The following is a 288,358-nucleotide window of genomic DNA, read 5'->3' as shown; positions in this document are numbered from 1 at the left end:
ACTGATGATCTTTTTAAGCTCTCTTTATTTACTTAAGTGTGTGAAGGCAAAAAAGGCATTTTTTACACTGAGCAATGTTCCCAGATTTTATAAATGCAAATGACATAGATTCTTCCCTCCTTTCTTCTTTGTAGTCCATTTGTGACTTGTTTCCTGTTCTATTGAATTTAACTGTTGTCTCTTGGCTTTTGGAGTCCCCTAAAATTATGTTGTGTCCTTTATTGATGGTGACAGTCAGTAACCTAGTGAGCTGGCATCTGCTTCCCAATTCCCTTCTCTATTGGCACAAAAGGGTGTCCTCCACTGAGCACGTTGGAAGGATGATCAGGCACGGAGTGGGGTCGTGGCCAATGAACAGATCACAGAAGTACACTTTTTACCCCTTACCTAGTTTCAGTGGGTGGTTTTGACAGTTCCCTCAGTTGCTTTCTTGTAGTCATCTAGTGAAGAAATTTCCAGTAACCATTTTTCAATCTTTGAAGAAAGAAGAATGGATTAAATCATTAGAGAGGAGAAAAGGGTTTGAACTGAAAACACAGCCTAATCATTTTGGTGAACACCGTCTGTTCACTGGTGATCTGGGCAAATGAGGGAGTCCTGGAGACCTGACAGCTGGCTGGCAGATTTCTGAATGAGTGAGGAAATTTTCCAGTTCATCTGTGGAGAATTTAGACCGACATTACAGCATTAGGCTACCCATCTGCAGCCTGCAATTGGTACAGACAAGAGAAGCACTATTGCTTTGTGGAGACAAGCCACAGATCTGGAATAAGGCAGACTGGCAAGCCTACTTGGGGTTGGCAGGGCTGAGGTTTAGTCTATTGTTGCAAGACTGCATTGCCAAAGAAGAGTGAGAATCCAATTGCATTAGGCACTGATCACACACAGTCTCAGAATGGACAGAATGTGTGGAATGAACTGAGAAAGCCCGACTTTATGAAAGCCATTGTTCATACTCCATTACTTGTTTTTTGTGCCCTTCCTAATAGACTAGTATCTTTTCCCTCCAAAGGCCATGTATTAATCCAATTGGATGGCTCTGTTTTGATGCTGATATCAGTTTATGGGCTATTATATCTATTTGCAAATCATGACTCAGAAGAGAAAACTCTGGGATGCAAAACATTCCGTATGCCCATAAATCACAAACTGAATAAAAGTTGGCAACATGAAAGTGATTGTGTTGGGAGTTTGAAAGCCTCAGTTAGTCAACCTTTATTGAACCTCTGATATTGTATGCTATGTTACTTGGGGGACTGCAAAGGAAATAAAGAATCTGGAAGAAGAGTATGTGCAGAAAGGAACTTAGAGGTCACATAGTCCAATGGCCATCTCAAACAGGAGACTGGTTCCTTGCCATTGTATTTTCAAGGGGAGGATAATTATTTATTTTTTTAAGAGTCTATGTGTTGGCTCGCATTGAGCAAACAGAATATGACTCTTACATAGGTTTTGGGGTTGTTGTTGTTGTTGTTGTTTTAATTTCATTGGAGCTGATTGGTTCATGCTAAAATAGTTATACTATTACTAATATAAGTAAAATGCAACAAAAGTGATTGCCATTTATTGAGCTCTTACCAAGTGTCAATTACTTTACAAGCATTTCATCATTAATCCTCACAAAATTATGACGTAAATACTATCAGCTTCCATTAAAATACACGGGTTTTGAGGTTCACCTAAATTTTGTGACTTGCCCAAGGTTAGAGAGATGGCAGTTCACAGAGCCAGGATTTAAATCCAGGTGAAGAACCTCAGTTTATCTCTACATGGGAGGGTGAAGTAGATATAAAGTCATAAGACCAGAGATAAATGCCTTTTTCAGCACTTACAAGTTGTGTAAACTAGGACAAGTCTTTTCCACTCTCTGAATATCAATTTACTCATTTTTAAATGGCAGTAATAGTGGCCTGTCAACATACAAGGTGGTTGGGATGAACATACAAAACAATGTATGTGTTCTTGCTTTAAAAATTCATGATCTTTCATTTAGGCAGCAAGCATTAGTTGAGTGCATCCATTGTGTTCAGCACTTTCCAGCGCAGTGCTAGAATAATAAATCACGGTGGAGGCCACGGAATGCTCAGCCTAGTGTGGAAAGAGGCAAGTACATGATTACATTGCAATGAGATCATTGCTATGGCATCAAGAGAAGGACAAACAAGGAACACTGTTTAGAGAGGTTGAAGATGACTTTCCAGAAGAAGCGATGTCTTAGACTTTTGTCAAATAGAGAAGCAGGCTCATGTCTGGCCAAGAAAACATCTTACGATGTTTGTGATGTTTAGAAGGAGAGATGAGAAAAACATGATATGCTAGGATAAAGGTAACAATTTAAAAAATATTTTTAAATAAACTTTTTATTTTAGATTTACAGAAAAATTGTGAAAATAGTATACGCAGTCTGACAATTAAGTTTGCGAACTCATCCTATAGTAGAAATAGTGCTACATGCCCCATTGACCATCACTATGGTCACCTCCGAAGTACTCCCCTTGGGAAGCTATGCACCGATGCCAGTGCCTAGTCCACCCTTCAAAGGAATTTTGGAACTCTTTTTTTGGAATGGCCATCAGAGATGTCATCGTATTCATATACATTATACCCAGATTCCCTTATTATTAATGTCTTACATTACTATGTATGATAAAATTGTCACAATTAATGACATAATATTAACACATTATTAACTAAAGTCAATATTTTATTCCAATTTCTGTAATTTTTACCTAATGTCTTTATTCTGTTCTTGGATCCAACCTAGGGTAGTACACTGCATTTGGTCATGATGTCTCCTTAGGCTCCTTTTGGCTGACAGTGTGTTTCCTTGTTTTTGATAACCCTAAACGTTTTGAGGAATACTAGTCACGTAATATGTTAAATGTTCCTCATTTGGAATTTGTGTGATGTTTTCTTCAATAGACATATATTAAGATGTGTCTATCACTCTTGAGATGAACCTGATCACCTGGCTTAGGCAGTGTTTAGAGTGTTTGTTTGGTTTCTCCACTATTTTTCCCTCCTGTTATACTGTATTCTTTGGAAGAAAGTCATCACACACAACCCTAGTCAAAGACTAGGGAGTTACACTCCACTACCTGAGGGTGAAATAGCTACACAAATAATTTGAAATTCTTTTGCATGAATGATTTATCTATTATCCTTATGTATTTATGTATGTATGTATGTATGTATGCATTTATTTATTTATTTATTTATTTATTTATTTATTTATTTATTTGAATAGATATAGGTATAGGTATATAGATATATAGATATATGTCTGCATGGATATTTATTTTATAAAATTTACTTTAAATTATAATCCAATACTCCTGTTGATTAAATTGTTCCATCTTTGGCCATTGGGAACTCCTTCAGTTTGCTGTTGTCCCTTTGACTTACTCCTTTATGTTTTGGGGATTTTTTTCCCCTCATACTTCCTTACTTTCTGGCACTACTAAATTCACCAGGTTCATCTTGTATGTTTTTTGTGTGTGTCCTAGAATCAGCCATTTCACCAAAAATCCCCCGTTCATTTTGTTGGAGAATGGTATTAGAAATCAAGATCTGGGTGTTAGGCGTGCTTCTTGCTACTGGAATGCCATTGCTTCAAGGCTTTCTGAGCTGACAGAGAAAGGAAATATATCCGTATAAACTAATCAATGTAGATACACATACTCATAAGTATCTTAAAATGTAACTATATCACTATTGAGCTAAACGTGAGTTCATACTGATGTGCCAACTCTAATTCGTTACAACATGGATCATTCATTCTATAGCCTTGTCTTGTAGACTCTTTGGAATTTTCAACATAGATAATCATGTCAAATAATAGTGCAATTTTTTTCCTTTCCAACTAGTACAATTTTTATGTGTTCTCCTTGTTATATTATACTAGCTATAACTTCCACTAAGATATTGAATAGCAGTAGTGAGAGAGGACATCTGTGCCTTGTTCCTGATCTTAGGCAGGAAGCATCCAGCCTCTCACTATTCAGTATGGTGCAGAATGTAGGCTTTTGTAGTTGTTCAAAGAAACAGGTTGAGAAAGTTCTCTTCTATTTTTCCCAGTTTCCTGACAGTTTTTGTTTTTGTTGTTGTTGTTTTGTTTTTAATTAAAGTTTATCGAGGTGACAATTGTTAGTAAAGTTACATAGATTTCAGGTGTACAATTCTGTAATACATCATCTATAAATCCCATTGTGTGTTCACCACCCAGAGTCAGTTCTCCTTCCATCACCATATATTTGATCCCCTTCACCCTCATCTACCACCCCCCTCTCCCCTTACCCTCTGGTAGACACGGACAATAGTTGTTGTTTTTTAAATCATGAATGGATGTTAGATTCTGTCAAATGCTTTTATGGTTTTGATTGATATGATAGTATGATTTTTCTTTAGCTTGTTGATATGATGGAATACATTGCTTGATTTTTTAATGTTTGATCATCCCTGCATACACAGAATGAATTCCACTTGGTTGTAGTGTTTAATTCTTTTAAAAATTTATTGAATTCAATTTGTTAATATTTTGTTGAGTATTTTGCATTTATGTTTATGTGGGTTATTGTCTTTAGTTTTCTTTTTTGTAATGTTTTTATCTGGCTTTGTTATTAGGACACTGTTGGCATATAGACTGAGTTAGGAAGTCTTCCCTCTGCTTTTATTTTCTGAAAGAAATTATGGAGAATCAGTATTATGTCTTCCTTAAATATTTTGTAGAATTCACCAGTAAAACCATTTGGGCTTCATACTTCTCTTTTTGGAAGTTTATTAATTATTGATATAACACACCATTTAAGTATTCCTACAAGCATTTCTATACCACTTATGGCTCTAGTGGGTTCCTGCTCCAGATGAGAGGATCTTGGCTATATTTCTGGATGAGCCTATTGCTCCAGCTTTCAGCATTATAGTTTATCCTGCAATCTCAGTTCTCTGATGGTTCCAAGAAAAGTAATTTTCAGTTTTTCCAGGTTTTATTTATTATAAGGACAGAAATGATGGCTTTTAAGCTTTTTATGTGTTACAGTTGAAACTGGAAGTCCAAGGAGACAATTTCCGTGTGGCTGGAACATTGGCGGTATGAACGAAGTACGGGAAGCAAGGCTGGAAAAACAGGAGTGTTTCCACTACTCCAAGGTCTTTTGTGCCAGGCTAAAGTTTGGGCTATAAGCTATTGGCCAGAAATGTGCAACTGTAGCTGGATAGTAATACAACCAGAAGGATGACACTGGTGGCAGAGTAGAAGTGCTTCCTCTGGGAATTGGAGGCACAGACGCTATCTGGTCGGACTTACACAATTGCATCACACGTAATTCCTTCCATTGAGATATCTTAGGTGCATTTAATGCTATTGTTTAGCTGTTATTTCAACAGAGCACATGTCATTGTTTACTTTAATTGAACTAGAAAGAAAGCTTTTTGTGTTGTCTTGTTCCACTGCTTTCTCAATGAACTGGGCACAGCACATACTTAAATAGCAATTGAACTGAGTGAATGGAATCATTCAGGAGTTTCAGTGCAATTTCACCTCAGGCTTTCTGCAGCAGCCATGTTGTTAGAAATATAGGTGAGAGGTGAATTTATATATTATTTTCTAAAAGCATTACAAAGTCATGTCAGTTTCATACTTTTGGGTGAAAAGGCAAAAGGGATAGTTTCTCTCTTGTTGCCTCAGGGATTATTATGCACAAAACGATAAAAAAGACAATTTTAGCACCATATATATTTATATGGCAATTTAAAGTTAAAATATATGCATGATTTAAAGTGTACACATGGATCAATGGTTGTGATATAGTGGTATATCTTATCAGCAAAGCCCAGGAAATCACTGTATCAAATGTAAGTGGACTTGACTCAACAAGCAGACACCATCTATGAGTCAGGTACTGTGCCTAGGCGTCATGAGTAAAAATATGAATATCACAGATCTGCCTTTAATAACTCAAAATCTGGTGGGTTAGGCAGACATACAGTTACCTGTAATATCAGTCAGATTATAATAAATGAGAAAATAACGATGTGACAAAATCTGCATAAATACCTTCCTTTGAATTTTTACTATGTAGCCAAACCTATGCTAAGCATTTTGTATACATGATCACAATCTTTAAAACAGCCCAGATATGTTGTTATTATACCCATTTTGAAGATGAGAAATATGAAGCTCAAAGACCTTAAGTGTTTTGCCCAAGGTCACAGTGAGCAGAGGAAGCAGGATAGAAATGAGATCTTTCTGGCTGAAAGCTTTCGCTTCCATCTGTTCACTCTACACTAAGGTATGAGAACACAGAAAGTGTGATTCATTCTATCTGGATGAGTCAAGAAAAGCTTTACAGAGAAGGTGGCATTTAAACTACATTTTGACAGAGGAGTTGGATAGTGCCAGGATGAGAATGAAGAAAGGAGCCTGGAAGACAGAAGAAAGAGCAAGAGAAAAGGATGGCAGAGTTCAGGGTTGGTGAAACCTGCAGTGTGGCAGGAGCATGGCCCATGAATGAGATCTGTGGGTAAAGAGGCCTGACCTGGGTGGGGCTACAAATAAAAGATGAAAGACGTGTGCTGCCATGCTAAGGCATCAATGATGAACCAGACAGGGATTTTGGAACACAGGAATTAGTGACCTGATCAAATCTAAGTGTTAGTAACTTTACACTGGAGGTGTGTAGAGGAGGAAGGGCACGGAAGCAAACCTGGAGGCAAGGAGATCATTTTGAGAGCTGTTATGAAATACAGGAAAAAGCAGTGAAAGACCGAATTCTTCATACGAAGTCAAAACATTTTTATATGCAGAGTCAGAAGATTTTAAGTTCCTTTATAAGAAAAATACTTTTGAGTTCCCTGAGATTGCTAACAATTCAAGCACTCAACTGTAAGTGGAAATGATTTCCATGCCTGGGTTACAGTAAGAGTTAATCCCAGACTCAGTGCTCTGAATTCTAGAGAGAAATCCTCCTGGTTTCTTCTGAATTCAACACAGAAAGAAAGAAAGGAAAAAAACAAAACAATGTTCCAACTAGTCAGGCCGGGGTACTAGTCAACACTCACTTATTATTTGAAAAATAATTTTTTAATTCCTACAGTGTGCCAGGCATTTCTTTATTCAAGGAGCCATATTAAGCACCTACTAAAGATCAATCACAGTGATAGGCATTAGAGATACACTGGTGGACAACAGACATGGAGTCTGCTTCCAGAGTGTTTATTATCTAACAGGTTTGCGGTGTGGTAAGAAAGTGCCCTGAGAAAAAGCATACTGAGAAAAAGCATACCCTTTTAAAAGAAACACAGGGCCAAAATTTCCTTTTGGTGAGATTCTTTCCAAAGCAGATCTACTTCTGTATGCATACCTCACTTGTTCTCTACTCTTAGGTGTGCCAACCACCGCTGTCGTCTTCTGATTTACTATTTCCTTCAAGCTTTTCTCCAGATGTGCAAGTTTGGGGCCCATTACTTTACTATGTAGCCCATATCTTGCTCCACGTTACTCAGGCTATTAAGTACGGTGAGCTGACTAACCTTGTCAGAAGGTCCTCTTGCAAACTGAAACTCCCTCTTCCTCCCTCAGTGTAGACTCTTGATTGTTGGTACTAGATATTTGATCTTGACAGTCTTCTTTAGACTCATACAGTTTTCCTTAAATGACACTGGAGCTCAGGATCCTGAACCTTGAATGTTAAAATATGCCTGCTAGTCCTATCTTTTATGGCTATTTTTATGAACACTTAAATGGATTCTATTCATCTGAAATGTTGTGATCCTAAAATGTGTTCAGAAAGTGTGGTTAATAAAGCCAAGTTTTGTGGCAGGAGAAAGTCCACACAGTTCTCACATATTTAATCCATGTCTGAAGTTCTTTCACAAAGGAAGGAAACATTTCTTTGTTAGAGATTAAGGTAGAAAGTGTCAGAAAACAAAATGAAGCCTGGAATTGGGGTGAGAAGTTTGGGTGAAATCCATACATTCACTAGTGAGTATCGGTGCAACATTTCACAGAACTGGTCATAAGGGGCTTCTTCATTTCTGGAGAGGTCAGTGTTGGAACTGGAGAGTGGGCAGAGTCTGAGAAAATGGAGGAGCTGATTCTGTTCAATGGAAAGTGAAGTTCCCTCAGCCAAGACCTGTATTAATTGGCACTGGTCTGCCTGGGATTGGAGCAGCTTCTCATCAAGTGAAGGCAGACCATCATAGAGGGGCCATCTGCTCCATTTCCTCAGCAATGGCACTTGTTCAGTTCTTACCTTAGAACCTGCTCCTCTTGATAAGATAAACAATATGTTTGAAGCACCAGAGATGCTGTGCAGCTTAGCAGAGAAATGATGTTTTATGAAGTGTCATCCTGTGCAGCCATCTGGAGAGAATCACACTTGACCATCCTTGGGGACTATTCCATTTATCCCAGAGTTCTGATTCAACCCATTGAAAACTGTCCATTTTTTCTTAGTTTAAAGGGAGCATACTCCACTGCCCCTTTTCTTAGATGGAAAAAGGATTTTTACCTACAGGGATTCATGGATAAAAGTCAGAATTACCGCAGATGAATTATTTAATGGAAATATGACATATAAAATGATAACGACTCATACCCTAACAAGAGCTCCTTGGAAACCTGTTTCCTGCCTCCTATAAACCATTAGAACTATGAAATACCCCACTGCAAGATTAGCTAGAAATTGAGTCAGGATAGATAAGGAAGTCATAAAAATGTTTACTTATGGGGGCCAGTTGGCTCAGTTGGTTAAAGTGCAGTGCTCGTAACACCCAGGTCGCCAGTTCAATTCCCACATGGGCCAGTGAGTTGCACCCTCCACAACTAGATTGAAAATAATGACTCCATAACTAGATTGAAAACAACAACTTGACTTGGAGCTGATGAGTCCTGGAAAAACACACTGTTCCCCAATATTACCCAATAAAAATTAAAGAAAAAAAAGAGAAAAAGTTTACTTATATGAGTCAGTAGCACATAATTTACAACATTTTAAAATTTCAATTAAAATGGCGTACTGAGAGAAAGACAATACTTAACACTGACAATATATCATGTCATTTTAAAAAAAAGTATTTATTTTTTTTCAGTTACAGTTGACATTCAATATTATTTTATATTAGTTTCAGGTGGACAGTATAGTGGTTAGACATTTACATAATTTATGCAGTGATTCTCCCCCATTTATCTTGTACCCACCTGGCATTATACATAGTTGTTGCAACATTACTAATTATATTCTCTGTGCATTCTACTTTACATCCCTGTGACTGTTTTGCAACTACCAATTTATTCTTTTTTTTTTTTTTTTTTTTTTTTTTTACCTCTTGCTGATGGAACATCTCACTTTTTAATTTTTCTGCAATAACATAATAGAAGCAGCAACCAAAAGGGGGAAAAAAGGATTAAATGGTAACACAGCTTGTGATGCCAGTACTATTATGCACTCTGACACTACAGATAATACTGAGGATATATATATGTAAAATCTTCTTGTAGTTGATGCCACATCACCTTGTTTACACTATCCTTTGGAATATTTATAACATAAAGTTTGACTTTCACTATCCTGAGCTTGAGTTGTTTCTTTTTTTTTTTTTTTAAATTTTTATTTATTTATTTATTTATTTAATTAGTTTCAGGTGCACAAGACAAAGCAAAACTTAGACGTTTATCATTTATATCCTCACACTGTGTGAACCCCCCTTCCCCCATCCACTATCCCTCTGTACATTCCCAAAACCTCTCACCTTCCCCTTATCCCCACCCCCCCGTCCCTCTAGCAACCCTCTGTTTTTCCTCCATGTTTCCAAAACTGTTTCTGATTAGTTCATTCACTTATTCTTTTCTTTAGATTCCGCATATAAGTGAGATCATATGGTATTTGTCTTTCTCTTTCTGACTTATTTCACTTAACATAATGTTCTCTAGGTCCATCCATGTTGTTGCAAATGGTAAAAGACAAATGCCATATTTTGTTCTTTAGATTCCACATATAAGGGAGATCATATGGCATTTGTCTTTCTCAGTCTAACTTGTTTCACTTAGCATAGTACCCTCTGGGTCCATCCCATATCGTGTCATTTTAATTCACTTCTGTATATGTTAATTTTTGAACAGATATTTTTTCACATAACCAAAATACCATTAATACGCCTAACAAAATTAACAATAATTCTCTAATAACTTAGAATACCCAGTCCATGTTAGAATTTCTTCAATGGTGTCAAAAATATGTTTTAGAGTTGATTTTCTCATATAAGGTCCATTCATCGATTGCATGCCATTGCTGTCTTTTACACATCTTCTTAAATATTAGCCTAGAACAGTCTTTCCTTTTTTCCTCACATGCCATCAACTTGCTGAAGAAATTTGCCCAGTTGTCCTGTAGAATCTTCTATATTCTGGATTTGTTTCTTGTGACATAATTTTACTTGCTCCTGCATGTTCTACATTATTGCAGAAATAATGTACATTTAAAAGCATGATTGGATCACATTAAATTTTTTTCTAAACCTCATAGATGATACTTTGTACTTCATATTGACATCTGGAGGCAAATAACATCTGATTTCTAATGTTTGGTAATGCTGAATGGTTATTGATCACTTCAACTCATCGTTTAATGTATGTTCATGACAATTGTTTGAAAACATTTTTGGTTAGATCTTGCAAAATAGTGAGTTTCTGATTCTACATTCCTCTCACATTTGTTAGCTATAATTATTCTATGTAGAAAAAAAAAAAAAAAAAGTGCCACTCATCCACTAGGTCAAAAGGGTATGATCGATGGTGGACTTGGTTTCAGCCTTTTCCCAAAGAACTTTCTTCCTTTCAGTGGGGAATGGAAATTGGAGACACCATCTGGAGTCTAAGGGCACTCATTGCTCTGACTTGCCATTGCTTGCAGGTCTTTTTAGTAGAGAGAACTTGTCAATATGTGTTTTCAAAACAAGACAGATAAAGTCCTTTTACATTAATATTTCTAACTCAATTTTAAGATATAGAGATTTTCACTTCTTGAACTTTTTTCTCTCAAACCAAAAATCCTTGTTCTCACTGACATTAACACAAATACTCTATCCTGCAACATCCTATAATAGTTTTAAAATAAAAATACTAATACTAGTACTAAAATTAAGTCTACAGAATAGAGTTTAAAATCTTCATTTGCCTAATTATGAATGAGAACTGAGCATTACTTACACACACACACACACACACACACACACACCCTGATTTCTTTTTCTGTGCTTTCTCTTCATATCTTTTGCCATTGTTTTGTATTTGATACTTGATTGTTTCTTCTTAATTATGAGGAGTGCTTAAATATTAGGGGTATCAAAACTCTACAAGTTGTAAACATTTTTTTCAGTTTACCATTTTTTATTTTTTGAAATGAATATAACGTCAGGATTTTGTTGTCTTTATAATGAAGCAAAAGATGGAGCTTAGAACTGGACCACTTGGCCCTTTCTCCTCGTATCTCCTCCCAATTCAAAATGTTTGCATCTCTTAATAGCCAGCATTCTTGTAGAACTGCTGTTGGGCTAACCATATTTAAGTCTCAGCACAATCTGCTTTGTAGTTTTAGCTTTTTCCCAGGAAATTTCCTTAGTCTGCTCACCATAATCATTCTGCTTGTTGTCACCATGACTCTTTCTAGGCATACAAAGAATCGTTGCCTTTCTTGTACTGTGTCACTTTGTGGGGTTGGTGCTTGCCACACACTTTATAGAAAGCCCCCTAGGTTTTAGGAATATTCACCATGTTTGGGGGAGTGCTATCAGCATGCAGAGAAAGTTCTTTTTTTTTTTTTTTTAACTCTGTATATTGTGTTTTATAACACAAAAATTTTGTTTCTAATTTTTATTTAGTCAAATTTATCAAGTTGGTTCCTATATCACTTTTTGATTTTGAATCAGAGAGAAGTTTTACCCCTAGCTTATAAAGGAGTCCATCCATGTTTTTTTCTACTATGCGGTTTCTTACACTGATCCCCTTGGTATTCATACAGGTGTATAGTGTGAAGAGCAGATTTCATTTTACTTTTTCCATATGGCTCCTCAGTTGGCAAAACACAGTTTCTTTTTAAAAAATCTATTTTAGACCTCCCTTTCTGGATAGGTTGGACTAGCTTGTATCTTCATAATACAAAATAGAAACAGTAGAATATAACTGATGATAATAATAATAATGCAAAATGAGTTGTTTGTAGGTATTGCTGAGCTATCCTGTCCTTCAGGACGTGAAGGGCCCAGTTACTGGAGAGCAGGGAAGTGCATTGTGATGAATCAAATATTCGTTGCCATCCTTACCGTTGAAGAATTGTACTGACGTGTAAGAGCCCAGGGCTGAGAGGCTGAGAAGCCAAGCATAAAGCAGACTAAAAGGTTGAGGAGATCTTGAGTTCATGATTTAATGAGTTTTGACAAATGTATCCTGTCTTGTAACCAACACTCAAACAAGATATAAAATATTTCATCACCCTGGAAAACTCCATTATGCTTCTTTTCAGTCAGTACTCTGAAGAAGCAACTACTGTTATGACTTCTTTCACCATAGTTTAGTTTTACCTGTTTTGGAATGGAATCATATAACATGCACTCATTTGTGTCTTTCTTATTTTGTTAAACATAACAGTTTATATGTTCATCCATGTTGTTTGTATCAGGATCCGTTTGGGTTTCAAATGGGGTAGTTCACTTTTGGGCAGTGGAGCTGTTATCCTAAACTATAACCCCGTGGCTTGGGTCATTGGGTACTTTGTATCCCTGCCTCACCTGTTTACCCTCCTACTGGGGTTAGACCTCTCTGTCCTTTGTGCCTCCACCTGACCTTATGAATCTTTCCCCCGAGATACTACAGTCTTTGTAGGCAGAGGCCTATGGCTTAAGCATTTTTTATCTCCAGGTTTAACAGAGTCTCTATTCCATGGTAGGTGGCCAGTATATGAAAGACTTGACTAAAATCCTGCTTTTAATGGATTGATCACCTGAAAGTATGGCACGGCCGCCCAACAGTCGGTTGCCTTTGAACCACCTCTCCTCCCGTGCTTTGAACAAACCCTCAAATGTGTTATCTTGGTTTGTTCTATTGGATCATTGCCTAACATTGTGAGGGGCAATCCAAGCATGGAGTCAGTTAAATAAAACTGCAAACTGAGTAGCATACTACTTGGCATTCATTAGTTGTTCAGTAAGTGAAGAGAGAGAAAGAAATGGGGAACTCAAACTCAGTCCTCTTTGGACCAGTCGTTGAAACCACAGAGGTTCCACTATGTCCTGCAGCCAAGCATAGTCAAACTATAAAACTATTCTTATTGTTTCAAAATTAAAGGAGATTTTGGTCGGCCGGTTGCTCAGTGGTTGGAGGGCAGTGCTCATAACACCAACGTCGCCGGTGCAATTCCCACATAGGCCAGTGAGCTGCGCCCTCCACAACTAGATTGAAAACAATGAGTTGACTTGGAGTTGAGCTGCGCCCCACACAACTAAATTGAAAACAACTTTACATGGAGCTGATGTGTCCTGGAAAAACACACTGTTCCCCAATTTAAAACAAAAAATTGTTTAAAAAAAACACAATTGCCATTTTTAAAAAGTTCATGCTATTTTATGTATTCTATCTCCATCAGAAAGTAAGTACCTTGCAGGAAAGAACTATGTCTTCCAGTACTTTTATCACTTGCCACAGGACCAAACTATGGTTTTATACACCCTGGACACTCAAACATGAAGAACGGGGTGGTAATGAGTGCAGAACAGAATAATGAAATAGATCTAATCCCTGAGGGGCTCAAGAACATACAATACCACATAAAAGCTTATAATAACTGTCACTCATGATAGCAGAGCAAAAGGCACAAAAAGATAAAAATCAAAGAGAACATCTGGATAAAAAGTGAGAGGAAGCAACAGAAGAGGAACTTTGCCATAAGAATGTTCTATAACTGTGAATTTCCAAACTCAAGGGAAAGGTTTAGAAAAATATATGAGGCTCCACTTGCAGGGAACTCAGTTTTCTTAGCAAGTGGATTCAGTAATTGGAATTTTTGTTCCTTATTTTCCTCTGGGAGTGTGTGGATGAGAATTAATTAATGTGGTAAAAATTTTGCAGTACCTTTGAAAATTGTAACTTCTTAAAGACCCAAATTGCACTACAATTGTGTAATTTGGGTGATAATATGAGAATGGGTAAAGAAGACGCAGACCTACCAGACCTGTGCCCTTTGAGGTTTCAGGCCCCAGACTTAAGATTATATAACTGGAGAAGGAATACAACGGAGGAAGATAAATATTACAGATTTATAACAGATGATTGTCAGCCTAATTGCATTGCTTTGTGCATAAACCACACCTGTTAGGCTACTGGGGCACCTTTCAAATTTGCATTCTCAAGTTGAATTCACCATCTGTAAGTCTCCATCCATTTCATTATTTTTTCTTATCTCTCATCTTTTCAGAAGTTGTTTAAATAACTATTGCTGAGTAATAAACCACTGAATAGGGTAATACAACTACTCTGTCATGCTCACAAATTCCGTGGATCAGAGAAAATACTACAACTAATGGCTTGTGTCTGCTCTACAATAGCTCAGGCTTCATATCACTGGGGGTGAGTAATACAGTGGGAACAAATACCTGGAGGCTTGGGTCCTTGCACATCTGATACCTGGGCTGGGGGAACTCAAAACTGGGCTCGGCTGAGAATGTCTCTTCAGTTTCTCTCAGCATTATAGTTGGGTGCTAAGAGGGAGAGTCTTGAGACCAAGCATGCCAAGAAAGCCAGGCAGAAGTTCCATGGTCTTTCTGGCCCAGCGCCACAAGTTTCATATCTTCACTTCTGCAATACTCTATCTTCAGAGCAGCCATAAGGACCTTAAGATTCTAGGGGAGGAAGAGGACATGGAACCAACCTCAATGGGAGAAGGGTCAAAGAATTTGAAGCCACAAAAAAAACAAAAAAGTAACCACCACATCTGTACATTAAAAAATAAATAAATAAAGATGGTATTTTTAAAGCAACATTTTCCAGACTTGCTCAAAAGAAAGGTTAGCATTTGTTTCTGGCCTTTTGGCTTTTAATAGTAATAAGCCCTTGGCTAATAGGATTCTGGGTTAGATTCTGCCAATGAGGCAGTTGCATATTTGGAAGTTGGAAGAGAGGCCATTTTTATTACCTGGCAACTGTGGGCAGATTGTACATCTCTGCCTCAGAGCTGGTCAGTTGAGTTCATTAGTGGAGATTTCCTTAAATGTCTACAGTTCCCTAATTTCCTAAAACCCAGCGTTTCCTCCCCCAAACTCTTTCCCCCAGCCCTTCCATCAGTCTGTGAGCATTAATTCCCTATATTAAGTTCCTTCTTATTTGAAATACATGTAGAAAATTACCTGTTTTCACGATAGGCCCTTTAAACTATATAATTCATTTACATATTTATATTTACATTGGATGGGAATTCTTTTGTAAATAGTTTCTGATGCTGGGATATATTCCATTTGATAATTGGAAAAACATACCTTTATTATATGGTGATAGCTAATTTTATTTACTCAATTACCTTATACTTAAGGTCTCCTAATAATTTAAAATAGGTAGAAAAATATGTTTTGCAACAAGTTAGTATTAATTTGCATCTGAGACAGTTTTTAATAATGAAAAGAAGGAAGAGAAGAAAACATTCTGACAATACCCCATTTGGGAGTAAAATGCCATGAATACAAGGAAAGCTTAAATAATTTAATAACCCTCAAAGGGATATGAACTACTCATGAAATACTACTCGTGGAATTCTGATATTTTAAGACATTTGAAATAGCAAAGAAGAAAATGTGTTCTAATTTAGCTTCTTTTGTCCTTTTTTGGTATTCTCTTCCAGTTTTAAGTTTTGATCAGAGCGTCTGTCTACATTACTCTTAGGGAAATAAATATCTATGACACTGCTCATCTATATTTATGGAACAGAAAGTGGTAATGAGATATTTCATGTATTTTGTCAATAAATGTATATTTAATATAAGATGCAAGAGCACTACTAAATCTATGGGAGTCAAAGACAGAAACTGCACTGTATTTGCTCCTGAAAATCACTCAGTAATTTCAAAGAAAATAAGAACAGGTTTTTAAAAGGTTATAGTCAAGCTTGAATGTAGCTGAGATTGGGGCAATACAAAAGATAATTTGGGGTAAATTTTCATGGTTTCTGACCACTTGAAGGAAGTTCCCAAAAGTAACATATTATTCTTGATCCTTTGTATATCAAGACCCCCCCACCCCCTCCACACACCACACACACACACACACACACACACACACACACACACACAGAGTCAAGACTGTTGAAATTTTTGTTATTTGGAATTTTCCAGGCAAATATCCCTTTGCTAGTTGAGACTGTTTAAATTAAATTCAGGAACTCTGCTTTGATAGATATTATGCCTTGAATACTTGAGACTTTGATGTCAACTGATAGATAAATCTGATCCCAGAGCCTAGAAAGCAGGCATGTGTGTTTGTGTGTGTGTACATGAGTGATTCTCTTTTTTTTTTAAAGTAAAAATTTCCATTTTATTTTTTCACCCAGAGAATATTTCTTCAGTCCTTAAGGACTTAGCTCCTTACATGGGCTTTGGTGGAGGTCGTGAGGCAGCACCCACAGGTCTAAATCGAGGTGGGGGTGTTCGGTCCTTCTGGGCTTCATAGGAATGATTCCTGACTACCTTGCTGTGAATGGCACAACTCACACAGTAATGTAATTTCACATACAGCTTGGGAAGTACATAGGCGTTGAAGATACTCGCTTCGGAAATGTCCCTAACGGCTGCAGCCTCTACTATGTTTCCAACGACGAACTTGTTAATGGCCTTGTGCTTGGGGAGGCATCAGGCACAGCTGGTGCAACGAATGGGCTTCATGTGGCCGCGGCCCTTTATGGCATGACCATTGTTCCTTCGTTTCTTGGTCATCTTGGAAGCGAGGACCCGAGAGAGGAGTTATATCTCTTAGTATGTTGACTGTACTGTGTCACCTGCTCCACCGGTGAAAACACAGGGTTATTATTGGATGTGGGTCGCCTAGACCACTTGGGTGCACTTTGCTGCTTGACCATATTCATAATCTCTGCTAATTTCTGTGCTAATGAATGCTTTCGATCACTGAAGGCATTGAACAAAGGTTAGAAAAATTCTGCATTGCTCTGAAATAAATTCCAAATTCATGCTTGTGGATTGGTGGAATGATATTTGCCTCATTGGATAATATTAGCAAACATAAATTCATGGAGCAGAGTCTGTATCCAATGATCTATCATGCATTCTGGGTAAAATATGACTTACATACATCTATGGATCCCTCAAGGAGCATAGAGACTTATAAAGATTGGCAGCTATGGATAGATCAGCCAAACAGAAAATAAATAATGAAATAGCAGCCCTAAATGACACATTAGATGTATTGGACATAATTGACAAATATAGAGCACTTCATCCTAAAATATCAGACTATACATTCTTTTCTAGTGTACATGGAATATTCTCAAGGATAGACCATATATTGGGACATAAAATCAGCCTCAGCAAATTTAAGAAGATTGAAATCATACCAAATATATTCTCTGATCACAAGGCTTTAAAACTGGGTATCAACTGCAAAAAGAAAGCAGGAAAAAAACCAAATACATGGAGATTAAACAACATACTTTTAAGGAATGACTGGGTCAAAGAAAAAAATAGAGGAGAGATCAAAAGATACATAGAAACAAAGGACAATGAAAATACATCCTACCAAAATTTTTGGGATGCAGCGAAAGCAGTTTTAAGAGGGAAATTTATATCATTACAGGCCTATCTCAAGAAACAAGAAAAATCCCAAATAAATAACCTCATGTTACACCTTAAAGAACTAGAAAAAGAAGAACAAGTGAAACCCAAGGTCAGCAGAAGAAAGGAAATAACAAAAATCAGAGCAGAACTAAATGAAATAGAGAACAAAAAGACAATAGAAAAAATTAATGTGACAAAGAGCTGGTTCTTTGAAAAGATTAACAAAATTGACAAACCCTTGGCTAGACTCACTAAGATAAAAAGAAAGAAGACACTAATTAACAAAATCAGAAATGAAAAAGGGGAAGTTATCACGGACACCACAGAAATACAAAGGATCATCCAAGAATACTATGAAGGACTATATGCCACCAAATTCAATAACCTAGAAGAAATGGACAAGTTCTTAGAAACATATAGCCTTCCAAGGCTGAACCATGAAGAACTGGAAAATCTAAACAGACCGATCACCAGTAACGAAATTGAATCAGTCATCCAAAACCTTCCCAAAAGCAAAAGTCCGGGACCAGATGGCTTCACTAGTGAATTCTACCAAACCTTCAAAGAGGATCTAATACCAATCCTGCTCAAACTCTTCCAAAAATTGAAGAAGAGACAGTACTCCCTAACTCATTTTATGAGGCCAACATTACCCTGATACCAAAACCTGGTAAGGACAACACAAAAAAAGAAAGTACAGACCAATATCTCTGATGAATACAGATGCAAAAATCCTAAACAAAATTCTAGCAAATCGAATACAACAATGCATTAAAAAGATTATCCATCACGACCAAGTGGGGTTCATCCCCGGGGCACAAGGATGGTTCAACATCTGCAAATCCATCAATGTGACACATCACATAAACAAAATAAAGGACACAAATCATATGATTATATCAATTGATGCAGAAAAAGCATTTGACAAGATACAACATCCATTTATGATTAAAACACTTAATAAAATAGGTATAGAAGGAAAATACCTTAACATAATAAAGGCCATATATGACAAGCCCTCAGCTAATCTCATAATTAATGGTGAAAAACTGAAGCCCTTTGCTCTATGTTCAGGAACACGACAGGGCTGTCCCCTGTCACCTCTGCTTTTCAACATCGTGTTGGAAGTCTTTGCTGGAGCAATCAGGCAAGAGAAATAAATAAAAGGCATCCAAATTGGGAATGAAGAAGTTAAATTGTCACTCTTTGCAGATGACATGATGCTATATATAGAAAACCCTAAAGACTCCACCAAAAAGCTATTAGAAACAATCAACGAATACAGTAAAGTTGCTGGCTACAAAATCAACGTACAAAAGTCCATTGCATTCCTATATACTAACAATGAAATCTCAGAAAAAGAAATACAAGAAACAATTCCTTTTGTAATTGCAGCAAAAGGAATAAAATACCTAGGAATAAACTTAACCAAGGACGTGAAAGACCTATATGCTGAAAACTATAAGACATTTTTGAAAGAAATTGAAGAAGACACAAAGAAATGGAAAGACATTCCGTGCTCATGGATTGGAAGAATCAACATAGTTAAAATGGCCATATTACCCAAAGCAATATACAGATTCAAGGCAATCCCCATCAAAATCCCAATGGCATTTTTTAAAGAAATAGAACAAAAAAATCATCAGATTTGTTTGGAACCACAAAAGACCCCGAATAGCCAAAGCAATCTTAAGAAAAAGAACAATACTGGAGGTATCACACTCCCCGACTTTAGCTTGTACTACAGGGCTACAATAATCAAAACAGCATGGTATTGGCAGAAAAACAGACACACAGACCAATGGAATAGAATTGGGAACCCAGAAATAAAACCACATAAATATGGACAGATAATTTTTGACAAAGAAGCAAAAAACATACAATGGAGGAAAGACAGCCTCTTCAATAAATGGTGCTGAGAGAATTGGATAGCCACGTGCAAAAGAATGAAACTAGACTGCTATCTGTCACCATGTACCAAAATTAATTCAAAATGGAGCAAAGACTTAAGCATAAGACCTGACACAATAAACTGCATAGAAGAAAACATAGGTACTAAACTTATGAACCTTGGGTTCAAAGAGCATTTTATGAATTTGACTCCAAAGGCAAGGAAAGTAAAAGCTAAAATAAACGAATGGGACTATATGAAACTTAAAAGCTTCTGCACAGCAAAAGAAACCATTGACAAAATAAAGAGACCACCAACTGAATGGGAGAAGATTTTTGCAAATAGTGCCTCCGATAAGGGGCTAATGTCCAGAATATACAAGGAACTCATGCAACTCAACAACAAAAAAACAAACAACACAATTGAAAAATAGGCAAAGGACCTGAAGAGACATTTCTCCAAAGAGGACATACAAATGGCAAATAGACATATGCGAAAATGCTCAACATCACTAATCATCAGAGAAATGCAAATCAAAACCACAATGAGATATCACCTCACCCCAGTCAGAATGGCTATCATCAACAAGACAAATAGTAACAAATGTTGGAGAGGCTGTGGAGAAAAAGGAACCCTCATACACTGTTGGTGGGAATGCAGACTGGTGCAGCCGTTATGGAAGGCAGTGTGGAGGTTCCTCAAAAAATTACGAATAGAATTACCATATGACCCAGCAATCGCTCTCCTGGTTATCTACCAAAAAAAATCTGAAAACATTTATACATAGAGACTTATAAAGAGAGATAAAATGTAAGTAATGAACACAATAAAGAGTTATAGGGATCCTGATAAGTCTCTATAAAGCAGATCAGGGGAATAAATTAAGGACTGTGGTGGCTATAGATTCAGGAAAGCATTCTGCAGAGGAAGTACCACAAAATATGCTTTGAAAAAATGAATAATTTTCAGGGTGGAATGGGGGGAAGAGAATTGCACTCAGAGGGAACAGCATGTGCAAGGACACAGGACCATTTGGGAACTTGGTAGCTTGTTAGAGATTGGATATATTTAATAAACAGACTCAGAGAGAAGCTCCAGTCAAAAGAAGGGGCCCAGAGAAAGGAAAAGTCCAGACATGGAAGAACTTGTCTACTTGTCTCAGAATTTCACTTTGTGTAGAAAGGGGAGTCAGAAAGGATTTGAATTGTCATCGTATTGCAAGCACTAAGTTGCATTTTAGAAAAGATCACTCTGGCTGCAGACTGGAGAATGCATTAGAAGTCTACCGAGGGACAACTTGAGAGAACTTTAATGTAGTTGACACAAAAGCAGCAAAAACAGTCTTCTTAAAAGCCAAATGTGGATGGGGCTACCTTCACGGACTTCTCCAATACTCTTCAGCTTTCATTGTGTGTGTTGTGGGGAGGGATGGGGGAGAGAGATGTGTCCACAGAGAAAGTGAATCAGGCATGGTGCAATATCTGTAGCTATTTCTCTGGAAACATACGTTCATAATTCAGACCCCTATCTCTGCCTCTTCCCACTGAGACGATTGGTGTGATGAGAACAGGGAGGAGGGAGAAGGACGTATTTAAAAATAAAACCAAGACTGAAAAAGTCAAACATGAATTATACAAGCACAACAATCCCCTATTTGACAATTCTTAAAAGACACAGTTAGAATGTTGATAGCTCAAGGTTACCCAAAGACTCTGTGTAGAAATCAACAAATGAAGTAGGATTGAGGGTGGAGAGCAGGGGCGGGAGAAATCCACAGCTAAGAAAGAAAAGTCCAATGTAAGGACGCCTGCTGAGGTAGGTCACTCTCACTTAATTGGTGATGTCTTGAAGAAAAATTGTTTTTAAACAATAATCTGAAAGACAGGAAATTTTTAAAAAGAACAGATAATTAGAAATATATTATGCTTGCTAGTTGGAAACATTGCACTGAGTTTTCCTTAATAAACTGTTAATGTACTCCTCAGAAGAGTTTTTGCTTAAAATTTGGGGGACATGTTAGACTTTGTGAAGAAACCAAGACTTTTGCAAATTTATCAAACAACTGACAAAGTAAAACAACTCAGGACTTACCTTTAAATATGCCAATACTAGTCTTAAACAGAAAATTGAAAATTAATGACTCAAAGACATTTTCATTCATAAGATCAATGAATTAATAGAAAAATCATTTGTCTGGGTGTGTGTATAATTTTGTGGTGATTAAAGTAGAAAATAAGACATAAAAAACCCAGGTGCCCAGCTGTAAGTTAAGGAATTCCCAGGAATATAACTGAATTGAGCATTTAACCCTAGTTACCATACATCTTTATGAGTCTCTAAAAGTCTGAGATTGGGGCCAAAAAAATTTATGTCCAGTAACATGAATGTTTATAGTTTTTTAGAAGAGAGCTGTCCCAGAAGATAAGCTACACTAACCAGACTCATATGAAAGTAATGAACAAACTGGAGTAATGCATAAATTTATAATGAGAAATTCAGCTTCCACGCATATTGGTACACTTCTGTCAGCTAAGCTGCTTGGTGTGGGAAAGGCTATGTAGGAAGGCAGCCTATAATCAGATTGCTTGGTAAACTGGAATGGAAAGAACCAGAATAAGTGGTATAATCCAAATAGCAGGAACCTTAAAGACATGGTATCTTGGGGTTCTCAAGCAATACAATTGGACCCAAAACACCAAACCAGGCTTGCTAGCTCTTGAGGGTATACTCTGAATGAGGTAAGTACATGTTTATAAATGTCCCCCCTTGTGTTCTTTTTCTGGGCACTGTCCAGACTACTTTCCTTTCTAGTTCCAGCAAATGTTGAAGGAAGGATAGGAAAACTAAGATATTTTTAATGAGTTTAATGCTAGAGAAAGGAAAGACGTAGGAATTTCCCAGGGCTAGAGCTAAGCTTTAGGAATGTAAGGAAATTACAACTTTTGCAGTTTTGATTTGAAGCAAGAAGGATGAATCAAGTCTCCAGGGGCAAGCCTCAGGGATGCTGGAATTGCTGAGAACCGAGGCAACACTGGCTTGTGAGGGGAGGCAGCTGTGATGTCAGTGGTTTTGACCTAAAACCATAGAGATAGATGTTGGGGGGGAAAGTCTTGTTCTACTGGAGAGCAAACAATAACCTCAAGGGTTAAAGAAAGATGAGGAAATGGTATAACATCCTGGGTCAGACAGAAAGATATACTTAAAGAAATCTTGAGTAGGTAAGCATGTACGAAGTTTGGGTAAAAGCTGCTTTTAATTGTGAGTGATCTGGACTATTTCTAAAAGTCCTTAATTTCCATGCACTGATCTCCCTCAAGGAAGGAACAAATTCGGGCAGGAACTGGAAAATCAACAGCTAAACATAGTAGGAGTGAGCAATAATCTAATCCACCCAAGTCTGATGGTTACAAAAAATTCACAGGTGAGGTTACCTAGAGTGGATAGGCCTCTGTGCTGAGCCAAGGGAAGAGAAGGTGCATGACGTATTTGTACACCCGTTTGAAAACTGCGTTTTTGTTTAATGTGGATCTGTGAGATGTGTGAATGCTGAGCCCTATTGGCTGTCAGAGCTAGGATCTGAGGGCTTGTCCCTTGGATGGCAGCCACAAAAGTTGGGGTGCTGGCTGCATGGACAAGTTCCTTTCAGGGAGAAGCTGAAGAATTTATTTTATTGTTGGAGCTAGCCAGAAGGAGAATTAGAATGGATATTAATTGTGGCATAGAGATGAAATCACATTGCCCATATTTCCAGAAAGCGGATGAGTACATTTTTGGTTTGTTATTTCAGTGTGATTTTTCTCTCTGTTTCTTCTTTTTGTGTGTTATATATTTCAGTTCTGGATTTTCTTTTTTTGTGAGTGGTTACCATTACATTAATGTACATATTTACAGTAGTCCTTTTTCTTCAGCATGCTTCTAATCCTCCATTCCCCTTCGCAGGTTCAGACCTTTACTCTCTCCCCTTTTATGTTTTTGTTGTCTCAACTCATCCCTATTTATACTGTGAGTTGACTTCAGAGTTGCAGAAGCAAGTTCTTTTTCTTCTTTTTCCTTTTTTTTTTTTTTTTTGTTTCGTTTGTTTTTTTGTTTGTAATCCCATTCTGGAAGCTATTTTTTCCTCTGTTAACGGGATTACAATTGATGGTGGTTCCCATTACAACAACGTGAAGAACTCACACCCAACACCAACTGCTTGGGGCACTCAGATATGGGAGACGAATTACAGCATCAAGGAAACAATATGAGGACCAGTCAGTGGAATATATTCTTCAGAGAATGTTGACAGAAGCAAAGGCTCCCTAGAAATACAATTATTAAAGCTAGTACTTAAATTTAACTCTGAGCAGGTTTCATAGATTATGAATAAATATTGTGATAAAAGAAAGCATTTTTTTCAGCCTCAGCTGGTATGAATAAACACAGCATGGGACCCACAAAAGAGATTTAGCAGGGCCTGCGTGTTGCAAGGAGACAAAACTATGCTGGATTAGAACTAAAACTACTTTTTAACACCCTGGCAAAGGGTTTTCAGTAACCTTTTAGTGGAGAGAAACTGATGTATATTCCAGGCCTCCCGCTATAATAATTGCATGTGAGTTTGCTCAAGTTAGCTATCCAATGAATAGCATATAGTGTTCACTCCATGGTGTAGGTAAGGCATTTTTTAACAAATTCTTTTATCATTTTCATAAAGTCCTAGTTACAAACAACAATAAGGTAAACAATAGCAACAACCACACCTCTGTTACTGATATAGATGGGAATTGGGGCAGAGGATTGAAATCAAGATTCTGGATCTGAGTGGAGTAAACTAGGTAGGCCATAACAGCCACAGAATGCTACTGTTTTTTCCTCAGCTTGTTTCTCTTTCAGAGTGATGGACATTGAAAAGATGGGGATATTAGAAGTAGCAATTGTCCCAGCACCCAAGTTGGGGACATGTGAAGGTAGATGGAAGGACTGACGTAGATTAGGGCTGAGACAGAGAAAGTGAGTGGGTTGAAAGGTGAGTCTGCTGTATTGGGCATACATGATGAAGGCTATATTGCCTTTCAGATGTGTTTCCAGGGCTCACCCAGTACACTAATGGGAATTCATGCCTCCGGCCTGGAACATCAGCTTTGAAACTGTTCTTAGATCTCACTTGGTGTGAGTCATCTGTGGGTCTGGCTCCCATTGGCTTAGGGTCTATTGTTCATGAAACCACTAAGTGACCACAGTCAGGCAGCCCTTAAACAAAAACAAACAAACAAACAAACAAAAAATGTAATTCCAGACCTTACTGGTTTAGTAGACTTGAGATATGGACTCAGGTGCTAATTTTAAAATCCTCAGATATTACAGCTATGCAGGGCTGGAAGCCTTGGTCTGACAACTGATGTGAGCATTTTGTAAAGTCTGTCAGATGATTGCTGGTGATAGAATAGGATAAGTACTTGAGAACTGATTTACTTGTGCTCGCAAGGGCTTAAAGCCTTCTTATTTATTATTAACTGTACTCTAGAAAACCTTTTGTTTATAAATCATTTAAATTAGTTTTTCCTCCCAAGGGCTGCTGAATTAACTCACAAACTATGGAGGAGAGTGCAGCTGAAACAGGGTAAATGCTGCCCATGGTTACGTGGCAAGGCTGTGAGGCAGAGCTGTATGAAAACAGAAATCCCTGGAGTCCTCTCAGCCCACTGAGTCACCGAGCTGTTGAGAATCACCACACTGCTCCCTCCAGCTAGGTTTGTGATTCTTAAAGCGACTTTCGCCACAGGCGGTTTACAGATAATCTATTTGGTGTTCACAACTACAAATAATCTCTTGACAAAATGTATTTGAGCTGCAGAGTAAGTAATAGAGTTAAAATGTCTTCATTTGACTCTTGAGTCTGGTAAAAACTGCTTTTTTTAAGCCTCCCTATATTCAATGTACAACTTCTCTGGAGGCCTGTCAGACCTCTGGAATATTCAAGAAAAGATGGTTTGTTTTTGAGTGAAAATATATTCATTTCTGGCCTTGGCTGACTAGAATAATGGTCTGAGCAATGTAAGCATGAGACAGTGAATTAAGACACTGCCCCACATCTGACTCCCACATCTGACAACCCACCTCCATAAACTCATATGTCTTTTGACTTACAAAAAATAAGTAAATCAGTAAAGCTATTGAAAACATATCAGAAAATGTGTTTATTCCTTATAGGTGTTATCAAATTGTAGAATATAAAGACATATGGAGATTTTTTTAAATCACATACCGGTAATTAATGACTTTTGAGATGGTGTGTCTGTTTCTGTGGAGCGTGAGGACATTGAGGCTGCTTTTGACTTTTATTTTTTGGTGTAAACTGTCATACTGTTATCTTCTCATATCCAAATAGTCAAAAGGCAATATTACACTGAAAACTGGGAGCATGCCTAGTCCAGGACAGATTTTTGAAGTATTTACCCTTTGTGTATAGGGCCTTCATGCTTCTCTTTCTTTACTCCTCTCTTTACTTTCCTCATGCCTCTGGCTGCTCTAACTCCCCATTTTTAAGTCTAACCTAAGCATGTCTTTACGTAAAGCCCTTCTCCTCATATTCCAAAATTGCTCTTCTGTTTTCTAACTCTCTGCTATTAAAATACTCATTACTCTTGGGATATCTCAACTAAAGTTTAGGAGGGAAGTAATTTAAGGCAGCCAGTACACTCTCCATAAAGGACTTAATTGTTAAACTAATTCTCTTAGAGTTATTTACCTTTCAGAATGGGCTTGTTAACCCAAATGAATCTTGATTTGGTAGAATTTCACACCTGAGAAGAAGGAAAGAGACATTCAGGTAGTATAAAGGAGGTATTTTAGAGCAGTGAGCAGTGAAATACTATTAACTCCTTGTTGATCATATGAACTTATCCATGATGTTAGAGAACTGTAAATATTGATCAAATTGTTTAAAAGTTTATCATTACTACTCTGTAGCGTATTGATCAATTCAAATAGGTAATTTTGAGATAACATAGATGAAGATTTGTTAAGAGGCATCTGGCTTGTTTGTCTTATTCCCAATTCAGAGATGGTAGATTATTTGTTCGGACTCTTACTATGCTCATAAGTGTTCTGCCGTGGAGATGAGGTACCCTTCTCACCTTGCTTGAAGTTTACACTATGAATCACTAGTGGGCTATAAAACAAATAGGAATAACCTCTGTTGTTTAGTAGTGGTTTTTCTCTCCTTCTTCTACTGGTATTTTGCTGCATTGATGATCCCCACTACGTGGTGACTTAGATCTACACGAGTGAGACATAAAATAATCCTAGGCTATGGTTTTCTCACAGTTAGGATAGGATGACAGCATGCATTCATGGTTCTGAGCTGTCAAATATAGGGAAATGGAAAAAAGGAACACTGATGACAAACTTCACTCCTTTCATATTTCCCTCACAGGGACATGCAGATTTGGTCTTAAGTGAAATGGGAAACTTCCAGCATCTAGTACTAAGATTTAAATCATTGTTCACATTCCTTTGCATTACTGGGATAACTTAATAAAGAAAAAGACCAATTGGGTTTTTCTGGAACTTGAAAAAAATGATGATGATTTTGAAGCCAACTGTCCTCATGGAAGACGGGCAATAGAATAATTTAAGATTACTTTAAAGTCATATGTGTTAGATTGCAGACATAGATAGGTCACAGAAATCACTTCCTAAATTAGCCTTACTTAAATAGCCCCCAGCCAACATTGTTACTCAAGAGGTAGTGGTGTGGAGGACAATTCTGAGGAGAGAGACAAGAGGAATCAATGACTTTCACATTTATTGGCGCATGTTTATCCTAACAAGTCCCCATTCACATTCTCCTTCTGAGCTCGTGGCACTTTTCAGTGTTCAGTTCTTGCCTACAAAGACTGGGTGTTTCTTAACATCTCGGCAGCAATTATATAGTTTGTATTCTACCTTATAGGCAAAAATAGATCACTAAAATGGCTTAAACTTCAATTATTTACTCAGGAAGGTGAAAATCATCAGAGGTGATAAGGCAGTACAGGTTATCACTAGTTAGCTGTGTTTAGTAAATGAAGGAAATTAAAGACCCCAAATAGCTTGAGGCTAAATTGCAGAGAAGTTCATAATTGTCCAATTCTGAAGAAAATAGGGGAAATAATTTTAATTGGTACAAATCTGAATTCAAACCCCAGCAGCTTTCAAGTAGTTGTCTAGTGTAGTCTTCCTAAAATAGCTCTGCTGTCTCTCCTACACCTTGCAATGGTATAGACGGCTCCAGTAAAACTAGCTTCATCCTGCAAGAAATGCTCTTACATAGCTCGAGGTTTCTGGAAAACATGCTCATGACTGGTAGTCATTGGAAGTTTTGCAAGCTTGCTCCACCAAAGGAGAAAGCATAAGCTACTTCAACTGTCACATCTCCCTCCCCCTCTGAACTGAATAGCATTCTCTGTCGCAGGGGCAGAAACAGCTAATTTACCAGGAAGGGGATGGATGGTCAGAGTATAAAACAAACATTTTCTTTCTTGCATTGCCTGGCAGACTGCCTTCTTGGAACACATACATATAGACAGTTGTCACACATCTTAATTATATGGAGCAAAACTATAGATGACACAGAAAATATATTTGCTGCTCTTAGAAAAATGTTTGATAGAAAATATGTTAACATCAATCTGAAAAAGCCCCCAGTTCTTGGGATATGGTGGAAACAGCCTATGGAGTTAGCAGTATCCAGACAGCTTTGCTAGGAGCTTTGCACTGCCCTCCAACGCCTACATCGTTTTCCTTACAGAGCTCACACCCCGGTGCTGTCATCATTACAAGCGTTACCTTTCCTTCCAGTTAATGACCATAACTCACATTATTGTCTCTGCTCACATTGTTTTTGAAGTTTTAAACCAAATCATATTTGCTATCATCCAAATCAGGAAGAAACAGATTTTGTTTATAATGAAATGCTACAAGGCATTTTGATGTCCCTTGTTTATTCTTGGACCTAAGTCAGCTGGCCTAATATTACTCTGGAACATTTGCCTTTCTTCACAGCACTTGCACTCTTAGAAATTATCTTGTTTATTCACCTACTTGTTTATTATCTGTACACCCCAACAGAATATATGCTTCAAGGAGGCAGAAACCATGGCTGTCTTATCTGCCACCATATTCTGAGTCACCAGAACAGTTTTTGATCCACAGTAGGCACAGAATAAATACTGGTCAGATGAAAAAAGTGAAGTAATCAGATAGAATTGTTCCGCACAGAATGGATAAATGAATGAATAAACTCACTGCTATTGTTTCTCTCCTAATCTGATTTGACTTTCCAGGAGTATTTGATACAGTTGCTATCATTCCTTCCATAATAAAGCACTGTCTGCCCTTGGATCCAATGACAAGACATTGTTATTATTTTGTCCCTGGCCACGCCTCAGATTCTTCTGCCAGCTCTTCCTCTACTGACCTCTAGATACTGGAGCTGTCCAAGATTCTTTCCTGAGTCCTCTTCTCTTTCTTAAATTAATTCTCAAGGTGAGATATCTCTATTTCCTTGGTTTTAATTACCCCATATATCCTGACCACTTCCAAATATATACAACTGGCCAGGATGTCTCCTATGGACTCTAGTCTTGAATATTTAACTTCCTGCTTGATCTGCATCTGAATGTCTCACAGCTTTCCTAAAATTAACTTTGTTAAACTTTCATGCAGTGACTCTTGCTAACCAACCAGTCAGCCAACCAAAAAAAAAAAAAAAAGATGAACAAACAAAACAATAATCAAACAAAACCCATCCTTTTCCTACCTTAATCAGCTTTGTTAAATACCACCTCCCACACAATAGCTCGGATCAGTAACTTAGGAATCATTCTTGAGTCATGCCTTTCCTTAACTCTGACAGCCACTCTCTCTGAATGTCCTATTGTTTCTACCACCAAAATATATCTGGACATTTTCTTTTCTTTCTGTACTGCTAGTGGGTTTTCTTCCTTTTAATAATGCTGTGCCATTATAGCTCCCACTCTTGACCGGCATGTTACCTTCCATACGGCACTCATAAATCAGATGATGTCATTCCCTACTAACTTAAAGCCCTCCTTGGCTTCACACTCCTAACTGTGGCATATGAAGCCCTAAAGGATCTCATCCCAGCCCTTCTTTCTAGTCCCTTCCTCACCCACCGTGCTTCAATCACGCTGACTCCTTTTCTGTTCCTTGGAGTTGTCTAGCTCTTGCCAGCCTCAGAATGTTTATTCCAACAGGAGTTCTTTCTTCTGCTCACAATTGGGTTAAGTCGTCTCATCTGTTTATGTCTCAAGAGAATTTTCAGACATCGCATTGCAACTCCTGTAGTCTCTTTCTCCAGATCCTGTTCATTTGAAATTTTATACTGTGGTAATCATTATTACTTCTGAGTTTCTTCCTCTGAACTCATTGTGGGCCTGAACTCTTTCTGAATTTAAGTATGGCCATGTGACTTGCTTTGCACAAGAAACATAAGTAGGAGGGATATGAACAATTTAGGAGCAGAAACTGTAAGACCACTGTGGAATTTGCCACACTCATTTCCCATTGCCGTGGAGAGGGTAGGAAGCACATGTTAAGATAAAGCTTCTGTCAGCCTGAGCTCCTGAGTGACAAAGGTGTGCAGACTTGCATTGAGCAAATTGCCTGGGGCGGGGGGTGGGGAGGGGTAAGCTTTGCTGCTATGATGTGGTAAAGAATTTGGGATTGCTCATTATCATAGAATAAACTAACCCATTCTGGCCAATGCATACACTAACTCGCCTGCTTCATTTCTTATTATCTTTCTCCCACTAGACCATTAAATCTGTAAGGCAGGAATCATGCTTTGAGTCATCAATGAGTATTTAGTAAGTAACTAAATACATAACACAATGGGCACTTTACAAGTAATTTGGAGAAAAAGAACAAATGAGTGTTCCCTCACCCTTGATTGCTAACTGTGACTCCAAACCATGTTATAAACATTTGGATGAAGTTCTCAGAGATAGTAATGTTACTATGTAGTTAGACAGTACTCTACAAAATCCCATGAAATGTATTCACCCATTTACAAATCTATTGTGCTTCCACATTTGATATATGTGGTAAATGCCAAAAGTGCACAAGAATATAGATAAAGGGGTAGTTGTCATCTGGTTGAATGTTAAGAATGCAGTACAGTGTGTGGGAAATAATTAATTCAAAGTAAATCCTTTAATATACACGTTGTCGCTGATTCCCAGCTCCTCCATTTTGACCTTGTGGAGGTGGATTTCTGTCCTTAACTCTTTTGCTGAGATGTTTGATATGTTTTCCTGTGGCTTGAACTATCAACAACAAAGATGTTTTGTATGCCATATTGTGTAACATTTTGTAATAAATTTTTTGTCATCAATGCCATTAGATTCTAATTTATCTATACTTATATCTAATTGATGCGACTTAGTATGTTTTGAGTATTTTTTTGCTAAAACTCAGTATAATGGTAAACTTATTACCACATAACAAAGGTTTAAAATAAAAATGTCATTTATGTACAAAGCAGCTCAAAATGTTATTAAATGCATAAAATAGACAAAATATCAACTTTTTATGTTTTGTGGATTTTTGACACATTTTGAAAAAGAAACTTGAAATCGTTTAACTCAATGAAAGAGTTAATTTAAGGGAAATAGGATATCCTTCTCTAAAATGGTGGTAACAGGGATGGCACCTGTTGTGGTGTGAGGATGGTGGTGGAAAAAGGAGTAAGTAAGCCTAGTGTTTTGGTTGAGTGTGAGAAATCCCATCAGATACAGTTTAAATTCTTATAATTCTACAGTTTAAAATATTTTATTATTATACATAAAGTTCTTTGGCCAACATTATCTCAGTTGCTTCTCAAAAAAAAAATTGGATAACTCAGGCATGTAACATGGCTAGCTCCACTTTTCACATGAGAAATTTGAGATTCATAAAAATCATAATATGACAATAAGTGGCACAGCTGAACCTCAAACCCAGACCTTGGCCTTTTAATCATTCCAATCTTTTTTTTTTTTTTTTTCTGCGCGTACATGTACCAAATGTTTTAAATGAATTCAGTAGATAGCAATAGTGTTCCTATTTTACAGATTAGGAAATTGTGATTAATCTGATTTCACAGTTACTTAGAGTTGTTTATTTAGTTTCTCTACTACCTTCCTCATCTTCCTTGGACAATGGTTCTTGTGGATCTTGCACAACTAGAGGCTGTTTTGTTGCCAAAATATATCATGTTGTCAGATTTTTTTATTCTTTCTTGCTGTTTTTTAAGCTACAATAATTGTCTGTGGCCTAACCTACTAATATTCCAATATAAATATTTAATATAGCACTGTGTTATAGTACAACAGCAATGCTAGGGAGCTTACTGTGGAGCTGACTCATATTGACAGATATGCAAGTCACTAGTGACTGGTGCAACCCTAGCTGCATGTTCCAGGTGCATTCTGTACCATCTGTTCATATCTGCCACCAGGAGGCACAGTGTGCATGACAGCAGCCTTTTGACCTCTTACTGGTAAATATGAACATAGTGTTAGCTACCTAGAGGAACAGAGTTTTAGAAAGCTTGAAAGCTATAAACCTTGCTCTATGGCCCTCTAGTCAATGACTATTTGAGACAACATTGCTATTTTACTCATACTCTTCTTGTCCTACTCCAGAATGGTATGTTAAGGATTAAACACATAGGTTCAACTTTTGATGGGAAGACCCTGGATTAAAGGTCGCCATAGCAAAACAAATGTTGGCGCTTCACTGCATTGCAGTTGATAATAACCCTTGGTCTTGGTCCCTCGAGGTTCCCTTTCTGCTCCTACTGTCCCATTTCCTAATCCTAAACCAGGCACTCCAAGTATTTTCTCTATTAAGGTGATGCTTCATATCACGGGCCCTTCCTCAGAGGTCAAGATTAGCATTTGTTAATGATTACAAAGGTCTTGGGAAGTGATTAAACCTAAGTTTTCTCATTTGAAAAAAGATGATGATAACAGTATGTGTTTCACAAAAGGGCAAGTAGAATGATAAATGTAAATGTGTTTGTAAAATAGAAAGGAGTCTATGGTTTTTATTAATATAGCAATGTGTTAAATATTTAAATATAGAGATAAAAATGTCTACCTCTCCAGCTTGTGGAAAATTTGAGAAAACTAATGAGATTTTATTCATAACACTCCAATGCTTCTTCACAAATAATTGGTATATAATGTCATACATAATTAATGATTAGTTATTTACTTTGTATTTGTACTTGGTTCAGGGAGGCAGTGTCTTTTGCTGTTTGATTAAAAAAATAACAATGGATTTGAAAATGATCACACTGATAAACAATTATTAATTTGATAGACTACACGCCTAAGCATACTAATAGTAGAATTCTTAAGATGTCATATTATCTTCGAGATATTGGACTTAAAGAATATCTAGCTCTTGTCTAGTATTTCTCAAGGCTCTGTGCATTTAATGAAGGTAGTCTTATGGTACAATAGAATTTGAAGTTTATTGTTAACCTTGTTTGAATGCTCAAATTAAACTGCTATTTTACAAAAGGGATATACACATTAACTGGAATAAAACTTAAAAGTACTAGACCAACTGTGTGTAATGCTATTCCAAAGTGAGAGTTCTTACCGCTAAGAGCTGGTAAAGTAAGCTCTGAAAACTTCCTCGTTATAGATATGAAGGGAAAAAGATAGGTATGAGTTTAAGAGATTTTTACAATCTTTCATTAAGGAAGCTGTATTTTAGGTCTCTTGCAGTCTTCTGAGTCCCTAATCATCATAATTTAATAGCTACTCTGTGCAATGTACTATAGTAGACTCTGCTTCCTCAAAGACTTACAACATTCTGTTTAGTAATCTTTCCAAATTTACAGACCATTTGAGTAGTCCAGGTATGCATATATAAGGACAGGTAGCAACACATGATGGACAATAAGTGCTAAATGTATGATATGGAAAATAAATATACTATTAGTATTTGAAGAGGAAGAGAGCCTTAAGGGGTGTTACATTCAAGCTTATAAAAGTGGGAGGACCTCATCAGTAATGTCTATATATTTTTTTGATAAAATGTCTGTTTAACTCTTTTATTTTCCATTTTTTATTGTGTTGCTTCTCTTTTTATTATTGAGTTGTAAGGGTTTCTTGTATATTATGGATACAAGGTGTTTGTCAAGTATATTTATTTGCAACTTTTTTCTCCCAGTCTGTGGCTTATTTTTTAATTTCCTTAATAGCATTTGTTAAAGCATAAAAGCTTCAATTTGATGATATCCAGTTTATCTTTTTTTTTTTTCTTTCATGGATCTTGCTCTGGGTATTCTATATAAGAACTCTTTGCCTAAACAAAGGTCATGAGGATATCTTTCCTATGTATTCTTTTACAAGTTTAATAGTTTCAGCTCTTACATTTTGGTATATTATCCATTTTGGGTTAATTTTTGTGTATAGTATGAGGTAAGGATCTAAATTCATCTTTTTATATGTGGATATCCAATTCTCTCAACACTACTTGTTGAAAAGACTATTTTTTCACTCATTGAATTGCCCTGGCACCTTTGGTACAGATCAATTAACTATAAATGTAAGGATTTACTTCTGGGCTTCCAATTATTTTCCTATAATTTATATATAGCTTTTTTTTTTTGCTTTTTTTTGTGCCAGCGCCACACTATTTGGATTACTGTGTATTTATAGTAAGTTTTCAAATTGGAAGTATAATTCCTCCAACTTTATTTTTTATTCAAAAATTGTTTTAGCTATGTTCAGTCCTTTGCATTTCAATACAAATTTTAGGAACAGCTTGTCAATTACTGCAAAAAAGCCTGCTGATGTTTTGATAGAGATTACTTTGACTCTGTAGATTAATTTAAGAATTGCTATCTTAGCAATATTGAACATGAACATAGAACGCTTCTCCATTTATTTATATCTTCTTTCATTTCTCTCAGCAACATCTTGTAGTTTCAGAGTATTGGAATTACACTTCTTTTATTAAATTTAATCATAAGTATTCTTTACACTTTTTGAGTTGTATGAATGAAATTGTTTTCTTAATTTCATATGTGGTTGTTTCATTGATGATGTATAGAAATTTAATTGATGTTTCTATTTTTATCTTGGCTCTTTTGACTTTGCTGAACTAATATATTAGTTTTCATGTTTTTTTGTTTTTTGTTTTTGTTTTTTTGTTTTTTGTTTTACTGTGTATTCCTTTGTGTTTCCTAAATACAGGGTCATATTGCTTACTGATAAAGGTGGTTTTTCTTTCTAATCTGTATTCCTCTAATTCATTTATATTGCATTATTACACTGGTGAGGATCTCCAATATAAAGTTGAATAGAATGATGAGAGTGAATATCCTTTTTCCCAGTCTTAGGGGAAAATATTTAATCTTTCACATTAGATATATTAGCTGTAGATTCCTCATAGATGTTCTTTATCAGGTTGAGGAAAATCCCTTATATTCTATTTATAATAGTTTGTTTACAGTTTTTTTTTTCCTGAACTTGTATTGGATTTTTTGTGTGTGTGTCTGTTGAAAGGATTATTTTTGATATTTTTTCTATTAATGTAGTAAATTACAATTATCAATACAGATATAAATTATTAAAAAGAGTCAAATGGAAAATTTGGAGATAAAATAAATATATAACTGAAATGAAAAATTTACTAGGGGAGTCAGCATCCGATTTGAGATGGTAGGAGAAAAAAAATCAGCAAACTGGAAGAAAAACAAAAATTAAACAAAAGAAAAAATGAAAAAGCAGCAGAGCCTCAGACATCTATGGGAAACCATAAAGGACTCCCAGAAGAGGATAAAGAGAAAGTGAAAGAAAAACTAATAGCTAAAAACATCCTAAATTTGAAGAAAAACATTAATTTAGACTCCTAAGAAGCTCAGCAAACTTGAAATAGGAGAGACAGAAGAAAGTTCATACCTAGAAACACTGTAGTCAAATTATTCAAAGCCAAAGACAACAGAAACATCTTGAAAACAGCAAGAGAAAAACAACTCATCACATTACAGAAAGAAAAACAATATGACCAACAGTTGACTTCTCACCAGAAACTATTAAGTTCAAAAGGTAATGGGATAACATTCAAGAGCTGAAAGAAAAGGTAAACCAAGAATTCTACATTCAGCCAAACTATACATTAAAAATGAAAGTGAAATGCTCAGATAATATTAGTTGAATATGGAAAATCCCAAAGAATCTATCAACAACTTCTGAAACTCATAAAGTTTAGCAAGGTCAGAGGATACAAGATCAATGTACAGAAGTCAACTATGACCCATACACTGACAATTAACATATGGAATTTGAGACTTTTAAAAAATGGCATTTATAATAATTCCAAAAAATAAAGTACAGCATTCCCCTGTTCTCCAAAAGTAGAATGTTCCTATGAAAGCTTTGGTAAACTGAAATATGAGGACTATCCCCTTCTTTCCAAAAGTTTGAATTATACCACTTCATTTTTATGAAAGGCCTACTTGTCATTTTTATGAAAGGCCTACTTGTTATTTTCTAACTGAAAGAAATCTGAAGAGGATTTTCACTATTACAAAACACAACAACAACAAAAACCATTACCATATAGAATCTGTGTGGAAAAAATACAAAACACTGATAAAGACATTGAGGAGGGTCAAATAAATGTAGACTATACTGTGTATTTTGGGTCTTCCTAGTAATTTATACTGTTTCCCCGAAAATAAGAGCCTACTAGCAGGACCATCAGCTCTAATGCGTCTTTTGGAGCAAAAATTAATATAAGACCTGGTCTTACGGTAAAATAACACCAGGTATTATATTATATTTATTATATTACATTACATTATATTGCATTACGTTACATTATATTATACCCGGTCTTATTTTAGTTATATTAATTTTTGCTCCAAAAGACTCATTAGAGCTGATTGCCTGGCTAGGTCTTATTTTCGGGGAAACAACGTATCTCTGTTGATATTCTCTATTTATCAGATAACTGTTGTCAGACTTCCCCTTAATTCTTTGTATGTGGCTTTCTTTTTTTTTAGTTCCTTGAACATATTGATTGCTCCTCTGAAGTCGACTAACTCCAACATCTGTGTCCCCTCAGAGTCAGTTTCCATGGATTGCTCTTTTCCCAAGTATAGTCATATTTCCTACTTCTATGTATGTCTTACAATTTTTTGCTGAAAGCTGCACATTTTAGATAATATATTCCAGCAACTATGTATCTGAATCCTCCCAGGGTTGTTTTTACTGATATTTGTGTGTTTGTTTAGTGACTTGTGTGCACTAATTCTGTGGACATGCTCTCCTCCATGATGTGTGATGGTGTGTGGCCACTGATGTCTGTACTCAGATTAGAAAAACAAATCTTGTTTTTATTTTTAATCCCAGCTTCCTGGGGAAGTGGGGAGCAATCCCTTCATTAACATAACTTAGTGATCAGCCAGAGGTTGTACTCAAATACATTGAGTCAGTAAGGATTCTGTCCTTTGCCTATGGATCTGGGTTTGGATTGGGGCATGCATTCAAAATTCAGGCAGTTTATAAATGTGACCCATTTTTTACTTTCTTCTTTCTGATGTCTCTTCTGTGCAAGCGCATAGTTTCGTGCTCATCCAGGGGATTTGTAGCTGGCTCGGTCCCCCTCCACTCTCTCTTAATCCTGTACACAACATTGTAAATGCACACAGTTTTTCGGACCACCAAAGTATGTGTGAGCTCCTCAGAGCCTACTACAGTAGTACCTCGGTTTTCGAACATCTCTGTTGATGAACATTTTGGTTTATAAATGCCGTAAACTGGAAGTCAATGCTTCAGTTTTTGAACACGACTCAGAAGTCGAATATGTCACACGGCTTCCCCTGAGTGCAAGATCCTGAGGCCTAGCTGTTGGCTGTTTTCTAATGTTTCAGAGCTCGTGGATTATGTTCGAAACCAAGGTACCACTGTATGTCTTTCTCATTCCATGGATCTCCCTGTTGTATTTCTGTCTACTTAGCTGGTCTGTTGCTTGCCACAATCAAGATTATAATTTCAGATTAGGTGTGACATAACCTTCTCATTTGACTACCAACTCTGTCCAGGGGTATGTTGTTTTTCCACAGTCTACTTAGAAATCAAGTCAGCCCCCTCTGGCAGCAATGCCTCTATTTTTCAAGCTTACCTTCTTGTAGTAGAATTACCATTCTGATGAGGCCAGGGAAGGACTGTGTGATAGCGTCCCCAGGCTAAAACACGACAACATCCCTTTGTTCTTACCCAAAATTCAGTAGCTTTTCTTGAATAAACACTTCTAAATTTATTGTATGCCTGTGGCTGATTTCCAGAGCCCTGAAGTTATTGTTTTAGACAATTTTACTCAGTTTTATCATTGCTTATCGGGGAGAGAATATGATATTCTACCATTTTGGTAGTCCTACCTCCCAATTAATCTTTTCTTAAAAGATAAAATATGAAAGACATTGTTTATATTTAGCCATATATTTACCATTTTGGTGCTCTTCATTCCTTTGTGTAGAATTGAGTTTATATGCGTATAAGATTCTTTGAACTTGAATATATTTCATGTTACAACTTTGCTTGGTGAATTCTGTGACCTTTTGTAGTTCTGAAAAACTGGTTACCGATATTTGTGAAGGATTTTTTTTTTCTGGATATGGAATTCTAAGTTGACAGGTTTGTTTTCCCTCTCAGCATGTTCAAGTTGTTGCTAAGACCAATAAAAACAATGGTCTTAGGTTTTTATTTTGCTAACAAGAAATCAGGAGACATTCTTATCTATTTTTCCCAATTTACTGTGTTCTTTTTTCCTCTGGCTGATTTTAATACTTTTTATTATCACTAATATTCAGCAATTTGATCATAATATTCCTAAATGTGGTTTTCTCTGTGGTTCTCCTCTTTGGGGTTTGTTGATCTTCTTGGGTCTACGGATTTAGATTTTTAAATTAAGTTTGGACAATTTTAGTCATAAATTCTTCAATTTTTTTGTTTTTTTCCTGTAAGCCCATAACTTTTCTCCTGGGAATCCAATTATATGTTAGATTGCTTGATATTGTCACATATGTTATTGAATCTCTATTTTTCATTCTTTTTTTTTTCTCTGTGGCTATGTTTGGATATTTTCTATTGCTAAGTCTTCAAATTCATCAATCTTTAAATTCTATTCTTGCATTTAATTTGTTGTTAAGCATATCCAGGAATTTTTTTCAGGCATTGTATTTTTCAGCTCTGGATGTTCCATGTGGTTCTTTTAAAATACCTGGGATGCCAAAAAATGTATACAAGTGGACACTTTGGTCAGCGTTGCTCAAGTAGCAGTTTGCCATAATCAGAAGTGTCTGGACGCTGATGGTAACTACTGAGCCCCTCTTGTAATTGCAGAAGTCAAACGTGACTTGTATTCATCTTTTGTTATCAGTATATATTGAGTATTACAATTTTAATAGTTTTCCTTTCTTAAAATGTGTATACATTTTTTTGGAGCCCTCTGTATATCTTCCATTTCTCACCTCGCCATATTAATGGTACAGCCTTCGGCAGATTGAGCATATATACAACAGCCTTTTAGAACTCTTGCCTGCTAATTGTATCATCTCTCATTTTTTTAGTCTCTTTCTATTGACTGCTTTTTCTCCTGGTAACAGATAATTTTCCTGTTTCTTTCAAGTCTAAGAACATTTGATTGGATGCTTGAGATTATTAATTTTAAATTGCTGAGTAGTAAATTATGCAGTATTCAGTGTTGGTTTGGCCAGCATTTAAGTTACTTGTTTATGAGTTTGAGTCTTTTTAGGCTTGTAGTTTATCTTTCTGTGGTACATCTAAAGTAGAATTTACTACAGACACTTCATCCTTCTGGAGTCTTTACTAAAATCCCACATACTTACTGGGATCTTTCCACTCTGGCTGGTAGAAAATCTGGTCACGTGTGAGCTGTAGGAATTGTTTGGCTTGTAGTCCCTTGATTATTTTTCTGTTTTCAACAGTTGTTTTCCCTGCCTCATGAAATTCTGTCCAAAGCAGTCACTGTCAAGGACTTTAATGGATACTGGGTTTGTAGAGTTCTGTTTCCACATAGCTCTTGCCTTGAGATGCTCTGTCCTGTAAAGTTTGGCCATCTGGGCCTCCCTGTATTCCAGTTTTTGTCTGCAGGTTCTCTTTGGTTCAGATTTTCTGTGGTCTGTTTGGGTTCCCTTACCCTGAACCAGAGTCCAGAACTGCCACTCACATGAAAGCTGGGGCTGTCATTGGGCTGGTATCATTATTTTCCCTCTTCTCAATAGCCAGAGTCCTGTGAGTGTTTTCCAATGTGTATAGAATTGGCTAAATTTAGCAAATAAAAATACATGGCAAGTAGCTAAATTTGAATTTCAGATAAACAACAGATACTTTCTTAGTATCAATATATGTCTCAAATGTTGCCTGGGACATACCAATATTAAAATTGTTTGTCTGAAATTCAAATTTAACCTGCATCCTATATTTTATCTGGCAATCCTGAAAAACAGTTGTTTCATATATTTGTTTACAGTTTATAGTTATTCATTGTGGGAGGACATTCCTATAGCAGTTACTCATTCACAGGTATAAACAGAAGTCTTAATGTTATTTAGTTATTTAATGTTATTTGTTGTTTACAAATACATTATGAATCTCACATTGTTGATTTTCTCAAAATTGTTTTCTTCTTTTAAAGAGTGTTGCAATTTGTTTGTCTGGAAGCTAAATAATGGCTCAGCTTGATCATTTTGAAGCTTTTTGAAAGCTTTCTTCTGGTGTTTTTACAGTGGCGTGTCATCTAGGCCTCATCTTCTTCAATGTTAAGATGGGACCTTCTGGAGTTTCTATCAAATGTCTTAGTTTTCGACAAATTATCATTACTTTGGATAGTCAGAGCTATAATATCTCTCAGCCCTATGTGAGTTCTTAGAATTGTTCAGCTCATATCTCTCCAGTGATTTTTTCCTTTCCCGCCTCCTGGAACTTGACCTTATATAAGCACAGTGTAATATTCAGCCAAAGACTCAAGAAGATCTCTATGCAGGTATCTGGAGCTCTTTCCTCTCTGGTACTTTGCCCTGCAAATTCTTGCCACTCAGCTTCTCCAAACATTCATCTCCGTCTCCTTAATTCAGTAAGGCCACAGTGCTCTGTTTGGGATACCTGTCCCTGCACAGCAGTCTGGAAAGTGCCTCCAGGCGTAAAGCCTGACAGGGGCCTCATTTTGTCTCTTTTCCTGCTCTCAGGGGTCATAATCCTGGACTAACTACTGTCCAGAACCGCTTACTTTATGATGGCCCGAAGTGGAAGTCTTATCTGTGAGGCACTTTTTGTTCCTCTTCAGCCTCTTACCTTGAACCAGAGTCCAGAATTGCCACTCACATGAAAGCTGGGACTGTCATTGGGCTGGTATCATTATTTTCCCTCTTCTCAATAGCCAGAGTATAAATTCTTCATATGAGGGAGTATCTGTCTCATGCTTACATTGGTAACCTCCTACCTACTGGATTTCTCAGTTAAAAGTGAAGCCAGGAAGATCACTAGTCTAAAATATTGTTGCATGTTGGCCTCTGGGCTCTGTGCTCCAGGCAGGTCAAAACTATTTCTTACTCTCAAGGATCCAGCATAGTGTCAAGAATGGAGTAGATGTACAATAAACATATAATAAATTAATAAGTGGTAAGGCATGGGGATTGGAACTGGCAATTGCTTCCTGATTTGCAGACCAAGTGGTTTGGACATTGCCTGTGGGCAGTTGAAACCAGTGTAAATGGGACTGAGATATGTTCAAAGTGGTGCTGTTTAGAATTATCATCTGGAAGAGTATTTAGAAAGAGCTGCACTAGTGTGATATGTTCCATTTAAGAAAACAGGAGGCAAGAAAATAAGAGGCCCTAGTGAAAAATAATCGACAAATGACACATTTCAATTCAAAGAAGGCTTAGGATGGACTGATTCTGAAACCAGGTAAAAAGAATGACAGTCCTGAGTGTCCTGTCATGGGATAATAAGAGCCAAAGGAAGTCTGACAGACCATTTGTTGGCTACGCTATGGAAAGTGTACTAAAAGTCAGTGGAAGTTAGGGCTGTATGAGTTTTAAGATTTCTTCCATTTCAAACATTTATTAATTCATTCAAGTATTTATGATTGAACATGTCCTATGTTCCAGTATCTGATTGAGCAATCCAAAAAGATCGACACTTCCCCCTTGTCTTAAAGGAGAGCACATTGTTATAAGGAAAATAGATGTGTAAAATGACTAACTGCAATAGAATGAGAAAGAAGAGAGTTCTTGGTCGAAGTCTTCCTTTTCCCTTTGAAGGTTACTGCTGAGGGTGGCAGGGGAGAGAGGCAATGGTTTAAGGAGGGTTTATGTGATTCTGAAATAAAATTGCAATGTGGTATGTGGATTAGTCTTCCACTGCTGCAATATGTAAGGAACACTTTGAGGCACGCTTACCAAATCAATAGAAAAGGCAAAACTGAGCTGGAGAGTGGTGAATACGTAGTCTGAACTACTGATATTTATTCTGTATTTTTGCTAGAAAAAAGAACATGTCTAACCTATATAAATACCATACTATTTAGTTATTCATCTCTCTAAGGATAAATGACTTATTAAAAAAACCTAATTAGCTAATGCTGTTATGATAATAGCTAACGTCATGTGAACTATACCTTATTTTTTATTTTAAAAAGCCCAAAGTCACAGCTGCAGATGGAGTCTGAGCGTATATTCCATGGATACCAGTGGGAGGTGTTTTACTTGTAATGTAGGCAGGACAACAGTTCATGGAGGAATATGAAAGAGTGTTATCTTATTTTGTGTGAAGACTATTTCTCTGAGTTACTACTTCATCCATTAAACTTTGCTGTCATTAATGAGAACACTGGAATTTCTTTTTCTCTAGAAAGTTTCTTTTCTTTTTCCATGAAGTTTATTTATGTTTTTCATTAGGAAATTAAATATTAATTATACAAAGATTGGAAAACAGAGCAATGAAAAGGGTATTTATTTTGTACCATCCAAAATAATCACTGTTAATAACTGTGTGTATTCTTACATTTCTTTTCTATTCATATTTATTTTTTATTGTTTTGTTGGTTTTACATTGCTCAGATTGTAGTGCGCACAAAAAGAAATTTATCTTTTTCTTACCCTTATTGTTTTAACATATATGGTGGCAGATACATATTAGGTGTATCGTGCCTTTCGTATCTCCTATTATTAAATCACTTAGTAGAAGGAAAAGGGAAGGGGACAAACAACTAAATGGAATTCTGTACATTCATGATATGCGCCTCTTTAATTAATTCATTTAATTAACGTAACCACCATGCAAAGAAAATGTTCTCTCTACTTTAAAGAAATGAAATCTTAGAGAAGGACTTGCCTGAGTTTACATAGAAACCTTATAAGGTATACTTGAGATCTGAACCCAAGACTACTAAAAATGTTCTTATACACGTCAACAGAAGCAAGAGAAATAAAGAATGAAGGAACTAATATCAGAGCTGTTAAGTGGTTGGCAGAGGGTGAAAGGATTATGGGGTTAATAGGTTCCTTTCCAAAAAACGAAAGTTTCCTCAATTGAAACTTCCTGATCTGAAATTGAGAAAATGCAGTTGAACAAGGGGAGAAATGGGAGGAAGAAGAAATAGTTTAAATTTTAGTCCCATTAATTTTTTTTTTTTTTTAGCTAAGCAATCCTATGACCACTTGAGTTATATTTTTACACTATCTTTGGAACCTGATTATTTTAACAAGTGCTGTCCAATTGCTGTGTTATTTAGAAGAAATGCTTCTTACATTTCTAATTAGACTTTATTTTAAAAATATCTGCCATCTTAAGGGCCTGTGAAGATTTATGTCTCCTATCTGTGAAGATAAAAGGTTTTCTTTCTTTCTTTAGGCTGGTTTTACTTAGGTAGTCACCAGAGGCAGTTTAAATTTTGTGTTTTATTTTTGGATGGTTTGGATGTTACTTTGAGAATTTGAGTTGGTAATAAGCTATTTTTCTCAAAATATAATTGAGATCAACCAATCCACTTGTGTATGTGTATCTTAACAATTTCAGAGAGAAATGAGGTGAAGATCGTGTATCTTTTCTTCATAAGCCCTTACCTTGATTTCTGTTACAGAATAGCCTTAACTAGTGCATTCTTAAGTCAAACTTACCACATATAAATATCCAAAACCCAACTCATGATGGCTTTTCCCACAATCATCTGCCTAACAGTTTTTGTGTTGTTTTTTTCAATCCCAATAATCCCATATCTTCTAGTGATAAGACAACTGTGATAATCTATTAAGCAAACCAAAAAAAATAGTTATCTCTTATTTCATCTATCCAACCACTCACAAAATTCCATCATTTTTAAAAATTCGTTCTCAGTTTTACTCTTTCCTCTTCATTCCCAGGAGTCATAGCAAGATCATTACACTCTTAAAAACAATTTTTTATTTAATTATGGCAACTGACTCCTAACTGGTCTTCCTGGCTCCAAAATGTACCTTCGTTTTCAACATACACAGTGATGCCCCGTAATCTTCTTCAATGACCACTTTGATTATATTGCTTGTATGTGTCTAGTATCACCAACCTGTAAGCTCCCAGAGGGTAGGATTTGTCCTATTCATTGCCTGTGACAGTGTCTGCTACATAACCGAACATAGATATTTATTTAGTGAATGCCAACTAAATTAATGGAGGTCTTGGGTGAGGAACTAGTATAATGACATAGACTTTTTCTATTGTCTCAAAATTTCAGGTAAAACCTCAAAGCTAAGAACTGCTGCAAATAAAACCACCTTCAGATTCTAAAGAGAGCATCAAGCTGCCACTTGTTACCTCTCCTCTAGCGCAGTGGTTCTCAACTGGGGGTGATTTGCCTCCCATAGGTTATTTGGGAGTGTCTGGAGATATATTTGGTTGTTAGGCCTCCAGGGGAAGGGAAGCTTCTGGCATCTAGTGGGAGTAGGACAGGGATGCTGTTAAATATTCTACAATGTATAGTCCCTGTTTTCTCAAACAAAAAAAGATCCTATCCATAGTGTTAATAATGCTGGGTTGAGAAACCTCCTCTGGGATTTAAGAAGGTCCTTCTTCTCTCACTCACTATTTAACCTATAGAGTCAGAAGATAAGAAAAAATTTTTGTAAGATTAAGGGATTATAGGTTTAGGGGTAAAGTTGATTTTTTTGTAATAGTTTAATGAGGGATAAAGTATTTTTGTTTTTCTTCTCTCTTCTACCTTCAAGTCAAGTTAGGGATTCTGTAGAATCCCTCAGGGATTTAAAAGTAGTTGCAAAATGGGAACATGGCATCTCACACCCTCGCTGGATGTCTGCTGAGCTGCAGAGACTAGAACACTCACTTTATTCTGACACAGGACAAGGGCAATGAGGCGAGTTCTTGGAAGTGTTTGACACGCATTCTGAGAGTTTCGGAGTGTATATGAATGAAGAAACTGGTGCTTGGCTCCTGCCTGGAGAATTCTGAAGTTGGAAAACTGAGTAGAGTGGTCTGTGATAACAGGCCAAGGGAGGAGGGCGTCAGAAGCAGAAGGAACCTTCAACTTTTGGTTTTCTGAGCTCCTCAGAAGGTTACTGGGCTCAAGATATGTGGATGGAACCATACCTGTGAGGATAGCCTGCCCTGGCAAGGAGTCCCTAAAAGTCTGAAGCTACAGAAGTATCTGCTGGTAGCAGGAGATGGTAGCCGTGTGGTGTTGTAAGAAGTCAGCTGGATGTTGTTTTGCTTGCTTGAGGAAACTGTATGAGAGGCAACTCACTGCATGGCCTATGAAAGATTTGGGAATGGGCGGTACAGAAAAGCACTCAGCCATTGGCCACCCTCAGGAAACCAATGGTCAGAGTACAACAGCCCTTTGCCTTGTTCCCCACCCCCATGCCTCTGCCTGAGTACCAATACAATGGAGTAGGGAGAAGACCTAGCAGATTCGGAGAGAAAAAGAAGGAACAAATAAAAGGGGGAAGGAAGAAAAAGTGAAAGAACAAAGAAAAGTAAAAGCTCATCTTCCCCACAGAGGTTTCTAAGCCTGGGTCATATAAAAACTGATGTGAGGATAGACTGAACTGGGTATGAAACTGCAGCTTTGGTTCAGACTAGAAATGTCTACGTAACACCTGAAAGTGAATTCTCAGTTACCAAAGCGTGATTTTTTTTTTTTTCCTCATAAATGAAAGTCACCACAAAGCTGAAGGAATCATTCAAGGTGTTGTCTGGGACACAAAAAGAAATCCCGTAGGGCATGTCTGAAGGAACTGGTTGAAAGAAAAAGTGTTTCTGGCCTGTTTCCCATAGCTTAGCCTGTTTGAAATAATGTTATATGAGCCTTTATGGCACATTTCATATAGGTCAGTGTTAGTACCACATTTGTTAAATGTTCACACGCACTAAGTCATTTAATCTTTTCAATAGTCCCAAAAGATAAAAATTTTATTCCCATTTAAAGATGAGGAGAAAATGATTTGTAAAGGTTAAATGGCTTATCACAATGAAATAAGGAGTAAATCCTTTCTACGTTCTCATGTTTTGAATGTTTTCTCCAATACATAATAATTTAAAAACTAAATTTTCTATTAATTTCTGGGGGTTTTGAACAACAGAAAATGGAAGTTTAGCATTATTAATAAAAAATAACTTCCCACATAGAATTAACAGGATAGTTTCTGCGTAAGAACAATGGTGTTTGTTCTGCTTTTGACTCATAGCCAGATGTTCCAGAGTGAGCTCCTAAGATTTTATCCTTTTCTGACAGATTTCAAAGTTCTCACTTTCCATGTTGATATTGCTGTTAGCTAAAGCATCCTACCTTTTAGCACTAGAGCTGCCTCCATTCTGAATTATTAAATATGCTGACAATTGAGCTGAGAAGTGAGTTTTCCTAAATTGCACTGAAAGCACCACCTAAGGCTGGAAGAGCTCGTTCAGCTAATAACCTGATCACCTGACAGACACCAGCTGGTGCCCACTTCTCCGCTCCCAGTTATGTGTATGAGCAAATACGTGTGGTCAAAGAGAAGGTAAAGTGGAGCAAGTTAAGAATTAGTTCTCATTAGATCCTTCTGCTTATTTTCACTGTTTTGATCTGAAACCTTACGGAGAGCTCTGAGGCTAGGGGTAAAATGAAACCATTTTGCTACCTTATTTGTCTAGCAAATCATACTTACATGTTCATTAAATAAGCATGCATCCATCCAAGGCTGTAGTAAGATAGAAGTAGACACTCTTTATGACAGAGTCTGAAGCCTAAGTCGGGCTTCTTTTAAAGCATTAAAGAGGATGCCATTATTTATAACTGTTCATCTTCCTTGGAAAAATCAATACTTATAAAGTATGCAAACTTGTTTGCATCTTAAATGAAGCATCATCAGGCCTCAGTATGGTTTCTGTTGCAGAAATTATTTTTGCTCTGCAGTTAGCATCTTGAGTACTACATTCCTGAAACTGAAGACTGACTCCATTTTGAGTGTAACCTTTATCACCTTTGTTGATGAGGAAAAAAATATTCTCATGTGTTCCTTGTCTCCTTTCCATGATAGTTTTCTCATCCATTTACTCACTCCTTGAGTCACTCATGTATTTATTCATTTGTTTATTCCCTCACATCCATTCTTGGATTCAGTCAGTTATTCAATAAATCTTTATTGAATTTGTTTAATGAGTATGTGTCTGTATAAGGTGCAACTCAGAAGACACAGGACCATTCAGTTCACTGAACAAAACTGTTGCTAAGGTCTCATGCCTCTTGGTATCAAGAAGTTTGACATTCCTTGTGACTTGCAGTTCTTTTTGATCCCTTACTTCTAGACTAATGAAAACCTACACCATTTACCGAGCCATACAGACTGACTCTAGGCATCACTTTGATCTCTCCAAATCTAGTCTACAAATCCCATGGATTCTACAAGTGCATGTCTTGACAATCCAGATCCTTCTCTCACCTCACTGCTACGATGTTGATCCAGACCACCATCTTCTATTATATGGGCTACTGTAACAACTTCTTAACTGATCTTGTTGACACACCGGTCTTTCCCGCTTCTCAGCCACTTTGCAGTGATATTTAGAAAATTTGTAGTGTTAATCCTTGCTGAACAACTTTCCATAAGCTTTTTCATTGCCCTGATTATAAAGCCCCAAATCTACAGCAAATGTGTAGGTCGCTTCACACCGTGGCTCTGCTTTCCCCACCAACATCCTACCTCAATGCTTTCATCGCATATTGCACTCACAGGCATGGAGACTTAGTATAAAGCCAAAAGACCATTCTTTTGTAGTTTTTCCTTCTGTCTTGAACCTTCCCTTTCTGTTTCCTTGCAACACCCCTCGCTTGCTTTCAGTTTTTACTTGGTTAGTTTTCAATCATGTTTAAGGTTTCAACTCAGACATTATTTTCCACTTGGACTGAGCTGGGTCTTTGGTTACATGCTCCCTAGAGCTCCATTCTCCTCTGACATACCGTTTACCGCACACTTCGTATGCTGGACTTTCAGCTCTATGAGGCAGAGGCTGTGTCTATATTTTTTTTTTCTTCACTGAATTCTCAGTATCTGACACATAGTAGGTACTAGATAATGTTCAATAATTTAATGAATTTCTCTGAACCTAGTACTTTTGTGCATTTCAGGCCTACATCGAATGATTTTAGATATTGATAGATAAATGTATACACACGCATACACACACACCCTATATTTCCCCTGCTTATTGCATTTTATGTACCATGCTGAGGGAACTGGGGAAGACTGTTATACAAGCCTAAGCACAGTTTGAAGAATAATTCTTTACTTCATCAGGCTGTTAATCCTACACACCTGTGGTGATAAACCCCAGAAAATCTGGATAATCCTATATAGTAATCATAGAGAGCTGGAAACAACTGTAAATACATATCAAATTGTCAAATACCATCATCACTTAGACAACTCCGCAGTCCCTTCCAAATTATAGTAGGCTATTCTTGTTTCGCAATGTCTTTCCAAGCTTTTCCCCTATTTCCTATTATTCCCTTTACTTTCTCTGTCATTGATGTCTACCCAACCCTCTCCCATTTCTCCCTTTTCTAAAAATTTTGACACATTTCCCTCTAGGAATTTTGCCTCTAGGAATTGTTATCCTCTGACATTGCTCTTCCTTCTTTTCTCTCATGTCCTTCCCTCCCCTCATTTATTTTTTGCTTTTTTGGGTAATACTTCTGTGTCTTTTTCTCTTCCTTTACATTCTTCTGTCTTCTTTTCTTCTTCCACCCTCTGCTCCTAGTAAAGTCCTGTGAATACCAGTGTGTGTGTGTGTGTGTGTGTGTGTGTGTGTGTGTGTGTGTGTTAGAGTTGCCTGACGGCCTCTGTAAGTCCTAGTGTTCTCCCATGCAGCCCTGTTTATTCTAGATTAGCATCCATATGACTCACAGGCAGGGAAAGTAGTTGAAATTCCATAGATAAGCAAATAATTCTTGGCAGTTTCAAAATGAAAGCAACTGCACTGCCAAAAGGCTTCTGTTTACCACACAAAACAAATGTTGTTACTATTTCAATTCCAAAAAAGCATCTTAAAAGCATCCTTTCACAAGAACATTGTTCTAGTCTTTATGTCTAATTAGATGTAAAGAAAATCTTTTGTTATTTTTGTTACACAATTTAGGCTTGGCTAATAACCAGAGATAAATAATAGTTTACCCCTGCTGGGCTTGTAGCAACACTCTTCTGAATAAAATAAGTGCACATGTGCAGTACAAATCCTGTGAAAGGCCTTTCTTTTCTGCGCTTATTTTTCTTTCATCCTCATCCTGATTCTTTTCACCTCACAATAATCCTTTTTTATTTTTTTATTCGGTAGATTGGCAGCATGATTTCCATAAATATTGGGGGGGGGGATAGTCTAGGTTGTTTTTTCTTTATTCCCCCTTTTTGTATGGTTTCAATTAGAACATGCCCTGAGTCCTCTATTGGCTTCTTTATTTGTAACTCAGCTATTGAGACTGGATAGGATGGGTTGGTAATTACGGCATCAGAATAGAGAGGTGATTAGCCCATGCTGTATTGGCAAGGTAAGCTACACCCCTGTTTTTTGAGATTTTTTCCTCCATATCCAGAATTTCTTTTTTCCTTTTGAAACTGAAGTAAATTTCCCATTGCGTTTCCTTTACTCAGTATGCAGTTCATTCATTTTGCTTAGTTTTAATTTTGTATTTTACACAAGCAACACATGTGTTCTGCTCTGAACACAGTGAATATCCTTGGTTTTCTACACACTTGTGTTTTCCGCCACTCTGATATTCCAGTACAGGTAGGAGGGCTAACATATGGCAAGCTCCCAAAACCCTGGAATAGATGCCACCTGGAGCTGAGGCAAAAAGTGCACTTTAGCATGTAGCTAAAAGTCAGGAGACCTGGACTTTTGCTCTGACTTGATCACAGACTTCCATTTGGCCTTCAGCAAATCTCTTGACTAATCTGTCTTTTTTTTATTATTATTGAAGTTTATTGGAGTGAGATTGGTTAGTAAAATTACATCGGTTTCAAGTGTACAATTCTGTAATACATCATCTATATACCACATTGTGTGTTCACCACCCAGAGTCAGTTCTCCTTCCATCACCATATATTAGACCCCGTTTACCCTCATTTACCCTCTACCCCCTTACCCTCTGGTAACCACTAAACTATTGTCTATGCTTTGCCTAATTTGCATTCTCATTGTGGAATCAAAGGAGATGTTATGCCTGACATTTTTGAATAACAAATTTAAGTACTATTTTAACACGACTTAAGTTTTGTGCTTCTCTGTAAGGCTTAAATTGTATGTATTTGACCTAGTCCATTGCAAGAGAAGTTGGCTTCCACTTTCCTTTTGAGAAAGAAGTGACATAACAATGCATTGTGTGCTCTGCTCCATGCTAGACCCTGGTAGTAGTCGATGCATTGTCTTCTCAGGGTAGTAACTTGAAGTAGGTTCTGTTGGTGCCCATTCCCCAAGTAAAGAAGCTCGGCTCACATTTTGGAATTGGTTCATGAATTCTCACATGGCAGAAAGCTAGGATTCTACCTCAAGGTTGTTCAACTTCAAAGTCAATGCTTTTTCCATCACACCAATACATACATATATCTTCAGCTGTGAATAATTCCTTATCCACTTGCTAACTCTTTTTTCCTTCTATTTTTCTGCTGCCCTTAATAATTTTAAGCCATCAAAATGAATATATTCATAGTCCTTGTTTTTTTGATATCTTTTTAAACTTGGTTTCTTTTTCCTTTAGTGCACCAGCAAGTTGCCCTTCAATTAGTAGAAATAGAAAAGACAATACTAGATCAATCATATTAATTTCATATTTCCTAATTATAATGATACCTTATAATTATTTATTCATGTAAATATTTATTTACAATATTTAGCAATATTTATTCAGATAGATATTGCCTAAATGTGTTTAGCAATATATACCCAAAAAACTGCAATAACCATGGCAATTTACTTAAGCAAACAATGATTTAAATAAAGAGATTAATCAAAATTGGATAATTTAAATTTAATTGAATCTCATTTTGGAAACACATATTTGTAATACCGTGCCAGATAAGGGCAGAAATAATATGTAATGTTTAGAGCCTGCTAGGTAAAGTCAAAAATAACGTGCAAATTCAAGGCCATAACAAAGTCTCTGCAAGTAGTTTATCATGTTATGCATTATTAGTCATGTTTACTGAGGGATTCCTCAAAGTTATCCTCACTCTATATCTGTGGATAGGAATATGTCTTCCTTAAATTAATGAACTTAAATTCCTCTAAGTATCTTTTAATATGGTTTTTACTCTTAGCCTCTGGTATCACAAGGGGCAGTGACAATTTCCAACTTGGCATGATTTGTAGGGTGAGGATTTTTGTTGTGTTTACTCTCCACTTTCTCATTGTTTCTAGGTGAAGTGCTAGAGTGGCTTGCTAATAATAATAAAAGGAGATGCAGCAGTAGCAGCAATAGCCATAGTGGGAGAAGTGGTAAGAGTGGTAGTAGCTATTGTAATAGAAGACAGAATGAGGAGGCGTGTCTGCCCAGTGTCCCTTTCCTGAATTAGCTTCATACATTGGCATGGATCGCTTGTGGTGGCTATCTGTGGACTCCTGTTCTTGGCTTATTGATGCAGCAGTTCTAAATATCCTGAATCATGTTGGAGCAATATAGTGCTCTGTCCTCAAAGTTGAATGTGGGGTGGCGATAAAGAACATATTTGGGGTCCTGTGCCATTAAAGCTGATGGTGTCAAACCCCTGCAGCTCTGGCCGCCGAGTGACTCTAAGTGCTGTGGATCCAAAGCACTGATTCTGGAATTTTTCAACCACGTGTCATTCAAATACTTTGCCCTGCCCTCCCTTTTTGATCTGCCATTTCTTTGACTTGATACCAACAACCACTACAATAATAATTAAGTCACTGTTGAGCTTTTAGTACAAGCAAGCATTGGCTTACCTCATATTGTGTATCATATAATCTTTACAATAACCTGATGGAGTAACTATTATTATTTCTATTTATTAGATAAGAGGCTGAGGCTGACAGAAGTTAAGTCATTGAATTAAGATTATAGGCATTATAAGAGGTTGAACCCAGCTTTCTGATTCTACACTGATGATCTTAGCATATATGCTGTGCTCATTTACAGCAGCTTACACTAGCTAATGTTTTAGAAATAGAAGGGATAACATAAAGGAATTGTGTTTGTTCGAGAAGAACTGGCGGGGTTGGGGGTAGGTAGGGATGATTTAACAAGTCTTTTAGAATGGCAGGAAACACAGAGTGGAAAATTCATATTAGCTCTTGGGAAGAATTTCTTGACCATAAGGTTTGTAAGCAGGGCAATAAGTTACTGAGAGGATAGTAAAATTAAAAGCTCTAATAAAATATTTAATAACTATTTATATGGAGCAGTTTATGTAGGCTTTAATGTGAAGGCGGAGAGTTAGAATTGAATTCAGTCTTGAAAAATGCTGTGGACTCTTACAAGCACAAAATATTTAGTAGCTAATAAAAAGACTTTTTTAATCTCCATAAGGGTATGTACAGCTTTTAATATTACAAATATCAAAATTATTTATTTTACTTCTAAGCAGGAATGATCAGGAGTAGTAGCTGAATATGAAGACTGGAATTAGATGAAATTTTAAATTCTTTTACATGTATATAAATTGACATAGAATCATCCTGATTATTACTATTTGAGAAATCATGGAAATACCCACAAAACTGGAGAGGAATAAATTCCAATTTTACAAATAAGGTAATATAGATTCTTAAAATTATAGGCAAATAACCTTGATTTCAGTCCTTCTTAATATTCTAAGCTGTATCAAGAAAACCTAGAAAAGAGTAAGGTAATCCCCAAGGACCAGCATAGATTCACTAAGAAAATTCAAGTTTCTTTATTCTCATTTACTTTTTGGAGACTTGCTAGTTTTGTAGCAGAAGGCCAGTGATATGAAATATCATGATCATGGCAATGAAAGAATCAAATGGGAAAATATGGCCAATATTCTTATAAACATTTGAAACTAATTATCAATTAATACAAGAGTAGATTATTAGATTGTTTTACAATTTGGAGAGAAGTCTTCTGTGGATTTCTCCATTAAAGTCCAACTGTTGTCATCTCCAGTCCAAAAATATCAAGTGATTTGAAATGCTAGTTGTAACATATATTAGATATTCATATATACATGATTTTCTTTCTTAACGCTATTGTTTATTTTTAACATAACCTTTGTAAATTGCTGTATATATACATACCAATAAGCTCACACATAAATATATCTCAATGATATTCATAAAGTTCACCCACCCTTGTCACCAGCACCCAGATCAAAAAGGAGATTATTGCCAGAACATCAGAGGGTCTCTCATGTTGCACCTTTCTCATTATCACATGCCCCTAAGAGCACGACTTCTAAAACATTAGGTGAATGTTACCTATTTCTCGAGTTTATATTAAAAGACTCATATAGTTGGTATTCTTTTGTGCATGGCTCATGTTTGTGAGCTTCATCCATGTTGTTGCATATAACAACAGTTTGTTTACCTACATTGCTTTGTAGAGTGATTTTTCAATCCAGTCTACTGGTGATAGACACTTAGCTTGTTTCCAGTTGGGACATATTATGAATACTGCTGATACAAACATTCTTGCAACACACATTATGTGAATTGTGTGCACATGTTTACAGATTTCTGTAGCATACGTACCGAGAGAGGAAATTGCAGGATCATTTGGTTATGCATACTTTCAGCTTTAGTTGAATCAGCTAGAGTTTTCAATGCGATGGTTACGATGAACACTTCCACCAGAAGTGTATGAAAGGTTTGGTTGTTACACATTTTTAGCAACATTTGGTAGTTAGAACTTTTAATTATAGTTATGTTGATTGGTGTGTTCTGGCATTGATTGTGGTTATGTTTTATATATTTAAAACCGAAATATAATTCAAATACCGTTATATTCACCCTTTAAGTACAAGTCAGTGCTTTTTCTCAGTATATTCAAAATGTTGTGTAACCATCACCATTATCGAATTCCAGGACATTTTCATCACCCCAGAAGGAAACCCCATACCTCTTAGCAGTTATTCCCAATTTCCCTCTATCCCCAGGCCCTGGAAATGCTAATCTGCTTTCTGACTGACTTTCTTATTCTACACATTTTGTGTAAATATTAGGTTGGTGCGAATATAACTGCAGTTTTTGCACTTATTTTTTAACCTTTTAACACAATTACTTTTGCACCAACCTAATAGAATCATTAATTTATGGCCTTTGTGTCTGGCTTCTTGCATTTCGCATAATGTTTTCAAGGTTCTTCTATGTTGTAGTATGAATCAGAACTTCTTCCTTTTTATGAATGAATAATATTTCATTGTGTGGATGTACTACATTTGTTATCCATTTATTAGTTGATGGAAATTTGATTTGTTTCCACTTTGGGTTATTATGAATACACATTCATATACAAGTTTTTGCGCAGACATATATTTTCAGTTCTCTTGAGTATATACTTAGGAGAGAAATCACTGGGTCGTAATGTTATGTTTAACTTTTTCGAGGAACTGCCAAACTATTTTCCAAAATGGCTACACTATTTTACATTCTCCCCATCAATATATGATGGTTCTAATTTCTTAAATCCTCACTAATTCTTATTTTCCTTTTTAAATCATAGCCATCCTACTTGGTGTGAAGTGGTATTGCATTGAGGTCCTGATTTTCATATTTTCCTACTGGAATGCTGTTGAATATCTTCTCATGTGATTCCACTTTTGTTTATGTTCTTTGGAGAAATGTCTATAGAAATCCTTTGCTTGTTTATTAATTGAGCTATTTGTTTTTTTATTGAGTTGTAATAGTTATTTATACATTCTGTGTACTAAACCTATATTGGATATATGATTTGCAAATATTTTCTCCCATTTTGTTAGTTGTCTTTTAACTTACTTGATATAGTATCCTTTGGGCACAAACATTGATAATTTTGATGGAATCTAATTTATCAAACTTCAGTTTTGTTCCTTATACTGTTGGTGTCATATCTAAGAAACCATTGCCTAATCCAAGGTCACAAAGATTTACAACTGTGTTTTTGTCTAAAAATTTTATACTTTTAACTCTTCCATTTAGGTCTTTGATCCATTTTGAGCTAATTTTTGCATACAGTGTGAGGCAAGATTCCAACTTTATTCTTTTCCATCTGGATATCCAGTTGTTTCAGCACCATTTATTGAAAAGACCCTTCTTTCCCCAATGAATTGTTTTGGCACCCTTGTTAAAAATCAATTGGCCATGATTGTTTGGGTGTTTGTGGTTTGTTTTGATTTTCCCCTTACAAATAATCATATTTAGCACTGTTGCCATTTAGAGATACTCTTTTGTGAAATCTTTTGCATATTTCAGCCATTGTTTTAACTGATTTATAGGAACCCTATGTATTTTTGAATACTAGTCCTTTGTCACTATGTCTTACAAATATTCTCTCCTACTTTGCAGTGTGATTTTGATTCTCTTAACGGTGTATTAAAACAAAACTTCAAATTTTTAATTGTAGTCCAATTTATAATTTTCCCTTTTATAGTGTTTTGTGTCCTTATGAAGTAACCTTAGTCTACACGCATTCCTAAAAATATTTTATTTAAATTTTTTATTGTTTTTCTTCAGTTAGAGCTATAATTCATCTGGAATTGATATCTGTGTATAGTGTGAAGGTAGATATAGTTTTCAGTATATGGATAACCAACTGACCCAGAACCACTGATTAAAAAACCACCTTTTCACCACTGCGATGTAGCATCATCTGTGTTATAAATAAGAGTACCATATATATGTGGGTCTGTTTCAACACTGCCTCTTCTGTGTAATGTGTGTCTGTTCTGTTCTATTGGTCTATTTTTATCTCCATTTAGCAAGAGCATACTATCTAAATTGCTGTCACTTTATAATAAGACTTGATATTTGGATAAATCTTACAGCTTTGTTCTTTTTCAACATCATGGTGGCTATTTTGGGCCCTATATTTTCCATGTAAATTTCAGAATCAATTTGTCAATGTCTACAAAAAAAACTTTTCAGGGATTCTGATTGGGTTTGCATTGGACCTACCAATCAATATGGGGAGAGTTGGTATCTTTATAATAACGAGCCTTCTAACCCATGGCAGCATACATTCCTCTATTTATTTAGATTTTCTTTAATTCCTTTCAATAATATTTTAGATTTTTCACTGAAGAAGTCTTCTGAATATCTTGTTGGATCTATTCCTATGTATTTATTTGATGCTATTGAAAATACTTTGCTGGTCTGCCATTCCTCTTTATCATTGGGACATGTCTTCCTTTATATCATTGGCTCAAAGCTGTTTGTTTGATACTACAATAGCTACACAAGTTTATTATTGGTTAATCCTGTGTCCTTTGATATTCATCTTATTTGTATTATTTAAAGTGGTTTTCTCATAAGTAGCATGCAATAAGATTTTACTTTTTTTATCCATTCTAATAATAATATACTTTTGCTTTATTTAGTTTACTTATATTAATAGTATGTGTTTATTGTTCCTACCATCTTACTATTTATCTCTAGTTAGCCCACTTGTTTTATGTTCCCTTTTTTGTCCTTTCTTGCCTTTTCTCTTTTTTTAAATTTTATTGAACTGTTTTTAGCAATCTATTTTACTCCTTGACTAATTTCTAAGCAATACTTTTGGTTTTGCCATTTTCCTAATATTTTGCTGGTTAATCTGGAGATTATAAAAAGCGTCCTAGATTATTTCAGTCTAACGAAAATGATTGCTTTGACCACTTCCTTGATATTAGGATCCTGACACACTTTATTTTCATTTACCACTTACTACTCACAGTTTGTGTTAGATATTTTAATTATACATATTAAATATATTGTAATACTTTGATTTGATACATTTTGACTAATCCCATGTGGTTACCATTTTCAATGCTTTTTAATTCTTCCTGAATTTTCATGTTTTCCCCTGGGGTTCATTTTTTTTTCTGTCTAAAGAACTCCCTTTATCATGTCTTGTACTGCAGGTCTGGTGAGGACACATTTTCTCTTTTTTGTTTGTTTCGCCCTCATTGTGACTTCAGTGTAAGGATCAGATGATATTACCAATCCTCTCTCCCTTTCTACTTCCACTCTACCTGTAGAAACAGCCCCCATAACAGAAGTATTGATAGTAAAGAGAAGATAAATTTATCCAGTGTCACTTTCTCATAGTCCTAGACAGAGGAGGAATAAAAGAGACCAAATCATTGATGTGTTGGCCTTTTAGTAGATTAAATCTTAGAAAATGGGAAAGGTGGACCCATCGCTGTCTTTCACCAACCAGGTACCTTACTCCTCTGGTGTGAAAGGATAAGAAAGAAGTGGAAAGTGGTCAGGAGTGTTGTTTCAGTGAGGTGACTCCACATGGAAACTTGAGGAATGGGGAGATAAGTGGTCTTCCCTCAAGATATTTCTCACATTCTTATTAGGTTGGTGCTAAAGTAACTGTGGTTTAAAAGGTTAAAAATAATTGCAAAAACCACAATTACTTTTGCACTAACCTAATAGCTCTTGGTTCCCTTAACCCTTTTGCCTGAAATATTAAGCCTGTGTAAATCCTACTGCCATTTGCATGGGGTGTCTCCCCCAATATTAACAATTGTTCCCATGAGGCTCCTCCTTGAACTGCTGGTTATTGGTGTGAATTTTGCCTCCAGAAATCTCAGAAATGGGTTAGAAAGCATATTGATTAAGTCACAGCAAGACCTCACTACATTCAAGAATGAAAATTTATTCCCTCTTCACCAATCACTGCAAAATTCCCCAACAAGTAGTCAACATAGGCTTTACAATGAGTTTATGCCAACATTAAGATGTAATCCTAACTTAAGGCCAACCATAGAGAGGTGCCCAGATTTTAATATAAATTCATTCTTCCTATACATTTTCCAGAGAGAAATAAAAGTTCAAAAAGTAAGGTGCTCATTGAATTTGGATTCCCAGTCTATCAAGTTTTCTTGGAATTTTTGCCTTAAAAGACCAAAGAGATTAAACTATGACATTCATTCTTGCCCATGTATTATTTATTCTACTTTCTCTCAGTAGGAGGGACTTCGGGACAGTGGATATGGCATTCTGCATCTAGGTCTGCCACGAACAGTTTGAAGCTAGTCTTGTTAGTGCTTTATGGTACTCAGATCTCAACTGCCTTTGCAGTCCTGGTCTCCTTGTCTGAAAATCACACTGAGAAACAAAACCGTAAAAAGTTGTTTTTCTTCCATTGCTTAAAAAGCCTGTCTAGACAAAGCCTGTTTTCCATATAATTAAATCTGTCTCAGCTGTGCCTGCCTAGATAAAAGCTGTACCTGTATATTTCAAGGTCAGTTGCTGAGTGCCACACATTAATGCCTTATTAGCTTTAATTTTCTAAGCACTCCGCCCCACTGAAAATAACTTCAGCTTATAAATACTACTGTGTTTCCCCCAAAATAAGACCTAGCCAGACAATCAGCTCTAATGCATCTTTTGGAGCAAACATTAATATAAGACCCGGTCTCATTTTACTATAAGACCCAGTCTTATATAAGACTGAGTCTTACATTAATGCTTGCTCCAAAAGACTAGGTCTGATTGTCCGGCTAGGTCTTATTTTCAGGGGAATACGATAGTCAGTTAGCTACTGTGGTCTGTCAGTCTCAAAATCTCACATGGCCCAAGCTTACTGAAGCCTAAGTCCTTAAGCACTCTCCAAATGTAATTCATGATCTATTCTTCCAACGTACAGTACCAAATCAAAGGACCAAATATTGGGATTTTGGGGGCTGATAAATTATGTCCATTTGTTCTTTTCCACTGATTGATAAAATTTGATGAAAGTATCACAGTTAATTCTGTCTGGAGAATGTAACTTAGAAAATGACCGTGAAAATGTTCTTTCCAGTTTCTTTCTTCTCCCCACCTACTGTTGCCCCATTCCCTGCCCCATTGACAGTCTACTTGAGACAGGTTACCCGAGGGAAAATTTTGGTTTCTCCAAATCAGTCTCCTCTTGGTACTGGGCACGGAAGGAAGAGACTTCATCCCCATTGTTTATGACCTGTTAATCAATTATTATAAAAAGTGGAGTAATGGCTGTTACTGATGAACTTGGCAACCCACATCCTCTGGGGATGCATGAGTAAGGAAGGGATGGGCAAGAGGCCAAGAACATTACAGTAGGAAGTCCCACACAGAAACAGAAGAAAAGGTGGAGAGGCCATCAGCTCTCATAAATAAGTCAAATATGTGACTATTAACTCCAAAGATTCACCACTTTATCAATAAGCTCATATTTGGGAAGTATATTGAAAATATACCTTATTATGAAAATACTCATTATCTCTGATAGTTGCTATCAGTGTTCAAACTTCTTAGGGAGAGGTGGAATGCTTCTTAACCTGTAGATATTTGTCTGAGGAGGTAGTGAAAAGAATTAAGCAAGATCAGGGAAAACTGAAATTGTTTTGTGTGGAAAATAGCAAGCTGCAGAAAAAAAATGTATAATGATGGCTCTTTTCAAGAGCCCTAAGAGCTATCATAAGAAAGAGGCACTTAATTTACTGTAAGTAGAAAAGGCAGAATTAGGGCAACATGATAGAAGGTTCAAGGAAGTAGATTTAAATTCACTACAGAATTTTTTTTTTCAAAATTAGAACTGATAAAAATGGAAAGGGAACACTTGAAAAATACTCATCTTGTATCATTTGATGTATGTGGGCAGAGGCTGGATACATCAGAAAAGCTAGACTAGAAGATATGGCATGGGGTGGGCAGTGCACTGGATTACTCAAAAGTCCTCTGACTTCTGATCATGTTAGGAGGTTGTCATGGTAACAGGGACATTGCACAAGCATTGTTCATGGGATACAATCATAAAGCCATTTATTTGGTCTTCCATTGTTCCTTTACATCTGCTCACTAGGGGCAAGTTTTACCACTGACCCTGAAATAAAAATTTGGGCAGGCTTCTCTATTCACTTTTAGGAAACACAAAGGTGTACAGTAACTTTAAGTTGCAGAAAAAATTCCCAATCCCCTAATTACAATGTTCTCTCCCATGTTATAACATAAACCCCAAATGTGATGTAAGATTGAGGCTTTCTCTGTTTTCTCCTGTCTTGGGCCTCTTGCAAATGGGACACCTGCTATTGGGGAAAGATATCAGATACTTTCTTTTAGTTCACCATTCTACCTCTCCTTACCCATCTTATGATTCAAGATTTTGACTCCTTTGGGGTGAAAGCTGGGAGGGTAATGAGGTACGGTGTGCTGGAACGTAGTTTAAATTAGACTGGTACAGTGGTAGCAATCTAGTTTTGACACTGTTTGGATTCGACGTGTACCACAGGCACGACCTTTATCTTGTAAGAATTATCATCTGTATTGCCTTTTGGGGGGAGATAAAAATCATCTTCGCTTCTTGCTTACTCCTCCTTTATTCCCTTAGGATCTGGGGATACCTTTTATATCCCTCTGTTGACATCGGATTTTATCATACGTGCCCTGTGGCTATGACACAAACCCACCACCAGCTTTCTTTCTTCTGTGTCTATAGGCCATGTCTCCCCCTCAGGAAACACTCATGGATCCTTTGTTTCAACAAATTCTGGGAGTGTAGTTATTTGTAAGTCATAATCTTCTAGTCTTCTATCACTAGCTTATCAGGTCAGTCTCCTGATTAATAGTTCATTGATCTGCAAAACTGTAGGAGACATGTATTAAAGTGTCAACTCAAGTTGTAAATCAAAACCTCCCACTCACTGGGGGTCAGTAGAGACCAGAATACCACCCTCTCCAAAAAGAGCATCATATATAATTCTTTTGTAATTTCCACTCTCGGCCCTTTTATAGAACTATAAATAGAGGTAAGAAGTCTCTTAAACCAAGAATCTTATATATGTTTTTCACACACCTATTTTTGAAAGCCTTACAGGAAACTTTATATTACAAATGCCTTTGGTATTTTGTATCTGTATAGGGTGATAGCCAAAACCTCAGTTTTAATACTGTGTGGAAAATACTTATGCTAAGTGGAGCTAACCCAAAGAAGATGCTTAGGCAGTACCTACCAGTAAAGGAAATAACAGATCACCTAACATTACTATAGATAAGTGACTTTCAAATGAATGGCTGGAACAATATGGACAGTTAATACCGGCGGTGCCAAAAAATGTATACAAGTGGACACTTTGGTCAGCGTTGCTCAAGCAGTAGTTCGCCGTAATCAGAAGTGTCTGGACGCTGATGGTAACCACCTTGAGCACCTCTTGTCATTGCAGAAGTCAAATGTGACTTATATTCACCTTTTGTTGTTGATATATATCGAGTATTACAGTTTTAATAGGTTTCCTTTCTTAAAATGTGTATACATTTTTTTGCATCCTCTGTATATTCCCCCCACAACAGCAAACTTTCCAACTTCCTAATAATCTTCTGATTTGTGCCCCAAAGATGTCTCAAACCTAACCTGTTCAAAGAGTGATCTCATCTAATCTTATCTCCAACAAATATGGTCCATTTCCTGGAATCTCAATTTTGATTAATAGCGTCACCCACTACTCCATTTCCAAAGCAAGAACATTTAATGTGATGGCTTTAAATACTTAGAACAGAGATAAGAGGCCATGGGAGAAAACTCATTATCTTCTAGGATGTAGTCCCGTGGATGCATCGATGGCAACTCCCTTTGTGTCAATCCTAGACTGAGGACACAAAACTGTGTTGTTACGTTGTCTAGTTTCTAGTTGCCAGGTAACCACTTGTTACATGATAAGCAGCACTGCCTTTTTTACAGACCTAAGTCAGCTGCCAGTAGGGGGCAAAATGATCCCCTTAATAGGTGTTATTGAAATTGTTTATCGCAACATTTCTTCCAAACGTATGACATGCAAATATGTATGTGTGTACATTGTGCTGGAGCAGGCTACATCAAAAAAATTCTGCCCAGCTACATACGCATATTTCATTCTATGGAAGATGAAGCAGGAGAATAACATTATTTTCATTTTTATGAAGTCATGTGTAAGGTCAGTGGATTAATAAATGAAATCTGAATTATTCATCAGTCTGTATGTCATTCTGATCTTTAAAATCAATGCTGATATAGTAGAAATGCATCAACTCTCCCCAAACCAATATAGTTTTCTCCTTCCTTCTTTTTCTTTCATTTTTAGCCATTAACCTTTATTTGGGATTTTGGAATCTGGATAAATCTCCATACATTGCCCTTAACAACCATAATACACATTAATAATTTATGTGCCTGAGTGTAGAGGGCGTTTGTGAAGGAGCATTTCAGTGTGTAACCTCACAGAAGTATCCCGATTTCTGATTCACTTTAGTTAACTTAGGCAGAGACTAACTTAGGAATTTTCTATATTAACAAAGAGTATCTGTGAACTCTTTAGAATCTATTAGGCAGAGATGAGTAGGATTCTGTGTATACTTTTAGCAAACAAATTATTTTGTTTCCTTTTCTTTTTTTATTACAAATTTACGTGGAGAAAATGGAATTCATTTTACAGGGTGATTTGTTCATTTCTTTGCATTTGCATTGATTTTTGCCTCTTCCTTCACCCCTATAAACACGTTTTTCTTTGGACTTTTTGAAACTGCCCACAATAAATGCTTAGTACTTGCTAAGCAATTATCTCTCCTTGTGTCACATTAAGACATGCCAGATTAAAAGAACATTCACGGCATTAATTCCTGAGCTACTGAAGTGGTGTTTTCCATGTTAACTTTTTTTTTTTTTTGAAAGCTTACTTTCAGTAAAAGAAAGACTTCTAATTTAACGAGTTACTGAGAATATAAATAGGAGAGGGGGAAATTCCTTCATTCTCAAACACTCAAGACTGTTATGTTATGGATTCAGAGTAACAATAATTCCTGACATTAATAATGATAACATTTATGGAGTGTATACTATGTGCCAGGTAATGTTTCAAGTATTTTACATCTACTGTACTTAATTTTCACAACAGATGAGATAAGCCCTGATTATAATAGCTCTTCTACATAAGAGACGTCTGAGGCTCACCCAAGTTCACACAGCTGTTACGTGGAGGAACCAGACTTAACCCAACCTGTCTGGCTGCAGAGCTTTCACTAAAAGCTGCTGCCTCTTGATACGTGGGCCAGGCAGTGGCCTGTGAGTCATACAATGACAGGGAATCTTTTCCTTTCCAGTTAAATAATGTTAATGTCTGTTTGGGGTGTTTTTTAGAATGTAAATTGGAATGCTTTCCATTATGCTGCAGTCTCTGTATCCCAGGATGAGTAATATGCACATGAATGACACTTTTTTTGTGCAATCTTCAGAGATTCAAGATCTATATTCACTGGGGGGTGGTACCTAGGAAAGCACATTTTTCGTAAGTTCCCAGGATATTCTGATGCAGTCACTCTTCAAGTAAGCCTATGGATAACTACTTGAAATCAAACCTCTGAAAGAATATGCCCCTAGCTACACAATAACATAAAAGATTTTGGCAAGGAACCAGATGGCACAGATGGGTGTAGGTGGTAATTAGTTCAAGTAGAGCTACCCTATAAAACATTTCATCACACTGTTGGTTCCAAAGCCACGTGTCTTGTCCCTGGAGGGCCAGTGTTGACTGCTAATTTTCTAGTTAGCTCAGCCACGGGATGGTGTTCTGTTCGCAATGGAGACTCAGTAAATAATAGAACAATAATAAACACAAATTTAGCGCTCACCACATGCGTTCGAGGTGGTGGCCTAAGTGCTTTACATACAGTAACTCTTAATCCTCTCATCCTTCCTGGGAGTTAGATTCCTTTTTCATGTAGACTTTTCTCCTCAGGAGACTGAACACAGAGACGTTCAGAGCAAAGTAGTGATAAGTAGCAGAACTGGGGTAAGATTGACTATGACCTTCAAGAAAATGTCTCAAGTGATAGCATGAAGCAAATCACTGCTCATCTTTCCTCTGCCAATCCAAAGACAAAGGTGAAGATGGAGATTGTGTATTATTACAGTTTTAAGGCATGTCTACGTCGATTTAAGAGCATCTCTTGCCTAATATGCTTCATCTCCCCACCCCATGTCGTCCCTCTGTCTCCATCCCTTTTCTCCCTACCCCTCTTTTTCCTTCTTTCTTCCCTCTTCTTCCTTTGCTGTAATTAAAACTGCTTATGGAAGCCCACATTTAGTAAAATAGAAAGGGAAAATAATGCTTATCCAAATACTTTAATAAATATTTTTGTAAGTATTATTTAACATAAACATGACTACGTGAGAATTAGTGTATTGTTCTTGAGACAAATGTCCATTTATCTGAGCAAAGCCCTCAGTTTTGCTGGGTGAATGAGAAGGAAGTGGATTTTCTGTACGCAGCTACCCAAGTACCCGCCTAGGAATACTCAAGATTGGAGAAAGTGTTAGGGCTTGGTAAATATTTCAGCTTGCCTCAAGGCTGTGTTAGGCAAGCACCTCTTGTATTTTTAATATCATAAAGGAAATAGTGACTGGCAGGTAAACATTTTTCTCTGATTTAGAGAGAACGATGAAAATATTCTCTTGCGCTTCTAATCCTCTGGGATTTCTAAAGCAACCTAGGGATGAAATCCTGGTGCAAATACTGGCTGAGTTGCACACTGCGGTCACTGGAAGTGTGAAACCTCCATGTTCTTCCATGGCCAGGCCATGGCTTTTATCTCCGTATCCTTCATGCTGAAAACAGTGGCTGATAAACTATGGGTAGCCAAGGAGAGATGCTCTCATTGGAAATAAATGAATTTATCTACCCAATGTACCAAGCAACAATACAGGAGCATTCCCAGCTGTTCCCTAAATGTCTTCATTTCAACCCTCATTTCTCACATAGGACAGGGTTTCTTAAACATCAGTAGCATATGTCTCCTTTTAGGAAAAAAGAAAACACCAAGTGTTTATTTTAAATTATTTTTATCACATTACATAACACTAGGCATGCATTCCTTGTTCTTAGCATTTGTAATTCAACCTCAAAATAAATTTAGAAATACAAACAGCAAAACAGTATCATTTGAGGTAACATTTAGTGTCACAGACCTTTCTTTGCTTCTGCTGAAACCAAGGTGCCAAAGTTAAATTTACTACTAAAAATGTATTACTGAACTCCATGTTTCATTTATTGGCCACTTAATTCAGTTGACTCTAAATGGAACAGCAATCATCCCTATCATCATGATCATTTTAGGTACTTTTCTTTTTTAACAGTGGTGTTTCATCCAATCATCTATCGAAGGACACTTTGTTTCCATGTCTTGGCCACCATGAATACATTGCAATGAATTGTGGGGGCTGCATGTATCTTTACAGATAAATGTTTTCAAATTTTTCAGGCAGATACCCAGAAGAGGGATTGCTGGGTCATATGGTAATTCTATTCTTAATTTTTTGAGGAACCTCCACACTGCCTTCCATAGTGGCTGCACCAATTTACGTTGTATGAGGGTTCCTTTTTCTTCACAGCCTCTCCAACACTTGTTATTATTTGTCTTGTTGATAACAGCCATTCTAACAAGTGTGAGGTGGTATCTCGTGGTTTTGATTTGCATTTCCCTAATAGCTAGTGAAGTTGAGGATCTTTTCATGTATCTGTTGGTCATTTGTATGTCTTCTTGGGAGAAGTATCTGTTTAGGTATCTAGTGGGGAGGTAAAAAGGGTAAAGAATGTCAAATATATGGTGATGGAAGAAGACTGACTTTAGTAGTGAACACTCAAGATATAGATGATGAATTATAGAATTGTACACTTGAAACAATTTTACTAACCTATGTCACTCCAATAAATATAATAAAATTTTAAAAATGGTATTTTAACCACTAAAATACTATTTTGGTGGATCTATCAACTTAATGGTGTACCATAGACTTCACTACTATCAAAATATAATAAAAAGTTCTTTTACTGTGTATTTACTGATAACCTAATTGGTACGTATGATAGGAATTGTAACATTTTATGCTACAGCACTACTTCATTTGAGTTTATTATAGTTAACACTACTATGTGCTACACAATAAATTTTCTCATCACTTTTTCTCATTTGAAAATTCATCATTTAAAAAATCTCTTTATTCTTTTATTATTTGCCCTTGACAATAGTACGCAGTTTCTCCCTATGCATCATTCTCGTCATATCAAATCTAAGTCTCATTTTATTAAATAACTTAAGAAACTAAAGCCTTATTCTATGAAAAAAAATGTTTTCAATTGAGAATAACAGCGGCAAGAGAGAATTTTATCTTATTAACTGGTAAAAGAACAACATGAATATGTCTTTGTACCTAAGACCATTGTCATTTTGACATTAGAAATATAAATGTAACAACAGGGTTCCAATGCAATAATTGGTCATAAGATTGTTCTTTGTATGCTCAAAAAACTTTTTTAGAGAAGTTATATTTTCAGATCTCTCGGATGTTTAAGAACTTCACCACTTTTAATATATACTCTGGTTTGAGCAACTTTGGCTACTTTGTCTCCAGGTCTGCAGCTAGGATCCCATTACACCTAGGCCTAGACTAAGAATTAAATAATCTATATAAAATGTAATCATTCATTGCAATTTTTAAAAATTTGTATTTCAGTTACAGTTGACATACAATATTATATTAATTAAAGCTGTACAACATAGTGATTAGACATTTATATACCTTACAAAGTGATCACCCCAGTAATTCTAGTACCTTTATGACATACATAATTACAACATTATTGACTATTTCCCTTTGCTGTACTTTACATCCCCCTATTTTTATAACTGGCATTTGTACTTAATCCCATTCACCTATCCCCCTTACCCCTCTCTCATCTGGCAACCATCAGTTTGTGCTCTGTATCTATGAGTTTGCTTCTGTTTTGTTTATTTTGCTTTCTAGGTTCCACATATAAGAGAAATCATATGGTATTTGTCTTTCTCTATTTTACTTAGTATACTACTCTCTAGATCCATCCAAGTTGTTGCAAATGGTTTAAGATTTCATTCTTTTTTATGGCAGAGTAATACTCCATTGTATAAATGCACCACAATTTCTTTATCCAATCATCTACTGATGAGCTTTTTGGTTGTTTCCATGTCTTGGCGATTGTGAATAGTACTGCGGTAAATACAGGGGTGCATATATTGTTTTTAATTGTTTTGAATTTCTTGGGGATAAATACCCAGAAGTGGAATTCCTGGGTCATACGGTAGTTCTATTTTTAATTTTGGGGGGAACTTCTATACTGTTTTCCATAGTGACTGCATCAGTTTACCATCCCACCAATGGTGCATGAGGGCTCCCTTTTCTCCACATCCTCACCAACACTTGTCAGTTGATTTATTGATGATGATCATTCTGACAGGTGTGAGGTGATAGCTCATTGTGGTTTTAATCATTCATTCCATTATTGACCTATTTAAAATTCTTCAGTAACTCCACCTTACCTTAAACCTAAATTCCAAATTCTTTTCATGGCATATAAGACCATGATTTGGCTCCTCCTATCTTTTAAATCTCATCTTCGTTCATTCCTTTTTGAGGGACCTTCATACCACGCTTCTTCAGTGCATCTTGCTTTTTCATAACGTCATTCTCTGGCTCGTTCTGTTCTTTCTGTGTTAAATGTCCTCTCCCTTCTCAAATGTCCCCTTCCTACTCCACATCTCTGGAAAATTTTCCCTTCAAAATCTGTTTTGGATTGGCTTTCTCAGGGAAGTATTTCTGTAATCCCACCAGGCAGTTAGGCCACCTTGCGCTCCTATAGTAACCTGAACGTGTTTTCCCCGTTGCATGTATCAGACTGTATTTTATTCCCATTTGTGTCTTCCTACATACACAGGGGTTGGCCTGATCTATTCAAATTCAAATTGTTGACTCCTACTTTCCAGAGACAAGAACGTCCTTTTCTAATACCTGGTAAATTTTTTAAGGCCTGACTATTGTCAGCGCATGTTTTTCTTTCCAGTGAGTGAGAAGGGCTGCACTCGAGTACTAGATTCAGGAGAGCTGTGCAGGAAATGCATGCTCTCCCTTACGATTGCTAAGAGCTAACTAAATTCCATGCTGAAATAATTTTATTAAAATGGCATCTGGTTGGAGGCAATTTTATAGTTTATGTTCCCCCAGAAGTAGATCTAGAGGTGGACATTAGAATGTAAGTGGGAGGTGAGTCAGGGAAATAAAAAACATGAGATAGGGAAAGAGAAGAACGCTAATAAAGGGTTCATTATCAGTAGCTTACCAGGACAGGCAACTGTCGCTTAACCCCACAGAGGAATTCTGGGAAGCGGCACAAAACACAAGCATTCCGCCAGAGGAAGGAAGTACCGGTTTCTTCATACACTAACTCCATCACGGGCTGCTGGGGTGGAAGAAGGGTCAATTGCCCAGCATTTGCAGCCTGCTGTGTGCCTGCAATGGGGCTGAGGAGCCAGATAAAGTGCTGAGGGAGAGAGAAGTAGGTGCTGACACTAGAAGTCAGGCCGAGTGTGATGGAAATGGCAAGGCCTAGGGAATGTGGGAAGGGCAGCCATTGCAGCTGCTGTTACCAGAAGAAAAATAAAAAGGAGGCAAGTGCCAGCACCTCAAGATGGGCATGAAAGAACACGGGCTGGGCGTGCTCGACCTTTAGATACTGGCATTTGTGTTGGTTTCAACCACAACCAGAACAAAGTTACTTATATCGTCTCAGCAGCAGCAGCACCGAGTGCCCAAAATAAGTGGGACCACGGCGATTGCTCTGCTTAATAAGGGGGAGTGGAAGCCCCCAGGGAGAATCAGGGAGAGAGCCAGAAGCCTGGCTTCCTGGGTCCTGTGTGAAGGTTGAGGTTGAGGAGAAAAAAAATCCCTGCCACCCCCGTTTTCCTCTCCACCCTAAGCAGGGTAGCTGTGTAGAAAAGACAGGAGAAAAGAAATACGTAATGGGGGATATTTGTATAGGTTTTTTTTTTTTTTTTTAATGAGCCATGAGTATATGTACATACAATAAACTCCGTCTCCATCGATTCTTCACAATCTTTAGTAAAATCTACATGATTTAGCAATGCTTCGACATGAGTGGATTCTAGGGACGCTCCGAATGTTGCCGAGTTCTCTATCTCTCAGGGGCAGGCTGAGAAGACGATGGTGGGTATCCAGATTACGTCACCGTCCACAGCACTTTCTTATATAACGAAGTTCTCAAGCAAGTTACCTGCAGGCTAATTCAGTCTCGGATGCAGATTATACCCCACTCCCAGATTTATTTTTAAATTGGTACCAATGTTTTTCATGAGAGGTTTCACAGTCAATTTCCAACTTCTCCTAAAAAAACAAATCAGAAGTTATATACTGGGATAATCACCTAGTAACAAACAGTGCAGGTTGTTTAAACTGTCACAATCCCCACGACTTTTTATTGTTCTCCAAACACCATGCTTGCAGGGATTTTTTCCCTTTCCTAGCAAAAATGTGTCTATCAAAAATGGAAAAAGGGCAACTATCCCCAGAGTCCTGCATGATTCTAGAAAAAAAGGGAATGTATACTTCTCTGTGGAAATGAGGGACAATCCGATGTTTAAAACAAAAAGTGTTCGTTAAGCATGAGGTTTTAGAGTTCCTGGGGGTGACTGACCTTTGTGCTCAGAAAAGATTAGTCTGATGGTATTTTGGTTTTAAATATTACTGTTTGATTTATCCAAGTTACAAATTTAAAAGCCTCGTTTTCCTTAAGCTTCTCATTTCAGCTTACAAATTTAATTGTATTTATAATCTAGTAAATTTTACCAATTGCTTTTAAGGGAACGTAGAGGAATATTTAGTTCCATTTATAAACAGTTAATTAAAGCTCTTCAAACATTTTAAAATTCATTTATAAATTTAATGTATTTGATTTCCTTTAAGTACTTCAATTGTCTGACTTAAAACCTTCCTGAGTAATTAAATAAATCTCTTAAATCAAATAAATTAAATTTATAAATATACTGAATCAAGTTCTTTTTAAATATTCCAACACTGTAGATCAATTTAGTAATATTTCAACCTAAAACCACAAGTCTGAATCAATTACTCAATTTATGCATTTTAAATTGGAATTACGAGGCTGATCTGTTACTCTATCAGACAAAATTCTCTTTAAACAACCAGATTCTTTTTCAACACAAAAGCATCTTATGTTACTTTTGACTCTCTTAAATATTTCTATATTTGATTTAAAACTTTGGTTTAAAAAGATAATTACTACTTTTCCAGCTAATGAACACCACTGTTCATTCTGACAAGCCTACTCCCTGGACTGTTGTTAGAAATTCCTGAGCTCTATTTCTAATCGACGAGGAACTTCAAAGTAAAGTAGGTGGTCACATAACCAGCTTCCTAAGATTTCAAGTCACATTACTAATTTTCAAACCATCTTAGAGCCTTTCATGTCCCCTCAGATGGTTATACCACTTCAACCGGATATGTACTACTTCGGATCTTAAGATAAATATTTCCCCTTTTAAATTTAAAGACCTGTGTCCTACTGGCAGAATACCCATTCATTTCCGGTATTTCCTACCTCTGCCCCAATACTCTTAGGGGCATGAAAATGATACCCAAATGGTTCTGGACATTTCAGATACACTTCTGTCTATTTGGCCACGATGTCCAAGACAGTTCTCCTGACCGCGCTATGTGGAAACACTACATCAGGCCCCTTACGCATCTGTTACTGGTAGCAATTTGCTTTGGCTGACTGTGAGACACATTATACTACTGCGAGACTGGATAGCCAAAGGCTGTTAACCATAGCTCTCAGGTAAGCTGTAAAAGCATTCAAGGTAAAATGATGGAGGGAGGGATTGTTTATTCTTAACTTTTTAGGACACACCAACACTTTAAAGAATCTAACAAAAGTTATAGACCCTCTGCACAAACACACAAACCCTTTAGTTCATAATTTCCCGGATTTCATGTTTCCGTTGATATATTTCACCAGCACATGCCAAGGTAAAAACAAAAACCAACAGAAAACCCTGGGACTAGATGGCTCTTTACAGTCCTTTCCCAACATAATCTATCGAAGTGACTTATTAGAGAGGAGATATCAGAAATTTGGGTCAGAAGATTGGTTTTCAAAATGAAAAATCCAAAGAACTCATCAGAATCAAAGAATAAAATTCATTGGAGATTGGATAATTTTCTTTCTTATGAAAGAAAATTTTATAGTCCTAATTTTCATTAAATACGTATGTCAGAAGTAGAGTGTAGTGAAAAGATAAAACTACAAGGTTAAGAAAGTTTAAAAAATTTTTTCAATTATAATTGACATACAATATTATATTTGTTTCAGGTGTTCTAGGAAGTGATAATTCCAATAAATCTACTACTCATATGACAATCACACACAGTTATTACAACATTATTGACTATATTCCCTATGCTGGACTTTACATCCCCATTTTTATAACTGGCAGGTTGGACTTCTTAATCTCTCCACCTTTTTCACCCATTCCCCCAAACCCCTTCCTACCTGGCAACCATCAATTTGTTCTCTATTTATGAGTTTGTTTCTGTATTGTTTGTTCATTTATTTTGGTTTTTAAATCCCACATATAAGTGAAATCATATGGGATTTGTCTTTCTCAGTCTGAATTATTTCACAGCATACTACCCTCTAGGTTCATCCATGTTGTTGCTAATAGATGGTGACATTCCATTGCACGGGGGGCGGGGGGGGGGTGCCAAAAATGTATACACATGACTTGTTTTCACATCTTTTGTTATCAGTATATAGTGAGTATTACAGTTTTAATACAGGTGTTTTTTTTTAATTGTGTATACATTTTTTTGGCACCCTCTGTATATATGTACCACCTCTTCTTTATCCAGTTGTCCATCGATGGACACTTAGGTTGCTTCCATATCTTGGCTATTATAAATAATGCTGCAATAAACATAGGGGTACATATATCTTTTCAAATTAGTGTTTTGTATTTCTTCGTAAAAATACCCAGAGATGGAATTGTTGGGTCATAAGGTAGTTCTATTTTCAATTGTTTGAAGAAACTTCATACTGTTTTCCATAGTGGCTGCACCAATTTGCAATCCCACTAACAGTGCTCAAGGGTTCCCTTTTCTCCACATCCTCACCAACATTGTTTGTTAATTTATTGATGATTGATGATGGCCATTCTGAGAGGTGTGAGGTGATATCTCATTGTGGTTTTAATTTGCATTTCTCTTGTTTTTAGTGATGTTGAGTATCTTTTCATATATCTATTGGCCATGTGTATGCCCTCTTTTGAGAAATTCCATCTATTCAGGCCTTTGCCCATTTTTTAAAATGGGATTGTTTGTCTTTTTGGTTTTAAGTTGTATGAGTTCCTTATATATTTTGGATATCAACCCTTATTGGGTGTATCAATGGCAAATATCTTCTCCCATTCAGTAAGCTGTCTTTTTGTTTAGTTGATAGTTTCCTTCACTGTGCAAATATTTTTAGTTCAATGTAGTCCCATTTGTTTATTTTTTTCTTTTGTTTCCCTTGCCTGAAGAGACATACCAAATAGAAATAAATAAATAAATAAATAAATAAATAAATAAATAAATAAATAAATAAATAAAAGATGTCAAAGGAGTTTTATGGTTTGGAGTCTTACACTTAAGTCTTTATTCCATTTTTAGTTTATTCTTGTATATGGTGGAAAAAGGTGGTCCATTTTCATTTTTGTGCATGTTATCTGTCCAGTTTTCCTAGCACCACTTCCTAAATAGACTGTCTTTACCCCATTGTATAGTCTTGTCTCCTTTGTCATAGATTAAATGACCATATAGGTGTGGTTTTATTTCTGGGCTCTCTATTCTGTTCAATTGATCTGTGTGTCTGTTTTTATGCCAGTGTCATGCTGTTTTGATTTCTATAGTTTTATAGTATAATTTGATATCAGGTAGCATGATATCTCCAAATTTGTTCTTCTTTCTCAAGATTGCTGTGGCTATTCAGGGTCTTTTTTGTTTCCATATAAGTTTTGGCATTATTCTAGTTCTGTGAAAAATGCCATTGGTATTTTAATAGGATTACACTGAATCTGTACATTGTTTTGGGTAGTATGGACATTTAAACGAAGTTAATTCATCGTATCCATGAGAACGGTATATCCTTCCATTTATCTGTGTCCTCTTCTTTCTTCAGTGTCTTACAGTCTTCCAAGTACTGAAAGGGCTTTTATACAATGGACGGTAATAAGCTTGTTGTCTCTCTTTCCTATAATTTCAAAATATAGTGTTTTCCTGTGGTTGTATTTTTGTTCGGGTGGTTCTTTATGGGGAGGTGGGGGAGAGAGCAGAGGTAGTGAGTTACTAAAGAGAAAACAGAAACAACTTCTCTGGAAGTCACAATCTCCAGTGTTCCTCACTTGTCTGAGATAACGAAGGATTACTGATCAGCAAGAGGAAGAACCACATGCCGTATACATGAATGAATGAAAGACATTTTAATATTCCTTCCAAACACATACTTTGACATGTATCTTAGCAGATCATGTAGTTTTCCCATGAGCTTCAGCAGTTGTTTCATCCCATACACATTATACCATAATATTTACTAAACAGAAATAATTCTACAGCATATATTATATTTTTAGAGTCTACATTTTATCTAGTAATGTCAATCTATGGAGTGAAAATTCAGCACTGATAGCACAAGTTTAAAGGAAGATTTATAGCTACTTTGTGTCCTCTATGTGCTAAAAGCTAAAAGCAAACTTCTAACATGGCTTTACCTTCTGGAGTATTTTTACAGGTGTGGTGGGGTTTTGAAACTATTTTATCTGTATAACCCCCAGAGCCAGGGCTCTTTCATTAAGCATATTTAAGACTTGGGTTTAAGCTGCCGGGCTTTTAGAGTAACACAGAAAACAAAGCTCTGATGCATGAGGCCATCAACAAAAACAACATGCATTCTTTAATGTTTCAGTTCAATAAATATTTGCCTTAAGAAAAAGGTCTTTGCTTTTTGAGACTTTTTCACTCAAAAGCTCTCATTTTAAATCATGGTTTTTTTTCCAAATATCTTTATTGTTGATAGTAGAGATGAACAATTGCCAAGGTGCCTACAAGATGATGAGGTTGTAGTGAACTGAAAGGCAGGAGGCTTGGGCAAGTCCTTAAACCGCGTTGGCAGAGGTACCAAGAGTACAATGTAAACTAGAGAGACAACAAGAGTGGAGGGAGTAAACGTCATCAGAATTTAGACAGTTACCTTCTGGCTCCCGAAGGTTCATGCCTCCTCTAAAGGGCATTCGGAATTTGAATTTTTAAAACATGCAGTAAAAAAAGATGTCCATGAGGTGGATTAAACCCACGGATTCAGAGCCCGAGGTGTTTCTGTCCCTTCCTAGGAACATTCCTGATCAGTGAAGAAGCTGTCTCCAGGCATCTTCTTACCGGAAAGACAGCCTAGAAGTAAGAACAACTTCTATCAGGTTCCTCGGTGCTGGTGTAGACACACCTGACACTATGTTAGTAAGGTTCCGCTTTACCCACACTTCCATTCGGGCCAAGCCCCTTCATTCAACACTGCATGTTTTTCATAAAACACTCCAATTAGCAATTTGAAAGAAAAAATGCTTCGTATTTATTTTAAAGTAAAACATAGCATATATTAGAACCTAAAATTAGGATATGCCATCACATCAAATGAAAGTAAAGGGATAAGCGAAGATATACCAGAAGATATATTTTAATCCAATCATATATAAAATTCAGAAATGATGTTAACTCAGCAATAACTAAAAAATACATTTATTCATCTAGGCATTCATCTGATTACTCATTTATTCAGTCATTATATACTGAAGTCCTGTTATGTGCAAGGCACTGAGGGTAAACAGATAAAAGAAACAGATACTCTTATAAGGAGACACTGCCCGGAATCTGGTAGAAACAAGACATGGATCATGAGATAGTGTATTAGAGGATGATATTCTGGGAGCCAAGAGAAGGCAGATCTACCTCAGATATGGGAGGGGGTGGGAACTCTAAAAAGCGTCTTGAATTTTAAAGGATAAGCAGAAGTTAGTTGGGTAAAAAGGAGAACAGCATTTTAAACTTAACAAAAACACATACCCAGTACGTGAAAGTTTTCCAAGTCTATTATATCCATGTAAGACTCTGATCTGAGCACAGCCAATCAAATCATCTCTCTGAAGCTCATGGGAAGTTGCCATGGATTTTTCTAACATAGGCCCCAGTGATTTCTCTGATAGTACAGAGGACATACACATGCAGTGCAAACACTATGGCATCCCAAAGAAATGCAGCTAGGAGAAGACAGCAATTAAAATCCAATTTCTCAAGGTGGGTCGGTCCAAGATGGGAGCGTAGGCGGAGGCTGGGTTCACCCCCTCCCATGAACATACCCCATGTACACCTATATTTAGAGCAATTCCTCCTGAGACAGCTGTGAGCTGTGAGTTTCACAGTTTTGACACAACAAGCAAGAGAGTGAGACCACAAAGAGAAAGGTGGGGGAACTGTGAGAGCTCTCTGGGAGCTGAGGGAACAACCCAGGTTCAGAGGAAGCGGTGAGTGCCGCTGTTTATGATTCCCCTGCAAATGGATAGTAGGTGGGAGCTTCACCCAGGTTCTCTGGCCGACCTGTAGGGTGCTGTAGTGCATTCCAGCCACTCCACTCCACTAGCAGGAACAGGTGGGCGTTATAGTATGCATACAAGGAACCCCTCACCTGGAGATGGATCTAGCAGGTATGTTAGGGTGCTGCTTCACACACCCACTGAGCTACGTGAGTATGCAGGGCTTCCCTTTCCTGGACAGACTGCGAAGCTTGCAAAACACTGCGGTACCTGCTTGCAGGGCTACCCTGTCCAGAGAAAGTATGTACATAAAGGGGCTGCCCCACCTGACGAAAGTGCAGAACTAGCAAAACTGCGGTACCCACACGCAGGACTAACCCCTGCAGAGTGAGTAGGGTGTTGCTGTGTGCTCAGGCAAGGCTGCCCATTTCTGAGAAAGGGCATTGAGACTCAGACACCAAGGATGCCCCCCGCCCCCCAAAACCACACTCTGAAGGCAGACAATTAAAGCAGGGCTGCCTGTGTGGAGTGAGTGGGGCATGGCTGAGCTCGCGAGATGCTGCACTGCCCCAGAGTGGGGGTGCAGAATAGTGAAGTATATCTTTACTAGCAGACAAGACTGCCCACACCCAGAAAGCAGGTAGAGTTCATTGAAATGCTAGCACACAAAGCAGCCTTGCTCACACCCTACTCTAACAACAGACAGTTAAAGCAACTAGGCATGCCAGGAGCAGCTCCATCTATGTCTATGCCAGGTAGCCACATTTGGATTAGAAGGGCAAGGAAGCATGCATACACCAGGCTACCCGACTTGGAACCCACTCCTTTAGGCCAGGCAACATACCACATGTGCCAGCTACTACTACAACAAGCCCATCAAAGCTATTCTACAGTCTACACAGAGACCACTTTTTCAAGACTGGTAGAGATGGCTATTCAGTCCAATTCATAGGGACCAACACAGAAAGCCAAACAAAATGGGGAGACAGAAAAATATGTCCCAAATGAAGGAATAAAACTCCAGAGGAAAACCCTAATGAAATGGAGCTAATTTGCCTAATAAACAATTCAAAGAAACAGTCGTAAGGATGTTAAACAAACTTGAAAGCAGAACAGTTCAACAGAAAGAGAGAAAAATGTAATAAAGAGCCAATCAGAGGTGAAGAAAAGAGTAACTAAAGTGAAGATCAGAAGGAATCGACAGCCGATTAGTTAATACAGAAGAATGGATTATAGACCTGGAAGACAGACTAGTGGAAAACACCCAATCAGAACAGCAAAATGAAAAAAGAAGTTGTTTTAAATGAGGATAGTATAAGAGATTTCTGGGATAATATCAAGTGCTTTAACCTTTGCATTATAGGGATTCCAGAAGGTGAAGAAAGGATGAGAAAGACTATTTGAAGAAATAATGGCTGAAAATTTTCCTAATTTGGGGAAAGAAACAAACATCCAGGTCCAGAAAGCACAATGAGTTCCAAACAGGATGAATTCAAAGACACCCACACCAAGGCATATTATAATTAAAAATGGCAAAAGTTAAGGACAAAAAGACAATCTTAAAGGCAGAAAGAATGAAACAAGTCACAGAGATGGGAAATCCTATAAGGCTATCTGCTGATTTCTCAGAAGCAACTTTACATGCCAGAAGGGAGTGAAGAAAATATTTAAACTGCTGAAAAAAGGGAATCTATAACCTAGAATTCTATATCGGGTAAGGTTATCATTCAGAATTGAAGGCAAGGTAAAGAGCTTCCCAGACAAACAAAAAAACTAAAGGAGTTCACAACTACTAAACTGGTCTTACAAGAAATGTTAAAGGGTGTTCTTTTATGCAGAAAAGGCTATAACCAAATATAAGAAACTGCCAAGGAAGAAAAAAAAATGTCACTGGTAAAGGCAAATACACAATAATCACAGTGAATCAACCACTTATAAAACTAATGTGAAGGTGAAGAGACAACAGTAGCAAAATTATCTATCACTATAATAAATAATAGGAGAAAAATACAATAGATACAAAACATGATGTCAAAAACAAATAGTTGAAGGCAGAGTAAAAATGTACTGCTTTTCAATGCGATTGAACTTAAATGACTATGAGCTTAAAATAGAATGCTACAGATATAGATATATATATATGGATCTCATGGTAACCATAAACCAAAACCATACAAAAATATACAAAAAATGAATTCAATCAAAATCCTACAGAAAACCAACAAATCCAGAGGGAGGAGGTCAAGAGCAGAAGAAAGGAATAGAAAATAATGAAAACAACCAAAAATCAACTAACAAAATGGCAAAGGCACATACCTATCCATAATTACTATAAATGTAAATCAACTAAATGCTCTAATTAAAAGACATAGGGTGGCAGAATGGATTAAAGAAAGACAAGACCCATCTATATGCTGTTACAAGAGACTCACTTCAGATCGAAAGACTCTCTCAGATCGAAAGTGAATGGAAAAAGATATTCCATGCAAATAGAAATGAAAAGAAAGCTGGGGTAGCCATACTCATAACAGACAAAATAGACTTTAAAACAAATAAGTTAAAAAGAGACAAAGAAGGACATTACATAATTTTAATAGGGTCGATCCAAGAAGAGTATATAACAATTGTAAACTATGCACCCAACATAGGAGCATCCAATATATAAAGCAAATTTTAATGGACAAAAAGGCAGAAATAACAGTAATATGATAATAGTTGAGGACTTTAATACTCCACTTACCTCAATGGATAGACCATCCAGATGGAAAATTAAAAAGGAAATAATGGTCTTAAATGCTACATTAAACCAGTTTGACTTAATAGATATTTATAGACCATTTAATCCAAAAACTATAGATTACATGTTTTTCTAAACTACACATGGAACATTTTCCAGGATAGATAACATACTAGGCCACATAGCAAGCCTCAAGAAATTCAAGAAGATTGGAATTATATCTAGCATATTTTTCTGACCACAATGGCATAAAACTAGAAACCAACTACAAGAAGAAAACTGGAAAAAAAAAACAGAAATATGGAGAGTAAACAACAAGCTGCCAAATATCAATGGATCAAACAGGAAATCAAAAACTACCTTGATAAAAACTAAAATAAAACAAAACCATACAGAATTTATGGGATGCAGCAAAAGCAGTTAGAGATTATAGCTATAAAGGCCTACCTCAAGCAGCAGGGAAAATCCCAAATAAACAATCTAAATTTACACCTAAAGAAACCAGAAAAAGAGGAAGAAATAAAACCCAAAAATATTTAGAAGGAAGGAAATAATAAAGATCAGAGTGGAAATAAATGAAACAGAAAACAGAAAAACAATGGAAAAGATCAATGAACCTAAGAGCTGGTTCTTTGACAGGATAAATAAAATTGACAAGCCTCTAGCAAAACTAAGAAAAAAGAGAAAGAGCAGAAATGAAAGAGGAGAGAATACAAATAAAACCATAGAAATGCAAAGGATAATTAAAGAACACTATGAATAATTATATGCCAACAAATTGGACAATCTGGAAGAAATGGATAAATTTCTAGAAACATACAACCTTCCAAGATGATATGTATACACGCACACAGAATGGAATATTACACAGCAACAAAAAAAGAATGAAACCTTGCCATTTGCGACAACATGGATGGACCTGGAGGGTATTATGTTAAGTGAAATAATTCAGAGAAAGGCAAATACCATATTGTTTCACTTATATGCGGAATCTTAAAAAACAAAACAAAAGAACAAACAAACCAAAAACAGATTCATAGCAAGAGGCCAGAGGCGAGGGGGGTGGGGGATGGGTGTAAAGGTGAGGGGAGAATAGTCACTAATACTGTGATAAGTTTGCACAGTGACAGATGATGACTAGAATTAGTGGGGTCATCACATTGCAAGGCATAAAACTGTCGAACTATATTGTATACCTGAAACTAATACAACTAATAAAATATTGTATACCAAAAACAAACAAACAAACAAACATCCACCACACAAATACCTTGACAAAGAAACACTCATGTTGCTTTCAACCGGTGAGCTACATTAAAAAATAAGGGAACCTATCTTGCAGGAATAGTTACAAATCCACTTAACAAGGAAGCTTCATTCTCCGGACTCTGCATATTCCAAGTGTGCCAGAGCATTCGTATCTTTGTCTTTCCTTCTTGCTAAAGTCACTTTTGTTTCAGCTCATGGTACTTTTATCAGTACTAATTGGAACGTACTTCCTGGCAGAGTTTAGCGTTTCTAGATTTTTTTTGTAGGTACTGATTTAATGGTGCTGACGTTAAGGTTTCTATCCACTGGCGTACATAAAAGACAACTAAAATGGGCTGCAAAAGGAGAAGAGTGTGGAAAATCAAAAGGAGTGGGAGGGCAGAAAGAGGACTGTCAAGGCATTCAGCCCGCTGCAGACATGATAGCGGTGCTGGCTCTAGTTATTAGCACTGCACGATGAAAGTCTACCGAGAGCGTCCTCCTGACGGGAAGAGCTCAGGAAGGAGAAGGCTTCAGTCTACCTTCTTTGATCGCACAGACATTGAATCAAATCTTCCCGTCTCAGCAGAAATAGAGAAACGAGCCAGTCCCCAAATCAGCTCTTTGAGCCTTTCCCACGGGCTTTGATCAGTCTGTCCACCCTTGTGGAACCTGAGCATTTCTATAGAAAGTAGCACTGCATCTTGAGAAGAGAGCAAAGGCATGAGGTGATGACCAACCAAGAGTCTCGTCTTTCTAAGCTCACCTTGAACCAGTTACTGCCCAAATTACGTAAGAAGCGGGCAAGTAACTGAGGGGAGCAAGTGTGGGCCCCACTAGGCAGTGGGGAAGACTAGGAGAAACCAGAGATTTCAGGCCCGCATGAAGGGGCAGCCACCATTCAACTTTAGCCCAGTGTTCGGTCCTAACAGTATGTAGGTCAAGTAGGGCCAAAACTCCTGATATTTCTAGAAGTGGAAATATAAGTTTTAATGTGAAATGCCCCAGTTTTGAAATGCTGGTGACAAATGGAAAACACATCCAGGTCCCAGAAAACAGACCTGGTGCCAGATGCAGCTGAGACACCAATGGTTTGTATCATCCGATCAAAGTTGTAGGCAAGAGTTTGGAGATCATCTCAGCAGCAGAAAGGATGACAAAGTAGAGACCCTGCTGGAGATGAGGTCCCTGAACGATGCTACTCTAATCCCGAAGGGCCCCGGAGGAGTATACCAGCTTGCCTTTCATGTTTTCTATTCTGAAAACAAACTTAGTATTAGGTTCAAGCTTTCCAAGGAAGAGAAATAAAAAGAGACCGAGTTTCGATATCTTGGTTTTCTTTTACAGGTTTTATGGGGCATGTGGCACTATCAAATCATTTGCATTAGATTGCTACACTCACTCTTATTTATTGAAATAAATGTGCTGGTTCAGTTTTCTCTGATTCTCGAGATGACTTACTTTCACAGATATTAGGACTGAATGATCTGAGTCTCCCAGTTAGTTTTACAGACAAAATGAGGGGTTTTTAACCTGGCTTTCCTCAGCATTTCAGGGACTGTAAGAACAATTTCAATACACAAGGACATCCCAGCTGTACTTCATGGTGGTCAAAAGAGTTCAGGGCTAGAAATCCTATTAGAAACCTGATAAGGGCTTGACAGCCACTGGCCCTGTTTCTGTGAAGTGGGCAGTGAATTCTTGAGGGATCAAAAGCGCCCTGCCCGGCATAGGCAGGGGTGGTAGCCTTTGATTCTTAGAATATCCGGCAAAGCAAGCACAGGCCTGAGCAGCCTGAAGTAGTAGATTTAAGTGGATTCGTATGTTCATTCAGTAAATATTTAATGCTTACGGGAAGCCAGGTATTATTCTCAGTGCTGAGGATAAGCAGCAAATTAAAGCTTCTGCCACCATTAAAAAACATTCTACATAAATCCACAAACAAATGTATAGTATGATGTCAGTGCCGAGTGAGAGAAAGAAGAGAAAAAATGAGTCATGATAGAATAAAAGACTACTGCAGAAAGTTTTCTCTAAGGTAAGTAAGTAATAGAGAGCATTTCCAGGATACAGGAAGGAGCGAGAAACTCTGTCACAGTCCTGCATTTTGATTATTTCTCAAATAGATTTCCTAGGGGCAGTTTTTCAAGAGACTAACACATCTTCTCTTTTTAATGGTGAGTGGGAAAAATCTATTAATACATATTTGGCCAAATGTAGCGAAAAAGCACAGTTTAAAACCCAGCCAAACTCATTAAAACTCATACTCTTAAGCAGACTTATGAGTCCGTATGCCCTGGTTTCCTCACGTGTAAAATGGGGACAGTGTCAGCCACCCACCTCAAAGCATTCAATGTGGATGACACATGACAATGATGCCCTGTGTAGAGCTCAGAGCAGAGTCAGCACTGCATTAGCCATGATCTTATCATCACTGGCCCTAGCACAGGTCCTTACAACCAAACAGTTCCTCAGTTGACATCAGTTCCTTTATCCCTTTTCACTCCCTTGGAGTGATGGCACAGGACGGAGCGAACGTGCGCATCTGTTCCAAAGCAGTTCTTCTGCACGAGTGTGTTATACTGGCTATATGCTGGGGCAAAGGGGAGCTAGAGTTCTTTTTGGAACCAAAGTAAACAGAGTCCCGATTTAGCTTTTTTCTCTTCTTCCTTTCCTCACATATAGTTAAAATTGTACACTAATGAGGAATTAGGAAGCAACTTCAGAAGGCATTTGTTGGACTGTATTATTTCTTAGAGAATGTTTCATGGTCAAATGACAACTTCCTATTTCCATTAAAAAAAACACACAAACAAACAAGAAAAAATGAACAGTTGTATTAAGCAGAGTCCTTTGAAATGGTATTGCTAGAATAGGACTTGACTTGGATTTATATATGTTGACGTTTGCCGAAAAGTTGAATGATAAAATTTTCCAATGCATTCGTGAAATGAATAAAATGCTCGAAACATATTTGATGAATAAATTCTAACACTAGTTGAATACTGACTGCCAGATTTTTCAAAGGTTGTTGAAAATGGGTCCTTTTAGCAATGCAGGTGAGAGAAAAGTGGAGAAATTGATTTCAAATTAAATTTGCAAACCTAATCCTACAGTGGCTTACCGACATTTGGCCAAATATGAATTTAATAGATTTTTCCCACTCACCATTAAAAAGAGTCTGTTCATCTCTTGAAAAACTGACCCTAGGAAATCTATCTGAGAAATGATAAAAAATAAACAAGCAACCATTAATTTATGAACAATTCATTTGTAGATGTGTTACATAGCATTATAGCCAGCATATTAGTAAATTTATTCTAAATCTTTCAAATTAAATGTATCAAATCAGAAGCTGCATAAATCATAATATATTACAAACATTAATGATCATTCTAGACCTAACATGTCTGTGGAGAAACCATGCCACGGAATTTCCATGGATTGTCACCTACAGAAGGAAAACAAGAGTGTATATCTGACTGGAAACAATGTGTTGCCATCATCAGTTTTTCACTATCCCATACAGAAATTACAGGTCAAATAACTATGCCTAGCAATAAATACATTTTGAAAACCCTTTGCTGAGTTGTATTCAAACTTTTTGCAATATCCATTATAATTTTATGTAAATCTAATCCTTTTTGACCACATTTAACGATGCAGACTCCTGACCCTGACAGCTGATTCTTTTTTATTTACAGCACGTGTCTGATTTCCATATATACATGGATATATGCATACATTATGCATATTATTTATGGCGTATTTCCCCTCCAAAGACTGAAACACACAAGGGTAGGGATCTTTAATTTGTTCAGTGATCGGTCCAAGCACTTAGAACAGTGCCTGGCATATAGTAAGCTTTCAATAAACTGTGTTGTCTGGATGAATTTAAATGTATTATGACAGCTCAATATTTAAAGCAACACAATATTGGATTTTTTTGTATATAAATTCTTATTCCCTTTAAAAAAACATACATTCATTTCCTAATTATGAGCTCATACTTTTCCCTGCCAGGTGCTCTTAAAGCAAGGATTAACTGAAGTTTATTTATCAAGAGGAAAAAAAATAAAAGGTCCTTAAACTAACAGGTGAGTACAGGAAAAAAAGGGTCATAACAATGAAACTCAATCCTCAGAACCAGTGATTCTATATTTAGCAACTCTAGGCCAACAACTTAAAAATGCCAGTGTACCAAACTACTTGCAGCCATTCAAACATAGCCTGGCCCAGAAATCAAAAGTATGCCATTGGGACATTAATGTAACCAGCAGGCTTCCTGGAGACCACCCTGCATGTCAGAGTAGTCCTTTGGCCAGTCACAATTTCGTCTATATTTATAGTCACCTTATTTTTCTCTTTAAAGGCAAAATGCGAAACGTTTAAGTTGAATACTCTAAAGTACAAATATAATTCCAAGTATAAAGTTCTCCTTCAAATGGCTAGCCAAACTTCTTTCCTCTCTCATTTTCAATCATCAAAGCATCTATTTTTTTTTCAGTTTTTGTATAAAGAAACGTGTATTAAAGTCTCACATATTAAAAAACGACCCTCTAATCTGAGTTCTATCATTTACCAGTCATATGTCCTCAGGCATGTCATTTATATTCTTAGAGCCTTAGTCTCCTCATTTGTTAAACCGGGTCAGTGCCCATGCAGAACTGCCAAGGTTTAGAGCATGGTTTCGGCATGTAGTACTGTAGCACTGTTCTGAATAGACGTAAAAAAGCATACTCCAGGGTGACGACTCATGCAGCAGCACCGAAATGGAAAGCCCTTAATTGAGTTTGTCCGTGTACCAAACACTGCCTTAAGTTCTTCGTAAGCATCATCTCATTTGGTCCTGACCATTATCCACTGATACTAATATCTCTTTTTTTTTTTTCAGATGAAGAACGTCAGATTTAAAAGGATTAAATAAGCTACTGAAGAAACAACTAGTAAAGGGCAGAGCTGAGGTTCCAGGGCCCAACTTCTCCATCTCAATGGCACTAGTCCAGCATCCTAGTCAGAGCATCTCTGGGCTACTGCTTCTCAGTCGGGCCTATCAAGTCCTAGCCTCCGACCAGCCATCCTATCTTTTGCTCTTATACCACTCCTCCCACCGACTCTGTAATTACTAACCTTCCATTCTGTACCGTGAGGATCCTGGGAGGAAAACAGGAACCACACCAAATGTCTTACCAGAGAGAATCTGATATAAGGAATCAGTGAAATAGGGGTTGCAGAACTGAAACAGTAAACAGGGAACACTGAGATAATGCGGAAATACGAACCAAAGGCAGCAACCACCACCCCAAGAGAAGACCCGGGCAGAGATGGGGTAATTAGGGCCTCTTGTGGAGCTCGGCACAGACTTCTGAGAAGCGGGTGACGCTCAGCTGGTAATGGGTGTGCCAAAACAAATGGGGTTGGAACGAACGATCCCTGCCAGAGTGAAAGCGGAACGGCAAATACACAGGAAAGAGCAAGCCCTCTGCCTTCTTCCAGCCTTTCTCTAGTGCCCCTACGGCAGAACCTAACTGGGAGCCAGCCTCAAGGACTCCCAGGCCAAATGCCAAGTCGCGTACAGGCGGGTGGGTCTGTAGCCGGACACAGAACTTAAGTACAAGGAAGCACACATCCCATCGGGGTGCCGTGGTACAGGGAACAGACAGAGCAAGCTGCAGGAGCTCACTGCGGAGGATCCCGTACCCTCACCTGACTGACGTGTGACCCATAATAACGCCAACTGAAACGATTCTTCCATTTGATCTGGCCGCCACTGAAGAGCTTCATGAATGGGAGAAAATCAGTCTACGCTGAAGCCCAAAATGTGTCAATACTGTACCAAGAATTTTCTCACATGCATCCTAACACTTAATCTTTTCAGAACAGTCAGTTCTGATATAACTTGACCTAGGGATTCTTAAAAATAACTGTGTTAGGCAAACCATACTATAAAAACCACAGGGCTCATAGGAAAATTGGGGCAAAGGGAACAACACTCATAAGCTTTTGTCAGTGACATAGAGGAACCTAATAAAAACTGTAGCATATTTTTATACATATTAAACGATTAAGAAGTAAAAAACATACAACAAATGATATATCTATATGTATATAGATATATCTATATCTATACATATACATATAGATATATCTATATATATCTATAGATATATATAGATATATCTAGAATTGTACCTTTAAAAAGGCCCAATGTAGACTTGTGGAGGTGGGTGGGCATTGGACGGGTTGCAGCTTTTGAGTTATAAAGTGGTGGAAGAAGGGTTATTTGAACTTGGAGGAACAGTTGTGATACCAGATGTGGGCAGGTGTGGCTCACGACCCATACAGAGAACTGAGGCAGCTGGTAAATTTCTGCGTGTGGATCTGAGTTTCATATACGTGCATTCCTAGGCAGCTGGGTACAGTTTTCTGTGTTCACCCAATTTCCTGCAGACAAAAATCTCACATAAGTAAACACAAATCCCATGTTATGATCAAGTTGTGCCCTAATATATTGATCATATTAGAACAAATTAATGGTTTCAAAATAATTACACAACTCATCACATCCTGTAGGCAAGGCGGTATTATCTCCTCTTTTACAGATTAGAAAACTGACTCATATTAAGTATCTTGAGCAAACTTCTTGAAAAAGAAGAAAGAAAAGGAAGGCACACTACCTTCCTTGGGCCAGTACTGTATTTTCTCATCTAAGGTTCATCACTCAACAGTATGAGGTCAAAGCAGTAGAACCTGATGGCAGCCGGTGACCTTTTCCAGGCGGGTATATACGTGCCTCGGGACGGAATGGATGGCTGGTGATCTCAATCTTCTTTAGGTCAAGGTTTAAAGCAGAGCTGCTGAGAAAAGGAACTCATGTCTCTCCCACTTTCTCATAAATGTACTTCTAGACCTGACTCTCAGTGATCCTCAAAAGATGTGTGATCATAGTTGAAACCAATGGAAATAGACGTCCCAACTGCCCAAGTCCAGAAATAAAACGTGACATAAATTTCTAAGTTTGTTCTTCATACCCTGTCATAGTGATCTTTCTAAAATGCAGAAATCAATAGTCATTCTCAAGTTCCAGTCAGCAGAACTACGTATTTGCTTTTCCACACACACCAGGTCACTTCAGAGCTACCTGTCCACACTAAGCCCTCAGCTGAATGGCCGTCCTCTATGCCTGACTTCTGAACACTGACACCACTGCTCACAAGCTCCTCGGATAGGATCCCTGACCCATTATCTTCAGGCAGATGGAATCACTCCTTTTGCTGGGCCCCCACTGCGCCCTATGCTAACTCTTCTCATAGCTCTTTGCCTTGGATATTTGTTTGATGTTTGATTTTTTTTTTTTAACCACAAACTACCTGAGGGTATTGGTCCTGTCAGAAAAATCTCTGCATTCCTAGAACCTAGCTCACTGCCTGGCAACTAAATGTGCCATAAATGTTTAGGAATGAACGAATACAAGGCTATAATGTTATCATGACAGGAAAAGAGAAAAGCAGATCAACCTGCACCTTTTTCTTTCCTCCATCTGAAATTGGAAAAGGACTGTCAGATCCTCTAAATAAGTTTCTTTGTAGAGTAAAACCTACTGAACCAGAAAGGCAGGTATTACGGGCTGAATGTGTACCCCCCAAATTCCTATATTGAAGCCCTAACTCCTACTATGATGGTATTTGGAGGCAGGGCTTTGGGGAGATGATTTGGTTTGGATGAGCTCATGAGGGTGGGTCCACATGACAGATCAGTGCCCTTATAAGAGAAGACAGAGCGTTCTGTTTCTCCACGCATATGCACTGAGGAAAGACCATGTGACTCCATATGGAGAAGGGGGCTGTCTGCAAACCAGGGAGTGGGTTTTCTCTAGGAGCTGAGTCTGCTGGCACTTTCATCTTGGATTCTAGCCTTCAGAAGTATAAGAAACATTTCTGTAGTTTAAGCTGCCCAGTCTGTGGTATTATGTTACAGCAATCCAAGCAGATTGAGAAAGCAGGGTGATTACTATATGTACCAAATGATTTTGCCAAGATGAAGGTGGCTTGGGAACACCATCTTACATCATGGTGGAAGATCCTTAACAGCAGGAAACTCACAGATGCTTCATACTGAAGGCGTGGTGAATTAAATACAGATAGTCCCAAAGAAGTGAAAATTACGCCACAGGAAATGCTCACCCAAATTGGATTATTAAGTGAGGTATCTGCATAAGCAGCTATGGGGGAAGAATATAATTTTGATTGCTGTGTCATCAAAAGAAATCTCCTCAACATTTCTTTATAGAATCTGAGGACTGGAAGAAAACACCTTCCTGTAATTCGAGGTTGACAAACTCTGTATTTAAGTAAAAGCAGCCAGTCATCCAGTTCCCCGGCGAGGCCAACTTAAGTCAGAACACCATAAAAAGTTCGCAGACATCAGATCTAGGATGTTATAAGGAGGCTTACCTGGCTTTTTACTGGACCTGCATTCTCAAGTAATCTCTTGTATTCTCCCTGGGCTGCAATGGGGCAGATCATAACCACGGTATAGCCCGGCCTGAGCTTGAAAACACATATTCTAAAAAACGTACCCAAAAAAAATCCTAGTTTTCTCCCTCCATTTCAGTTGGGCATTTCTTATCCTTAAGAGAAGGTCAATCCTGAGAATCAGTTTCTGACAACTCAATATGTAACTAAGATGGACTCAGGAAAGATAAAAGGCAGGTAACATGTGTCCTCATTTAGGGAAGATGGCCATTGAAGCTCCAGGTCTGGTCTGTCCAAGAGTCTAAGGAAAATCTCCACGGTGTGTCGTTCAGTTGCCTCAAACTCTTTATGCCCAAAAGACCCGTCTTTTTCCCCACCAAGTGCAGACCCGCCCCCAAACCCCATTACCTGTCATGGTGTGATCATCAGCCTACTTAGATTCACTAACTGAAATCCCCAAATCAGTCTTTACTCGTCGTATTTATCTCCTCCGTCACCCAAATCTTATCACTTCTTCCTTTAAAATAGTAAGGACAAAAACATCTAAACCTTCTCTTGACCAGGCTATGGAACCATAGCACAGGTTACAGGGTTGGCTGTCTGTGCACCCTTTCTGTGATATAGTCATGCTGCGGGGGAAGTCGCTACCCAGGCAGGTTCTATCTCTCAGCCCCACTCCTTGCATTAAGTGTGACCACGTGACTTAGTTCTAGACCCTGGAGTGTGAGAAGCTATACACACCATGGCCGGGCCAGCCCTGGCCAGGCCCGTGGAAAACTCCCTGACCGTGCTCCTTCCGCTTCACCCTTCTCCGCTGGCTGCGATACAATGTGATGTCTTCAGGATGCTGGCGCCAAAACATGGCCGAACCGCGGGTGCTCAATCACCTTGTGGAGGAAAGGGACGCTCTGTCCAGCAACATCCCATTGAACTGATACATTAAGAAATACATTTTATCATATTAAGAGGCTGACATACTACAGTTTGCACTTTTTTTTACAGCACAAAAAGCAAGAAGACTAGAACTATGTAAGGTTATTGTTAATATCATCTCCATGTGCATGACAGACGGCTGTGGAATTGCCATTGATGATACGACTCAAACCCCTTAAAGTATACTATTGCCTTTTGAAAGTAATTATAATTATACTATACGTCATGTTTAAAAATAGCAACCATTTACTGACCTCTATGTGCTAGGCGGTGTATCAGGTAGGTATTGCTAGTCGGCCTCATTTTATGAATGAGAACACTTAGGCCCAGGGACGGTAAAAGGTACAAGCCTAGGTCACACAGCCAGAAAGCAGCACAGCTATCACTCAAACCCTACGCTGTCATTTTCTAAAGCTCATGTTTCAACTGTTTGCTACCCTGCCTTTAAGGAAAAGCAAACAAACAAGCAAGACAGAAATGCTGTAGAAAGGTTCTTGCTCCAGTTACCATGTGAGACTCTGCATTTTACAGTGTGAATATAAATGTATTTCCTGCCACACAGAATAAGCAATTAGTTAGCACCACTGGCACATTAGTTAGCACCACTGCACCGCTGTTTACATCTGGCTTCAGGGCTCCCCAGCCTCATCTGAGTGGCTGTGTAATGAAAGGATGTTTTTCGCTGCTCCTCTCGGCTTCCCCACACCCCAAAAACAGTGTTCCAATCTCAACCCCATGAGTACCTCACTCACCTCAGGTGGACACCTCCAAAGTTACACCTGTACCATCTCGAACCATCTTTTAATTCAATCACCAGTTTTAGAATCCAGATTTCAGACAGATTCCAAAACAGCAGACTCTCCCTAAAATGTGGGCTAAAGGGGGAAAGAACTAAAGTAATCATTTCATCATGACTTCACTGTCTTCCTCTCCTCCGGAAAACCCCAGACCACCAGTAGCTCGTCTCCTTCCTTCCAACAGTCCTGAGAAAACAGTCCTGAGTAATAAATTAGATCCCCAAATATATCTACCACAATGAGCTGGGTCTTTTTTTAAAAATTAATGAAACTGCCTTGTTTATGACCAGTTGCTTTCCAAATTACAGGCTGATGGGACACTTATCAGTCACTGAGTCTTCCTAGACAGAGCAACTTACATGAGCAACTGTGACTGACAAAGCCTTTCCCAGCAGACAACAGGGGAGCCAATTTGTGAAACAGGATAACCAGGGGTGGCTGAGGTCATCGTCAGGGCACTGACGTCTTAACTCACAAGAGATTCTGGACAGGTATTTTATGTGCCAACCTTGGCACAAAATGTAACTTTCTGAGTTAAAATGAAGACAAAGACAAATTAGACAGTTCCATGAAGAGTACTGATTTTTTTTTCTATTGCTATGGTAACACTACTCCATTTTAGGAGAGGGAAAAGGAAGAGTGGGCCTTAAAAACTAAGCTATAAAATTTGTCACTGATATATCAAAAAGGACCTTAAACAAGATATGTCTTTAATTAGTTCACTGCTAGGAATTTACCTAAGAGAAATAGTCTGAGAAATGTGCAAATATGTACCTATAAGAGACTTATAAATATAAGTCTTCACTAAATAGAAGCGCTTCATTAAATGGTGAAATTGGAAAAATCTACATGTGCAACAATAAATTATGGCGTATTCATACAGAGGAATATCCAAGAGCCATTATGAGTTAGGATGTGGATGTGGATTTATTGACATGGGTGTATATTCACTGCGTAGCTTTAAGTCAGTACGTAAGTGATAGGATAGCATATATCATGTGACTCCATTAAGAAGAAATGCCCAGAAAAAAACATCTAAAGATATTTATATCAAAATAATAACAGCAGCAGTCATTTCTAGTGAGAGGAATTTGGGGACGACTGGAAATGTTTATTGTGTGCTTTCAGTATGTTCTGGATGATTTTTCACTATTTGTGTAATTAAAAACAGGGGGAAATGTTACCGTGGCTGATTGCTTTATGTACTCACAAGTATTTGCTTCCCCTTCTTAGCGGCCTTTCCTGGTGTGTCTTCCTATGAGAAGAATATAATCCTTATCCCTTTTGATATCAGGCTTACCTATGTGATTTGCTTTGGCTGATAAAGATAAAATAAAACATTAAAGGGACATGTGAGACTTCAAGCAGAAATTCTGAAAGCTATCGTGGGCTCCCACCAAGTTCTATTTTCCCATGTTCTAGATAAGCTGCCTTCCGCCTGGATCACAAAATGGAGAAGATGTGGAACAGATTTGAGCTGACTTGCAACAGTCATAATATGAATGAGAAATAAATCTTGGGTTGTCATAACAACTTATGGATTCCGAGTCTGTATTTCTGGCACAGAAGCAGCACAGGGGTGCCTTCAGGTGACCAAAAGGCAGTGAATTCAAACAGGCGATAAGGGGAGACATTTTTCTTAGTCTATTGAGATCTTGCTTTTAGGCATATCCTCTGTTTCACTTAAATGAATTTTTATAAAAATTCAAAACCCAAACAAAAAACAATAGAATAGATAGACAGTGGCAGAAGGGGTGGGGATGCACATGAAGCAGGAGAGGAAAAGATGACAGGCAGCAGATGCTAACTAACGCATTGCTAACAGACTGACCTCTGGATACAACTAGATGAAAACCCAGAGGTGGTGGAAAGTCCCTGCTGAAGCTCTGGGCAAGAGCTAGTACCCTTAGTGATATTCCTTTTGTGGCTCTCTCTGTTCCCACAGGCTAGTAGGGACTTGGAAAGAGTGGGGTGCTCTCAGTAGTAACTATACCTAATCCTATTCTTGCCACGCGCCTTTCTCTGGTTACCAGGAGAGAACATAAATCCATCCTGGGCAGAAACACAAACCCACCAATATCAGAGCACTGAGGCCCCCGGTGGCAGAGACTGCAGCTGACGACCAAACTCATTTCTTCTTATTCCTGGGCACACAGACTATCTTCCCCAGTCCCCCTCGAAGTTAAGTATGGCCATGTGACTGAGTACCAGCCACCAAAATGGAGATGGAAACGATGGACGTCACATGGCATCCTGCCTATTAGAAACCTCCATGTTCTCCCCCTTACACGACAACCTGGAAGTCACACTTGACAACGGCAGAATGTCGGGAAGGGCAGACTCTGGGTCTCTGACCGACTGCTTGGAGGACAGCCACACGCAAACCAGTGCATCGATTCTGGTGACTGAGAAAGTGATGCACTACCAAGAGCTGGACATTTATTTTTCATGTCCTGATAATATATCATATGGCAGCATTCAACAACTGCATATGAAAATGTCCTCAGGGCCTAGATCTCCACCACGGAGTCTGCAGATGCTTTGGAAAACTGTAATATAGTAATGAAAGTCCCTGCCTATTTCCAATAGTGAAAATGCTTAATGGAAATTCTACATTTAGGTTTACAAGCTAATTAAAATATCAAATGTCTCTGCTTCTACCTGGGATATATCACCTCATGCAGCCGTACTGGTGGTCTCACGTCAATCAGGAGCTCTGCACGGCTATTAGCGCAAAATAATTATTACTTTAAAATACAGCTTCTTTAATCAACAAAATCTTTCATCACATGAAATAATAAAAGTGATACCTGGTGTTACCAAGACTTGGAATCACTGCTCTCATATACTAGATACATATAGCTGGTTCCCTGATTTTTTTTTCCTAAGAAAATCAGCATCCCAACAGTGCACTCTAAACGCAGATTACAAGACTGCTAAGCTAGCCATGAATACTATTTTATCCTTTTGAAAGCATCAAGAATAAATGTTGGCTACACCAAGATCGGATGACTTTGGGCACATTAACCTTTCTGAACCGCAACTTCAACTACAACAGGAGGCGTCTTCCATTTACCTGCATGGGGTCTCAAGCTTGGGGGTCATCAGCCATCAGCTGGATGGCTTGTAAAGGCAAACTGCTGAGTCCACTCCCATTGTTTCTGATGCAGGTCTAGGGTGGGACTGGAGAATGTGCATTTTAACAAGTGCCCAGGTGTATTAGGGTTCTCCAGAGAAACAGAACCAATAGGGTATGTGTAGTATGTATGTGTACATACACATACATATACCACCACCAATTTATTTTAAGGACTTGGTCGTGTGACTGGGGGGCCTAGAAAGTCTAAAGTCTGCAGGGAAGGTCAAGAGGCTGGAAATTCCAGTGGGAGTCCATGTGGCAGTCTGGAATCTGAATACTGTCTGGAACTGAACCCCTCCCTCATCTGGGGACCTCAATCTTTTCTCTCAAGGTCTTCCACTGATTGGATGAGGTCCACCAAGGTTAGGGAGGGTAATCTGCTTTACTCAAAGTCTACTGATTTAAGTATCGATCACATCTAAAACATATTCCCATAGCAACACCTAGACTCGTGTTTGACCAAACAAGCGGGCACCCCGGCCTAGCCAAGTTGATACGGAAATTAACCATCACACCAGGTGACACTGACATCTTGGCCCTCCTCTCAGTGCCACTGCCCTGTAAGGACTGTGGTGACAATACCTGAGAAGAAGCAACCTCACGGGATTGCACAGGGTTCTCGATTATAGTTACCTCTTCGTCTTCCTCCTTACAGGCCTTTGGATTGATTTATTTTTTTCAGGCCTTTTTATTTGTAATCAGCCAGGGAAATCAGGTTTTCACTCCCCAACTATTTGAGAGTGTGTTTGTGTAAAGAGAATATGTACATGAATGTGCATCTGTGGTGGCTTCCTAAATTCAAATAAGCAATTCCTGGATTAGCCACTTGTTTGTGTTACCTGAGCCCTTTCTTGGTCCCCACACATAAAAATCAAAAGTGTAAATATGGTCCTGAGATCATCGTTCTCATTTGACAGAAATGAACACTAAAACAGGTACGAGTGGTGTTCCATTCTCCCGAAAGATTTCTCAAGCCTTCATAGATCTAAATTTAGAAATGTGAATTTCAAAATGAATGCTGGTATTCTGACCAGGCACTTAATAATTACATGTTACATAAACACAGTGAGTACTTCTGAATGTTGCAAAGTTGTAAAATGATGATATAAATGAAATGCTAATTATTCTCTTTTAAGAGAGCTGTTTCCTACTAGGCTTAAATTCTTGCTTTTTTGACACATTTTAAAAATCTGCACTTCACAGCAGTTAGGAAATAGCAGAATTTGGTTCTGATTTAATCAGATGAGAACTAATTCAGCTTGAGGCCAAAATGACACTTGGTGGGAGAGGTTGGGAAGCTTTCACACTACATTTTTTTAAAACATACAAATTTATTTCACTCTTCTCTTGAACTTTTACTATGCTTGATACTATTCCTGGATTTTTAATTTCTAATTCCCCAAAGGGTAGAGAAAACCCATCTATGGTATTATAATATAAGACATCTTTAATAAAAAAAAGGTTTTGATAATACTTGAATCAAATGAGCCACTTTTTTGAAACTCTGATTTTTGGCAAGGATGATAATAATATTTATATATATAGATATGTGCACACACATACACACACACACACACACATATGACCAACCAAAGTCCCTCACACCTTATGCAAATTCATTATTACTATATATTTCATAAATTATGCTCCACATAGTTCTCTGAAATAGGCGTCAGGGAAAAAAAGTAAAATCAGCTGGGGAGGGGGGAACTCTAGCTTAAACAGGCTCCTTTATTTCTAAAGTATCTATTTTTAAATATATTAATGTTCATTTTGTTAAAACGCACATATGTGTGCACCCAAAGAATTCACTATTTCCCAAACCTACTTGTTTGTGAACTTGTATTCTTCCCTCAAAGCATCTCTCAGGATTGGGATTCTCTAAAACATGGAAGAAAATGGCTTAAAGATATATTCAGGAAGAACTTACACTAATAATCGATGGCCTTCCATTTAAGGAAACCCGTGCAAATACCAGGCTCTCTCAGTGTCAGTAAGGCCAGTTCTTCAACTGTCGGGAGAAAGAAAAAGAGCCTAACCTGAACAGCACTGCTTCTTCAGTTCTCCAACATTCCAGAAAATCTACTTCCCTATAATAATAATGACGGCATTACAAACCAGTGTGGGCAAATTAGGTATAACAACTGCTAAACGCTCCAAGGAGAGAGCTAACGTAATATGGGGGGGGAGGGGGGGGGAAATATATATATATATATATATCAATAGTTGTTAGTTGTCATTTCCAGGTGGTTAAATTTCAGGAGTGTTTTTCTTCTTCATGCTGTTCTGGATTTGATAAATTTCCTAAAACAAGCTGTACTTTTCTAATCAGAAAATAAATGTAAATATCATTGTTTAAAGGTAGTCTTAATGTTTTGCTTCTCAGGGGAACTTTTATAATGCAAATATTTACAACGGCATCATTTTCATCTTCATACCGATAGAATACAGAAAACCTAGAACAGAAATTAGAACTATAATAGAACTTGAAAAATGACCAAAAAGTGCCAAACTTGCCTTTATTTTCTGTCTAGGTATATGAGCTGCCCTTCATTAATAAAGAAGAATCTTTACTTTCATATGACATACGCAGCATACCATCAGAAAGTTCTATTTCTGCCTAACGAGCACTCAGAATAAAAGGAAAAATTCAGCATTATCGTCAGTAGATCACTTCCAGAACAGTCACTTCTCACGTGCCTTATATGCCTTCGGTAGGCTGACTAATGCCCTCCTCCCCACACCAAGAAAGACATCCATATGCCAATGTCTAGAGCCTGTAACTGTTACCTTATGTGGTAAAAAAGGGTTTTTCAGGTGTGAATAATTTAAGCACCTTGAGGTGGAAGATTATCCTGGGTTATCCGGTTGGGCCCTAAATGCAGTTTGCTACATCCTCATAAGAGGGTGGCAAAAGATGTGACACAGACAGCAGGGGAGGAGGCTGGAGCCACAGAGACACAGGGTAGTAATGCAGCCACAAGCCAAGGAATGCTGGGAGCCAGCAGATACCGGAACAGGCAAGGAAAGGATTCTCCCTCAGAGCTTCTAGGGAGAAGTGAAGGTCTGAGAATGCCCTGACTTTGACCCAATGGAACTGATTTCAGACTCTGGCCTCCACAACTGAGAATAAGTTTCAGTTGTTTTAAGCTATCAACTTGTTGGTAATTTGTCATGGCAGCCCTTAGGAAACCAATGCAATGCCTCGGCCTAAAACAGGCAGGTCCTCTCGATTTGTACCACACTGCAGCCAAGGCACCTCTGGCTGACCAATTCCTGAAGGCAATCCCACCTTGGGTGTCTGTCCCCTAGGCCCGGTCAGGGGTGACTGGGATGCTGGCTTGCAAGCTTGGGACACAGTGCCGTTGAGTCACATGCTTTTAAAGTGAGTTAACTCTGGGAGACATGAGCCCAGTCATGTGAAAACTCCCTGGGGTAATGTACATTTATTATTAAACACATTATTTCCTGACATTTTTAATGTATGTTTAAAATCACCCCCTGGCCGGGAAATTATTGAAACGTGCCCTTGCCATAATTACATAAACACCTATCACCCCAATGTCAAACAAAAAGCACCACAGATCTGGAAACCAGAGAATTTGCAAAATAGAAAACAGGTAAAAAAGAAACATTTCCTTACCTTCGTTATTGATTAAACTTTGAAAGAATAAAACATCAGCAACTGAAGAATTGCTGTACTTGTAAATCAAATTCATTCTACTTCAAAGCTCCATTATCTCCCAGTAGTACGGAAATTGAAAAGAGGTTATTGCTTTTAAAGGTTTAATTTAAATGTAAGTCCTTCAACAGCAAGTTCAATGATTTATCACACTGATTGAATTCTAATTCTCTTACTATGCTGAATTCCAGAAGGCCATTTCCTTCAAACATTGGTGCCACGGAGACACATACCACAGTTAACAGGAACTTCTTTGTCCTACAAAAAATAATGTAATTTATACAACATTTAATTGAATGAGACAGTGTTGCTGTCACATAGTAATGAAAGCAGTGGTACTATGTACAATAAGTATGATGAAGCATGGTACAATTTTTTCCACATTGTCTTCTAGAAAATCTGGCTTTGCAAAATGATAAAACATTGGTAGCTTAATAGATCCTAAATATAGACAGGATGATACAGAACTACAAGAACACAAAGATTACAATCCAAACAACTCACTTTTCTTCAGGAAGGACTTAATCACCCTTCCTACTACTTACTCCATACCACACTACGGACAAGTGGTTGACTATCTTAACAGAAAGTGATGGAAATTCAGATGTGAATGTAGATCAATTCTAAATAAACATTGTGGCAGAGACTTGCTGGCTGTTCACAAACCATGCCATCTTCCTTATTTATGGAAGGAAGTCTAGCTCAACTAGACTTCCCAGTCTCTCAGGCATTTAGGGCTGAGCAGCAGACTGAGATCTGGCCAACCAAACGCACGCGCAGTGAATGCACTGCTTCCAGGCTTCAAATCCCCCAAGGAGATGAGCCTTCTCACTCCTTCGTCTTCCGCACCAGCCTTTGGAGCCATGGGTAGAAGATTGACACGGCCACAAAATGGAAGGAGCCTGGAGAAATAAACCAAGGTCATTTATTTCTTGAAGCAGCTAGCATTAGCTTCACTAATACAGTGGTTTGGTTTGACACATTAACATACGCATATGTTTATTCAGTTAAAATAAAAATATTACATTGGCTACTCCACGCAGGCCAGAAAATGAGACAAACGACCCAACTCAGAAAACTCACCAATCAAGGAAACAACACAAGTTGACTAAAATCCAAGGATGCATGGTCCTGAGTCCCATGAATGAAACACGTGCAGGGTTCTGGAAGAGACTCTGGAAATTGGAGAGTGATGCTGGGGGGAATATGGGCCATGATTCCCAAGTTGATTCTTGAATCACACGTATGGCAGGAACTTTCCCAATCACAGGGAAAACCATGTGCAACAGCTGGAGGGGGCCAGAGATCATGGGTCCTGTGGGGAGTGGCATGAGGGCAAGTTGTAAAAGATGAGGCTTCACATACAGGCAGGGGAGTGATTACCACAGACGCTGCATTCTCTGTAACACCCCGAAACATCAGCACCACTGATGAAATAATGTTAGTATCTTTGCTGAGGGGAGTGGACTTTATCCTCAAGGCAATGGACAATCACTGAGGGTTTTGATGGTAGGTACAGAGAGTTAAAACTGTGGTTCCAGAAAAAACAATCCCATGTTAAGTAGAGGGTACGCTGTTTTTCGTTTTGTTTTGTTTTTCCCTTTAGAGGATGGCTGCAGCAGTTAAGAAAGGAAAGGAACCAGCAATAGGGAGATCAAGTTTATAAGCGACTGGAATCCTTACATTGCAAATCAAAGGTTCTGCATGTACAATTTCTAATCTACCTTGTAAAACTTACCCAGGGTAATATTTACCAAAAAGTATATATTCTGTTAGGCAAACCACTCCTTTCTAAATCTAAATTTTCTCACTTTTTACATGCTCCTATTGTACACTTATTACAGAGAATTTCTATCAGAAAAGGCCATAAATACAAAGTAACACCCCATCTATCCACACAGCTCAGCTGTCAAACAACCATACTCATGAGAAGCACTCAGAAAGTGAAAAGGTCTCTGAGAAATAGAAACATCACACTGGCTGCTGACTAAAGACATGACACTTTTTCCCATAGGAAAGTACCTCAGAAGCTTATTTTGTTAAAATAGTATGGAAAGAAAACTGTATGGAAAAGGCAAACATCTAATTTTTTTAAAGTAAGATTTTAAAGCAGTTTTAGGTTTACAGAAAAATTATACAGAAAGTGCAGAGTTCCCATATATCTTCCCCCACCACCCCGTTTCCCCTAATTATTAACATCATGCACTAATGTGGCACAATTGTTAAAACTGATAAACCACTATGCATATTATTATTAACCAGGTCCATAGTTTACATTAGACTTAGCTCTTTGTTTTACATGTCTAAGGGTTTTGACAAATGCATAGTATCATGTCTGTATTACAGTATCATACAGAACAGTTTCACTGCCTTAAAATCCTGTGACCGCCCCCCACCCACCCCGTCATCCCTCCTTTCCTTTCTCCCCCAGAACCTCTGGCAACCACTGACCTTTTCTACTGGCTCCATAATTTTGCCTTCACAGTGTCATATAGTTGGAATCACAAGGTATGTGTAGGCTTTTCGGACAGGCTTCTTTAATACACATTTAAAGGTTCTTTCATATCTTTTCAAGGCTAGAGAGCTCATTTCTTATCACTGAATAAGAATCCATTGTATAGATGTACCACAGTTTATCTTGTCACCTACTAAAGGACATCTTGGGTGCTTCTGAGTTTGGGCAATTATGAACAAAGCTGCTATAAATATTCACATGCAGGTTTTTGTGTGGATGTACGTCAACTCATTTGGGTAAATAACTAGGAGAGTGATCACTGGATTGTATGGTATGGCCCACGTTTGGCTTTGGAAGAAACTGCCAAATTGTCTCCCAAAGTAGCTGCACAATGAATGGCAGTTTCTGTTGCTCCACATTCTCGTCAGCATTTGGTGATCTCAGTATTTAGGATTTTAGCCATCCTAATAGTCTGTATGGTGTATATTATTGTTGTAATTTGTAATTCCCGAATAACATATGATACCTAACATCTTTCCAGATGCTGATTTTCCACCTGTATATTTTCTTTGGTGAGATATCTGTTCAGATATTTCACCAGCTTTTTTTTTTTAATCGGGTCGCTTCTTTATTATTGAGTTTAAAGAGGGTTTTTGTTTGCGGGTTTTTGTTTTGTTTTGTTTTTTTGGTGTATTTTGGATACAAGTCCTTTATCAGATATGTGGTTTTGCAAAGATCTTTTCCCAATCTTTGGTTTGTCGTTTCATTCTTACAGGGCCTTTTGCATAGCAAAAGTTTTTAATTTTAATGAAGTCCAACGTATCAAATTTTTTCTTTCTGTCTCATGCTTTTGGTTTGTTAGTTTGGTACAAAAGTAATTGCAGCATTTGCAATTAAACTTTTAAGCTGCAATTACTTTTGCACCAACCTAATACATAAAAAAATCATTACCAAACATAAGATCAACTTTCTAGGGTGTATATATATTATACTGCAAAAACATGTAAAAAAAAGATCACAGAGCTCAAAAGGCAAGAAAAAAGCATAGATACACCATCCTTTACAGAATTTCATTCATTCAGTGGGCATTTATCAAGTACTTCCCACAGAATGAACTCGATGCTAAGTACAAAAATAAATATGCACAGCACGTGCGTTTACAGAGCTTGGTAGAACTCACAAGTTTTATATATACACACACACACACACACATACATAAAATCACACACATAACTACACACTCATATGTATGTAAGTCATAGGATTCAATTACAAGTTCATAAGTATTTAACTAAACTGGCTTTAAAAAGCAAAAGGGAAATTCACTGGCTCAGAGAATCTGAGAATCACTGAAGACAAACTAAGCATAGAGAAGCATCTGGGCCAGTGATTCTAAATCAGAGATGCTTTTGCTCCCCACCTCTACTCCTGGGATATCTGGCAACATCTGAAGGCACTTCTGGTTGTCACAACTAAAGGAGTGCTAGTGGCTTCAGGTGAGTTGAGGCCAGGGACGGTGCTAGACATCCTACAATGCACACGACAGCCCCCCACCACTAAGAATAATTTGGCCCACAATGTCCATAGTGCCAAGATGGAGAAAGCCGAGCCTTTCTTACTACAAGTGGTCTGTTAAGCGCAAGCTCTCAGCAGCACCTAAAAGCAAGTCAGAAATTCAGAATCTTGGTCCCAGGCCAGATGATTTAAATCAGAACCTACATGAGATCAGGTATCTCTTAAGCACTTGAAGGTTTGAGAAGCACCATCACCAGGTAATATAACTGCAGGCTAGTCTCTTCCTGGGATGAGATTCTACATCACCCAGGAATCCTGGCAGCTGTGGATTCTGAGGCTCACATCTCACACCTCCTTCCACGGCAGAGGCACTGCCTCTCTTCAGGAGCGGGGCTTACCAAGTAACGAAGGAAAATCATGGGGTACCATAAGACATCTACCTGGACTTGGGATCCGGAAAGCCCACACCAACAACTTCAGTTGATTTCTGAAAAATCAGGGCAGTTGCTGAGCCCAAGATCTTTCTCAAATATTTACTAAGCACCTACTGATGTTCCAGACAGTTCTGGCCGTGGGAATGCATCAGTGGGAAGGTCAAAGTCCTGATCCTGCCCTTGAGGAAGACAGACATGGAAACACAGCGACAGGACAATATAATTACAGAGTGTGGTGAGAGCTACGATGTAGACGGAAGAAGGACCTGAAAAGCAAAGGACGATATGATCGCAGACCTAGTAATAGGTCACAAGGACAAGTATGTGAAGAAGGATTCTCCAAACAAATGAGGTAACATTTGAACTGAGACCTAAAGAATAAAGAGTCAGCCAAACATGCAGGTCTGGGCATCCTAGAAGGAGAGCAACGATGACAGGGCTCTCGGGAGGGAGAGAGCTTGGCAGGGTTAAGGGCAGGGCTGAGGGGGAGGGAGAGGGCAGAGGCCACGGGAAAAGAGACAAAGCTGAGGGTGTAGAAGGAGGAATGCATGGCCCTGGTGGTTCTATTAATTATAATAACCACCTTCAGGCAGGGGAGGGGTGTTGCAGACGGGGGTGGGACCCAGGCTCTGGCTGCCTCAGTGTGAATCCGGGCTCCACCGTTTATTAGAAGTGTGACTACCTCACAGGGTTGTGAAGATGACAAGTAATAGTGAAGGTGTGTTAGCACAGGCCCCCTGCCTGTTTTCATATGGCCTGTGACCTAAGAATGTTTTCTTTTCACATTCTCAAATAGTTGCATTTTCAGTGGTCATATAAGTCCCTGCATTATATCGTTTGATTTTGCCCTTGGTCCGCAAAGCCTGAACTGTTAACTATGTGGCCCTTTCCAATGAAAGGTTGCCATTGAACCAGGTCTGCATGCAGGAGGCACTCAGGAAGTCACCGCCCGCCTTCTGCCAATCACCATGAACTATGGACCCCCAGCAGGCACTACCTGAGGCAAAGTAACACCTCCCAAAATAACCATTTGCCTAATTTACTGTTAAAATGCAGCCAGGTAACTTTCCAAGAGCATATAATTTAACTCTAATTCTTGAATTAAAATCCAAAATCTAAGTATCTTTAAAACCCATAGTCTTTCAGTCTGTCATGCAAACTCCATACAATTAAGCCTTCTATTAATGTTTTCCAAGCCAGACATTTTGTTCCCTGTGTATCTGACACATACAGACAGTTAAGATGGAACTGAATGAAATTATATCACATTGCTCACTGCACGAATCCAACACCAGCCCCCCCAAAAAAAGGTGGGGGGAATAAGAAGAGTCAGTTGTTTTGGAGGGTTACACTTAACCCAATTTATTGTGCCTCTTTTTATTTCTTTTCCCAATTTTTCTAAAATAAACGTTACTTTTGTAATAAGGGAAAAAATACTTATTTTTTTAATGAAGAAAGTGAATAGAATCAGTCTTACCCAGAGTATCTACATTGTACTTTTTAAAGACAGCACTATTTTGACAGCCAAAAAAGATACTTAGGAATACAGCATTACAAATTCAAGATCACGTCTATGAACTTGGCTTGAAAAAAACCCTCCGCAAAAATACAACCTACCATCTGTACAATGTATTCAAAAATGATTAGCATAGTATGAAAAAATAATGCTGGAACAGCAGATTTTTTTTTTTTTCTTAAAGAATGCTTCCTGTTCAGTATTCTTTTCAGAGTTCTCCATGAGGTATAAGCAAAAGCGAAATGGAACTTCAGGTCAGGATGAAAGAAACAGGAAGTAAACAAAGATAAGAAAGGAACATTAAATACTCTTTACTGACAACATGGCATTTTTCTAGAAATTTCACCGGACCCAAGAGAGAATTTCTGTGTGCGTGCACGAACGTCAAGAGCTGTTCGGGGAAACCTCCCATCTCTAGCTTCAAGTGTTAAGCCTGAGTCCCGTTTATACTATCTCAGCCATCAGAAGCTATCCTGCCATTTTTCCGACCGCAGGACTCTCACTCTCATGTCACTAAAAGTGAATCAGCAGAGCCTGCAGACAGAGCCCCCAGAAAAGCGGCTATGAGATGAGAGCGCGAAGGGCAGGGTGGAGAAGCTGCTGGCCTCAGGGAGTTACCCTGGGATCTGCTACCTCACTGACCAGGGAGCAGCCCCGCTCACTCCCTCAACCTCTCCACGCCTTACTACAAAGGAATTAGGCCGAGACCCTCCACCAAAAAGCCATTCTGTGCTTCAAATCATGACGTCTTGTTTACATTTACATGAATAAATATACTCTATTAACAAGGTAAATTTTGGACAATCTCCATTTTAGGAAATTGTGTCCCAACGTTACATGTTCAGATATGTTTCCCAAAATGAAAAAACGTGCAATGTACCGAATTCATACCTATTAGAGGATGTTTACCGCCCAGGAGTAGGACCCCCGCCCCCCACCAAGGACTCAGGAATACAGCCCTCTGTATCTGACAGGTAGGCTCCTGTCTCGTCTGCAGGCTTTAGAGGACCACTGTCGGTGAGCTTCCGTTTGTGCAAAACCTTGGCCACCAAGAGGTGACTAAGAGGAAGACCCAGCTCCATATGGAGGCAGAAGCTCCACGCCGCATACAGAACTTCTTCTTTCTGGGGCCAGCACTGCTGAATCAAGCTAGAAGACAATCCCTGGAGAATTTAAATTGAAAAAAGCAAAGGGTTAGGTTTGAGCTCCTGTCAGCACACCTTTCTCCCTTACCTCTGCGAGTTTGTTCCCCTACCCTCAGGGCAGCCATCACCCTTAGATGGTATCCCTGTGACACCGCCCAGCTGGTCCCCTCCAGGACAGAGGGGACATGTCAAGGCCCAGCACGGCAGGAGGCTGCGTTCATCACTGTCACTTACCACCTGGACATTCTTTTCAACTTCAGACGCTGCCTTAATTGGCTATAGGAATAGGTCGAAGACCTAATGCTGGGGAACAAAAATGCTCTAACGCTGGCTTTCTTCAGGCTACAGACAGAAAAATCCACACTTCTGACAGCGGCCCTGCCAAGAGGTACCCAAGAGTCAGATGAAAGGGAAGAAAACACGGATATATGGCCAACAACATGGCAGAGATCACTGAGTAAACCAGCACAGGGGTTGGCAAACTTTCTGGAAAAGGCCAGACGAGAAATACTTTCGGTTCTGCAAGCCACAGAATCTCTGTTGCAACTACTTTACTCCGCTATTCTAGGGCAAAAGCATCTACAGACACCCCGTAAACAAAGGAGCAATGAGTGTGGCTATCTTCCCATAAAACTAGGGACACGGAAATCTGGAGTTCACATAATTTCATATAATTTTCAAATATTCCTTTTGATGTTTTTTTCCAACCATTTGAAAATGTAAAGACCATTCTAAACTTGCAGGCCATACAAAGACAGGTGGGCTGCGGTTTGCCTGTTCCCAAATGAGGGGAGGCGGCAACTGCCAGAGTCAGCATCCCACCTCAGAGGAGGCAAAGCAAAGCGCACAGCCTGCTTCACAGGTTCGGTCGCACTGGATTTGCCCCTTCCCTCCCCAAACCCAACCTTTCAAATTAGTCCTACGATGGGTCCGTTGTCTCCACCGCCCTCATCTTCTCTTCTATCATCCTGTACAAGTCTCTCCACCCAGCACCAAGAGCGATGGGCTTCCAGAGGAAGTGGGACTGAATCACTCAGTGTTGAAGCTCCTTCAACAGCCCTCCAATCATCAAAATAAGCTCCAAACGCCTTGCCAGGACCCATAAGGCCCTGCCTCTCTCTCCCATCTCTTTTGTGCTCCCCTCCTTATCTTTGATCTTGTGTGCTGGTTCATTTCATATCAACTCAACTGGGCGACAGGGTGCCCAGATGTTTGGCCAAACGTTATTCTGGGTCTGCCTGTGAGGATGTTTTAGGATGAGATGCACATTTGAGTCCGTAGACTGAGGAATGCAGATCGTCCTCTGCGTTAGTCCAGGGTTCTCCAGAGAAACAGACCCTGTATATTCCTAGCATGAGACTGATTACAAGCGACTGACCAGTGGGACTATAAAAGCTGTGAAGTTCCAAGAGCTAAGTCCCAGTCCACGGGTGGAAGACCAATGTACAGTCAGACAGAGAGAGATAATTCAACCTTCCTCTACCTTTTTGTTCTATTTGGGCCCTTAATGGGTTGCCACCCACATTGGGGAAGGCAATCACATTTACTCAATCCACCAACCCAAATGCGAATCTCTTCTGGAAAATACCATCATAGACACACCCAGAAATGTTTAGTAAGATATCTGAGCATCCTGGGGCTCGGTCACGTTGACACATAAAATTACCATCCTAATGAGGGTGGGCCTTATCTAATCAGTTGAAGGCCTGACTAGGAGAGAAATAATGACCTTCGGGTGAGAAGGAAGAAACTCCTCCTGCTTCAGTCAAACTGAAACATCGGCTCTTCCTGGGTTTCAAGTCGGCCAGTCCTCAGACTGGAACTACACTGTTGGTTCTCCCAGGTCTCCAGCTTGCCATCTCATCCTGCAGAGCCTAGGATCTGCCCATTTCCACAACTGCATGAACCAATTCCTTATAATAAATACACACATACACACACACGCACCCTATTGTTTGTTTCTCTGCAGAACCCCAATAGAACAAAAAAAATTGTCACCCTTTCTTGCTCACTTTCACTTCCTCAAACACAGGCCACTCTATGTGATTCCTTTTTCTGGAAGGTTCACTCTTTTTAGTATTACCTTCTCATTCAAGTCTCAGCTTAAATGTCTCCTTCTGCACTAACATTCTTTGAAAATTGCTTCCTCTCATTGTCTGCCAATGATTCTCTCACTCCCGTTTTTGTGACTTTCAAAACATTTATCACAATCAATCAATGGGTGATGACTTCGATGATTGACTTATTCCTCCCACATTCATCAGGGAGGCCTGAGCACCATGCCTGAGCTCTTCGCTGTACCCCGGGGCTCTAGGGCAGAGCCTGGCATAACATATACTTTTAATTAATATTGTAGAATACATAAAAAGCCCTGAGATTCCATCCCTTTGTCTTCTTCCTTGGGTTTTCTATCTGCTTTATTAGAAAATGATCCTTGATCCAAGAACAAAAAGATCTTGGTGATGATAAAGCCCCCACTCTCCCCACCCCCGCCCATGAGATAATGCCTGTTCCCTATACCCGTGACGTCCTCTGTATTCTTGATGCTGTTCTTGTTCTCTGAACCCATCACTGAAATGGGGACTCGCTCTCACAAGGGGCTCTGTCTTACTAGTTAGATGGGTATTTGCGTTACCAGTAAGTCACCGACCCACATAATCCACAGCCGGGACTGTCGCCCACTATCGGGCTATGTGCACAACTCAGGGTACCTCCAGTTCCCAGCACATGGCAGGTACTGAACGGCTTGCTGAATGAATCAACCTACTGAGTCATTTTCCTCATTCCCTCGGTGGCTTCTGAATCAGCAAGCTCCTGAGTAACAGTGGTGGATCACTGGCAGGGGAGAAAATTAATGGGTCCAAGTTTTCACAGGCGTCTATACTAGAAAAGTAGGATTTGAGAGCCCACTGGCTCAACGTCATCCTTTACTGGTAAAAACTGTTTCTGCCCTATTACCTCAGCGACCTTTGGCAGGTTCCATCCAGTCAGTGCTTACTCTCTGCCCCTCGCGCTGGGCTGAGGAGCTCGTGCTCACACAGCACAGAACAAAGTGGAAGCACGACGGGTCTTCACTGATTTGTTGGCTGGTCAGTGTGAAGCGGAAGAGCTTCTGACTGCTATGGTCCAACTCTGCTGAGCCTCTCTCCTGCTTCACATATCGCAACAGAAAGAACACCTTTCATTTAGGTAGAGCAATCTGATCTTGGTGCATGCTACAACTTAATTGAAGATAAAATAACCTGTCAGCACCAGTTAGTGAGTATATCGCCCTACACCTCCGAGTCCCCCAACGAGGCCAGACAGGTATCTGAAACCTGCCAGCAAGTCCGCGAACTGGACGCTGGGAAATCTTACTTTGCTAGAAATGCTCTGTCACAGGGAAAACCAGACCCTAAGAGATCTGCGGGTCTGTTTGTGCCTGGGGTGGCATTCTGCTCGCCTCATTCTTTAGTGCAGAACACGTGGTTCGAGTGAAATGTGTTCATTTCCTGCACAACAATGTCCTTTGCAAGTGAGAAGACCCCTCCTACCAGCTCTCCTGAGAGAGGCTTAATCCTTTTACTTTTCCAGTGTGAATTTCACGCTACAAAGGCTAAGTTTTCCAAAGACAAGGCCGTGATTTTTATGCCTGTCCAATATTTTGGTCACACAGGCAAAGGGATGCCTCCCCATGATCTCTTGATTCAACAGTGACTTCTTACATCTGGGCGCTTCCCCTCTGAATCCCATTCTCTTCACAAAGCAGCTCCTTGGGGTATATACTTCCAAACAGCAACCAGAGCAAAACGGCAGGCATTACTCTTCCCGAGCTCCACACATCACTATGGAGGCTGCTTGTATTTTCGCCCCCCTGATGTAACGTGGGGGTGACATGTCTGTCATATGACAGTAAGAAAACCAACATGTGGGTCACACTCTAAAGCGGGGTGTCCAAAGTGCGGCCCGTGGGCCAACTGCGGCCCGCATCAAATTCCAAAAATATATTTAGTTTACTTAAATAAACCAGGTGAGACAATACGTACTTCACCTTGAGTGAGTGGCCCGGCTGTTTGTGTATTTTACCGCATATGGCCCTTGGTGAAAAACGTTGAAAAAAGTTTGGACACCCCTGGTCTAAAGTCATTAAGTGCCAGCCGGCAAGGCTAGAGCTGTTTGATTCACGAGAAATACATTTTCCAGCCCTGCATTTGTACAAGGCAATGCAGTTCCGTTTGGATTGCAGTTCTTTGAGTGCAATACGTCTTTCCTTGACTCAAAGTACGTATTTGTGGGTACTGCTGAAAGTCACCAGGGGAAGGAGGGCATTAATTGATCGTGCATCTCCGAAAGCTTTATTCCCACAATACACAGTAAATGCAAGATATGAAGAAACGTCTCAATTTGCCTGAAAACCTCTGACGTGGCTTTCTAATACTTAAGACCACAGGGTAAAAGCATTTCTCAGCATCTGACCAGCGAAGCCTCCCACGGCTGCTAAGATGAGGTTTCTAGCAGGAGCTGGCCCTCTCTCCTCGACTGCATGAGGGAGAAATACAATGGTCTCGGCTTGCTTCCAACTGTACTTCATTCCCTGAACTTACACATTGGTTGTCTTTAGGAGAGAGCTGTTTAAAGTCGACTGCAACAGCAAAAATAATGACGATATCATGAATATTCTTACTGAAAAACGGCTGCACACCTTGCTCAGACACCTGAATACACTACTGTCTGTCCAAGGATGCAGGAACACAAAAGCTGACTGGTGTAACAAGAAATGTCTAGCCCAACAATCAGATCGTGTTGGCGTTCTTAAAGGTGTAATTCACTAAGTGGGGAACAAGTTTCCTCTGAGCAAATTAAGTACTGGGAAGTACAGAGTTAAACAAATGTTAAATGGGGTACTTTTCTGCAGAATTTCTCTGAGCTTTTAATATTCTGACATGTGTTCTGAATAGTCTTAAAACTCTTTACCCCTGATTCTTTTTCATAAAGTGCAATGTTTTGGAGGACTAGCGTTCGTTCCATGGAACAAACTTTTGGAATCTCTGGAATAGGCCACTTAAAAGTGACAAATACTTTAATATCTTTTCTGTCACGCACTCTTCACTATTTCCTGCTTTTCTATCATAAGGATATTTTGCATAGTGCAAATGTAAAGTACAATATTACATTATAGAAAAAATATAGGACGATGAGCACATTTCAAAATGCTCACTGGCATTATAATTCCTATTTCCTACTTCGCTGATATTTCGGGCAATTCTGCTAAGGGCCTTTTCTCCAAAGCACAGGGTGATCTGAAGAAAGCATGAATGAACAAAATGAGGGGCTGCACAGAAGTGTGACTGCCACATCTGTTAGCAGTGCATTTGGTAAGCCTTCCCCTGTCACTATATATATTCAGAAATAATGACAAAGAAATGTAGTTCCTCCAGGCAAATGAAATGGAGGTGCAAATTAGAATCACACCTCCAGTCTCATTTTGGTATCACTTCTTGTCTGGATAAACAACACGTACTCTCACTTTTCTACTCATGGCAAGTAGCCACTGTTAACACTTGCATTAGGGACCAGTCACAACAAATTACAATTAAGTTTCACATCACACTGCAGGAGGCAGCCCAGGCCCCAGGGAACACTGAGTTAAGCTAGGCCCATTACCAAGTTTGAGATAACTAGCACTGGGGCTCGCAAGACCCCTGTGCCTCGGCCACGTGAAGCGGTTAAAATCTAACGGTCTAAGTAGCATCTTAACATTTCTGCGTATGGTGGTTTATTATCCTCTGTGGAGAGAGCAGCAGTGGGCAGCTGCTTGCAAAAAGGGTGATTTTAATCACCAATCATTTTGAAGTACACGAGATCACTAGTCCTCTACGGTGAAAGCTTTACTGTAATGGGAAACTGCGTGTGCAGATTAAAAACATGAGCAGATTTCACTTCAGGATAATTGTTAGACGCTAAACTTTGGGGATGTGGAGAATATCTACAGACCATGAGACAGACAGACACACACACACACACACACACACACACACACACAACCACGAGGAAGGTAGGAACCACAGACTCACTGTATCCGTGAGTTTACCTCCATCTAATGGGTGGACAGAAAAAAAGGGGTGTTTTGTTTTTTTTCTTATAACCTGGATCCTACTAGTTAGTTATTCAAGTAGGGCAGAGTTCACCTGTTCTAGTGAAACACATAGGTGAAATCTGAAACAAATGTCTATAGAATCCATGCAACTAACCTAGAGAAGAAAAATAAAATGAAATCTTAAAAAACCTTTAAGAATCAGCATACCTACGTATAACTACGAGAAATAAGTAATATTAAGCATTCTTTAAATAAACAAATTTAAATGAACTCAATCACCATCAGATTTGCTACATTTTTAGGCATACTGCTTTTCTAGGGCACCTCTATGAAGTTTCCAGAACGTTCCTGACATTGTAAGACGGGAGGGAGGAATGCAGATGCTCTGTAGTATGAACAAGATGGTTCTCCCACATCTGGGCAATGCTTTAATCCCAAGTGAAACGTGGATGGCTTTCTGATGGTTGTAGATATCTTCTCTACAAGGCTCCGACGGTAAGTTTCAAGTTATCTGCTGGTTCTTCTAGAAGTACAGGAAAATTATTAAAATCCATCATTTGGACGTCCCATCATTCATACACCTTGAGACATCCATTAGTATAGGTGTTCTCTCTTATTTACAAGTAGTCATTTTGTGACGTAACCCACAGAACCCGATATTCACAAAGCTGTTAGTGGCCGCGCTCCATTACGGAGCGGCCATGTACCAAACACTGTGCTAAACTGGATACACTGGATCTCACCTATTGCTCACCAGGAACCTATGAGGTAGATTTCATTATGTTTATTTTACAAACAGGAAGTTGAATTTCTGAGGGTGAAATAAGTTGTTCCAGGTAACAAAGCCAGTACGTGAAATAGTACAGATTCCATCCCGACCTGTTTGACTCCCCTAAGCACATGCCCATCTTCACAGAGAACCGGGTAGTAGGTACAACGGAAGAGAAGCAGCCATGAGTAAATCAAAATACACACTGTGACTGAGCTTAAAGCTCAGTGGAGCCGTATGTGAGGACCAGTAACCATGAAGTATCTGCCATGGGACAATCACAACAGATTTCAGGTCAATGGGGGTGAGGGGGATTGGAGAGGGAGAAGGTGGCACTTCAAGTTTGGGAAGGAAAAAAGTTCCTTTTTTTTTATTGAAATGCTACTCTCCGTTTCAGGCTCATTGGGGTTTGTTAAGTGGAACAAGGGCACTTAAGATGGAGAAAATATAGAGGAAAACACACAAAAACCAGGAAGCTCTCATGTTAGTGAAATCGCAAACTGATCAGGGCTGGCTGAGATGTAAGCAGGAGGAAGAAAGTATACGGTGAGACTGAAAAGGTACAGTTGGGCCAATTGTATACGCTTTGGAATTGTCTTGAACTCTTCCGATCACTGCCAAATGCCATCAGCGCCTACCCTTGCATATTCCTGGCAAGCCTCTTCCATTTCCACAGGCACCTTCCCTTCCTCTCACGTGGCCTAATGCAAAGGCCACTTAAAGTCTTCTAGTCCTCGCCCATCTCACTCAACTCCTCCTTCAAATACCGCTCCGATTCGGTCACCAGTCCACATCTGCAAAGCCGGCCTCAGGAAGAGCATTCATAGACCTCGCTAACTCGGTCTCAAGCCTCGTCTGTTATTCCATCTCTCAATGTACTTTTTACACCTGTCAATTAAAGCCTCTTCCCAAACATCTCTAATGGCTCTGATAACATACCATTAGCTCATTTCCTCCTCCCCAAGCTGTTTTTCTGCCACTGCTCTCTATCTCGACAAATGAACAGAATGTCTGGCAAAACCAATTTAGAAATCTGACCATCACCCAAAACCCCTACTTTTCCTTTGCTCTGATTGTTAAGTATAATTTTAAAAAAGGTTCTACAGCCACTAATTCGTATTTGGGCAGATTTTAGAATTCAATACCATTATCTTTCATTTGCTTTATAGCACGGGTCTAGCTGATCGCCATGCTTTCAATGTTATCCCTCACCCAATCCGTCGTCCGCATTTTCTATAATGACCACATTTAATTGCATCCCTCCCCTGCCTAAAACCCTTCAAGGATCCCAACTGGCCCTGGAAAACAGGCCTACTCTTTTTAACATGGTTTATCAAGATCTGGCCCCTCTTGCCTCTCTCTATTCAATCGCCGGTCCCTATACTCGAGGTAAAATGAACTATTGGAAAGTTCTTCAGCTCACAAGCGTTCTTTCTCATCTCTGCACACGGCATGGCTTTCCCTGCTTTCCACTCTGCCCAGCTAATTCCCCCTCACCTTTCGGCGTCTCAGCTTACATGTTACTTCTGCCAGGAAGATAGCGCTGTCTCTTCAAGCTGAAGTTAGAAGTTCCCCCCGGTCCTCTGCAGCATCCTGACATACTCCCCGTCACCATTTTGTATTGCAACTGCTTGCTTGTTTGTCTTTCTCATCACCGTAAGAAGCTGTGGAGGATCTCATCATGATAGCCCTGCAATCTCACACATGAAAAAGATGAACTATTTTCCATAAGCTAATCCTACTGTATGTACTCATGTTCATATATTATGTACCCTTTTGTCATAATACTTCCTCTAATCCTGTAGAAAATACTAAAGAAAATAAACTACAGTCACCTAATTTTCTCCACTCTCTTCTTTATTTCTTCTGCTCTTGGCTAGCAACCTTAGCATGGTGCCTTTGAGAGCTTGACAAACACTTGTCACTGTGAGTACAATAAGTTAACAGAGTACGCAAATGACAGCATAATAAGTGATGGCGCCGTGTACCATTTTTTCATGACACTACTGTATAAATTCCATTAACGTCACTTAAGGTGCCTGGAAGCTCACGGTTCACTAGACCAGGAATAAGATGGGAGAAAGCATGCCAGTATCCATCCCTCTACCTCACTACAGTTTACTTTCTTCATTTCTCATTCATTCTTGTCTGTTATTTGACAGTGAACCTCCCAGTAAAAACAAACTCTTGAGTGCATGTAGCACAATACACATTTAAGGTTTCCATGTATCTCTATTGATGAGATGTTTATTTTAAGGGGGACACAAGTAGTTGCCCAAATGTTTGACTCATCCAATTGAAAAAAAACAAAGGTCTTAAAACGAATGCAGGGTGGCCAGATGGCTCAGTTGGTTAGAGCACGAGCTCTGAACAACAGGGTTGCCAGTTCAATTCCCACATGGGATGGTGGGCTGTGCCCCCTGCAACTAAAGATTAAAAATGGGGACTGGACTTGGAGCTGAGCTGCGCCCTCCACAACTAGACTGAAGGACAACTTGGAGCTGATGGGGCCTGGAGAAACACATGGTTCCCCAATAAAAAATAAAGAATGCATAAATATGAATACTTCTTTTTAATCATCTGGCAAGGAGGTTAGTACAAGTGCCGATCACAAATAAAAAGGCAAGCACTGCACTAATAAGGCACTGTCTGCTTTAAATTGGACTGTAAAGCAGAATTTTCAGATGGCCACAATTACAACCCCTCCCCATGGAGAATGAAGCGAGCAGACAATGTAAAATAATGCTGCAATATTCAACTGGTATTCACATTCCAGCTTGCAAACAAGTTCTAATTCACTTGCCTAGACAGTTAGCCATCAGTCTGCATAGAAAGAATTTAAGACCATCCAAGAAACAGGAAACATTAGTTCTGTCACCAGTGCGTTTATTTTGGTGGCTCACATCTGCATCCATTTCCCCTCAATAGATCCTTTCACAAAACAGGCAAAGGAACAAAGTTACTGGGCCTAAACCCATCACGGTGATTGTAAGAAGCTGAACCACCCACAGCCATCATTAGAAGGAAGTTCTTAGTTTCATGAGGAAGAACTCCAACCCCCATGGAGGCCAAGTCTAGAAGTAAATAATAATCTGTTCAACACGACTGCCTTCACGCAGTACACCCAACGACGTCCAGGACCCAGCTCGTCACACTCACTTTAGAAGCAACATATCGAAGTGGATGTGTTCAGACGGACGAGCAAAGGCATCTCCTGGGGGTCTAACCTCAGCATGGGATCCTCCGGTGTCAGCTTGTGTTGATGATGAAATTACTTCCAAATAAACCAAACAATGAATAAATAGTGATCATCATGGAGGTAGAGAGCAAAGCTCCCTTAAAAAAATCTACGAATTCAACGGTGTAGACTTCACCACAATAGCCGTGACTACACAGCACAAATCCAAATCCTCTGAAGGAAAAATCTCCTACATTGAATTCTTGTGGTCTAGAACAAGGTCAACAAACTATGGCCTGTGGCCCGTCTTGCTGGCCCCCTCTTTTGGTCAATAAAGTTCCATTGGGACAGTCATGACCACTCATTTACATATCATCTATGGCTGCTTTTGTGCTATAATAGAAGACCTGAATAGTTGTGACGGAGATCACATGGCCTGCCAGCCGTATTAGCTGGCTCTTTACAGAAAAAGTTTGATCTCTGGTCTAGAATGATGAATCATTCACCAATCCTTGCTCTACAAAACCAGGCTCTGGATCAAAATTATTTTGTCTTGATTCTATAATTCTTCACTGAAGACCCAGTATTTAAGGCTCCAGGTTGGCCCAAAGACAACACAACCCTCCACTTGGAAACACTATAGGAACGGGTCCAGGTGGCAACCCTGCAGATCTGAACAGATGCCTATTTTTCTTCTGCCCATGAGACAGATGGTCCTCAGAGAGGGGAGAAGAATTAGTCCATGAGAGAGAATTCTCTGTGCAGCACTAATTTTGGAAATGTATCCCTGATCCATCTGGCCATGAAGGATTCCTTAGGAGTACCTTTGCTATTTGAATTTGCTTAACATTTAGGAGGGGAATCCTAGGTACCAAGGCTAGAACCTCAGATATTTGCTCTGTCAAAATGTCAGCACAACATTCCGATTCTGCCCTTGAGACGCGGTATCTCAAGTAACTGTAAGGGCGGAGGATGATTATAAGGATGAAGGCAAAGACACCTACCCACTCATTCAGAGACCCCGTTTCAAAGAATGTGTTCACTCCTCTGACGATAAATAACCTCTCAGGTGAGGAGAGTAACAGCCAGTTATTTGAGCCGTATGCAGAAAGCCGGAGCAGTATTTACCTTCTGACCTGCTAACAGCAACTCTCCACTAGATACAGCAATGCTTCTCCTTCTCATTAACCACTCTCACTCGTCTTTGATATTCTGACCTTGTTGTGCTAAGGAGTTTTCTCCCTGAGTAACAAACCATATATTTCCAAAGTTAATTAACTCAGATCTGATGCTTTTCCCCGTTTCATTCCCAATCTGGCTCCACAGCGTGTGGGGTGTACAGTGGGGCTGTTTGGTCCATAAATCAAGAGGAGACAAAATGACGAACTGACAAAGAAGGAAAGTTGGGTGACTAGAAACAGGGGCATTAAGGAAAGCAACCGCAGATGGATTCTTTCATTTAGTCTCAATGCCAGGCTTTGAAGTCTGATGGACTTGGGTTTAAGTCCCAGTTCTACCATTTACCATCTGGGTCATCCCAGGGTTCTCATCTATTAAAATAATAGCTGAGTTACCCGCAGAGTTATCGTAAGAATTGAATGAAAATACACCTGTCATTTAACAGTGTCTGGGTCACAATAAGTCCTTAACATGTGCTTAACAACTATTATGAGCAAAGTTCCTGCTAAGAGCATAGTTTCTGTTAGAGTAACAAGGGTGGGCTGGGAAGAAGTCACCAAAAGAAAAGATAGCTTTCAAGACTTTCTTCTAAGTCATACACTTACAGACAAGGAAAATTCTTAGTAGAAAAAATGTTACTGCATTCTACATCCACTATTCCCACCGTTAGGAACGCTGTAACAACTCCCACTTTTCGAGTACTTTTGGTCCCAAAAACCACCTGTGGGGTTTCCTGTGAGCCCAGGAGGGCCATCTAACATGCCTCACCCAAGCTGCAACATCCAGGGGAAAAAAGATGCTGCCTTAAAAAACTGGAGGTCTCTGCAGGTGATGCTGAGAAACCAACCAAGAAAAAGTTATGGGCTCAGCATTACTTAGGTGCTAAGTGGGTTTTGAAAGAAGGAGTTCCTTCTCCCAAGAAAGTATAAGTCACTGTAGCATTAGGAACACAGTATCCCCGACCTGATGTGGTGAAGTACTTACCTTCAATTTAGTCTTACAAGATTTTCCTAAGAACATACTATTTATTTGTTTACAAACTCTAACTCAGTATTTTTTCTGAAATTCTAACACCTTCCACAGGAGATGTCCCAGACACGTGTGCAAAACCAGGAACACAGACAACGACCTAATAACAAACCAAGAAGTGAAAGTGAATTTTCAAGACAACTAGGCTGGGGACAAAAATGACAAAGGGCTTTCTAAATGAAAAATCAATACCTGAGTTGTTCCTGGAAGCAAACGGGTAGCCAGGATAGACAACAGAACACAGCTGCAGTGACTTCGGGCCACCGTTAATTACCCAGAGCTCACCTCTGGGGCAACCCCCTGAAAGCAAAGCAAGACCAGTCCGCTCTCTTCACCAGATGCTTCTCTTTTTCCAAGCTCCACGGGGTTAGGCTACATCTGAGCTGTTTCATCCATGTTGCGAGCTAATTACAAAGAATCCAGAAGTGTGGGAATGAACTGGGAATACTGCAGGCTACGGTAACAAACCTTAGCACCATCTGCTGAAATATTAAGATGCTGGTTTAAAAAGTGGGCTGTCAGAGAAGGAGGTCACAGCACCTACAGTGGGAAGTTCTCTTTAATAATTCTTTGACTTCTCTTTCCTGTACACAAGCAGTAGGGCACTGAGCCAAAGGGGAACAGTCCAGAGATAAGAGGCCATGTCTGCTTACCTTCTCCCAGTCCAGGCGCCAGCAGGCGTGAACCCAGAGCCTTACTCACCAAAGCAGAGGAAATATGGTCAAAAGATGGTGGTAGCGTGTTTTCTATTTCAGTGAACAACCACAGTTATTTGGGCAAATATATAGGGACGTCATTAAAGTCCTTTTTTTTTTTTTTTTATAATTGGTTGACACAGAGACAATTAAAATGCGCATGAAGGAAGACATCTCCCTCAGTCATCTGAGACTCATGGGATTTGGGGCTCCCTCTGTAGGCTGGATGTTTCTCTCTCAAAAAGGTGCAGTTGAAATCAGCCCCAGGTTTGTAACAAACATTAGGGCATCAGTCAGAGTTGCAATGGACTTAGGGAAAGCCAGAGCGCCCTGTGGGATTTAGCACCACTGTTCAAAGCCCCCATCACAATCACACCAGAGGTCAAGAACTGGATGATGACAGCCTTGGGACTTTGTACTCTCTCAGCAAAGGGCAGTATTGTCACTAGTCTCCTTTGAGTGATAACTATGACAACAACAGCAGCAGTTAACCTTTTGCAAGGATGTGCCATGTACCTGGCACCATGCCAAGGGCCTCATCCGCTACATATTCATTCTTCCAACACTGTGAGGCAGGTGCTGTTATCCCATTTTACAGGTAAGAAAACTGATGCCTACAGAGTGTAAGGACCTTAGCCCAGACCCCGTCAGCTAGGATTAAGCAGAGCTGGCCTTGAGCCGAGCTGTCTGACTGTCCTCTCAACTGCTGTCCTCCAGTCCCATGGACAGGATCTCACGTAAGCCAGCCTACATAAGGGCCTGTCACTGTAAGGATATAAACAAATGGTGAGGAGGAAGACAGGGGTCTTACCAAGAGTCCAGGCAACACAAGTTCAAGAGTCTTCATTCCTGGGCCATGATGGCTGGGACTCAGCGACTCGGCCCATCTGCTTCTCTGCCCTCCACTCTGTAACTGGCCCACGTCACTCCCTGGCGCCTACAGATTGACTTTCTTTTGAGTCAGGTGCCAAAGGTCCAACTAGTAGAGACCAGGCACAAAAGCCTGGTGCCACCACCCCCGGGCTGCCGAGTTATGGGAGGCAGGCAACCGTGGGAGCGGCAGTGAGCCCGGCAGGCCCTGTGCTGCTCCTAAAGGACAGAACGCAGCTCTGCATCGTATTTGGATCCTGCCTCACATTGTCGGCCTTTACAGAGATCCTTCATACCCAAAAGGGCACAGAGGATTATTGCTCAGTCCCAGGAGTCTATGCGTAGTGACTCTACAGGTAAGTACATACAGGAAGAGCTTTCCTACTAATAAGTACAAAAAGTACCCACAAAGACACATTGGTAAGTTATTAAAGGTGTCCCTCCCCCTGCTTCACGCTGTGCTTATTTCCATGTCCTGTTTATCCGAAGTAAAAGGTGCATGGGTTCTGATTTCCACTTACCAGAGGCTGGTCATTTGTCATCATTACGTAGAGAGGTGGCTCCGAGTTTCGCTCAACCATCTGTCGTCCCTCACAAGCCTGAGGGATTCACAGCAGGACCAAGAGTCTGCCAAGCCTCTCAAGCAGCCTCTCAGGGCAGGGTTGACAAGTCACTCCCCAAGCCGGGGTTGACCAGACGGAAGAACAGACCCACACACACAACTAGAGAGAGCCAGACATGAGGGCCTGATAGGTCAGAACGAAAACAAAGTAACCCTTTCAACATTCACTGTCACAGACATACGTGGACACGGGATAATACCTTGAAACTCCAAATGTCTCTCCAGCAAAGAGGCTAAAAATATTCACATGGTAAGAGCTCCTTTTTATGTACACAAAAAACTCATGAGGTAAACATGAAGCTCCACTGGAAGACAAAAGATCAACACCCTTGTACGGAAAGCACGACCAAGCCACTGGGAAGAATACTTGCAGAATAGCAAGACCTTAGAAAACAGGGTCCCCTTCAAAAAGGGCGGGGCATTTAAAACCTTTTTCCTAAGATAATTTAGCTCTGAAGACAATGGTATTAATTATTCGATTAGACTCTGAGTATGAACACATTTCATCCAGGTGGCCTGCAGCAGCACACAGCCTCCCGCTGGTGCTGGTTTCTACACGATGAGGGGAAAGGAGAGGAGGGAAGTAGAAGAGAAGGCAGATTTTACAAGCCTTTTTATGAAATGCTACAATCCTAGATATGCTGCTTAACGATGTCCCCAGCCTCTTTTAAATACACGTTTAACAAACTGGTAGGGCAGGCCTGAGAGAAAGCACAGGTGTGGAGTCAACACGAGTGTCTGATCTGCGGCTCTGCCATTTATTAGCCTTGTTAAGCTCAGCAAGTCATTCAACCTCACCAGGTTTCAGATTCTTACCTATCACCCCCATGCCATCTATAAATGAGTACACTGGCATCTGCCTTATCCATATCCCAAGATTATGAGGATCAAAAAGAAAATACATACTTAAAACTTTAAAATCCTGAGGTAGGCATTAGGCATTTTCATTTTTAATGGCCACAATAAACGCAAACCTATTTTACCTAGCTCTCAACAAAATAAGGCACATGTTGAGAATGGGTTCCAAAGTGCATGTTCTAACCCCAATTTAAATCTCAGATCTGAAAATACATCTTGGGAATTGATTGAAGCCCGTTTCCTCAGCTGTAAGAATGGAAAACACAGCTCACTTTATAGAACTGGAAGATGCCTCACACAGTGCAAAGCTAACAGTGAATACTCCATGAAACACGGGTTTTCTTTTTCTAATCCTATGGGCTCTTGCAAATAAAACTTCTGAAATTATCTGACGGCTTTGTGATACTATATGATACCCGGTCATATAGTTAAGGACGTATGCAGAGGGTGCCAAAAAAATGTATATATATTTTAAGAAGGAAAAACTGTACTAAAATTGTACTAATCAATATACACCAATAACAAAAGATGAATACAGATTATGTGTACACATGTTTGACTTGTAATTACAAGAGGTGCTCAAAGTAGTTACCATCAGCGTCCAGACACTTCTGATTACGGTGAACTACTGCTTGAGCAACGTTGACCAAAGTGTCCACTTGTATATATATTTTTTTGGCACCCCCGGTACATGCCATGTCCAAAATGAACACTAAATTCAAATCGTTCCTAAAACATATTTTCCAGAAAATATTCTTTCGACTTTTTCAATTCTTATATTGTTCCAGAAGCAAAGAGTTGAAAGAAATTTACATTGAGTGCAGCTTTTAAAATCCTGACATCAGTTACACAGTAACCCCCCGCCCCCAACAGTTACTTTCTGTGTCTATGAATGAGTAACTTTGCACTATTAAAGGAGTTAGTTGAAAACTGAGGGCAAATGAGTAAAACGTGACTATTTGCAAACTTAAAAAAGCAGAGTTTGCTGAGTATCACGCCCATCACAAATAGTGAAGCCACTCTTTAAAATTTTCATTTAAGACATATCAAGTACTTAAACGTTATTGAGGGGGGAATCCTCTAGAAAAAATTACTTTGGGGATGTGTGTGAATTTTCCAGTGCTACTGCTGTTTTTAAACATCATGACAAACAATACACTTAAAAAGTTTTCATTTTGTCAAAAACACACACTTATCTACTAAAACCCATCCAATACCCACCTCCCTACAGATTTAGCATTCTTACACGGTGGGGTTCAATTAATTCCTGACCACACTGATCAACTGAATTGTTGCAAGCTTCAAAGGTGCACATCCTCTCAATGGACAAACACAGAAAAACACCTTGCGGCAGAGTTGTAGATGGCCAACTCGTGCCTGCACAAAAACTGCCCTAAACAGATTTAAAAAGAGAACACTGGATGGCGAAGTCAGCTGCTGGGTTCTGGGCTCTGTTTTCGATACTTGGCAAGGGGAGGGAGGAGACGTTATCAACTTCTTAGAAAGAAGTAGAACCTTAGAAAAGCTGAGCTGTGCATTTTTTTTCTTTTTGATGGATAAAGAGGGCAATGCTTTTGATCAACCCATTAAATGGTTTACTGGAAATTGTTCAGCCATTCTTCTACCATTCTATTTACCTGGAGATAGATAAGATAGGTAGATATAAGTATAGATATAGGTATAGATAGATAGAGATCTTCCTTTCTCTTAGTGACCCCAGAATAGTTTTCCATCATCCTTAGTCCTCTGCCTTAGAAAATTTTCAATAAATAAATGTAGAACTGTTGTGGACCCCACCTTCAGCCTTTGGTAAAAGGACCCAGAACTGGTTGCACAGGATCTGAACCTCACGAGTTCAACGACTCTAATGATCCTCGGACTATCCCAGCACCAGGGGCCATCCACCCAACGCCACCAGGGGGTCCAGAGACAGGGCGTCCCCATGCATGCACCCCAGACTTACCGAGTCGATCTCTGGGCCCAGGAACCTGTGGTTTAACAAACTCTCCAGGTCCCTCTTCAGCAGGCTGAAGTTTGAGAAACATGCCTTAGAGGACTACTACTTCTCCAGCTTAGGCGTGCTCATGGATCAACCTGGGAATTCTGCTAAAACGCAGCTTATGGTTCAGTAGGTTGGGAACTGGAGACAGTCTGCATTTGTAACACGTTCCCAGGTGACATCGGTGCTGCTGAGCCATGCACTGTGCTTAGGCTCGCAAGACCTTTGAGAACAGAACTCAATACTCACTCTACGCACTGTGATAATTTATTAGCCACCTAATCTGGAAACCAAGATTACGGGATGTTGAAGGGGAGAGGTTGGGAAGATTCCCCGAGTTCCTCAACTGTCTAATAAAGGCATTTATACCAACTAATCCACAGGCTCAAGGACTCTTTACATGCATGACCAATAGGAAACAGTACAAATAGAAATAGTTACAACTACTGCTGTGATAAGCATTTTCTGCATAGAGAAAGCAGTTAAGCCAACGGAGCACCTTATGACCAAAATAACAAATGCTCTCGTCTCTAACGGCAGAAAAATAAAGATACTAATCTGAACTAGGTTCCGTTAAAGCTTGCAAGCTTTCTCAGCTCTTGAAGATGCATGCACCACGAGACACAAAGGGAATAATCTATGAGTTCCAGTCCCAAAATTTAGTTCCCAAATACAGTAATCCCCCCCTTTTGCATGGGGTATATATTTCAAGAACCCCCAGGGATGCCTGAAACCGCAGATACTACTGAACCCTATATATTTCATGTTCTGTTTTTTTCCTATACGTACATACTTATGATAAAGTTTAATTTATAAGGGAGGCACAGTAAGAGTATACTAAAACAATTGACAATATACTGTAATTAACGTTATGTGAATATGGTCTCTCTCTCTCCCCCCCCAAATATCTTACTGTACTCACCTTTTCATTTAAAGGAAGCATTTTATGGCTCCTCTTTGGCAGTGATGCTGAATTGCCAGCGTCACTACCCTTGTGCTCTGGGGCCATTATTAAGTAAAACAGGGGCACTTAAACACGAGCACTGCAATCCCAGGATAGCTGCTCTGATCACCGCGATTCTCCCGAGGGCCTGATGGGCAGGAGCACCTACAGGAGGATAAAAAGGAAGGATTCACACCCATGTGCGATGGTGCAGAACGGCGGCAATTTAAACCTCATGAATTGTTATTTCGGAAAATTTCCATGGAATATTTTTGAATTGCAGTTGACCATGGGGAACTAAAACCACAGAAAGCGAAACTGTGGATAAGGGTGGGGGGGACTGTTTATCATTTACCTACCTGGAGATGGAGAGCTCTCCTTTTTACAGTTTATTGAGCAGTGATGAAAGAAGCTCAAACATTTTTATTCCATCGGGGTTACACTGTCTCCCCAAGCCTTGGGTTTTTCTATCTGTAAAATAGGGAGAACATTCTGCATCTTTCACAGTTATCATGAAAACTTGCAATGACCCTTGTGAAATGCCCAGCCTTGTGACACAGCGCACAGTCAACAGAAGCAAGCCACTATGACAAGCCAGTTTTACATGACGACTCTGACAGTGACTTAGAGAAGAGATCTGCCCAAATACACCCTAGTCTCCCAAACTGTGTGCTGTGGACTGAAGGTTTATGCCCCCTCCCCGCCCCCAAATTCACCTGAGGAAACCTAATCCCCTATGTGATGCTATCTGGAGGTGGAGCATTTGGGAGTTAATTAGGCCATGAGGGTAGCCTCTTGCCAATGGGGTCAGTGTCCTTATATGAAGAGACCAGAGAGCTGGCTTGCTATCTTTTCATGACGTGAGATCATAATGAGACATCGGCAGTCTGCCACCTAGAGGGGGGCCCTCATCAGCACCTCCATGCTGGAACCCTGATCTCAGACGTCCAGCCCCCACAACTCAGGGAGAAATGCCTGTGTACAAGCTCACTAGTTACAGCAGCCTGACCTAACACACTGTATTGAACATCCTGATATTCTTGTATGAATGTCTTAGGACTTGGATTTGGTGAAGGAATCACATTAGTCAAGGTATAAACGCTAAGCAGGGAATATTCCATTATGTAGAGTAAAATCACAGGCCAGGTTAGTTTTCTGGCTATTAACACCAACATAGATCCATAAAAATGAGAAGAGCTGTGAAATCTTGTATTAATAAATGTACACCAAACAATGGGTCACCTAGGACCCCTGAGAAGTAGAACCAAAAACATTTCAACTTCCCTTTACATTGCTGCCTCATACACTATTCAGACAGAGGACCAGCTTATATGTTGTCCAGGAGAAAAAAACATCAACTGTTCATATACTTAACATTCACACTTAGAAGACCTTCTTATCCAAGGAGAATAAAAACAGAATGTAGCAAAAGTCCCTGGTGTGTCAATTTGCGCTTTCTCCTGGAGCACAGTAGTTCCTTTTCCTGGAGTCATCGTTTTACAGTTTAGGTATTATTTTCAACCCTGACAACCCTCAAAACAAGCAAGCAAACCTGAAACGTCTAGATAACACCGATATTATGAGCACTAATTACCTGATAGAGAAAATAAATTTAAGAAGAAACTAGGTCTCACACCAATCCTGATTCTGAGTAAGCCACAGCTCCTCAAACATCACGCATCGCTTGTATGTGTTCTACAACTATTCTGAGCACTTACGACATACACGGTACTACGGTGGACACAGCGGGAAAGAAACACCAGCTGAATCACAGAAAGATGCTGCCCTAGGAATTTCCCCATTTAGAATATGAGTTAAAACATGAACTAACTTATCTGTATTTTACAGACTTCACAAAAACAAACGAAGAATACCAGGTGGACTCTTGTCCAAGAGGAGATGTATCTGTAGCAGTAAAACAAAACTACCTAATTTCATGGTAAGATCAAATATTTCCAACATGGCCGCCCACGGTTAACCATCGCAGAACATACGAGGTCTGACAATTACATTCGTGAACTTGTTACAACGATATTGCTAACCTTTTGTGATATCAGAGGGATTATTCATTATGAATTTGTACCAACTGGACAGTTAACCAAGTTTACTATTTGGAAGTGCTCCAAAGGCTGTGTGAAAAAAGTAGACGACCTGAACTTTTGGCCAACAATTCATGGCTCTTGCATCACGACAATGCACACAGCTCACACAGCACTGTCTGTGAGGGAGCTTTTAGCCAGTGAACAAATCACTGTATTGGGACACCTTCCCTACTCACCTGATCTGGCCCCCAATGGCTTCTTTCTTTACCCGAAGGTAAAGGAAATATTGAAAAGAAGACATTTTGATGACATTCAGGACATCAAGGGTAATACGACGACAGCTCTGATGGCCATTCCAGAAAAAGAGTCCAAAATTGCTTTGAAGGGTGGACTAGGCGCTGGCATCGGTGCATAGCTTCCCAAGGGGAGTACTTCGAAGGTGACCGTAGTGATATTCAGCAATGAGGTCTGTGGCACTTTTCCTAAGATCAGTTCACGAACTTAAATGTCACACCTTGTATACTGTGTTAAGATTGCAGGCTCCAAAATCAGAGCCAGCGGCAGCCCCAATTTACTACCTATAGTCCTTGGATGCGTTCCTTAACCTCTTTAAGTCTCTTTTTATTCCTCTGAAACTAGGGATTAGAATACCTCTCTCGTGATGACTGACATACTGCATATGAAGGACTTAGCATGTTAGTTGATCCAAAATATGCACGCAAATATAAGCTTTCTAGGCGGAAGCTGAGGTAGCAATAGACAGCCACAGGCTTCCAGGAACCTGAAGAGAATGCAACAGAAAAGGCAGAGAAGGAACACCTCCTATTCCCTCTACAGCTCATTCCAATCACCAGAGCAGTATGTCTTTGATCTTGGCTGAAATAAACCTCTGTCTAGTATGCAGCCTGTCTGGGACTCATCCTAGAGCCAGTGAACCAGAATCCAGGGTTGAGTCTCAAGCATCTATACTAATAATGTTCAAAAGTGAGCGTCATGCACACCTAGGCTTGAGAACCACTGTGGAAGACAAAACATTTTATACGTGTTGCAGTATCTGCTTCAGGCATGATTCAGCTAAGATCTGATGCTCTACTTTGAGGCTAACATAGATGCCCAGTCTTCGAAGTCTCAGGTTCACTGTCCAAAATTCTATCCCGAAGTCGTCTTTAATGGGGTTCTCATTGGTTCATCAGCACCCCTCAGCGGGGCTTCTGTTCACTGCGAGGGAAAGGAAAGGACCACACACAGGTGCCTTCACTCCGCAGGTCGGATATTCTGGCCAACCCATCCCGTCTATCCATGTTTCTACATCCTCATCTCACTTATCTGGATCTCGGCTGAGTCCTTAACTCATTTATCTAAGATTATGCTGCCAAATTGCTCTCAAATGTATTTATAATCAAGTCTGAGTACTAAAAAAGTTTGTCTAACACACATACTTTAATTTCCCTGTTTGGGGTGTCCTACTATATATTGGTTAGGTTTTCAAAAGGTTTAAGAACATAAGAAATCATCTCACAGAATTTGAAAGAATATGAAAGCCATCTACAATTCATGTTGTTACAATTATTTAATCTTCAGAAGGGAAGAGGGAACAAAGCATTGCATTATGCTGAAATTCTGGTGTGCTCGATTCAAATCATGATACTTTAGGAGACTATAGTGTCATTTAAAAATAAAGTCATCCAGAGAGATAAAATATATACAGAAATTTTTCATTAAAATTACCAAACTAATTTTTAATCCACTAGTGTTCACACCTCTCCAATTATATGAAAAATTGTATTGGGGAGTGTAAAAGAAGAACTACTCCACCTAAGTCATAGATCTAAGCTGGCTGATGAAACAGACTGCCATCAGGTCAATCAATTGCCATTTGAAAGGCTGCGCTAAATAGATCTTCATATAAGTGTCTAAATCTCATCAAAATGTAATGACTTCTAATTAATTTATGCTAGCTGGCAGGAAACAAACTTTCACTGTACATTTTAGATTCCCACTTGTAAAACGATTACCAAAACCCTCCACGATTCCCAAATTACTTCTCCAAATACAGATGAAGTAACATATCCTGATTCCACTCTACAGAGAAACCGCTATAAACTAGTGTTCTGCATTATAGCAATCTCTAGCAGCCTTTAAAATAAAGCCAATCTATCAACCTGTTTCAGGTAAATAAACTAGCAGTAAAATGCTCAAAATGTTATTTTCTTATTTACCAAAGTAAATGGCTACCGCGTGATCAAGTAAGCCGGTGGCTGGCTACCCAACAACTCTGAGACCATCTATTCTTCCCCAAAATGGGGACAAGACAAAATTCCCTGCCTCACAGCTTATCTTGAGGTCCAAGCGAGAAAATGTACATAAAAGCACATTGTGAATTCTAAGGCTGTATGCTATCAAATATGTACACACATAGGTACTTTTCAATCAAAACTATATCCAAAGGTGAAAGTGCAGACTCTATAAAAGCAGTAAAACAATCCCTTCAGTTGGGCTGCTGTTGCTGAAGTGTCAGGCATGAAACTGGAGCAAAAATTCTCCAAGAACCCACCCTTTCCTAAAGACGTACGTCAACAGGTACCAGAATGGACCCGTGCCTCTTCCTCTCACACTGGCTCATCTGAAGCCTCACAAATAAAGAGCAACAAAGGAGTCTACACGAAAGCACACATTCCTGAGAAAGACGGGATGGTGTTCGGGATGAGCCACGTGCAGGTTTGCACGCTGAAGCCGAGGAGAGAGAGGAGTGGAACCGGTTCTTCCCGCCTGCGGCAGCCACAGCCGTCCTGGCTTGCACAGAGCGCGGTGTTTAAAGGACTCTGACGAACACAGCAGGCTGACGATCCCATCAGCCATCAGATGTGGCTCAGGAGCTCCCAACGGAATTTGCTAACACAGGAGACTCCAGAAGAATCACCCATTAAAAACAATCCAAATACAGACTCTAAATGTGCATAAGGCCTTTTGTGATCTCCGCTGGAGCTTATAGTATCTAACAGCTGCAACTGTGACTGTTCTAGCTAATTGCTCTCAGCAACAAAAATAAACAATCACTCCAGGAAGAAGACTGTACCCGCCAAATATTAATGAATTTTTTAACAGTCAGATATCTCCAATCTTGGTTTAAAAGCCTTGCGACTGGGAAAGAAGTCTCAAAGAACAAACACAGGGTTGAAGAGGCCAGAAAGAAGGGACTTCCTTTGTATTTAATCCTCCTCACCCCACTCCGCTAGCCTCCCCCCCCCAAAAAAAAAAAGTAAAGAGGAAAGTGCCTTGTGTCTGGAAGAATTTAAGCCATCTGAGATATTTTAACTCATGTATAACTTTTTAACATATGGGGGGAAAGAGTCGCACTGATTGGAGCTATTTTTAAAGTGCAGCTCTACCATAAAAATAGACATTTACTCATAAGGATGCTTGAATAGAGAACAAGCCCAATCTACGTCTCATTGTTAAGAAAGGGGTGAAAAAAGGCTGCCGTGCTTTCTGGAGAGCCATTTATGGTCTGCCTGTGACGTCATGGCAGGATCCAGGTGCACGCTAACGAGCGTCTTTCAGCCTCCTCAATCCTTTTAAAAGTGCTCTTCTACCATCAGCTACATCTCTGAGCACATGTAATAAGGAGCCTGTATTTACCCAGGCCCTCGCAAGGCAGGAGAGCACCGCAATCAGACCCGAGGAAAAGAGGAAAAATTACTCACCCACAATTGGCTTGGTCGTCGTCCTCTCCTAGTCCCTCTTCGGGAAGGGAGCCTTTCTTTTTGCTAAGGAAAGAAGAGAAGCAGTTGACTTATCAGTTCCCTAGGACACCGACGTGTCCTCTTTCCATAAAGAGGAAAGGTAGCTTCGGACTTCTCTCCCCACTCAGGCTCCTGCTCCTTAGTTGAAGCGTGCAACCAAATCGCCCGCTTTAGATGGTGGCAAGAAAGCATTTCCGCACCTCCCGAAAAAAGAGAGCTGGAGACATCAGCCCTCGCTAGGTTCTGGGCTTCCATTTCTCTTCATAAAAGCTTGGAGAAATGGAGTTGTAATGGAAAACCACGTAGAATTCCTGATTTTTATACCTCCCTAACCAAAGGGCAGCAGCAATCAATACAAAGATACAAACCCAAAGCCAAAACAAAACAACACGCAGACAACAGCTTTCATGTGCCGTGTCTTAAAACAAAATCAGGAATGCATTATTTTATGTTTATTAAAAAATTTTCTCCATATACTCATGGGAAAAAAAATCAAAAAGAGAGAAAACAATCCTTGTCAAGAAAAAACCCCCACATATTTCAATGTTTAATCTATTATGAAAACAACATATAATGATAATACAACTTGTAACAAAAAGTATCAGAGGAAAAAGGTATCTTTTTCAGGGGAGGACAGAGTAAATTCTGACTTGTACTTTTGGAACTTCATAAATTTTCTACAGTGACCATATAGACTGAAATTATCCACAAGGATGTGAATTATATTCAGTGCATCAACTAAAATACCACATGCACGTACCTCTGTTCAGTTTCTAGATGCCTTACATATCCTGCAGGATTCAAGAAATCTGACCCCGTAAAAGACACAGTTTATGAAAGTTAATTCGGTGTGTATTTTAGTACTTTAATGACAGAAAAGGGAAGAGCTCCCAAGAGTTAGGAGAATGGGCTCGGGTGCCAGGTCTCATGTTAGCAAAAGAACTTTGGAGAACCTTCACTTCTCTGGGCCTGACGCATGTCTGCAAACAAGGTGCAAAACAAGACCCCTGAGGTGTCTTCCAGCTCAAAACCAGAGTAAAAATAGAAATTAAATCTTCATCCCTGAAAGACAGCCCAGCAACTGGTATAGAGCAGGTGGCTCAATGTACATTTAGTGAAAGAATTACTGGAAGGGAAGTATTTAAAAAAACAAAAGTATTTACAATAGTGCTTCCCAACTTGTGTGCCATAATGTGTCACCACATCACAGAAGGGTTTATGGGGATGTCATGATACCGATCTCCTCAGGACTGTAGCCTGTGACATGACAAAGTTTAAAAAGCATAACGTTTTAAGGACACTACCACTACACCAAAAAAATAAATCACCCTTACGTAGGATAAGTTTCAAATCAACTTACAGAAAGTTCTCACCACCCTTCATTCAGGAAAGACTGAATGTCTGCCTTGCCATCTGGTTCTCGGGCCACATAGTCTTAAAACAGAAAACAGGGATAGCAATTTATTGGAAGAAGCAAAGAGGCTTTCCTTACGCAACACAAGGGTGTAAAGTGGGTACTTTTCTAAGAGTAACTACTGAAAAGCAGAATCCTTTCCAACATATAGTTGGGTCCATGTGCAGAATGCACAGCACCAACCATTCTCAAGAGATGAAACTGTGCTCAAGAATACGCATGATACAGTAACAACTCTATGTTCTGCAACACTGACAGCCACAGCTACTTATCCTTTTTTGACAGTAACTCAGGGATTTTTGGGTGTGAAAATCTGCATTATTTCTCATAATTATTACTACTTGCAACTTCACAAAACCTGTCTTTTGATAAGGGAATGACCTATAACATGCCTGTAAACATAAGGGGATTTATTTTCACCATGGTACTCAACAGTACTTCACAACTGGCTGCTTTTCCTTCAAGGTCCCAGAACTAAAAACTCTACATCTTTTGGGTGCTTGACCACCTGCCTTTATGGGACATAATCTTTGTCCCTCATAATCCTCGAAGTTGCTGCACCTTTGTCACAACTGCAGTGCGATGCAAAGAACAGAGCTACCTTGCCATCTGCCTGCTCCATTCCAAAAGGTGGGTGACCATGAAGTGGCTGCCGGTTTCTTCATGTCTGCAAAGAAGTCCAGGCTGGGGCTGGCTGGGTAGGAAACTGCACAGGAAGGATTCTCGGAAGGGGCGCACAATGAAAAGCAGAGTTAGAGCACGTGGCTACAACAACCTGTAGGTCAAAGGACCCTTCAGAAGAAACACAGCAACGAGCCCTTTCCCCAGAGACCTATTTAAACTGGGCTTTCTTTTCCGTGGTTCTTCATTGAAAGAGAAGGTGTGGTTATTAACCTTATTGTCGCTTCCAAAAACAACAAAAAGGTAAAACGCTATCAAATCAAAACCTCACCTTAGAAATACCTGAGAGACATTTGGACTTTATCATTTTCCCCTCACCTTTTATGAAGGTGACAGCTGAGTGACATGGGCAAGAAAAGCTATACATCAAAACATAAGAGTGAACTGAGTACTAGGGCACTAGAAAATAGTATAAATACTAAAAGAAGGATCATACTATCATCTTAAATCATTGAGTGTAAAAGGTATACACTCTGAGAAATAGCCTGGTCCAGTACCTGACTCCTGGGCAAGCTTTGTTGCTTGGTTTTTTGGCATACACCAAACAACATGCTCCAAATAAATGTCTCCTTTAAAAGAAGACAATGTCCTTCCTAGCAAGTTTTACACAACTCCGAAACTCCCATGCAATCTATCATAGCACACATTTTCAGTGTTACAGTAGCAATGGGCAAGGGAACAAGAACAAAGTTTCGATGTTCAGATACTTCGTATTTCACTGTGGACTCAAATTTCTGACCCGTCAATTTTCTGACTGGTCACAGACACAAAAATGTGTAATGAAATCAGGTCTACATTGAAAATGTTGACCCACGCTGACGTAGGGTTACCCTACGTACCATGTCTTTGATCAGTGTTCTCTTCTTGAATTTTCTTCCCCAATCTCTGGACTCCCATCTACTCCTGATGACCCACTTCAAATGCTACCCATTCCCACCCCACTAATTACCCTACACACACACACACACACACACACACACACACACACACGCCACTCCCTCCTTTTCTTTCTAATGGACTTTGTACTTGACTTCCTTTGTCCTGTAGTTACTTGTGGATGTGGATAAATCTGGATACAAGACTAGATGCGAGAGAACGGAGAGGTGTGTCTTCCACCTATTTACATTGGTCCTTCTGAGACACTGGACACAGCAGAGGACATGCTTGGTTGTTATAAGGTATTTGAAATCGTCACATCCATGGATATTTCCAGGGGTTAGCATCAACTACTACATCTTAATCTATATCTTTAGTTATTTAAAAGTAATGTTAATCGACTTTAAGACCCTATGATTGTGGCATGTCTTAATTCAAAGCAGAATAAAGCCAGTCAACATACCCTTCAAATCCAATGTAGTTTATCATATCAGTGCTTTGCAAATTTTCATTCCATGTAGTGTACGTTTAGAAAGAGCAAGAACATCCAAATTCCTCCATTGACCCAACTACATAGATAGAGAAGTGTCTTATTGTGTATAACTTTCATTTTGCTTCAGAAAGGATTTGGACAACGTAGAATGTAAGTGCATCTTAAGAGTCACTAAACTAAATGATACTGCTAGCAGGTTGAAACGTACACAAACGAGCTAATAATCATCCATGCAAACAAGGAAAAGCAGAATCTGTAAGAAGGGCAGAGCAGGTTTCTTTGCGCAAGCTGTACTGGGTTTCTAAGAACTACAGCAAGTTAGCTTGACGCCTGCTCTCAAAGCATTTATGACACTGCAGTCGTGGCCTGGTGGCTTGTCTGTCCTCCCTCCTAGGTAACAGTTGCCAAGAAGTTTAAGAGCAATGTCTTGTTCATTTTCACAGACCCAGGGCATAGCACAGCAATGAATAACCAATAAATCTGTGCTAAACAATAAAATAATACTGTTTATTTCTGTGAACCAGAATTCTGGACAGGTTTCAGTAACCCTCTGTCAACAGGCTGCCAGTATTCATGGTGCAGATGTTTTAACCCTTCCACCTGGAGGGGGATTGAGCCCACTTTGGGGAATTTTCAGAGAAAAAAACTAAAGAATAGTAGAGACAAATGAACCATTTGCTGCAATAACTGCAAGCTATAAATGTTCTTCAAACAACAAATTCTGTTATGATTTTCGTAATATTTCTGTTTTCTTCCCTGTTTGAGGTCCCAAAATGGTAACACAGGCATGAAGGATCAAACCCGCTGCGTTTTGTTTTTCTTTTGGTATCTTCTACCCAATAAAATGTGTATGCATATTGTTCTGGAAGTATATTAACAAAATGCATATATTTTAACAAAAAGTATGCTGAAATTTTATTTCTAGGTAACCCTTTGAACAGGAAGTTACACGTTTCCACTACATTTTTTGATCCTCTTATAAAGTAAGGGTGGGCCTCTTGCATTCTACTTAAAGAAAACAACAACAAAAACCCAGGAGGGTCAAATTGCTAGCACTATTCCTCATATAACATTAAAATAATGTAAAATGATTTTAAGATTAAAAATTTTATGTTGACTACTCTAACACTGAATTGTGATACCCTACATGATTTGTAAGTATACGGTAAGAAAGGATTCTAAGGAAAAAACATTTCTCCTCAAGTATACCAGTAGTTTCAACAACCTCCTTTCCTTAGAATTTTTCTACTATCTACTCGAATATAAGAGAATTGCTGACATGCACACGAGTCAAAACACTGATAAGCATGGAAGAGGAGAGGGAGGTGAGGGAAGGATATTCCAACACCACAAAATTAGAGTATTAAAATTCATATAATAAAAAAGGGAGTATGGAGATTCAAGATTAATTGCATGTTGAAAGAAAAAGAATCGTCTTGTCACTCAGCTATACTCTTGACTACTAAGGTGTGAATTCAGGACTATTGCTTTTTAGAATGGCTTTTTACCAAAAAAGCTGATACATACAATTAAATTAAAAGAAGCCTAGTATACTTGGTAAAAAGAAAGAAAAAAGGTACTTCAATATTATATATCAAAATTTCTGAAGTTCTACAGAAGTAGAATGTTTGCATGAGAGAGAGTGAAAAACCTCTCTCCCTCCACAGATGTGTTACACAGGGTTGGCACCGTCCACGCTTTGTACACATGTGCGACTCACATCAACCCTGCCCTAATGAAAACCGAGTTTCTGATTTCCGAGAAGAGTCTCTTGACAATCTGGCACTTAGACAACAAATACAACTTTCACACACCAACAGTGACTCCCATGGGTAAATTAAGTCCTGCCAGGGGAAGCAGAGTACGACGTTACCTTCCTCTGTTTGGGTTTTCTTTAGCTCAAGTATATGTGTGAGGACAACTTCCATTTGTTTAAAAAAAAAAAAAAAAAAGGTTGATGGTTATTAAATCAGAACTATAGAATGTGAGCATCCAATTACTCAAACTTTACAACTCACCAATGAAAGCGTGTATTCCTATAAAAACTACTCATCAAGTAATATTTGAAAGCTAACTAATCAGAAGGTGCCATTCAAAAAATTTTTTGCACATTCTACTTCAATTAGCATGCCTTTTGGAATTCTTACCTTAGATAACACTGCTTTCAACTAAAGCTCTAAGGGAACCTCTTTTAACGCCAGAGAACCAGTTTATTAGACTGAGCACCGGAGCCCCCAAAATGTGTATAAAGACCTACTCACCACACTGTTCATTCCCTTCAACTTTGTTTATTGATGTACTGAACATGAAAAAGTACAAAGAATCCAAACACAAAAGAAAACATGTACAGCCTCTTAAATACTCAACAGAATATATTTTCTATTCCAACAGATGTGAATTAAGTCATACTGTACAACTTCAAATAAATACCAGCCTTACATTTTATTAAGTGCTCTGATAAACACTGTAAAGTGAAGCACAATTTGCATGCCCTCTCATCAATGCCTCGGTTTGCTACAGTAGTATAGGAAAGAAGCATGTAGCTGCTGTTTTCCCATGAGGGAAACCTTATTTTTTTTTTTAAGTATATACATGTATTTTGTTTTTAGTTTTTTGTGTTTTTTTTTTTTTTTAAACGCAGAAGGTTAACTCTGACAGTCTAAATGCACCTAAGGATATGAGAAAGTGCTAAGCCAATTGATTTCTGAAATAGCATTGAGTGGGTCAGCATGAAAACTCGCTTATTCACTTTAGCACGCGCCTCACAGTATATGTACTGTACTATACTGAAAAATTTTATAACTACAATTTTAAATAATAAGAAATAAAACTCAACGCAACCGCAAAGATAATGTACAACTATGTTATGCATAGCACATTGCCTGTTCTAAGGGGAAGCACGTGAGCATCTCAGTTTATACAAAAAGCAGGACGTAAGTATATAGTTCTCAGTGCATCCTGATGAAGGCATCTTAGCCTTCAGCTTTTTTGAAAATTTATTATAAGCTAGATGCTAATCAGAAAATATTTTGTATTTTTAAAATTTCTTTCATACATGGTAAAGACTTATTTTATTATTTCCCCAAATAGTGGTTTAAGCATCATACAAAGTTAAATTTCAATAGCATACAGATATTTATGATTTTTGTATGAAAAATGTAAGGAAATTTGTTCAAAACCTATGGTTATACTCATTTTTTTTTTTACCACAAACATATTTATAAACGAAAATGTAGCATCACCATAAACAGCTGAAGCTAGACTATCTACAGACAAAATTAGCAACAAATCTGATGCACTGTAAATTCAAGTCCTCAGGACAACAAAAGTGATTAAGCAAGACCTCAAGTAACAATGTTAATGCCATTTACAAAGGAAAAAACTGATACAAAAACATTCAAAACCTGAACATCACTTGGCATGTAAGGGAAAAAAAATCAAATTAGCTGAAAGGTTCATAAACACAAGGTCTTATTTACATTACACAAAGCTCAGGTGTTAGCCTTGAACGTAACTTTCAAAATACCTTCAAATATATCCAACTCAGATCACTTTTGCCGATTTGCTGCAGTACAAATCATGTGCAACATCTTTTTTCCTTAAGACAAAACAATTCTTCAAACAATACTGCAAGTACATCACTAAACACCATGAGCTCTATCTGAAGGGATTTCTTTAGGAAGAACAGATTTTTTCCCCCATCTCTTGGTAATTTAAATTTCTTGCCTGCTCTTATATATTCTTTTGTAAATTTTTTTTTTTACTTGTTTCAAAATCACAAATCAATGTGAGCCACCTATCACATAATACCCAGGATGATCAGACACTCCACTGGTGATTACAAAAACGAAACCAGCAGTGCTTCCCGCATTGATTCTATTCCTTTCATACAAAGATCTCAAAAGTATTTTCTACATCATAAATCTTTCTAAATTTTCCAACCACTGCAAATTTCCTGGTAAATTTTAAAAGCTCACTAGGTGTCATATGAAGAGATTTCTCAAAGTATTCAAGTCAAAATATTTGTTCCAGGACCAGTAAAAAGTTTCTCCAAATTTTCTTTTTTATAAAAATAGATGCTTTTTTTAAACCCACATCAAAGAGGCTCTTATCTCTTTGGCAAGGTACTGCTTTACGAAAAGTTCTCCAGTATTCTTACAATAAGCGTTTATAATGTATCCCCCCCCTTCCCCAACCCAAATCATAATTATAAAATAAATACTGTTTTTAACTTCATAAATAAAAATGTAAACTTCAAAATACTTTTCTTAGACATAACAGCAATGCTTTAAATGTAAACAAAACACAAAGCTAATCAGAAAAAGGAAAAAAAGTGGGGGGGGAAGACACAACCAACTGAAGAATTACAACACAAAGCCTCAATATTTTTTACTCACAGGTTCAAGGCAGTTATGTAAAAAGAAAAGAAATGTCTTCCCTTAGCTGAAACACTTTAAAAGGTCCACCTTCTTCAAAGAAGGCAATAGAATGCAATGTGACAGGTAAAAACCCTGTACCTCTTGTCCATATTCAAACATAAAAGATATTTAAGAAGTTTTAATTCAAATACTAGCAATAAAAAATCTCACATATTTCTTAGGATGCTAAGTAGTCATTTTATCCCCATCTCAACACTGACTTACAAAGACATTTACTAATGTATAAAGTTTCTCTTAACTTGCCTTTGTTGTATAGTTTTCATATATAAATGGACTGAGGACAAGAGCTCATTAGGCTTTGTGCGTTTTGTTGGTCTTAAAGGAGACCTGCAGTACTCTGTCTCCCAGACGGTATCCATTGAGGCTAGCTATTGCCATTGCGGCCTCATCATAGTTTGTCATAGTCACAAATCCAAAACCTTTGCATTTATTGGTGTTAAAGTCACGGATGACCTTCACGTTGGTGACAGCTCCAAAAGGCCCAAACATTTGCCACAGGATACTCTCATCTGCGTCAGGAGCCAGGTTGTACACAAAAATACACCACCCTGTTCCTGGGTGCCCAGGGATATTAATTCCAGCCAAACTGGTCATGCCATCAATGGTCATTGGAGAAAACCTACTAAAACAAAATAGGAAACACACACAGACAGACAGACACACAGAGACAGACACACATGCACACAGACAGACACACACACACATACAATAGAAACAGAGGTTGGTTACAGCAATGGACTTATTTCTTTTCCCTTTCCCATCCCAAGAGTTTTAGTAACTCCCCTCCCCCAACAGATACATATGACTATCTGATGTTGCAACCCAAGTCTGTGTGTGGCTTGCAGTGACATGCTATACTATCAAGGTATTAATGTTATGAAATGGCCATTAGATGCTGTACTGAAAAAATATTATCCACAATCGCAAAAAAAATATATTTAGAACTGGTTTCACAAATTTAAGCAGGATTGCAGGGAGGCGGGGGGCAACACACATGTAAACATGCTACGACGTCGCAATGCAACATAAAACAATGTGCTGTTAAAGGACCAGGTGGCATCCGGTGATACAAAACTACTCCTTGAGTCAACCGTGCTTCCAAAAACAGCTTTTCATTAGGTTGTACATGCAAAAGAAAACCCAACACAAACTTATGAAGGGTGTCACTCCCCAAATCAAAGAAACTAATCACTCATGGGAAGGGGATATGAGTATCATGAACCTCTATCATTACCTCTTTACTCCATAAGCCATATTGAGCAGATTGTCCAACCTGCAAAACACACATTTAGCAAACTTCAGTTTTTAATTTTTCCCCTTGATGTTTAAGAAAACTGGGCTTGTCACTGCCATCTTCCAAGGGGATGTCTGTATAGTAACTGTTTGTGAAGTCTCAAAAATGGGGGCTTTTCACATTCCCGAGAGAAGGGTTCCCCACTGCCATAGACACTAGGTCTTCTGATGGATACAGTTCATCTCTACAACGGTCAGTGCAATGCAGGGGGAACACCGGTGCCACTGAGGAAGCCCTTCAGAGACGCAGTGTGGAGGCTCTGCAACAGTCAGCATTTTGCTGTCACCTTTCCAGGCGAGTTCTAAGTCCTCCACCTGCACTGTCGTGTACTTTATACCACTTTGAACTCTCCTATCTCTATTGATTCCTGAGTATCCTAAGACACACCGATTAAGTGATTCACCCAAGACCACAGGGCTAGTAAATTGGGGGCTCCGATATTCAAACTCTGCAGTGGATAGAATCCCATAAATTTCCCTTCAACCTCCCAACTTTGAAGGACTCTCATTTCTTAGGAACAAAGTAGTGTTGTTAGAGGTAGAAAGAACCCTACAACCTCGGCTAAACCTCCCATTTCTCAATGTACTCAGCTAAAGTCCAGAGAAAGGAAGATGACAGACTTTCTGCTCCAGGGAGCAATGAAGGATAAGCCCCGGACCCGATGCGTCTTATGACTGTGCTGTAAGCAGTGTAGCCCTACTCATGGTGCAAGCAGCCAGGCAGCAACAAACCAACTTGAGTTTCTCTTAAATTTTTTAAAAAGAAAGTAGCTGGGGTGGGTGGGGACTTGAAAAACACTCACCGCATCCTTTTCCTATTTCAAAAATTAAATTGATTTCGTAGTACTTGACTCTTCTTGCTTTATCAGTTTCAAAGAAACCAATTTGATGTTCCAAATTTGCACAACGCATACCAATGAATTGCATGCGTTTAGAGGAGGTCGGCCAAGTTAATACATTGCGCCTGTAACCACCCTCAATGGTCAACACTCTCTGCATAAGACCTGGGTGGGGGAATAATTTTTCTCTCTTTTAACACCAATGAAAGGAAAGCCTGAAAGATGTTTCAACCTTATTGTGTAACCTGTGGCCTCAAGTGAAGCTAAAGCACACATGAGAAAGCAACTCCTTCTGGTTTTATAAAAGCCAAAAAAAAAATCTCTTTCTGATCTTTCAGAATTGGAAAAAGATTCTGACACATGCCTGTTCCCAATCACCCCTGAGCATTTTGTGTGCTTTGCCAAAATGGAAAACAAAGAACTGAGCTGATGTAACGGGAAGTGTAAGGAAAGAGAGCAGACCACAATGACAAAGGGTCCTCCCCTGTGTGTGTCTCGTCCCACTACCCTCAGAGGCAGGGCCGCGTTCCTCCTCACTGTACCACTGAGCATGGAGCACAGGCGTGGGTCAGTCACTAAGGGTTACACAAACTATCTGTTGATGGAATCAGAGCAATGAGGTTACTAACATATCCTTAACTGCTGGATCCCAAAGCAAAACTGTCAGGAGGGCTGGCTGGGGAGCCTGTGTGCACGGGCAGGTGTGGAAAGAGGACACAGCTTGTGCTTTCCACAGACATGATGAGTGTACTCCAAGATGCCATGTGTTCATACATCAAAATAAAGGCCACAAATACCAGAAATAAAGGTGCACAAAAACTGCATCACAACCATAAAGTACTCTGACGCAGACAATTCCATAAAACCGCTGGAATGATCACTACAGAATGCATCTGGAGTATGATACCCGCAGAACAGACCAACATATTGGGGTCTCCTTCCAAAGTGCTGAAAGGTCCACATGCAGAGGCAACCTTATGAATTCACTCAAAATAGTTACATTGTCTCTGCTCAATAACTGGGCATCGGAAGGGACCATCACACTCTGCCACAAGCAGCTTAGACACCAACCAAAAGTACACAGACAAAATCTCCTAGTCAAATTCTCAGTATTTTCAAGACAGGGTGGAAACCCAAACTGCCCCCATGTGTTAACGGAGGGGTCATTCATTCCCCACTCTCCATCCCAGGAAGCTCTGGGCAGGAGGCCTGGGGCTTCTGTACTAGGATCTCTGAGGACATTCTCAGTGGGTCTGATTCATCCTGCCTGGGAAATCCTGTGTGATACCATCATCCTTCCCTCAATACCCATTTTAGGAAGAAGTCAGTCCTTTGCAACTCAAGCCGACTTATCTCCCTCTCCCGCTGCCCCACCAACAAGGAGTGCGGGGAGGAGCAGGGGACTCCAGAAACAGGACCGAGGTGATGCTGCAAACGCCTGCCTGCGTGCCGGTGGGGCTGGCAGTCCTCTGCTCCGTGCCACACATCCATGGTTCTCATGGGAGCTGAGGGAAGACGGGGGTGGGTGCTCCCTGCGGGCGCCGTGGACCCCAAGTCTTTTAGCAGCTGGGAAACTGGAAATAGGCAGTTACAAGAGAAGATGGTATACATTGCACCGTGTTCTCTTAGAACTGCCTTGTTTACAGTTAGCTCAGACCCAAGGACCACTCTGACTCTCCAGAATTATGTATTTTTGCCAGGTTTGTCCAGAGTTCAAGGACAGCCATCTTTTCTGTATTGTCATTTTAAAATGCAAGCCAATTTTTAAGGGACACCAAATTAACAGGCTCCAGAATGACCCATGATGAGGGGTTGCAGTGTGGCAAGTAAATATTAAAGTATATATTAAATATGAATTTTTCAACGTTAAAAACAAAGTGTGCTTTACTCATATATCATCAATGCATCGCACGAGTACCCTCACCGGCTCCCCAGGCATCACGTACTTTCCTGAGGGAAGGCTGAAAAGTCCTCAAAGGGACAGTGAGACACTCTCAACCTGTTCTTTAGCTGGGACATAATCCACTTTACAAATAAGACATTAATGGATCTGGAGGATTAATAGGTTAAAAAAAAAAAAAAAACCTGGCTTTAACTAAAGTAATCCTCAAAGGACAGGTAACTTCAAAAAGATTCCTGCAAAAATCATTATCGTCGTCGTCGTCAGAGTGAGGGTTACACAAGTAAGAGAAGCCCAAGTAAGGAACAAAAGAGCGAGCTAATTATTTCTTCTCCTCCCAGTACAAACTACATTATGAAGCCAGACACAAGATAATCCAACATGTCTCACATGCAGTCAGACAAGATCAAAATTATTAAGGTCATTTTATGACTCTTGCTTTAAAGGGATAGTATTTACTAAGCTATCGGAAAAATGAAACATAAAGCCTGTCAGCACATGATAATTAAGAAGGCATTGGATATATTGCTTGTTATCTTTATCCATCTTTATCTTCCATATTTGATCAGGGTTTATGAGCTAATGAATATAATAACACAAACCCACAAACCCCATATAATCTAGAAAAAAATATATACTGCAGACACACGTACAAACATTATTCTATAGTTAAGAATACAACTCAGATTATAACCAGGCCCTATTTTGAATGGAACCATGTTTGGGTAGAGCATTCCCATTTCAAGCTAGTTGCTTATAAGTAGAGGATAGAAGGAAGGTACCTGCCTACTTTCCAAGAAATTTAGCTGACAGACTAAGGGAGGGCACACAGGCAAGTAAAAGGGAAAATGTAAAGTCAATTCAAGTCACTAATAAAAATATATGTAAAGAGAGATTCCCAATGAGTAAGAAAACAAAATTCTGAACCCTAAAATTAATGGTTCTCAAAACCACTCCACAGCAGCGACTGAGATCTGCTCTGAAGTTAAACCACAAGACCATCAACTTACCCCCTTATCCAATTAGACAGTATCATCTGTCCTCTAAGAGAGAAAAACATTATTCAGGAGAATTGATACCAGTCTCTTCCAAAAGGAAACTGTGATGGTGCAACCAGCAAATGCCTTAAATGCCACTCAAGTGCTGATTTAAAAGGCTCCTTTAAAAATGCATCAAGACTTAGGAAGCCGACTCAAACAGGTCATTAGACTAGATCACACTCAATAAAATTAAAGCTGCTCCACAAGATGAGAGATGAAAAAATTTAGCTGAAAGTTTAACTCGGATACTATGTCCCAAGGATGTACTTAAGGGGCTTGAATTACACTACCCATCCAAATAAATAACAATGGTTTTATTTTGAAAACTATAGTCAAATAAGTGTATTAATCAGCAATGCTCATGTTGAAATAATTCTCCTTCTAATTATTCATATGGGTTGACTGTTACAAACCTCACAAGCCCACTTTTAAACTTATCCCGTCACATGGATTTTAATTTTTTTTACTTGAAAACATGCATTTCATTAATATTAATATCTTTGAATATTATAATACTTACAACTTGTATTTTCCAATATCTCTCAACTCCTAAGGTACTATGTCAACATAAAAACAGTGAGAAATTTTCTAACTATCCGCTGGGAGATGACAAACTCAAGGGTAAGAGCATTAGAACATAGGTATCAGGGACAAAATATTTGTGTAACGATTTAGAACTGAACTAGAGACAAGCAAAATGCCAATAAAACAAGTAAGTCCTTCATTCAAGAGTCTTTATCTGGTAAAAGAATATTCGACCTTAGTTCAACAGGAGAGGGAAAAATCAAGATAAAGACAGCCACATTTTTAAAGGTTAAAAGAAAAAAAAAACACGGCAACCAAACATACATCAGGTTAAACTTGAACTCTAGGAATAGAGGCTCTCAATATCTTCTAACACTCAATCTAAACCAAACACCTTCACTGAGCTCAAAGACTAGTTCATAATTTACTATCTGGACAGAGATTATGGGAGGAAATGAGAAGTGTAGTGATAGAATCAAGAGTTAGAAATATGAAAAGACAATGAAAATCTGCCCCATTTTCTGAAACGAAGTTTCCCTAACAGAAAAGTTTTATTCCCTTTTCCAAAACAAACAAACAACAAAAAAACTATACATAGTTGTTAAGGAAGAATTTCCAAATTAATAACATGGAACGAAAAGATAAAAGCACAGAATGGGCAGAAGATATTTAAAAAGCTATTAAATTTGACCACCAGAACATCCTGTAAAGCTTTTTACCCAACTGCAAATGAAAAGCACAGAGCATGCAGAGGGGGCCAGATGGGGCTGAGAGCAGATCCAGTAGTTATCAGCATCCTAGTATTTCAGACAGGCCTTGCCACTTCAATAATCTGGAACTCTCCTGAAGATCTTGTCATTTCAGTTCGTTTGCCCAATCTTCCTCAGAATTCAATCTTAATTCTAAGAACACAGTTTTACTTAACAACCACCATAAAACAAAAACCAGACCTTAATTCGGAAAACACCAAATATAACTCACAATTTAGACCAACACAGCTCTCTACTAACACCAAACAGTTTATGCTTTCACAGTGTTAACATCAACAAGTTCCAAAATGTTTTCTCTCTCTCAGCTCAAAATTCCTTTCTAGGCCCCAAGGAGTTCTGAAGTTAACTGGATGGGCTGCCTAGGAAACACCTCTAAAATTCTTTCAAGCTTATCTGCTGCTACATATGCAAAAAGTATGGTTCACTTAAGATACCACAAGGGCAACCTACAGGCAGAGTTTAAAAAAAAACACACACAAAAAAACAAAAGCTTTGTGAGATTTGTGTCTCTGTAAGGGCAACTATCACCCAGCCCCAAGCAGCTCTCCCTCCGCCCCATCACCACTACCACGCACCACAACGATGGCTGCGTTCCTTCTGGTCAATGCTTTTGCACTTTACAGTTAGAGCAGAGAGTGAACACAAGGCTCAATCAACTGGTACTTGGTGATCCAGTTCCAAATGGAGAAGCCACCCTAAGTAGGGCATGAACATGGTGTTTATGGCCAATTTCGTCCTCGTACCTCAGGTGACGCATTTATTGAGTAGTTTTTTAAAAGGAGGTATTTGACTGATTCTATCCCCACGTTATTTTGTTGTTTTAGTACTCTAAATACACCAATGAAAAAATGCATATGAAAAGATGTATGAGATTTAAGTTCGAAAAGACGTAACTCCTTACTAAGCTACATCTGTGATTATATCTTTGGTAATTAACTATTCTGCCCCAGCAAGGAAAGAAACAAAATTGATATGTACTTGTGATTTTAAAAAAAAATAGCATGGGGTTAGATGGCATTCTGGCTGTGGTACACCATATGGCCAAAAAGGATATTAAAACATGTCTGGAAAATAAAAACCGAGTGACTTGCTTTGTGCTCTGTTTAACATCTTAAAATCAGTGTTCTTCTCACATGCAAATTAGAGATGTTTTCTAAATGACTTCGTTTGGTTGTTACCTCAGGATTAGAAAAAACTTGAAAAATTGAAATATTTATAATCATCTAAGAGATAGAATGTCTTCTTTCAGCTAATGACGCATGGCCATTCTATGGACTATACAGGGGTCTGCAAACTACCACCCACAGGCCAAATCCAGACTGCCATCTGCTTCTGGATAGCCCAGCAGCTAAGAATGGTTTTTACATTTTTAAAGAGTACTTAAAAAAAAACATGCAACAGAGACCACGGCCCACCAAGTCTAAAATATTTACTATCTGACCCTTTACAGTGAAAGTTTGCAAACCCCTATAAAAATTTAAAAAGGGGAAAGGGATCCATCTGTAGAAACTTCATGTGTTCAAATAGTTTATAAATCCTTAGTGATGCACGTATTACAAACCAAAGTAACGGGAAGAGCTTGACCTAAAAACTGAAACAGGAGAATAAAATCTTAGCAAGAAAACAACGAAAAATGGGAACTCAAAAGCCCTGGAAATGTTAAGAACCGAGTATGCTGCAGGCCAGGGTTTCTCAGCCTCGGCACCGCTGATGTGTGCGGCTGGGGAACTGGTTGCTGGTGGGCTGCATGTGCACTGTAAGATGTTCAGCAGCATCCCTGGCCTCTACCCACTAGATGCCGTAGCACTTCCCACCCAGGTTATGCCAACATAAGTGTTTCCAGACACTACCAATTGTCTCGAGGGGCAAAGTTACACCACCACCCCAACCCCAAGTAGGTTTTCGCTGTGCCAACAAGAAAAGGAAAGAAAACAACAACGATAACAGTAATAGCAAACCAGAGATCCTGTTAATAAAAGTACTGAACAGTGACCCTCAGGGTTCTGAGTTTTATAACTGGGCGTAAGCACCAGACCGGACTTACCTAAAACGCTGTGCCTGCTGAGCTAATGGTCCTGGATACCTTCTGTTTGGAGACTGGTACAGCTGGGAAAGGATGGCCTGATTGGTTTTTTGGCTTGGATTATTAGCAAACTTTACAGTGATTGGCTCTGTGGCACCAGGAGGTTTCTGGCCATTTAGGCCTTTGATAGCTTCTTCTGCCTCAATCCGCTTGTCAAATCGAATAAACCCTACACCTCTTGATATGCCTAGGGTAGATTTGGGTAAGGATTTGGGAAAGAGAGAGCGAAAGAGGAAAAGAAAAAAAGATCAATTAATTTTCCTTCTCAAGAACATGTTTTCACCCACATGACATCTGCCACAAAATCAGAGGAAGAGGCAAGTTTTACCTTAACTTGGCAGTAATTCAGTCTAGAATCACAATTTTGTATTTTTAATAATACATGAAGTCACCTATACAATTTGAACACCCAATTATCATATGCTTACCAATAAGCTAAGAGAAAGCACCCAAGTATGCCCCATGTTTCCTCTCCCCCGCCTTCTCCTCTCCCTCCCACACATTCTCTTTAATGATGGCAAAAGCACGCCTGAGTTTCATTTTTCAAATTATGCGACTGGACAAACAGCTCAAAAATGACAGGCACCGCCACTCCGTTTCTTGTAACAAGGAGAACGGAACCTAGGCATTTCCAAAAAATGCTAAAAAGTCATACACAGCGGTAGAAAGATTTATTTCAGCTAAATTTTTAAATAATAATATTAGATTTACTACTATTACATAGGACAACGATCCTTTACGAAAAATGTCTGAAGAGGCTTTTATGGTGCCCTGAAGCTTCTCCACTGCTTTTAACTAGCTATACTTTATTAGAGAGAGAGTTTTATAGGGTGAAAAGAAGTAAAATGGACCTAGATTTTAAAAATAAATAAAAGGAAAACCTCGAAGCTTTCTGGCTTCAGCAACATTATTCCTAACTATGGAATGCCATTCCCTGTCTCATGCTCTCCATTTTGAGAGACGAGAATGAGAAAGCAGAGGGATGGCCAAATACATGTCCAGCTTTTGAGACAGGGTAGAGGGAAACCCAACTCACTCCATTTAATTAGCTTAAGCAGGCTGGGGGTGGGGGGCATAGCCGGCCACTGTGAGATATGCAATTGCAGGCACACACTTTCCTGATTGCAGTGCTTAGCAGAACCAGCTTGGGACTAATAGCTAGAAAAGTCTACATGCATCAGAGTATGTCACTGAGAAGAGGTTATTGAGGAAGAGAAACTGAGAAAATGCACTTGACCGTGATGACGTACTGGAACTTTCCAAAGGAATGAAGATGTACTTGCTCTCCAATTAATACTGTAAGTTCAACGGCTTAGAATTTTATTCTAATGTAGAAGACGGAATTCTTCCACGCATGCTTATCTCGGCCCGCCCATCCCTTCGCCCTTCCTATGGAAGCTACACCCATTGCACAGTATTACCACCTGATGGCTGAATAACAAAACTGCAGGATTTTTCATGTCAAATGAAGTACTCAATTTTGCCTTGAAAAGTGTTAAGTATAAAGATGAAATGGTGAGATGATGGCAGATAAGTGTTCAGCATGAAGCCCCCCTAGGACCAAACGGTTCCACGAGGAAAGCCTCTGGTAAGCAGCGCAGTGGCCTCCACAGGCTGGGCCCTCTAAACCCATGGTCCTCAGGCGAAGGGAAGAAGAACAGGAAGGGCTTGATAAAACGCCCACCTCCGAGTTTCGTGCTTCAGGTGTTGGGTGGGGCCTAGTCATTTGCTTTCCTAACAATATTCCCAGAGGACGCTGCCGCTGCCGCTGCAGGACCACACTTGAGAATCACTGACTAAACCAGGAGGGGATATGGCAGGTCTGCCCAAGAGCCCCCGCACTCAGGAGGCATGTGCAGTTCAAAGAAGGACGTTCTGTAACGCAGGTGAAACCTGCTGTCAATTCACCGAGTCCTCATTAAAAATGAATGAATTGAAAAGCATCAAGTGATATGAACAAAATAAAAAGGCATTTTTGTTGATTTAAACAAGTGTATCTGGCATTGCCAGGCCTGGATTTCAATTTAATCCCATAGCACTCTGGGTAATAAAACACGTCGTGATGGAAAATATAAAGAGGAGTGTGAAATGCAGCTAAGAGGACAGCACATTTATGTACCCTCACTGGACTACACTGCCTCCAACAGCAAAACCTACGGGCCATTGTCCCGTCCTGTGTATGACGGTAGATACCGCTCTACCCAAAACACTACGTACGGAGCTTAGCCTCCTCTGAGGCTAGTTCACAGCAAAGAGGGGCGTGACATGGGCTGCTTCTGATCACACTCTGATCAACTAAATTGATCTTCACTTGATGAATTAAACACTTGGCCTGATTTTATTTAAAAACTTGGCCTGATGAATGCATCTCTTTTAAAAACAAAATCCGACACTGTAGTACACGATGTATATCTAGTGATATCACCATTATAAAGGGGTGGGGGAGGAAAAGGAGAGAGAAAAAGAACAGGGAGAATGAAAGAGGGGCGAGAGAAGAAAAACACACACACAAAAAGGAAAACCTCCCTATCTTCTTTTTAAAAGCGAGCAGAAGTTGAATGTGATTGCTTGAGTGTATGGCGCTACAGGTGATTCCCCCCCCACCCACCCACCCTTGTCATATTTCTCTATTTTCATTACGTTTTTTAAAAAGTGTGGAGCTGGTAATAAAAAAATACACATGTACTTTATTTTTAAAATCCATCATCAAATCTATATTGCTAGCTTTTCTTTAACTGAAAGCAACAGCAGAAGAGTTCCCATACACACAAAAGTTTTAATAAACATAATGGTCTTCTCTTTTCTGTTTGGTTAAAAGTTACATTAAGCATAAAATCCATGCTTAACATTCAAAATTTCAGACACACACAAGCCTACAGTACAGCATGGACCCGGAAATCACCCTTACTGGCAATTACCAGAGCAGCTGTAGTGTAATCCTCCCCTGGAGAAGTAGCGGCATACTGCTGCATTCAACTATGCTTCTTACAAAAATAAAGTTGCTTATTAGGACTTCATAAGGAGGATGGGGGCTTTTTTCACGCAGCAGCTTGGAAATGAAGATTATAACATCTGCAAATTTATTACAAGCCATGAAACAGGCTTCGAACCTGCCCCTTCAGGGTGGAAATGACTCAAGCTCACTCACTATACCCCACAATCTATTTTTATCCATGCATATTTATGAACAATTCCAGCAGAAAACTGCATTTTCTAGCCCACATATACCTTTGATGTGTTCTAGAGGCAGGGCTGATCTATGGGAAGGCAGAATATTTTGCAATCTGCCAGTCAGAAAGTGTAAGCGATTGTTCAGCGCGGCTGCCTACTTACCAGTGACCTGGTCAACAAGAATACGAGAAGTAATAATGCGTCCATATTGTGAAAAAAGCTGTTCCAACTCCTTCTGGGTCATTGTTTTTGGAAGTCCACTGACGTACAAATTTGCGTCTCTGATAGAAGCTGAACTTGGGCGAGCATAGGAAACCTGGAAAAGGAAAATAAAATTACACGTACATGCCAACTCGGTTCCCTTCCTTCAGAAACTCAAAGACGGGCTCAGGTTAGTTAGTTAGTAGCTTTTCCATAAGGCACATACAACAAACAAGGAAGTTACAGCAAGCCCAGCGTTAACCGTTTTACTCAGTGCTGGAGAAATTCTCAACTAATGGGAAATGCCGTTCTCCTGGGTGGAGAGAACATTTACCCCAGACTTGTAAGTTACAAAACAGACCAGTGAGACACACAGCACCGGGCTACTCCTGGTTAAATAGGTGTCCTCGATGGGGCCAAACCCCTAAACTAGGAATTTAGGCTCAATCGAATGATTAACTTTAAAGACTCTAAATGCATCTGACATTTTTGTGACCTGTTTTCGAGCCTCTCCCATGTCTGGGGGTGATGGTGCCAACAGTTCTAAACAATTTCTCCTCTTATCAGTAAGTATATGTTCTTTTGATTTATTCCAAAATAGCTTTCTATCCCCACCCTCGAATTCCCACAAATTTAAATATGTCAATGAGTTGTTATCTCTCCCCTCCATCATCCTCTATTGCATTCTTGTCTTTTTAACCCTGATTTCAAAAGATCTTAAGTCCCTTGATTGACTTTACCTGCCAGTTTATGTAGGCTTTCCAAAAGCTTCCTATCTTTTAAGATATAGTACCCAAAATTCTACAAGGATGGAAGGCAAAGTATATTTGTCCAAGTCTATTTGTTCATAATCTACATTCTTCCATAAGCTTCATATGGGAGGGAGCTACAGCTGTCGCTCTTATCACGGTATCCCCAGTATCTTGGCACGTGATAGATGCTAGAATATTTGCTGAGTAAAGACAACCTAATACCCCACTGACCCTCTGGGTCCACAACAGCTTATTGGACCAGAGCATTTCAGGGACAATTCAACAAGTCATTGTGATACATCTTGCCCAGATTGTAATCGATGGCTCTTTGGCTATAATCTATAGCTCTGCTATGTGCCATTCCTGACCACATTCTCCTTGGTGTAACGGTAAGCTTTTTTGGACTACCTGTGAAGAAATACATTTCACAATACACCCCCATCTTCCAAATCATTCATAAAAAAGGCAAATGGGTCTCACTCTAGGATTGACTTATGGGGGTACCAGGATATGATATAATAACTTTGGCCTGCTCATTTTATCCATTAGTGTTCCCTTTTCATCTAGTTCATTGATTAAATAAAACAAAAAAGCTAACATTTAAAACAGCTTTTGATATGAAATATTTTCTCCATGATTTAAATTATGCCCACAGCTCACTTTGTTATGACTTTTTTGCTCCCCCCCCCCCCCCGAAAAGCAAGCCAGGTTTTATACTACTTTATAAAGGTCTTGCTGTCTTTCACCCTTTCCCTAATAGTATTAACATTTAATACTCTTATCCTTTATTCAGTAAGTTTGCTTATTATCCAGTGAAAATACACCTGTTGGACCAAGGCTACACTTGGAAGGCACATTAGCCCTGTCGTGTCTATAGACAGAAGGAATTTGGAATAGGGGCGGAGAGAAGGTAGGTAACTATTCATGTAGCACTCTTCTCTCTATGCCGATACCCTAAGAACTACAGTTGGAGAACTACAGTATAAATGAAAATAACAAGTTCCTTTATTGGGAAATGATGGAAATGAAGGAAAATTCCAAGTGATCACTAAAATAATTTGAATGGAATCTAGTCTTGGGACTTGCTATAAGCTGATAAAAACATGAAGCCGATGAATTATATATGCATTCAGTGATGGGAATACATGAACAGCCAGTTTCTAAAGTACAATGCTCAGTTATCTGGGTAAGCTAAAATTCTACCACTCGGACTCCCTTGGTATCTAATGGACTCCAAGGCTTTATTTCAGGGGCAGGGAGCTCTTGGCATGTCAGCTGTTAGTCTGCTCCAGATCGTGTGAGCAAAGTGTTCCCTTTGTGAAGAGCCACTTCCCATGGGCAACAGAGTAAGCGTCTGCACATTCTCACAGTCAGGAGGTAACTTCCTATGACTGACGAAGGAGGCAGTGGGGCAGGCAGCCTCTCCATGAGCTCAAGCAGGGCATGAAATAACTTAGCAGTAGTTAAAGGTGGCAGGCAGCTCTCTAACCAACGTGCCTGGCCACAAAATTAGGTTCAATTCATTCAGGGCTCTATGAACTTGGACAAATTCTTTAAGTCTACGACCACATAATTGTACCTTCTTTATATGATTAGTGGGAATAATTCAATGAAATAATCTCTAATGCACATAACATACAGAGCACAGAATCTAAAAACCTGGGTGACTATCGTATAAATATTATTTACCTCTATATGCAGCATCTGAAACATGTAGGGAAAGACCCCGACCATTAAACTTGAGAGTAACCTGAGTCCATTACTGTGTTCCGGAATAATATACTCACGCAGTGACATTTACTGCTTGGTGCATTTCAGAGGAGTGTGGGTGGAGTGTTTTAAAAGTTATCCTAAAATATATTTAGGAAAACGGGTTTATATTTAGTGCTTATATAAAAGCTTTGAAAACATACTTGGGTCAGTTATGTTATCTGCTTTTATATTTCCTTCAATATCCAGTCTTTCGGTTCACATTGCTTCTTTAATTCCCAGCCTGCATTGACTGTATTTTCTTATTTCCTATATTCTTGATGCTTTGGCCTGCAAGGCCTGGATCCTGGACAGACCGCCACTCCCAGGGAGAGCTAATTCCTAAAGATAGTAAATGTCTCTCTTGGGAGCACACTTTTGGGATACAAACCAGCTGGTCCAGCCCACACCCCATCTCCTTTATCAAACTCCCACACCCCAAGCCAATATTCCCCGGGCCCTACATCAGGCCAGGGATAGGTACCAGACAGCGAGGGGCCATCCCCAGAGCCCAGAGCCCTCCAAAATGATTCAAGCTATCCAATGCTCAACTTACTGGGCACACCCTGCCCTGCTTCACCCTTTCCTCCCCACAGAACCCCAGTAAAGGCTCTGGGCCATGCTGCCCTCTCCGCCTCCCCCGTCTCCGTCCCCATGAGGCCCAGCAAGGCAGGCGGTGCCTCCCTTTCCTAGAGATTCATGAGTCGAACCCTCCTCCTCCCTAGCAATCGCGTCCACCAGGTGCAGGTCTTAACATACCCGACTGAAGCAAATCCTGGGGACACTTTAGAACATGGCCACATTAAAAGGACTCTGAGAACCAGTAACAAACCTCCTTGAAATAGTATTTTTCAGGAATTCGGGCAATGATCCAGTTCCCACAGGCAGGACAGAGGTGACTGAGTCGTATGTAAACGGGACGGTGGGAACAAATAAGATTTCTACGTAACTTACACGCAGGAGTTTCTGCAGAGACTGCACTGGCAAAGCATTTTAAAGACAACACTGTGGGTGCCTCACAACAACGCTGTGAGGCGGGCAGGACACACGTTTGCATTTTTTACTGCCGAGGAAAGAGGTGCAGACAAGGAAAAGAATGGGCCTAAGGTTACACGGATACAGTGCTGAGTTCTGGATTCAGATGGTGGTCTTCCGACCCCACGTTCTTATCTACTTGTCCAGTTTTCTCGCCACAATACCACGCTATAGTAACTAGCTGATCAGTGCACTTGTCCTGAATTTGGAAAAATTAAATGAATCTTGGCTGTTTTCTACACACACACACACACACACACGCAGTGAAACTCAGCACAGCAGAAAACAGGGTGGCACTAGAGTTATTTTATTTCAGTTTCCCTTAATATTTTGTGAAAGTAACTTTTCCCAAGGAAGGATGAGTGACCACTAACTGGGAGAAACTGCACATCATCATTAGGATTTTGAAATTCATTTTATTACTTTCAAATTCTTCGAATGTAATTAAATGAGGAATGCACGCCCCCTCCACCCCTGCCCACGTTCCTACAAGACGTAAGGTAAGGTACCTGTCCTCCTCCCGGACCCACGTGCTGCGTCTCACCCCTGCACCACGGTCACTGCTGGCGTTAAAACAGCTCCGTTTCCCCTGCTCCCTCACACACATCACTATCACTCACATCCCCACCAAGAGAAACATCTTCTTCTTCTTCCAGCTCAAAGAATTATACACCGCAAAGGCATTCAGACCAAAGCAGGGAGACTTGCAGTGGGATAAGGATGGGTACTTTGGAGACTCAAATCAGCTTTCAGACCAAATGTTGCATCTGGCAGTTCTCAGCAACCTTCTCCATTCTGACTTTTCCTGTGCGTCTGGAGCGCACATGGGTGCCGTGCTTTAATACTCACGTGGAAAACCACTCTTAGGCTATCTTAAACCATAAAGTGTTAAGTCTATCTGCGTTCTTTGTGGTGCTTCAAGACTAAAATGCCTTGGAGAAGACCCAAGATATGGTTTTGTTTTCTGGCAAATTCTGTATTAGAAATACTTCAGTACAATGAACCTGCAGTACATGTCTCAGGGGTCAAAACAGACTCTTCCTCCACCAAGTGCAAGCTGTTCTCTAATCTACGTTCACTGGATTAATAGATGCGTTTGGATTTTAAGTTTTCACTGCCATTTAAACAGGTGAATATTTAATGCCTGAGAAGCAAGGTTATGAAATGTCAAAACTAAGTGAAGGATCTAATTTAAGAGGCAGCCAGAGAGTCTGCAATTTAAATATTTAAAGACGATACAGGGAATACAACACTGAACACCAATCTACTCCAATGATAGCAATTTAAAAGTCAGGTTTATGCTGGAATTTCTCACAACCTTACAAGTGATATAATAAACAAAGACAAGCAATACGGAGATTACTTGAGGGGAAAGGAAGGGAGGCAGTTAGAAATACCAGGCAAATAAATGCTCTAGGCGATGGCTTCTCAAATTGTTCTTCACAAATGAGATCAGACAGGACAAAATAGAGATAAAAATAGATTTATCAAAGTAATTAGATCTCAAAAGTGGAATAGTTTGAAACACAGTATATTTCTTATAATTAAAAACTCATTTCTTCATCAGCAACTAAAACTAATTATACATTAAAAATTCAAGGACAAGTACCAAGAATGAACTATCAAAACACAAGTCAGTCAAAACACACAGAATCAAAAGGAACAGAAATATCTGGCTAAGAACTGTTAGTTTAGTACATGTACGTAATAAAGTTTAAAATCTCTGTACATCACTTTTAATACAAGTCCATTTAAATGCTTCTGTCCAAAAACACAACTGCTCTCGTTTCTCTGATTCATCAACAGAAAGATCAGTGACAGTGGACATTAATACCAAGAGATTAAGAGAAACTGCACATGATAAGGTCTATAAATGAACAAAGCAAATCCTCTTTATTAAACTAAGGGCATCTGAAAAATCTCCCACTGGCAAGATCACCACTGAACAACTTCTGTCACTTGTCAATTACTGACCCAGAACTACAAACATCCTGAAAATTAACATACCTGCCACTTCAGACTTTTTTGAAAAGCTCCATTCAGTCTCTCCAGCTGAAAGGAGTGGACAAGGTCATACTTGTGTCTATTTAAACTGAGAGTTAATTGCTGTTCATATCAAAAAAATGGAGTCTTGACGGGACTGTCTGAAAAGAAGACACCACTACTAAATGAAAGTTAGCTGTGACTCTGGTGGACAAAGGTCTTGTGACAGCACCAAGGCTTTGCAGACAGGTGACCACAGTGCATCCTCTGCAAGAGCTCCGAAGTACAGAGAAGGATGTGATCACTAACCGCAATTCAGGCCACAGACCTCAAAATTCACCCGAAAGAAAGAAGTGTACTTTGATCCACTTGTAAATGCAAAACCCTACCAGGAACAGGACTCAAACACACATGAAGGTATATACATATCATAGTCCAAGGGTAGGTTTTACCTCAAGCCAGGCATAGGTCACAAAGGGTTGCAAATGAGTAAATCTGAGAGAACAGAGCACATGGAAATAAGTCCATCGGAAATTAAAGATTAGCGCTAGCAAAGGTTTTAGAGCTAAAAGGAATAATCACACCTAACAGGAAGGCTTAGAGAAAGTATTATAGATTAGGGCAGTTTCCTTTAATAGGTATTCCAACGCACAGCATTTAGAAAGCTACATCAATGGGGATTACATATGGAACCTCAAATTTTATTGAGACTGGATTTGTTGAATTCTGTAAGTTTACGTCAAGACTGTGTTAATTCAAGCGAGTAGTTCATTCAGATACCATGGAATACACTTGATCATGTTATGCTCTCCTTAAACTCCTTCAGGGGGTCCTCATGCTTTAAGATTAATTTCAAATGTCTTAGTCCTTTTACATTCAGGACACTGAGTACGTTTTCTATATAAACAGACACAACCTTCAATAGCTCCCCAAAGCTTCCTGCTCCCTCACTTCTCTGTCTGTGTCCAAAAACACCAATCAAAAAGAAGGGTGGAAGATTCAGGGACCTTGACTCTGTCAAGGGGTTTTTCCTCTATACCACTGGCTGCAACAGAGTCTGAAATCGTGTGAATTTCTAGCAAAACGGCAGTTATTGGGCGATGATCAGACATTTACAAGGAACTACCAGAAGAGATATACAAGAAGGTAAGAACCTTGGCTTTGCCGAACAGTTTCTTGTATACACGTAAGAAAATCTGAACTACATCAAAATGAGTTATTCCCTTAGGACAGTTTACTGTATTTCTTCTAGTAATGCCTGAGAGTTATTTAGGAGATGTGTGAGAAAAATCTAACAGGGGTGGGTGGAGGGAAGGGAGCTGAAGAGAGAAAAACCAAACTACGGATCGTGAGCCTAGTACTTTTCAGCAATTAAATTAAAATGTACCTAGAATAGTCAGAATCTCTTAGGTGCTAAAGATGCCCCCTTTTTTAATTGCATATCATTTAATAGAAACAAAAAGGAAAAGAGCAACTAGTGGTTTTACACTAGAGAGACTTCCCAGCTTCACATCATGTTCTGGTTTTAGGGCATCATGAAACACACTCCAAGGCAGCTGAATCTTATATCCAACTTAAACATGAAGCTAAGAAACAGTAGTAAAGTCCTAAGAGATCACAGACGACAGTGTTAGAAGCGATACTAAAACTCCTGAATAGCCACAGAAAAACAAAAGTATTCTGGTTGTAAGATCTGTAACTATGCCAACTAATCATAAACTGGAGACTCGACAAATTGGATTTCCTTTTTCACACATCCTCAATTCAGCCTCTGAAAAACTTACACTGAGCAGGAATTTATTAAATGCTACCCAAAACAGTTTCATCCATGTGTATCAATTAAATGAGGGTCCAAATAGGCTGTCCTGACAGACATCTTTATTTTTTATTAAAGTATTGTAGCTGGCAGATCGTATCTGCCCTTTTGCTATTGCTTCTACTTGTCTACAGCACACAGCTGGGTCACCAAGGGCTCTCAGGCTGATAAAGACAAAAGGATCCATGGGAGGGACATTCTTGAAACACAACTTAGAGAGGCCACGAATGCCTTCCGAATTCCTAAGGACCTCTGCATGGAAAGAACTTAACATAAAAGACAAGCAGAGCAATGGTGTGGATATGGCCCCTGAAGTGGGGGGGAAGGGAGTTAAATCAAATCTGCTGCAGTGGTGGTAGGTTAGTCATTCCAAGATCTAAGCAAGAATCTGTCAATCAAAATGTCCCACATTCCATTTCCAACCAATCCCATACCTTCACTTAGCCCATTAAAATTTTAGAAAGCCATTACGTTAAAATGGCGCGCACACACACACACACACACACACACACACACACACACAAAAACAGATGGGAGGTTCAGCTGTAAGCAGCAAGGAGTCCATTCCTACCTTCTCTGCCTTAGGAAGTACCAGCAGTGGTTATGGAAGCAGACATCCTTATGTTTAACATTAAAAATGAGAAACAATCCTGTATTTATTTAGAAATATTAAGTAACATGAATAGGAGGCAGAAGAGGATGCATTATTACTAGTGACACTCTGGCCACAACAGAGGTTACTCTGAAAGAGTGGCCAGAAATGAGTACTTGTACTTGAATCCCCCAATTAAGATGCGAGAACACAGCACAGGGAGTCCCGCAGAGCGAGGTCCAAGGCTTGGCTCTGTCGCTTACAGTTATACTCGTGTAACTTGGGACTCATTGCCTTAGATCCAGTGAAGCCTCTATTTCTTTATTTGTAATTTGATGTTTCATAGTCCTTACCTCACAGGGACCTTACAAGGATTAAATGGAGTAACTATGAGCACAGAGGTGGAGAACCCCAGTCATGTTTTAATCAGAGTATAATGATTTCATGTACTATATCAAACCACAACGATACCAATAATGGGAGTCCCTACCATTTCTTAAGTGCTTTCTATGTGCCAGGCACTATTCTGGATATTACAGTATGATTTGAGTATTATTACCAGTGCCCCCAATTTATGGAAGGAAAATGTCAAATAATACCATTATACTGAGATCAGGTAAGAAAACACAAACAGGGAGACTTGGCACAAGGAAGATGTATGTGTTATACTTGAACAGGAAAGGAATTTGAAGATTAAATAAATAAGGCTTCTTCCAAATTCATCGCAGTTATCAAAATTCTTATATTAATCACCACAATTTGTAATTACAATATTACAAAGTAGTACAAGTATTTTGTAAGACGACGGCCGATGAGTGTGTCGGGAAGCCTGAAGCATGAGGAAAAGGCTGCCTTCCTGTCACACGGAGTCAACACCCAAAATCTTTAAATGTGCTGATACAAAAGGCCAACTTAAATGTATTTATCCAAACTACCACATATTAAATCCTCTAACACCCTCCTTCTCTCTCATAGAGATCTGCCAGAGCCTCAAGTGAGATGCAGGGTGAGAAACAGAGAGTAGTTTTTGGGGAGACAGTGGTAGAAATAACAAACGGACTTCACGGAATACAGCACCTAACTTCAGATACGGTGACATGTCTGTTTCTGATATGGCAGGGGCTACAAGTTACCATGCGACCCGCGCCTGATGACAGTGTGATGTTACAGCATGAAAAAATACTAAGACGGCCACATTAGTAGGCAGTAGTGTACATTTTTCATTTTAGACACTTTTATTACATATGCTATGAGGACATTAGGGAGACTTTTTAAAGGAGGGAAATCTCAGTCCTTAGTACTCAATATTCAGACAGGGCTGGGGCCCCTTCAGCACTGCAGACTGCCTTAGGCCTCCTCCCAGGGTACCAGGCCTGCAGTTCACCCACAGAGCTTTTCCATTCCTAGGTTTGAAGCTCCTGGAGAGCTGAAATTAATGCCTGTATGTATGTGGCTTCCCCCCCCCGCCCAACACGCACGTAGGCACTCCTATGCCTGCTCAGTGAGTATTTTCCTTGGCCTTCTTCTGCTGGGGCTACTTCTGAAGTACCTCTTGGGCAAGATGATTAGAAAGTGTGACGCTTGTCCAAACAATCTGGCTTTTTATGCTTCACTGGAAACAATACAAGTTAAATTGGCTTACAGGAAAAGAGACGTACTCATCCAATTCTTCAAAAGCCATTCTCCAGTAATGGCTTTTTAAGGGTTCTTTCAAGATTCTGAGACTTGATCAGATGCAATCTCCAACAAAAGCCATACTATCAAGATACCTGTCATAACTTTACCTCCGAAAGTGAACTTACAATATAATTTATGCAGTATCTGAGCATCTAATATATCTAAGGCACTGTTAATAGATTAAAATGCTGAGTTAGAAAGTTAGCCTAAGGAAGGACCACACACTACCTGGTGTAAGTAAACTGGAGCTATTTAAGAATAAAAGCCAACTAGTACTGGCTGGTAATGTGTGGAAGATGAAAAAGGTCTCAACAAGCCAAATTCGGCGGGTTACACATCCTAGCATACTCCATCTAAGAGAGAAAGAATATACGAAAGAGAGAGACAGATGACAAAGATACAGGCTGATGGACATTAGGCAGAAAATCTCACAAAAAGGATAACAATAGTTGACTCTTCCTTTCTTGCAGAAAAGAAAAGGAAGGTCAAGTCCTTCACAATCATTCATCGGACCATCTTCAATGCATAGTAAGGCCTGCCAGGAAGTGACAGTTCCACTCTTAATTTCACTTAAATTGTGAGTTTTTCCTTCTTTGAGTTTGGGAGCAGGTTTCCACGATTTCTTGTAAGCGAGCTATAGAAAATTCCTCATTCAGAATTCATAAATAAAGCATTAAGAGTTCTGTGAGGTGCTCTGAAGGCAAAGATACCTTTTCCTCAGAGAGCAGACCACAAACAGGAAAGGTAATATGCAGTAAAACATGAAAGCTTGTGTTTATCTATCCATTGCCAACTCAAACTTGGTAAATAATGACAGTGGTATAGAGCAGTGAAAGCAGATGACAATGACCCACAGCATGAGATAAGAATTAGATTTGCATATTCAAGAATGAAGAGCCCAGCTGAGCCAAGAAAGAAACTTCAGTAGGACAATGACAACACTGGAATAGGGAGGAGGGCTGATTCTAGAGCCTTAAATGTCAGGGTGAACCTTTAGGAGCAGGAGAGTGACAGTGTACAGAAATGTCTGTCACATACATGTACAACATGGAGATGATTTCCCATCATATGGTGAGGTGAGGAAACAGTGAAAATCAGTGTGGCAACAAAAAGGCTAATTTAAATATCATCTACAATAAGTTTCCTTTTGTTCTATAACTAGATGAAAAACTGCTTCGGTACAATGTTCGCTCAGATAGCCAAGTCTTCTTTGACCTACTTAAACATACAGTAAGGACAATATAATGATCTTATGTGTGTGTGTGGACACTAAGTGCTCCATAGAAAAATTTCCTCTTGGTACCATTAGTAAATATCTTCAATGAGTCTCATACTAGATCACCATGGATCTCTGCAGAACAAGGCAGATAGTGTTCATGGACAAATGAAAAATTTGTCCCTACAGTTCTTATCAGTTAGGTCTTCACTAAAAATGGATAAACATAAAATAAGGGGCTAGGTTTAATCAAATTTTCCTACCAACCATTTTTGGAGAAGATTATTACTTGATAAAATAAATACACTTTATAGTTTTCATAGTTTTCAGAGGTAAGTTTCTTCCAAAAAGTACATGTCACAAAAAGGCCTCTGTCTTTGAAGGAGACATTTCTTCATGTGTTAATACCTTTCTTCTTTCTCCGCCTGGTACACCCTGTTTTACAAAGCCCTATCACCTCTGAAACCACTGCAGAGGCTTCTCGACAGCCCGTGACATATCCATGTCCACTGCACTCTGCATTCACTTATCATACATCCAAGTAATGGTCATATAAATAAATAAGTGCTGTCACCCTTAGTACAATGACATCAAGGACAAGCCCACATCTTGTCATATTTTAGCACTGCTCCAACATTTAGAAAAGCTGACTGGTACATACCAGGCACTCAAATGCTTGCAGAATTAAGTACTTATTTAATTACTCACAGATATTCCCTATCCAAGATTGTATAACCATGATTGTATAGTTTTAAAAAAACAATTTGCAATTAAATGTTGTTCACTATCACGCTTGTTATCTTTGCCCTTTTGAAAGGGGTGGGAAAAGGAGAAAAAAAGCACATGTGTGATGGACCTTATTAACTTTTAGAGCACATGACCTTCACTACAAACTTAGACTGACCACGGGTCTTGTGATGGTTCCGAACCCTGACGGGATGGGACTCTTGAAGATGAAATAACCAGTTTTACTAAACCTTTAATATACTTTAAAAAATTCATCACCAAACTTCCAAGGGAAAATTTCTAACAATTCTCTTCTTTAAACAAACGCTATTTTATTTCCACAATCCCCCTTTAAACACCGGTTGCAAATGTGAAACAGTCTGCAACCCATATTTATACAGGCATACTTCATTTTGCTTTATTATGCTTCACATGTTGCTTTTTTTTTTTAACAAATTTAAGGCAAGACCCTTACCAGCAAAAAGATTACTATTAATTTTATTATGGTGGTCTGGAACCAAACCCACAATATCTGTGAGGTATGCCTGTATTACAAGTAAACCACAACAAATAAGAGTTTAGTGCTTTTAGGCCTGAATGGACACAACTGTCAGGCATTGTGTGTGTGTGTGTGTGTGTGTGTGTGTGTTTGTGTACACACACACGCACAAAAAAGTTAGGAAACCAACTCTTGTTCAAGGGTAGGCTGTCTTTGGTAATCCTAAATCAGTACAAATTACGTATCATTTTGTTTAAAAAGGGCAGTAACAGGAAATATTCTGGATTGCCTATGGCATGTCTTATCTCTCAAACACATCTAGAGAGAAATCTGTGTGTGAGATACATGCATATATACCTATATACAGAGGATGCTAAAAAATGTATACACATTTTAACAAAGGGAAACTGTATTAAAATTGTAATACTCAATATATACTGATAACGAAAGATGAATACAAGTCATGTTTGACTTCTGCGAATACAAGAGGTGCTCAAAGTGGTTACCAGCATCGTCCAGACACTTCTCAGTACGGCAAAGTACTGATTGAGCAACGTTGACCAAAGTGTCCACATGTATACACTTTTTTGGCACCCCCAGTATGTAACATGTATATACATGTAACATGATAAAAATAAAAAAGGATAATAAAAATGTTATTATAAGCCCTCCCCAGAGCCAAAGAAACTATTACCTACACATATTTTGTGGACCTGACAGAAGTTATACAACTACAAACAGTTTATTCAATAGATAATTGAAAAGGGATAACCCCTGAAACATTACTAAATGTTTTATAACTTCAAACCTACCAAGATATTTTTCTCTCAACATGATTAGACCTTAGAGAATAATCACAGGGAAAGCTTTCTTAAATGAACTGATTTGCAGGACTAACAGTCTCAAAGACAATCCCTCATTCTCCAAATATCTATTAGACACCTGAGCTATATAGCCCCCAAACAGCTTTAACAAAAAGTAATTACTGTATTTCTAAAGCCTTTTGTATGACAGTTGTGAAGGTTGTACATGAGAGAGGGGTTTTGAAGGAAAACACCAACCATAACTGGACACAACGAAGAGACCCTGTCATTCACTGCCATTCACAGAGCTCCTCCAGAAATTTAAAGAGGGGCCCGAGGAGGGGATAACCACCTTTCCCTGTGTTGCAAGACACAATGTTCTCCTGCTCCAGATGCATAGAGGCACTTCACTTTACCTTTGGAATCCATTTCAGTGGTATTTAATTACACTGGAGGGAGCACCGCCTGGCCGGGCACGGGTCTCACTGATTGATAACATCAATAACATTCACTGGCTGTAATTAAACCGCCAAACAGTATCCCCTTTGCCACTGGGTAGATCAATGTTCTTTAATACTCAGAGAACAAAGTACAAAGGTGAGAGGGGTGTTTTTAGCCCTCACCTTCACAGTTCATTTGACTTTGTGCACCAGAGTCGTTTGCAGACGATGCATATTTCACAATTCCCCAAGACGCTGGTTAATGAAGAAGAACTAAGGGAAATCCTGCAAGCTGATGATGATCACTTATTAACCCATTTTTGCAAATCTGAGCTGCACAGAGTCGTCCTAGCCGTTCGGCAATACTACACACTGCTTTGACCTAGCTTTGGGACAAAATTCAGTTTATGTCAAAAGGTTTATAAATTAAGGTGGTACACAGTATTTTTCTTTTTCAAATACTTATGACATGCTATGTGGGGAGTTCTGGTGATAGAGCAAATTCCCATTTATTCCAACCTGATTAGAAAGTTCAAAAATATACAGATACTGGGGAGGGGTGGAAGAGGCGTGTGGTTGGGAAACTATAAATGTGAGTCAAATTTTAATTGCATTGTAAAAGCAACTTCCATAATCTAAGGATTCACAACCATCTTGGATAATATAATTCAATTCCCAATCTCTATACTACAAAATACCCATTTTAAACAAACGGGCCCCAGAAGAACTATACTGCAAATTCCCCATTCTCAGAATTGAATATTAAATGATGGTTATGTACTTGTAATGCTAAAAGTATTTAATGACATTCAAATGCTCTGCAAATGAGCAAACTGTGTGTGTGAGACAGAGAGAGAGAGAGAGAGAGAGAAAACGGCCGAGGGAGAGAGAGAACAGAGAGATGTATTATTTTTTAGGTAAATCCAGTATTATGTTTATTAAAAATACATGTAGTCATAAACATTCCAGATACTTTATTAGAGACCCTACACAAATCTTATTTACATATAGATTTGTTTTGAAACAAGCACCACAGACCTGTTTAAGAGCAAATCATTAAGGTCCACCAAACATCGGTTCTCAGGTCAGACCACCACCTGTTAAGAAGCACCTGTGGTGACTATTAAAATACAATTTCCTGGGCTTCACTCTGCAGATAATCAGATAGAGTAGTTTTGATTGGGGTCCAGAAATCTGCATTTTATCAACTACCCTACCCCAATGATTCTGACAAACATTAAAAGTTTTTGCAGTCCCTTATTTTAATAAGTAATCCTAAAACTGGGGTGCATTCAGGTTCCCTGGAGAGCTCATAAAAATTACAGACATCAAGCTCACCTCCTGCCTTCCATTACTGTTGGTTTCCTGGTTTCTGAATGAGGAAGACAATTTCCCAGGTATCTTCAAAGTGAAGTATATGTGAATATAAATCACCAACAAATACAACAATATAAAAGTAAAACGAAGCCCATAAACCCATCCAAAGGTATTTGCAAAAATCAGGCTGGCTGGATGTGACTCAGCTGGGTTTTGAGAACCCATCAGCTTGGACACCTCTGCAAAAGGCTGCTGTGCTGGGTTCCATGAGGTCAGAGTTTTCTAGGCATATGAATAGGGCTATTCGTAAAGCAAGCAGGAACCGGTAAATTTCTAGTCATTTAACAAAGTGTGTGGAAACTGAAGCTCTTTCTGAATTATCTGTTTCTATGACCAGGTGAGTGCCCTGCTTTTCCTTGCCCTTCCTGCTTCTCACCTGAAGGTCAGTCAGGACTCATTAGCAACCCCAGAACCTAGCAGGAAGGACTGAACCTCTTATTCCTGTGGGAGAAGGTAACCTCGTACTAATGACCACAAAACAGATCACATTAGCAGGATTTATTGATTTTCTTTTTTTTTCAAAATCCACTTCTCTACATCATAGGGTAACTAATTTTTAAAATATCCAACAAAATTAAACCAAAGAACTAAATATTGTGACTCCTTTCTTCAGAGTAAAAGTGGCTTTTTCATTCCTCCCCAGCTAGATTTCTAAAATACAACTTTAATATAGAAAAGGAAGGCTGAAAAACAACTGCATGTTTTTGGTCTTCTCTCTCTGAAAGGAACAGGTCAGCACAAGTATTTCTTACCTCCAGATGTCGAGCACTGTGTATCACGATGACTGTGGCGCCTGGTACCATCTCCATCATTTTATAAATGAGAAAACTAGCTCAACAGAACAAGAGAAGAACACAAATCCAGGACCTGTGACTCCACGTCCCGATGTACCATTCAGAGTTCTTCAAATACGCGACGGCGGGGAGGCTGACAAGGAGCAAATTTCCTGTATTGTGTTCAAAACATGTAGAGCCCTGTCTCTCTCTTGCTTACCCACAAATAATAGGTCAAACTTTCCAACATGGAAACTTCACAAGTAATTCTGATGCAGGACTTGTGGATGAGAACGGACGCGAAAGGTGTTGACAGGAAAGTTTGGCAGAGGTGGGAATAAGAGAAAATGTGCCACGCGTGCTTTTCTAAGGAGTCTAAACTAATTTATAGAGACCAACACACTTTTCTGTACTTTTTAAACTAGCATCTATGACTCACAAGAACCTACCACAAAAACATTCTTTAAGAATCGGTAATCTCCTATAAAACAGAGATTCAGAAAGTTATTACCGTGTTTCCCTGAAAATAAGACCTAGCCGTACAATCAGCTCTAATGTGTCTTTTGGAGCAAAAACTAATATAAGGCCCGGTCTTATATTACATTACGTTAAGACCAGGTCTTATACTAATTTTTGCTCCAAAAGACGCATTAGAGCTGATTGTCCAGCTAGGTCTTATTTTCAGGGAAACAGGGTATAATAATTCTTTTACTGTCAAATTACCGCTGAAATACTTAAATCGATGTTAACTCAACTATGTGCTAAATATGATCTCCAGATACCAGTTTTCTTCTCAAACAAGAGGCCTGGCTGTCTCAGGTGCTCAGCCTGAAAGACAGCAGAGTTTTCCCACCACGAGGCACAGCTCCACCCCCTCGCACCCAACAGATCTGATTCGGACAGTCTCAAGACATGAAAAGGACCAAATTAAGGTCCCCAAGAGAATGTCTGGTTTGTTTATAGTGTTATCTACAACCTGGCTCTAAACAAAACACTTGAATATAGATAATGTGAGATGGAAACAACAAATACTAAAAGCTACAGGCATCAGTCACTGTGATGCTGTATTTCTGGCCCCAGTAGCACTGTGAGCTGCATTGTTTTTGAACAAGTCCCTTAACCTGCGCTTCATTTCATTGATCAAAGAGAGGATGTGCCTATGAGACTTGTTTCTGCATGCATTTAGATAAGCACAAGGATAGAAGTCCTATGAAAATCTACAAAAAGCAGATACAGCAAGGAGCTTCGGGGCTCTTCTTCAGAAATCAGCACACCTATTTTACTTAACCTCTCAAGCCAGCTTGTTGGAATAGACGGAAACCACCAAACTGACCTAGTAGTACTACTTGTCCTGAGTCATAAACAAAAGTCAGTAAGCCCTACCCTACCCTACCCTTAAAGAGCAGCAGAAAAGTCAAGCAGACAAGTGCTAACAGTACCCTGCGGAAATGCCTCATAAAATGCCCTTTTATGAAACAGGCAGGGAAGATGGAGGCATCCTTAGGTAATAAAATGATCTATAAACTCCCTCCTAAAAAAAGATGGGTTCAGTCACCTGCTGAGACTCTGTCCCACCACCACTCTCCATGGCTCACAAGCAGCAAGGGCAAGAAACGAGCCCGGGCAGTGTCACCAGGAACCCTCTTCCTGACCCTTCCCTCTGTGCAGGCTCAACCTCTGCTCCAACCACTGTGGAAAAAAAAAATCTACAGAAAAGCTGTTCAGAGAATGCCCAGTTACCGCTCTCAGGGAATTTTCAAATGTCTAATTCCCATGTTGGTGGGAGCTTGGAAGGAGCAGGAGTAACACAACTGGCCTGAGCTGGCAACAGCCAAGTCCTGGACCCGGCGAGGCCAGCCACCCCTACTCTCTAGGCCACCCTAGGTGAGTAACAACCTCGCGGGCTTTTTGCGTTTAAAAAGAAAACCAAAGCTGGCAATGGAGCAGTGTACAAACACATGATGGGCATTACACAAATAACACATTACTCAAAAATACCGGGTTATTCCTCATTTCAAATAAGGACTGTGTAAACTGAACTCCAAATAGATATAAGAATTGTACTTAAATCCATTGAATAGTCTCTAACAATCAGATGTAGCAATATACTGTTAAAAGTTGGCACGTGGCTCTAGAAAGCTCTAGATCATGGGGTAAAAATGAAGATAGGAAAACGTTCACTCAGTCTGTATTTTTTAAAAGGCAAAGAAATCGCTTGCTTTCCATTGTTGCCTCTACTCCTGGAATGTACTTTTTAAACGTTTGTGTTCCTCCACAAACAGAGCTCTGACCAGCTAAATAGCTAAAAGACCAACTTAGGCTAACATCAGTTCATTTGAGGCCTGTCCTTCCAAATTCTCCAAATCTGGTCAAAGTAAAAGGTAAGTAATAACCGACATGCACATTTTGAAACAAGGGGTACTTTGTAGGAAATGCTTTCTAAATATGTGAAACTCATGCTTCCACAAGCATCTACACATTGTACCTTCACAGAAAATAACATTAACTAAACGAGCCAAAGGAAAACTAGGGTGGCTTGAGATACTCAGAGAGTCGTGGAGTTCAAGTACAAAATACACCTTCTCCTCCTAATACTCAAGTCCAGTTCCATCACTGCTCTGCTCAGAACGCTTTGGTGACTCTCCCTTACCTACAATGTAAAGCACGACTCCTTGCCATGGCACACCTACCATTTATGACCCCTAACTACTCTCAGGCTCATTGCCACATTACTCCCCAGCCCTTGCTTTCTGCTCCAACTGAGTCTACGTGGTTTCCCTAACATGGGCTTTCACACTTCCCTACAAAAGCATGAACTCTCAACATTCTTGCTACTATAAAACCTACTTGTCTTCAACACCCTGCAATGGTGCTGCCGATGTTTGAGCAGAGCTCCTACCAGGGGGTAAGCTCATGGCCTAGCTCCACTTCCTTCTCTACAGTGGGGAGCCCATGTGTATGCAGCATCCATAGAATAGATCCCCATAGTCAGGATTCAATTTTTGTGAGAAAACAAGTTACATCGATAAATAAAAACCAACCCCATGCCTGATACTCCTGTACCGAAAAGAAGGTTGAGCCAGAAAAGTGTTTCCCAGCACACATTTTACTGTGGCTGCTGAATTTCAACAGTGGTAGAGAGAAACCGTTAAAATCATTATCTCTTCAGGATAGGGTACTACATTTCATCACTAACTAAATCATTCTATATGATAAGCATGAGTTCATTAAAAAACAGTTGTATCTTTTCTTAACAGGCAATTTGGCAGACTGTGGAAAGTGTTAAAAGAAGAGGTTAAGAAATATTCTCAGTGATGAATAAATTCATTTTATAGCCATATATGGAAACTTAATAGCTGAAAGACTACTGGCATCCCGCATGCCGTTAAAAGACCAAGATCTTGTCCAAGATCACCGGACAGTTAAAGCACTTCAGCAATATCAGGGAAGGAAGATTTCAGAAATGTAGTTCTATATTACTCCTATAAAGTCCATGCTAAACAAAAAAAAAAGGTCTGTAAACATTTACTAATTGAGAAAAGGCTAGGCTAGGTAGAAAAAGGATACATTTAACAACAACAACAAAAATTAAAAGCAATATAGTAGCTTGGAATAAAGGTTTATTAGCTTTACTTAATTACTCTAATAAACCAAACACTTTAAAGAATAGATATTACTATTTATAATTAATATTCCAACCTTCTTTTAAGAGAATTTTCCTTATGTGCTTAAATAGTGGTTTAATGATTTTTAATATAAGAAATTTCACATCAATGTATATCAATTATTTTTTTGTTAAATGTATTGGGGTAACACTGATTAATAACATTATATAATTTTCAGGCACACATTATAATTCAACATCTATGCCCTCTACTGCATGTTCACCACCTGACGTCTAGTTTCCTTCTGTCACCATATATTTCACCATATATTTGACCCCCTTTACCCACTTCATCCTCTCACCACCCTCCTTCCCCTCTGGTAACCACCATTCTGCTGCCTGGATCCATGAGTTTGTTTTTGTTTGTTTTGTTTGTTACTTTTTGCTTTATATTCCACATATGAGTGAAATCATCCTTTTCCATCTGATTTATTTCATTTAGCATAATACTCGCAAGAGTATGAATTTTTAAGCAAAGGTAAAAATTGGCATGGTCTATGCCTGAATGATTAAGAAAAAGATCTATTTAATCAGAACTAAATTTAGGCACGTTTTCTATGCTGGTAATACTTTCAGACATGATTTTTTTCTTTTAGGGGGTATAGATGAGATAGATTCTTAGAGATAGCACCTATCAATAAAGTTCTATTTCTTGAAATAATAGCTCCTACTTTCAGGTTAAAATAAGCCCATTTTCAGGAATAATTAAACTTCGTATGCCTGTTGTGGAAGAGGGAAGAGTTGGGAGAGATGTCTGAAAATCAAAGCATCCATTTCACTGTGTGTGTGATAATCTATTCCGAGTACTTGATGGAAAAAAAAGGTCGGTAAGCATTTTTGGAAATGAATGATTTTACTCTGTTATCATGAATTTAAGTGATACTATTAACCCAGGCAAAAGGTCAAAAGAAGTGGCTTTAAGCCATAAATGTTTCAGGAGTATTTAGATGTTATCAATACTGCGCTTAACACCCTCTAAAACCAAAACTAGTAGAGAAATAACATGAAGACTGAACACAGGGCCGCAGGTAGTTGGAGAGCTGTGCTCCTAACGCCGCCAAGATCCCCAGTTGGATTCCCACATGGGCCAGTGAGCTGCGCCCTCTACAGCTAAGATTGTGAACAACAATTCTCCCTGGAGCTGGGCTGCCGTGAGCAGCCGGAGCTTGGTGTGGGGGCTGCTGAGCGCTGGCCCTGTGCTGCCATGAGTGGCCAGCCAGTGTGAGTGGCCAGCAGCCAGCGTGAGCTGCCGTGGGCTACCATGTGCTGCCAGGAGCGGCCAGTGGCCAGCATGAGTGGTGCTGCCGTGAGCTGCTGACTGATGACTGGTGACCGACTGCTGGGGGGGGGGGGGGGGGGGACTGAACACAGTAACATAATCACTGATGCCCCCCAATAGTCTGCGAAACACAGGGATCCTACGGGGACCAGAGGGCTCTGATGAGAAGCCTCACCCCCCAACCCCCATGCCGGCACACAATTTTTGATTCTGCCATGAGATTCTCCCCCACCCCCAATGTCTGAATTGTACATGTACTACCTTTCACTACCCTTCCTAATGTCGGAAGTTAAAAACATTGTGATACACACATTTCATTTACCACCTCAATATTAGGGACAAGGTGGGCAGGCTTTGCCCATCTTGACTGCCTCCCGTGCAGCTCAGAGATGGTGTGACATCACCAGCAAGGTAAGCTGCTGGGACATCTCCCCCACCAGAGAAAGAAATGATCCTTAGGAGAAGAGAATAACCACCCTGAGACTTTAACAAATGCTACTACTTAAAATAAATTATCTTTCTAAATTAGGTGAACATATTATTAAGTTTTTCTAATTTCTAAGCCATTCTTTTTAAAAAGTGAAGAAAAGTAAAGACCATATTAACTACTTTTTATTCCAAATGCTAAACTATCATTCCGCATGCTCAAGAAAAACATGGTTAATATTCTGGCTACACGAATTATCTACAAGAGAATTATAAAGGTAAAAGCTAAACTTTGTATGCAAAAATATTGAATATTTAGAAAATCTACCTATTCAAAAGTGCAGTTTTTGGTTGTTCCTAAGATCTAGGTTAGGTCTTAGACTTGCTGTCATAAATCGCCTGGGAAGCGTTTTTTGTGTTTTTTTTGTTTTGTTTTGTTTTTTGGTGTTTTTTTTTTTGTTGTTTTTTAAGAAAACTGATTCCTGCGTCTCACCTCTGAACACTTATCTCACAGGTCTGAAGTGAGTTCCAGAATGCATATTAGTAACTCACTCTCCTTGTGATTCTGATGTAACCAAGTTTGGGAACAACTGCTTTAGGATCTCGCAGTGCCTGAGGGACTTTGCTTCACTCATGGCAGAAAATGCTGAATATTTGTCATTTATTCAATACACCATCCATCTACTGCACAAAACCCTACTGGGCTAATGCTATGAGGAAGCCCCAAGAGAAAGCGCTAAATAACCTATCTTTCACAGCACTTGATTCACTGTTTCTGTATTCTGGCAACTAGGAATTTTACGAAACACACACTAAATGCTACAAGGCTTGGAAGACTTAACAGAAACCTGAACTCATGGAACACACACACTCTTGTAAAGCTGTATATAACGTATATATTACTTAATCTACTGTAGCTTTTTAAAGAAAAGTATGCTGTCACAGCAAGAGTTTTGGCGTAGGTATCAGGAGACAAGAATTTGCGTCAGAGCTCTATCTTTAACGGCCTGGTCTTACTTAGCTAAACTGTATGACCGGTTTTGATTCTTTCACTGGGGGCAGAGGGTAGTCTAAATTACGTCTAAATTATACCTAGATGTCTTCAATCCCAAAATTTCTGTGATTTCTCATGGGTAAAGAGAACATACTTCAAACAAGGGGGAACGCAGCCTGAGTTGGAAAACCCAGCAAGGCCGCCGTGGAAGGAAAGACTTCAGATGGGCTCCAAAAGATGGGATGGCCACCATTAAACTACAATGAGTGTGAAAGGGGATGCCAGGAAGTGGGACCCATATGAGCATTTGTGCAGAGGCTGGGGATAAGATCAGCTTGCAAGTCAAGAGCCATTTTTACTACCACGGAGAACATAAATGACACCAGGTCACTCCAAAGTTAAGCCAAATGATAGGGTAAAACAGTAGGGAAATCTGAGAGAATTTTGAGTGAGATGTAACATGAGTAAAGAGGTATTTTTGTAAGATTATCCTGACACCTTCTTCCAGGATGGACCAAAGGAAGGAAAATGAGACTAATTTCTAGAATAGTATCCCAGGGAACGAAAAGGCTTAAATGCAGCTTCCAAAAGGTTCTTAAAACAGTGAACACTAGGGAAAAAACTGGCTCAAGATGTTGTATAAGAACACAAAACATGTCTAATTGAAAAACAGGAAAAAAAAACACAGAAAGAACAAACAGACAAAAAATGGTACTATGTAGTTTTGGAAAATGGTCTGCTTTGCCTCTCAGAGAAATCTGGGCTAAAGTGAGGATACCAGCTGTTATCTGATATTTCTGCAGGAACCGAAGGGGGGCGGGGAAAGAAGTAGCCTGCTGCTTACCCACCCCCCTATGCCTCTTTTCAGAAAATCTGAAGAAAAGTAACAGATGTCACAGTGTAAAAGCCACAAGGCATTACTGTCCTTTCTTCCATGTATTCTGCCCAAGCAGCTGAGCCCTGAAGAGAAGCCTGGGTGATGGGCAGTGAGGAAGCAGCTGTCATCAAATGGTCTCCTTGGAAGCCACGGAAATTTATTCTATGGCGACCTGTTTCCCTTCCATTTCTACTTTATGGTGGACCTTATGGCAAAAGAACTGACTTACAGCAAAAGAATTGATTTACTGGAATAAAATAAGGGTGGTTATTTCTGGTATGGAGAAAAGGGTATGTCCTGGATTGAGCCATTCCAACCATCTATTCCAACTTCTTCCTAACCACAACCCGGGACTTAAAAATTAAGATAAATTAGCAGCAATCTTTGAAATCAACGTTAAGTTGGGGAGCCCCATAAAAATCTGTATTAGGACAGGGAACACACAAAACAATCTAAAGGTAGCTGGACACTGAATGCCTTCATTTCAATAAGAGCACTTGGTTACTAATTAATAATATTATTAAGAGGTTAATCTCTGTGACATAAACAAAAAGTATGCAGAGAAGTATGAACAATTTAAAAAAGCCACCCAGACTGAAAAACCAACGTCAAAACAAACTTCAGTCTTTGTGAGCTTAGACTGCATTATAATTTTTTTCCTTTAATTTTCATATCATAGTAACTAGTTCATTTTCTGACTGAGGTGCATCTTTTCATAGGACATTTTCTTCATCAAAAAAGATGCAGAATTCTTGGATATCTTACATCCAAGTGTATTTGGGGGCCGACGCATACAATTCCCTTTCAATGAGACAGAGCTGGGAGGCATTTTTCCTATGGGCCAATAACTATAAAAAATGAGATGTCAAAACTACCCAGGGCTAACGAATTACCTTAACTGACAATTCTTAGAGAAGCAACTTTTAAGCACAAAGATGACACTGCATTTCCAGATACTTGAAAAATGAGCAGAACTCCTCTAGATGAGTCTCTAAGCGAGATGGATGCCGCAGTCAGCCCTGACGAACTTCCCCTCACCACTTCAGGCTATCGTTTGAGCTGACTTCTTAAATCAAGGCTGGAAAATAGGTTCCAACTTGAGTCAATTGATTGAGGTTGTCTGGAACACTATTTTGAAAAATATTTGGGAGCCACATCTAAACTCAGTGAGCAAGTCCTCCATGATTGATTGGCAATGTCTGCACTGGGCAGGAGAGGGAAAATTGATGGCCCGCTGTGTGCTAAGAGTTTGCCAGAGGCAACATCCCTTTTATTTTCTAAAGGAAAAGAAATCTATACTGCAGATTGGATTAACTTCTTATCCAGAGAGAATCTACCTAAGAACTTCAAAAATCCACAAACGCAGAAAGATATCCCCCAAATTATTCACTGCTTGTCTGGAAAGAATATAACAGGAAACAGAACCTATGTGACATGGAGGCTCTTCTAGTCAGTCTCCTCAAAGTAAACTGAACCTGCTAGAACAGAGTCAAACTATAGCCAAGGCCCATATCCAGCCCGCCACCAGTTTGTTTGTTTGTTTGTTTTTGTTTTTTATGACCCATGAGCTAAGAATGGTTTTCACATTTTTAAATGACTGGGATAAAATAAAAAGACTATTTTGTGACACATGAACATTGCATGAAATGCGAGTTTCTGTGTCCATCAAGTTTTATAGGATCACAGCCACATCTTTAGCTCATACGGTGGCTGGCGCTGGCTGCTTTCAAGCTACAAGGGCACAGAGGAGAAGCTGCAAGAGAGACTGTATGGCTGGCAGAACCTAACATGTTTACTACCTGACCCTTTACCAGAGCAAGTCTGCCAATGCGCGTGCTACCAGAACTGGTCTAAGATTTCCTCAAGTTATACGGTGAGTAATTCACCAAAACCGAAGGAGATTTAATTCAGTAGGCTTCATAAAGTGTTTATCTAAGAAAAGCTGCTGCTGTCCCTTTGCTAATACAGCAGTGATTACGTAAAGAACTCCTGAATAAAGCTTCCCCCATCATGCAACAAAACAAAAAATTACGCTATGCCTCCCAGAGAAGTGTCTATGTGAGCACAAAATAAATGAAGGAAAGAACTACATGGAGACCTTTTTTTTTAAATCTCTGTTCTGCAAATAGATATATAAAAAAAAAATTAAACATACTTTTATTGTTTTGGTTTGAAGTCTCAATCCATTCAGGGTGTTGATAGCTTTCTCTGCATCCTTAGGGTCAATGTAGTTCACAAAGCCATATCCCAAGCTCTGCCCTAATGAAAGGGAAGGGGAAAAAGGCATACATTAGTTCTACACCGCTGATGACAGAGATCCACGTGCATTCTGGCATATGGTCTTGCCATTACCACCCGCATATTCTCTCAACAGTAAAAAACTCTACATTAATTCCTCTGGAAATATACATGTGGTCTTTTTCATCTCCTGTCTAGACTGGCAAGTTGAAACATCAGTTAGAACTCAGCAAGCGGTGCCATTTAAAAACACACACACCCCAAAAGAGCTCCAACACACTGGTCCTGCCTGAGCCAGTGCCCCCAGCAGCAAGGCAACATTTCAGCTTTGGAAACCATGGGCCCAAATCTCCGCCAAGCTGCTGAGTGGGCTCCACGGACACGACTCTTGCAACTGCAGTTTCCTCACCCATAAAATGGGAAGATGGTACGCATCGACCAAGAATCTGTCTGTGTTCCACACACTGCACCCTGACCAACTTACAGCCTGGACCGAGGACAATTATTTCAGAGTCTAAAATGGTGAAGGATCGTGTGTGTGCAAATGTGTTGTGTGTGTGTGTACACACATTTTAGAGAATTTCTTCAAAATAAATTGAATCCAATTTTCTAAAAGGGGTTTGATGACCTAGATGAGAAATACAGGGAAATATGAACACAAAGATTTACACAAGGAGAGCATGTGAGAAAGGAGGAGAAAGAGCATAAACAAAAGTAATGAAACAGGAAAATTATGAAGTAAGAGTTGCTTCAAAATTAAGTCTTTGGTTGTTGCTTTTCCTATCATATGAGCCCTCTCACCCCTGGCTCAATGATGTCCCAACTCTCAGAAAGTAGGAAGTACCAAGGGGTTGGAATCAGTGAAATGCACACATAAGTAAAGCCAACCCTAAAGGTCTGAATTTTCAACTAAGGGAAAGTTTCTCAGTTTGAAAGGGTGAGAAACACTATCGTGCAGATGACAAAAATGGGCATAAAAAAGTCTACTGGAAGTCTCCTGAAAGTAAACCAAACTAATTGAGGGTTTCCTAGAAGATGACTAATAAAGGTCCAAATGCTTTTTATTAAATACCATTTTTGTATCAAGTTGATAGTGAAGTGAGGGTTTTTAGTTTTTTTCTTTGAAGGGGCACCTTTGGTCCAAGTGGTTATGAAAACAGGCAATTAGGACAGTGACTCTGATTACTCTAATGTGGTTCCTTGCAACTATATAAATTTTAAAAAATAGAGAGAGAGAGAGAGAGAAAGAGAACTAAATACAGTACTTAATAATCATGAAAACTTGTGATTGTATTTGGGAGACCAATATCATTATTTTGGATAATCATTACTAACTAATGACTTCTTATCAAATTGTATTTTTTCGTTTTTTAGAAAAAGGGAAATAAAGGAGAGCTAAAACTCAAGTTCATTATTTTTTCCCTTACACTAGTCACAGAGTTTGTTTTAATCATGGTTCTTTTTTTTTTTTTAAGTTGCAAGTAAACCATTGTATTTTTAGTCATTCAGCTTTTTACTAATTCGACAAACACTTATCACATATATATTAAATGCATAGTACCCTCTTATGAAATGTGTTGCAGTTCTATTGTTACTGAGCAGGGTTCAAATTGGCTGAATATAAAAATACCTGCTCAAGGAAAGTTTCTGATGAAAAGAATATGGGCTTTGGAGAAAGACACACGGAAGTTCCAAACCTGGCCGTGCCATTTACCAGCTGTGTGACTTTGAAGAAGCTACTTAACCTCTCTGAGTCATTAACTTCCATATTTCTGAAACGAGAATAATAATTCCTACCCAGTAAGGTTGCTGCAACAGTGATGAGAACATTGATTATTGATGGAAGTAGATCATTCTGGTCAAAAGATAAAATGAGGAAAAATAATGCATATCTACTATCTGTTGAGTATAAGTATATTCATTTAAAATTAAATCAGGAAGAAGCTACAAATATAATGGGGAAAAGGAAAGGGAAGCCGAACATTGTGTAGTTCTGTCACACTGCTGTTCTATGACAAAATAAATCAAATTATCAATTGTACCAGCATTAGGCGTCCCTTTCTCCTATCTACGTACTGGCACTACCCTCACACCTGCATTTCAGCAGCTTCTAATCACAGTACTTTCGCAACCTTGACTGCACACTGAAATCACCTACGAAGCTTGAAAATAAAAAAAAACAAAACAAAACAAAAAGAAAAACAAAACAGATGCCTAAAACCCATTCCCAAAGATTTTTTATTTTATTGGTCCGTTACAAAGGGTTTTTTGTTTTGTTTTGTTCTGTTTTAATCCAGGTGACTCTACTATACAGCCAACATTGAGCATCACGGTCGTAATTGTGAGCGATCCTCCAGGGCACACATGAGGCTTCTGGGAACCCGGAGAAGGGTCGAATGCTGATGGTCTGCGCATGTGAAGTGACTGTGAGGGAAGACTGCCTTTTACAGATGCACGTTTAAGATGCAAGTGGATGTATGCCTTCAAAAATCTTCAAGCTATCCATCACTTCAAGAGAAACAGTGTACTGGCTAGTTGCGGTCACTCAGTGCCTGCTGCAGGTGGGTCCCTGGGGAGTGAGAAGCCTGTCCTGCCCGTCCCTGCTTAGCAGTACCATGCAGGCCTCTGAGCTCTTACTCCCCACACACGGTGGGCCCCCCAAAGATTGCCAAATGAATAAATGAGAAGCACCAGGCACTATGTACTTAATCGAAGGTACTACCAACGTCACTATCAGATACGGCCCATCCATTTAATGGATCTTTGACCTGACCCCCTCAAGCAATCACAGCCAGCTCTACTAATGAGTCAGCCGCATTTCTGCTACTATTATCCTAAGCGAAATCATACGAAAGGGTGTACCTTCTGCTCAAAGGCTGCGTTCTTAGTGCCACAAATGCCTCGAAATGTTGGCACTGGAACACGAAGGAGCGAGGAATCTCACAGATTTTCATTTCAAAGTGAGTTAGTCAGGTCAGCAAATATTTATTGGATGCTTAAAATAAATAAAAATATCACAGATGATCCCAAGACAGGCAAGACTCTCCCCATTCGCACCTCTCGCGGTATGTCTGAGTTGAAATTTAGCCTCCCATTAACCATGTGAGATACTCGTCTTCTTCTCACGCACGGTAGGCACGATACATACCTAAAGGCGGGCAAGGGCAATCAGCTTCTTCAAACAAAAAAAGCAGGTAGGAAGTAGTAAGCGGTCAGGACTTACAATCCACGACTCTGAAATGCCATGCTCTTCTGCACTCAGTTCAAACTAGTTTCTATCTGAACCCAGACCAGTTTCAACCTGCCCAAAGTATAATGCAAGCAGGCATTTTCCAACAGGGTTGTCTTAAGACAGTTCCCCGTCTCCAATTCCTGTACTTCTGGTGCAAATATCAGTTTCACTATATACATGAGTTTCTGTGCTGTTATTCATTCCATGACAAAGTAAACTGCATCTTACCTAGTGCCTATTTCAGGTTATTATAAGTGAGTGCAGATTAAAAAAAAATAAAACAGTGGCAAGTCAAACATCAATGAAAAATGTGTAGCCTGGATCTACTTTTTCCCACTCTTGTATCCATCAGCTAGTAACAGTCATAAATCATCAGGGAAGGCTTGGAAACCAAGCCTCATTTATCCGTATCATCCAAATCTAGTTTTCAAATCATTCTGAATTTGGAATGTGCATACTGACAATTCCAAAACCAAGAATCACTTCTTTAAAAAATTATAAAGCTGTACATTTAAATTTCAAGTACAAATATGGAAATCAACATGATTAAAAGAAAATTCTGAACAAAATGACTAAGTTAAGGATCTCACAAAACAAACAAACAAACAGCCTTCAAGACAAAGGTATCTTGTCTTTAAAAGCCAAAAAATTCCTTCTGGTAACTGAACGTCAAGAATAAGGCCAACACTACTTGTCCCCATAAACTACCTATAGTCACATGCTATTAGAGATTCTGGAATCATTCATCCAAGCCTTGGTCCTAACAGCTATGGTGGGGATTCCTAACCTCGTCATGGAGCTTGCTGAGCTCTCTGAACAGTCATACAGCCTGAGACCTTCCCGCAGGGACGGAAAATTCCAGGTCGGTAACTGCTTGCTCTTCAGCACGTGTATTTTGTATACCACGTGTGAATGCCTTTTCTCTTGCATCCTCTTTTTTTACACTAACACATTTGCCACAGAAAAGGATCCCATCTTCATAAGAGATTAAAAAAAAAAAAAAGTCACTTATAACTGCTCTTGGCATAAAGAAAACAGCTATAAACAGGCTGCTTAGAACCACGGTTAAGTGATCTAAAGCACAGAGCTGAAATACTCCACGGGCTTCTGAATGGGATGGAGGCCCAGGGAGAGCCGCGTGGGGGTCAGAGCAGGAAGAGCAAACAGGAAGAGAATGGGGTAGTGACCAAGTGCTTGTGGGAAACACAGTAAACTCCAATTTATCCCAAACTGCGTAATTCAAAGCAGCAGCCATTCCCTTGCCACCTACATTGCTATTAATAGCACATTTTAATTACAATTTTAATTGCATATTTTAATTAAAAATACACAATCTTCTGGACCCATTTAATTGAAAGGTCACTTTATTTAGCCTTTTCTATTTCAAATTACTACCAGAATATCAAATTATCCCCTCAGGTTTAAAGGTAAAGGCAATATACCGCCATAATTCTTGATTATAAACCTGGTACACTAATTTAATTTTATCCAACCAATATTAAGTGAAACCCCTCTCAACATGGATTGTGGAAAATAAAATTCCATATTTAAAAAAAAAATCATACTATACATTTGTCACCAACATTTAGCATTCATTTATTCAACAAATATAGAAAGTCTACTTTTTGCTAGTTCCTGAGGATACAGCAAAGAGACAAAACGTTCCTCGTCATAAAACGTGTATCCTGGCAGAAGGGACAAAAGAACAAGCTCTATATATAAGACCTAAGGGGGGGGGGAAGCAGAGATAAGAGTGGGGCAGGGGTCATGGCTGCTGTTTCAGTACAGTGGTCAGAGCGAGCCTTGTCCTGAAGGCAACGTGTGACCCATGATTCAAAGCAAGTAGCTCCCAGTTTAACAGGGAATCTGTGCAGGTAGACTCATTTCAGTGCAAGTTCTACCATACAGGTGTCACCTCCTGCCAGGTGTACCAGCTAAATCTGCCCCTGCCCCCAGCCCTCTGCAGTAACACAGGTCCTCATGTAGTATTCCTGGATTATTCCTACAACATCCTAACCCATCACCTCTTCCCGAGGCTCCTGTTAACTCCAAAACCAGTCACCCGCGACCACCATGCTGTCCGGCTTATCTTTCTAAAAGACAAACCCGACTGAGCTCTGGTTTCCAAGGTCGTCATCGTCTTGCTGCTTCTGCCCACTCCGCCAACACACATACCCTAAAACGGACCTTCATTGCTCTGTGCCTGGAACACATACCTCAAGCGGGCCAAACAGACCATGTCCTGCCCCCCTCTGTCCCACTCCTAACGCACACGGACCCTGTTCCTTCTAGCCCTTCCACAGCCCGTACGGTACACCTTTATCAAATGCGTACGTATATATGGGTGTTGTGTCAGTGTGGATGCCCCCCCACCTCAGACTGCTGGCAAAGGGCAAGCTGAGCAGTTCCCGACAGAAGACCCCACCACAGATTATTAACTACATGTTCACTGAATGAACGAGTGAGAGAACGAGAGCGCTAATGAACAGCCATCTGCCTTCCAGAGCTTATGGTTTAGAAGAGACGCCCTTATAAACACGCTCTCTGTGGCCCTAGCTGTACCAGATGGATTCCAGAACAAAGGAAGACAAGATGCTTAAATGTTACAGTATTCTGTCTTCAAAAGGGAGTGATGTATTTTTTTAAATAGTTCATGTAAATTTTTTCATAGGAAAATTTTCTACAAATACCATTTAAATGAAATCTCAATTTTAAAAAATAATGTCATCTAGAGTAATTTGATAGATTTACATAAATCTGTTTCACAAATCCGTAAGTATGAATTATGGGATGTCAGCATATAATTTTGTTGAAAGTGCTTTCTCTCTAATATAATTAAGTCTGCCGAGACTATTCAGGTACAAGTCAAATAAAATGCAGAGTGAATTCTGTAAAAACCTGGTAGCTGAATCGACAATAAAAGGTGACTCTGCTGGTTGATGTGTATCTATTATTTCATTTAGAGCAGTATTACTGTTTTATGAAATGAAAACAGGACAAAAGCAGCATGGATCTTTTTAAAATGCCACAGTTAGCAGAACAGGTCACTACACTCCTCGCTGACAAGCAAGAGTATTTACAAGCCGAGGTTTAATAAGGTAACATTTGTGGGGAAAGCAAACTGAAAAGATTCACTATCTCCAAACACAGCCCCTATAAAAAAACTGCATCCCTTATCAAAAAAAAAAAAAAAGGAAATAATTTGATTTACAAAAGGACGTCTTCATTCCAAGTGGGGTGGGGGGGAAGGACAATACTTTTTGTAAAGACAGGCCCCCCCCTTTCCCTCACTTGAACACCCTTCCTCTCTCCTCCCCCAAACATACAATAGAGCTGCAAATGTGCTGTATTTCTTCAGATGGACTTCCTGTTCCTGGGCACTCATTACGTGGGTCTGTTCAGGCAGGCTGTGCACTGCAACCCTGGCACCAAAGCAACATGCACCAGACTTTCCAAAGGAGCTTTCTTAATATCTCACACGTGATATGCGACAAAACCATGTGGGTCCCACACGTCAGGGGCAAGGTTTGACAGAATCTTCGGAAAGGAATGCCATCTCCTTTAGTCGCGTTTCTCTCCATCAGCCTCCGCACATGCAGCACGCCAGATGCAGCCAGTCCTTCCCTGTAAACATCCCGCTAACTCAGGTCAAACGAAACAGCTCCTCTTCACCACCCTCTAACGATGGAGATCAAATTGTGAGGCGCAGGACTGGTGAGATCCCATTACGATGGACCAAGCCAGCTTCCCTGAAAGCTCGGAGCATTTTTACCAGTGTCCCAACGGACAGTACCAGGGCTTACCACCAGGGTGGAGAATTCAGCCCCGAGGCTCACATAACACAGAAAACAGATGGCTCGTTCAGAGACTCATCTTCCACCCAAATACTAATAAAACTGGCCCGAGACTAAAACGCCCGGATATTTACAAGTGGTTTTCAGAACTTCACAGATACATTGAGATATAACACAGAAGAGTTTAAGTTGTAATTTCTCTGCTGAAGTTGTAAATAGTGACTGTTTGGGGAATATTACCTAAGCAGCCTAATTCTGGAGACAGCACTTAATGTCCTCAGCACCAGGGTATTTTCCTTTCAAGTGACCGTTAATGGCCATGTCTGTCCTCAGATGATGTAACTGGGAGAGGTCTGTTTTCCTATAGTTCCAGGCCCAGTGATTATGAATCTGCTGGCAACGCAGCATGACCTTGCTTAAGTTGGTGAAACTGGGTTCTTAATACATCACAATTTCAGACAACATTAAGAACTCCCACACAATTCAGTCTTAGGCTATCGAGAACAGCCACAGCACATTAAATCCTCTAAATTCCCAAGTACTGTCCAAGGGTACTAAGACGTCTGGCATCCAAGACGAAGAAGGTTAGGAATAATGCTCTTTACCTACAGTGGGAAAATAAACCAATTCATCTAATCTGCACATCTTAGGATGAGACTTGAACTTAGCCAGTTCTCTAGCTTGAGAGAAAGGGAGTCATTGTAACATCTTAACACCACTGTTAAGACAAAAGCCAGTTCTCCTCAGTGATGTAGGTAGGTGCTATAGAAGAAAAATCAGCGATTCTACCTTCAAACACTGGAGCTGCCCCCACGATGAGAGCAAAAGCCAAAAACTGTCAGCTGACCAGAAAGTCAGACTCTACAGTTCAATAAAAATTTAGGACATTAACAAGTGCGAGCTCAGGCAAAATCTACTTTCAGTTAAAGATCTGGGTCTGCTGCAATATTCTCATTTCTTTGTTAATTATAATTAACTCTATACAGAGTCCCCTCCAACACACACACAAAGGGGCTTGCGTTACTCGCTTTATCTTGTGCTTACTTAACAGACAGTGGAGGTGTTCAAGTCAATATCATTTGAGATGAGGGCAAAGGAACTATATCCCACAAAAATATTATTGTGGTCAAGAGGGAAAACAGTTAACAACTGCAGTAGTAAAAAGGGGGTCTGCTGTTGCTTGCACTACCAGCTGGTGTCAATCAAAACACACACACACACACACACACACACACACACACAGAAACCAGTAAGCGATCCATCAAAATGCAGTATGTCTTCTTAGTGTGTTTCTCTCCCATTGTTAACAGATCCTTTTTTACAGCTATTGCAAGAAAAAAGTTTTAAGGCCCTAAGCACTATAATTAGCTGAGTATCCTTTCTGAGACGGTGTCAAAGAGTCTTGCAAAGCACTCTGGAGAGCTCCCTGTTTTGTCCAGAGAATGGGAAACATTACGTACTACACAAATCCCACCAGATCCACATGATTAAAAAATTATTGTTAGAGATGATAAATTTTCTTCTTAAAGACATGATTTTTCTTAAAAAAAAAAAAAAGATAATTCACTCACCCAAAAGTTAAATGTTCACCAGCCCAAACCTTCCGATATGAAAAGCTTTCATAAGTCTATGAGAAAAGTCTGTTTTCACTGCCCTCCAAATGCTTAGAGCTTTCTGGAAGCACACAGTACCACAGCCTATTATAAACTGCTATCAAGCAACTTACGAGCTTTATATTACATATAGTCATCCTACTTAATTCTCAAAACAAAGCTGTGTGTAGATACCTCTGTACCCATTTTACAGATATGAATATGGAGGTCAAGAGGTGCGGATTAGGGGCTGGCCCAGTGGCTCAGGCAGTTGGAGTTCCATGCTCCTAACTCCGAAGGCTGCTGGTTCGATTCCCACATGGGCCAGTGGGCTCTCAACCACAAGGTTGCCAGTTTGACTCCCTCCAAGGGATGGTGGGCTGCACCCCCTGCAACTAGCAACGGCAACTGGACCTGGAGCTGAGCTGCGCCCTCCACAACTAAGACCGAAAGGACAACAATTTGACTTGGAAAAAAGGCCTAGAAGTAAACACTGTTCCCCAATAAAGTCCTGTTCCTCTTCCCCAATACAAATCTTCAAAAAACAATAAAAAAGAGGTGCTGATTAACCTTCTCAAAGGCACAGAGCTAGCTGGTAAGTGGTAGGTAGGTTTTGAAACCACGATTGACCTTTCCAAACTCAGCCTTTGGCCAACTTTGGGAGTTATTTTGAGGGAAGATTCCTGTGCATCTCAAATCCACAACTTTCCAACCAGGATATTCATCATATCCAAATACACCTGCATTTTTTTTCCTGGTTATTTGTCACGTAATCTATTGACTGGAACTTCACATTCTTTCTCGATCCATCAAGGCGCCGTATAACAGAAGAGGACAGGCATCCTGCAGGTGCACCTACCTCTTAAACCCGCAAAACAAATCTAACAATACAAAGCAGACAGATTAGAGATACCCACATTATAAAAAGATTCATTTAAAACAGGACTTGATTTACATACTCCTTTTTCCAGAAACTCAGAAAGCAATTCTTATAGCTAAAGTCAACCGTGTGTGCTACTGCCAAAATCTTCTCCCACACAAGACACTTCTCTCATCAACAGAGTGCATTAACATGCTTTCAGACACATAGTACAGTTTCCTAGCTGTAGAAAAGCAGGTGGGTTCAATACCACACCTCTCTGCCCTCTACGATCGTAGCTCAGCAATGTAAAGCATGACAGTAAATTAAGGGAGATGCTGGCACCTAATGAACATGGACGATGAATCACTGGGGTTTCACGCTTAACTAGGGCAAACTTGAAAAAGAGAAGTTGTTCACTGATTGAAACAGAAGAGATGAAATTTAGGAGTTTCCTGACAGATACATTAAGGAAATAGGCATATGGAGAAGAGCTCATCTGTGGAGAAGAACAGAGACAGGGAGACGAATGCCATATGGAAGTGGTCTATACAGAGGTAAGGACGCAGGCTTTCTGCTCCGAGAACAGGGGCGCCCCATGGCAGGGCTAGTAGTGGCCAGACTGCAGGGTGCCCCAAGCAGGAAGGGGCTCTGAGGAGAGACACAGGAGAAGCCTAGGAAGGTAACTTGCGTAGCCTAGAACAATCAGAGGATAGGCAATCTAGAATCAAAGAGACCACCGAGGAAGCAATGGTGCCAGCCGGGAAGGGCACCTGACTCCAATCCCTTTCAGACCCCAGAGAGCTCTATAAAACAAAAATAAGAGGACAAAAACCCACAATCTCTCACAAGTCTCTACAAACTGCCTCAATCCCAAATGGCTATCCCCTCATCTGGGCAAACCCCAGCCCAAATCTTCTATTGCAAGGCACACGAAACCTTCTGCTCATGCTTTTCTCAGCCTCTGCCACGTACTCTTAGTTTAGAATAAGCATGATTGGCGCATTCCAAGTCCCTTTCCCCCCAAAACTGAACTTTTGGACCAAGTACTTCTTTCCTTCCAGAGTAAGGGCCGGGGATGGCATCTAAGGCAATACTCCATGCACTGCCTTGGCATGGTAACTTCTTGCCTTTGTAAGAGAAATAAGAGAGCAAGGAACCTTTTGAATCTTAAATTAATATCCAGAGATTAATAAAGCACCAACCTAACAGCCCATCAATATTCATTCACTGTGTAGCTAACAGGCATGGATAACCCCAGCCACCAAAACATCAAAACCCAAGAGAAATGCCCTAAGCAAGGTCTATGATTTTCTAAGACCCCTTTTACATAGCTACAAAAGCATGTGTACCTGAGTCTTTCCTCACCTGGGTAAGAGGCTACAAACAGTGGACAGAAAGTGTCAGTAACCACCGTAAGTGGGCACGAAGAGTTAACAAACCTTCTTCTGACACTGTGCAGCAATCACAAAGTTATGCATGACTTCCGAATGTACCCACACACCTAAGTCCTTCACATGGAACGTGATGACAGCAAGTCAAAAAAGAAAGAGAGAGGGAGGAAGACTGACTTATTCAAGAGGAGGGCAGCAGAAAGCATCACATCAGAAAAAATAGCTTCAAATCAAGTAAAAACACACAGATGCTTTTACCTTCTTATCTGTATTAGTGATAAAGCATCCTCCCTGTACGTTACAAGGCTTCCACCTGGGACAACTCTCCACTTTAGTTCTTTTTATTTCAAAAAGGAATCTTTATTAAATGAGTGGTATTTTTAGCAAAGACACAGGAAGTAAAATTCCACAGGACATCCACTGTCCCCAGTCGACAGAAAGAATGAGGCATAAATAACCCGATTTTCCTTCTCTCTACAGGACATTGTGCTTGTATCATATTTAATAAAGAAAGGCAGCTACATTTCCAAGAGGCTGTAAGGAACATGTTTTATCTTCCTACCACCTCCATTTAAAATAAGCACACAAGACCACTGATTTCTATACTTAGGAGAAACCCCCGAACATACCAATTGTGTTTGGGCAGGTTAGGGCATAAATGCTGACTATAAAGGAAACCTATTTAAATATTGCAAACACAGCTTCCACGGCCTCAACAAAGCCCTCTCTGAAGCAGCAAAGGGGAAAGAACCCTAATGGAACACAATCTGTAGAGGAAGCCAAGCTGTATATGGTAAAAGTTTAAAGGCTAAGGGTCAGATGGAAACCATGGCTACAAATTAAGTCACAGAGGTACCTCGACAGAAATAAATGTCCATTTCATTTTTGCTAAGGGACAAGCTATGTTCCAGCAAACCACCCCGAGACTACAGGGCAACGTGCCCACCAATGAACAGATGGCTTCTAAAGAGCAAAACAAAAGTGGTCTAGCTCCTACGACTGCCACGTTCGTATTACACAGGAGCACTTCTTCCAAAATCACCTAGTTTAGAAGTTGGAAAGATCAGCTACTATAATCCTCCAATTTAAAATTCACATAAACACCCTGATTAAAAAGCAAGTGCTTGTCAGATTTTGCCTAGACAATGACTCATTAGCATACAAAAGTGGCGTGGCACTGGCCACCTCAGCATCACGCCCAACTAGAGAAGCACAGAAGTGTCTCTTTTACTGACTGAAGCACATGAAACATGAACTATTCAAACAATGCACTCCACATCTTACTACACCTCACCATCGACTAACTCTAGCTACATTTTCCCATAAACAGGACAAACCAAAACACAAACGTAATCTTTACTACCATTTTACCATCTCAAGTACCCAGGAATCTAGAACAAGGTGCAGGCAAAAACAATTTCATTCAAGAAGAGCACCTCAACTTTAATTCATCTTAAGCACTCTTAAAACGACACTTTCTCTCATCACTGAAGTTACTGGATTACTTGCTTATTCCCCCTATCTGAGGCTCATTCTTTGAGAAGGTGCTGTGTTTTCACAGCACCAGATTTACACAGGACTAAGGACCATCTCATGTGGAAGGAACTTGTACAGAAAGAGCCTCTCAGCTATTGGGGCCATATTACACAGCATCTCTGCAAACACATTTCAAGATTCGGGCAAAGACCGGTGGCAAAATGTATGTGATTCAGAAGAATCCATCTTTTTGCCCTAAAGTGTCTCCTAAAGAAAAGTGTGTGTGTGTGTGTGTGGGGGGGGGGGGCGGTCCGGTGGCTCAGGCGGTTGGAGCTCCATGCTCCTAAATCCGAAGGCTGCCAGTTCGATTCCCACATGGGTCAATGGGCTCTCAATCACAAGGTTGCCAGTTCAATTCCTCGAGTCCCACAAGGGATGGTGGGCAGCGCCCCCTGCAACTAGCAACAGCCACTGGACCTGGAGCTGCGCTGTGCCCTCCACAACTAAGACAACAACTTGATTTGGAAAAAGTTCTGGAAGTACACACTGTACCCCAATAAAGTCCTGTTCCTCTTCCTCAATTAAAATAACATTAAAAAAGAAAAGAAAAAGGGGCTAGGTGTTGAAGGCCTCCTGCTACACAGCCTTCTGTCTAACCCTGAGAGCAGATCTATTAAATGACATACATGCCTCTCACTCCACCGTCGCCCTTGACCTTGCCAAGTTAAGTTTCACAAATAAATTCAGACCTGGGCATTAGAATTCATCCTCTTAAAGAGCTTGCAATGCTGTAAACTGCTATACAAAATGCTACGTATTCAATTACAAGTACCCCACTCATACGAGATGCCACGAAACACTAGCCTTTCCGTTCATTCCAGTACTCAACAGCCTTTATTTAGTGTCAAGGAGTTTTCCTATTTGGTTGCTGATAATTTCTTCCTTGCTATTTATAAAGGAGTAGGAGATTCAATAGTTACATATTACAAACTCATCTGCTTTATTTGGGGAAAAGCTTGAAAAATCTTAACCTGCCAGTCACTCACTAGTCAAGCGCTATTCCCAAATATAATACTACCTACCAATGCAGTTCTTCTTCTAGTTCTCCTAATAAACACCAACAGTATTAAGGTGTTCCATTTATACCTAGATTACCAATCTCATTTTCCTCAAGCAAGGTATTTCCTAGCAAGAAAACACATATACACTGAAACGCATCTCCTGAACCCAAAGCCTTCTACACATATCTGGATTCTTGATCCTCTGCTCTCCTCCCTAAAAAAAACAAAAACCACATGTAAGTTAAAGGAAGTAGAATTTGTACTATGTTGAAAAAGCTTTCTCTTCTACAGTTACTTGTGTATGTAAGAAAAGTCAGATACCCGTGAAATTTAACATTCAGATCAAGATTTATTGGCTGTAAACAGCATTCTTTTGAAGAAAGGGAGGGGGTGAATTATTTTTCTTAAGCCTCCAGAATATGAAAGATTATGTGAAACACGTAATTTAAAAATTCAATTAACTATTCTACGTTACTTGGCCATCTTAACTTTTAGTCCTTCCACTCTTAAGACACGAAAATTAACCCAGAATTTCTTCTCTCCTAGCAATTCTCAGGACGTCTGATTGAAAATCCAGAAACAAAAAAACCTAAAGGTTAATCACAGCGATAACTATGTTAGTTACCAAATTGTATCCAATGGTCATCCTTGGTCCAATTTCAATCTTACCATACGACTATTACCTCCCAATCTCAACTGTGGCCCCAAGAGCCTGGATTCCATTATTCCTTACAAAGCTAACTTGCTCCTTCATTGTCCTTCTGTCATTGTCATCTAAGATCAGAAAAGTGAAGCAGAATTTCTAGGAAAACTCAAATCAAGTGATCAGTAGCTAAGTGAAGAGTTTTACAATCCCCAAAGGAATGCTGTTCTCTGAATGCAGTATCTACAACCTAATTAAGGTGTTGTTCAAAGATCTGCTTTACCAGTTCTGAAATCCTGGTGGTGTCCCGGCCAGCCCAGCCTTTTCCCCAACCCCACGCTTTTACTTAACGCTACCTGAACAGATGTCCCATTCCAACCCTTTAATCTTACATAAATATCTTAACAGGTTGCAAGGTAAGAACATAAAATTGACTGGATATTTTTACCATTACAGGTATGATGCTGCATCAGTGACTAGTGAGAAATAAACATACTGTAAATAAAGATAAAATCAGAATTTGATCTTTTCAAAGAGAACTGAAGACCCCCAAAACAATACTGGTGGTGCACACCACTGCCGCCCGGAGACAGGGAGCTTCAACACCTGTAAGCACACCTGTGCCCCCACAAGGCTAGACACCAAAGGGTTTTAACCAAGTGATGATGAAGCAGGCAGAGAGAATAAATGTAGGTCATTCACAGGCGAGCCTGCTTTTCTACACGGTACATATGGCTCTCATCAGCTGCTATCATACCAGGAGTCACCCAGCACCTCTGACCTCTGAAGATTAAAAGCTAGAGATAAAACATCCAGAAAAACCTGCTACGTGATCACAGAAAATGCCACTACTGCTAGTTCTCAGCCATTCTTCAGCTTGTTCTGTCACAACTCAAGGAACGTAGCGACCATGAAACATAATGAAATGGAGGAGAAGCCCTAAGAGGTAACTTGGGAGGGAAGATCCTCATTGCACCTAGGATTTTTACATAATTATATCAAAACACTGGATTCCCCCAACGCTAACAATATGAATCAACTATGAGTCAATGATTTGAAAGAGACAAGTGACTTTATTCATAAAATACATACACATATACACCTCTCAAAACAGAGACAAACTTGTTCACCGATAGTGTTTGTTTTCCTGAAAGCTGCAAGTCTCAGGGCAAGTGAGCAGTGTGCTGGGGCAGTTCATCCATGACAAACAGGGCAAATTCAAAGGAGAGAAAACTCTGACCCTACAGACATTTGCAAAATGAAAGTGGTCAGGATGCCAACCTTGCAGGGCTACTGGCAATGAAGCAGACTCTGCAAAGGGGGTAACTGTTTTGTTAGAGGCGAAAGATAGTCCTTAAACAAACAACAGCCCTCAAACTCCATCAGGAGAGGCAAAAGGTGCTCCAAACAAACAAACAATTGTAACACTTGACCCTATTGAACACTTGACATCTGAGCACCTGATGACTTGAGAACGTAGCTTAACTTCTTCCACATCACAGATGCTTTAGAGAATCTAGGTGATCACACTAGGTATTTACAAGGACTAAAAGTTCAAGTTAGGATGATATAGGTGTGAAAGGTAATCAAATAACTGGAAGTGTCTTATGATCCGAAACCAGAAAAGGGCTCAATCTCCCATTTTGATTCAAACAACTTCCTAATGGCAAATGCTCTGTTCTAAACAAGATGCTGGTGCCTCCAGCGTCCCTTCCAAAAGTATCCAGACGGTGCTGGGAACCTGGACCTCCTTTGACAGACCTGTGTGGAAAGATGGCAAGTTCAAGGCTGGGACTTCAAAGCAATTACAAAAGTTACTGTCCTGTGGGTCAAAGTAGTACCAACAAAAAATCAACAAGCTTACTTTTGGATGCGTTGAAAAGTTAACTCTGACATAAAGAGATCGAAATGGGAACTACACAAGAATTGTTTCACTGGAATTCTAAAGCATAAGGAATAATACAAATTGACTCTAGCTAACTAGCTGAAAGGAATTTATTGGAAGAGGCACAGCGGTTTCCAGAATCAACAGGGAATGGGAGCCAGGCTCCAGTGAGCAAAGAAGTAGGAAGAAGCACTACCATCTCAGCGCCAGGACAGACAGTCGGATGACACGGGTCACCATCGCCATCTCATCTCTCCATCATTTCCTTAAGAGTCCAGGTCCTGGGAGAAAATGCCTAACTGATTTTACGTGGGCCTCATATTAGCCCCTTGCCTATATGAAGGCAGAACAGAGAGGACCTACCCCACTGGCTTTTGGAATTACACCCCCCCCCGCCCCTGCCCTAGCAATATATTAGGAAAGATAACTGCCCAAAACGGAATGGAACTAATAAAAGAGTGAGACAATTTTCCTCTTAGATCCCTGAAGGGCCTTACAAATTTCTCAATACAAACTAAAAAGAAATGCCTCTCCCATATCTGCTTAAATAAAAGACTGCATCAAAGATCAACCACCAAACGGAATAATCAACCAGACCATCCCTGCACATCGGAAGCACTGCTTATAAATCTCAGCTCAAAAACCACGTCGCCCGTTTAGGACACTTGCATCCTTCTCCAGAGTCTGACCAGTTCCCTCCACATCTATTCCACCTTAACAAGAAGGCGCCACCGCAAGACACATTAGCAGTATTTTGTGACTTGGGATCTCTTCAACATATTGTCACCACCTTGACATCAAGTACCCACCACTGGCTGGCATTCTGTGGCATGCCCAGGATTCTTAGGCGAGACTGCCACACAGCTGGGTGGGCTTGAGTCACCTTCACGACTATTCCCAGACGAGACCTTACAGCTCCAGAGGTAAAGCATCCCTATCCCAATAAGGCCTCTGGAAGCTCCCCGCAAATGGTAGGTGCCGAAGTAGGTAGTGGAGAGAAGAAAAACATCTACTGGATGCTTGAATTAAGACCTTAGACCACAAGAAGCATTACCTTTATTATTTTAAACTTGCACAACCTGGGGGAGGCTTTCTGCTAAGTTTCAACTCATGGAATTGCTCTTCAGTTGTCAATAGCCAACATCTGAAATAAATACAGTCACTAAGTGTGAAATGATGTTGCTACAGCCAGCAGGCATGTAGCTGAGCCAACAGAGAAGGCAGGAGGCCAAAATGAGACCTAAAATTTAACATGATGATTGCTCCACTCGTTAACAAGGAATCTGAAATAATGTAAAGGCAGAGACAGGCCACAGACCACCTGCCTCTAACTTCACCTCACATCAGCATCTGCATCCCAGAATTGCTTCAGGAAGATGCTCAAGGCTTCCTTTACTGCAAAATCACTCCTGTGATCTAAAACATGAATGCCTCTGCCCTATGGGTTTTTGTTTGGTCGGAGGTTAGTTGCTTTTGTGGTGTTGTTTGGTTTGTTTTCTTTTGTTTTGGGGGGTGGAGGGGAGGGGAGTGCTGGGGAAGAAGGGGGAAAGGGAAGGAAATCCTAGGCGCTCCTGAAACAACCACTCTCATTTATTTGTTACATACTTTGACATGACAAATGTATGCTTTCATTTTTTCCTTACACGAGGTACCTGGAAGAGGCACCTTCAGAGGCACAAAGAGCACAATGGTGGCCGCCAGAGGCTGTGGAGAGACAGGGTGGGTGGGGAGTTACTGCTTCAAGTCTCAGTTTCTGATGATGAAACAGTTCTAGGGATGGACAGTGTTGATGGTTGTACAACACTGTGAATGTACTTAATGCCCCTTAGACGTACACTTAAAATGGGTAAAATGGTAAATTTTGTTACACATATTTAGCCACAATTTTTTTTTTTTAGTTTGGTATCAATCAGTATGAAGTTCCCCGTACACCAGCACCGTAAACCTTAATTCCAGGGATGGTCATCTAACACACCATCATGAATGCATATAGTCCACGGGTAGTTAACTAGTTAATACAAGTAAGGGCCAAACTGCAGAAGTGACTACTGCAAGCCTATCTACTATCTATAGCTAAATCAACAACCCATTCTTTGCTAATTAGCATAATGAATGTCAAAATGGGTTTTTGTTCCTTAAGCTAGTTATTTGTTAATCAGTGTAATGAGTGTTAGAAATGGGGTGTCACTTGTAAAATTAACAAGAGTAAAGGTATTCAAGGTATGTAGATGAGCTAAATTAGTTTAGAGACACTACCCACCTTTGTATAAACAGGACACAAAAATCCAAGGAGGTTTGTAACTGGTCTCCTTGTGGCTAGAACCCCTAAATGTGAAATGACCCTGGGTCTAACCTCTGTTTAGAAGGATTTCTTTTTGCGTGATGCAAACAGAGGGTACAGATACCTGCCTCTGGCATGCTGTCAGCCTCAACTGAACATTTCATAGGAGGTATGATCAAAGGACCTAAAAATGAGCAGAGAACTGAGACTTTGTGGAGCTTGCAAAGTAGCTGTCCGGATCGCTTTGGGCCTGCTCGCTACGTGTGTACACGGGGCAGAACTTAGTCCTGAGAAGAAGCTAAGCCTCACTCCTCCCTTTGCTGCCTAGTTTACCAACCAAAAACTACCCAAGAGTTTTATACACTAAACTAACGTAGGTCCATTTGCAATCGCACTCCTCATAAAATAAATAAATAAATAAATAAATAAATAAATAAATAAATAAATAAATAAATAAAAAGGAGAGACTCTTAAGTACGTTGTCCTGCTCTAGAAGCCAGTAAATAATATTAGATGCCCTCTTTACATTGACAGCTATGTCCACCAACGTTGTTTTCCATAAACACTCGAACTAAAATTGCAAGTAGCAGTAAGGAAGTGAAGCCCCCAAAGATTCTACATTGTGCTTTTAAATAGTACATCTAGTCCCATTTTTAACATTCTAGAATATGGATTTGGGGATATAATACACCATACATTATCATGCCTTTCTGCAAAGGCTTCTGATTTCCAGCACTTACAAAAAGAAACGTATTGCTATAAAATAATCACAAATCAGGATTGCCAATTCTGTATTTTAATCTTATTATACACGAATGAAGACATCCACCACTGAAACAAAGGCCCAGAAATACTAAGAATAGAAGGGTCTAAAAACAAACCTGGTTTAACATCTTGAGGTTAAAATGCTAGATCCCAAATAATTCTGCTTGAGAAGGTGATAGGCTGTTTGCTACATGGAACCCGACAGGATGTTTCAGAGCTACGTGGGCAGTTACGTTCACAAAAGAGAAAGTCACCGAAGTCCAGAGCTAGACAGTATTTCAGAAATCATATAGGAGAGCTCCTTTCTTCTACATGAGGAGAGGAGTCAATTAGTTTGACACACCTTAACCAGCCTAATGAGACACATTTTACAGCAGACGAACAGAAAACTGGAATTCATTGCAGTAGCATGAGAAGAGCTCTCAGGGACCAGTCCCAGACTGGGAAGCAGTCAGAAGACACTGCCTTGTGTTACTGACCAGGGACTCCTGAGGACTGTATTTAAAGCATCAAAACGTGAGGGAATCAAGTTGTTCTCTCAGGCTCAATGAGCTGGAATCCAATGAAATGATTCTTGTTTACCTGCTTACAGGAAGCTATGCCTCCTTTAAACATTGCTTTAAAGGGAGACTTTGACTTTCTCAGAATAAAGCCTGAAGGTCAACTAGGTTATGAAGAGTCAGGGCATCTACTTATCTACTCTACAAGGTAGATAAGCAACCAGATCTACCACTGAGACACAAAAACGAACATTTAAGCTGAACTGGAGGGCAGGTTGGGGGTGGATTACAGAGACTGTGAGCCATAAACACTCTCCCTTCAAAATCAGTGCATTATGTAGAAAACACAGTTCCAACAAAAAGTACAATGATGAGAAAAGAACTCATTAAGAGCTAAAAATAAACTCTAATTCACAATATGCATAAGGACTTAACCAAAAAAAAAGGAAAACAAGATGTAAAATTGCATCTGCTAAGTTAACCAGGCCCTCGTGGAAATCACCACCCTCCTTATACAAACTGAAATCTGTAAAGTCTGTGATGACTGAATAAAGCAAGGCTTTACATCTTTTCAATGAATATTTCAACAGAAAGAAAAAAAGGGACGGCAATTTCTTTCCTAAGTCCTCTGATCTGCTAACACAACAGGAATATTGGGCTTCTTAACAACCAAACACATAGCTCTCTGCATTTCCCTAGTTGAAAACCTTACTTTATGAAGTCAGAATATTTAGTAAGAGTATTTACAATTTATATTAAAGGGGCATTAATCTGAAGGAAAAAGATGTCAATAAAAAAGCCTCCAGTTCGTTTTTATCTAACCAATACCTCCTGGCTCAATTTAACAACTTGCTGACTGATCTTTCAGGCCAATAATAGTCCAATAGGGAAGCTTGGCTGAGAGTACCTTCATGTTTTAAGAGAAGCTCATTCATTCTGAATAACTTTCACACAATACCACACAGAGCAAGAACTCCACACTCCAGTGCGCGAGTTCACAGAGGCTGCGATCATAGCATTAATCATCTTCCTGGGCTCCTAAGTCCTGCCTTGTTCTGCTGAGTCCCACTTTGCTCCACCCCTAGAAAATCAATTGTGTTGGTCAAGTCACCTAGGAAGCAAAGGAATAGAAAATTACCTTTGCATTATTCCCGCATCATGAGAAACCATAAAAATTCTAAGACAACAAATCTATTTGGAGATTTTTTTCAAAAACCGGTTTACCCAAGGAGAAGAGTGCAACTGTCAAGTAACTGAATAAGTATTAACTGGTAAGAAGGGGATAGGAGGACCCCCTGTGTGCCAGGCACTTTATGGAAGAAACTCAAGTTCAGAGTCAAATGACTCATGTAAGGATACATTACAACAAGTAAATGGCTAACCTGGGACTTGAACAAGTGTAACTTGTTCTTTCTAGGCTAAAACCTCTAAACCTAGTGCTCATTAGGCCACCTCCCTAATGGGGAGTAAAAGGTAGCAGGCATTCTGTTTCAATGCTAATCCCGGGAACTTGATCCCAAACAGCAAAAACAACCCTACTGTACACAGGAGTTCCGTAAATCCTACTCCCACTGCAGTCACGTCCATTTCACAGGGAAAGATGTGATGGAATGCTTGTAAACACAGAGTAAGTTAAATACTGCCATCTTGCATTTGTTTTTCCTTGAAGGAAGCATACAGAGTAAGAACCTTTCTTCTAATTTAGAACAATGTAGAATGATCAGCCCTCAATCAGCTAAAGCTGATGCCCGATGTGTGAGCTCACTGAGCAGTTAGATCACAAAAAGATAGTTTTAACTGAGGATCTGTTTCCTCACAATACTTGGAAGAGCTGCCAATGCTGCTTTTACAGCTTAGAGCTCCTCAAAAAACATTTGATGAGATTTCTTAGCAATAAAAGGGACATACCATGGTGTCAAAATATTCTAAAACTTTTAGAAGCTAAACCAAATACGTGAAGCAGTAAAACATGCTAGACGTGCCACTGTATAGGATTGACAAACCAAGTGACGCAAGTAAAATGCCAGGAAAAAACAATTTTTTAAGTTGACCTTTTTAGTTGGAAAGGCATACTCTGAGGGTTTCCACAGCTCTCCAAATTCAGTAGCAGCAGCAGCAGACTCCACTCAAAGTCAGCTAACTCAGAACAAGCTCAAAAGAAGTTGGCAAATTCTGAAACACAGCTTTAGCTTCAATGATCAACTAGTATTCTGTTCAGGAAATATTTAAAAGGAAATGTTCCAACAGGTACAAAATAAAAATGTTTTGCTCTAGTCATAATTTAGAATGCTGAAAAACAAAGGCAGGTGCTAAGGTACTAAAACAGAATAAAAACCATCAAAAGAAAAGCAGGATTATTTTTGTACTACATCATGAAATTGGGGGGTGGGGGGGTGCTGGAGTGGATAAGTCAATTTCATACCTGAGGAGAAACAGGATTTTAACATTCTGTAGATTATAAAAAAAGAAGTCCTGTACCGATTTAACTGTTCTTTATCCTCTCCCATTTAGTTCACCATCTTCTTTCTCATCTACATTTTTCCATCATTACTACGACAGCCACTAAATAATAAATTGAAAATGGTTTCTATTCTATACCACCAATCTCCTGATGCAAAAGTAAACAAAAACTAGAAAGAAAACAAAAAAAATCAGTGTAAAAAGGTCTGGAATACCAAATAGCAAGCACACAAGCACTCACACCTTGCTAAATTTTAAGGGGGGAATCCCTACAAAAGAACTTCAAATGTATTTTACTGAATTTGAATACATTACCAAAATCCGTTTTGTATCAAACTAACACAGGAATAGTCACAGGCCTGCAATCCTAATCAATGGGCAAGACAAATATGGTCATTCTCCAAGTCCCAGTGACACGGGCCAAGCCCCACAGACTCAACACTCCTAAACTTTATTTACCCAGTGGGTTCAACCTCATTTCCCCAGTAAATATTCTTAAAAGGCTGTTGGAAAAGTATGTAACCAGCTCTTGGCAGTTGCAACACTTGTCTTCATTTCCTCCTTCCTTTTTTTAAATTAAAATTTATTGGGGCAACAATAGTCAAATTACATAGGTTTCAGGTGTATAAATCTGTAATACATCATCTCTATGTCACATTGTGTGTTCACCACCCAGAGTCAGTTCTCCTTCCATCACCATGTGTTTGACCCCGTTTACTCTCATCTACCACCCCCTTCCCCCTTACCCCCTGGTAACCACTGAATATTGTATTATCTGTGTCTATGAGTTTTTGTTTCTTTGTCTTGTTCCTTTGTTGCTTTCAGTTTTGTATCCCACATATCAGTGAAATCATATGGCTCTCAACTTCTTCTGTCTGACTTATTTAACATAGTATTATAATCTCAAGAGCCATCCATGGTTTTGCAAATGGCACGGCATTTCATCTTTTCTTATGGCAGAGCAGTCAGTACTCCATTATATATACCACAACTTCTTTATCCAATTATCTAATCGAAGGACATTTTGGTTGTTTCAATGTCTTGGCCACTGTAAACAAAGCTGCAATGAACATTGGAGCACATATATCTTTACAGATAAATGTTTTCAGATTTTTTTGGGTATATACCCAGGAGAGGAATTGCTGGGTCATATGGTAATTCTCAATTTTTTGAGGAACTGCCACACTGCCTTCCATAATGGCTTCTAATGGAATAAAATATAAGGTAACACAAGTATCAATATCATGAAATCAGAGAAACAAAAATCCAGGTGATTTACAAATTAACCAGGAATGATTCTGTTTCATACTTTCAATACCCTCACAATAGATGCTTTTTCTTCCCAGCACCTAGCCATTTAGGGTTGTTACTATAGGATATACAAAGAAGAAGCTTTTCTGTTTAGGTTTGCTACTGGACAGTTAACTTATTTCATGGTGAAGGAGCACAGAATATACCACCCCAAATATGCCCCATAGTATAAGGATAATTTTGAACTGAAGGCAATTAAGAATTAACAGACACAGGAAAGATTCTCTGCTCTCTTGTGTTCTGCCTAAAAGCAGGTCATAAACTGCCTTATGAATGAAGATGTCCTCCTCTCCTTTACCAGGAAGAGTGCAATTCTCACTACCGAAGATAGAAAGTCGACACCAAGATGCATAAACAAACCTTGCTAAGACAGCTTGGAATCTTCCATTAGTTTCCCCCAAAAACTTCCTGGTAACTTCCCCACAATGTACCATGCCTCGGAGCCCAAACCCACTTTCTTTTGTTAAAATGGAACATAAGCCCCTATGACTAACCCCCGTAACTTCTTTGAATTTCAATTATTCCCTATAAACTCCAGTGCACTTACAGTATTAATAAAAACTGTGTGCCTTTCCTCCTTTTAATCTTCTCCCCCCGCCCCACCACGTTTATTGAGATAAAACTGACATACAACTTTGTATAATCTGTCTTTTGTTAGGTTCAGTGACTTGGAGCCTGCGAATTAAACTAAGAGGGTTGAAGAAAAGTTTATCCTCCCTGACAATGGAAAAGAACTTTATTTGATTTCTTAAATTTTATAAATGTCCAATTTCATCATCTTGAAATTTTTCATTTAAATTATTCAACAGTGACACTGAAAACTGACATATAACTTTGTATAATCTGTCTTTTGTTAGGTTCAGTGACTTGGAGCCTGAGAATTAAATTAAGAGGGTAGAAGTTTATCCTCCCTGACAATGGTAAAAAACTTTAATTTCTTAAATTTTATAAATGTCTAATTTCATCGTCTTGAAATTCTGCATCTAAATTATTCCACAGTGACAGTGAAAACTGCTCTATAGAACACCCCAGTTCAAGGTTTGAGTGGGGAAAAAAAAAAAAAATGAACCTAGAAGAAACAATTTTCAAGTTTCCCCCCAAAACTTTATAAAAAGATTCTATAGTGATCACATCATTTTTTTAAATGACTGATTAGCCATGATCTTTGGAAAAGATAAATGTACGATGGAAAAATATTTAGATTTAAAGATACAGAAATTTCACTGTATAAAAATTTAGCCACTATAACGTAAGACAGCCATGCTCAACTGTATTATACCCGTATGCTACGGACCAACGCAGTTATCCTGTGCAGCCAAGTTACCTTGTTTCACGAAAACCTGGCCACAGGTTTCCTGTCTTTCTGCCAAATGTCTAATTACATAGCACCCCGAGCCTGCAAAGTGAAGTGTTTAAGCTACCACCCCTCACCCACCCACTTTGCTCTTTTTCACTACTTGTCCACCAGAATCAGAATTCTTGATCTCTTGATACTGTGGGTACCTAACAGCTGACCTTAAGATTATAACTGACATGTACAATCACCTTTGCAAGTTCATGTTCATCAAAACAGCTCACCATGATGACTGACTTCATCCCAGTAAATAAAACTATTAAATTTTTGAAGATATTTTATTAGACCAATAAAATACCACTTATCTGTTTCAATCCCGAGGAGCTAGACTGCAGCTGTTTTCAAAAAGTGGAAGGGAGAATACCATGCCATTAAAACGAAATTTGAAAAATCACATTATTCTGATAAAATAAACCAGGATCAAAACTAACATCAACGTTCTCAAGAAACAATACAGACATAACTTAAACCCCGCTAAGAACCTTCATATAAAAAAAGATGCTAACACTGAAGACCTGAAAAAAAGAAAGGAGGCCTGCGTGTTACCATCCATTCAAAGGAAATCCACGTTGGCAAAGTCCCTCCTTGGGCCCCCATAGTTAGTATTTGGTTGTTTGCTTTGCTCTTTGTTTTTCCTTTGGTCTGAAAGCATCTAGTTGGCAGCTGATGGGGTCAGCATAGGGCCCACCTCAAACAATACCAAGTGTAAGAATGAAGCCATCACACCAAGATTTAAAAGAAACAGCAACACTCATTACCTTGGGTCTTCAACTAACTGTAATGCTCTATCTTCTTTTAGAAGAAAGTGAAAGTAACAACAGAACAAGCTATCCTGGAGTTTTGAAAACTAACTGCAAAGCACACTTACTCATACACACATGTGAGCGCGCGCACACACACACTCACACACATACACACACACACACACACACACATACACTTTCAGGGACAGGTAAGGGGGTCAATAAAGACACAGCCCAATGACTGGTAAACTCAACATCTCTACTCCTAAACCCCAGAAATTAACTCAGAGACAAAGCTGGGGAAGGGGCAGCAACTGAAGCTTAGTTTGCCACAGAATTAGGCACTGAAGTGATAACACCTCTCCCACCCACCTCCAGAATTCAGTCAAAACTGGAAATCCCTGGTTCTAGCTCCCTGCAGAATGTTCAGGAAAAGAACTGGATAACGCCCAGGTGGCTGGAACATTCCAGCCCTGCCTACAGAGATTCTGATTCAGTAGGTCGGGAACCTGCATTTTCGGCAGTCATCCCAGCGATTCCAATGCTGGTACAATCTACTGACCATCCCCCTCAAAATACTGTGACCCCCCAAACTACTTGCTTACCCATCAAAATCACCCCTGGAGAGCTTTCTGACAAGACTTCCAAGGCCTCTTGAATCTGCATTTGTAAAAACTCCCTCACGTGAAGATGTGCATCCAGATTTGGAACCACTGGGCTAGAACATCCAAATTTACAACCACAGATTATTAAGTTTCTAGAGAAGCTATCAAGTTTCTTCAGAGGCATGAATGTTCTTGTTCATTCTGTGTATCCGTCAAAAACCTATCTTTTCCCTTCCGAAGAAGACAAACTCACCAGAAGATGCCCCTCAGTGACCCTGTACAAGCTGTATGTCTCACTATAAATTTATTAGATGGTACTGTGCTTAATTTTTTAAGAGTTCTGGCCTCCAAAGAAGCAAGGAGAAAATATCCCAGGAAGGGCTCAGAAAACCAGAATTCTAGTCCCCGTTCTCCCACTTAACAGCCACGTGGTCTGGGACCAGTAGTGTCAGCCAACCTAGGCCTCTCATCTCCTGTTAAGTGAGAGAGTTGGCTACAGTCACCTCAAGGGCTTTTCTAACTCTTAACGCTCTATTATGCATTCCTTGCATCATAAAATCCATTTCCCTTCTCTAGAATGCAGCATCAGCAGGTGTCAAGGACTCTGAAGTGCATTTAAGAACTCAAAGGGATGCACCGATGTCAGCTAAGCCGTACAGGCAGCAGGAGCGGCTCATGATGAATGCCGACAGACAGGAAACAGCACGAAGCATAAAACTGGGGACAAGCCCAAAGAGAGGGCCTACAAAACAACACGGTGAACAGAATTTAGGCCAGAGATAAGATTATTGTATTTGCTACTGAACACGTGTCTTAATGTATTTCCCTAATCCTCATTCTATCAAAATAGTGACATTAATTTGTTAACACCAACACATTCTAAAAATTACATACTCTTTTAGGACTTAGGAAAGAGGCATACATTTTTCTAACTAGATATTTTTGTACCTGAGATACAGTTTCCCAGTTCAGCATTACCTAAGAAAAGATTTAAGAAAAGTAAAAAGAAGGACTTAAATTTTCTTTCCGAAGAGTGATCCCAGCGTTTTCTTACAACCCAATTAATGCTCACCTCCTACAAAATCGGAATATAAAGTTCTGGCCCAAAAGCTCCACAAGAGGTAGGATAAATTGGATAATTAGAGCAGGACCAAGGAACTCTGATTTGACCCTAAAAATGTATACTGAGAAACTGTATAAGCTGACTAATGCTAAATACCACAGGGTAGGGTCAAAATCCTCACAAATTCTTTCAAACCTTTCTAGACAAATTTTAATAATAGCTTCTTAGGAAGATATGCCCACATTGCAAAGTGCAACAATTCAAAACCCAGTTTTAGAAATCTGTCATTTACTAGTCTATTTTGTTCAATACAAACATTTAGTAAGAAACTCAGAATTTAAAAACAACGAAACAAAAAAAAAAAAACCTAAGGTAATTTACGCTTGAGGCTAACTAAGTCTGATCATCTGAGCACCATTTTAACGCATACTAAGAACAAGATGTCAGTGGGCCAAATCAAAATAGGGTAACTAGAAGAAGAGGTCCTTTGTATTCAGATTTGCCTACTTAGCTTTTTAATTTATAGTTCATTATCATGGATTTTCATTTTCTGAAACATGCTCATATTTTATTGATATGAAAAGGTTACGGAAGAGTTTCAGATTGTCTGATAACCCGTTAACAAACTGACTTCAAAAGCTTTTATAGTGACTTGCTCAACAGAAACCGAGTGGGTGGATATCCCCTCAAATGAGGTCTATGGTCAAAGAAGGCTGGGGAACAGCAGGGTTTTTAACATAGTTTTTAATGTGTTAATAATCTGCATTATGGATCTTCAATAGGAAACCATGGAAGGCAGCATTTCTCAAACTTGTCCATCAAAGGTAACACTCATTTTGAGGAGTGTTTATGACTATATCTCTTGGAAGGAAGTGTAGAAAACATCTTTCCACCCTCATGCCCACCATGGATTTTCTTGGGTACTCCGCTTGCTTACCAGAGATTTCAAACATTAATTTTACCAATGTTTAGAAAACTGTCAGCCCCGCTCACTGAAAAGACAATGGGGAAGGGGTGGACGTGAAAGAAATGGACAACAAATATTAATGCAATTTGCCAGTATCTAACTGTGTATTTCGGAGAACCCCTGGGCTATGGTTCTATCACCAATGTCCACCATATTAATGCCAAGAAGGAAGGGATGTGGAGATACACAACTCAAATTTATCCATTTGCAACACGTAACAGCCCTAGTAAAAAGTTTATGAAAGAATAAAGTCATTCAAGACTGACCAAAGATGAGAGATGAAAATCTCTGAAATGTTTCCTGTGGAAAATATCTAATATGATTTAGTATTTCCTTCTGCTCCCAGCATCACAACATGAAAATGTGACTTTTATATGACTTGTTCAAGCATCATTTTTTTTAATAGTAGGTAGAAATACCAAACAAAATCACATAATTTATGTCACAGCCTTCGTACCATTTATCACATAGTCATTTATATCAAAGAGGTTGTAAAATTCACATATAAAGGATGCTGTTTTGCTAAAAATAACAATATAACAAAATGTAGTATCAGGACAGACACAGGTAATAACAGCCATTTGCTTTCTACCTTTTCCAATTTTCCAAAAATTTTCTTTATAAATTTCACATATACTACAGAGATTTTGGAAATGCACATGGAAAAAAAAATCTCCTCCAAACAAAAAACAAACCTTCTTAATGACATCATGGTGAACTTCTAAGTACCATAATTTGCTAGAATATAATTATTAAGTATACATTGATGACAATGAGGTTTCACTTAGTTTTTACTTGATTTACTTGATTTCAATAAATTCTCTCTGTGAACCTCAATCTGTAGCTCAAGAAAATGACTGTATGGCCAACCCCCGGTGACAGTGCTAAGAACTCACTCAGCTCGGAGAGAATAAGCCCTGCTGTTGTGAGAAAAGAACACCTAAAGGTACTACCTCAGGACAAGTCAAAATTGACCTCAAAGTTACCTAGAGGGACCCCTTCCTCTGCCCCCTACCTGATTTTACCAAGGGAAACCTGAAACCAAAAGTTGATTTGCCCAAGGTCATATGACTAACGTTCAGACTCCTGGTCTAACTCATCACACTGTCCTTAAGTATCCTTTACTCACTTCAACTACTTAGTTTTATATTTTTGTAAAGCAAGATGATATTTTTGTAAAGCCATGTAAAGCAATTTGATATGCACCATTCCTCAACCTTAACAACACCTATGAAAAAGCTAGAGTATGTCTACACCTTAACTTCCTATTTTCAGTGTCTGAAAATTCCTGCAGGAAGCATTAACCCTTCTATCTCAAGAACATGCTCCAAATTAAGTTCTGGCTTATTCTAAAAGTTTAGTCAAATCTTACAAAATACTATGGAGATTTTCCACTGACATTCAAAAGGTACTATTATTAAAGGCCCAATAACCTATCCTTTTATCCTTATCTTTATGATAAGAGGAGCACTGAGACAGTACTTTTTCCTTTCCTCATCAAAGAACAGAAAGTAAGATTGTGCTATACAAATTTTATCAGTGCCAATAGCTATACATTGACATGGTAAGTATTACCGTTTACTCTGTTCACGTATAAGCAGAAGGACTATACAGACTTACGGGAAAAGACATTTAAAGAGGTTTTTGCCCTCTCCCAACACAATAGTATTCTTACATCTCATTGCTAAAATGCTACATCACGTAAGCTCAGGGAACTAAAAACTAAAGGTTAACATGACACTTGCTGCCCCAGACACACTGACTTTTAAAACATTTTTCAAAGATGTTATTGTATGGTTCAGAGTATATAAAAGTCTCATTATAATATATACCTACTGTCCGTAGAACAATTTTATGCTTTAAAAGAAAAACAAAATTCTCAGAACTAAGTTTCATACTGTTGATGCAGTCAGTAACAGAGAATCCCTCCATGTGTAAAACTGCAGCACTGACTGACTTACAAGCAGTAAACGTATTCTTTTCTCACACCTTGAAACGCAGTCCTTTAAATGTGAGTAACCTGTATAAAATTACATACCTGTTATTTTGTCTCTTACAAGCTTACAGGACTCTATCTCACCGATGCTCCCAAAAAGGCTCTTAAGCTCCTCCTGTGTCATGTTCTGAGGAAGGTAGTTAACTATTAAGTTGGTCTTGCTGTCCTCTGTGTTCCCAGAGTCAACTGGTGACGAGCAGTTGTTGTTTATGGTGGTTGGACCATTGGCTGTGTTATTGCAAGTTGGCCCATTAGACAGTTGTGTTTCCATGGCAGCAATTACCTGCTAAAAACAGAGAAAATAAGAAATGTCAGAATTCATATTTCACAAACTATTGAGAGATGCCATCCAAAAATGTAAACACAAGTCGTTCTACTGAAATTACAACAAAGATTCAACAAAAAGTGCAATATGTACGCTAATTTTTACTTCATTATTAAGCTATTCAATTAAGATCACAATTATACTGTCACATACGCTTTCCATACATGCACATAAGCACAATGTAAATCTTAAACATTCTCTAGAATCCCATTTCTGGATCTACTCACATACCCTTACTCACCTGCAGTGTCCAGAGACTTGAAAAAATTTAGTACCATAAGGCACAGAATTGAACCCTGACTAAAAATCACATTGGAAAATAAAAAAAGTGCTTAACATGCTACCAAAAACAAACCAAGAAATGGTCTACCTAACTTTGAAGAGATTTTAAGCTAGCCTAAGAGTTTCAATATACTAAAACTGTCAGACATCCATTAACTTAAAATCAAGGAGCAAGAGAGTACTTTAAAAAATACAAATTTGTCAACATGTACTGTTTTGGTTACATATTGAAAATGTTTTTGATTGACAATATCTTATACCCCTACTGTTGGTAAGAAATAAGAAAACATCAGATGTTGTATGTTAGGACGTGAAAAGGATTTGTAGGATAACTTGGGAAAGAAACTATGAATACTTAGTGGACCTTGTAGAATCTAACAAGCCATTCTCATCAATCTTGGCAGCTAAGGCTCACCAACATGGTAACTCATCAAAATAAAACCCCAAACAATTCAATATGATATTCTGCCTTGACTCTGACATAGGGGGAAAAAAAAGCCTATCCAGTCCACTAAAACAACAATGTAAATATATCAATTTTTCCAAACAGACCTGCCCAAGGAATTTTCCTTTGAGCACATAAGCCTGTTTAAAGTACATCTATAAACTCCAAATACAGGATAACTAGCAGAGTTGGGGAAAATGGTCTCAAACTGTTCAGCCTTCTCTAAAAATCACTGATTAAGAAAATTCAGATCTAGTTTCCTAAAAATCAATCCTATGCTTTTTGAGCAAAAGAGTCACAAACCACAGCCCCCAATTTTCTAAAACCATCTTCCAATCGTGATCTACTTTAGAGAGCCAAGATTGTGGGAGAATCCAAAAATCAAATCTTCCCTGAAAGGATTATCTTGCATCTTTCATCCAGTACATCGCTCATCTCCACAAAAAAAAAAGAAAAACAACTTCTCAAAATTGACAATTCTGAATTGATGGGATACTAGTTTCAGGGACATTTTTTAACATATAAAAGGCAAAGAATCTGAGACAAAATTTAAAAAGCAAAGCAGAGGGAAAGAGTGTTACAAGAAAAGAGGGAAAAGGTCTTTTAAAAAGCATACTGCCTAAGAAAAATAAAAGGGCACAACAGTAGATAAGCATATGGAAAGAAATCTCTACTGCCAAGAGATGTTTATAAAAGAAGGCAGCATAGGACAGATTGAGAGTGGTCAGACTGAACAACAATCATCACTATCATGATAAAAAACAGGAGACAAAATCCAGACTACCTATGAAATACCAAACAACCCATAACCCCTCCTCCATAACTTCATTTCCTTTTCAAAGAAATGGGTATTTATTCTACAAGCTGCAAACTACATCTCTCGGACAAGTACTCTTAGGGAATGCTTAAAGGAATAAAAAAAGAAATGTTTGGAAATCAGTATAAAAAAATCTGACACAATTCAAGATATGCATTTTATTATAATTAACAAATGTATCTGAAACTGAGAAAGGATGTTTCAGATTTCCTAATAAAGCATAACTGCTCCAGTTTGTAGAGTATTAGCTGTGGGTGACTCTCCCAGCAGAATTCTTGTGATTAACATTTGCCCAGCAGTCATGGAAACAATGAGCTGAAAGATGAGAATAGTCAAGGGCAAGGAAAACAAATCGCTATTCAAAAGTTAGGGTATGTGTAGAAACTATATGAGCCCCAAATAGGAGATTGGAACTGAAGCTCATTGGGATGGCGTTTGAAACAAAGTGTTCATTGACTGAAATTAGCAGGATTTTAGCAAGGACAACAAACACTCCTCACTCAATTGCACATTTATTTCCATGTTCAGGTGGCAAGAATGAGCTCCTAAGCCAACATTCAAGTGAACAGCTGCAGTAGGCTGTGTGCACTGAAAATTACAGCATCTCTCAGCTATAGGACCATCTGCTCAGAATAAAATGATACTAATGTGCTATATTTTACAAATAATGCATATTCCATTGATAGGCTCAACACAACTGTTCACAGAATGCAAACGCTTTCAACAGTTACTGGGCAAATAATTTCCAGCTAGATTTACAATTTCAACAATTTTGTTTGAGCATCAGGAATTGTGAATAACTTCAAAATTTAGTAACCAAAAAAATACATAGTAAACAGAATGTAAAGAATTACGGTAACTTAGTATTCAGACCATACCAAAACTTTTGTTGTTTTTTTTAAAAAAAGCTTGTCACTCTTTTCTTTGAGTCTGCACTAAATCCTAATTTAGATTATAAAAAGTTAAGAGACAAAAGCATGGTTCTGATGCTACATATACCACTATGGTTAAAATTGCAATGTGCTTTAGCTCCTAATGATGGCCATACCGCAATAGGTTGAAGGTAAGAATCATTAATATGCCAAATGAAAAGTTCAAGTGTTTGGTATGGCCTCAGCACTGCTGCAACATGCTAAAAAAAAAGTAGCCTACAGAATTTAAGAAAAATCCCACAGACCCCAGTCCAAGGCTCTGCTGCCCACGAACCACTTCTAAGCAGAGAAGCCACATCACACAGTCTGACTGCCATGTTAGTTTGGAGTTGCCGTCTGCAATATGGACACAAAAAGTACCGTATGTTAGATGAGCAAGGTAATGCAACAAATCAGTTTGTACAAAATTTACAGTGATTGTATTGATATTCCCAGCACGTCCATGCAGTGTGGCTTAATTAAATTTGAGGCAATTCCAATCTAATCTTTCCAAATTCATTTTAACATGTAGTTTTCCTGCACAAATTAAGCATTTTTAATTAGGAGCCTGATTTTATAACAGTATTAACTAGTTACCTTGGCATCTATCCTAAAGAACTACCTTAAACCACATCTTTAAAAATTTTTTTAATAATAATAAAATGAAAAATACTGCATGCTGTCCTGTCTCATAAGGATATGGGAGAAGGGAGGAAATGTGAATGAAATTTTATAGTGAGAAAAGGCAGTCATTTAATTCATAAGTGAATGCTTTGCATAAAAGCACTCTTTCCCCAAAATATCAGAAAGGGCATTAAGAGAAGCTGTATGTGCCCGTACGGTTACAGTATTACTATAAACGATCCCTGATCCTGGGACTGAAAATTAAAAGTGAATCGAAACCCTGTGAGGTTATTCTGCCACTAGAGTCAAACTGATGTCTAACAGTTTCACTGAGAATTGTTCACATAATACTAAGAGGCAGTAAACCAGCATCTTTCAATTGAAATAATTGGACCAATAAATAGGATTGTTTGGAGTAATGCTTATATAGGATGTCAGCTTTGTCCCTGAACGAAATCAAGTGAACATTTTTTAATATGTAAATTGTAAACCCAGCACGATGTGAAATTAGTGCTGCTATGAGGCCTCCAGAATAGTTAATGGGCCATTCACCACTCACTACAACTTGCCCAAACACTAAACAATATTGGCACAAAAGCCAACATTTACCTTTTAGCCATATAAGCAGAGGTTTTAAACAGCCAGCATAATATTAAAAAAAACTCAGTCTCTGAAATAGACAATAAATAATAAAGGAGGGCTGAAACCTCTTTTCCTTGCGTATTTATGATAAAAACTTCACCCTGAGTTACATCTGGCTGTGATTTGCTCTTGATGCCAGTGCTGACGTTAATGACACACAACAATGGATTCCATTTTCTGGCATCTACCAAGAGGGTTGAAGATACCCTACAGGATGCCAAGGAAATGTTTTACTCTTCTTCCCTTCTCCCACTGTTACCAGAGAATCAATCTGATTCTATGTTCTTTATTAAAAAAAACAAAACAAAACAAAACAAAAACTTAAGAGTTGAACTGAACCTGTGAAAAAATAATGTGCTTTTACACCCATGAAATACAAGAACCTGACTGTGGTTAGACTAGCAGGTAGGACAGGTGGAGGGCCACACCCAACAGGTTAAACTAAGCTTAAATTTATGCCCCGAATACCCTCCGGATTTAATATCTAAGCATTCTTCACAACATAAAACCATAGACTCAAATGTAATGGCCTCAGTCCCTTCTGTTCCATAGGAGGCGACGCTAATGAGCTAATCTATCGACACCCCTCTTTCTGAAAGCCCCAGGGATGTGAACAATCGCTTTATTGCTCCAGCTAGCTAGGAAGGCTGTGTATGGAAAATGATTCTACTGCACTTTTACATTTCAAGCACCCCAGACAGTTTCTCTGCTTGAGGCAGACACATACCTTTATGGGAAGTTATAAATAAGTTGCTCACATGGCCCTTACCTTTATGCTGGCCAACAATTCAGTTACTAAAAATGTAAAGCTACTTCCCCTTCACTTAAGGACAGGCAATTCGGCTCTACTCAATCTACCACAGACAACGGGGCTTTGTACTATTTATAGATTCTGTTGGCTCTGAAATTCTTTGGAAGGGGGAAAAGAGGCCATATGAAAATGACACAGAACCATTAATTTAAAGGCTTAAAAAATAATGTTTCAATGTATGCCCAGGTCTCACGTTAGACATCAATTATGCCAACTGAGACAGCTTTTCTCCTGTTGTTCTCCATGCAATAATTTATGAAAAGGCACTTCAGCATAGCTCAATCTAGAATATTCTAAATGTTTCCTCTGCTCAGACAGACAATGACGACTGTTAGTTTGGTGGGGGGGGTGATTTTGGGGGGGGGGAGCAGGAGTGGCCTCTACATTTTTCCCACTCACACAGTTTCTTTCCAAATATCCATCAAGATTTTTTAAATTGAATTGTTTTCCTTTTTACTTAAACAGCCTCATTGTATTTTAATTTCTAAAGGTTCTTCCAATAGTGGATTTTAGGAAACTATGCGATTGCTTGATTTCTCATATCTGGGACCAACAGTTTTCTGCTCACATGAAAGGAAAAGTCCCTATTTTTCAAGGTTTCCTAAAAAAAAAAATTCTGAAAACTAAGGTTATCAGCTTCTTTGCTATTTTCAAACCTCTGGCAGACAATCACCAAACAAGGGAGAAAGCTAATCAAAAACATCCTAAATATATTCTGAGAATTCTCATTACATACAATGTGTGCAAGGGACAAAAAGTTTTCCAAGACCTAGAACCCACCTGATTTGGAGACCAGACTTCTGGGTAAAAGTCACAGAACTGCTGACAGGGCCATTGCACATTCCGTACATTTGCACCAGCCTCTTCATTGCTACGGTTACCATTCCGATCTGGGCCCTCATCTCTCCTCAGGACCACTGAATTCCAGCCTCCCAAAAGGTCCCTCATCATCCTATCCATACTAACACTATTCCCAGATGGATTTTCCTAAACCCTCAATAGCCTCCACTGATGTCTATCAAATTAAGTACAAACTACTCAGTATAAACAGTATCAACATCTGAGGTCCTCTCCCAGCCCACTTATCCAAGCACCTAAAAATGTGAACCACTCCTTTGTCCCTCAACCAGTCACAGTGTATTCAAAGACATACATTCTCTGGCTTTGCTCAGGCGTTTCCATCTGCCTGGAAGGCCCCCACCATACCCACCCCACATCCACTTCCGGGCGCTGTACAGACTAAGCGTTCAAAAACATATTAAGGACAAGAACGGGTTCCTTAAAAAAAAAAATTGGAGCATGAAAGGGCAATCACCTCCCTAAATACATGCAAACTTGGTAGCTTGTTCTCTATCCCACCTCAAGTGTTTCAAACCAGAAATAATTATAAAAGCCCATTTTCCATTTTTGGCATACTCCATCAGCCACCCTGACCCACTGAAGTCCAGGTTCTTGTTAAATGGCATAACAAAGGAAACTACCTTGAGTGAACACTTGTGTTCATTTTATTTCAAAAGCCTCACATGCCAACTACAAAAAAGCTGGAAGCCAACAAACTCAAAAACATGGTACAAATTGCTCCAAGCCGCTGGCCAGCCGAGTTAGGGAGATGTGGCTTCTGGAATCTGGACTGAACTTGAGGGAGATGGCAGCAGCAAAGATATATGTGGAAAAAAATTAAACAGATTTTAACACAAAGGTGTTTAAAAACATAATATAATTAAGTTATGGATCTCAAATGGTTTTAATTTGACATAGACTAGAAAGTTTAAGCAAATATAAAAGGATCTAACAAGAATCACAGCGAAGGTCAAGGGCAAGCATCTCGCTCACCCTAAAAAGGTACACTATAGATAGAATCCTTGGTCTGCACACTTCTTTGCAGCAAAAGGGTTCTCAATCCTTTAGTAGCACAGTACCAGGGCAGAATCAGTGTACATTGTGCAAAGCCTTTCCTCTGACCACACAGAAGCCGTTTGTCTCTAACGTATAAGAGCAGAACCTACCAAAATATAGACAGCAACCCTGGCCAAAAAGCATCTTCCTTTGGGGAACTCGAGGCAGGGATCCAAAAGCGCCTGAAATAATCAGGGGCATAATAAGAGGTTACAGAGCTGAGTAAGTAGCCAAGGGGGTCTTTTACCTAGCAGACACCATTCCTACAGAACAATGTTTTATCTTTCCCATTAAAACGGCATTTTCCAGATAACACTCCAACTTCACTGAATTAAGCAAGAGAGGAGGAGTCAGTCAAGCACTAAAATCACAAGGCCAATGTGTCAGCTACAGAAACGAGCCATTAGTTTGTTTTCTTTAAAGCTCTTCACTTTGCTTTGTGGTTCCTAAAATAATAAACGTTTGTGGCTTTAAACTTCAGGGGACTTCCTCCATCCTAGATTCCCTGCCAACGCCCTACCCCATCCCCAACACCATTTTAGCTGCCTCACAAGCTCTGTGGATTCCTCAGCCTCATCTAACTCAGCTTGTTGGCCCCGGGGCTAACAAAAGTCCAGGAGCTGCCAGAGACAATGCACAGAACAGCTGCAGGACACAGAGGCAGAATGTTCTTTGGCAGTGAATGCCACCATTTCTCTGTCTCTTGGCCCATTACAGCTCCTACACACACACTAGTCTTTCTGACGCCAGTCTTTCTGAGGTTTTGTGGTTCTAGAGCTGGCAGAATTTAAAAAAAACTTTGAGATTAGAGAGTAGAACAAATGAGTGTAGGGGTCCCAAGTCCTCCCCTTCCTTCTAGGTCCATTGGTGAGAAGATCTGCTCAAGCTTCATGCATTGTTCCTTCACCCACCCATTCAACAAACATCTGTACCCAACTCCCATGAGCTGAAGGCTGTCGGAGGTACTTGAGATACAGCAATGAAGACGTGTCCCGGAATGTATATTTGCAATGGGAGGTGTGCGCAGCAGATCACAAACGAACATATGTAATAAAGTAGTGTATTAGCTAGACATGTGTGCTTTGGGATAAAAGAAAACGGAGAGCAGAGTAAGGGTGTTGAGAATGGGGAGGCTGAGACGGGTAGTTTCTCACAGCGGCCCTCAACGTGAAGGTGAGCTCTGAGCCAACTGCTGCAGTAGGTGGAATAACGACTCAGGGTAGGTGTCTACAACCTAATCCCTGAAATCTATAAATATGTTAATGACATGAGGGACTTAAATTGCAAACAGAATTAAGGCTGCTACCGTGTTTCCCCGAAAATAAGACCTAGCCGGACAATCAGCTCTAATGCGTCTTTTGGAGCAAAAATTAATATAGGACCCGGTCTTACATAAGACCCGATCTTATAGTAAAATAAGACCTGGTCTGACATTAATTTTTGCTCCAAAAGACGCATTAGAGCTGATTGCCCAGCTAGGTCTTATTTTCGGGGAAACACGGTAATCAGATGACCTTGAGAAAGTAGAGAGATTATCCTGGATTATCCAAGTGGGCCCAATTAATTAGAAGAGTCCTTCTGAATGGAAGTGGGAGGCTGGAGAGTCAGTTGTCACAGTGACACAAGGTGAAAAAGTCTGGACGCAGCATCGCTGGCTTCGAAGATGGAAGGGAGCCACCAACAAAGGAATGTGGGCAGCCTCCAGAGCTAGAAAGGGCAAGAAAACAGGCTGTCCCTCCCTACAGCCTCCAAGGAGGAATGCAGCCCTGCCACGTCCTGATGCAGCCCATCTCAATCACAGTGCACCGCAGGGGGCTGTGACCTTCAGCACTGTAAGATAACAACTTTGTGTTGTTTTAAGCACCAAGTCTATAGTTATTTGCTACAGATGTAGCAGTAAACAAATACATCCCGCAGGGATACCTGGAAGCGGAGCATTCCTGGCAGAGATCGGCCAGGCCCAAGCCAGAAGGAGATAGAGGGAGATGAATCTAAGAGGTAAGAGGTCAGATCACACAGGGCCTTGGAGGCAGAGGGGAGGAACGAGTTTTCTATGAAACTCTTCAGACCCAGCCAGGGACCCTAAAACTAAACTGACAGACTAACGAGAGAAAAGCATACAAATTGTATTGCATTTTTACATGTACCTGGGAGCCTTCACAAGAGAATGAAGACCCGAAGAAGTGATCTGAGCAGGGAGCTTTTACACTGTTTAGACGAACAGTTAAGTTTCTGAAGAAATGACAAAACAGAGGTGTTTGTGAGACAGGGTCCGGCTCGGACCCCCACAGTAGAGGCCTTGCAACATCCCCAGCCTCACTTTGACTTGACCTACCTGTAGCTTAGTAATAGGTCATCCCCCTGTGACTTGAGCTCAGAAGTTCCCAGTCCCACCTAGTTCCTTCTTTTAAAAAATTACCCTGAAACTTATGCCCTTTGGCTTATTGATCACAATCTCAATGGTCCACCGGGCAACTCCCATCATTGTTCCTGGGTTGCTGACGCCACTATGGAATCACGTGGCCACAGGGCAGGCTCCACGCAGACCCCTGGAACCCTCAGGTAGCCTCTGGAGGAATGCCCAGATTTTCCTTTAAAAACCCCAAGCTGGCCTGAGAATGTTAAGGCAGGTTTTGGAGGTGTAACTCGCTGGCTTCTCAGACCACCAGTGCTCTGATAATAAACACGGATTCTATGACCCAACTGCTGTGTCGTCTACTGGCTGGGCAGCGCCGGCAGCACGAGCCCCAGACTCAGTTTGGCCTCCGGTTTCTTTGGGGCTAGTAAACAATGTGCTCGTAAATGATGAAGTAACAGGGAAGATAAGGGTTAGTTTAATAAGGTGGTTTGTACAGATTTCTTGGGCCCAAATCTCTGCTGATAAGAATGTCTTCCTCCTGGTAAAAGGAAGGTACCTTTCACAGGGGAGTTGTACAATTTGTTTCAGGGAAGAACAGGAGGTGAGGGAAGAGTCAGAGTGACCTTTCCGCTTCTGCTGTTTTCTAAAACTCCTTCAGCTAAAGATATTCAATATGTCAAGGCGTGTATTTTGGGGTGGTGTGTCCTAAAACCCATCAGAGGACACCTTAAGAAGAAAGGAAACCACAGAAAAGCTCTGGGCAAAAAGAGTACGTAACACATGCCTACTGTGAAAATAAATGACTTATGGTTGTGTGGGAGGACTCGGCAACTTTGGAAGCAGGAAGACCAGCGAAGAAACAACTGCAGGAATGAAGGTGCAGGATGAGGGTGAGTCCATCCAGGGGGATCAGAGAAGAGGATACACCCAGGAGGAAGCCTGTCACTAACACGCTACTTTAACTTTGTCAGCAAACTGTTAAATCCATTATCCAGAAATAGGTTTAGATTCCAATTGCTCACATTCAAACACACCACCAATGCATTTATTAATTTCCGGGCACTAAGAGTACAAGATAATTACGCAAAGAAATAGCTTCTCTGGAAAGTTGTGTCAAAGAAAAACAGATCTCCTCAAGGAAACCCAACATATAAAAACCCAAATTCATAAATATTACATCAAAAAGAATTCAGCAAGTAATTCATTTAACAGCAAATGTAAAATTTTTAAAAATCAGAGTAAAAGATGCAACTACAAGACAGAACAGTACTCAGAAATTGATTTGTAACCTATGAGGGCCCCATTAAAGCTGTCAAGAGTTCCAAATAAGAAAATATCTCCAAAGTTCTCCCCAAAAGTTTATAAACAAAGAAAATTAAGGTAATGAGAGTGCCATTTCCGCGAAATGGAGGTAAACTTTAAAATCTGTATTCTTCAACAGGACCATGTACCGTGTTTCCCCGAAAAAAAAGACCTAGCTGGACCATCAGCTCTAAAGCGTCTTTTGGAGCAAAAATTAATATAAGACCCGATATTATATAAGACCGGGCCTTATATCATAGTAAAATAAGACCGGGTGTTACATTAATTTTTGCTCCAAAAGATGCATTAGAGCTGATGGTCCGGCTAGGTCTTGTTTTCAAGGAAATATGGTAAACACCTTCACGGTAGTCAGTGGTAAGCCAGGGGTTAACTCCATCTTGGTTACAAGCCAAAACACACTACCTTCTAGTGATGAATCATTCCAGCCTCATTCTTTCATTCCAACCTCAGTGGGCCTAATTAATTGCCGTGTCATTATTTGGCAATAGAACCTAAAGAGGGATATGAGTATAATAAGAATAAAATCAACTACTCCCACAGTTTTTGTAGCCGAGTTCTTGTTTGGTATAGGCAGATAAATTTGAATAGCTAAATTAGGCCAGTTAAAGTAGTAATCAACACAGAAATTGGATTAACTTCACATTCTTCTACAAAAGTCACAGCTACAGGGAACCCCCTCAGGGTAGTACAAATCGGGAAAGGCTGATTGGAAATCCTCGAATTAATCCCAGTAGTTGAGTGTTTTCATTAGGTAGGTTAAAAACATAGCTCCTCTGTACAACAGACATTGAAACACTGTCATATTCAAACTCCAAAACAGAAAGTATGCCTAGTCTTACAGGACACATAAAAGTTTTATGATCACAAATACCAGTTTTAATCACAAGTGTTATAAAGGACCACAATACTCCCATTTGGCCACGAAGGTTAGTTTACTCTTCACTGTCACTTAGCAGGACTTACAGATAGAAAACCAAAAACTATATAGTTAGTGTTTAACTTCAAGTAACTTTTACCAAAATAAAATCAATAAAATAAAATGCCATCAAAACAAGGTACACTTCCTTCATAATGTTGGGAGGCGACAAATGATTTCTGTTGAACTTCAGAGAAACTGAAAATAAAGAGAGGCGGCCCTGGACATATAAAATCTTGTAATTCATTAACGCATTGCAGCGAGCGGAACAATGGCCTCCGCTCAGCCCTCCCTCCACTATAGGAGGGTAAACCTCATTAACAGACACCTGCTTCCTTCCTCTCTGCAATGTGATCGTCTCAAATACATCACTCCACTATGAAACGGATTTTTCTTTCAGTTGATATAATATCTAAAGTCCTGAGATTCTCCAGAGACACAGCACTTTTGATTTAAAAACATGACTATGAATTATTTAGAATGGAAAGCTGGAACATCTTAAAAAACAAGAATCATACTAAGAAAGATACTTCATTTCCTTTGGTTCACCTCTTCCCCTTCTTTGGAAAAAGACAACTTTCCTTAAACTACCTTCCAGCTAAGAAAGAAACACCAAGGCACATCTCGACTTGTTATGGTAATTAAGCTCCTGGTTATTTACTAAGCTCCTGGTTATGTACTACTTTTCAAGAGAGAAAAGGGAGGGGGCAAGAACTCAAGTCAAGTATTATATTTAGTTCTAGTGATTCCAGTTAAGGGAAGGGGCATGAGAGAGAGGATCACACGGAGATTTCTGGTTACTCTGCTGCCTAAGAATGTGTGAGAGAGTTAATGCAAGAAGATAGGAAGGAAGGGAGGGAGTTCACTCTTTACACTACGGCCAGGAAAAGCCTTTCTAAACCTCAGACCTTGTCTGCTTATTACATCCAGAGTCGGCACAGCCCTAACCCCAGGTCTTGGACACCTACTATGGAAAGGAGCCACGATGCTTAGGTTCCCTACCAATGACCGTCACTTCAACTTGTCAGACGTCCTACTCTGCACGTTATCTAAATATCACTAAGGCAAAGCACATTTTAAATAAATGCCTAAGGAATCTCTAAAAGTACAGGGGGGCAAGGCCACCCTTGTATAAATGAACAATGAAGCAAGTGTAAGTATATTTGAGTGTGTGTGTGAGTATATACAAGTGTGTGACTATATCCAAGTGTGTGAGTATATACAAGTAGTATCCAGAACTTACTGAGGCATGTACACACATATTTCTAAGAGCTGATGATAAGTGGTATCTTATCTCCCACAGGCTGAAGTGGGGAAAGAGCACACAATCCCAGGCTGTATCTTACACAGGAAAGTTTCTCTTAAGATTCAAACCACAAGGGCATCTAGCCTTTGAATTATGTCTACTCTGGGAAGAGGGAGAGGAGCTGCAATTCTGTACATATGATTTAGTCAGACAATATGTCAAAGCACTTTACAAACTCTTAAGTGGTAAGTGAATATAGAGGCTACAATCATTGTTGGAAGAGGAAGAGGCCTCTTTTAAAATGTTAACTACAGAGAAGAATTTGCTTATCTGCTTTTAAGTTGAGGCTTAGCCTTTTTTTTTTTTTTCTTGTCTAAATAGACAACAAGAGTGCAGGGTTGTCTTGGGGGCCTCTTGACTTGAAAGGAGAACACTATGGACAGAAAGTGCAATGTACAGACTTTGCCCAATCATGGCTGCCAGCTCCTGCGCAGGGCCTCTGAAGCAGATGCTGTGTTAAACCACATTTAGCACAGTCACAAATGGTGACTAAGGAAGATTAAGAATTTTTACTTCAAGAGCTGCAATTTTTAACCCCAGCCCTCCAAAGACTATTTAAATATATACAGTGGCAGCAGCCTAAGTGTTTCATATCAGCATTACAAGCTTTGTCTATTTTCATCTACCTTACTTTTAAAAGTACACAGCCCTCCACCACACACCACACACACACACACACACACACACACACACACACACGAACATGTCTTCCATCCTCTCCAATATTCTCATGTTCAGCTGCTCAGACTGTGGGAGTTTTAATATTTAAGATTATAAATTGCTGGGCTACCGGTTGCGTCAGATGGTTAGAGCGCAGTGCTCATAACACCAACGTCACCGGTTCGATTCCCGCATGGGCCAGTGAGCTGCGCCCCCAGAGCTAGAGTGAAAACGAGTTGACTTGGAGCTGATGGGTCCTGGAAAAACACACTGTTCCCTAATATTCCCCAATAAAAAAACTTTAAAAAAGAAAAGATTAGACATTGCTACCTCATCATTCCTTTTGCTAAGAACTCCAAGGATGATATAAGCATCTTCTTTCTACTTATATTTAGATTTATTATTTACAACATAGGGAATAAAAGAGCATGCAGAAGTCTCATCCATGATTGACACTGAGATGTGTCACATGGTGTCACAGCATCTGCAATTCACAGGTCAGGGAAATGATCCACACACATCCATATACAGTCTGTAGTCTCCTCCCATCTTTCTATCGTAATTTTCATAGTGACCTGAATTTAAACATTCCTTTTCTAAGCCTGCACACTTCTGTTTTAAGATCATTTTTAATTAAAAAAAAAATAAATAAGGCATTCTCCTGAACTCTCTGAACCAAATCATAGGATTTGGGTTTTATCTTTTGCTACAGAAAAGAGGTTCAGATTATTTGACTCTCATGGTAGAATTTAATGAATCCTACCACTGAAAGAGGGTAAGGAAAAGTGAGGAAGGGAAAGAAATTAGCATTTATTGATTCCTTATCCTGGGCAAGTACTCAAGCTAGGTATTTTACAAACAAAATCCCACTTAATCCTCTCATGTACTATGAGCTATATACATTATCTTCAATTCACAAATGAGGATTTCAAAACGTCAAGAGTCCGTACAGCTATTGAGTCGAGAAGCTAGGATTTGAAACCAGTGCTAAGACTGGGTCTAAAGCCTCCTAACCCATCTCTCTGCTTCCAGTCTTGCCCCTTCTCAAATACACTCTTCATTCCACAGCTACAGCCATCTACCTAAAAAGGGGGTCAGCATCCCACAAGCATCTCTCTTTTTCTGCCCCTCGATGCCTCCACACTGCCTGCAAAGCAACACCTCACGCCGCAGCGAGACACCCGCCACGACCGCTCTCCCACCCCCTCTCCCTGGGGCATGCCCACCACTGCACATGGCACACAGGAGGCTCTACCCCACTCCCAGGGGTCCCTCCCACACCCAGGCTGCTTCCCACTGTTACTCACGCTCTTTTCTCTGCCTGCAAAAGCCTCGCTACCCTTCTTCTCCTGGCAGTGGAAGCATCCTCAGCACTCGAAAGGAAGGAAGCACAGTGCCTCCAGGAAGCCGTGTGTGAAACGCTTAGCTGGTCCAGACACTCTGCTTCTGTGCTCGTGAGCCCACGCGCTCACCTTTGTCTCTTCAGCAGTAAATGTGCACAGAGACTTATAAAGAGAAAGTGCATCAATGCCATGAAGTGTAATTCAAGGTGGCGAGTAAAAAAAAAATCCCACTTCTTTGTGGGGTTTTTCTTGTGGTTTTACATTCCCTGCCAAGTGGGAAACTTTCCACTGCAACTCTCTATACCTGGGGGAACCATCACTGCAGGTGACTCACAAAGGGGCCAGTGGCCTTCTGGTAAGTAGGCTGCCATTCCCTTCCACTAACACACACACACATCCCTTTCCAGATACACCTAATTCTTATATTATCTGCTCATTCAATCAATATTGTTTTAAAAATTCCTAGCTAGATGCCTTTGTTAAAACAACATATGTCTCAGGAAAAAAGGGAGCGAGGGCAAGACAGGAGGAGTGGTCCACTGACATCACCAGGTCAAAATTAGCAAATCTCACCACTAATGTGAAAACCCAAGACCAACCACACTGGAAGTGAACCCCCTCTCTCTTCCAGCTCAGCCAAGGTCTCAGGAAGCTGGAGGCCAGGAAAGCAGCATCTCGGATTCAGTGGATGTGACTGGAGCCCGGTGCTGGATGTGGGGAAACAAGAATGCCCAAAACATGCTCCCGTTCTACCTCTCGTGGAGCATTCTGGGAACACACCTGCACCCAGAGAAGTCAGAACACACAGACAGGAATAATAATCTCTCTGGATGACCCTTGCTAAATATTGTGCTATCGAAGAAAAAGATAAAAGGGCAAAGTCACTGTTGCTATGGAAACTACCACCTCTAACTTAAACATCTGAGCCTGGACATGTATTTGAGCAGAAATGAAACATTTTGCTTCCCAATGTTTAAAATGCTAGAAAATAATAACACATTTAGACATTAAACTGGATTTCTGCCTCATGGAAACTTGAAATTTAAAAGGAAGCACAAGTTGAAATTCCTCTGATTTAAGACTGTGAAGAGTTTCTTGGTATCCATATCCTGCTATGCCTTTGTCCCATATAAAAAGCACGTTCTTTAAAACAACCCTCTCAAATACAGTAGATTTAACACACAAATTGGCAGGAAAGACAGTATTTTATCATGGACAAGACTTTCCAAAAGTACCTACTATGTAACAAGCAATATAGTACTCTATAGCACTTAAAACTGCCATCTCTTTTAGATCTGCCTAAAAGGAAGACGTTTTGCCATCATTTACTACTTTAATCTCAAATGGATGTGTGTGGGGAGGAGGGGGGAACCTCAAGCTATTCTTGAGGTTATGGCCCCGAACCCAAATTTTTCACTCTTTTTCTATAAAGACAGCAGAGATCTACCCAAGTACACTTTCTTTCACATTTTAAGGAGTTCCTTGACTTGATTTTGAATGCCAATCTCTGGTTGAGGATCATCATATAAAAATAGAATGGTTTAGAAATGATTTTTTTTTTTTATAACTTTAGCCCCACCCAAGCATGCTTTTATGAAAGCCACTGAGTGTCAGACTAACTCCCAGGATTCACAGCCAAGATCCGGGACTACAGGACTTAGAACTGAGCTGAGGAAAGAGGATACTATCTTTCATTCTCTATTTGGATTAGAGCAAAAATAAGGAGGGAGGAAGGAAATCATCAAGGTTGAAGCAGGAGGACTAAATTAAGACTGGAGAAAATTTCCCCTGCATGGGAACACTCATTAGAGCGAATTTCACTGCCACCAGATCAGGAACAAACAATTACTATGCATCACTGGCCCAGACGCAACAGTATTTCACCAAAGTTACTTCTGTTCTAACTGAAAATGACCCATATGCTTGACTTGCTGAGATTAACGGCAAACTGTCCGGCCTCCTATATTAAGAACTGACCAAAATGCAAACAAATGAATCCTCTTATTTACCTGTCAGGATTGGCTACACACTAATTCCTATTCAACATGGCCAACAGAAACGACGACAGCCAGGTGGTCACTTTAAACATTCTTTATGGTATAAAGCTCATCGTGCACCCACTGGCATGGTGAACAAGACAACAGCAGCTGTGCCCCGAGGGTAGAAAAGTTGTGGGGGGAGGGGGGCACAAGGAGGGAGGAAGTCAAGTCTTCCTAAGTATATATGCATTCAAACAAATGGCCGAGTCTAATGACCATAGTTAATAAAGCCAAAAATAAAATTAACAGACAACAATAGACCCTGCTTAAATAAACCATACACAAATTCCAAAAGGAGAAATAATGAAGGTCACACAAACAGTCATCAGTAACCACGCATAACCACGCACACGCCTCCTGGCGGACAACCAGGAGATAGTGGGAAGCAGCAGCCACGCAATGAACACCCCTGCACATCTCCAGGCCAAGGTCACAACTGGAAGCCAGGAGGCAGACTCAGTCTGCAAATGGATCACCTGGTCCATCCAATGCCTTTTTCTTTTTTAATTAGCATTCAACATTTAGAACTTGACCAATTTAGCAACTTCACATTTATTAAAAAAACAAACAAAAAAAACCTCTGGCTTCTCTTTAAAAAACAAACAAAAAGAGACTGGCACCAGAAGCCACATTCCCAGAGCCACCAGCCAGCAGGCTGCCCTTTAAATGGAGCATGTTCTCTGCAGTTCCCCTCATACCAGCTTCACTCCTTTTGCCTGAAGGTGCTGGTTCCTGCAGGGGCTGAATCTCAAGTGAACCAACATCACAGCCTAAAGGTCACCTGCAGGGGGGGGGGGGGGGCGGCTACGACTTTTCTACCATGACAGTAGAGCCGGTCAGAAGACCAGTGCTGACATGGGGGGGGGGGGGGGGAGAGGAGACAAGGATTCCTGGTGCAACTTGCCTGAAAATGGCACCTCAGAGACCACTCAGAGGTATGAGGTTGGTGTGAAAGTAACTGTGGCTTTGGCAATTATTTTTAACCTTTTAAATGGCAATTATTTTTGCACTAATCTAATACAACTAATAATGGGCTGAAGTGGGGGGACTTCATCTGAACCATTGGACACATACCATCTAAACTCAGGATCTTTAATTTTAGACCTCAGCATCTATGAAATATTTCAAGGAATAACCTTAAGAAAGAATGAAGCAGAAAAGCATCAATTCTGTGCCACTAAACATCCTAATATGACTGCCACATGTACTCGACATACTCTAAAATGAGACACATTCTGGCATGCTACACTCCTCTGCATTGGGACTAGAAAGCCATCTTGTCCACAAAGAATTAAATATACGCTGCCCCTTCTGGAGACTGAGGAGAAAGTTAATTCCAACTAAAGTACCCTGTTTCCCTGAAAATAAGGCCTAGCCGGACAATCAGCTCTAATGCGTCTTTTGGAGCAAAAATTAATGTAAGACCCGGTCTTACCTTACTGTAGTATAAGACCAGGTTTTATTAATTTTTGCTCCAAAAGACGTATTAGAGCTGATTGTCCGGCTAGGTGTTATTTTCAGGGAAACATGGTAAATATTCTGATCCCAGAAAGGGGCGGAGCTTATTAAGTGTGGGGGGCGGGTGGGGCACCAGCACACAAAAAGTAAAGATCACCTTGCATTTTACCAGAAGCCCTTGGATTAATATAAACAAATTTCAGTATCAAACTCTCTAAAAGATGTCTCTCGTGACCTACCACTGTTACATTTCGGAGGTAGAACAGAGTGAAAGGAGAAACAGAAGTGGAAAGACCAATAGCTCCCCATGAAAACCTGGTTGGAACTGGCAGAGGGGGCAGGTGGTGGGACAGACCTTCAGCGGCTGGGCCTGCCAGCTGCACTGTTACCAGTGTGTTTACCAGCAGGGAGGTGGCTGAGGAAATGACCTACCAGGGGAGAGGGGAGGCAGGGCCAATGCATTCTTCCACAGCACCGAAGTTGCTATTTTGTTTCAGGTGCAAGTTTTCCAAGTACTGCAGAACTGTCCCTGCATCCATTTCACAGTGAATATCAGAGCAATTACAATGTGGTTCAATTCCTGAGGTAATTAACTCACCATTCTTTCCAATTCTCTAGAAAGAGAGAATTCTCTACAAACAGAGGTCGGAACCAAGAGCAAGCACCCCCCCCCCCCCCAATGCCTAGTTAGTTTCCCAAGACTCTCCTGAACTGAAAAGTCAGCGTGGAAAGTTTCAGGAATTTCAGGAAGCAACTAGAAGAAAACTATACTTGCACCTCTTTGCATTAACTAAAAAGCCACAGCTAAAAATAAGCCGAGGACTCCAAAATTGAGGGTTTTATAGGGCACATTGCATTATTCTCTATCAACTGCAAATCTTGAAGGTTGCTGAGTACTACTTTAATGCTATTGATCCCCCCCCCCCCCAGAATCCATGGTAATTTTCCTTAAAAGAAAAGAAACAAAAAGTCCTCATGAACTTCCAGTCCCTTCTCTAGTGAGAGGAGGCAGCATGGGGTCCTAAGCAAACAGCGCATCCTGCCCGTTCTGCAATGTCTCAGATGTGATTTAGGTCAATTCTCTCCTCCCAGGGTTGTGTAAGATGTGAACTGGGAACAGACCAACATTTGACATTAAATAACACACTATGATAATTTTATGTGTTTACTAATCTAGTGTATGAGATTCCAAGACAAAGCAGTCACAATAGAGAACTTACTAAATAAAAAGAACTGAAATTCTGACATTTTATTTAAATACAAACACTGACAAGGTATTTGTGTTCTCCCCTTCACAACTGATTACTATTACCCCTTAAGGTAAGTTTTCAGCCTAACGTGGATAAAAGGCTTTCTACACACTAAGTACCAATACCTCCAATTTGACAAAAGTTTGTATGTACTGAGTCCTTACACATCTTTGTCTAATCACTTTCTCATGATATTTTTGGTCAATTCACTATGGCTTTATAAGAGTTAAACTCTAGAATAAGTGAGTGTCAGATTAGAGGTGCACCTTAGCTCACATTATATTGGCCTACACTAAAATTCTTATTTATTCTTCATTAAGGGCCAAGGTTACAGAAATAAGTGCATTGGATCGGTCTAAACTCAAATCAAAATTATCATGTGTAACACACAGCAGCTCCCAAGGACAGCTACTATTTCCCATGTCTAAAATATCAGAACAAAATGCATCCATCTGTATTAAAATGAAGGCTGCAGTCAGCTCTTCAGAAGAGTAAAAGATATAGCCAGGTAAATCAAGGTCAAGATACCAGGTTTCAATAAGGACAGGTCTCAGTAACGGTGTAGCATGCGGAGGAAGTCTGGAGTTTAAGCTTTCACATCAACCAAAGTCACGGCTGGGAAGTGACCTCTGGGGGCAAATATCTCCTTCCTAGGTCCTAGTCCAACAGACAACTAAGGAAGATATGGAGAGAATGAAAGTAAAAGCCCATATGAAGTAAAGAAGCCGGATGCCAGTCCTAATTGTATTTCTCAGCAGCTTTGTGATCTTTGACAGATTTTTAACCTCAATAACTTCCCTCATCTATAAAGCATAGGTTTTTCCCACTCTGACTAGCAAACAGGGTTTTTATAAGAGATATGTTAAATAATAGATAAAAGAACGGCTTATAAAAATTGTAAAATCCTATCCAAAGTATTGTTTCTCAGACACTAACCTTGAGAACTACTTTCTGCTCTGATGTTCTCCCTGCTAACAGCACATTTCTAACTCATCTCTAACTTATACTGGGATCAAGCTCTTCCAATCCACTTCACTTGGGAAACTCCCATTAACAAAGATACACATAGCACTCCAGGCGGCACTCTCCTCACTCGGTCAAAAAGCAGCCGTTTTCTACCGTAAATTTGCCTGTCAGCTGACCAAATACTCTCATATATAGTAAGTGCCAAGTATCAAATATTTAAACCACCACAGCAGACAGCATAGACTATGTGAGTCGTTTGTTTCACGTAAAAATGCTGACGCAGACACGGATTCAAAATCACTTTCTTGCTAAGTAGCGGATGGGTGACACGCTGATGCCACCGAAAGAACCACAGACAACAGCTACCCTGCGGTACTTCACAACTAACATACTCAGTCAGCTTCTACTCCGAGCCGAGCACCGTGCTCAACACGGGGCCTCATCACAGGCAAGCAGGGGACACCGACCTGCGATTAGCAGCGAATGCCTGGCATTCCTGAAAGCGTAGTGCAGAGCAGGCCATTTTCAAGAGCCAGAACCATGAACTAAAAGTAACACCAAACCACACCAAGAAAGCCACTTCGCACAGCCAAGTACTCCCTGGTATAGTCTGCTGCTGAGGCAATCCTACCTGAATTGATGAAAAAGAAGCAGTTTACGAGCCTACAAAACAGACTTGGGCACAGGAGAAAGTGTAACTGAAGATGGGAACTCCAGAGCACTGAAGGTGGAGGTGGCACTGGGCAGTGGGGGGAGGACTGGGGAAAAAAGCAGGAGGCGGCCAAATTTCTTCCAATCTTGTATGTATCTTATCAGCCCTTTCCTTCCCTCCGAGCTTCTCATCTCAGCTGCTCAATGGGCCCTCACCCCCTCTCCTATTTGAGAGCTCAGTTGGGTCCCCAAGTATGCCAATATACTAATTGATAAATATTTGGCTAGAGAGACAGCCTCTCTCATTTTCTATGCATCCAACAAGCTCAAACTTTGAAACAGCAGGAAACGTCTGGAAATGTATTCCAATACTTGTGAAAGGAAGCCGACCTCTACTTTCTGAAAGATGGAGTCATTCCACGCCCTGATGAGCCACTGGGCAGAACGATCCATCCCTCACCTGTTAACCTTGACTGCTCAAATAAACATAGGCTGAGTGAACATAAAATGCTCAAAGTGCCAAGGATGGAAGACAGCAAGAGCTCAGCGTATAATCCAGGAGCCTCTTAAATGGAATGACTACAAGCAAAACCAAAGAAGTTACACTGAAGAAACACACAGAACTTGGGACAGCATGACAAACAGAGACAATGACCAGGTGGCCACACACCAACCTGAAAAGAATGAGGTTCGTTACTGAATAAAAGGCATCAGGGAATCCTTTGAGATGAAGCTTTCAAATGAGGCGTACGCCCCAAGGACAAGGAAATGGCAAGAATAGATGCACCACAAATACCTACACATTTGAAGGACAAAGACATTCACATTCCTTCAAATATGCAAAGCTTGGAGTACGCACTGTGCTGGATACTCAAGAGGACTCAGAGAAGGAGCTACCACGGAGTGTCCAGCACAGAACGGGACGCATGCAGATCTACAACACAGAACATGATCTGGGAAGCATGAGAAGGATTATATGTGGGTGACGGGGGAAAAACAACAAAGGTTCAGAGAAAGGGCATATGTACTAGTTAACCCGTTGTCATATGTTCAAACAGGGGATGAGCCACTCATGGACTCAACCATTTAATAAATGCCTATTACGGCAGGCCACAAGGCAGGCACTCAGGGAACTTAGCAAGAGACAGATACTAAGCAAGCAAACTACGGCATATGACAAAACGAAATATATGGCATAAAAAATAAGAATCTATGGGCATTAAATAGGTAAGGTGATCACAACTGGCCTCTCTAGAGCAGTGACATTTAAACTGAGACCCAAAGATAAGAAACACGTTTATATACATGTGATACTTAGTCTTTGGAGGGAGGGGACCATGCCATGCAACATGCTAGGCGTGGTGGGAGTAGAGGTGAGTGGTAGGTAATAAGATACAACCTGCACTTTTCCCTGAGATGGGAAGCAGTCACGTACCCTGTTTCCCCGAAAATAAGACCTAGCCCGACAATCAGCTCTAATGCGTCTTTTGGAGCAAAAATTAATATAAGACCTGGTATTATATTATATTATATTATATTATATTATATTACATTACATTATATTATATTATATTATATTAAAAAGACCCGGTCTTATACTACAGTAAAATAAGACCGGGTCTTATATTAATTTTTGCTCCTAAAGACCCATTAGTGCTGATTGTCCAGCTAGGTCTTATTTTGGGGGAAACAGGGTACACGATTTGGAAGCCCAGTAATCAGAATTTTACTATTGTAGAACCTTAACCTAGAGAGATCTTGAAATCCATCCAGCTCCACCATTCCTTTTTTCAAATGAAGGCAATGAAGGCCAGAGATTGGCTCAGGGTTCCTAAACTAGGTAGGGGCAAAGGTGCGGCCCCAGCCTAGTAACTCCCATTACTCCACACTGCCCATTAGCTTTTAAATCAGGAAATTAATTTGGAAAATCAGAGCTCAGTAAATTAGTAATGTACAAGGGACATTTAATATCTGTAGGGAAAATAAGCAGACTCGGACTTAACTGTGAAGCACTTAACTGGACATTTTGGAATAATATTCCCTATTCAGGACAAAATGAAAAAATGTGGCGAGTTTTTTGTAAAGTGAAACCTATTCAAGTTCACTTCTGAAATTATGAACATTCTGCTTAGGGGTGTCTAAACATCCAGCAAATGGCAGTGATAATAGAGATTCCAGAGCCTTTCCTGGGCAAAACAGAGCTGGCAAGTCTCTCAGTCCTCTCCCCACTACACACACTTTTACTTTTTATTGTACTTGCCAGAGAAATACAAACACTGAGGAATAACTATTACAGAGAGAGTAGGGAGAATGTGGGGAGCCACCAAGAGGGAGTTCATTAAAGCAAAAACATGGAAACTCCAGCGCTTACCAGGGAAGATAAACAGAAAGGAAGATATGAAGATAAATATAGTCATACATTCACATAACAATATTATTCAACAGCAAAATAAGAGGGCCAATGCACAGACCAAAGGATATTTATACTGAGAATTTTGATGAATTCAAGTCTGTGTCCTCCAGGACCAAAAAAGACTTACAATCTTTTAAGTTATTACAACTGCCTTGAGAAGCCAATTACAGTAAAAAAAAAAAAAGGACATTAATTTTTAGTCACATATTTTCCAATTCTTATAGTATACCTTTTTAAGGCTAGTGTGGAAACAAAAATAACAAGGGAGCCACTGTAACTCATTTCTCACTGCTCCATGTCTGGTTAACCCAGAACTCCCACTACAGGCACTAATGAGCTATAACCCAGAAACCTGTACCTACTTTGCCAATTAGCAGCTGTTCAAGGTCCAGGTCAACCTGTAAACAGACATTTCTGCAGCATCTGACCAGGTTCAGGCTGAGCAGAACAACAGGTTAAAACTGGAGAGGGGAGACAGTAAGAAAAACAGTTGATCAGTTTATGGAATTCTGCATAGAATTGGCATGACCCTGGGCCCCACTCCCAAGGAAGCTTATTTCAACCTTTTCACTTAGTTTACAGGCCCAAAGAAGAAACAGTAACCTAAGTAAGAATTACTCTTTTGTGCCCTGAAGGTCGCCAGATGGGGTCACTGAAGAGAAATTCTCCCAGAATGCTGACTGATATCCTGGAAGAACAGCCTGGCTGGTCTTCACTGACGCTAAGCTCTATTTTGGACACTAACTGTCTCAAGCGAGCTGAACCTGAGAGATTTCAAAATCTTTCCAAGGACATCAGAAACATTTGTGTCTGTACCAGAGCATTTATCTCTGTTACTAAAGAAAAGTCACCTTCCAGAAGAATCGCCGTGAAAACCTGTATCATGGGCACTAAAAGTAACACGGAAAAAGAAAAGTAGTTTAAAAACACATATACATGGGGGGAGTCAAAGTAACTGCAAGAAGATTAAACCCTTAATACCTAATTCTATCAAAATGATGTAAGCCATAAGGATCGAATTTATATTGAGATGAACTATGCAGCTCAGACCATTTCAGGCAAGGAACTCAGATACTTATTTCAGACCAAGATTTATAAGACATGATTTAGAAATCTACATGAACTCTGAACTGCTAAAATGACGACAATCCAAAGGAGATTCCTGACATTTCAGGAGAATAACAATGAGAGTTTTGAGGAAGAAAAAGTCTTTTTTACCCTCCCCCCCACAAAAAAAATGCAGTTCAATAAAAACCCATCTTTTAAAAACAGAAAGACAGCTATCCCCTTCAACCGGTGTTGATCTGCCCTTTATCACTAGAGATAAGACTGTATCACTCAGAAAGTCACCCTGAAGCTGTAAGTAGCTTGGGGAGGAGGGGAATTAAACTTCAGGTAACAATATTAAGGAGCATATTAAGACAAAAACTAAGACAAAAGTGTTCCAGAAGTGTCTCAGCAGGAAAGCTGCAGTGGTTTTAGTAACATAGTCTTTAGCGGCAAGGAAAAAAACAAAGCCTTTTAAAAATCTAAGCCACTGAAATTTTAAAACAACACCCCTATGACCCAGTTTACTTTCCCACTCAAAGAATTTTGATGCTATGTATCTATTTTTCTTTGGAAGCTTTTCATGTCTAATATATTTTACGAGTTACGCTTTAACTTAAGCACACCATGGAATAAAAACACATCATTGAGGACCTTGGACCTATAAAGAAATTCTAATGGGAAAGACATGAGTTTAAACATGGGGGAAAGGCACGATACAGATGGCAACAGTGAGAAAGAATGTGGGCGTTTGGAAAAGGAAGAAGCCATTGTTGGATATGGTGAGAAAGACAACAGCTACCGTAAGTGTCATGTAGGGGATACCAGGCAATGTGCTGAACGCTCGAAGGGGCACTATCCCCTGTGATCTTAGCAACCTAAGGAAATGGGTAAGGAAATGGGTAATTTTATCCCTATTTGTCCAGCAAAGAAATGGGCTTAGAAAATTATTGACTTGCCCAGAACTACACAACTTGTAAATCCAGGTCTATCAGACTGTAAAGCCCATGCCCTTTGTACCACATCTGTAAAGCAATTAAAACTCAGACCAATTAAATAAGAATCTCTCCTAAGGGCCCAGACACTGGTATTTGAACACCCCACTTGGTTCTCATGTACAGCCAAGGTTGAGAGCCACTGCAAAGACCTTCATAAAACAAGTGGGATCTCAGCTGGGTGGTACAGAACAGACGAGAATCCAATAATAAGAGACAGAGAAAGGCTCTGGGGGCAAACAGGACGGTGACCACAGGGGACATTGTGGAGGCAGAGCCAGCCAGGCAAGAGAACATCCAGGTCAAGTATCGCCAGAGCCGAGACTGAAAAGGCCAAGCAAGTTGATTGCAATTCTGCTGAAAGCACCAAGTATAGGCCAGGAAATTTGTACTTTTAAGACTGCAGGGAAGAAGGGGGACAAAATGATTTTTATAACAAAGGTGACAAAAGGGATATGAATCTGAGGAGGAAGCGAAGGAAGGAGTAACAGTGACGAATGTAAAGTCCATGGACAGAGATACAAAAGATAGGAAGGGACGATGACGAGCAAGACTCGCTGACCCATCAGACAGAGTGTAATGGTTACAACCAGGAGCTCTGTGGCGACCCTCTGGCATGCCACCATTCTAAGTCTCATTTAGAAAGTAGAGAAAATGATCACATACCTTGCTCACTTACTAGAAGGAATGAGATAATCTCAATAAAATAAAACGCAGAGCTTCCGTATTCTAATAGAGTACAGTATAAAAAAATAGTACCCCAACAGTTTCCCTTCACCATTACAACTTTACACCCCCCTGACAGTTTTAAAGACTCAGTAAATGTAGAACAGAAGCTTGACCTGACTATTCAGTTGCTATTTTCAACTACAGTACTGTCTACAACAGCCTAGGCCAGTACCCAAGGAAGCTAGATGCAGCCACGGAAAACATTAAAATTTTTCCTAAATAGTAAGGTGGAATATACACCATGGGTAGTGATTGGACAAACGGTTACTGAACTTACGTAACTGATATATTAAATGTATATAATCTGTATACAAATTTATGTATAAAATTATATATTAAATGATACTCTATCTCCTCAACTGAATTCTTGGGGCCAAATAATATTTAGGAAACAAATCCAGTAATAGGATTGGTTCAACTTTGAATTATTAGTCAAAATAGCCCACACAACTTAAAATCTGACTCCTGCCAAATGATAAAGCTTGGTAGTCTGCAAGATTTCCAACTTAACTTTCATTTCCACGTACCTTATTTTGTCGTAAGATGATTCCCCACACACTTAGTAGGTAATCCTTTAGCTACACGATCTTTAAACTCACACTCCGAAAGGCAAGAAATTGCTTCCTGAATAAGTTGTTGTGTTATACAAGCTATCATGTCCACTCATTAAAGTGGAAACCTGGTTGGTGACGAGGGTCTCTCTCCTTCCCCCAAGAAAATAAGCATTCTTCAACGGGGTGGGGGGGTGGGGGGGCAAGATGGGAAGAAAATAAAGAGCACAACTGTAAAAAGCATTAACTTCTTATATCTTTCAATCCTTTACTAAGTATAGTTTACAAAGGAGAAAAAGATAATTTGAAGTTGTTTTTACAAGAGCTGTGTTTTTAACCCTCTCTTGACTACAGAAGTAGGGCACTCAGAGGTAAGGGGTGAATTTCCAATTCCTAAAAACAGTTTTCAGAGAGAAACAGCTATAATGCTTGTATGACCCACTGAGACACATAAAATGGCAGTAGCTGCTAAGAAGGGGAAAAAAATAAAAACCAAGCCTTTCAGCAAATGAGACATTTTCTCCTAAATCATTGTCTTGAGAACCACTCTAAAAGCAAAGGACAGTCCTGTTGCTGTTCTTTTGTGCTGGAAACAAAGCAGACCTAGGCGTTATGATGAAGGAAGAGATCAGAGAGAGAATCCTAAAATTGAGCAACTTTTGTAGGGACAAGATTAGGAGAAAGGGCACAAAAACACTGAAATGCCTGCTTTACGGAAAGACTGGGGATATTTTCACCAAACCATTCGAACCCACATGGAGACCCACACACTTCCGACTCTGTGCCTGCACTCGGCAAACAGCGAGTTTGGCTTTGGAATGGATTTTCTAGTTAGGATTAATTACAGGCCTATCAGCTGCCCTGGGAATTCACTTTCAAACAAAATGAGGCTACACTAAAACCCTGACTGAAAGAAATGGGATAATAACCATCTCAGGCTCCACGCCATTCCCACAACGCAATTCACAAACACCTATAAACCCAGCCTAGAGAAAGCTAAAACTCGTGCTGCCTTCCCCCAAGACAAACAAGTTAAAGGTGGAATCTCTGATGGTTACCCTGAAGAGACAGGAAAACAACAGGTGAGTTACATCAGGGCCAGGAACTAGAAAGTGACGCGCTACGTAACACACCAAAGTGTTAGCTGTTTACCCCAGAGCGTTGATTTTCTGTTTTCTATATTAGGGTTGCACTGCTAATTTCTCTTAAGTGTGAAAACCAGGGCCTCATTCAGAAGGGGACTTGCAGATGTGTGCTCTGGGTGAGCTCAAAGCAAAAGAAACAAAAAATGCCCCAAACCTCACACCCTCAGCACTTGCCGCACAGCTACCACAGGTTCCGTAGTGCACACTTGATCCCCATGTTCTCCAAGGAAAGGAGGCCCAGAGGGTCTCAGGGCTGCAGACACTTCAGCAGAAAACACTGCCAAGACCCTCTTGACACCTGTGGCAAAAGCGTCGTGTCTTCCAAATACATGTTCTGTTTAAGTGGCTTTAAAAGCATAAGCACAATCCTTTTAAAAGCAGTTTGTAACAAGAGGTCAGACTACAAAATTGAGATGAAAGAAGAAATCAATTGTCAAAACCCAACTTTAAAAGGCAGGGTGGGTCAGAAGCTGTTGTATAGAGAGAAAGGGCAAAAAAAAAAAAAAAAAAAATCACCACATTGGAACCACCCAGTCCCCCGGGTAGGGGCAAGGAGCCTTCCACCAGCCGTGAAGATCAGAAAGCACTTCTCGTCTGCACTGAAGAAGGAAAACTATGGATGAGAAACGCAAGGACAAGAGGTGAATCTCTTCATCTCTGGGTGATTTAAAAACCTTTACCCCTGGTACGGGCTGAAGGTGTCCCAAAATTCGTATGTTGAAATGTTAAACCCCAGTACGACTGCATTTAGAGATTGGGCCTTTAAGGACATAATCAAGGTTAGGAAGGTCATAAGGATGGATACCTAATCCAACAGGGCACCGTATAAGGACAGGAAGAGGCAGCAGGAACACACACATAGAGGAAAGGCCACGTGAGGACACGGTGAGAAGGCAGCCGTCTACCAGCCAGGAACAGAGAGGCCTTACACAAACCATCCCCACAGCACCTTGATCTGGGACTGGTCCAGCCTCCAGAACGGTTTTTGTTTAAACAAACCCAGTCTGTGATATTCTGTTATGACAGCCTGAGTGGACCAATACAACCCCAAACCAATTCTTTCTCTCAGTTATCTTTTTCTGCCTAATGCTGCCATCCAACCTGTGTAGACTCCTGGGAACTGAACCTTGGGTATACCATTGGGACTGACAATTAAGTTCACGAACTTGCTGCAACGCTATTACTAACCTTTTCTGAAATCAGAGGGATTATTCCTTATGAATTTGTACCAACTGGACACACAGTTAACCAAGTTTACTATTTGGAAGTGCTCAAAAGACTGCAGAAACAGTTACACGACCTGAACTTTTTGCCAACAATTCATGGCTCTTGCATCACGACAATGCACCAGCTCACATGGCACTGTCTGTGAGGGAGTTTTTAGCCAGTAAACAAATAACTGTATTGGAACACCCTCCCTACTCACCTGATCTGGCCCCAAATGACTTCTTTCTTTATCCAAAGATAAAGGAAATATTAAAAGGAAGACATTTTGATGACATTCAGGACATCAAGGGTAATAGGACAACAGCTCTGATGGCCGTTCCAGAAAAAGAGTTCCAAAATTGCTTTGAAGGGTCGACTAGGCACTGGCATTAGTGCATAGCTTCCCAAGGGGAGTACTTGGAAGGTGACCATAGTGATATTCAGCAATAAGGTGTGTAGCACTTTTTCTGGGATGAGTTCGCGAACTTAATTGTCAGACCTCGTATATACCCTTCGAACCATATTCTTCTCCTCACTTTTGAGTCCACACTGTTCATTTTTCCTTCACTACAATCAACATCTACCCTTCTGTCTCCCAATTCCCATGACACCTGGGCAAGTCCTTATGACCATATACCCTACTTCTTATCTGTCTCCCCACCACCTACCCTTAATTCCCACCGGGCTAGCTTCAACTTCCCGATAACACCTCATGCTACCACCTGCTCAAATACCATCAATTGCATATGAGTACATACAGACCTGCACCCAAGGGCCTTTTCAATTTTCTAGCAACTTACCAGCCGTCTCATGCAAAAACCGTGCTGCGCAAGTCAAAATGACCCACAGCCACACTGTGAATATCTCTTGCATTTTCCTATTTCCTTGCTTTTATTCTCACTGTTGCAACAACTTACAATGCCTTCATCTGCTCTATTTCCTCTTTCTAATTGGTAGCAGGAAGAGAGAAGTTACTGAAGAACACTATCTAATCACAAGGGACTGTGGCAAAACCTACTTTAAATGTTTCGTCAGATAGGCTTTTAGCCCCACCAAAGCATCATGCACCAGATCTGAAAGATAGTACCATCTAGCAAAAGACAAATAGGAGACAGAAAATCACAAATTCCGTAACATGACCATGCAGCATTCCATAACATGTCCAGACTATTTCTGGTTTGAGACTAGGGAGGAGAAAAATCCAAGAGGCTTCAACTCGCCCCTGAAAACCGACTACATGTTCTACTTAAAAGTCAGTGCTGTTTAACTTTCACAACACAGAAAAATTTCAGCTCCATATAAATAAGAAACGGAGGCTATCGTACATAAGTGAAATTCAGAAAGTTGCCAGACTCTCATCTACCCTTAAATGTATCATCCTAAGCATCACACAGGTGTAGAGCCCATGAGGTACCCATAGGATGACCTCCGTGTTCAATCGCTGTTCCTCTCCGCTTTATTTCCAAAGGCACCACCTATACCGCAGCAAAAAAACTTCTAATGGATCGCCAAGATTTTCCCAATTTCCAATGGTCCCCTCCCTCTCAACCCTCCACAGAACTTTACAAGTGCCCTCAACCCTCTTTTTGTGAGGACTGAGCTTTATAACTGAGCTTCAGAACCTACATCAATCCTTATTGATTTTCATCATGAAGGTGCCAAAAAAAAAAGTAATATACCAAGGTTTCCACAAACTGAATGCCTGGCTCTTAATTTTATATGCCCCCAAAACAGACTGTGCGCCACTCACGGAACTTTCCACTTCCATACTTTAATAACTGCTATTTTCACCACCTGACATCTTCCCTCCCCTATTCCAATTCACAGGTGTGCTCATCACTATAAAAACTTCCCTTACCTTCAAATCCCTCCTTCCCTTTACAAACAGGCCTCCAACACCATTTTCCTGGTAACTTAGCATGCACTGTAGCGTGTATCTATTTTAAGACCCCACCAACATGACTTCACCTATAAGTGGTAGTGTTTATGCAGAGACCGAGCCAGCATGGGGAGTTCAATTAGAAGACCCTTAGCTCTACGGCTCCACCCTAAATCCCAGTAACCAGTCGTCCGCAGCACCCAGAGATACCCCAGGTCACCGACGAGCACACCAACAGTACTCAGCCTGCCAGGTGAGCTTCTGGTTCCCACTCTAACTCAAGGGCACAAGCACAGAGAAATGACACGAAGCAGATCTACAATCAGGGCCCAGAATCAGACGCAAACTGCCAGTATGACATTCAGAGACTTCAGTGCCGGTTTCACGCTTTCACGTTTCCTGGAACACCAAGTGCCCAAGAGGGCTGGGCCATCAGCTTCCCATTAAAAAGGGGAAAGAACCACCCACTTTCTAAGACAGATTGACTGTTCAACACATGTACACAGGCCTCTTGCAGGAGAAAAAGCAAGCTGTCCTGCCAGAGTTCTTAAAAGCTTCTGGGACAACGATTTTTTTAAGCGGTGGAAAGATATATTCTAATACATACTGGACACATAGTTCCTTTTCTCAAATTCAACACTTAATAAGACACCTTTCGGTTTTAAAAATTCCTAGAATTTAAGAATTCCAAAATGCCAACCATTTTCAGATAAAACAATTACATCAGTCAAACCAGACTAATTATTAAAATTACACAAAGCTTGTACAATCAATCCTTGGTGTTTATGGAAATCATTTTAAAATTCATGTGGTTTAAATGCAACCTATTTTCAGAGCTGGTGCACCAAACCACTTGGCACTGTGCTCTAAAATCGGGGGAAATGTCCTGACCAGTGGAATACAGATAAAATATGGCAAAGTCAGCATTATTAATATTTCCACCCTCTATCATCACAATGATAACAAGCAAAGAGCCAGGACCACATATGGTACTTAAATGCAGATCACAGAAACACAAAATTTAACAAAACCTAAAAAAAATTAACAATTCTCTTTAATCAAATTGTCCCTCCTACTTTGTCTCACACACATACACTCAGAAAACACCTGTATACACACCCTACGAATCAACAACTATCAAAATAAACCACAAGAGTAAAATACATTATTGCTCTTTAGACATTAAAACACATAGGCTCATGATTAAGTGGGTGATTTATTTGGTTTATATTTTACATAAAGTTTCTCTAAGAGTCAAAGATCCTACCTGTGACTATTTAAGACACTAAGAAGACAGCATGTTAAGTAACGGACAATAATGTGTCCGTATCACTAATAGGGTATACAATAAAATGACCCCGGAATAGAACTCTTTTATAAGATCATCTTACACAGGAGAAAATTGAAACTGCCACTATTAAGATGGAATTTAAAATCTCAAGGTTCCACATATTTAAGAAAGAACATTTCCTTTGTTCATTACGAAGCTGACACAAAAACAAGACATTTAATGTGCCTCCTCCCTGAAAGATGATTTATTGCTATTTAGCATTTCCAGGAAAGTATTATAGTTCCAAGAGCTAAGGGATACTTTTTAATACTCACTCCTCTTCACAACCTGCTCTGTGGCACCACCACCTCCTTGCAGATTGGGAAACATGCTTAAATGAACGCTTAAATGACTGACTGACTTGATCTCACTGTTTTTCCCCACCAGGTTGTAAAACAGCATACAAAGGAAGGGTACTCACTTTGTCCTTGGATTTTTTATTGATTCTTAATTTTATAAGAAACAATTATGAAGAGGAAAATACTTCGACAATCAAAAGACGAATGATGAACTTTCTAGGTTCCACTACAGAAAAAGTGCCTATTACAAAACACTAGTGTTAGCAGAAGGGTAAAAGTGAAAACATAATTCTGGTTCAAGCCTTGGTCTCAGGGCTTTCACTGGGTTATTAGGTTCCAGTTATTTACAAATGTGGAAGCTTATTATATATAAAAGCTCTTAGTTCCAACACACTCTGGGTAACTTGCTATCTCCATTTTAAAAGCCTCTTTCTTCTTCACAATTACCATCCATTTGAAGAGCGATTTGACCCATACTCTGTCCTTTGAGACATTGCATAAAACGACTCACCTACTCAAAAATCAATCTTTTCAATTAGATGAAAACTTAATGACAGCTGAGATCATCTTGATGAAAGCAAAATACCGCCAAAGGGCAAAAACAGCTTCACACTCTAATGGTGAACCCACAAAGTTGCCAGATTATAACTCTGCTATACAATCATTGCGGTCCAAAGATCCGTGAGTTACCTCAGTAGGTACGATTTTCTCTAAGGAAGGTACTCAGGGTTTGCCATCTTCACAGGGCACCTTGACACTATCATTGTCAAGATCGATACACAGGTTTGGTGCCCCAAATAAGGTGTTAAATCATTGTTCTGTAACTAATTCTCTTCCAAACAAAGAGTAATATCCCAAACACGTGAAAGGTATTCAGAGAACCATGGCACTTGCCTGTATCCTTTGTATAGGCCGCCCCACTGATTTAATATCACGATCACAGAATACAACGGATGGAATGAATTTAGGTTGCTGACCCACTCACTTTAATCCCATTCTCCTTGCGGCCAACAGGAAGATGCACATGGTAGAACAGCACACCACAGGGGGCAAGGACTGGGATGATGGAAGGCAACAGGGGTGGGTGGGGGGTGTAGACTCCAATCCGCAAACATGACATGGTAGCCAATTTAGCTAAGTGGACACGGGTTGAAATCAACCTGACCTGTATGCTTCAACGTCCTGATTTATACTGGATACAATCTGCCCAGCTAAGTTCCAAGCTGCTAATAGGATGTAAACATCTTAAGATTTGAGACAAACATTGAACCAAAATCCAGGATGAATCTTACTTGTTTAAACTCAAAAGTAAACTTCCATCCCATTAAAGAAAACCATAAGCATATTCAAAAAGCACAAGCAATGAAAGTACTTCAAAAGAGAATTCTTCTCTAAAAATCATTACGTTAAATCTTAAAACATAAGTAGCCCAAAGTAAATGCATGATTCCCTAAGTAAGTCCATGAGACATCACAGGAGCGGTATAAATATACTAAATGAAGAAACTGCATGCCATCTTCATGTTATAAGTGTGATCTCATGTAATACACACTTAAATGAGTACTGAATGCCAGGCATTGGGAATTGAAAACTGAAAGTTGGGGAGCTGGGGAGCTGGTGGAGAGGAGGAGATAATGATAGAACTAATAAAAGATAGGGGATGAGATGAAAAAGGATATCATGTGTGGGATTTAAAGTTGCCATAATGAGGTATGTGGGTGAATAAAAAGTATGGGCTAAGAATCCACTGACCATGTTCAAGGGAAAAATATCATTTGGCTGGCTCATAAAGTGAACACTGCATTTGGGAAAGTGGAGAATGATCCTCGAATGCCTAAAAAAGTTTTTGAAATCTGTTCTGTAGGCCAGAGGGAGCCACTGGGTTTCAGGCAGGAGTAAGGTTTCCGGGTGGGAATTCCCGCCCGTTCTCAGGAATTTTTTTTTGCTTTCCTGTTCCTGAATCCCAAGAAAAGTTGGTCGGGAAGTCGGGAAAATCAGCTCCTAGAACCCACGTGGTTGGTAGTATCGTCCGTCACTTTGTGGAAACAATTCATCATAGGGAACAGAAAACAGTCTGTATCACGGGATTTGGGAATGGGAAAGCGAAAAAAAAGGTCCTGAGAACAGGGGGGACTTCCCGCCTGGAAACCCGAGGCCGGAGTGACAGAGCCAGCGCTCCCCGTCCTTCATCTGCCTCTGACACACAAGGTTCTAACTCAAAGGTGCCTACATCCTAAAGGTTGTTTTTATCCAAGGAGATAGTCCATAAAAATCAACGCTAAAAGTGTTACAAAAGCCAAACAGTACTCCAAACTGACCCACAATTTAGGTCTAATACCTGGTCACAGGTAATTCCAGGACAGTTAAAATCGTGCACTCTGCAGTCGGACTTCAGGACTTCTAATTTCAGCTCTGCTCTTAACTGTGTGTAGGCCAGTGTCTTATGTGTAAAATGGGGGAAATCTTACTACCTACCCCTCAGAGTTCCCAGAATGAGTTCAGTGCCTGGCACACAGAAAAAGCTTCTAAGGGATGCTAACACAGCCACTTCTACACCATATCCTTTTGACATCTGGCCAATGTTATTGTAACATTTCATGCAAAATGAAGGAATGTTGCTTCAGGAACTGTGTGTGGGAAGGAGACAGGAGAGAAACCTGCGATTTTTCTCTTTGTATATTTCTAGCCACAAGATAAAGGCTATATACGTAGGTGAACCCCTTTCTTTTTCAATATGCCTTGTCCATTCTCCCCCTCAATGGCTTGAAATGGTTCCCAGGCACATGTATATAATTAAAATTAATTATCCTAAAAGACAGCTTTAGGAAACTCAGAAATCAAATCTGCTTCATCCTTTTTTTATGAATAGATATAATTACAACCTAATATGTATCATTTAATCAAGACTCAACAATTACATTCTTAAATCCCAAAGTTGATCATTTTCTTCCTTGATAGGTACACAAAATCTTCTCCCAGGTGGCAGTCATAGAAAGTAAAGGGCGGAAGAAGTACTAAAACCTTTATCATAATGGCCTTCTAACGTGCTAATTATTACCCAATTATGACAATCTGAGAGTACAGAGGCTAACACAACCTAACACAATCTCATAGCATGTTTTTATTTTTTCACCTCCATCTCCAAACAGCCCACGAAAAGCCCAAATTACTAGGAAGTATTTAACTCTCACATACTACCTCTAAATAAGAAAACAAAGTCAGTGTAACAGCATCCAACCCTTCCGCTGGTTCTAACATCAGCAAATCAGATCTTTAAAGGAGAAAAGCAACCCTATGCATATTTCCCATCCCACATTTTAGATATGAGAAACAGAGACCCTGAAAAAAATGTGCTCCCCTAAAATACTCAGGGTCAAAGCAGGGCTAGAACCCAAGTCTCCTCCAGTATGAAACAATATTTTGTACTCTACCCTCCACCCCGCCCTGTGGTTGGGAAAAACGGAAATAATCTTGAGGGCCTACGTTTTCAAGTCTGATCTCTGTGTCCCTCACATTTAATTACATTACCTACCCCAATTTCCAGCTAAATAATATTCTTGGTCAGTGATGCTTAAGTTACTCCTGCTACTCCCAGCAGCCAACACCCTAGTTTGAAAGGCTGCACATCACTAATTAGCGCATCATCTATTGAAAGCCTCTAATTGCCTTACCACACCCAAGTCCCCTCTGGCTAGATTAAGTTTCAGAGATCTAATACACCAAAAAAGACAGACACAGTTGGGCAAGAAATCTATTAAGAATTAGAAAATCCTGAAAGGGCGCTATGTTTCACGGAAAAGAGAAATCTAAGCCCTTTAGTTGTCCATTCTCTTTGCTTTCCCCAAAGCTGTGAGCGGTCGGTCTCCCAAGAAATGTAAGGCAGGCTTTTGTCTTTCAACTTAGTTGTCCACGGTCTTGATGGTGCAGAGGACAGATCTGATCTCCACACAAGATTTGGAGGATTCTAAATATAGTAAAACAAAGCCTTAAAGTCTAATAATTCCTCATAAAATAATCTCATTAACATGAGCAACTACCTTCCAAAGAATTCTGATTCAGCAATGAGAAAAGACAACAGCTACCGTTTTGAGAGCTTTCCCGTTGCAACCCAATCAAGCCTGCATCACAGCTCTCACCACCATTCATTCCCATTTTGTAGAGCAGAAACTTCAGAGCTTGGAGAGGCTGGGGGACTTGAATAAGGACCCTGAATTCTTAACCTCAGGTGTACCATTGAAGTTCTAAAACAGACGAGTTCCTAGTCCTTCCTCTCAGCTTAGCCAACACTGGCAGGTGTCAACAGGTTGTGGGCTCCCGCAGGGGCCACGTCACAACCCCAGGCGGTGCAGACCAGGAGCACAGCTCACCTGGAATGAGCCAATGTCCCTATGCTTCGGTGTGAATCTGCAACCATGAGTACAGTCTCCCTGCAGCTCTTTCCTCTCGTTCAAGGACAACATGAAATGGACTGCAGCCCTATTTGCTTTCTTAAAAATCTAAAATGAAATTTGCAAAAGCTTTCAAAGACTATAGGTCATCATCCCTCTCTTTACTGATGTAAACTCGTTAATGTCAGTAGTGTGAGAATGGATACCTGAAAAATAGAAAAACTCAACGTATTTAAAATCAGTTACAGTAAAAGCTTAAAAACTACATTTTAAATTTAGTTTGGGGAAGCATACAATGTATGAAATTCTCATTCAAACATTAATTTACATCTATCTTCATTCGATATGGGTGCCTTCAAGGACGATGAATATGCTTTTTAAATCTCCTTGGAGGATCTCATTCTCATTTGTTAAACAGAAGCCACAGGAAAACTGGTATTAACATCCTCTTCCTGCTCTAAGGAAGCAAGAGCACCTCACTTATACAAATGTAGATATGTATTAAAAACTGACTGCTACCTGATTCCTTTTAAACTAGGCATTTTCTCAGCCTGACGATTTTAGTTTTACAACTACAAGAGATTTCTAAAATTAAAAAGAGGTTGTATCTTATCTTGAATTTTGTGTTTGAAAAGAAATAAAAGTTTTACTATCATTCATGCAATAAACATTACGATGTGTGTACAAGGAACTACCACAATGTAAGTGTCTCTTTCCCGTCAAGGGCTTCAGAGTTTTCAGAGAGGTTAAGTTTCTTGCAACCTGAAATTCCAAAACACCAACAATCCTCCCCACCGCCCACAAGGTAACCTAGCAAAGGGACTTTGGTTTTAGGTAGAAATCAGTATCATTAAGAGCGCTAGATGTCACTGGTATAGATATGTCTCAAGCAGGTCAGGGCAGGTCTCAATATTTGAAAACAACAGTCTTCAGGAATTTGTTAATCCAAATTAAAATGCAGAAAACGTCTAAAGGAGCAAATTTGAAACTTGAAAGAAATTCTATCAGAATATTAAACAAATGTGAAATCATATACAGAAAAAAATGGGCACCCCCTCACCACAAACCGCCTTTTGCATTTTACAGGAAGAAGGCACTGCGTGGCATTTTCTTCTCCCAGCAACCTGGCATGGACAAGTGGACCCCTGCCTGACACTGGTAGTTTGGATGCTATAAGTAGTCCTCTTTCTTACCCACCTAACCCTATGACTAATTGGGGTGGGGAGGGGATGCAGTGGGAAGATTTTTTTTTTTTTTTTTAAGTGCAGGTGTGCTCAACAGCTGACAAAAGAGGTTAAGATTCTAGATACACCCACAGTACCATTAGGTCAATTTCTATTTAAGAAACAAACTAGGACAATGAAACCAATGTAGGAAAAAGAAAATGCTTAGGTGAAGTACTCCAAGGTGCATTTTTAGCTCATGTGACCTTCCAAAGTGCTCTAAATGTGTATACGTAGATGTGTGGGCATGTGTGTATTTATAGAAAGTGTTGAGAGCACTACAAAAATACATGAATAAATCATAGCATGCTAGTGCTACAAGAAACTTCTGAGAGCTAGTCCACAGCCTCAATTTTCAGGCAGGCAAAGTGCGACCCAAGACTTGGACGAAGGTCAACTTGCCGGTGACAGAAGCTGGTCACGTTCCCGTCTACAACACCCAGCACGATCTCACCTCCACTATTCTAACTGCCTGCCGTTCTTCTTAAATTTGCACTCACCCTGGAAGATGACTATCCACTCCTCCCTATAACACAGATTCTAAATTTTCTTTTATGACTTAAATGAGCCTCACCCTATGTCTTCCTGGAAGCCATTAGTCCAAGCCAGCAGTTCTCAGAGTGGGATCTGGGAACCCCTGAGGGTCCCCAAGACCTTTCCATAGAGCCATGTGGTCAAAATACCTTTCTCTCTCTCATTCTCTCATAAATGTACCTTAGAACTTTCCAAAGGTTGTATGATCGGTGATATCTGTTCCTGCATTAAGTCTGATGCAATATGAGGATACATCTCATTTCTATTAAACCAAACATTCAAGAGATGAAAAAAATGTAAAACCATGCCACTGTTTTTTTCTTTTCTTTTTTTTTAAGGAGGGCGCAGCTCACAGTGGCACACGTGGAGATCAAACTGGCATCCTTGGTGTTATTAGCACCATGCTCTAACCAAGTGAGCTAACCAGCCACCCCAAAACCATGCCACTCTTACCACTATTTTTTGTTTTGGAAAACTATACATATCCTTAATTTTTTAAATGTTATTTTTGTTAATGTTACAGGTTTACTATTTTTTAACTAAAAATTATTTTTAAGCTTTGAATACAATAAATACTGATAAACAGAACGTTGGAGTAGTCGATAATTTACGCGTATAAAGGGTTCTTAAGACCAGAAAGTTAGAGAATCACTGGTCTAACTCATTGTTAAAAATGTTTTCTTTCATGATGAATTCCTTTAGCACATACATATCAACCTTAGAATAGCTTCCAATTACTCTCCTTACCTTGAAGATGTTTTTCCAGCCTGTTCCTCCAGCCCGGGAACTGTATACACTACTTCTTATGCCCAGTAATTATTTAATCACTTGAACTTCCTTCGACATACAGTTGTTATAAAACTGTGATAGGGGAACCGTGAATATATTCAGGTTCTCAGAAGAGACGACTTTATAAAGGATCCTAGTAAGTCATGTATTATGTTGCATACTCACTTTGGTTTAGAAAATGCTTGAGACTCTTACATGTGTCTCCTAAAAAGAGTACATAGGAGGCTAAGCAGCAGTTTTTCACCTGGTGGCTTCTACCAGTCAGGCACCAGATCACATTCTGTTTTCCTCCCGCCTCCTTCATTCCCAGGGCTGTTTTTGCCGCATCAACCTGTGCCCTTTATTTCAGCTATCCTCACACCATACCATCCTACAAAATTGTCACCACTCTGGTTTCTCTTAAATTTCCTACTATTCCCATACCCCAAACGCTTCACCATACAGAAATGGAAATGCTCCTTTCTGGGCTTCAAGGCCCTCCAGAAACCTAAACATCCTCTAATAGTCAAAACTGTTTCCGCATGCTTCATTCCTTTTTCTCCTAGGGAAAAAAAAGTCTCCCTCTACTTACATAAAAGCTCTCCTAAAAGTGGGAGCTAGTTTCACGAGCTTTTTCCCAACTATGCAGCAGCCCTCACCAGACCCCATACTCAACTCACCCCATTTCCTGCCTACAGGCTGTCAAGCTGCCTTCAACAACGTCAGGCCAGCACCCATATCCTGCGGCCTCTCAGCTCCCCAACACCTGGCACCATGCTTGGCTCAACACAGGTTCTCAACACTAATAAACTGTAGAGAATATTGAAAATCTATTAAAATGTTCTAAAAAACACAAGGGGGATTATCTTCTGAATTAGTAATTACATGTTAATATTTTTGTAAATTAAAAATATATATGTAATGTCAAAAGATCTCAACTGCTGGGTCTTATAAAATGAGACACAGAGGTCTAATTCTTCCTACCCACACCACAGAGGTTAACAGATTCAGTAACAGTATGAACATTTGCAAAGCGAATACGAACGTGCCCGAGCACCAGTGAGGAAAGCAAATAAATACTCTGGTACATACAGACATAGATGTTCCTGGAACGCTCTTTGCACCTCCCTTTTTACATTTAACTATCAGCACACAGAGAATTCTTTCTTTATAGATGACTCTATAATAGAGATGTGTCCAAATTCGTTTAACTAATCCCCTACTGAAAAACATCCAAGACTGTACTATTTCAAACAATGCTTGCAATAAATACCTTATGAAAGAGAGCAAAAATATAAATTTAAAGGTAGAACCTGCTAGTTCATAGTCTCTGCATTTTTAATTACGCTAGTTGCTGCCAAAAAGACCTCTAAAAACTTAGCAATCTACAATCTCACCAAGGCATTGCCTGCATTTTAAAAAATGGGACAGAAATAATGCAGCAGTAAAGCAGACTGAGAAATGGCATGCCGGGAACCAGCCACAGGGCCCGGGTAACCAACCACTGTCACTATTCATAAGACATTGGGCAACACCTTTAGCATTAGTTCACCATGTATGAAACAAGGGTGTTGGTCAACAGTGTGGGTAAGGGCTTCTCCAGCTCGAACGTTCTCTGTTGTGCTTGAATTCGCCAGATATAAGAAATGCACACTCAATATGAAGAAAAAACACGTATTCTCTTGGGCTGCCCAGAAATAAACAAATGCTGGGAAAGTCAAATTGATGCCCTGGGAAAGTAAATGCTCGGAGAAAACCCCTGCCAGGAATTTTAAAATGGAAGTGAAATGGAGACTGGAGGAAATGGCCACCTATGATGAAAGATGATAAACCATTTCAAAAATAACAAACAAACAAAGGATCGTTTTAATCATGGGGGTGAGCAGGGGCAGGTTCCTAGTTTAACACAAGGTATATCTCAGTAGAAAAAATACAGCTAAGTGGCTAGCACAAGCAAGACCAAAGCACCCTGATGTCTACTAATTAATAAAAAGTCACAAACATCTCTTTCAAGTTTACCATTTGAAGGGAGTGGATGTTAACAGGAGATACGATTTGCTAAGCTAAATAAAAGCCTTCATTAACAAGAAGTGACAGGATCACAACCCTGCTGCTGATAAACTGCCAACATATCCGAGGCCGTCAATGAAGGGCTGCCCATTTAACATATTGCAGCTTTAAAATGAGTTGCTTTAGAACAAACTGTTCTATGTTACGGCAGGCCTATGACACACCAGATGGAGCTGCTGCACGCTGGACTGCGTGTGTGTGTGTGTGTGTGTGTGTGTGTGTGTGTGTGTCAGGGCCACACAGAGACCACAGGACTATCCAGCCCACTAACCTTTCTTAAGGTTCTCCTGTGATTAGAGTATCCACCTTAGATCTCAACTTCTCCATGTGCTTCACAAATGACTCAGCTTTGAGCAGACACCAACCTTCTTCTGAGCGCCAGAAGTGGTTTCACAGTAGTGAATGACTGGCCTGGTGCTCAGCCCCGGAGCCCTTCCTCTGCATCCTGGCAAACCAGCCTCTTCCATACAGTCCCGAAGCAGCGCCACTGTTTTAATACCACCTGATGTGAAGCGGCATAAATACACGTCAAAGACACAGTCTCAGTCTAGCCCAAGTGGTTACACAAACATCACACCAGATCTTTTCCTGTGTGGTCCAAGGAAACCGTTAAAAACTCTCAGGTAGGAGACTATAAATAGGTATGGTCAAGTCTTAATTATTCACAGGGATGGATGGAAACAGCCTTATTAATACAAAAGTCATCTTAACATATTAAATTATCTACTATCAGCACTTAATTACTATTGTACAGTAATAATATCCACACAAAACAACCAAATTTTCCATTTATACAGTTAGAATTTTGATTAGCTCCAATTGGTCAAATGTGTACATTATACATGAGATGCGATCAAAAAATACAGTGAATGTTTAAATAAAAAAATTACAGTAAAAGACACATTGCCATTAATCCCCCTGTCAAAATATACCACCTCACTTTGAACACACTTATCTCATCGTCCTTGCCACTTTCTGAAGCAGTTCGGGAAGTCCTCTTTCATGAGTGTCTTTATTTGCACTCTCACGGCTGCCTCGATGTCTTGAATCGATTCAAAACATTTACTTTTCAAGGTCATTTTGACTTTGGGGGAAGAGCCAGAAGTCACACGATGCCAGATCCGGTGAATAACGTGGATGAGGACACACTGTAATGATTCTGCTCGACAGAAATTGCCATACCGGAAGTGATATGTGACACGGAGCCTTTCCATTGTAATCAATAAATACGGTGAATGCTGCTGCCGAGTGCCATTCAACGGAAAGGCAGGGATCTTCATATGGGAAGTGGTGCATCAAACCTTAGTAACAGTGTGTGACAAGTTTCAACTTGCTCAGTGCAGTCAGTCGGGTGTGAGCTACGGTTGAGAGAAGGTGTGTTTTAAAGTGTGTGGTAAATCATCCTCCATAATGACAATGCTCCGTGTCACACATCACTTCTGGTATGACAATTTCTGTCAAATAAAAACATTACAGTGTGTCCTCATCCACCTTATTCACCGGATATGGCACTGTGAGACTTCTGGCTCTTCCCCAAAGTCAAAATGATTCAGAACATTGAGGCAGGCACGACAGCGCAACTAAGGACATTCACAGAAGAGGACTTCCAGAGCTGCTTCAGAAAGTGGCAAGAATGATGGGATAAGTGTATTCAACGTGAGGAGGAGTATTTTGAGAGTGATTAATGGCAATGTGTCTTTCACTGTAATAAATTTTATTTAAACATTCATCAGATTGTTTGATCACATCTTATACATGGTAACTTCACAAGTACCAAGGCTGAGTTCAATGCCATTGAAAAAAAATGTATATGCAGTATTTACCTCTGGCATACATAATTTTATAATTTTAATCTTTATATTAAAGAAATAGAACAATACTAGGTTCAAGAAACAAAGCCATAAGACAGGATCCTGATAGCAAGGAGGTTCCAATGTAGTTGAAAACATTTGAGAAGTGTCCTAAAAATGCAAACTAATTTAAAGAACCATTAAGAAAATACCAGAAACTAAAGCAATGGGAAGTTATTACACCAGCCCCAGCTTCCCTCACCAGCCCTTAACTCTCATCCTGTTTTCCAAGCGATATGGAAATTAACACTAGAAGTCTCCTCTCCTGAACTAAAACATGGTTTACATCTCTCCAAGTTCCCTCAGTCAAGAGTGGAGGTTATCGTGCATATTTTCAATGACTTCAGTTGGCACCTAAGGAAAAAGGGAGTGCAATCTAAAAGCTGTGATGAAATTAAGATCCAACTAGAAAAAAATGCAAAATCCAAGTTCAACAATTCTAGATGATGTACACTAAAAGGGACTGAAAGTTTTGATTACCATGTGATATTAAAAACAAAGAGCAACTGTTTTAGCCACCAGAGACCATGTCTCTGAGGAAATTAATGAATTAAGAACATATTCTGGTAAGTGTAATGATCTCATAAGCAGATGAGTGTTTTAAAACCCCATGTCATAAATTCACTATACTGTTTAATTTTGATGACGTGTGTGGATGAGGAAACTAGCCACATGGAGAATTCACTTCCTCCTTTTCTTTAACCTTTCTCTTCCTCGCCCCCCACCCCACCCCACCCCAGATTACGTAGAGCAAGTTCCCAGACTATCCATCTCTTACAAACATACATAGCCTTTAAGAGAAGGGACTCCCAAGGGCCATTCAGGGATCATTTTAAGAAAAAAATTACTTTTCAATGTCTTCCAAGGTTTCTACAAAGAAAACTGCCTAAGCCTCTCCCATCCCAACAAATGTTTTAAAGACAGTTCCAAATTAATACGGTAATTGTTTTTAGTTTAAGTTTAGATGAATACTGAGGAACACAGCACCACGAAGAAATGGGGTAAGCTGCCAAGATCTGTCAGAGAAGGGTTCTATAAAAGGTTATGCATAAATTAACCAAATAATTCAATCAACAAACTACAATTTTGGGTGACTTGGTAAAGTTAATTTAAGCCACACAAAAAGCTTAACAGACATTCCTCTTTACTTTTTACCACCTCGACCAATACACTGAAAAAGTGCTATCAAAATCAGATAAACACAGCACATTTCAAGCCCAGAGAGAAGAGAATACAAGAAGTAGACTATGCCACTCTCACTACTGGATCACCTGCCATTTATGGTTCACCTATAACTGCAAATAAAACTTTCTCAATTGACAGTAAGTTTCAAGTACTGTATTATCTCACTTTTCCTCTATATTATAATTGGTATTCCAAACTTTGAATTCAAGTGAATTCAACAAATATTTCCTGAATTTCTACTACAAGCAACATACTAGATGCAAGAGACAAAATAATAAACATGACAGATGTCCCCTTTCCAAGTAAGAACAGAAAGGTTACCTTGATTTTTTTCTTCCCCGTCCACCCTCCACCCAATGTGTCTGACAGTTAAGTTGGCGACACAAGATGAATCAACAATAATCTATACTGGGTAGATACTCTATTGATTCAAGTTTGGACATCATACATTCTATTAAGCACCTGACCTGCAACTTTTCTTTTCCTCAGAAAACAGTGGTATTTCTAAAAGCCCACCAGATTTGGAATATCCTCATTTCAGAAACTTACAAGTTTAAGGCACAGGAATTCCAGATTCTCTCCTACAAGGAGCTAGGGTTATCTAAATGCCACTTTCACTGGGAACAGAACATAAAGCATTTTGATCTTTTCTCTTGATTTTAACAACATCCTGAAACAATTCTGGAGACAGTGTTTTCATTCCCTCTCTTATAGAAAATAACCAATCCATACCTTGTATGGTTCCAAAAAGTAATCCTGCAAATCAAAAAACACTGCCAGCTGGCATCAGGAAGACACCAGCCTGTGATGGAATCTTTCCAGAAGTCACCTAGTCAGAGATCTAAAATAAGACTAAGTCAGAATCCTGGCCCTGGGGAAACAGGTGGTGGGGTGTTCTGCCGGGCGTGCTACGGGGACCCGAGTGAAGCCTGTAAAACAAAAACCTGTTTACAACAGCCCCTTCACAGAGGAGCCAAACTATAAGACCTGGAGTCGAGATACAGTTGCTGAGCTGCCTCTGGGCTCTGTTTCTGACCACAGCCACCTTGAACTACAATCAGAACTACCAGAGGTAGAGAGAACCTCATTCTGGAGTCGGGGGTGGAAGGTCCTGCACTAGGAGCCACGGAGCTCGCTAGGTCTGACTTCCCCACTCAGGAGGTTGAATCCTTGGGAAACATCCTGAGCCCTGAGCCTCCTTTTCCTCATGTACAAAACTCGTTATCCCAGGGAGCTGGGGTAAGGTCCCAGACGAACAGAAACACTGGGCGTCATCACTGTTACTAGAGGAAATGCTCATCTCCTGGTTCCACCAGTTAGGGTGGCACAGCACCTTCAATTACTGATTCCACCTATTTTTCTGTCCTAATAGCCAGGTTTGACGGCAACTAAAAAACAGGAAGCTCCTTGCTGCCCCCTCCCAAAACACTGCCAACTTGATTATCCAATATAAAATATTTTGCTGTAATTGCAGTCTTAAGAGGCAATAACTTAGAAGTTACTTTAGAAGTTGCACACAAAAAAAAGATCTCTTCACTTTCCTTTCCTAGATCACAAAACTATGTTGTTCACCAAGAAATCAAACTTTGCCCCCTACTGTCCACAAAACAATAGTGATAGATCAGCCACTCTCAAACAGTCCAAGAAGCAAAGATGTATTATTCCCAAACAGCCACTTGCAGCTGAGGGAATAAGCTTCTCCAGCAAACCGAGGAAATGAAGCAGCATATAAGGATGGTCAAACACCTTTCAGAAGGAAGGGGGAAACAATAATGCAAATGCCATTCGTGCAGAAAAGCAACAGGCAGACCTGAGAACACGGGAACGGGCATGAGAAAGCTGCAGTCAGCAGCCTTGAGAGCCGCTCCTGGTGGACTTGGTCTTAGGCATGACGAAGACTCCAGGAGAAGGCACTGACCAGTGTACTTAGAAGCATTAAAGCTGTTGACCCGATACTTCCTGCCTGCCACTGAACTATACTATGCAAGAGGAAGCAGACAGAGAAACATTTTATCTTTATGACTTTTTTCTAGATGCTTTGGAAAATAAATGTTATAGTGAGAGGAGGTTCCTGACACATCCTGCTGTCAAGACAATAAAACTATGGGGTTGAAAGGCTGGGGGTTTCATGTAATTCCACACACATGTGCCTGGGATCCGTTCTTCCTTGGACAACAGCAGAATTAAGACGATCGTAGCGCAGTCTCTCTCCAGCCACAACTTAAAACTTGGCAGGCCCTGTGTTGCATAAATCTTCTTCACCTGTGACTGGGCTCCTGGCAAACCAGGAGAAGTTACTCCTACCACAAAAGAGCTCAAAAGGAACAAAAATGACACAGAAGGAAGGAGGGGAGGAGAAAAGAGACAAAAACTAAGCAAATAAATACACACAAAACTGACCAAGAATAGCCACTCACTCCTGTCCCCAAAGCAATATGCAATGACCAGGCCATATCCCTAATGCCCAGACTACAGATATATGTCCCTTTTCTCAATTCTTCAAGGGCAATTAAGACCTGGGGTCAGAGGGGAGGGAGGAGGTTGTGACATCTTTTAAATTATCATTTTCTGCCTCATCTCTTTAAGTAGACAGACCAAGAAATGAGGACAGGATGCTTTATAAACTTCTCTAACGCTCTCTCAGTATCTAGGTCTTAGTAATAACGGCAATGAAATAGTAAGTGTTACACAATCTTCCTGGCTTCTGAGCATAGTCCCAATACAAAAAACCTGACATTTTTTAAGAGCCTTTAACAAAACTAAAAGAAAGAACTTTAGATGAATTTGGAAAAGGTCTACACTCCAAGTTACCCCCCCAGCCCACATATACCAAAGCCTTTCATATCACATAGCAGAAGCTCCATTGACAACTTTTCTCAACCTTAGGGAGATAAAACTCCTTTTTTTTTTTTTTAATCAATTCTCAATTCCCCACCCCCACTCAACAATGAAGACATCCCAGAAGCCCCTCATCCAGATGCTCCAGGGCAGACCACAATAAGCAACATATTCTTCTAAAAGAATCATGTAATGGGGGGATATGCTTGGTACCAAGAGTCCTCTTTAAGTGCCTCTTAAAAATGAGTTCAGAATATACCTACAATAATTTAAAAAAAAAATAACTATACACACTGTTCATTCAGAATAAGTTTTTTAAAAATAAGCTACACCTTTACTCACACCCCAAATATCAAAAAATTTTAGCTGGGCTGGAGACTGAGCCAATTTTTAAAACCACCAGCATTAAGCTCCTGTTATTCTGAAGGGTTTTGCTAAGATGTTCAATGCAGGGACACACTCTCATTCCGCGTTAGGACCGGCCTAGCTCAAGTGGCTGCCAGGAGAGCAGGGTTTGAAAGGCATTGTTCTAGCCTCAAAAGCTACATTAGTGTTGGGCTGATAAAACAGATTTTGGTATCTGTTTGCCAGGCTGAACAAAAAGTTAACTAAAAATGTAAGCGCTGCAAGTCACCAAAAGGAAGGCTCTACACTGACATTTCCTACCTACTTAGCATTCATCTGTATTCATCTCACTAGACATTAACACACCAAAGTTGCTCTCTGCTATTCAAAGTGTGCTATTATGCTCAGGAGTAGATTAATAATATCCACCTTCCCTCTTGTAAAATAAAATTACAGCACTGGTCCAAACATGACGTGTGGAGCCTCTTTCTGCCTCTGGTACATCAGCTCACTCTACTGCACAGGTGGGAGAAAGCTTTGCTGAAGGTGTACCGCTGTTTCTAGAGATGGGGAGAAAGGCTGAAGACTGAAAATAATAAAAGGAAGGGGAGAGAGAAATGACACATGTAAACCTCATACCTAACAACCTCTCGTATCAGCTTTTTTTTTTTTTTTTTACAGCAATTGGAGGGGAGAATGTATGTCTCTTTTCATCTGACACCATCAGCAATGAGGGTAGCAGGTGGACACAGGCCTCTTTTAAACTGCTCATAACATCCTATTATGTTTCACAGCACCAAGCAACTTCTGCTGACCCCAAAGCACCTAAACCAATACAAACAGGCAACCAGCAGGAAGAAACCCCTGCTCCCAACAAGGGCAGATGCAGCATCCTGGAGGAGGGGGCAAAGGTAAGACAAACTGATAGAAGCATACCTTACATAGAAAGGAGAAACTGTCTTGCAACCAGGAGTTAAGGAAGGAGAGGTCCAAGCGAAGACTTCTCTAACTGAAAGAAAAAGGAGACTCCAAGATCTAAATTTATAAGGAGCAATCTAACGTAACTCAAACACTTGTAAACACAAAGTAAACCAAAAGAATATGAAGACTTTAAAACCACTGCCTTTGTCTTTATATCTAAGTAAACTTTTTAATTTCCATGGTTTTCAGGACTGTAGTTTGAGAGTCACAAACTCAAATACCCACAAAGGCCAGGCAGAATTTATTCCAAAATGAAATAAGCCCCGCTCCATAGCAAGGCGCAGTGAATGAATATGGGCTCAGTTTTGCTCCACCCTCCCAACGTTTCAAGAGACATGAAACACAGCTCTCGATCTTTGTATGGTATTTCCCAACACCTAAATCAACAACTCACTACTTTATTTAAAATATAGTTTAGGCCAAATAAAACAGCTATAGACACTATGCACCCCATGGGCCACCATTTGGGATCTGTGGCAGAAACTATTTGTTCATTTATACCCGTTTCTCCCTTTCATCCTCTAATACCAGCAATTCACTTGGTCACAGAAAATACAGTTAATCCCCACCTTATACAACAGAATCTGTTTCAAGACACACCCCCAGTAGATGCCTGAAACCACAGATCGTACCAAACCCTATATACACTGTTTTTTCCTATACATACATATCTGATAAAGATTAATTTATAAATTAGGCACAATACGGTTTAACAATAAAATAGAACAATCATAATATATTGTAATAAAAGTTATGTGAATGTAGTCTCTCAAAATATCTTTTTGTACTGTACTCACCCTTCTGATGACAATTCTGATGATGATGATGTAAGATTATAGAATGCTTCCTTAAGTCAAGAGCTTTCACCTTTCCACTTAAAGGAAGCACTTTACGGCTCCTCTTGGGCATATCCGAACTGCCAGCGTCACTACCCTTGTGCTCTGGGGCCGTTATTAAGTACAATAAGGTCACTGGAACACGCACTGTGATATGAGAGTAGATCTGATCACCGGATTGCTACTAAATGACTAGCGGGCAAGGAGTGTACACAGCGTGAAGAGAGAGTTCATCCCACTACTCAGAACAGCGTGCAATTTAAAAACTTATTAACTGTTTAGTTCTGGAATTTTCCATTTAATGTTTTCAGATTGCAGCTAACTAAAATCTCAGAAAGCGAAACAGTGGATAAAGGGGGACTACTATATTCTTCAATGAGTAAAACGTAACAAAACGCTTACAAGTCAACCCGAAGCTGCATAAGAAAATAAAACCACAGATGAGTCCCTTGCACATGACCCAGAATTGCCAGGCTAGAAGGAGAACTAGCCCAGGGCTCAGAAGCACAGCTAGGTGACTATGGGGGCGAGGGCTCGCCCAGAGAAGAGAGGACGGCTATGGGTAGTTCAAGTTTCTTGCAGAGACAATGGCAGGGAAGGGATGAAAAGTCTACAGCACCAATGACCTGGTATTTGGAAAAAGTCCATGAGTCATTCACAGCCACAGGCCAGAAAGGACCCCAAGGGTTTAAACAAAATAAACCAGCAACCAGTAAGTAGCACCTAGGGAAGAGAAAGTGGTGTTGAGTAAACTCATACAGAAATAGGCCTTACCTGGAAATAGGTTATAAAAACTTGCTCACTCTATAATAAACTTTGTATATTTAAAATGTTCTAGATTGCTCTGCAATAAAGGTGGGTGATCCTCACCTCACCAGAGGTACCTCCAATAGAGACGCAGCATCAATGAAATAGAAATAGCTGACTTTTGAAAAGTAACTCAGAGGAAACTCAAGATCAAGTACAATCAGTTCCAGGAATATTTTCCCCACCTTACTCAATTCACTGAATTTATTTTCAAACACACTGTGATTTATTTGCTTTGAGAAATAGCTCTTGCAAGTCTGATATACACAATGATGCCTAAAGAATAAAAAATTGTTGGGGCCGGCCCTGTGGCTCAGGTTAGAGCTCCATGCTCCTAACTCCGAAGGCTGCCGGTTCGATTCCCACATGAGCCAGTGAGCTCTCAACCACAAGGTTGCCAATTCGATTCCTCGACTCCTGCAAGGGATGGTGGGCTCCGCCCTCTGCAACTAACATTGAACATGGCACCTTCTTGAGCTGAGCTGCCGCTGAGCTCCCAGATGGCTCAGTTGGTTGGAGTGCATCCGCTTAACCACAAGGTTGCTGGTTTGACTCCCACAAGGGATGGTGGGCTGCACCCCTGCAACTAGCAACTGGCAACTGGACCTGGAGCTGAGCTGCGCCCTCCACAACTAAGATTTAAAGGACAACAACTTGACTTGGAAAAAAGGCCTGGAAGTACACACTGTTCCCCAATAAAGTCCTGTTCCCCTTTCCCAATAAAAAATCTTAAAAAAAAAAAAAATTGTTAAACATCCTTTAAAAACTAAACAATGAACAATTTCCAATAACTTACTTGACAGGGTATCCATCAATGACTTTTCACTTGGGGTGGTGAGAGGGTATTGAAACAAGCAGGAAAAATAATGTATTTCTGTGTAAACTCCATATTGTGATGCTAAAGAATAAATCCTTGACAAGAGATTAAACAAAATTCAAATCAGGAAAACACAGACTGATTAATGTAAATGCTTAAATTTAAAATTTTTATTTCTCATTGAAAAAAAGATAAAAATTTTAAGTTAAGACATTTGTATTTCTGGAATGTCAGCTGACTAAATTCTCATAATTTCACCTATAATCTTTTAGCATTATTTATATTTTCAAGACAAAATTCATTTTAAACTGTCCTTCCAAATTCCATCATCATAGATCTAATACTTATATCTATTTCCATACTAAAAAGTTCAAAGTCACAATTCTCCCAAACCCTCTCTGTAGTTTGTGAATTTTCTCTTTCCTCATGGCAGCAATATATATATGATGGTATAGCATAAAGAATCACTATAAACAACAGTTCACAATACATTGAAGGCCAAATATACAAACCCTAATCTATGTGGACCACCGATTACCTTTCCAATTCAGTAAACACTGTCATTCTACTGCCGAAAGTCTTGTAGTTCAATATGCTCATCTTCACCCTGCCTGTGAGATGTAGGGGGGGCAGGGGATGGGGGTGAGGTTTCATACTCAAGAAAAGGTTAAGAAACCAAGGACACAGGTAACTAAGCCAAAACCAGATGACGGAAACTTCACACTCCCAGGCTAGTATTTTCCACCTGGCTCTGCTAAATCAAGAATTTCAACTTAAATGACAAAACCTACTGAGGCAAGACCACTCAGTAGCTGAACTGTCAGCATTGTATTCACAAGAAGACCTTACATGTATAATATTTGTTCACTAAATCAAAATGGATTTTAAAACAAACTGTGAGGAAATAAGGAAGCTTAGAGCCTGCCTTCAATGAAGCTAAAAGCCCACACGCTAGTGCTAACACTACAGCGAACAAGAACTAATCATTCCCGTCTTCACCCTGCTGTCACCAGTGTAAGAAGACTTACAATTTTCAAAGTCCTATTTTCCAAATAGAACTTCATTTTAACACTCTTTACTCCAGAGGTCAGGATGGTAAAAACTATATGGGAATTTCTGTGTCTGTGCATTTCTCTAGGGAGAAAGAGCCCACAGCTTTCCTCAGATGCTCAGATTCAGAACTCCTCAATATAAACAAGAAATTTCACTTTTACAGTAACTCCATAATAAGGAAATATAGGAAAGGTAAGAATTTTAAAACAACTATTGCTCCTATTCTCATAAGGAGATAAAATTAGTTAAGAAAATGTCTACTGAAGCTTGCAGTGAGTCTGACCACAGCTAAACTATAAAAGCAAAATGAAATAAAATGAAATCCCATCCAGAAGGAAGTTAATCAGTTTGACATTTATGAAAATAGGAGTTTTTGTGATATTCCATTAACATAGTCTGTAGAGTTGAAATAATATCCAGTATGAACAGCTCACAACAAAAATTCTGCAGGGAAAAAAAGCTAGTCATGTAGAATATAAATTTCCTTTTCATGAGACAGACTCCTTGTTTAAGTCACAGGAAAAAGGCTGGTATAAATCTATCACTGTTAGATTTAGATAAGGGAAAAATATAGATATCTCAACCTAAGAGTTCAAAATTTATCTGATTTAAAGCAAAACCTTCAACATGTTTTTTAAAAAAAAAAAAACCTATCATTCTACTATAACTATCTCACAATAAATAAGTCTATTGAGAAAAATTGTCAAGTTTTTTCAAATAGAGAATTTCTAAAAGTGGGAAAGTGGGTCTTGCCTGTCAAAACTTATTTGCTATTCATTTTCAGTCAGAAAATGACATAATGGAAATCTGTAATATAGACAAGTACTAGGAAAGTGCAAGTTTAAAAAAAAAAAAAAACACGGTAACTTGCAATTACTAAGGCAACCTTCAAATTGGTTTGGTTTTCACCCCACAGCACCTATTCCTATAACTGCTTTGGTTATTTCACCTATTCCACTTCTTCCCAAAACACCTATCCTTCTCTGCATGAAGATTTCTTACAAAGAAAACCCTTGTCTGTCATTACACAAAACTATTCAGCAACATTCAAAAGAGAAACTCACAGTTAAGAGTATCCATGAAATTGATGCAAAACCTAACCCAAAGCTCTGAAAAAATAAATAATACCTTTACCAAAAACAGATATTTTTATGTAGATCAATCACTGGAAATTCAGCATTGGTATGAAAGGGGAGGATACGTATGGAAATGCACCTAGTACAGTCTTTCTCACAGAAGAGTCACCTTTTGTTTTGTTTTATACAACAGAATTACAAGGCCAGAGGTACAGAAAGTCATCTTCTCTTAAACAAGGAAAAATTCTTCTGTGACCTTACTAAAATAAAAGTCAAAATATACATCATGCATGCTAAAAGCCAAATCTGTTTATTTCTTGTTAGTGAAAAATTTCCTCAATAAGCCACAAAACTTCTATAGAATTTTACTATACTAATTCCTATTTTTAATTCAGATTCTAAAACTTACCAATCCTCTTTAAAGCATAATAAAACATGTATCTTTCAATACACAAAAGCCTTAAAACAAAATATTGCCCTTCAAGATTAAGTGCCTTGTTTCTACTTAGCAGACTTATGTTAACTGAAATCAAGAAAAAAAAAGCAACTGGCATTGCAAATCAGCTGGTATCCAGAATCAAATGGACGATAAACGTTCTTTCCTAAGAGAAACATGAGTTTGGCATTAAAGTACCAACATGTGAGTTCTGTGAGTAACCAGAACCAGCGAAGACTTCCACATCTGTAAAATGAAACTGGACAAAGCATAGAACATTCTATGCATCTAATGTCCTCCAGAGTTAATTCAGGAGTTGGGTGTGGCATCAGCAATGCATAAAGCCTTCGATTTTAAATTCTTTTATGTAATATAGGAGAATAGAGCAGCAATACTGGCAGCTAAATAAATTAATAATCGAGAAAGCCTGACCAGGATAGCTACATAATCTGTGGGTTCCAGTGGAAAAGGAAAGTACAGGGTCCTCTTGTCCAAAAATGTAAGAATTTCAAGGGGAAGGGATTATGTATGGATCACATGCCCATAAAGCAGCCCTGCTTCCAACCAAGTACCTATGCTATTTAAAACAAAAAAAACAAAACACCTAACATGTGGTTCGATATGGTTATTGGCCTGTCCAGCTGAGGATCCAAAGAATCAGAACTGGCGTAGACTGCTATGGGCAGCTTTTCCACAGGGTGGCACACCATCCAGGTCCCACACCACCTATATAGTCCCCCAGTGCCATCAAAAAATAACCTGACCTGGCTAAGGACTACAGATCTCTAGCCTCCCTTATTTCCAAATCAACACTATTGGTGACAAAGATGGTAATAAGAATGTGATGATATAGTGAATTGAATATGATTTCAAATGAAAGCAAAAGAACTGACCCTACCATGCACACCAAGCGATCAAAATGGCGAATGGAAAAGTCAGACTTGATAAGATGTTATTTCAGAATATCCAGTCCTTTGGGGGAAAAGAACATGAAGGGTAATTTGCCACTGTGGTGCTCTTGTGCCATGCTACCTCCTGAAAAGCGTCACAGATTTTTTTTTTTATGCATTTTTCCATCAAAGAAAGAGGAAAGGCTGATCCCAGCTTAGAAGTCAGGGTATTCTGGATGGCTTTGTTGTGTCCTTAAAGAGAACTTGGGACTTGCTTCTAGAAAAGTGAGTGTGTTTGTGTGTGGGGGGCGGGAGGAGCGGGGCAGGACGGGAAGCAGTATTTTTTAAAATCATAATCATGTTAAGAAAAGCTGAAAGTGGGAACAAGGATTCAACCAGGAACATCTGTCTATATACAAAGAACCAAAAGGCTGGATTAAGAAATGTGGTAGTAGAAATGCCACTTAGAGCCTTGTTCTTTATCATAACCCACTGGGTACAGGGTCTTAACTAAAAGCATCAAAACCTAGACAGAGAACGAACTTGAGTCTCTGGTGAAGAAGCATTAACCAGAACAAACCTACAGAAAAAACCCAAACCAGAAAAAGAAACTCTAACAACTATCACATCCTGAGCCTAGTAAAAGGAAAGTAAGGTTCAGTAGTAAACAACAGAAGTGGCTGGCCGACACTGACCAGTTTGGGTACCTGTTCTATTCTAGGAACATACCTTAAACCTAAAATTATCTTGAACCATGTAGAAAGAGTGTGTGCAGCTTAAAACATCTGACCTGACATGATTCCTAAGAGCAAACACTACACAGTGGAGGAAACACTTGAAGACAAGGTGAAGGGACCTTAAATGCCTAAAGGGTCTGTCTCGAAGAGGAAACAAAAAACCTCATTCCCTGAATGGTGGCAGCACAGTTACCAGTTTGGGGGCCAGTTTTGATCAGAAACACAAAAATGTTCTCTCAAGAAGGAAGAGAAAAAAGCAGAGGAATCCTAGAAAATTAGAGGTAATGTGTTTCTTCATAATCTAAGTTTTCCTACCCCACCCCAGCCATTATCTACCAGATGTTATCTTCTCGCTCCCTCTTTCCCTCTCCTCCCTCCATTTCCCAGGGCACTTTCTCTAAGTAGGCACTCACACAAACACCTGAGCTGTATTAAATCAATATTCTTACAAACCTCTTAAAAAGAATAGCCCCCAAACAAGCACAGTAGCATTCCAGCCCATCCAACAAAATAGTCACCATTTCTAGACCCAAAGGTCCAGATGAGAAAGTAGATCCAGGAAAGCTTTTCCACCAGCTCACCAAAATGGAGACTCTAGGTCAGCTTCCGCAAGAAAGAGCTACCTTAGCACAATGAAAAATTCAAACGACTCTAGGGAGATGAGAAAATTGTCTTCAAGGGCAACTAAACAGTATTTCAAACAAACCGATTTTACTTGAGGGAATGGGGAAATTACACCCCAACTGGTATCGGAGTGGTTTTAAATGGACTCATTTACTGTAAGTTTAGGGGCTGAGCTACATTTTTATGAAGACAATTATTATGGGTAGGTCCACCAAAACATTAAATTTTAAAAAGCTCTTTGTCCTTGCTGGAAAAATTTCATTTAGCATTGTGAAGCATCATTCTTTGGGGAGACTTTAAAGGAAAATAGATAACGGGTAACAAATCCTCCTTTTCTCACATTTTCAGAAAAGGAGATGAAAATTGTATCATAATCTTCTAAAATGCTATTTGAAATGACCATCTGGACAGCTACAACAAAGTGCTCTAGTTCACATCTAGGTTTTGAGCTCCATGCCTCTAGGATAACAAGTAGGCTTTTAAGGAAACGCCGTGAAAAGACTGCTGGTCACTATCATGACCACTGGAGGAACACCTGCTAGCGAAGCGGTGCTGGTCAGAGACGGACTCCACCACTGTCACCAGTGCACGCACTCACGTCGGTGCACGGGGGCCGCAGGTCAGCGCTCCCCGCGGAGCTGAAGGCAGTGCTGCCGCAACCACCGCCAGCGAGTCCAAGCCCAGATGCTGCCTCGCCCCGCGGCCCAGCCCGCTCCGCGATTCCCGCCCAGCGCGCTGCTCACGCGCAAACCGGGATGCGACCCCGCGCGGCCGCGCCCGGCCTCACCTAACACCACGCAAGGGGGAGAGAGCGGCCCGGGATATCCTCTTGGCTCTGCCTGGGGCAGCCGCGGTCCCATATCACCTCCGCACACTGCGTGGCTGCTCCAAGTCTCGAGACACCCCGGGAGGTCTAAGGACCACGCGCGAGGAGGCGCTGTACCAAGTGGGGACACCACCAGACACCACCCGGCTGGAGTGCATACAGCCTCCCCCAAGACGGAGTTGCCTGTCCACCACAAGAATCCTGCCCTTTTACTAGAAAAGCCCCCTCCCCCACTTTCCCTCCAATACACTCACCTGCGTCTCGGCGCAGTTCTTCTCGCACTACACGCGGCCGTACCGGGCACGTCCACGCCTGTGCACGCTGCCCGGCACGACTGGCCCAGCGCAGCTCCCGCCTCCCCCAACCAGCTTTTGCCCCCAGGAGAGGCGGTGCCACCTCCCGAGGCGCCCAGTTCGCACAGTACTCCCGCCGTAAGGGGCCAAGCTCTAAGAACTTCGCGTGCACAACCTCTGCCGTCCCCACCAGCATTCCCGCCCAGAGCCCGGACTTGGGCGGCCACCGAGCCGAGGGCGGACTCCGCACAGCGCCGCGCAAAGCAGCCTCGGCGTCCTAAACAGACCTGGGCTTGGCGCGGCGTGCCCGCCCTCCCCGCCCCCACCCCCACGCCCCCCGCACTTGCCTGCTACGACTTGGAGCTGCAGCTGCTATGGCTCGCGCCTCCGGCCGTCAGCACAGCCGCGGAGGAGTCGCTCAGGGCGGGCTCCGTGGAGAGGTGGTGGTGGTGGCGACGGTGTCGTCCCCAGTCCTCGCGGTGGCGGAGGGCAAACTGGAACCCGGCGGAACCCCCGCCCCACCCGCACCGGCCTCTTCACCAGGCCGGCAGCTGCCTCAGTGACGCCCGGGCGCCGCGGTCCCGCCGTTTGTAGAGGGGCGGGGAGGAGGGGCTTGCTTGGAAGACCGCCAGGAGGCGGGGCCGGCGGCGAGTTCGCTGCGCCGCGGCTACAGCCGCCGGCGCGTGCCCTGCCCTGACGCCCAGCAAGTGGGTCCCTGCGAAAAGACGCCCGGCCTCGGTCGCTCGGCTCAGTCCCTCCCGGCTTCTGATTCTGAGCAATCGCCGGGATCAGGTTCCCCTGGCAGCGCGGAAAGAGTCGCGGGCCCAGAGGCAACAGATTCCAGGTTCAAGTTTGCAAACCCTGAGGCTCCGGGCGCTAAACAGGGAGCCAGAGCAATCCTAGCGGGGGTTACTTTGATATATATGTGTATCAAATATATATATATACATACAAACATATACATATATTGCAAGAAAAGATAAAAGGCTCTCCCCCCCCCCGACTTCTTTACAGCCGAAGGGTTCTGTCCCTCGTGAGAAAACTAAAGGCTAAGCCCCCGCTGTCTCTCTCTGCCTCTCTAGATGTATTGTAATCTGTCGTTCAAATAAGCCCAGAGTACCTGTGCGGGGTGCTATACTCTGCTTCAAACGCAAAGTAGGAAATCCTGCACTCGACTATACAAGCGCCTGCTGCTCGCTGCATCCTTCCAACGCCCCCCCACGGAAGCCCCGAAATGGCCAACTCTTCACCGAGGGGGCGTCCCATCTCTGTCTTCCCTTGGCCACCCCCACGCCCGGGTAAATCGTTTTTCCCCAGAAAAACCTGTGCCTGTCCTCAGACCCAGCCCCACAACCGAGAGTTAAAACCGACCCCGAGCCACGCGGCCCAGAAGCACGTTTTTACACCTGCTCAGCTGCGAAAGCACCTGTCATGTTCGGTGGTTTGGGGGCTTTTTAGTGTTTTTTTTTTCCATCGCAAAGGCTTACTTTTTAGCCATCCCTAAAAAAACCACATTTGAAAATATCACCTGTCATTCCTACCTAAAATCGCAGGAGGTAAGAGAGGAACTGAGCAGTGGGCGACTGAGTCGCCGCAAGAACGTGACCGAGGTTACAGCTTCAAGGGCATGATGCGGGTTTGATGCAGCAAGGTCCGCTAAGGGCGCCCAGGGCTCCCCGCCCCCACGCGACTGGTGGAGAAGGTGAGAAAGGATTCTTCTAACCCAGGGCGGGGGCTGGGGAGGCAAAATGCCCTCTTGTCAAACCAGGCATAATTTCAACCACGATTGAAATGGAGAGACCGTCCCTCAACTTGGGGGGGCCCAGACTGAGGACATCAGAAATAACTAATTGATTCTATATCAGCATTTCTGTTGTCAATCCCAAATCCGATTTGCAATTATATGACCTTAATTGACTTTGTACGCGTTCCTGGGAAAACTGCTCAAAGCGCCTGTGACTCTTTGACCTCCCTCTAAACAGGTAATTATAGTATTCCCATCCCAGGCAGGCAGGGTTGCTAAAAATGCCTGTTTCCAAACATTTGGCAAAAATGGGCCTACCAAATTTGCCAATCCAAGCCTAAACCTCTTAGCATACTCTATGCCCTACTTCCTGAAGCTGACTTCTTGAAGTTATGAGATCCCTCTCTCTCTCAACAGTTCCCCAAGTCTTCCAAACCACTTCTACCTGCAAACGTTGTTTTTTGTATAGAACTCCAGTACAGGTTAGCTTTATAAAGTGGGGTGCCCAAGCACTTGGTTAAAAGAGAGAAGGGGAACCCAGGAGTGCCTGGTATAAGACAGACTCAGGGAATGACAACAATAACTAAAATAGTTATTTTTTTAAAATACCCCAAAATGCGACTTTTAAACACATTTTCTTTTTCTTTTTTGCAGACATTTGTTTATTCTTTTATATGTCCCATTTAAGAAGCCATTTTTACCAAGGAGGTCTTATGAACCCAAACAGACTTCCTACCCCTTCCATTCCCCAACATACCACACACACACACACACACACACACACACACACACACACACAGACCTTTCTCTGACCTTTAGGAACCGATTTCCAACTAGGAAAATCATTTCTTTGGTTCCTATTGTCTGCTCTGTACTCCCCCCTCCCATTCTAAGCTTACATTTTGTAGATTGCAGTGTAGGCCTAAAAAAAAATCTCCATCCTACTCCCAACATCCAGAGGATGGGTATAATAAATAGGAGTGTGGAGAAGGGCTCAAGTTTCGAATCTTAACCAACAGGGATGTTTGTACATGAATAGGGGAGGGGAGAGAATCCATACATTTCGGGTAGAAAGTACAGAGACATCCATCCTGGCCCAGCAGTATTAATAGTAAATACTAAATGATTGACTTTCTCTCACTCTCGCCACAATAAAGCCAAACAAAATACTCAGTATCTACATCAGTTTCGCTAACCTGTACTTGAACGGAAAACGAGGGACATATCCAACCTCCAATTTGCCACAGTAGTATAGCTCTCCTGTTAATTCTTTCCAGACCTGAAATAGGTGGGTACGTAGCAACGTGCTGGGCATAAATTAAGCAACAATGGCCATGCAAGGTCCTGTTCGCCGCGTAGCTCCCGTGGTGGACACAGTCTGCCACCTTGCCATCCCCAGCCCCCACTGCCTCGGATAAGGCAGAGTCGAGTCCGGAGTAGGCTGGCCGCGCGTTGTCTTTTCGAATCCCGAGGGTGGGTGGGGTGGAGAGCAGCGAGAAATTAACAACCCCAGCTGGCTTTGTACCTTTTCCCCATCCTCTCCTTCTCAAGCACCACACGGGCGCTCTCACGCACAGTCACCCACATCCCCTCGTGCCAATAATTTAAACTTCTCTTAGGCAAAAGCAGCACCTCATTCACTGTCACCACGACCCCCCTCCGCCCTCCCCGCCCTGCGAACACCCTTCCCCTTTCCCACATCTACCCTGGATTCTCTTTTTCGCAGTAGAAAGCCAGCTGGTTTCTCCTAAACCCTGGGAAATCACAAAAGTTAAAATGAAGCTTGTGTCTGCCCAGCATCTCATCCCCAACCATCTTTCTCCCGGCGTCAGTTTAACAATAGCTATTCGAGAAAGGGTGGGGGTGGAGTGTGGGGTTAGGAAGGGGATGAGGGCTACGTAGCCGGGCTAGCTCCTGGGGTGGCTGCGAAGCCTCGCAGCGGCGAAAGGGTTCCCCCTCGCCCCGAAGGCGAAGTCAACCGCGTAGGACCAAGGACAGGGCTTGGAATCCACTTCCCAGCGCCCACCACTGCGAGGCTCCCAGGCAGCCACCACTCCGCAGACACAGCTCCAAGGATCTTATTTACTCTTTTCTGAACAAAGGGAATCTCATATCCGGCACAGGCTTAAGAATTCGGCCCTAAATTGGCTATCTTCTTATAAACCAGAATCACGGCAATTGGCGCCTATGAATTAGAGCCCGCACACCTAGCGATGACGAGTTTTGACAGCTTCTACCCAACCCAGCCCAAGCCCAGTCCCAGCCCTCAGGCGACATGTACTTTTTTCAGTCAACTACAACTCGCTGCCTGGTGCAGCACCTAAATTCTATCTGGCAATCCCATCTCCCCAGCACATGTTATCCGGTTAATGCAATTAAGCCTGGGGTTTTCGTTGGTCTGATCAGCATGCCCAGGCTTCTAATTCCCCTTAACGGTACTAAAGCCTCTCCAGTCCTACGGTTGCTTTGCGAAAGTAGAGGCATGCATCCCTCCCCCCCCCCCCAAACCAAGTTATCCTTCTCTTCTCATGAAATAAACTTCCAACCTCAATCCCGAAGCTCACTCAACATCTAAACTCCCATTGTACCCCTGCTCTACGCTGGCCACATTTTCCACTTAAGTTTCTGCCATTGACATTTGCAAATATTCAGTACGTCAAGCATGCGTCCACCGTCTTTTAGTCTAGCTCTCTAGAATTAAAAAGCGGAGCAGTAGCTTTGAAATGAGACAAACATGTGCAATTAACTTCATATTCTGTATTCCGCTCACTTACAGGTTTTCTGTGTTTGCCAGCGCATCGCTGCAACTAATGATTAAAGAAACCAAACCGAAACTTACCTTTCTCCCTTAAGGTTTTTGTGTATGTGTGTTTTTAAAGTAACGGTGCTGTTCTCCCAATAAGGATGAGCAAGAGGCTGCTGGATAGTTCTCTTAAGACAGCACGAAACCTAAACTGTGCTCGGCTTAAAAGAAGCAAATAAAAAGAAATGCTTTCGACCCCAAAGTCCAACGCTAAAAGAAATTGAAAAAAAAAAAAAAAAAAAAAGAATGAAAGAAAAGAAAGGGGAGGGGAAACTTAAAAAAAGAGAGTTTAGAAAGACGGAGACACTACCCTCCGTTTGCCGTTCAACTAAACAAAAAGGGGCAAGAAAAACAAACGAAGGAACAAAGAAAAGAGACGAAAGAACGTTTTTTCAAAAAGACGATGTCTTTCTCCTTGTTGCTTTTTAGTAGGTCGCTACAGGAGTAAGCTGCTGCATCTCTAACTGAGAACAGAAATAAAGAGGGAGGACGTCTTAAAAGGGAGGTGGACTGGACCACAGATTTATAGCACCGTATCACCAACCCCTTCTCTGCCTCCGCACTGCCGTGTGTGCAGCTGCTCTGCCAGGCTTCTATCCCGGGCAGCACGCGCGGAAGTATACGCCGAGTCGCGCCACAACGCAACTTGCTCATCTCTCCAGGACCCTGATTGGCCTAGACGCTTCCACTGAGGCTGCCCAGGCGAGGCTGCGTGACATGATTGGATAGGAGCTTATGTCACTCTCCAGAGCTCAATGGAGTCCCGTTTCAAGGTAAGTTGTGCGGAGAGGTACACACTTAACACTGGCGGCGAAGGGAAATGCAAGAAGCAAAAAGAGATGGGGAGAGAGCAACGTGGGAGGGTTGGAACTGTACTACTATCAGAGTTTGCGATATGGCACGATCTCCTTTCCTCTTAAATTTTTCTGCTTCCGAAAGACTCGTTTCCTTTGCCATCACTGCCTCATCTATGCTCGTTTCTTTATAACATTAAACTCTGTCGGGTATGTATGAGTCATTGAGAGCTCCCTCTCTTTGATCTGAGTGAAAGGGATGAAGGTACATCCATTACTTGCCCGCATGCCTATTTCGATTTGTGTTTCAGTATTCTATATTAGCTATTAGTCAGTTTTATGTCTGTCTCTATTTTAACATATGCATATTGCAGCTCTTGTTTGTTTTTTTAAAGCATCCTTTTAGGAGACGAATGAAGTCAGAAATGCTTTCAAGTAAAGCTGCACGGTTTGAATTAGCTTTCACTTCATATTAGAATAGAAAAGTATAGAATAAACATCCTGTCCAGGAAAAGAAGTACTGAACTCAGGTCCTTCACTTTGAGGTGTATGGTGACTCTCAAAAAGAGCAGCTGTGTATAAAATTGGAACAAGGCATTTGCTGGTGGTACAGTTCTTGGACCACACATATATTGCTGACAGTAAAGATACTCAAGCTTTTATCTGAGCTTTTTCTCCGAGGATTTAGAAAGGTTAACCAGAAGACCAAGTGCTTTCAACACTTTTGGTTTATAGATGAAGACTACTTTATTAACCCCATATTTTAATAACATTCAGGAGGCTGAAAGACAGTTTTATTCATAGTATTTATTTCTTCCTCCAGGTAAAAGTGTGGTCCTCAGGATGGACTTGATGTATAAGATAATATTCACTTGACATAGGTTCTTTTCCAGCTTGAATTTCTTTTAATCTTGAAAGATAGCTCCAACTTCCTAGACAGTGCTTACATTTCTTATACAATGTAACATATCATCTCTAGAAGCTCAAGCCTTTCTAAAAGGAATTCCTTTACCTGTTTATTTCCTACTATTCGCTATCTTTGAGCATGCTGGAAAGAGGAAGCACAGGTAAGAGAAACTGGGATGGAAGGAAAGTCACAAAAGCAAAATAACCAGAAAGTGAGGCAGTGAAGTAAATCAGAGTTTCTTCAGAGTGTCCTTGAGTGTTGATAAATGATTAATGGCAAAGAACAGAAGACCTGTTTATCTTCCATATGGCCTATGTACTATGTCCGAGTTACTCATGATGATAACTGGGAATTGGGAAAGAAGGCCTGAATTTATATGTTATCTTATAATTGCATTTATAATTATCATGCCCTAATCCCTGCCCCCACTTTTTATATAACATCAGGCCTGGGGTTCTAATTTAAACTTAAAACTATTCTATAGACTGGGTGGAAATCATGGGAAGAGGAAAGAAAAGCAGTTTGAAGAAATGAAGTCAATGGGCTTAGGGAGACAAATCAAGGGAAAAGAAAGACTCCACCTCCTCTAGATTAGATTAATCACTGTATGCATAAACAGTTGGAAGATTGGGTTTGTTGTCATCCTCTTTCAAGCCCTCTTCCCCTCCCCAGCTCAATACAGAGAAATATCTCTCAAAGGAATAAGTACAATTTGGGTAAAAGTATAATACTATTTAATCAGATTTATCTATGAGTTGCTTGTCTCTTCTCCTTGTTAACATGCTCTTAATATTAAATTAGTTGCATGTGTTCATGCAATATACTTAGCACTTTGAAAAAAATCTTTACCATTAACTTACAATTACATAAGTGTCTTCTAACTGGGTGAAAACTAATACTTAGTTTTGTTTTTTCATGCATGTCTGTATCCTCAATATTATGTACATTACAGTGGTATATTTTCCAAAAGGATTCAGGGAGGATGGATATGGAAAGCTGGGTGTGGTATGGGGTAATGAAAATCTAGCATGTCTGTTATATAGTTAAAGAAATTACATGAAAAACAGTAAACTTGTCCATTCAAATGCAAAATACTAAATTCTATGGATTCAGTGTATGTGCTTTTTTCAGTTTGGGTAGAGGAGCAAGTATTTTTCAAAATGTTTTCATTTTCAATGTGTTGTTTTTTCTCTGTAGGTAAAATGGAGTTAAATTATTTAAGAAATTTAAAATACTAGTTTACTTTCTCAATAAAACAAATGTTTTTAAATTTAAAAACTTTTAAATGGATATACCATGAGTAACATGTGTTTTTCTAACTTTTAAAAATAAAAACTGAATACAGCCACTTTAAAATGAATGCTATCTTGATGTAAATTTTACTTTGAAATTCGTTTTTCATAGCCTGAAATACTAACATATTATATTTTGTAATTAATAAAGACTGTGTGTAAACATCACACTCCACATTAAGCAACTGTAACCCCTCTTCATTCATAATTAGGTAAAGAATTATCCATAGCATCATAGCATTTAAAGGCATTAGGAAAGCCTTTAAAAGACATTGAGTTATGATTGTTATATTAGCTCTGATATATCTTCAAAGTCCTTGGCATTATTTTAATCTGCAGCAGACAAGGGAGAGATCTAGGGAGTCACTGAAAGCTTGGAGAAAAAGTTTGATGTAGGCAAAGTTGCAAAAAGAATGGTTCTCAAATCCAAAAAGTAATGAATTCAATTGATTCTTTTACTAATGTTTCTTTATAAGGGAACAGTCATTCACAGGAATACTCATAAGCTATTGTGGGCAATGTCTTTTAGGATAAATAACCCCCTTACAATAGTTTGGGGGGTGAGGGGGAAGGTGTGATTTTAGCACTTTATTATACAGGGCACTGTAAGACACTATTGCAACATTTTAAAAAGTAAATAAATCAGATAAGCCTTAAATGAGTTTACAATGTTTGGCTTAGGGTGATAGTTCCAAACATTATACCCTCTTAGATGAATAAAAATAGCATTCTCTTTGTTAGTTTGTTGGGCTCTTTGCTGGGGTCTGTGGTTCATCTTAGAATGTGACCGTTTAATACATGTGTGAGAAATATAGATATTATAAAGCTTGATGATAATGTTTTATTTATTCTTCTTAAAGAAGTATGTCAACTTTCCTTTCACAGTTTAGGAAACAGAAAGAAAAAAGTTATCAAGAAAATTGACACCAACTTGAGTTTAGAACGTGGCGACCGAGCAAAAGAATGAGGCAGGAATTAGCACCATGGACAGAGACTAGCCGACCCTGAATAAACATTTGCAAAGCCTGAAGGGTTTTGTGTTCCTCCCAGTGAGACGCGGAAACTGCAATTCTTGGGAACGTTTCATTCCACAGACTTTAAGGAAAAGGCTGTCCTACACCCTAGAAATACGTTTCCTTTGAATTAGGCTGGCTTTTGCTAGGACCGGGCCATCGTGACAAACCAACGGGAGGGTCAGAGCCCCGAACTCGCTGCGCCCCCTCCACTGAGATTCATACACCCCCTTGCCCTGGTGAGCCTGCCTGTCATGAAAGCGGTCAGGCAAAATACATGCAAATCCAGGTAGTCACCCCAAAGTCTGCTAAAGCTACTCCAGAGTTTTTAATCCTCGAAATTCCCAGCGGGAATCGCAACAAAAACGCCTACCCGCCCACTCTTACTCCCCTCCCCCAATTCTTCTCCGGGCTCCCACCACCTCCTGGCAAAGGGGCAAAGCCTTTTATGCGAAGGTGAGTGACCTCCGAGACTATTTTGCAAAGGACCCTTTATATTGCAAACACTTTCCATTAGGGACAGTGCCAGGGGCGGCAGTGAGCAGTATCACACACATCCTTTACTTTCTCTTTACATTTTCCTTAAATTCCTGTTTAAGAGAAAGACTGAAAACAGCAGACTCAGCGAGAATTCCTCCTAAATCCCGAGGTTACTGTTTACACTTACAGACACGTGATAGTTTATTTAAATGTTTTCTAAAATTAAATGTAATCTAGTGTCGCGGTAAATCTTTGTGACCTGCCTAGATTGTTCTTCCTGACCCCCTCCCCCTTTTCTGGGCAAAATTTTTGTATTATCCGTTCTCCTTTAGGTGATTTGCCTGCAGATACGCAGACTAAGATCTGTTGCACGTACCCCAGAGTGTCTCAGAAAATATATTTGCAGCTTCGGATCAACGATCATGTATGTAAACGCTCCTAAAAATGTCCTCAGATTTCTTTTGCCCCCTCTTTTACTCAGTAGCAACTTTTAGCTGGATAAACTCGCGTCTTTCCTGAGCATGCACAGGGAAATCTAAGCAGCCTGGCGAGGGTGAGGTCAGAAAAACTGGAGGTGAGAAAGGGCAAATCAGAGCTTTGTGTCCGTTTCTTTCAGGGATGCTAACAGCCTTCGCTAAGCTTCCTCCTAGAGCCCCTACATCTCATGTAAAATTAATACAAGTAATTAAAAATAGCAGTTTCCAAAGTTAAAGGAAACCATCTGTCTCAGCTGGTAGCCATCAGTCATTTCGCTGGCCCCTTTACCGGGACCTGGGAAGAAACGGTTTTTCTGCTTCCGATGCTCGGAGGCTCTTTCTTATATTGAAGATTTATGTTTCTACTTGTGTGCGATGCACGTCTAATTTGAAATAATAAAGCCGGGCTGAGCAACCAGTCAATCAGAGCTATCAACTGCACTCCGCACGCAGCCCTGCCCCCACCTCCCTCCGGTCTCTAACCTTCTTTCCCTCCTCGCTCTCTTTTTCCTCCCTCCTCTGCTCCCTCACACACTCACACTTTCCCCCCGCGTGTGTTCAGATCAAACCCTTGCCCCACAGATCAAGTGACCGCACCGGGGCACGGTGACAAAGGCGGAGTTTGTATCAGAAGGAGTCTGAGGCCCGGGGAGACACAGCGGCTAGAGAAACAGCTGTCTTATCAGCCCGCTGCAGAGATGGAGATGGCTGGAGAGGTCCTCAACAGATAATCACTTGAATAGGTTTGCAATGCGCCAAACTTCACGCTTGATAAGGCCAACCCAATGTAGAGGGCAGCCCAGGATCCTGCTCCATTCTGTTTTATCTGGGCTGTAAATTAAGAAATTGAAATTCAGGTGGCAGAGGCAGCAGTCTGCTGATAGACCGCTAAAGTGAACTGTCATTAAAATGCTTTTGGCAGCCAGAGAGGGGGCGCCTGGAATGGGATATATATTTTTTTTTTCATGGGGGGAGTGGAGAGGTGAGAGAAAAACCTCACCGGTTTTAAAAATTATTTGGGGAGGAGAAGCTGTGATGAGGAGTACCTGAGGGATACTGCATTTTGGTCATGATTCCTAGTCATAGCTAGGAGGCATAAACGATTTAGAAACTATAAAGTTGGGTGAAGTTTGGTGTAATAGAGATTAAGAAACAATTTAAACCGATTTGATAGGAAATAGAATTCTGTCTTTACCAGAGCATGGGGCAGAGGAAGCTCTCTGACTACAGTATTAGAAACAGATTCCACGTGGACTGTAAAGTTTGCCTTTTGTTGTAAGAAAATCAGATCAAACAGATGCAGAGGAGTTATCATAAACTGAGGTTAATGTGACCTTTTTTGTTGAAGTGATAGAGCCACCAGAGAGTTCAGGGTGATTATTAGACTAGCCTAAGAAATTGTTAACCACAGAAAAGAATCTGCTTAACTACTTAAAGTAATAAGAGTTATTATATTCCCTCCTCCCCCTTTACCCAGGTAATTACTATTGGGGTAATTCAGAAAACAAAAAATTCCACGTGTGTATTTTAACACTACCTGGCTCTTGCAGCACACTTTATATTACACTCTTCTGTCTGATTTTGTGAATATGAGGCATGAAATTCTATGCATTATCTGAATAAATGTTCCACAAAAAGTTTTAAATGTACATTTAGGCAGTGACCTTGTTGTCTTGATTCAGTAATGACTTTGCACTGTACCTTGTTCTTTATGTAGTTGAGAAGATCGTAAACTGACTGGTGTGCATTTGTGAGAGTGTGTGTAAGTATGAGAGGCAGCATTGCATTTTCCACAACAGCATTTATAGTTTAAGTTTTAGCAACATTTCTAAAAAGGTACCTTCAGCTGATAATACATAGTTAATGCAGCTTTAGAAAAATCAATGTTTTTAGTTTGTTTAACCCCAAAATTTTGATCGATGTCAGAGTCCACTTAATTGACAACAGAAAAGCTGTTTAAATCACAGTGGGAAACGAAAGAATTAAAAATGAATTTGTTAGGAAAAGTGATGAGAAAAAATTTAAGATACTAGTATACATTTCAGTAATTATTAAACTATATAAATATATTTAAAACAATTCTTTTAAACTTTGAAATTGCCACATGATTACTCATAGGGAGACAAATATATATAAGTCATGAAATCTCAAACATATTTCTGTTGAATACTTTATGCAAAAATCCCACATATCTTCTAACAGAGAACTGGTATGGTTTTTGTTTGTTTGTTTTTGTTTTTGCTTTTACTTCAAATATATGGCTAAATAAGTGCTGTATATATTCTTTAATGAGAAATTTATGTTTAGATAAGTTAACTTTACCCTTTCATACCACCACTTTCCATTATGTTTTCATATTGGTTTAAATAATGGCGACTATGTAAGCATTTGAAGAAGTATTCTTATAGTGAATTGCAGCTTTTAGGCATTATATTACCTTCAGATAATCAAATAATAAGATGTTTTTCTGCTCATTACAAATAAACAAGTTTGAATTGCCAGCTGAGTCTCTTAAGCTATGATTTTTATTTATTATTTTTCTTAATTAAATTGAAAATCTGCATACAATGGACAGCTTATACTATTCTTTATTAAAACAGATAGGACTTTTTAAAAGATATTGAAAATTTGCATGAGAGTTAAAAGGTGCACTCTTACTAGGTCTGAAATGTGAGAAAAAGAATTTTATAAATTTTAATTACATCGCAAAACTAAAAGATAATTTTAATAAAAACTTCATTATTGAACAGAAAAATGTATTAACATGAATTATAAAAACCACTCCTGATTTTTTACACAAATAAATGATATATTTGATTTCTAAAGGCATAGCAATTCATTATGAATGATGAAAAATAATAAAAAATAAAATATTTTTAAAGGGATTCCCCATTAATTCCTTTCTGGAAATGGGATATTAGATTTTTAAGGCGAGCAGTCTCTCTATGATACATAAAAGCAAAAATATTGGAAACTTAGGAAACACCTAAAAGTTGTAATTTTTGTTTAAAACTGATTACAATTCTATTACATCCTCCCCCCCCCAAAAAAAAAAAAATCAGACTACTAATTGTGTCCTCTCAGATATAACGATTATCTTCAGGTGAGAGTCAAATGAAACAGTCAGCTCCTATTTCTAAATATTTATTCCTGATCTTTGACAAAAGATCAGTTTCACCTAGATTCACGCATCCGTTGAGTGCCTATCATATGCAGGAATAACGCAACTAAAGACTAAATGCTTAAAGGGAATCAGATTACTTTTTAGTAAATCCTAGTATTTGGGAGGTTCAACTCCAATGAATGTGTATAAAACATCTCCACAATGTGTCTAGATTCTGTTATTGTTGATCTTCCCAAAGTTTTGTACAGTATCTCTTTATAAGGGTTTTTAATAGCACAGTTTGTCAAAAATTAGTTCTTTAATCAAAACTCTAGTGTTCCTCTACTAGGAGCTAACGTTTTGCAAATTGTTAGAGGAGCTTGGGTTTTTCACTTCAGACACATCCTGATTTGAATCTGACTATGGGGTCTCAGACAAGTTACTTTATTTCTTCTAAGCCTTGATTTCCTGATCTATAAAAGGGTGATAATAATGCTTGATTTGGGATCACTATGAGGTTAAACATAATTGTGAGTGTAAAATAATCAAACTTCCTGGCATGGAGGAAGCAGTAGTTACATGATAACTACGATTATGAGAACAAAAATGATGACTTAGCACATTTATTTGATGAAGCCAGAATTAGAATTCTGCTTTCATATGCTGTCTCTTAAATATTTTCATTTGCTCTCATTAACATTCTAACTGATACATCTTATGATAAATATCCTCTCACATTTCTAATTGTAACCAAGTTCAATAGGTCCCAAAAGGCATGACATCTTCTATCTGCCCTGTTATGTGGCTTCAATATATTTCCCAATACAATTTCATGATTCACTCATAAAAAGTTGTGGGTCTCAAAAAGCAACATAGTCTGAGATCCCATTTGATTGATACAATAATAAAAACACCTTAGATTTTTATAGTACCTTTTATCACAAAAAGCTCAATGTACTTTTACATATTTATCACTGTTACCCATGCGATAAGGAAGGACATAAATTATTTATCATTTTCAATGGCATAACAGAGGCATTAGGAATTTAGGTAACATTTCTAAGATTAATAGGATTAGAGGTCAGGTTTCCTGAATGTCAGTCTTTCTGTAATGTGTTACTCTCTTTGGCATTAATTATGACCATTGTTACTTTAGTTAGGCTCAAAATTTTAGTCTTTGGCATTAAATAGAGGTTATAATTCAGTTAATTACTTGCCAAAATCAAGTTGAGTGAAATATATACCATCAGTGTCTAATCAAATTAAAATATTTTTATTTTATGCCGAGACACTTTTATTATTCAAATATATATGTGTGTGTATATATACACATATATATACATATATATTCAAATATATCTACACACACACACACACACACACACACTATCCATTCTTATTTACCATTCTGTGTTTTAATTCTAAAGCAAGATTTTTACAGTTATTATTCATTTATGGCCTTGGAAGAAATCACTTTCAGTCTCCTTATCACTTGCCTATCCCCAGACTCATTCCCTCTCTCCACATATATTTTTATAGGCTATTATATTTATTCCATTTACATAGGCTAACAGTACTTTCTGCTCTAGTTTTCTATTTCATGGGTGGTCTATGCTTGAAAAATCTATCAAAATAAATACCCAAAGGAAGTAAGAAGTAGATTGTATAAAGGGCACAAGAAAATATGCTTTTTGTAATTGTTTGTTTAGAATGAAACGAATGAAGAAATAATGTCCATTTGACTTTATAAAGCATACAATGTCAAGAGAACCCTAAAACTTGCTCCTGGTTAATAGTTTTGCAGTTCCCTCCTTGGCTTACTTTGCTATGGATTGATACGGATGCAGCTACAGAAGTGGACTTTCAGTGAGTGAGTGGAATGGAAGGAAACAAAAGTGATAAAACAATGAACCTTAACTTTTGGATATCTAAATTCATAGGTTACACTGCAAAAACAGACTTAATGTTTTTATTTTAAAATCAGTAGGAATCTCTCTGTATCCAAAATGGATCTTATAATTTGATAAGATTGACCCATCCAAAGTCAAGTCCAGTCATGTGACTGCCGGACAAGATAGTGTAATTAACACCAAGAAGAAACACACATGCATCACAGAATTGCCAGAGCTGTTCTTTATTGCCAGAGACTCCAACCCCTTTAACCCTTCGTGTTGATTGACTAAATGGAAAATCTATTTCTCTGATTAGTATATTTATGTGCATTTTAAAGCTGAGAATACTGTTTAATAAAAATTATGTTCTGTTCCTTTGATCACTGTCATTCTGGTATGAAAAATTAGACAATATGATTGTTTGAAATGCCAGTTTTTATAAACACGAGTTAGAAGATGTAATATAAATGAATGGTGTTACAGACTGTTTAAGCTGTTTGAGTAACAAATAGACATTTCCTTGAATTATTTTGACACAATTTACTGTGAAATTTCTTTTTTTTCTCTTGCTAATATTACTACATTTCTTGTGCAGACAATAAAAGAAACGCCTTTCTTTTCTGTCAGTGCTCATTATTTAACTCATAGAGCACTGATGTTTTCTAGAATACTAACGTTTCCTGGATGTAAATAAATACAAAAAGAAATGTGTATCTCCATATTAGTCATATCAAAAAGATAATAGAAATTTGAGCCTCTTTACAAAGTTTTTATAAAAGAAGAAAATATTAATATATATTATGGTATTTTAGTCCTTAGTTGTAAAAGATCTTCACATAAATCTACTTTATTGGTGTGTGTGTGTGTTCAGAGCAAGTAAAATGAGATTCAGAGGTGAAAACTGCAAAACTTTGGTGGAGGAGACCAGGCCAACTGCAGTGGAGAAAAGTGATAGGATATCATGGTAGTTATGTATGGTGGAGTCACATCATGGTAGGCTTTGAAAGCCAGCAGAGAAAAAGTACTGACATGAAACTTTTGGATGTCGGATATATCCACTGACAAGTGTAAATTTTGGACATGCCAAGCAGGTAGAGACTCAAAGAATTAAGACACAAGGAGCGTGAAGAAGCTTTTTGTCTAAAATGACGCAGGAAGGTAACAGGATAAACTGAGATGAGGGAAGACTGACAGGTCCAGAAGAGGGGTTCGCACTGATACTAATGAAAGTGTTTTATGGCCCCAAAGTGATAGGGTTCTGGACAAATAATACTTCTGCACCAAAAAGCCCAAGAAAGAAGTGAGAAAGCAAAACCAGGAACCAGAGCCCATCAGCCTGCGTTTTGCTGAGCTGTGGGTATCTCTGACACCTTTGTGTATAAGGGGTGGTGGTGGATGCTTTTAAAACACTGTTAGGAAAGGACACAGTGTGGCACTAAGCTAAGATTTCTAGGCTTGGAGAAAGGAGACATGGGTCCTAGTAGTATTTCTCCCACAACTAGCTGATTCCCTTCAGTAAGTCAGTGACTAAACCCATAATTCCCTGGAGAAGCCTGGATTAGTAATAATAATGATAATAGATAACAAGCATTGAGTATGTACTATGCAGCCCTCTAATGCTTTACATTCATTACATCATTGAGCCCTCTCAATAAGCCTATCATTCTAAATATGGGGAAACTGAGGAAGTTAAGTAATTTACGCACGATCACTCAACTAGAAATTGACAGAGATGAAAGTTGACCCCATATCTAGGGTCCCAAACCTTAACCACTACTTCTTAGATGAATTCCAAGGTAATTTCTAGATGTAAAACTCAGTAATTCCAAAGAAATATAGCAGAAATTAAAAATGACATAAGACTTGCAAGAGACACAAAGCCTAAGGAAAACAAATATTACAAGTAACATACACAGGCAAACTATGTTTTGCAATGGAACTGATCACACTCATGTGTTGCCATGCTATCTATTGCTGACAAATGCAAGAGAGATAAAACGTATTGTTTGATGCTCTGCATCTCTAAAATGATTCACGTCAAGTACAACAGGATTTTGAGAAATATATAAGATGTCCTAGGAGATCCTAACCTCCGTGTAATACTATTTTGGGGGTATGAAGAAACTTAGCTATGTAGCTTTTATAAATTTTAATTTTCAGACATCTACTCCATAACCATATAGTAAACAGTTATAAAACCAAATGGATAGCATATATTGGTATTTTAATGACATATAAAGGTTTTCATGAAATACTGTGGATAGCATTAAGCATCATATAAAGGATGTTAACTAAGAACATTAAGTTGTGGCTATTTTGAGGTCATGGGAGTTGAGACTTATAGTGACTTGTTTCTTTATATTTTCTGCATTATTCGGTTTGGAGAAACTCTGAACATGCATTCTTTTTTATAAATTGGAAAAACAGGTAGTTTTGTGTTTGGGGTAAAAATAAAACTCGATAGATAGCTCAAGAGCTCAAGCTTCAGCCCTGTAGCCACCAGGTGGGAGCAGGTGGTGGGTACTAAGTGGTAAGGACAAGTGACCTCTTGAAAGACAACTTAGATTTAGAGAGAAGACAGATTAACAGCCCTGGAGATTTATAGTTTATAAACAAAATAATATTCACTTACAGAAACAAATCTTGAGATGTGATACTTAGGAAAAATAAATACAGCAAAATGACAAAAACCTCAGAAATTGCTCTACCAGTTTCTTAGAAGAATACAGTAGCAGAGGTAACTAGCCTGTCCAATTAGAATTTACTTACACACAAGAATGTCAACTATTTCCTTCACTTGCTGCCTGTCTATATTACGGCTAAGGGATGTTCTTCTATTCATTTAATTAATCATTTCTTTTTCCCTATTACATTCTTGCCCACAGTTGCTGGAGAATCTTATAAAACAAACCTTTATTCCCAACTAACAAAGCCCTTAAAGTGATTTGCTTATATTTCTATATAAATAAATGAAAACCATAATACAGTAAATAATTATAATGAGATTAAATAAAACCTAGCTTCCTGACAAATACCATTTAGTGAATTGCTATTTCAGTGCCTTAAACAGTCACCTGAGTTAATTCAATTTTCATATTGTTTAATTTTTTGTCTTTAAAATCATTCTTCAGAGAATGAGAAACTGGCCCATTCTTTCAACTCTACAGGATCATATAGTTTGAACATCCTCACTTATTTATTTAATTTTGCCATTTAAAAATATTTGAATATTATGGCCAAGAATCTAACAAGAGCTGCATGAAAGTATTATTTTTATATTATTATAAAATAAATTTATATATAAATATGTACTTATAGTACATATAAATCTATAATATATTAATTTAACAAATTTATATTATAATATAGGAATATTCTGATTCAACTGGTCCTCACAGACTGGAAAACAAGGTACTAAGAATATCAAAACAAGAGAAATTTCTTTTCTAATGTGTTTAATGTGGCTCTGTTACTATCTTTTAAGCTTTATAAATTGTGAATATATATTAACTTTTAGATACGAGTTACAACCATTTTTTAAAACGTTATTTGTCATAAACAGAGGATATAAAGTGCTGCTGCCCTTGCTCATGCACTTGTTTGACTCATGGTGCAGTCTTGAATAATTTTAAACCAAACATGACTGCGGCAATCAATTTTCGTCCAATTTATTGGGCATGAGTTAAAGCCAATTAAAAAACCATTTTTGGTGCAATTCAAGGGGAAAAATGTATAAACCCATGAAAAACAGATTTCAGTCCTAGACATGAGTCATCACTATTCTAAATAATGGTGTCAGCCCTAAATCAGAAAGAACAAATCCTAAAATTGCATAGTCCACACTGGAAACTGCATTTATCAGCAATGATTTTATACAATTGTAAATATTTTTCATAAGAAATTGACCTGGAAGGAAAATCTTGCTCTTCTAATCTTGTCACATTTCTGAAAATTATTTTAGTCACGAAATTAACAGGTAGTTTATGGCAAACACTGAGTTTCTGAATTAAGAACTAAGGTAGAGTCATCTGTGATCTTTACACAAGAAAGCACAATATTTTACCTATAATTTTAAAGTATCTTTTACATACTAGACCATGCATCCTTTCACATGAATACAGTGGCTTTCTTTTAAGGCCAGGAAATGAAATAATCCCTGTACGTTCCAGCTAATCTTAGGGTGATCAAAGTAGCAAAACGGAAGCTTCTAGGTTGGAAATTACAGCTATAAAATACACCCATACATTTTCAACATGTATACAAAAAAGGGCTTAGAAAAATATGGTTGTAGCGGTTCAAAATATTCAAGCAGACCTGGATTCTGGTTCTACCCCTCCTACGTCTTTGGTGTATGGCTTTAGGCTCATTGCCCTGACCTCTCAAAGCCTCAGTTTTCTCATCAGTAAAATGAGTATAAAAATAATAGGCACCTTTTAGGGATGTTGTGAGCATTAAGTGAAAAAATACTTGTCCAGTGCTTAGGAGAGTGACTGGCAGAGTGAATTTTTGGTGAATGATAGAACTGGTGAGCTGCATGAAAGCCCATTAGTTCTCACACATAGCTAGCTGTGCATCAATGACTCAACCTACCCACAGATTTTTTTTTTTTTTAAGTACAAATCCCTGGTCTCTACCCTGGGAGATTACTTAGTAATTCTGATGTGAGTTCTAAGCACATGTGTTTATACAAACTTCCATGGGTGATTCTGATGAACCACTGATTTAAAGCAAAAAGCAGTACAGATTTTTCAGTTGCTCAGTTAACATAAAGTCAAAGCAAATTCCTGCTTGAACTATTATGGTTTGGCTCTCTGTTGAGCAGATTAATTGGAATAATTGCCAAATTTGTACTTTGTGTTATGCTGAAAGAGATTTAACTGGGAGACTGTTAAAATATTTTATTTACATTCATGTATCTATGAGGTCACAGAGTATGATTTTCCACAATTTCCTTTTATTATAATAAAAGTACAGACATGTGAGTTTACCCCTGGGAAATGACAGTCATTCCATTGGCATAGATATATTTTAGTGTTTACTATATCTTATAGCTTTTACTTCTATTTAATAAACATAGGCAGGTAAGCCAATACTACCAGATTGATTTTTTGCAGACTTATATTTTTCTGTTAAGTTGGTTCATTTCTAACTGTCCTATTTCAAGATAAATAAGCAGTTTCTTCAGTGACAGAGATCAAAGAATGCCACAGTTAAGAAAAGCAACTATCAGAAAAATACATCCTTTGGCTGACATGACCACCCTCCACGGTACTCACCATGATTCTTTCACAAAAATGAGGGCATTTTCCCTGGGAACAACTTTTAAATATTAAATGAAGCCACTACTCGCCTTAATATCTTCCCTGATCATAAAAGTCTGGCAGTCGCATGACTGGGCCTGACTTTGAGTAGATCAGTCTTATCAAATTATAAAATACATTTAGGATACTGCTACACAACCAGACAGAGTTTTTAATTTAGAGAGTTTTTAGAGAGCAGGCCATTGATATACTCTATCCCTGGACCTAAGAATACAAATTGCATAGATTACCTAGAGCTTGTTTTCTGGGAACATTCTACCCCTTAGGGTTTAGAAATGACTCTAGACATAATTCAACATCATGCATTGAAGAGCTGTTGGTAGGTCAAGGATATGTTGATCAAAGAGTTGGTACACCCACATTTTAGTTTTAAAACTGTTTGTGAGCCTTTATGTTTCTATATATAAAATGAAATGGTAGTATTTGCTTTTCTTACTTCCAGGGATTATTGTGAAGCCAAAATAAAATTACATATATGAAAACTGGAAAAAATTTTATCGTTGTGGCATAGGAATCTAGAGGCAAATAAATATATTTTTAATGTACACAACTTTCCAGTAAATTATCCAAAAGCTTTTCAGGGACATATTTGCTTTTTTATTATTAAGTAAACTTTTTTTTTCCCTTTTTCAATATGATTCCCCAAAAGTTTCAAAATCAGGTTGTAAAGTAACAACTCTGTTAAGACTTCAAAATGTGAAATTGCCTGAAACTTTCTGGACTATCACGGAGTGTGAAAAATGAAAATCTGTAGAAAAAGTGAAACCTTCTATTTTCATTGTTTATGAATGTATTGTTTTATGTAAGTCTAGTCTTAGACAATTGGTTTCTAAAATATGGCTCTTTGAAATTTTAGAGAGAGCCCTTTCAGAATTTTGCATTTAACCAGCAGAGAATTGCTTTCTCATAGCTGGAAGCTTGAACAGCTATTGACTCTGGCACTCTTCTATCCAGGTGGGTGAGAGTTCAGGGACCCTCACTGTGCCATCAGGAGGACAGCCAGCAATGCATGTGGTCAGAAACAAATTCCTATGCAACCCAATTCCAAGGCCACCCCTCCATCCCCACCATAGGACAAGAGAACAGATAACTCAGAACTCCTGTGTCACCTGAATGGGGGAGACATTCTGTCAGTTGAGGAAAACCAACCTCCTTAAGAATCTGCTTTCTTTGCCAAGGTCAGATCATAAGGCTCATGTAATCATAAAGGTTCCTTGAAGGACTTTTGATGTCAGTCTGTCTCAGGATTTGGTATCCTTTTAGAATTTATCACTATCCCTGCCCCACCCCCCTTTTTTCTTTACATTATATAGGGAACTCCCTTCTCATGTAGGGTACATTCTGCGTCTTTCTTAGTGGGTACTAAATAGCTAATTCCATTTTTAACTCACAGGAAAAATAAGCAAAAAGAATACTTCAGAATGGCTGCCATTGCACTACTGTTTATTGTATCCACTAGAGGACTCCTTTCAGAATGGCTTAAAATATCTCTCCTCTCATTCCCCATGACCTCTGGAATTTGATGCTCAACTAACTCTTGAGTTGGGCCACTGGCTACATATCAGTGTTAGAATGAAAACATTCCCCCTACTTTAACACCTCCTGCTAGTTCAATAAAGCGATGTTTAAATAACTGAACTGGCTTCAATGAACTGTACTTGCCATTTTTTCCTGCTTCTTAGCCAGATAAAATGGAGATAATTATGAAGTGGATGAGCAGGTTTAATGAAAGCCAGTTTCTTTTGGTATACTCCTGAAGCAGCAATCATCATCTGTTTGGCTTTTGAAGAGCAACAATTATAATCACTTAAACCCCCAAGGGGAACAAAAATAGAATTTACATTAGCATATAAAATATACAGCTGGATTGGGCAAGCCTATAAAATTCTGGGGAAATCATTCTAATCTGAATGCTATTCAAACTCACAAGTAAAATGACTTCAAGAGTATTTTACATACTTCCTTCCGTTAAAATAATACATATAACAATGTTGAGAGGATTTTCCTAAAAATGAACACAAGGAAAGAAAGAATTGTTGCCCGGAGAGACTCCCAGCAGGAATGGGCTAAACTGTACTATCAAGATATCAGAGAGCAAAATGCATAATGATAGTCACGTGAAGTACTAATCACTCTGAAGTGAAATTTTTTCATGGATTTCAGAGTTTAAGAAAGAAAATAGGGCGGTTTTAGTCCAATCAATGATGAAACTTAATCACACACAAGTCAAATTTCAGATTAATAGTACTTTCCTCCTCCATTGTAAATGTGAAAGAAATACAAAGGGAAGTGAAAACGCTTAAGTTGATACCTTATTGTTATGAGGCAGAACTGTTTTCCCTGTTTTAAAACATTTTCATTTCATTTCCTCTCAAATAACCTCTTTCTTACACCTCCCATTCCAATTCTAGCCCAGATCACAGGCAATCTCCCTTGCCATTTATGTTATTTAATTACTTTTGCTTTTGGGTGCCTTTCCTGGTTTGCAAGATACCTTTTTTTTTTTTTTGAGTAAAAATGGAGCCCTTGCCTTATCCATTATGCTACTAGCAACAAAACACTAACATAATCAATACTATTAAAGGCTTTCCCGGCTGTGCACATTTGTCAAAGGCCCTGTATCTGAGAAATTACACTAATGAATCTTGAAAAATTCAGCATCCTACACAGAAAACTTGTTCTCCCTCATCATAAGTACATAAAATATGTATTTACATAAATATGTAAAATATGTCAATATGTAAAAACTAGAAAAATATATACTTCATCTTTCTTTATATTATTTGAAGATCCACTATTACTTTTTGTTAAAATGGCGGAGGTGGGGAGATGGAGAGTCAGTATGCAAAACTTCACCTCCACTGAGAAGCACTTCCTGAATACCTCACTAAAGCCAACTACAGGCATGTTGGTGACAGCTCCCTCTGTGTACCTAAAAGCACTTTGTACACGCCTCTGATAGTAATGATCGCACTTCCTAGAACCATCTGTGGACATGTCTATCTCCTAGAGCCCATACATTGCTTGACAGCAAAGCCAACTTTCCAGTGTGGGTATTCCCAGGCTCTGGCACTGTGCCGAGAGCCTAGTAAGCATGCAATGTTTGTCGGGTGAAGTCCATTATTAATTCATATTCGAAACACATCAAAAGGTTATGGTGTCTATGATAAGAATCAAACATATTTAATACCACCTCTTCCATAATACCACATTTAATGGTGATGAATTAAGCACTAAGAAATTGGAAATTCAAAAGTCTAGATTTCTATAGCATTCTTCACTCTCATTCTCTTTAACAAAGGATAGTGGTAATTGTTTAGATTTTATTAAATATTTATCATGTGTCTCATGGTTAATTATTTTTACCCCAAAAGCTGGAACCGCTCAAAAAGCTGAGTTCTCAGGTCTTCACGGTAATGACCTCAGGTTTCATTAGCTGTATATATGTTTTAATTAAAGCCATTAACATCGCTTTCTCAGCCTTTGTCAATGCCAGGTGTGGTGGTATCCAGCTTGTATCATTCTGCCCTTTCCTGTAAACCCTTCGTGCTCTGAGAGGCTTTGAAAGTCCATAACATATTAATTTTCACTTTGAACACAAAATGTAATGATTCCATGTTTAAAAGAATTTAAAGGGATAATTGAGGAGTATAGCATGAAGGATTCCAGGATGTATGTAGGAGCTATCTTAAGGTCTTTTTATTATTTTCCTAAACATAGTCCACATTTTCCTCCCAATTTTTCAAGTGAAAGTATCATCTTGTATGAAGTTATGGAAAAGCAATAGTGGAGAGGAGGAAGGAAATAGACTCCACAGACCTATTCTAAAATACCCTTAGATTTTTAACTAATAATAAATATAGTTAATATTCTTATTATTAGATAAAATTCAGTTTTGTGGCATTAATTATCCCATAAGTTTAAAACTGAAAAACTGCTGTAATAACTTGTCTTTTTTGCTTCATACTAACATAGTCATAACTTTTTGTATATGTATATTTACATATATTTATTATTTGTATATACAGATATTTAAAAGGAGAGAAAATTGTCTAGAGACAGTCCTAAGATTTTAGTACATAATAATATAAATTTCCAGAGCATGGATAAAATAAAGATATTATACAAATATTTTATTAACTATGATAAAAAACTGAGCCTGATTTTATTTAAAATGAAGCGTGTAACTAGAATTAGGTTTCAGAGGTTACAAATCTAACGGTCTTTCAAGGCATGGTCTCCACGGTCAAAGTGTAATAGAGTTGAGTTTTATATGTGACTAGAATATTGTGGGGATGAAACGCTCAAGTCTCACAATTCTCCTCTTTATAAGATGGTTCCTAAAAGTCCAAAATTATCAGAGTTTTAAAAAAAGCTATTGGCATTCTCATAGTAATGGGGTTTAAACATTAGCTATGGATGATTTCACCTTATAAAAATCTGAAACTTACAAAATGGATGAACCAACTTTTTAAAAGTTCTTCACTTTAACTGGAGCATTAATTCAAATGTTCTTTTAATGTGTGAGCTTTGTGCATTTAAAAAAAAAGTAACCTAATTTTAAAAAAAGGGTTTACACAAAACAACTTGGAAGCCTATTTATTGCATGAAGTACAGATAGCAGGTAGAGTTGTTATGAGTGCTTTCATTTCTTCTCAGCTGAAAGTGAAAAATTGAGCAGCTTTCTGTTGAATGAAAATGATGTCTTTAAACATTTTTTTATTGGTACTTACGGGGACTTGACTGGATTATCTTGATAAAATCTTAACATCTCCATTTTTGCACATCCAAGTTAGGAAACAAACAGACCCAAGCAGATGCGATATCTATGTCCCAATCTATCAGGTTTAAAGATTTTATAAATATAAAGGAGCAATATTAGAGTTTTAAAGGGGAATTTTTTTTCCCAGTATTTGAGAGTCTATCATCTCTAATATTTAAAGAGGAATCACTAGAAACTTTTTATTTTCTATATCACTTTCTATATTTATGTCTGTTTGCTTCACTAAATGGAGGGCCCCTAATCACTGAATAATTAGGGTAAAAGTTAATTGATTTTAAGTACATCAAGATAAACTCTGACTTGGAAAATAAATAAATGAAAAAATCACATGTCACAAACATGTCATTACTTTAGCAAATGTTATTGTAATTGATTATGGAAATCTTTAAAATAAAAAATTAAATCCCATTTAAGTTGGTAAAATGAAAAAAATAAGTCTACTTATTTAAGATCCTTTTTAAGGAAAACTAGGTTTGCAGTTAGGTTTTCCTTTAATAAGTAGTATTGTTGATACTTATTTGAAAACACTTTTGTCACTATAATTTATTTACTCTTCCTCTCTTGTTTGTTTTTGGGGCAAGAAGGAGAGGGCAATACATTTTCATAATTACTGCCCCAAAGAGAAACAACCCTAGTATATCCAAACCCAATTTGGGATATAGTTAGGAATATTTCAGTAAGATTTTTGTTTTTCATAAATGTTTTATTGAGGAAAGTGTCAAGATTAAGAGGCAATCATTTTTATCTTTGGACTTTGTGGAGATGATGTGGATTTTATGTGGAGGGTTTCTTTAAATTTAGTAAAATATCTCATGTTTTCTATTAATTGATTCTCATTTTGTTGGATTTTAGACCCAAGTTTAGAGTAGAGAGATTTTGATTCAAGTCCTCACTTCATGGTTATGAACTGTCTGAACTTAACTATTTATTTTCTAAGCATCCTAAAATCTACCAACTAGACTGTTTTGAAGATTAATTGAGATAATATATGAAAAGCACTTACATATATGACTGAATCATGACAGGTACAAAACAAATGTTAACAATTAAAATTAACTTCTTAGCTGTTTTAGATTGTATATTTGATATAAGATACCCATGAAGTTTAATACTAATTGGAAATAACAAATGAAGGTTATTTTTGAATTCTTTAAATCATAGCATCACTTCAACCTTTCCGTTTTTACTTTTTTGCTTGCAGGCACATTTCATGTCCTAGATATGGTACAAAGGGCAAAATTTGCAATGTAACATGAGACACTCCTGGCTATCACCCACCCCCACTGCTTATGTCTCCTCCATTTTTCTCCTTTATTTATGATACCTATTCACTTAAAGTGAGTCAATATTATGGGAAGCAATAAATACTTCAATGAGAATATTGCTTAGTTGAAAACACTTAGGACTTTGTTCTTATGAACATTATGAGCTTTCTGTTATTTTTAACATTTATTCTAGTGAACTGAGATTAGGGAAAATATCAGAACATGCCCACTCTACTTCTACTGTGCCAATAACATACAATTAGAACACTGATGAGAGAAATGGATTGTTACATTCTGATATAAAGAAATTTCCATATTGAGAATAGTTGGCAAACCTAAAATTGCCACCTAAAATTAGTGAGGGAGAGGACCAGGAATATACAGCATAGTCTAAGTACTTTTATAGAAAATTAAACAGATGCACTATTATTAATTATTATTTAGAAGACAACTTTGTTATTAAACTTATTTTAAATGATTATTATGAATGTCTTCAACTGAAACAGTGTTTTCAGTCTAGGTGAAACACTACATACAGTAAAGTTGAAGACTTGTTTGAAATTGAGTATGATAAAATAACTCCAAAGGCTTTTTTTTTTCTCAAATAAAACATCAAAGTAATCTAATGTTCATATGTACAGGCCATATTCTTAAATAGTTTGACAGTTGCATAGTATGGTTCAAAATACATTGTATATTAAAACCATTGTTAGATGACATTGTTAGTTGACTAAGACTATCAGTAAGAAAAGCAAACTTCCCAATGGAAATTTTTATGACCAAATATATATAAAATACTATTATTTGAATCTAAACTCTTCTGAGATTCTTTTTCAAAGTTTTACTGAATTGATTCCTCTTATAACAACAGATTAGTAATTCAGTGAGCCATTTGGTGTTTAAGTCTCAAACTGAAAACTGTTTTAAGGACGGTGACAGCAAATAGCAAGACTGAAAGCAACAGTAATGACTTTGGAAGCCGATGTATAAGGTGTCACATTCCTGTGGTTGTTACTGGTAAATTACAGTAACTTCATGTAGAATAAACAAAAATTAAGTCGATTGTGGTCTTATTAAAGTGTATGCCCCATAAAATACTTTCATCCTTATTGCTATAATATAATCAGTTTCAAAAGTTATTTTCTTTGATTCTTATGATCAGAGGAAGTTTATAATAATTTACAAAACCTTCAGGTCAGAATAGATCTTGAGAAATGTAAGCACATGCAATTATATCTGCACACATATAAATGCAAGTTAAGAATGGTTTCAACAAAACATGAAAACAATTCCTTTCAGGGGGCCTTTTTTGTTTCCATCTCATCCTTCAAATGAGACTACTTAGATGGCCTTGCCTATCAGAGAATGTGCAGGTCCATTCCAGTATAGGGCATCACAGTCATCTCCATGGCAACAGCCCTTGACAAGTTAAAAGGCAACTGGATTCACAAACAGAAAAAAAAATTAAGACTACTGAGCACTGTTATATATTATTTCAAAGTGTAGAGCTGGGCAAACAATTTAGAATTTTCCAGAGGAAAGGCTGAGCCTCTTGTTAAACTTGGAACTGCTAACTTCACCATGAATGCTAAGTTAGATACCTATTCTCAGAAAGTGAATGAGATAAGGGGGCAAAACTCAGAAATCCTTCCCTGGAATAGATCTCCCATTTTAAAACAAATGAAAGGGATTAGGAGAGGAGGTTGGGAAAGTACCCTGAAATGAACCTATACACTTTAGTGTAAAAAGGGGGCGTGGGAGAGAGAGATGAAAGAAGTGAGAAGGCAGGCGGAGAGTAAGCAATTCCTTTCTCCAGCTTCAATACTTTTAAGACCACAACTTTCCAAATGTATTATTTGATTATCATTTAGCATTTAAAATTTGTCTAAGAATGAAGGCTCCTAACGTTGCTACCTGAGGAAGTCAGAGGAAGAAAGGAGGACTAACAGTGCAGGTGAGGACACAGAAATAGTGGGGGTGACTTCGAGTGACCCCATTGTGCCTTTTCTCCTTAAGGATTTTGTTCAGGAATGATCCAGCTACTGTGCTGAGTTCAGGAAGTCAAAGTACGTTCCTTTTGACACCAGACAATAACCTAGTTCCCTTGCCTCCCTCCCCTGTACCTCGACCCTGCAGACTGCCAACTCTCACCCACTTTAAATGAATCAAGTCTATCACCATCCCAAGAGTATCAAATACAGAACATGTCTAAGGACAATGTGTAAAGACAAAAAACAAAATTAGAACTACTGTTTTTGGTTTGTCTCACCGCCCCCTCCTCCCAGCCCCCAGCTCTTTGTGTGTGATGATTCCCCTTCAAGCCACCCACAGACGATCATACGAGAAGAAATGGTAATTTTTGGTTTAAAAGTTCACTTACCACGACAACCTCATATTGCTTTGTCATGCTTTTTTGCACTTAATTTTTCAAAACTGCTTGTGCAGAGCGCAGAACTGGGAAGGCAGGACTAAAGTATTTCTAGTAATCACAACAAAAAGGAGAGAACATTCACCCATCAGAATTACATTAAAATGCACAAACCCCGGAGCAAGACGCAATGGTTCAAACCATACCAGGGAGGGGGTGGGGTGGAAAAAGCCAAGCTAACAAAACAAAAGGTAAAGGAGAGTTGAGTGGTTGCAGGGGAAATTGATGCAAGCCGCCTTTCGACTGAGGACTGGCTTAACACCACCACCACCACCACCATCACCACCACCCCCCACCC

General features: G+C 39.5%; 1 protein-coding gene, 2 long non-coding RNA genes and 2 pseudogenes across 46 annotated transcripts; all 5 read right to left on the bottom strand.

Annotated features, from left to right (window-relative positions):
* Window positions 1-11,451: 11,451 nt before the first annotated feature.
* On the bottom strand, window positions 11,452-11,770 carry LOC109458614 (large ribosomal subunit protein eL42; annotated as a pseudogene).
* Window positions 11,771-16,498: 4,728 nt separating this feature from the next.
* Window positions 16,499-16,968, bottom strand: LOC109458613 (small ribosomal subunit protein eS26; annotated as a pseudogene).
* Window positions 16,969-65,198: 48,230 nt separating this feature from the next.
* Window positions 65,199-95,369, bottom strand: LOC109458618 (uncharacterized). Of its 5 annotated transcripts, XR_012495689.1 has the most exons (6): window positions 88,303-95,369; window positions 86,527-86,703; window positions 86,042-86,293; window positions 74,532-74,728; window positions 68,553-69,613; window positions 65,212-65,968 (listed from the first exon to the last, which is right to left on the bottom strand). It is a non-coding gene; the product is annotated as an uncharacterized LOC109458618 (long non-coding RNA). The 5 variants fall into 5 exon arrangements; XR_012495688.1 differs by having other exon boundaries at window positions 65,199-69,613; window positions 88,303-95,368; XR_012495690.1 differs by lacking the exons at window positions 65,212-65,968; window positions 68,553-69,613 and having other exon boundaries at window positions 73,445-74,728; window positions 88,303-91,371; window positions 93,130-95,369.
* Window positions 95,370-106,385: 11,016 nt separating this feature from the next.
* On the bottom strand, window positions 106,386-127,966 carry LOC109458610 (uncharacterized). Of its 6 annotated transcripts, none has more exons than XR_002139262.2 (4): window positions 127,904-127,966; window positions 122,517-122,628; window positions 110,340-122,322; window positions 106,386-107,087 (listed from the first exon to the last, which is right to left on the bottom strand). It is a non-coding gene; the product is annotated as an uncharacterized LOC109458610 (long non-coding RNA). The 6 variants fall into 6 exon arrangements; XR_012495684.1 differs by having other exon boundaries at window positions 106,386-110,538; window positions 112,282-122,322; XR_012495687.1 differs by having other exon boundaries at window positions 106,386-110,538; window positions 112,302-122,322.
* Window positions 127,967-133,678: 5,712 nt separating this feature from the next.
* ELAVL2 (ELAV like RNA binding protein 2) lies at window positions 133,679-288,033 on the bottom strand. 35 transcript variants are annotated; one of them, XM_019752416.2, is made up of 9 exons: window positions 264,343-264,910; window positions 251,320-251,392; window positions 205,611-205,701; window positions 202,607-202,850; window positions 172,501-172,604; window positions 147,629-147,782; window positions 144,257-144,482; window positions 137,080-137,118; window positions 133,679-136,467 (listed from the first exon to the last, which is right to left on the bottom strand). In XM_019752416.2, exons 3-9 carry the CDS (start codon window positions 205,680-205,682, stop codon window positions 136,137-136,139), a joined length of 1,170 nt encoding a protein of 389 aa, XP_019607975.1. In that variant the 5' UTR covers window positions 205,683-205,701; window positions 251,320-251,392; window positions 264,343-264,910; the 3' UTR covers window positions 133,679-136,136. The 35 variants fall into 35 exon arrangements, with proteins under 35 accessions (XP_019607975.1, XP_074186408.1, XP_019607971.1 ...); XM_074330307.1 differs by lacking the exon at window positions 251,320-251,392 and adding an exon at window positions 226,364-226,462; XM_019752412.2 differs by having other exon boundaries at window positions 205,586-205,701; window positions 264,343-264,909.
* Between the last annotated feature and the right edge of the window lie 325 nt (window positions 288,034-288,358).

Source organism: Rhinolophus sinicus, linkage group LG04 (genome assembly GCF_036562045.2).
Source record: "Rhinolophus sinicus isolate RSC01 linkage group LG04, ASM3656204v1, whole genome shotgun sequence".
NCBI lineage: Eukaryota > Metazoa > Chordata > Mammalia > Chiroptera > Rhinolophidae > Rhinolophus > Rhinolophus sinicus.
This window is presented reverse-complemented; position numbering and strand designations above follow the sequence as displayed.

Excerpts from the sequence above, each read along its gene's own strand:
- ELAVL2 (XM_019752405.2), bottom strand. The coding sequence starts at position 259,955 with ATGCTGGTGGGGACGGCAGAGGTTGTGCACGCGAAGTTCTTAGAGCTT. Across the intron at positions 144,483-147,628 it reads TCTTGTTGACCAGGTCACTG|GCATATCAAGAGGTGTAGGG; the intron begins GTAAGTAGGCAG and ends AATCTACCCTAG. Across the intron at positions 137,119-144,256 it reads CAGCAGGCACAGCGTTTTAG|GTTGGACAATCTGCTCAATA; the intron begins GTAAGTCCGGTC and ends TGTGTTTTGCAG.